The sequence below is a fragment of the Vidua chalybeata genome, chromosome 18 (genome assembly GCF_026979565.1).
Source record: "Vidua chalybeata isolate OUT-0048 chromosome 18, bVidCha1 merged haplotype, whole genome shotgun sequence".
Classification (NCBI taxonomy): Eukaryota; Metazoa; Chordata; class Aves; order Passeriformes; family Viduidae; genus Vidua; species Vidua chalybeata.
In genome coordinates this window covers 2308639-2580231 of record NC_071547.1, presented here as the reverse complement: position 1 = coordinate 2580231, position 271593 = coordinate 2308639, and the positions used below count along the sequence as shown (strand labels likewise).

The 271593-nt window shown below is 44.2% G+C and overlaps 13 protein-coding genes across 30 annotated transcripts; 8 read left to right on the top strand and 5 right to left on the bottom strand.

Annotated features, from left to right (window-relative positions):
* Nucleotides 1-6253: 6253 nt before the first annotated feature.
* Nucleotides 6254-37518, bottom strand: SBNO1 (strawberry notch homolog 1). Of its 4 annotated transcripts, XM_053959063.1 has the most exons (33): nucleotides 36504-36956; nucleotides 35120-35257; nucleotides 30927-31060; nucleotides 30369-30473; nucleotides 29191-29500; nucleotides 27369-27469; nucleotides 26162-26258; nucleotides 24914-25074; nucleotides 23806-23939; nucleotides 23574-23664; nucleotides 22499-22660; nucleotides 21859-21994; nucleotides 21674-21779; nucleotides 20306-20459; nucleotides 20035-20217; nucleotides 19735-19832; nucleotides 18914-19065; nucleotides 18191-18388; nucleotides 17752-17922; nucleotides 17494-17663; nucleotides 16678-16809; nucleotides 15429-15564; nucleotides 14892-15004; nucleotides 14720-14791; nucleotides 14168-14267; nucleotides 13590-13664; nucleotides 13206-13352; nucleotides 13035-13129; nucleotides 12806-12898; nucleotides 12290-12427; nucleotides 11704-11780; nucleotides 10783-10976; nucleotides 6254-9916 (listed from the first exon to the last, which is right to left on the bottom strand). In XM_053959063.1, exons 3-33 carry the CDS (start codon nucleotides 31056-31058, stop codon nucleotides 9774-9776), a joined length of 4176 nt encoding a protein of 1391 aa, XP_053815038.1. In that variant the 5' UTR covers nucleotides 31059-31060; nucleotides 35120-35257; nucleotides 36504-36956; the 3' UTR covers nucleotides 6254-9773. The 4 variants fall into 4 exon arrangements, with proteins under 4 accessions (XP_053815038.1, XP_053815035.1, XP_053815036.1 ...); XM_053959060.1 differs by lacking the exons at nucleotides 35120-35257; nucleotides 36504-36956 and adding an exon at nucleotides 37407-37518; XM_053959061.1 differs by lacking the exon at nucleotides 35120-35257.
* A 4294-nt stretch (nucleotides 37519-41812) lies between these two features.
* KMT5A (lysine methyltransferase 5A) lies at nucleotides 41813-55853 on the top strand. Of its 6 annotated transcripts, none has more exons than XM_053959929.1 (9): nucleotides 42179-42530; nucleotides 44580-44736; nucleotides 45554-45770; nucleotides 46442-46526; nucleotides 46877-46936; nucleotides 47425-47615; nucleotides 48349-48481; nucleotides 54421-54530; nucleotides 55474-55853. In XM_053959929.1, the coding sequence occupies exons 1-9, from the start codon at nucleotides 42375-42377 to the stop codon at nucleotides 55478-55480; spliced, it is 1116 nt and encodes a 371-aa protein (XP_053815904.1). In that variant the 5' UTR covers nucleotides 42179-42374; the 3' UTR covers nucleotides 55481-55853. The 6 variants fall into 6 exon arrangements, with proteins under 6 accessions (XP_053815901.1, XP_053815904.1, XP_053815906.1 ...); XM_053959931.1 differs by having other exon boundaries at nucleotides 48349-48485; XM_053959926.1 differs by lacking the exons at nucleotides 54421-54530; nucleotides 55474-55853 and adding an exon at nucleotides 41813-42127 and having other exon boundaries at nucleotides 42436-42530; nucleotides 48349-50576.
* Nucleotides 51883-56645, bottom strand: RILPL2 (Rab interacting lysosomal protein like 2). 2 transcript variants are annotated; one of them, XM_053959933.1, is made up of 4 exons: nucleotides 55892-56579; nucleotides 54907-55058; nucleotides 52527-52637; nucleotides 51883-52048 (listed from the first exon to the last, which is right to left on the bottom strand). In XM_053959933.1, the coding sequence occupies exons 1-4, from the start codon at nucleotides 56480-56482 to the stop codon at nucleotides 52024-52026; spliced, it is 879 nt and encodes a 292-aa protein (XP_053815908.1). In that variant the 5' UTR covers nucleotides 56483-56579; the 3' UTR covers nucleotides 51883-52023. The 2 variants fall into 2 exon arrangements, with proteins under 2 accessions (XP_053815908.1, XP_053815909.1); XM_053959934.1 differs by lacking the exon at nucleotides 51883-52048 and adding an exon at nucleotides 53010-53103 and having other exon boundaries at nucleotides 52549-52637; nucleotides 55892-56645.
* SNRNP35 (small nuclear ribonucleoprotein U11/U12 subunit 35) lies at nucleotides 56336-58651 on the top strand. The gene is made up of 2 exons (XM_053959935.1): nucleotides 56336-56422; nucleotides 56956-58651. Exon 2 carries the CDS (start codon nucleotides 56959-56961, stop codon nucleotides 57754-57756), a length of 798 nt encoding a protein of 265 aa, XP_053815910.1. The 5' UTR covers nucleotides 56336-56422; nucleotides 56956-56958; the 3' UTR covers nucleotides 57757-58651.
* A 145-nt stretch (nucleotides 58652-58796) lies between these two features.
* On the bottom strand, nucleotides 58797-79987 carry RILPL1 (Rab interacting lysosomal protein like 1). 2 transcript variants are annotated; one of them, XM_053959925.1, is made up of 8 exons: nucleotides 79549-79987; nucleotides 76076-76226; nucleotides 71486-71604; nucleotides 70383-70610; nucleotides 67849-68021; nucleotides 67236-67328; nucleotides 63912-63999; nucleotides 61486-61574 (listed from the first exon to the last, which is right to left on the bottom strand). In XM_053959925.1, exons 1-8 carry the CDS (start codon nucleotides 79846-79848, stop codon nucleotides 61569-61571), a joined length of 1158 nt encoding a protein of 385 aa, XP_053815900.1. In that variant the 5' UTR covers nucleotides 79849-79987; the 3' UTR covers nucleotides 61486-61568. The 2 variants fall into 2 exon arrangements, with proteins under 2 accessions (XP_053815899.1, XP_053815900.1); XM_053959924.1 differs by lacking the exon at nucleotides 63912-63999 and having other exon boundaries at nucleotides 58797-61574; nucleotides 79549-79982.
* Nucleotides 79988-82744: 2757 nt separating this feature from the next.
* On the top strand, nucleotides 82745-88883 carry TMED2 (transmembrane p24 trafficking protein 2). Of its 2 annotated transcripts, XM_053959670.1 has the most exons (5): nucleotides 82745-82961; nucleotides 84130-84322; nucleotides 84701-84721; nucleotides 86606-86713; nucleotides 88195-88883. In XM_053959670.1, the coding sequence occupies exons 1-5, from the start codon at nucleotides 82782-82784 to the stop codon at nucleotides 88317-88319; spliced, it is 627 nt and encodes a 208-aa protein (XP_053815645.1). In that variant the 5' UTR covers nucleotides 82745-82781; the 3' UTR covers nucleotides 88320-88883. The 2 variants fall into 2 exon arrangements, with proteins under 2 accessions (XP_053815645.1, XP_053815647.1); XM_053959672.1 differs by lacking the exon at nucleotides 84701-84721.
* Nucleotides 88884-90296: 1413 nt separating this feature from the next.
* Nucleotides 90297-97920, top strand: DDX55 (DEAD-box helicase 55). Its single transcript, XM_053959834.1, has 14 exons — nucleotides 90297-90410; nucleotides 90662-90712; nucleotides 90800-90886; nucleotides 91456-91547; nucleotides 91648-91710; nucleotides 92306-92455; nucleotides 92927-93116; nucleotides 93264-93346; nucleotides 93725-93856; nucleotides 94767-94859; nucleotides 95474-95588; nucleotides 96276-96444; nucleotides 96801-97093; nucleotides 97518-97920. Exons 1-14 carry the CDS (start codon nucleotides 90303-90305, stop codon nucleotides 97680-97682), a joined length of 1791 nt encoding a protein of 596 aa, XP_053815809.1. The 5' UTR covers nucleotides 90297-90302; the 3' UTR covers nucleotides 97683-97920.
* A 57-nt stretch (nucleotides 97921-97977) lies between these two features.
* EIF2B1 (eukaryotic translation initiation factor 2B subunit alpha) lies at nucleotides 97978-101599 on the bottom strand. 2 transcript variants are annotated; one of them, XM_053959835.1, is made up of 9 exons: nucleotides 101479-101599; nucleotides 101277-101378; nucleotides 101046-101182; nucleotides 100853-100969; nucleotides 100549-100661; nucleotides 99857-99925; nucleotides 99121-99196; nucleotides 98801-98926; nucleotides 97978-98371 (listed from the first exon to the last, which is right to left on the bottom strand). In XM_053959835.1, exons 1-9 carry the CDS (start codon nucleotides 101582-101584, stop codon nucleotides 98216-98218), a joined length of 1002 nt encoding a protein of 333 aa, XP_053815810.1. In that variant the 5' UTR covers nucleotides 101585-101599; the 3' UTR covers nucleotides 97978-98215. The 2 variants fall into 2 exon arrangements, with proteins under 2 accessions (XP_053815810.1, XP_053815812.1); XM_053959837.1 differs by having other exon boundaries at nucleotides 101451-101538.
* GTF2H3 (general transcription factor IIH subunit 3) lies at nucleotides 101564-106441 on the top strand. 2 transcript variants are annotated; one of them, XM_053959839.1, is made up of 13 exons: nucleotides 101564-101631; nucleotides 101805-101884; nucleotides 102183-102289; nucleotides 102829-102992; nucleotides 103251-103313; nucleotides 103549-103578; nucleotides 104016-104044; nucleotides 104129-104203; nucleotides 104391-104444; nucleotides 104670-104738; nucleotides 104861-104996; nucleotides 105079-105115; nucleotides 105202-106441. In XM_053959839.1, the coding sequence occupies exons 1-13, from the start codon at nucleotides 101622-101624 to the stop codon at nucleotides 105269-105271; spliced, it is 924 nt and encodes a 307-aa protein (XP_053815814.1). In that variant the 5' UTR covers nucleotides 101564-101621; the 3' UTR covers nucleotides 105272-106441. The 2 variants fall into 2 exon arrangements, with proteins under 2 accessions (XP_053815814.1, XP_053815813.1); XM_053959838.1 differs by having other exon boundaries at nucleotides 102180-102289.
* Nucleotides 106442-107017: 576 nt separating this feature from the next.
* TCTN2 (tectonic family member 2) lies at nucleotides 107018-115199 on the top strand. 2 transcript variants are annotated; one of them, XM_053959832.1, is made up of 18 exons: nucleotides 107018-107141; nucleotides 107866-107979; nucleotides 108264-108337; nucleotides 108470-108665; nucleotides 108870-108970; nucleotides 109219-109415; nucleotides 109648-109771; nucleotides 110264-110399; nucleotides 111028-111093; nucleotides 111487-111615; nucleotides 111875-111952; nucleotides 112263-112343; nucleotides 112656-112767; nucleotides 113146-113249; nucleotides 113627-113777; nucleotides 114424-114549; nucleotides 114638-114726; nucleotides 114957-115199. In XM_053959832.1, the coding sequence occupies exons 1-18, from the start codon at nucleotides 107048-107050 to the stop codon at nucleotides 115061-115063; spliced, it is 2079 nt and encodes a 692-aa protein (XP_053815807.1). In that variant the 5' UTR covers nucleotides 107018-107047; the 3' UTR covers nucleotides 115064-115199. The 2 variants fall into 2 exon arrangements, with proteins under 2 accessions (XP_053815807.1, XP_053815808.1); XM_053959833.1 differs by lacking the exon at nucleotides 107018-107141 and adding an exon at nucleotides 107420-107543.
* Nucleotides 115200-116269: 1070 nt separating this feature from the next.
* On the top strand, nucleotides 116270-131447 carry ATP6V0A2 (ATPase H+ transporting V0 subunit a2). Its single transcript, XM_053959831.1, has 20 exons — nucleotides 116270-116437; nucleotides 117728-117806; nucleotides 118810-118907; nucleotides 119715-119852; nucleotides 120202-120302; nucleotides 120974-121100; nucleotides 121873-121955; nucleotides 122299-122392; nucleotides 122720-122932; nucleotides 123468-123618; nucleotides 124302-124441; nucleotides 125184-125338; nucleotides 126275-126365; nucleotides 126675-126793; nucleotides 127184-127394; nucleotides 127531-127650; nucleotides 128138-128257; nucleotides 129498-129615; nucleotides 130023-130194; nucleotides 131065-131447. Exons 1-20 carry the CDS (start codon nucleotides 116321-116323, stop codon nucleotides 131165-131167), a joined length of 2550 nt encoding a protein of 849 aa, XP_053815806.1. The 5' UTR covers nucleotides 116270-116320; the 3' UTR covers nucleotides 131168-131447.
* A 1131-nt stretch (nucleotides 131448-132578) lies between these two features.
* Nucleotides 132579-182653, top strand: DNAH10 (dynein axonemal heavy chain 10). Its single transcript, XM_053959345.1, has 77 exons — nucleotides 132579-132998; nucleotides 133308-133400; nucleotides 133891-134006; nucleotides 134433-134604; nucleotides 134917-135074; nucleotides 135774-136004; nucleotides 136607-136797; nucleotides 137265-137463; nucleotides 138169-138363; nucleotides 138513-138683; nucleotides 139097-139273; nucleotides 139626-139799; nucleotides 140435-140604; nucleotides 141314-141465; nucleotides 141837-142001; nucleotides 142440-142647; nucleotides 143487-143643; nucleotides 144762-145238; nucleotides 145398-145556; nucleotides 145894-146019; nucleotides 146099-146201; nucleotides 146434-146612; nucleotides 147182-147393; nucleotides 147691-147847; nucleotides 148266-148499; nucleotides 148601-148723; nucleotides 149490-149723; nucleotides 150220-150443; nucleotides 150925-151194; nucleotides 151281-151464; nucleotides 151725-151859; nucleotides 152252-152404; nucleotides 152922-153110; nucleotides 153207-153353; nucleotides 153924-154115; nucleotides 154281-154399; nucleotides 154559-154717; nucleotides 155012-155147; nucleotides 155258-155380; nucleotides 155552-155686; nucleotides 155984-156197; nucleotides 156443-156562; nucleotides 157484-157629; nucleotides 158038-158190; nucleotides 158482-158742; nucleotides 159382-159554; nucleotides 159859-159952; nucleotides 160986-161153; nucleotides 161443-161631; nucleotides 162294-162465; nucleotides 163345-163548; nucleotides 164313-164393; nucleotides 164801-164998; nucleotides 165618-165779; nucleotides 166329-166503; nucleotides 167376-167557; nucleotides 167759-167895; nucleotides 168773-168990; nucleotides 169332-169553; nucleotides 170128-170275; nucleotides 171153-171432; nucleotides 171791-172020; nucleotides 172627-172900; nucleotides 173543-173647; nucleotides 174139-174293; nucleotides 175042-175196; nucleotides 175409-175592; nucleotides 176165-176365; nucleotides 177458-177667; nucleotides 178062-178157; nucleotides 178807-178978; nucleotides 179381-179512; nucleotides 179848-180059; nucleotides 180133-180300; nucleotides 180512-180692; nucleotides 181755-181900; nucleotides 182323-182653. The coding sequence occupies exons 1-77, from the start codon at nucleotides 132782-132784 to the stop codon at nucleotides 182467-182469; spliced, it is 13581 nt and encodes a 4526-aa protein (XP_053815320.1). The 5' UTR covers nucleotides 132579-132781; the 3' UTR covers nucleotides 182470-182653.
* A 1811-nt stretch (nucleotides 182654-184464) lies between these two features.
* CCDC92 (coiled-coil domain containing 92) lies at nucleotides 184465-197496 on the bottom strand. 4 transcript variants are annotated; one of them, XM_053959342.1, is made up of 4 exons: nucleotides 197389-197496; nucleotides 186334-186470; nucleotides 185963-186004; nucleotides 184465-185388 (listed from the first exon to the last, which is right to left on the bottom strand). In XM_053959342.1, exons 2-4 carry the CDS (start codon nucleotides 186461-186463, stop codon nucleotides 184616-184618), a joined length of 945 nt encoding a protein of 314 aa, XP_053815317.1. In that variant the 5' UTR covers nucleotides 186464-186470; nucleotides 197389-197496; the 3' UTR covers nucleotides 184465-184615. The 4 variants fall into 4 exon arrangements, with proteins under 4 accessions (XP_053815317.1, XP_053815315.1, XP_053815316.1 ...); XM_053959340.1 differs by lacking the exon at nucleotides 197389-197496 and adding an exon at nucleotides 194631-194713; XM_053959341.1 differs by lacking the exon at nucleotides 197389-197496 and adding an exon at nucleotides 194293-194577.
* Between the last annotated feature and the right edge of the window lie 74097 nt (nucleotides 197497-271593).

Here is a 271593-nt window from a genome sequence, read left to right as displayed (position 1 = left end):
TGCTGCAGCAGCAGCCAGAGCCAGGCCCCAGGAAACCCTTGCAACCATTTCAGGTGGAAACCCAATTTCAGGTGGATTCCTATTCCGGACAGGCTTTCCCCCTTAAATCCTCCCTGGCAAACTTCTTCCCAGTCTAGCCCTGCTCCCCACTTCGAGATGGTTCCTCCCAGGGCCAGATGCCGTATTATCTGGAGCGACTTTCCCTCCCAGCCTTGTTTTCCTCCTACTCCTGAGTCCTTTGTCTGGCTGCCAAGCGGAGCAGCCCTGCCAGGCAGACAGCTGCTCCGCATCGCCGCACGGGTGCTGCCCCTACGGGCTGCGGAGCCGATTCCAGGCCCGTTCCATCTCCGAGGGGGACGCTCTGCCTCCGAGGTGTCGGGTACCAGCAGGAGAAAAGGCAAATAGCACCTGTAAAGCTGTCGGAAGGGGCTGGAAATGTTTAAGATAAAGAGGCCTTGATGGTGCTCTGGGTTTACCTCTGAGACAGCGGGAGTAGAGAGCCTGCTCTCTCCTGCTCTGGCTGGAGGTCTCCCTGGAGGACCACGGAGGAGGAATGAGAAGTTTCCAAGCCCGCAGCCACAAAAGCACAGGCCTGGAATCTCTCTAATGAAAGTTTTCCTCTTTGCAGTTTGCCAGGCAAACAAGCACCAGGCACCAATATCAAAACCAGCCCAGATTCCAATGAAAACCAGCAAAGAAGTATTAGAGTAGAAATGAAACTGCTTCGTTTTGCTTGGTAAGTACTGGCAAATAAAACTACAGAGCCCCCTCAGCGAGAGGAGAGGAGAGGAGAGGAGAGGAGAGGAGAGGAGAGGAGAGGAGAGGAGAGGAGAGGAGAGGAGAGGAGAGGAGAGGAGAGGAGAGGAGAGGAGAGGAGAGGAGAGGAGAGGAGAGGAGAGGAGAGGAGAGGAGAGGAGAGGAGAGGAGAGGAGAGGAGAGGAGAGGAGAGGAGAGGAGAGGAGAGGAGAGGAGAGGAGAGGAGAGGAGAGGAGAGGAGAGGAGAGGAGAGGAGAGGAGAGGAGAGGAGAGGAGAGGAGAGGAGAGGAGAGGAGAGGAGAGAGCTCTCTCTGCCCTGCTGGACACAGGGCACAGGCAACCGGGCTGATGGTGGGGCTTGGGCCAAGGGGCTCCTCCTTCCTTGCTGTTGCTTGCAGGGATGGAATATCACTTTATCCCCACATTACAGAGCTTCTCTGCATCATCTTTCCAGACAAACGAGTGCTCCACCCTGCCCGATTCCTTCAGTTTGCCTGGAAGGACTCTCCCTTCTTGCCCTGTGGGCTGGACTCCCGCTTCCCTCCCACTCCTGAGCCCTTGAAGGCTGTGCCAAGGAGTGAGCTGGCACTGCCGGGCTGCAGCTCGGCCCTGCCTCTGCCTCCCTCCCCGCGCTGCTGTGGGCCCGGGGCAGGGAATACCCCACCCTTTGGCTGGGGCAGAGGAGGCTCCGAGACTTGCTTTCATCCCAGCCCTGTCTGGGAAAGCTCCTGAACCTGCTCTGCGTCTGGCAGCGCTGGAATCCACAGCAGCAAAGCTGAGTGTTGGCTCGCCTGGAGTGATTCCTGGAGGCAGGCTGGTGTCACACACCCTGTCCAGGTGAAATAATCATCCACGTGGCACCTGTGAGAGCTGCAGGGTCAAATCACAGTTTGAAGGGACACAGTGGGGTTAAGCCCCACAGAAAACCTCCTGAGTGCAAAGCAAGCATCACCTGACCAGTGTCATATGCCTGAAACAGACAATCAGAAGCACAAACACCTCTGTCCCTCAGAGCCTCCTTGTAGCACCAACTGTGCAGCCTGATGGGAGCATCTCTAATTGTTTTGTTACTGGTCATTTGAGCAGAGGAAGTGGAGGAGAGAGTGAAAGCAAAGCCCAGGGATGGAAAATGGAAATGACTGTGAGGAAAGGAATGTGGAGCTTCACAACAACTCAGAGTTGGCGGGGGAGACAAGAGCAGGGTGAAGGGGGAAGGAGGAAAAGCAGGAGGTGAATCACGGTGACAGGACAGCCCAGTCTGAGTGCCGCGTGTGGCACGGGCGGCCCCGCGGTGCCACACAGCCCTCGGCTGGCACTGCCGGGCACAGCACTTCCTTCCCTCACCAGCCCACGGCCCAGGCACAGCTTTTGCCAGGATGAGTCTAACACGTGTGCTGAGCTCCTGCCCCAGGATGCTGCTCAGAGCAGAAGGGAGAGCCCTGAAATCTCTTGCCAAACTGGTGTCTGTGTGTGAGGACCAGTGGTGTGAAGCCTGTGTGCCCAGCCCTGTGAGAATGTAGGTACAGAGTGGTGCAGTGCAAATCCCCTCTCCCAGCGGAGGCAGTGGGACAGGATGATGCTAAACACAAAGTATTTTTAGCGAGCCAAACGATCAAACTCTGCCTGAACATCTACCTGAAGAGCCACAGCAGCCTCCTGCCCTGACACACTGCCTGAAAAGCCCTTCTTCCCTCTACAAAAGCAAAAAGGGGAGGCCATGGGGTCCTCCCCAGACCTTTTGGAGGGCACACGCTGAGGGTGCTCCCCACGGAGCCGAGGCAGCTGCCCCAGCAGATGCTGCAGCCTGGCAGCCGCCTCGCTGTCCCCCGTGCTCTGCGCGCACAGAAAGGGAGCGACAATCCCGGATGTGAAGGATTTACAGCCCTGGCAGACGCCGGTGACGGGCGATGGCTCGGTCGGGAATTTAAACAGTGCAGTGCGAGGCCGAGCCCTGCCAGCGATCGAACACCGCGGCGGAGCCGCGGGCCCAAGGCAGAGCCCGAGGCCCCAGAGGGGCTGCAGGAGGCCAGGCCAAGCCCTGGCATCTTCTCCAGGAGCTCGTGGGCTTTTCTCTTGACGCAGGGAGGGGAGGAAACCGGGGCTGTGCTCCAGCCCACCCCGGGGAGCAGCAAAGGGCCGGGGGGATGCGTGTGGCTCAGCAGCCTGAGCTGGGGGCAGCAGAACTGGGGGGCCCTCACTAAAGCAGGCAGGAGCTGGCGCCAGGAAGGTCCCGATCCCAAGGGCTGCCTGCACGGAGCAGCTCTGCCCTGTCCCAAAGCCCAGGGTTCCCACACGGAGAGGCGACGCTGGGAATTGTGCAGGCTCAGATCGTCACAATCGTTCCATTGCTCCACGTTTGTATTCCCTCCAGGTAACTTCAGGGGAGACCTTACCCAGGAGGGATTCAATCACTTGCACTCTGGTTTATGATTTAACTCACTCTGGCTAAGCCAGTACAGAGCTCTGCTTCATGCCCTGCAATTCACTGTGCATTTAGCAGGCAAAGTCGGTTCTCCCACTTTATAAACGTGGAAGGAACACACAAGCCAGATCTGGACTTCCAAAGGAAGAGGCTGTCAGCTCCCGAGCTGCCTCGCTGGCATTTTTAAGGTGTATTATTTACATGCTGGAAAGGAGCCAACCAAAACCTCTCTTAAGAAATTTCTCCCTTATGTACAGAACAAAGTCTACTGCTTTGTGAAAATGAATAATTAAATTCTGAGGTTTGGGCATCTTCATTTATTGCTGAGATCTTGGCATCATCATTTTTCCATATTTGGGGAAAATGAGAATAAAAGTCAATGTTAAATGATGTACAAAACTAAGATTAGTCTGTTTACCCCAGACTAACTCTTTAGATAAAGGAAAACTATTTTCATACTTTGCATAAAATATGCATAAAATATGAAGTTGATATTTTCCAATCTTGATATAGTTTTTATAAACCCCCCTCTCTTTTTTAAGCCTAACACAATTAGCACTTTGAGAACATTGTGAGTCTGCTCTTAACTACCAATAAAACCAGTTTGATTTACCAGTGACATTAACCAGGTTAAGTGCCAGGATTCGAGTGGATTGAAAGAAAAGCTGTTTGGATCACTAGAACATGACTTCTGCTAGTCTGAGGGGTCCTATAATGGTGTGACAATGAGTGTGTTTAATGGATGTAGATGTGTTGCTGAAAGGCGTTCCAGCATCTCTGTGGGCAAGCTCCAGAACAGAAAATTAAAAGAAAAAAAATCCCGAAGTAGCAATCCGTTTATTTAACTTTTTTTTTTTTTTCACCAAAAAAGAAAGAACTGAGTACAGAGTCCATCATGTCATCTTTGGGGGTATAAATCTTTCTAAATGCTGCTGATGTTTTACTGCCAGGCACTCCAAGTCCTGCTGCTCTGGGGACATTTGGGACACAGCACAAGCCCAGGCTGCAGGATGGAGGCTTTCAGCTTGGCAAAGGTTCCCATTAGGGCAGGCAATAAAAACACCTCACACAGCTCAGCTGAAATCCTACGTGGCTTTGGGGTTCTGTCACCTTGGACCATTAAAGATGGAGACTGAACAAGCACTAATAGCAAAGCCCTACTCAAAAAAATCAGTGTATCCATTGTGCAGTGAGTTACTGCAGGGCTGGGGTGCCGAGGCAGTGAACACCCACCTCCAACAAAACTCAATATGTCAATGACTGAAAAATAAATCAAATTACTTGGCAAATAAAAATGCAATTCTGTGACTGCAAGGAAGCTGGCATTTTCCTGGTTATCTTCTCCAAGACAGAAAGAAGAGACATAAATATATATCTGGCATCAGAAATGGCAGCAGAAATGTCTCTTTATCCTTCCCAGTACAAATTAAGTGTAGGAAAACTACTCCTCCACAGAGGCCCCTGTCACTGAAGTGATGCCCTAAGCACAGCTAAGTTCAGAGACACCAACCAAAGTCAGGTCTTACAAAATAAAGTGTAACCCACGCTGGTTCAGGTATTGACACTGCAGGACATCACTTAAATCTGAACATACTCCTGTATTTTGGTCCAGCTGCCTGTTTTAAGTGCACCAAATGCTTTACTTTGAGCTTCCACCCAGACATCTCAGCATCCTTCACACACAGGGTGCCAGGTTCACAGAATCCTGGATATTGGTTCAGGACACAGCAGGCATTTCTTCCACGAGTTTTGGCCTCAGCTTAACCCTGTCCAGTTCCTATTCTTGAATCTTAGAGGTGCCTCAAATCCCTTTCACTCAAAAATTATTTTGGGCCAATAAAGAAACAGCGAAGCACATCAGATCCAGGAAGTTCTCTGCAGGTTTTTACATCTCACTCTATTCAGCAGAAGCTTTTAGGGGCAACCTGCCTGCAGCTGTTTAAGTGGGGCAGAGAAACAGCACCTCACAGCCTTTTCTTCCCTGTTTTTCTCCTTAAGAAGGGAGTTGCTGCTTTTCAAACTCATTCCACAACCGAAGCAGCACCTGGGGCCGACGCTGCTCCCCGGGAAGCGGCAGCCCCGAGGTTCCCCAGCTCTCGCCGGGCTGGGCTCGGCTGTGCTTGCGTTGCTTTGTTCCTCCTGCCAGCGCCGTCCCCCTCCAGCCCCGCCACGGAACCAGAGGCTGCAGCTGCCGGCACGGGCATCACCACCCCCCTTCAGTTCTCAGCGTTCCCCGTTTAAAGCTCACGGGGACCACAGGAACTACCAAAAGTATTTTGTTGCTATTTGCAGCTGCACACTTCTCGCCCTGGCTCAGACTTGGCAAACCACTGAATTCAGGGAACAACTGCACGGCCACAGTCCTTCCCTGCAGCTGGGGAAGGGCCAAACCCACGGGACAGCTGCTGGAAGCTCAAGGGATAAGTAAGAGACAAACAATTAATGGGATTTCTTATTCCTCTCCAACTTCGATAGAAATATATTATTTTTACCTGGCAGTTAAAAACCTGTACTGTTTTTTTCCCAAGGTAAGAAAGTTTTGTTATGTTCATTTTGCACATTTAGACATGACAGGAAGCTCAAAATTTTCCCAGGAAAATGCTACAATAGACACATCTTTTCTGCTTTCAATCACTGCCATTCTAGAGCACTTTAAAGACAGTTCACATTTAGTAGAAAGGCAGTAATAGACTTTGATATGTTAGAACTTAATTCTAGAACTCTGATTTTTGGAGTTCACTGAATGCACAGCTGGGGATACCAATAGGTGGAAGAAAATAGAAACTTTTCTAAGATTAAAATTCAAGTTCTGAAATACTGAAAAGACTGAAGGAAACAATCTGCATGAAAACTCAAATATTTTTTTCTGTGATGCAGGCACTACAAAGTGAATGTGCATCATTGAAAGACATTGGGTCCATTTCTCTTAAGGGAATAATGCATTTTTGCATTTTACACTGAAAATGTAGAATAAACCCACAGAGCATCAAAAGGATCATGGGAGACAGACAACAAAGTTTTGAAAAAAAAAAAAGAGATGACAACACAACATCTACAATGCACACACACACCCTGGAAGGTTTATATATGCTCTATATATATTTCAAAGTACACACAAGCTGCCCATGTGGCAGGTTGAGAAAATAGGAATACATCTTGGGAAGGTCAAGAAGGAAAAAACCACAGAGGAAAACGAGAGTTATTTACATTCAATAATTCAGTAGCCTTTAACACCTCTATATACAAACAGGCTCTATTTATGTACAGACTGCGCTGGGAGCCGAGTGAAGTTATTCCAAACACAGAAGAAAAATACAAAACCCCTTGATAATTCACTTGAACAAGCGTTTACAGGTTGCAGAGATTTCTCCATTTACAAAGAAAATACTACACATGGAACAGAGAACTTGCATCTTTGGGGAACTTTTAAGTCCTTACAAGAGGAGCGTGCTCCCAATGAACCACACAGCCACTGGAAAAAGTGGAATACTTGCAGTGCAAGGAGGTTTTGAGGGGGTTACAATTGCATTTATCATGCCAGACATATCTTAATTGTGGAACTAGTTAACAAGTCACAACTTAGTTGCTGTCAAGGGACAGTTAGAAAAAAGGACCAAAAATTTGGGTTTTCAGTTCCCAAATAAACTCAAATATGTACCTTCCCCTTCTGCAGCACAATTCCAAAATCCACACAGTACAGAAGATGCTGCCATTTTGCACGTGGCATTGTCCCTTTTACCAGAGCCCTCTGTCCTTCATAGGTTTTATATCCATTTCAGATGTACAAAGCATTTTATATTTCATTTTGCACACAGCAGATCAATATCCCACAAGCAGGAAAATACAGAGACCACCCTTGCCTGGCCTGGTAATTTATGATTTAATAATTGGTCTTTTTTTCCTCCTCAGGAGGATGTCAGTCTCACAGGCAGTGCTGCAAAGGGACACCACTCACTGTTCTTACCCCATCCAGGGCAATTTATATTCCCTTTCTCCCCAAGCTTTATCAGCAGCTCATGCAGGGAACAAATGCCAAAATCCACACCCCAAGCACCAAGTAGGAATTTTCAAGAGAGAAAATACTGTTGTGGCTTGAATGCAGTTTTTGTTTTGTTTTTTTTTTTTTTTAATGTTAATTTTCAAGATGTTACAACAGTCCAGAGCCATGGTTGCAGCTGTGTTAGTAAGTGGTTGGCAAAGCCAAGGCAGTGATGCTGCAAGGAGCAGGGAGCAGGCAAAGAAGAGCAAGTAGAAGAATGGATTTCTGGAACAAGAACAGTTCTTATGGATCTTGGAAGTACTGTCAGCTTTTTTCCCCTCCAGGGAACACAAGTCCATGGGAAGTTTAAAAGGTTGAAGCAAAATAGCACTGTTTGCTCATCAATACAGGGAATATCAGATTTGCTCATCCCAACAATCAAAGTGAGCACACCAGGCTGAGAAGAGCACTTAGGAACTGAGTGTATTTAAATAATTATATTAAAAAAAAAAAAAATCACTAATTGTGAATCTACCACTTCCAGAACTATTTTACTGAGGATCAAGACCTAAAATGTTATGTCATCATCTCAGATGGCAGAAGTTTCTACAGCAAGTAACAATTAAGCAAGAGCCACACACAGCCTGGCAGTTTGGTTCGCTGTCTGCTGCAGTAGTAATCTGTCAACACACTCCTCAAAATCCCAGCCCTGCTCCTGGAATGGGTGCCAAATACATCCCCTGGTGGGTACAGAACACAGGAACAGCCTCCCCCACACGCTGTGCTCTAGAGTTTGCCAGGGCATCATCAGCTCCCAGTGCTGTGACAGCGCTCAGCTCCCCTCCCTCGCTCCCCCAACACCGAGCACCTGCATCCCAGGTATTTACAGAGGTGCAGCAGGATTTATTCCAGATCTGCATTTCCAGTTATCCCAAGCATGAGCAGGGGATTCATCCCTCCTGACCACTTCAGGCTGGGGCTGAGGCAATTGGGCAAACGTCCTTTGCTCTGTGACCACACTGAGCTACTGGCACAGGGAGCATTAACTGAGCCTCAGGAGCAGTAATTCCATAAGGGAACCCCCTTCTTCAGCCCCACTCTTTCTGACCCTTGAGTGGCTCACCAAGTGCTTCAGAGTTGTCACACCTGCAGCCATCCTGCTCTGGAACTGAGCCTTCCTTAAAATACACACGGAGGTTTAGACAGAGTTTAGTTCTTGCCTCATTAGCGAGTTCAGCCGAGATTTGGGCTGCAAGACAGAAGCCTGGTTAGAGCAGCCTGGAACATGCCAAGTCCTGTCGAATTCCAATTGTACAGACTTGTTAGTTTTTTTGGAATATGGTGATTGCCTAAACAAGACTCCACTTCTTGTTAGTACAATAACTTTTATTTGACATCTACAAGATCATTATCTTGTAGTTTTTTGGACAGGTTTATACAATCTCAATTTTTCAATAGTGCAACCTGTGCAAGCAAGAAATGACAAACATTGTCCTTCACTTTCTTATAAACATCTACTATTATAGGCAAAACAAAACTTACCCATATTATAGATAAGTGACTATTCACATTTGTACATTACAATTTCTTTTAAACAGCTCCAGATAAACTCTACAATGTCTTACAACATATTAAACATAACAGAAACAGCACATACAGCGGAACCCTCAAGTGTTTCCCATTCTCTAATTTACAGCTCAAGTAAGGTTTCATCTTAAAAGTGACAAATTAAATTATGTTAATGAAGTAAAAAATATAAGATTGTATGCAAGATGGAAGTGAATTTGCACTTAAGTTTCCATAACCACCTCAGATTAAGGAAATGCTTCAATTTAAGGAAAACAGGCATCCAGCCATCTTTGCAGTACACATTAGGAATACCATTAATACATTAAAAATGAACTAATTTTAATTTAAGATGTTTATCACAAAAAAGAACATGTTGTAGACTCAAATATATAACTCCCAGGAGAGAACCAGAAAAAATGCAACACCTGGGTATAAACACTATAAAAATGCAATAACCAATGCTGTACAACTAAGATTGTGTTTCTCTCTGAATTCCTGTCTCGTGTGTTTATGCTGTCCATGCCCGTTTCCAAAGACATGCACTGTCAAACAGAAACTGGGAAGGAACCTGAATGCATGATGTGCAACCTCTAGGTTTCATGCTTTTATAAACTCAAATTGAAGAGAAAAACCCAATATATATTTTCTATATATATACTCAATACATGCATTCGAGATCTCCCACAGCAATGGCATCGATGCACTGCGTTAAACCCTGAGCACTGTATGACAAGATAAAAATAAAGCCTGCTTGGGGATTTTCAAGCATTTTCAAACAAATTGTGGTTTGTAGCTTAAAAGGCCAAAAGTAAAAGCAAACAGGAAGCACTACAGAGAGCATAAGGAAAGACAGATGCACCACCATAAACAGCTGCTGGCTTTCAGTTCTACCAACCTTTTTAGATCTCTTTATTCCCAAAGTATTTGAGACACAACTGAACTGAAAAAGTTATATTTCTTTGGAATCTGTCCCTGATTTTTATGCAAGTGATATGCTTTTACAGCCTTTTCCTCAAACACCAAAGTCAACACCTGTAGCTTGTCCTCTTATGCGTTGTTGAGGTTGGTGATGCTCTGGGGGTGGTGCTGCTGCCAGATCTGCTGCTGCTGCACTGCGAGCTGCTGCGACTGGTCGGACGTCGACAGGAGGTTCACGAGGGGCGACACACAATTTGCAGGAATGATCAAACCTGAGAACAGCAGCACATCAATGGTTTCATAAAAACACCATCAGTTGTGTTCATTAAGACCTCAGGCTGGTGATTCCACCCTTTAATTTATGCAACATTCAATAATGACTGTTCTGATGTCAGGTCTAATCAGCACAGCCACAAGTCCTGCTCCTCAGTCCTTCACATCCTTTAGGTTGTGAAGCAAAGGAAAGAAGTTCTCATTTTGCCTGACAACAAAATTTATTCTCATGTTACCTGCTGTCATGAGAAGTCAGCTATTTTTGCTTTTCTAGTCTCCTAGACATTACATCACCATGAAAGTTTAAACACTGAAAAACCTACTTTCAACATCCTAGAAAACTGGTACTAGAGGAGCTGCCATGATATTGGCACATCCATAGGAAGTCCACATTTAAGAAAACATTTGGAGAGTTTGGTTTCTGAGGTCCCTGTTTTGAAGACTTCACTATGAGGTTTAGTGAAGAAACAATCATCTTCAAGTCATTCCACACACTTTCAATTTTCTAAACCCATGAAAATTATTTCAAAGGCCTATTATTCATTGACAAAAGTGGGGGGAAAAGTGGAGCCTTCATGATGTCAGAGAACCTCAGCTGGAGCATGCCATGCATGATATTTTTGCTGCAGTAAATCCAAAGAACTGAGATTAAGTGCTCCAAAGCCTGGTTGAAAAATAAACCTACCTTCATTAACCTCCTCAATATATTGTATTGCTGCACTTATGCCCCTCCACAGCAGACAAGCCTGTTCTCTTTTGAACACCTCTATCCAAACTCAGCCACGTGGCTGCCAACACAGAGCCACTCAGCAGTTAGAGCCCTCCCTGCTCCAAGGTGCAGCAGAGGAGCAGCCCATGCACCCACCTACGATCCTCTGCCCGTCCTCTGTCCTCAGGCGAACGATTTGCATTTTGACGTTTGTGCCACTGACGGAGGCCAGGACTCCTTCCACCTTTGTCCACACGCTCAGCACGGAGCCACACAGCACGTAGTAGGTTCTGCAGCGCAGCCCCACCTCACAGACCAGCCCCAGGCCTGCCTTCTTGCAATTGCCTCTCCTGCAGGCAGAGAGGAAAGCTTTCAAAGCCATTCTGCAAACTGAAGTATCTAATTTCATTAAAAATGAGACTCGTTATTTAATGTGCACTCAGAGTCGAGCAAGGGCTGCACACACAATACCTGTGCACAGAGTGTCCTTCCCTTAATGATAAAGCTTTGGAAATGTTGGCCTAGTTAAGCCCCCATCTACAAAATACACAGACAGAGCTTTGAGTCAAAGATACCATCACTGAGGTCACCTGAGAGCTGGAGTATGTTACAGGACACTGGTATCTGATCAGGGTACTTCAGAAGCTCCAGTATTAATCTGAAACTTCTACCAGTTATGCAGTTCCTCAGGAATTCAGCCATCAGCTGAGTTCAGACACACAGGAGGCAGCAGAGGAACAGCTGTTTGTGACATCCATCTCATCTCTAAACATTTCCCCCCCAATAACATTTGAACTATCAGACTACAAAAACAGAACAGATGGAAGACACTTCAAGCACAAGCTACTCCTGAGTCACTCTGAGTGTAATTTATACATCAACATTCATCTCATGTATTGGGACTTTAGAGCAAGTGCAAAGCTCAGTGTTGTCACTCACAAGTTGGGTCATTTGACTGGTCATGGGGGAATTTCCCTTACACAGGAAACACAAGACTTTACAGGAGGGACAGAAGAACAGAAGCAGTGATAGAGCAGTCCAAAGTGAAACAGCAGAAGTTAAAGCACAAACACTGACCAGTAGGCGTGGGTGCAGGTGTCTGCAGAGGAGTTGTACTGCTCCAGCCAGTGTGGCAGAGCATCCTCAGAAGGTACCTGGAAGAGTCATCCAAAGTGGGAATGAAGTAAAACACATCAAAACTTACACAGAATAAAACTAATTTGGTCATTATCATGAGAAAGGAGGGAACACCAACATCAGGATCCTGTAGAGAGGTACAGCATCCTACATTATAATAGTTTCAAATTATCCATCCCAAAGGACGAGCAAAATGCTTAAACACAGCAGAACCTCAGAGCTTTTTCAATAATCCACCTGATGAGAGTTTCCTTAAGTTCTTGCAAATTCAACACTTGCTAGACCAGAAGGAACCTCATTTTTTATTACCACACCACAGATAATTTATATTCAGAAAGAAATTCAGAAATGGATATAGGAATGCCAAAGTCATGTAGACCTGTTTAAAAAGACCCAAATAAGTCTGCTCTGGAGAAAGAAACCTACTTTTTGACTTGTCAAAATTATACATAAATATAAAAAAAATAAAGCCCTTATAATTATTTTCAAACTTTTCTAAGTTAAAAAACATAACTTTAATGGTTACCTTCTTATATTTCTTTTTCAGGTCTGCACATGTTTCTAGCTTGAGTTGTTTCCCAGTATTTGGTCTGTATATCAAAAAAAGCCTCTTTTTAGGATTCACTTCTTTTACTAGAATTGCTGTTTTCTTGTTATTTCTTATCTGGAAAACAAAAGACAAACCAAAAACTTGATGAATTAATACATGATGGAAGTATCTGCTTAAGTGTTTCCATACTGTGTTCTTTACAGAGTAATAGTACAACCAAGGACAGTAATACACCTCAAGAACACAGTAATCCACATTAACCTCACAGTGAAACCACAATTTCCTGATGGAGGTTTAAATAAGAGCTATTAATTTGGGCTCCTATTCCTATCAGAATATATCCTGAGGAGATAAAAGGAAGAATTTCATACTCAGTGTTAAAAAACCCTTTATTTTTAATGTAAGACTCAATGTATTTTGCAAAACTGAACAAGTTTTTCAGTTTAGCCCCCAAAACTTCTGAACGTAATCCAAGAGACAGAAGAATCTTACCTGTAGTGATAAATAAAATCCATCATCTGGACCTGTCTGTTCTGCCCACATCTTTGTTGCTTCATCCCAAGACATTCCTCTCTCCACACTGATCTACAAGAGAGCAGTGCAGGGGTATTTGAGTGGGAACAGATTTTGGAACAGTTACACACAAGGGGACTGAACACATTGTAAAAACTTACTGACAAATGTCATTAGTTCCTACAGAGATGACAGAGGATTAACTTACTGTGTACAGCTCAACATGTCCAGAGGTAGAATATCCAGGAGTTAGAAACTTCTTAACATCTGCCTTCCTCACTTTCTCATCCCCAGAGCCCAAATCTGAAAAAGAAAGCAGTTTTATTCTGTTGCTCTGTTCTCACTGAAGTTCAAGAGCACTATGAAATGATCTACTCACCTAAGATGCCCATGTCATATCTTCCATTCTTTTTAGCATTTTGAATAACTGCATTTAATGTGTCAGAGAAGTACTGGAACAAAGCATTCTGCTGATGGACTTCCATACCAAGAATTCGATTCAGAAATTTCCCTATGTTGTTGTAATCTTAAAAAAGAGTAAGAAATACAAGTATTAGGGCAAGTCTGATAACCACAAGCCCTCAATCAGTATTCAAAGACTATTACAAACACTATTTAAATACATTCTTTCAGAAATGCAGAAGTTCTTCAAAAAAGGTCACTTTTTAGATAGTTACAAGTTCAGTTCTGCTGCTGGGAATCCACTGTCATGATATAAGATGTTCCCAGGGACATTCTACAGACACTCTGAACACCCAAGTACCTTTGTCAAGCGTCAGGATTCCAGATCTGTCTTCTACATTTATCAAGCCTACACCAATCAATCCCTGACGAACATCTAGGAAAGAGAAAGAAGTTAAATCATAGCTGCTTTGCCATCTAAAAATAACCCAGTGAAGTAACAGCTTGTTTAGCCATAGGATCCGATTCCAAAGCCTCTGACACCCCTCACTTCTCATTACTTGCAGTTTCTGCCTAATACATCAATAAGCAAGACACAGCTTTGCCTTCTGTCCCTGCAGGAAGCCCAGGCAGGGGAAAGCACCAATGGCCCCATGCACGAGAACAGTTCCAACAGGTAATGGGAAAATGAGGATAAAAATCTTTATAACACACTGGCCAAGCAGATACAGAACATTCCTCACACAGAGTTCACAGATCTGGTTTCATGTGTGAACTTCAACATTCAAGCAATGTGCACAGACTCTCACTGGGCATTTACTCTGTCTCAGCTGATCATTTTAAGTTGTAACAGTGTTTTACAGCCCTAACAGTATTCTGATTTTCTTTGTACTGGAGAAGGATCAAAAGGTAGCTATCACAGCTAGTGAATTATCTTACCTTTGAAGAAGTCTCCAGGAAAATCAGGAGGAGGTGAGACCATTGGGGAGTCCAAGTTCACAATGGACTTCATAACAATCTCCAGAGCATTTCTGCCATACTGTGTAAGAAAAAAAGTTGCTCTGTCAATGCCATCCAGTGTTTGTGCCTCAGCCCCAGGCACATATGGCTTAACATGGATTTATAATTCACAATGAAAAGCTTTTCTGTGCGACAGTGAAGGGAATTGTTTATCACCTTTATGTAGTGTAGTTTATAACTGAAAACAGCCCAATCTTAATTTTTAATTAGAACTGCCAAATTGATCTTTCATTGTGGCTTAAAGAACACACACCATTTACTTAAAACTTTGATTGTTTGCAAGAGCAGAAAAGTGATTTACACACGTGTGTTCCACATGGCTTCACAAACAGAATTATGGGTTACAGAAAGAGGCCTTCCATCAGCAAGTGATACACTTAAAGGTAAGGGATGGAGAGGAACCTTCCTCAACAGGTCATCTGTGGAATAAGTGCCACAGCATGAGTTCTCCAACAGAAATAGAATTGTCACCTTGTTGTCAAAATTGAATCTGCTGAGGTCTCGAGTTTCTGTGGCCCGTCTGTCCCCGTGGGTGAGGGCTCCCTGTTAAGACACATCATTGTCATTAAATACAACTTTTGAGAAGAAGAAATCTAAGTTGCATTTTCTCAAAGGAAGGATCAGACCTCTTGAAACATCTTACCAAACTCTCCAGTCTTTTTGCAACTATAGATGCAAATCTTTGCTCTCCTGCCAGTTCAGAAATGAGGAACACATACTCTGGAGCAGTCACTTGGTTGGATCTATGAGTTCTTCCTGGATAATTAAGTAGAAGCACATATATTAGATAGAAATATTCAGTGAAATAGAATTTAATAAAATACAAACTGTGAAGAGCAAGGAAAAAGGGCAGAACTTCAACCTGCTTAAAATTAGTTTCTGCTGTAATAGAGCAAACAGAAGGTAACACAGAGATACTCTAAAAATTGTGGCAACTTCTATAAAGACACTTCATATGTGACTGAAACTCCAAAGCTGCAGTCTAGGCTTGTTTGTGAGGTTTCTTTCAAAGCTTTCCAGAGCATTAGCTATGACCACAGATAAAGCTGATTCTGTTCATGGGTACCAGAGACTGGAGGGGTCCTTAGGAGGTTGCCTACTCCATCTGGTTTTCCACGTTAGCAGTAAGTTCAGTTCTTATTGCTGAGTCTGCTGGCTAAGGACACAGTGAGTGATTTACCAAACTGCTGGATTGCTCTGTCCGCGCTCCACGGCAGCTCCAGGGTCATGTGAACCCTCCGCCTCTGGTTCTTGGCCCTGCGGTCTGCTTGCAGCGAGATACCAGAGCTGGCAGCCTCTGAGATGATGGCAATGTTCTATGATTGACAAAAGAACTCTCAGTTAGCAATAAATCCAAGATCAAGCTTCAGTTTCCAAAAACAACTATTACCAAACATGGGTCTAGAATGGTTTCACTGTTACTCACCAGGCAGAGGGAGGGCAACAAAGGTGTGGCTTTCTGTATCAGAGTTAGAAATGCTAATGAACTTTTCTGAGTGAAAGGAGGGGGTTTTGCTTTACTTTTCAACAACAATTCCCTGAGCAAACAAAGACTCGCCATCCCAGAGGGCAGGTCTTCCTGACACTGGCCTGTACTTCAGAAGGAAAGGGGAGGGACACAGGCTTGCTCCAATAGCAAACCAATAGCAAACCACACAAAAGACAAACTGCTGCTGCTAATGCTGTACAAGGAAGAGGATCCAGCCATTCCAGTGCCTGATTGCATTTGCCGTGAAAGAATGCAAATGTTTGTACTGTGCACAAATCACTTACAGGAACCTGAGTTTTTACCTTCAAGTGTCACAAGGGACCACACAAGTTCCATGCACAGTGACATTTACTCCATTTGCCCTCTTGTGGCAGCACGGCCCAAGTGAACCACTGGGAAGGGCTTTCTCACCCCACTTTTATCAGATGCAATTCTACCATTATTCAGCTCAGGATTTTCTTTCAGAGTGCAACATAAAGGCCAGAAGCCACCACTCCTCCTAGTGTGACTTCTCAATCCTTGTTAAGGTTAACAGGTCCCACCTTTTCCCTTCACCCCTCACCGTAAGCTTTCATATAGTGGTCTTCCCCATTCCCCAGTTTAATTATTTCCTCTTGGAAGAGGAGGTGCACAGTGACCCAGATCAATGAATCAAAAGATATGAATCACAAATCTGCCTTTTAAACACATACTGTTTTACAAAACCAGCTTAAAGGTGCCAGCTTTCAGTTTGGCACGTGGGCGCACACCAAACACAGGCCTCTGAGGTCACCCAAACTACAGCCTGACCTTTAAACACACTGATTTGAAAAACAAAACAGCACTGAAGTGAAAGTGCTTCTTAACTAGTACTTCCACCACCTGCCAGTCACTGGTGAAAAGCTTAGAGTTACTATGGCATCTGGCACATTTGTCTACAGTCTCTCTCTTCAAAGATTACCTTATCTCCATCCATGAACCTCTGCTTTTCTGTGATATTCAGGATTTCAACGGGCACATCGAGTTCAGACCTTGACTCGTACGAGATGCTGCCATCGTCATTGCTCACCACTCTGCCTTTGCGGCCTGTCATCTTTGGAAGGGAACACAAGCTCAGGGTGGCAATACCAAAACCACCCCAGCACCAAAAGCTCCAAGCAATATTATTTATTTATCCATGTACCCACATTAAAATGCTCAGTAATTTACTCTCAGTGCAAAACTACTACTAGCTGCTTTGTGGAATATGACAGAGCAAATCTATGTAGAAATGACGTTGTATTATGCTACTGTTCATAAGGGATTTACCAGCAGCACTAAGAAAATAAGCTAAACAGTCAGCTTAGGCTACCACTGATTTTAACAGGGTCTTTTAAATCACACTGATGCTGCTACTTGATAGAGACAGTTATTGAGAGATTAATTTATCAGTCTTTTCATCAATACATAAAGGTTCTTAATCTCCACTGCCTTGGAGGATGAACTAAAACTCCTGTCTGTTTAATACACATCAGCAGCAAATTGACTGCAGCCAGAGAAACAGACCACAGTAAAACAAAAGAGAAACTGGTGTGATTTACCCAACCAGAAACTATCAAACCTCAGAAATAATGTGTTCACCCACTCAGATCTCCTTCTGTATTCTAACACAATCTTCAAATTTCTCTTTCATTCAGAGGCAGAGTAACCTCTGCTCTCATTCCTGAGATCACTGTCTAAAGCTGATAAACGACCTCTTCAAAAACATACTTTTTTCTATATGTGAACACCAGCCTACCTCTGCAACGTTTTCAGGACCACCCAGTTCATCTATAAGCTCATCCAGTGTATTAGGTGGAAGATCTTCAGCCAGCTTTTCCAGTTTATCCAGCAGTTCTTTTTTCATTTGTTGGGCCCTTTCAACAGCATCCTGACTCGTTACAAAGCTGCTGTTTGTGTTACTGTTTGCTGAAAGTTAAGAAAGACTCTTTGAGATTTAGAATTTTATTGCCTAACTGCTAGGAAATGAATCAACATCAAAGAAAGTTGCTCTTACCAGACGTGTTGGTACTAGAAGTGGTGGTTCCAACAGTGGAAGTGAAGCAGCTGGGTCGTTTGGATCCCAGACCAGAGGCTAGTAAGGCACTTTGAATAGAATCTGGGTCTATGCTTTTCTTCTTTTTCTTTTCTTTATTTTTTTTATGCTCTTTTCTAATCAACCAGGGATCTGAAGTTAAATAAAAGTTTTCAAACATTTACTAAGCAGCCATCCATCCCTTTGAAACAAGTACATTCTCATTGCATAAAGTCACTTACAAAAGTCTGAATTCCAGTGTACAAAAATTTAATTGAAGTTTCACATTCTACTAATTGTAGTCTCACTGTAACTAAACTACCTGCTTAGTAAACACTTCTCTGCTGGAATGTTTGGGAAGATTTTCTGCTTACTCTGCAAATACAGCTACTTTCTTGATGAAACACTTAGACTGTCTTACCATCTTCATCATCTTCACTGGATTCATCTCTGAACGGGTTGAAGTCATCATCGTCTCCAGAACTCAAAAATTTGGAGCTCTCATTGTCACTTTCTTCATTGTCTGAAGCATCAGACTCACTTTCACTCTCATCAGAGCTGCTCCCTGCAAGGCCACCTGTTTTACGGGCTTTTTTGGCTTCTCTGCTTATTTCTTCACCTAATTCCATCATCCCAGAAGAAAGAGAAATTAGTTTAACCTTGTAGTCTACACACATTGAGATCTGTTTTACCACACAAACTAGAAAAACATGCAATTTTTGAAAACAGAACTATTTTAAAGAATCTAAGTATTAAGCAAGACCTCTTTCCCAAGCTTTTTAAGATCACCTACTTTTAAGATAATCAGTTTGGGAAGGGGGTGGTATTAGGCTTCTCTTCATTGAGCCTCAAGATAAAAAAAGTTACTTGAGCGACTACATCAGGAAGTGATCTGACACTGAAAGCATTTTGGGATATGGCTCCATAGCAGATCAACCCAATTTTGAGCAAAAGTAACTAAAATTTACAGCTTATATTGCTTATCAGCAATATAACATCTATTAATGCTCTAACAACAGCCTTAAGAGATCTGTAATACATTCTCTTTCATGGATGATGGTACAGATATTCCCATTTTTCTCCACACAAAGTTCACTTTCAGGCAGCTCTGAAGTTGCCATTTGTGTAGGAACTTGAGCATTACCTTTTCGTTTCTTTACTTTGTTCTCCTTGCAAGGGCTGTCTCGGGGTGAGTTGTTATTACTTTGAGCAGTCAGGTCAATTCCCAACAAGCTGAACAGCTTCTTCCTGTCAGGAGCTGGAAAGTGCTTCTCAATAAGAGACTGGAATACTCCTCTGTTTAAGAAGAAAGGGTTGCTCAGTGGAATTTGCATTTATTTAAAGTACAAACCTGTAACATTGAACAGCTTGCTTGACTTCCCTGAAGAATGACTCCTTGTGAGTGCAGTTGGGCACTCTCTGTATTATTTGTCACCTTCTTAAAAGTAGGACACATCTCTTTTACAGCACTGTTACAACTTGTTCAATTTGTTTTCAGTAACAAGTGGCATTGCTACTGCAATTTTTTTATGCTCAATTTAAGTAAAAAAATTAAGTTAATTGATTTAGATCTTCAGCAAGACAGCCTTGGGATTGGCTCTGGTCCCTCTGATCAAAGAGGGAAGTCATGGTCTGTAACTTGCTCTGGTATAAATGCAGCACACACTTGGCAGGTCTCCCCGTCCTCCCAAGTTTGAAGTACTGAGAGAACAGTACGAGCTGTTCACACCTGAAAACATCAGTTTGGAATGCCATGAGAACCAGGAGATAGCCACTGCCTCACCTCAGCAGGGATGCCAGATTTTAGGTACAGGCAGCTTCAGTAAAGAACATCACTACTAAAGGATTCCCAACCTTCTGTGCACTGATGCACATTTGACACACAGAAGGACAAATGACTACATACATACACTAAGCTGGATGAAGGTTAGTTTTGTAAAGAACAGTTTCAAAATTCAGTCTTACTTTGCTGTAGAAACAAAGTCATTCAGTTCCCCACCACCTTCCTCCAAAGCTTCCAATGTTCTTGCTTCTCCTGTCGACTGCAGGCCAATGACAACACACTGAAGGACAAATGAATACCAGACACTGTCACTATGACTGAGCTGTAGGTTTATTTTACCTCAATTTCTGCTCATTAGATAGCATGAAGTACAAAAGCACGCTCCTACTGTGCCTGAAAATATTTGTAGTATATATGAAAAAAATTAGTCTAATAGCTTTACATTTAAATAAATGTTTAAAAATCAGTCTTGAACAACTTACTTTGCCATTCTTGATTTCTTCCCGAGCCAGCTGCACCACCCTCTTCACCTTTGAGGCTATGCAAAGGTACTTGAAAAACCTCTGGTGAGCTGACCAGAACTGACCCCACATGGACTTCTTCATGCGCTGCTCTGCATCGATGAGATCGGCCGCTTGCTGAAACCTCTCTCGAGCACTGACCCACTAAACAAGAAAAGGAGCATTCAAATTTCAACCAACTTCAACCTCTCGGAACTTAACAGAGAAAGCAAATTTCAAAAGGGATTCTTACCAGTTTCACAGATTTATTGTACATTTTGACATATTCCTGTGAGAGCAGAACTTCATCGATTTTGAAAGTTACACCTGAAAAACTCAACTGTCTGGCTATGTACATTCCTCTCAGCTTCATATCCATAGCAACTATTTCCATGGCACCAACGCCTCTAAAATAAAGGAACAATTTAAATCCATATTAGAATTTTCAAGAGCAAGGATCTGTTAAAAAAATGCCTCAAAATACAACCCCGAGTACTTTAGAAAAAAAACCAGCTTATAAATACGAAAGAATATGTTTTCAAAATAATTTGAAATTTAGCCTTTACATAAAATTGTATCCCTGCCTTGTAAACATTAAGTGTATCCCAAGAGGTAAAACTCAAGTTACTTTTTTCCCAAATGACCTAGGATGGATTAGGAGACAGTAACTTATAAATTTGAACTGGATAACAAAGTTGGTCCAAATATGAGCAAATTCTTGCATTCTAATTTTATAAACTGCTGATGATTTGAAATAATACAAACCATTTAAAGTTATTTATATTTATGCTGATATGAAAATTATTTAATTAGTAAGTAACTTCAATTCTCTTCAACAGCAACACACCTTGAGAGCACAGAAGTCACCTGCAAAACAACTGCCTGCTACTCACAGGCTTGGGGCTGTAACTTCATTATTGCTTATTTGATATGCACCCAGTAATGAAGAGAGGCTACACTTGCAGAGTCCAGAAAAACCACACATCACGTGTGGTTTTTTTACACACATCATGTGTGTAAACAAGATGCATTCTAAACCCTATTGTGGCATTGTGAAGTGTACAAAATTCTTTTTGAGTAGGCAAAGCAAGATGCTCACCCACCACAGAATGTGGCAGCGGCCTTTTCTACTGACCTCTCACATTTAGTATTATTAGTATGTTCTGAAACACCAAGTACCTTGCTACAGCACAAAGAATTTCCCTGAACTGGGTTCTTATGCCAATAAGCAAAAGATTTCCTCCTGTTAAATTGCCTAAGATGAATGCATAAACATTAGAGGCCTTCTACAAATAATGAGCCATTAACTACACTGAGCATACTCACTACAATACAGGGTGTTTTCATGGGGAGCAGCAAAGTATTTTGCTTTCCTAACACCCACATTTTTGAGAGGCCTCTTTTCCCAAAAAGCTTTTAAAGCTCTCAAAATTTTCTGTGAACAAAGGAAACATCTTATTTTTCACCACTTATGATAAATTACACTTTTGCTAGATTTAGAAGCCAGAGTTCTTAGTGTGACAGGACAGGCTTGCAAAGGACTAGAGAGCAAAGAAAAGGAACTGGGGAGTACAGTCAGCCACAACCCTGTGCATTCTGCTGTAGGTCTTTGAAATTTTACCTTCTTTCAACAGCCTGAATAAAATCACTGAATTCCCTAAATGGAGTTCCTTCACCCCATATTCCAAGACGGTTCATATATGCCATGTTTCTTGGCTCAGATGCACCTAAAAAGAGAAACATAAATCTGTACCAGTGCCAGCAAAACCATCCAGAAACATTTGATACAAACCCAGCAGTACATACCTGTGGCACTGGCATAAACAACCCTGGCTTTTGGAAGTTTATTTTGAAGTTCCAATACAGCCAGACCTGTTTTTGTTGGTTTTGATGAACCAACAGGACACAGATTCTTTGCTTTATGACATTCATCAAATACGATCTGAACCGTAATTAAGGAAAAGCTTTGTCCCATTAATGTACAGAATGAGGAGCTAGAACAGAAGGCAAGAAAATCTACTACTTACAATAGGGGACAGGTGGAAATTGTAAACTCAAGACATTAGTAATTTTAACTAAAAACCTTGGAAAAATATTTAGACAGCAAATTGCCACACTTGAGTTCTTGAAAATGCTGGTGATACTCCAAATATATATTTAAATATGTCTATTAAAAATATCAGTGTAAACTTAGCATTCTTAAGGATAATAGTTTAATTTTATAGGTTTTATATAGAAAAAAACAGAAACTTCACTCTTGTACCAGAGTTGTGTGGCAACATGTTGATGGCAATGTTTGGCACAAAGTCTGTAAAACTGCAAGTGTAATGTCAGAGCATGCACACAACTGACTGCCATTACAAATAAAGAATGCCTAAAAATCTTTAAAGATACAAGTTTAAATTGGAATTTCATTATAATCAAATGAATTCCAGAAAAAGGATACAACTCCATCAAAGTCTTCACCACACCAGTGAAGAAGCTGCTTTAATCTGGTTTTGTATTTACCACCAGACTGACTTTCCCCAATAAGAGAAGAATAGGTAGCAAAGATGACACCTTTCTTCACACTTCCATTATGTTTGGATGAAATTTTCCCATACTTGAACTGCAATAAATAGAAATTACAGAAATTAATCAAGACAGACTCCTCCTCAATCCCACCTACCAGATGATGAAGGGATGCTGTGAACACTTGGAGCCACCCATAACCCCACAGGATGATCAGGGCACAGCTGATGGCAATGTGCTAAGGGGTTATACAGGGCCTTACTTAAACATAGACCTAAGTAAGACTAAATCTGAGGTTTCAAAAGCTTAGCAGCCACATTCTTTGGCTACATGGTTCCCTTAGTTTAAATACAATTGAGATTTTAGTTTCAATGTATCTCTTTAAGAGCCAATACCTCAAGTGTATTTACAGCTGCTATCATAAATGAAGATTTCTAAAGCCTTGTTTTGGAAATTAAGAATTCACAAAGCAAAAATACCAACTTAAACCAAACTTTTAAGTTCAGTGAATTCAACCAGTAATCACACTTTACAGTTTAAGCAGCTAATCCAGAGCAGAGGCAGTGTCTCCAAAAATAACTGCACACACCACTGCTGCTTTAATAAATCACTGAGCAAGTCCATTATTCAAGTATTACACATAAAATGCATTACATATAAAATGTGCACTGAGAAAAGAAAAAATTCAAATGCTACAAAGCCTTAAAGATTTAAAGAATATTTCAACTTCTAGAAAATACTTTACTAGTAGTGTCAGTAGTGGCTTGAAGTGTAATTTTTTTTTAAAAAGCACACATGCCGAGACTTAATCCTACAAGGGGCCTATTTACATGATTAACTTAAAGCTCTGTGTGGTTCTTTGTAAGATTTAGGCCTGTCAAGCAAGACCTAGACAGCAAATTTATTGAAATTAGTACATTCTTGCTCTTAAAACAGTCAACATGCATGACTTGTCACACAAGCGTACCTAAAGGTTTGCCTCAACTGTACATAGTAAAAAGTTTCCACACCTTGTTTAATGAATGCACCAATATGTTTTTTGCTCCAATATCTCTCAAATCTCTTTCAGCATCGTATTTCAGATCATTTGACACGCTAAACCTGAAGATACAAAACAAAGCACAGCAGTTACAGCAGGTCAAAAGGCAGTTAGTTACTAGAACATTTGTCAGAAGACAGAGGACCCTGAATTTGTCATAGAGTCACTGGAGTGTCTGCTCTAACAAATCCTGACACACTTACCAGACTGCTCTTTTTCTGCCTAACAAGTAATTTTCATAGATTATTCCAGCTATGGTCCTTCCTTTTCCTACACCAGCACCATCACCTATCAAGAATCCAGCTCTGTCTCCATTGGGCAGGAATGTTTCATGTTGCTGTAGGAGAAAGAACAAAAAACTTGTACTCATTCTCCAGAACACATCACAGGGGATTGTCAGAAAAGAGCAAACATAAGAAACATCCTATTGGAGGAGACCAGTGGTCCAAGCAAACTCCTGGAAGCAGGAAGAGGGAATTTTATTTAGGGAGAGCACAGCACCCTAACTGCATTGCGTGATCCATTCTCCCCTTTCTTCCCTCAGCACCCAGAACTGCTCTAAACATCTATCCAATACTTTGTGCCTTTTCCTAATCCACTGATAGGCACCTGTACAGCCTTTTGCAGCAGCAAGACCCAGACATCCACAGCCTGTGGAATGCAGTATTCTGAATCTACCTATTTAAAATTCATCTCCTGTCAGTGTCACCAAGCTCTGCTTTGCTTTTGCGTGATATCACTCACTTCTTAATTATCTTAACCCTGATTTCTTTCCCATTGCTTTCTCTCCCCTCCAGCCCCAGGTGTCCCAGCTGTGTCAGTCTCTTTTCATGAGGTAACTTTTCCCTCCTGTGACCATTTTAGTTGTCCTGTAGCTCCACTGCCTCCTTCCGCAGCACACAGAGGCCTGCACACACATCTGGGGTGGGAACACTGAAGTTTAACCCAGCAGCAAAAATAACACCCAGTGCTGTTCTGTATTCCCCTCCCAAGGATGTCAAAGAGGGCTGGCTTTCTCAGCCTGCTGCTACTGCAGCCATTAAATTACTTCAGAGAAATAAAAATGACTAACATCTTCTAAGACAGTTAAAAGATCACCATCATGGAAGTGGTTTAGAGGAAATTTTCCTAGGTGTATTACCTCACATTTATCTGAGCTGAAGCTCACCTGCCATCTTCTAATGCAACTCAAACCTTTAAGCTCTTATTATTTTATCTCCTTGTAAAACTGACATAGCTGCACTTGTCAGATTTTAGTTTTTCTTCTTAAATTCTCTGTTAGCTTTTAAGCTGTGCTGATGTCTGGCATACCTGGGCTGCATAAGTGATTGCTTCGAGCTGCAAAGCTGACAACCAGCCACTGTCAATTGTTTCCTCTGATATTGATGTCTGGTACCACACATCAGGAGGAGTCACGCTGGATAACGAGCTGGTTTCCACTACTGGGTCAGGATGACGTAGACCAATTTTTACTGGTGGAGAAAGAAGGGGAAATAAGGCAGAAGATGAAGACAAAATACAGAGTTCTGCTGCTCCAGAACAAGTTATTATATTTGCCCAAACAACTTACAATTGTGATTGCAAAGGCTGAACTCAACAATGAGTATGTTTCATTGCAACAATCTGTCAAGTGTTAAACTGCATTGCATATGAAGGAAGACATTAATCTGAATTTATAACTGCAATCTTAACTTTCTCTTCTCACCACCTTCCTACAATTTTTATGAGATTAGATAAAATTCACTTTACAGAAAATTAAAGTATTTGTGTACTTGACTTGTTTGAGAAAAACCAGTCTGAAACTTGTCTTCCCAAAAAGGTCAAAAGCAGCCTCAGGATGCCAGAATCACAAAAGCAATATTCTTCTCACTATTTATATAGTGTCATTTTTAAGCAGAATGAGAGGAGAAAAGATTTAGAACAGACATGATTTAATTGCTGACAGATCTCATCAGTAACAATAAAAATTAACCATTTAGCTACAAACTCCCTGCAAAATTTTGCCTTGCTTTTACAGCAGATCACTGTATTTAGCAAACAAGGTAACAGCTTGTTGTCAATGGGTACAACAAAGAACAGAGAAAAGAGAGGAGATGGCAATTAACAGCAGTAAAAGATTCACTCAAAAACAACCAAGAGTCAGCTCTAAGTAGTCAGCCAGGAACAATGCAGGAAGAATGTACTTAGGGTGATTTCACACCAAAAGACTCAAACTAGATTCCTAAGTGTAGCAGTGAGCACTGAATTCCTTTACAAAATTTCCTCTGCGGAGGCCACAAGGCATCTTTAACAGAGGTAAAAAAGTGCCCGATTTTGGTTCATCAGTAATATCTGTGAAACAAATACTGCTCAATGATACTGAAGAATTCCTCTTTTAAAAATCCACTTATCTTCCAAATCTAAGTGTTAGAGAAGATAGATTTCCTAGGAAAACCCACAACGTATTCAGGTCCCGTTAACTCCAGACAGTATCTATATTCTGTGTTAGTAACTACACAAGAGTAAATAAATTAACTCAAAACATTCAGCCTTTGGATGTAACAGAAGATCAGGTCATACATTTTATTGGCATGTATTCAGCATAGGTCTCTGCATGGCCCATTTCTTCTTCATCTTCTTCCTCGGGTTCCTCCTCTTCTTTTACTGCTGGCACTTTCTAGAAATGAGAAATACTTGTGTTAGTCAAACAGTACATTGTTAATATTCCATCTCCTGGAAATTAACATGAGAAAGGAAATGAGGACAAACTTGCACTTCAGTGTTTTAACACATGTAGGAAACAAACCAGTGAATTGCTGGGAAACTACACACAAATGTAGATTGCTTACACTCTGAACAACCCTCTAAAGACACTAAGTCAGGGAACTTCCTCTTCTTTGCAAGGAGATAAAGCACTCCAAACTCACATAAGCAGAATCAAAAAGAAATGCTTCTTACTGCATATTGAAACCAGACTATGACTTAAAGAAAATTGCCTTGAAAACACGACAGCCCTAATGTTCAAGTACCCCCCTGGAGTTTCCTGCAGTTCCGTATTCACGACACCATTTCACAACTTTATCATTGTCAGTTCTGTCCAGTATTCTCTGAAACCTGACAGTTACCCATTTACTGGGACCCTGACCAATGTAAATATGTAAGTATTTGTAAAGCACTCAACAGATGAAAAATCAAACATCTTCCACAGCTACTAATGTTTAATACAAAAGAAGTGATCTGAAAACCCCCTTCTGTATGGCAGTCACTGAGGAGCACAGTTATTCCCAAACATCTGCCTGAGTCTAGCTATCAGTGAAGATGCCAAAACTCAAATGTTTACAGCATCAGAGTGTAATTTTATTACCTTTAGAAAATTGAATGATATTCAATTTACATCTTCAATTTAACTGCCCAGAAGCACAGCCATGCTAGGGGGAAGTCTTTCAGTTTCCTCACTGCTAGTGATTTTAAAAGAAAATGTTTTAACCCAGAGGAAATGCTATGCTTATCACCTTTAATCAGAGCCACACCCTTCTTGGCCCACACCAGCTTCTGCTAAGGACAGTAATTTCTTGAAATTGTCATTTACTATCTAAGCTCAGCACAGCTGTTAACTTCACTCATCTAACCAAGTTTCATCTTGTGGAGCAACTGACCTTTTGAACAAACAGATGCACTTGACAGTTCCACCACACACAAGACAAGTATGAGTAACTCTGGAACTGGTCACAACTGTTTATGGCCAGCAACACATTGGTTTGGCAAATGAATCGCTTGTGCCACTTACCACAGTTGGTGAAAAACTTCTCATTTTAATGTCATTTATCCATATTCTTGCTACCTCTTTTGTGGAAGCCTCCTTCTTCACTGCACCATTGCTTAGGTCAGCTGCAAAAGAAAAGCTGTGGTTTACAGAATTCCCTCCAAACATCAACTCAGATTAACATGCTGCCCTATTAACAAGCAGGAACAGAAGTTTAAAGTATCCAGGAGCACAATGATGCTTCAAGAACAAATTTGTAACAGGATCCTTTAAGAAGACCATTTATTAACCTTCCTGTCTTCAGTCACATTTGCAAGAAACTAGGAATAAGGCCCAGTACACAACTAAAATAATTTGCATAAGGATGGATGCAAAATATTGAAAGCAGCTGTCAAGCTTCCATCATATCAATGCATGTAATAAACTTAGCATAATTGTCCCTAAAAACAATTAGGGCACTTGCACAAATAAATGTTTTCCTCAAAGGCATTGTATAATTTAATTTCTTAATATTTTCCCATCTAGAACTCCTGCTGCCTAAATTATATGAAAAGACCATTTTCCTTTCAGGAGCTTCTCTTTTCTACAACTATTTGTCATTTTTTAAAAATAAACACGAAGAAAGATCCAGAGACAAAGGAACACAAAGAAGATTAGGAATGCAGTTCTAGAAGTTGCAGGTCTCCTTTTCACTTTACACAGAAGCTACAGATTGCACTGTTTTCTGCAGCTGTGCCACTCTAACAGTTACTGTGTGTTGGTGTCACCTATTCAGTGCTTCTCTGAGTTTTCACTTGATTTAATAGGACTGACTTATCCCCTTCTGCTTTCTCCCCTCCCCCTCATTTCCTTTACTCCCTACCCCAACTTCAGTTCATGTCCCAACTTGGGTTTTGGCAACCACTCCCTAAGAGAAAGCAATGACACAGGAGGGACATTCTGCTTTTTGTTTCAGTTCTAACAGACAGCTCCTGCACTGCACTCTCTCTGCATACAGAAAAATAGGTTATGCCAACCACACCTATAAAATCAGCAAAGCTTGTTTCAGAGACAATGAAAATAACAGAAATCCAGAAAATGCCTGTATATCTTAAAAAAAAAAAAAAGCTGCACTGAAGATATTTTCAAACTGAACTAGTCTCTTAACCTCATGCTAAAATCAGAACAACTTGAGGGAGTTAATTTCACACACTTTTTCCTTATACAAGTTGACCACATATTAGAAATAACATACAAGGAAATATCAAGGAAGGAATCACAAAATGAAAATCTGAAGCGTGATAACTAAGAACTTGTGAAATTTTAACTTACTGCAGCATTTCAGCAGTAACATGAAAATAAAGAGCAAGTTTTTAAGATTTAATTTCTTAAACAATAGATCTGATGCCTCCAATGAAACAAAGGGACGGATTTTCCTTTTGTAGGAGACAATTCACACAAACACCTTATGTGCTACAAATCTAGTTTGGAAGATGCTGAATAGAAAATTGTACTAGTTTGTTGTAGTTCCAAGTATACACTAGAACAGGAGCTGGTGGAGACTCCAGTAACATAGCTAATAGACTTCAGTAATGTTCACAAAATAATTTTACCAGTTTTCCAGCTGCAATCTGTCATTTTCCTAATTCCATGCCATAAATCAAGAGTTTAATTTTTAAACTGTTATTTCATACTACTGCACCCTGAATTCTAACACTACTACAGTTAGAATGAAATTTTTCAGGTTTCCTGAACCACTTCATTTTACCAGGATATTACACTAATCAATGAAAATCCACACTGTGCAAAGATATTTGTTATTTCACTATTTAAACAAATACTGTAATTACAAAGAAAGAAAACTCACTCGCTGCTGTTGCTACTGGTTGGGCAATATTAGGAGGTGGCTTCAGTTTCATGAGTTCATTAAGACTATTGTTCTTGAGCAGATCTTTCAGCTGAATCTGGTCCTTGGAAGGTGCAGTGGTCAAGGCATTGCGAACTGCTGGTGCTGCCACCGAGGGCCGAGTGGTTGTGCTGGTCTGGATGATCTTTGCTACAGTGATCGTCTGCCTCGAGGTCGTGACAGGTGTCGTTTTTGTCACCACTATTGTCGTCCCCAGAGTTGGAAGCTGATTTATTTGATTCAGCACAAAGGTTGTGGTGGATGGTGGTTGCTGGCAACAAAGCAGCAGGGAAATTTTCAGAAAACAGTCAAAAAAAGAACAAACTTTATTAGACTTCAGTTAGCACACAGGATACACCAGTTTTTGGAAGACACTTGAAGTAAGAAATGTGTTTAAATAACATGCTGAAGGTGCCAGAGTAATTATCTTGTGCTGCAACAGTTTGAGCAAAAAGTATCGCTCAATAGACTGCACATATTTCAGAAGGGGTTTTTTTAGATTTTACTTTAAGGTAAGGAAAAGAAAAAAAATTAAAAATTCATCACCTAGGTACAAGATATGTCCACTACAGTTTCCCACATATCTGATAAAGCCAGTCCAACCCACTGCTGGCCAAAGCTCAGCCAGTCAGTGTCACTGGCAGTGCCAGTGAGAAGGTATTTGTTTAACAACAGCCAAAAACTGTTACACCATCAGCAGCTGGGATGGAGGAGTGAGAATATGTGAGAAATCCCTGCAGACACCAAGGTCAGTGAAGGAAAGGGAGGAGTTGCCCCAGGTGCTGGAGCAGGGACTCCCTTGCAGCCCTTGGAGGACCATGGATGCCAGGAGTGAAGTTGAGCCCAGGACAAAGGAAGGAGTGGGGAGAAGGTATTTTTAGATTTGTTCTTATTTCTCATTTTCCTCCTCCATTGTTAACTGGCAATGAATCAATTTCCTCGAGTTGAGTCTAGTTTGTCCATGACAAATTGCTGATCTCTCCCTGTCCTCATCTCAACCCATGAGCCTTTCACCATGGCTTTTTAGCCTTTGTGCAACTGAGGTGAGGAGTGATAGAGCAGCTTTGTGGGCACCTGGTGCCCAGCCCAAGTTAAGCCCCCTCCCTATCCAAATCCTGGAGCAGCAGTTCAGTTCTTACCCGAACATTTAATAAGGCTGGAGTGGAGACAGTCTCTGGTTCTTGTTTCACAGCAGCTGCAGCCTCAGTCTCCAGGCCCAGCTCTAATGCACTGAGTGGTACTGACTGCAGAGGGAAGAAAGCAAACAAGTCAGCAGGAATAAAACCTTAAGGCTTTTGTTCCCAGTCTGTGCCTGAAGTGGCTACACTCTGGCAGAGTGAAGGCCATCAGGGAGCTTAAACATGGTATTTCATTACAGTTTTTGTGCATTTTATTGCAGAGCAGCTAGACCCCAATGACATGAGAGCTCTCCATGGATACCTGACATTATGTCCCCATGTCATGTCCAGAATTAAGCATATTTCTGTCTGTACAGATCTCAAGTGTTTAACATTGATTTTTTTTTTGTATGGAAGTTTAAAATTAATTCACAAGCCATTTTCCAATCTCAGTACTATGAAGCAAGAAACTTAAGAAAACTCCACATGCTTCAACCACTTGCCATGCACACTATTCCCTTTAACCCCTCCATCCCATCAAACCCAAGCTCTAACAAATCCCTATGTTCTTGTTTTAACCTGCTGAACAGCTGGAGTTGGTGCTGGATTTGCAAGAACCACGTCTGGAGAGTCAATATCAAAGAGATCATTTGGACTGATTCCACTCTCACTCAAAGCAGCAAGCAACAGATCTTGTCCTGGCTCCACCATCTCTAAACAAAACAAAACAAAAAAAAAAAGAGAAGAAACTGTAAATACAAGTATATTTAATTCCGATTTATTTTTTGCTCACACACAACTTCATTTCCTGGATTTAAGGGCATTCACAGTGCAGTCTCTTGTACACACAGTTTCACTTTCTAGATGTGCTCTGGTTCTTTTGTTTATTTGTAGGCTTTTCAACATATCCACCACATTTAAAAGCAGAGAGAATTAAAGACTTTACTACACAAAATGCTATCATACCCATAAACTTAAGACACCTTTTCTAGTCTTTGAGACACTACGCTTTCAAGCATTACAAGAAATACCAAGAGCAGAAAAGGTGAGACCGTGTTATGCTAATGATCCATCTTCGTTGGTGAAGCAACTGCACGAGGGAAGCACAATTAAAACTCATTTACTTTATCTTGTAACAAGTTAGTGATAAAGAGCTTATAAGGAAAGCTTGAATTTCTTGCTTGCCCTTACATTAGGTCACATTCATTCACTGGAGAAATTTTGTTTTGCATAGTGGAGAGAACATATGTGCCACTATTACAATATGTAACTGCTTATTAAATAGGACACTAACATCAGGTCACGGACTCCTTTATGTGTAGGACAAGCAAAACTAATTTCAAAAAGCTATTCTAGACAGCATAAAAACTTACTAAAAAGCCAAATACTCCATATTTAAAGATGAAGAGAGAAGATAACACATTTCACTTGCTTAAGAAGGAAACCCATCTGCCTTAGTATTAAGAAAAAAATTAAATTATTTCACAGAACTTGAGCTGTTGCCTATACAGTCTAAAATACAACTCAAGCAGGTCTTAATTTCTCTCACCCTCCACACCCCTTAACACCCACTGGGAATTAAAACCTCAAAAGCCAATGCAGCCAAACACCTACTCTAAAGCAGGTAAGAGGACAAAATTATTTGTTGGCATTTTAGATGTTCATTCACAAGACTCCAAAACAGCATTCCCTTGCTTATCCCTTCTACATGCACAGCTAAGCCACATCCAGCTGGCTGGTCACACATATTCCTCAGCACATTTAGCAGAACAGGTAATTCTTGTAATAAGCTAAGCCTCAGGCACTTAGTTCTTACTCTTCCCAGTTTTAGTCTGTGCAATAGCAGGGAGAAACCTTTTGGTTGTGGATCCATACCGAGATGGCGGCACCACAAGTGCCAGGTACTGGCACAAGGGGAAGAGACATTTTAATGCATCAAAGACTTAAAGATTCTCCAAACAATATCAAAGCAACAAACAACTGGTGGGACTGCTGCTGACTACACCCAGCCCCATCAAAAACCACTTGCTTGTCAGAACCAGACTCCTCTTTCTTAAAGGTATCTGAGGTGACCAAATAAATTGGCAGAATGGTCTTGTTTGTTGCTATGAGGTACAGAAAATATCAAGAAGTATTAAGACATCTAGCAGATTTAATTGAAATGGCAGCCCCATTCAAAGGATGTCACCACCCACTAGCCTGTCTCCCAGAATCCTGAACGGGTCAACAAAAGTGGTAAGACCTGGCTTTTAGTTTCACCTTTAAATCCAGAAATTGTGTTTCCTCTCTCAAAAAAGGAGACTATATATACACATTAATCAGGTAGGATAAATCCTAAATTTTCAGACTAAAATCTTAACAGGGACCATCAATCACATCCAAGTTTAGAAGCTTGCAGCATTGTTTACTAACCAGAAACAGGTGAGGGGAGGAAGGTTTAAGTCTGCAGATTATATTTTTGCTTATCAGTACTTTGGTGTTCAGAACTTGAGAGCAGCTACTGAAGATGAATTTCTCTACAGAAGGGGAATTAACACAGGTCACCCCATCAAAACAGCTCCAAAACACTTTAAAATCATAACTTCACAATATCCATTTGGGAAAGAGGCATGAGCACCCTTGCACACAGGGCAACACCTCTGCTCAAAGGACAAACTAAAATGTTCAAAAGTACAACTGAAAAACCATCAGTTAAGTAATTCTTTAGTCTGTATGGAGTTGTGATCACCCCACTGCTTAATGAAGATATGACTAAAACTTGGTTGAGAGCTACGGGACTGGACTAAATAGAGGCACAAAAAGGCAGAAGCTTGGGGATTTTCACTTAACAGAACTAAGAGAAAATGAAAAGACTGAAGAACTCTTAGTCTGCTCTCACACTATAGGAATGAAAGGCCTTTCTATGAAGTTAAGACTCAAAGTAAAACCAAAGCTAGAAGAAAAACCCACTCCAACACCACAAAAACACATCTTCCCCAGCCACCCTACAAAGGTGTCACAACCCATTCCATCTGTTTCAAGTCCAGTTTAACATTTACACGATGCCACTGACCTCTATATGTTTAACCTTTAAAAACATGATGTTTTTTAAATAAGTAAGTTTCAGAGTTCAGAAAAAAAACTATTCATAGCAGTTGCTTATTTCAAAGTTTCAGTAAATGACTGGTGATAGAAACTAGCAAAGCAATTCCTACAATTTCAGAGTAAATATCTCCAGTTTAGAAACAACTCTTTCTAGTGAGGCTGTTTTCATGTAAGAAATCCCCCAGCTGCACCTCTCTCCTGATATCCCAAATTTTAAGTCTTAAAAATTCATGGTTGCTCACGACCCAGCAAAAAGCTCAGTAAAACAACAGCAATTGTTTGTCTGTCAGTTTGGACAATGAAAGTTTGACTAGTTTCACTTATTTTGTTTCTGTACAGTAGGAACAAAGCTGCATTGTTTGGAACAAAAGGAATTCTGAACTTCTAGAATTTTTACATTAGACACCACTGAATACTTCGCACCAATTTTAGGCTTTGTGCAACTTCCAAGCACCAATGCTGCCCACCCTCCTCATTTTAATTTAGCAAGGAAATTATATGAAGAAGGGAAAAAACACAGGATAAGCTGCATTGTGATAACTTACTTTATTTTCTATAGCACATGCTGGTTAAGCTTAAAACATTATCAGGCTGAACCAGCTCCATAATCTTGCAAGGTAGGAGGTTCCACAGCTAACACAAGTCAAAGTGACTTTATCAAGCTCTGCAGCTCAGCCTTGGCAATACTATATAAGGACCTGTTTGCCACATCTTCAAAATCTCCAAAAGAAAATACTTATTAAAAAGTTGTGAATATTACAAGCTGTTCTCTGAGCATTTCATCACTCAAAGAACTGTTTTGAGCATGTAGAATCTTGCAGATAACATTGTCTATGTTTAGTGAGGTAGTCCAATGTCACTGAGCAAGAATCAGCCTATTAAATAAAACTAAAAAATGTATTTATGAAATTTCAATGGTAGTAATCTTAATTACTTTCTTTGTATTAAGAAACACCAAACTGCTGCTGTTTCAAGAAGGGCTACCAAAACACACCAAGCATTTCTGTAAGGTGCTCTCCTGATGAAGAACATAGCTAAAACTTTGATAAAGAGGCAGTTATGTGATCACTGCACATTATGTAAATAATTCCCGATTTAAAGATACAAAACCAGAATGCCATGTTTAATATCATGTCATGTATCCATGCCAACCTGGCTCTCTCTCCTTCCATTTTAGCTTTGGTACAAAGAAACAAAACAAAAAAAAAAAAGAAACAAAAATTCTAAAACACATGTCAAGCAACCTGCTCTGTTTCCCCTGAGAAACATAATGGTAGAATCCCAAACAATGAAAAGCCTTTTGATTTTCAGGTCTGGGAGTTACACATTATAACACCAAATGCCTGAAACGCTTATTTAAAAACCATAATCAATTACAGTATCATAAGTTGGTCCAAACCAAACATCACAATCAAGCAGGCACTGCTATTCCCAAGCCCTTCAGACACCTGGGCTCTGTGGTGCACCCAGCTGCAGGCCTGGGTGTCAATGCCTGGCTGGGACACAAACAGCACTCAGCAACTTCTCTTCTTTTACTGGAAAGGTTTCCCACTGCCTTTTGGGGAATACCTCTCACCTGAACTGTACTGGAAACCATTTATAATATCACACAAATACTGGAGTTGTAGAGACAAGACAGCTTTGCCCTGCAAATTCTCTGCCTGTCTAAACCATGAGTTATTATTGACCTGAAAACTTCACATCTCCCTTTGCAGCCTCCCAGAGCAGAGGTGTAAGGGCTGCCGAGCCCCATCCCACCCAACAGGATTCTCTGGATAGCCACGTGGTTTCTGCTCATTTCACAGCTTTTGTCTCCAGAAGGCAACCTGGGTAACAGAAAAAAAAAAAAAAAAACCTCAACCAACCCAACCCCTTCTGGTCCTCTCCAAGTCACTATCCAATCAAAGAGCAAAACCCTAATTAATGAACTCACTCATCCTTCCATGCCTTAACCTCAAGACTAGCAGTTAATTTTGCATTCACACATACAAAGGTGTTCTCACAAAAACCATGAGTTAACTCCAATCCTGGAAAAATCATTCCCACTATTCCAAGGCTGGTTACCACTCAAACCTCAAAGCTTTCAAGGACACAAGGGACACTTCAGGGCACTGTGGGCTTCAACTCTGCCTCAATGCTTTTTAATGACTGTTCTACAGAATTTACAACTGCCATGTTACACAGTCTGCAAATGTGAAATTCAGAAGTTCTGAAAATATTAAAAGACTTAACAATGCGATGATTTGGCATAAAATCAGCTCTCATACTAAAAAGCTAGATCTAGTAATTTGGCCAGCAGTGAAAGTTTTTAAGAAGTAAAAACTCAAAGAAATAAGAACAAGTGAGCACCAGGATCCTTAGTTTTAGCCTGGGAGGCAGCTCCAGGGGTGTCTCAAAGCACCATTACCCACATCCATGACCTGCTTCATTGGCTTTTAGAGTAGTTCTCAGCCAGTTTTGAAACCGAAGAAGTAGTCTGGACAAAAAGACAAACTGCCCACATTTTATTTCTAAATATTAAGATTGCATACAAATGTAACACCTCATGGCAGTGAGGGAGATACAGAATACCAATTCAAATGTCACGCTGTTACACAATTTCAATTCTTGCTTTACAACATCAACTACAGATTTTCATTTTGGGGGAGGGCAGCTTACAAAACATTAATGTATGTTTTAAAATAATTTTAATCCAGACACAACCTTGGTAGTCTAAAGCCGAATAGTCTACCACAGAGTTAATTCCTACCTTCACACTGTGCCGTTTGATCACACTAAATTTTTTTTTACTCACTCTGGAATTACCTAACAGATCAATTCAAGGGTTTTATTTTTAAGCATTTACAAAATCTGCCTCATCTTTAACAGGTATCAAACACGTAGAACCAGCCTACGTGTTTGAGTACCCGAAAGAAAGTACAAGAATTCTAATTTATACTCTCAAATGCAGTGCGGAACCTGGTCAGCTAAAAATAATAAAGAAACAACCCCAAAGAAAACCCAGAAGAAAAACCCAAAAGGCCTCTTCCCCATCAGACTGTAGGGGCATTTCTACGTTAAACTATTACTCACCCTAGCAACCTCTGTTTGAGGTGCGCTCGTTAAGAGTCCCTGGACTTTGAGGCCATGTCTGTCGCCGCGGTTCAACTCCCCGGGAGCAGCGAGGCCCCAGAAGGCTCGGCAGGGCGGGGAAGCCCCCGGGGGAGGCGACGGGAGAGACGGGGGTCGGCGGCTCCTGCCCCGCCACCTTCCCACCAGCACGTGTTCCCGACATAAACTTCCGGGTTGGGCCAGAATCGGCTGCGTAATCCTGTCCCATGCGCGACTTTTTGTTTCCAGACCTTCACCTCTTTAAAGATCCCTCCAACAGCACCGCGAGCCCGGGGAAGGGCGGGAGGGCTCCGTCTCACGGCGGCTTTCGGAGCCGCTCCGGCACCATAAATCAAACACCCCCATCCCCCCCCGCCTCGTTTCTCCATTTCAAACCTCAACAATCACCAGCCGCGGAAAGAGCGCACAAAGGCGCGGGCCGGGCCGGGGGCTCTGCCCGCGCAGGGATGCGGCGGGGGGAAGCGGCTAAACCCACCGCCGAGCCCGCCCCCGCTAGAGAAGCGTTCCCCCCCAGAACCGGGGGGCGCCGCCGCCCGCCCCCGCACGCCCCCGGGCACGAAGTTCGCGGGACAACCGGGGCTCCGCCGGGGCGGCGGCGGCGCCTACCCCGCCCGCCGCGCCGCCCCCGGCCCACCGGGACCCCTGCGGGGGCGGCCGCGCAGCCTTGCGGGGCTGAGGGACCGAGGGAGACGCGGAGCCGCTCCCAGCACAACGGGTCCTCCTCGGACACCCCCGCGCCGCCGCCGCGGGCCCCGGTGAGGAGCTGAGGGGAAGAAACCCCCGGGGCGGCCCCCACAACGCGGGGAGAGGCCAGAGGCGGCCGAATAGGCGCGGCGCCAGGCAAAAGAACAGCGCGGGACTTACTCTCTGTCGCACTCGGTCCACCCGCGGGCTCCTGGAAGTCTCCGCCGCCGGCCCCGCCGCCCGCCGCTTTCTAACTCACAGCCGCCATCTTTGCCCTCCCTCCCCTCACAGGGGAGGGAGGGGGGGGGGGGGCCGGGAGGGGGGGGGGGGGGCCGCCCGCACCACGTGACCCGGGCCGCGCCTCCCTCCCCCCGCCGCGCCGCGCGCGCGCGCTCCCCGCCCACGTGACCCCGCCGGCCACCGCCCGCCGCCGGCGCGCGCTCGGCGCCGCGCGCCCCGCCCCGCCCGCGGGCTCCCCGGTCACGTGGCCGCCGCCGTCTCGCGCCCACCCCAACCCCCCCCCCCCCGCCCTCCCCCCCCCGCCGCCGCCGGGCCCTGGCGCGCGCTCCTCGCTCGCCCTCCCCCCCCCCGCCGGTCACGTGACATGCCGCGCCTCGGTTTTTCCCTGCCCTCGGCAACGGGAAGGCAGCAAGTTCCCCGTTCTCTGCCCCGCAAAAAAAAAAAAAAAAAAAAACCAAAAAACCGGCGTATCCACCGTCCTTCAAATAAGCGACGTCCCCGCGGGCGGGCCCCGCCCCAGGGCGGCGGCCGCAGTCGAGCCTTGGCGGTCCGGGCCCGGTTCCCGGTAGGGTGGGGGGAGGGGAAGGCGGAGGCGAACGGCTGCGAGCGGTCACGTGACCTGGGCTCCCTCAAGATGGCGGCTGCCGGCGAGAACTCGGCGGCGCGGCGGAGCGCTCTCGCGAGATCTCGCGTTTCTCGCTGCATCACGGGGAGGGGAGGGGGAGGGAGGCGCCGTGCGCGCGCCCCCGCCTGAGGCGGCGTTGGCGGCGCGGGGCGCGGGGCTCGGGCCCGGGGGCTTCGGCGTGAGGGGAAACGGTGTTATCTGAGCTCATCCCCGCCCGTGCTCCCGCTGCTGAACGCGTCTCACTTCAGGCGGCCCCCTGGTGCCGTCCCGTCCCTCCGCGGTTGGCGGCTCCGAGCACCCCGGTGCGGCCGGTGCCACCCCGCCCTCAGGGCGCCGCCACCTCCGCCGCCTCACGGCGCCGCGGCTCTGCGGAGTTCCCGCACAGGAACTCCCCCAGGAGAATGCCAGGGGATTTCCCTGCTGCCCTCCCCGGGAATGCCCAGGGGATCTGATGGCAGATGAGTTTTCCCTTGCGAATATTTTACAAGTTGCTAATGTGAAACTTGCTGCTGCAAAGAGTGAGTTAAAATCTGGACACCACTCGTGCTAGTTTCACATTTGGAGGCAGTTTTAGCGCTGAAGGCCCCCCTGACTGAGAAGACTTGTTAAAAGAGACAATCTTCCAATAAAATGCTTTCCCAGTTGTGTAAGAACATGAACTTTCACCCAGAATTGAGGCAGACATAAATGAAATGTAAGCAATCATGAAATTCCTTCAAATGTTCAGTACTACTCATTCAATCTTGTGCAAGTTTGCTTATTTTATCATTAGACAAATTTAGCAGATATTAATATAACCAATAAAGGATTAGACAGATTAAGGGTAAACTATTTAAAGACAAAGCAACGTTAATTAAAGTGACTTAAGTAATTCAGACTAATCAGTGATGCTTCAGATGGAGAAAAAAATGACAGAAGCGAGGCCAGAGACCTGAAGAACAATTTAAATGGCAGCTTTTATCTTGATTATTGCCCTCTGCACACTTCAGATGAAGGCATGATGAAGTACAGCTCGCACGTGCTGAATCGAACTTTAAATCTCAGCAGCTCTGTGCAACCGTGACAAGGAAGGGAAGGCTTTGATGTCTTGAGTTGAAAAGGGAGTTACCTGTCAGCGTTTGTGATCATCCTCCACTGCAATAGGTGAGTAACCCCGCTGGTGGAAATGCTGCTTTCCATTGGAATTAGCACAGGCACATTTGTCTGCAGGACTCTGTTTCCATAGAATTTTGGCATGTAATTCACGGCTCTCACTGCACTTTCTAGTCAGAGATTTTTTTTTTTTTTTTTAATCATTGGTAGATACAATTCTGAATGTAATTATAATCTATGAAATGCAGTTAGCACCTACTGGCATTTTACTCTGTGACTTTATAAAATGATGTTGCTTAATGTAATACTCAGCAGTTACCCTCGGGGATTGTTTTTACTTGATTTCTAGTGGCTGAAGCACAAATTGTAGGGATTTCATCTTGTGAACGAGAAATTTGTGTAAATGCTGTCATTTATTTTGCAAATTGCAAATATGACAGGTGCTGTGTGAGAACTTGCTCTCAGGTGGGAATATTTAACAAGCATCTCCTTGGTATACTGGACAGAAAATGAAACTACGAATTCAAAGATAAAATAAGATTTTTTTTTTTTAAACTGGATGAAGTGTTCATCTAGACCGAAGAGATTTACCTTGAAGATTTTCTTCCCTTTCTGAGCAAATCAACGCCTCGCTCGCTCTTCCTTCCCTTCCCCCACAAAACAATTTCACATTTCCGCAGTAAAACGTGGTGCTCTCGGGAGCTGCTCATGCGGCACTACGGGAGAGAATATTTAGGTCACTGGGTTTTAGCGCTGGTTCTAGCGGGAGCCGCGCTGCTCCCTCTGGATTACGGGAGTCGGCAGCGCTCTCTCTCCATGTGCTGCGTGTCCCGAGTCACAGTGACGGGCGGCTCCAGCCACGCTTTTTTGGGCTCTTTTGGAGCATTTTAACTTCTGCTCATCTCTGGCTTTTGGCCGCAGCCAGCTGAGGGGTAAAGCCAACATGTTTTGCTAATTCACAGTGTGATCCCACCGCGCCGGGAGCAGCGATCGGTTAGAGATGACGTTGTTTTCTTTGTTGCTCTGGGGAAGAGAATTCCTTGGCTTCCTTTGCCCTCTACTGGTGGCCCGCACGGCTTCGATGCCAACTCGGTTCCTTTGCTTAACGTACGTGTATAAAATCATTATTTAAAATACACAACCCCCAACAGCTGAGCAAGACTATAGTTGAGGCCGTTTCCAGAGTTTTCCCAAAACATTAGGAAGAGTGTTCCCTATTACTGCAAGAAGGAAATCATCTTAGTAATTTATGAAGATTTTTTTTTCCAGTTACATCCCAGCTGTGCAATAAGTACAGTGCAAACTGGGGTGGAAAAATCAGAGCAGTGTCTGCTCTGGTGTTTTTTTTCAGAGAGCTTGGAGTACCTGCCTTGATGGAAGAACACCATGGACATGGATGTTCATGGACGTAATGCCCAGAGGATGTCAGCTAGCTGCAGCTTTGAGTTTACAGGGAAATTCCCAGTGACTTTTGGTTGCCTCTCTGTAAAATTCATGTGCCTGGTGATCAAAGACCCGGATGTAACAAATGACAGTGCCCATGCAGAGCTGGGTTTGTTCTGTCTTCTCCCGAAGTGCCTGAGTGCAGAGCTATCACAGGAAGAGGAGGGGGTGGACTGGAATGCTGTGCTGCCTTCTGAGACTCCTCTGCAGTCACACTGAATTCCTGCCCTGTGAGCCCCCAGCTGTGGGACAGCTTGGAAAGGACGAGGCCCCGAGTTCTTGCTTAAGATGAGAAGGGTTTCTTCCTGTTCTTAAGGGAAAGGATGGCTTTCAGCTGTATCACTGGCTGTTGATGTCCCTGTGGGAATGCCCGAGAGACAAGCAGCGGGCGTGGCTATAGATAAGCCTTGGGTGGGAAGCCACCCCTGTGGCGATAGCGCTCGGGCCAGCGCAAGTGCCACAGCCCCGGGTCCTGAGCACACACACTCAGGAGGGGTAACACAGATAAGAAACAGGAGTCATGCACCATTGCTCAATGTAAGTGTTCTGCTTATCATGGAGCACCGAAGTTCTGTGTGACAATTTCCTGACTTCCATGATGGCATCCACTTGGCATCCATCCAGATCCCCTGAGCCATGCGTGCTTTGCCTCATTGCTGTGTTGCTCTTTGCCATTGTACTTTCTGGATTTCAAAGTGTATGTACTAGTCCTGTTGGAAGCTTCTGACCAGGAAATCGATGCTGAAGGCAGTTCCAACTCTCCTGGTGATAATGATGGCTCTGCCTTTGTAATATTTTAGCTGCCCTCGTTATGGAATGGGGATTTACATAAGGTCTTTGATGCTTTAGTGCGATGCTGGAGTATTACCTGCTCTCCAGGCAAGCTTGGAAGATGGAACTAATAGACTTAAATTTCAGCTAGGGATATCTAAGCTAAACATTGTGCAAAGCAGCCTAATAATTTCGCAGAGCTTTACAATCCCGCCAGGATTACGGGTCCCCCGAATCCCTGCTGCGAGGTGGCGTGGGCCGCGTGCCCTGCGGAGAGGCGCAGGAGGGAGGCAGCGTTGGCGGGACGGCGGCAGGAGGTGCCGGTGCACCGGCAGAGCGGACGGGGCGCGGAGGGTCCCGCTCCCGCGCGCTCCCACCACGTGGCGCGGCCCGGCCGCGGAGGGGCATTCCCTGCCGGACCGCCAATCAGAGCGCTGCCTGCCCTCGGCACGGGCCAATCAGCGCTCAGCGAACGCACATTTAAACCCTGTTCCCGGGAGCCGCGGCCACCGCGGTGTGACAGGGAGAGGGCGGGTCATGGCCGCTTGCGCCAATCAGAGGCCTGAGCGCGATGATTGGCAGGAGGTTAAACCAATGGGGTTGCCAAGGGTAACGCGGCGTCTCCCTGCGGAGCGGTTGGCGGCGGCGGGGACTCCGCGGGGACAGTCGGGGCCGCCCGGCGCGGGGGCTCCGAGGCGCGGGGCCGCCGCCGCCGCCGCCATGGCCGGAGGTGCGCGGGGCGGAGCGGGCACGAGCGGAGCGGGGCCGGGGCGCGGCGGGGCCGGCAGGGCTGGGCCCGCGCGGCGCGGGGCATCTCCGCGGCGCGGAAGCTCCTCCTGGGAGGTGCGGGGAGCCGAGGCCGGCGGGACTCCTCCCCCGCGCGGTGTGCGCAGCTCGCCGGGAAGGGGCTGGGCCGCCGCGGCTCGCCCTGCCGCATCCAGCCCTTTAAACATGGCGCAGGCCGCGGCGGCCGGGCGATGACCGCGGGCGGCAGCGCCGGACATGGCTCAGGCGCCGATCTTCCCCCGTTGCTCCTAGGGAAGAACATGCCCAAGACCAGGGCGGGCGGCGTGGAGAAGGCAAGCCCCGAGAGCGCCGAGAGGAAGGGCCCTAGCCGCCCCCGGGCCGGCGGGGTAAGCAGTGCCCGGGCCTGGGCGGGCGGAGCGGGGCGGGCGGCTCCCGGGGGTCTGCTGCGCCCTCCGCTTCCCCCCGGTGCGGGCGAGCCGGCGTACGGGCCGCCCCGGGGAGCCGCGGGGCCCGGGCCTTCGGGAACCCCTCAGATCATTCAGAAATCGGTTAACTTTAAGTACAGTCGGACTCTTTCCGTGTTTCCCTGTGCCCTACCGCAGGCAGGCACAAGGCTCGGCATTCCCTCCGTGCCATCTTCCCCGTCCTGTAGTTCTGTCACAGGCAGCTGGCCGGAGGCTGCTTGTCTCTTTGACTTTAACTCCCAATGGAAATAGTTGTGGCTATTGCATTAAATCCTGGAGCCTCTCTGCAGCCTTTCGTGTCTTTCGCTGTGCTGAGAAAATCCCTGCTCCCCGGGGTCTCAAGCCTGGCACAGACAAAGACGTGGCAGCGGCATCTCGGCTGCGCCAAGAGCGCAGCAGGAAGGGAGCTGGGAATGAAGGGAGGAAGCTATGCTGGAAAAAATAGTTGTTCGTTTCCTGTTCATAGTGTATTCAAAGCCTGAAGGCTCAGCTGGCAGGTGGACTGCAGTTCACTGTTTTGGGCATTTCTCCCAAAATGCCCGTATTTAAATTTCTTACTAAATCTTGAGGACTTTGAAGCTCAGGGTTCGTTGCTTGTATTTGTCAAAATTGAGTGTTTTCATAGTATTTAATGCTTTGAAGCCCCGGTTTTTTAATAAGCAAGTTTTGCCTTTTATAGGCCTTTCAGAAATACTGGAGGTCAGGGAGTGTCTGTCCTATTTGCTTTTTCTCCGGCTGTTCCATCGTAATCTCAGTCTTTAGTAGTTTATTTTTGGACTAAGATTTGAGCCTTTAACTGGTCTAATTTTGTGTGAATTACGTAGATAGGAAGTTTGTTATTCTTGACCACGTTAATTATTAAAATTATCCTAGCTGTTCTATTGTGTACTTTATTTACTTTTTCAGTGTCTGTGACTGAAATACTGAGGTATTTGTTTAGTCAGCTATATTTGAGCTTTTTTAACTACTGGGACCCTTTGTTCCTTGCTTTTCTAAGAAAATGGATGCATATTTTTGTTGTTTTAACTGGCATGCAATGTCTGAAAATTGCTTTTGGTTGAGTCAAATTATAGCCAAGAAAAACTCATTCTGCCCAAGTTGCATCTGTTTGTCCAGACACGGAGATTTCACGGTTGGAATGTGCCTGCCATACCCTGCACAGGCAAACATAGCCAGGTGGCAGGAGGCTGTGGAAGCAAAGGTGACAGGACTCCACTAATCTTTGCTAAATTTGACACTGCTCACTGTTGGCATCTTGGCGCCCGAGCCAGCGAACAAACCCCAGGCTCTGTGGTGTCTGCCCATGCCAGGGGGCTTTGCCATTTTCCTGACTGGGCTTTGCATAGACTCTTTAAAGGGCCTTTTTTTTTGCCATAGACAACCTTTACATTTTATTTTTTTTATGTCATATAATGGGTAAAATATAGCACTGTTTATCTCCCGTGCTTTGCTGAGAAGTGTCACTCAAGGTAGGCTGTAAAACCGATTCCTGTGCTGCTCAGTTGAGCATATAATTTGCTGCAACAACATTTGACACCTCCTGAGAGTAGCTGGGTAGCTCATACCTCTCTGGCTGTGAGAGCTCTCTACTGGGCCTGGGCAATTTTTGCTGCACTATTCATATTTTTTTTGGCTTGTGCTCTTTGAGGCCGCCTTCTTCCCTAGGAGCTCAGGCTTGGGGTTTTTTTTAGCACCAAAGTTCATACTGTGAAGCACAAGGGTGGAGGCTGGAGTTAGCTATGATTACCCCATCCTGCCACATTTTATTATTTACTAAGTTCTCAGTGTGCTCAGCACTGTTATGTTTTCGCTTAGAAATCACAACCTCAGTGAGGGTGATGCTTCAAAGAGTGTAATTTGCATCAGCACAAACACCTGTCAGCCCTGGTTGCTGCAGACTGTTGTGGATGCCAGCTTGAGGTTCCTGAAATTTCTGTGCTGAACTGATCTTTTTGTGTGGGTCTGTTTTAGGAGAATGTGTTTATTGGTCAATCCAAAATCTACAGCTACCTGAATCCCAACAAAACTCCTGGTGCTCGCCCCCCGCTTCAAGAAGAAAACTCTGTCATGTATCACGAGGTGAAATGTCAGGGCAAAACACTAAAGGAAACCTACAGGAAAGGAGCTGGTAAGATTGAGCTTTGGATTGCTTATCTTGGTGAATGTGCTCCCACTCCCCCAATTCGAACATTTTCATCAAGAAATAAAAGCAGTGAGGAGGAGCCCAGATTGTGGATGCTGAGTGCCAGGCTTCACAGTGACTAGAAATGGGAGTGTTCTGTAAGTTTATGAAGGGGAAGAAAACCCATCTGGCTTGTGTTTAAAGGTGCATTTAACAGCCTTGGTAATTTGTCAAAGCACTTTGATGCAAACACTTTTACAAGCAGGTTTTTTCAGTCCCATTTGACGCAGGGAGTGTCAGGCTTTCTGGAAACTTGGGGCCTTTAGTTCCTAATTTGGCTCCCCAGTTTTGACAAGGAAGGGAAGATGGCTTTAGCTTGTCCCGCTGCTGAGGCCTTGCTGCTGTGTTTCTTTTCTCCAGTGAGACTGAAACATCTGTCTCAGCAGATGGGACTGTTAAACCTGATGATTTACTCTAGATAAAAGCGTTATTGAGCTTTAAACCACTCTCACCTACCTCTGAGTCAGTTATCTGAGGAGGAGGATGTGGTTGTATTGAGGTAGGATGCAAAAAAAACAAGTAAATGTTGGTTGTGGGGAGTGTAGATTTCTTGTCAGTGCCAGCCCTTTAGCTCCCATGGATTTACCCTGTGTGGCATTGGCTTCTTGGTACCAACATCTGCAGCTGCTGAGCCCAGCAGTGCAGGGTCATTGCTCTCCTTTTTCTCTCATTTGACAGAACTCTAAACCACTGGAATTAATTTAAAGCACTCGGGTATAGTTGGCCCTAAGTTCAGAGCCTTACTCGATTTCCTTGTCACCAGGAAAAAAGAGTGGCAAAATAGTTGAAGGTGCTGTGAAACCAGAAGACCAGAAGGATAAGGAGGGTGGGTGCAATCCTTCGGTGCCCTCTGATCAAAACCAAGAAGAAACTGTGGAAACCCAAAAGACTCCCCTGCCTGCAGACTGCAGTGCTGAGGAGGCCAATGCAAAGCCAGCTCAGAAGAAGATGGTTAAAGCAAAACGAGGACCAAGGAAAAAGTAAGTGACTTATGGAATTGTGAAAGGAAGGGGCTCTTTGTTTTCTCAAGAATATCATGCTTTAAAAACCCTAAAATAGCATCCCCGAACCTACTTTGCAGAGGACTTGTTTGTCTTGAAAGCAAGGTTAATGTGTTCTATTGTTCTATCACAAGTGAAACATTTGCTGGTCACCTGTGGAAGAAAATAAATTAATGAGCCATTAAGACCTACTTTCCTGTGGACAAATGGGAATGTGTCTTGTCAGAAACAGAACAGTTGGAGGCTTCCTGGCTGAGCTGATACCCTTTCTCTTGGTATCAGAGTAATATGACCTAACATTAATGAATTCCTTGCCAAGCAGTTTTCATGACCTAAATTTTCGAGTGCCTTCTGGCGAGGCACGCAGGGGGCCCCAGACTTGCAATGTGACCTTCAGTTGATTTCCAACGACATCTCACTTGTATTGTTCAAGAATTAGTACTGGAGTAATGGAAATAGTGTGGGGAAGAAAAGGGGATGTAGCTGTGGCTTGAAGCTAAGAGTACTGATAAAAAACACTGATTCATATTGATTGCCTTTCAGCTTACCAAGCTCAAATAAAAAATTCTTGCACGTACCTTTGCTCTAGCAGTGTAACTTAACAAATAGTCTGAAATGAGTGTGTGTTTTCTCTTTTTCTTCCTCCTTAGAACACAAGGAAGAACACCAAATCGAAAAGTGACAGATTATTACCCAGTTAGAAGAAGTTCCAGGAAGAGCAAATCTGAATTGGAGGTAGTGCTTCTTATTAAAATGACATTACTTATAACATGTCTGATTAGCTGAAAATTTGGGAAAGTGTGTAACTATGGTTTCCATTCCAAATGCAAATAAAGTTGTGCACTTGAAGTATTGTTAAGAACACGCTTAAGATTTGGAAATGCTGGTCCAGTTTAGAACAGAATCTAGCTGTTTATGTATTTTGGGGAGCAGAAATCTGTCTTTTTGCTCTTCAGTTTGCTGGAAATATGGGATGGTTTGGAACAATTGAGTGTCATTGGTGGGTAATTTCCTTCCAGCTCTAGAAGAAGCTACAAAAGCTATCAACAATATTATGGTTTTGATTGTTCTTGTTTATTCTACAGACTGAGGAAAGAAGGAAAATAGATGAGCTGATTACAAGTGGGAAAGAAGAAGGAATGAAGGTAACTGCAGTGCCAACCTAAGTAGTCATGTACTGTTTATTATACAGTATCTTGATGTTAATCTATTTAAACCAAGAGTAGCAGAACTCAGTCTCAGGACCCTGCGATTCTCTGATGAAAATGCAGGAAAACTGGAACACACAGTCCTTCCTTTGAGTGAGCAATATCCTTCTGAGTGAAGGGTATGTATGTGCAACCTCAGTTACAAATACTGAGGGGGCTTTAAGGTCTTCACAGAAATGCACTCCTAAGTTCTTTGGTTGGAAGACTTTGTGTCCAGCTACCCAGTAACTCAGAGTGTGTCCCAAACTCATCCTGCATTTCTTCCACTGTGCCATACATTGTGCTTCTACAGCTTTGTCTGCAGTACACACGAATTCCCTTTTGCAGCAGTTTTTTAATGACAAATCGTTTCCTAGTAATCAGCGTATCTGCAATGATGTAAATCAGCTGGGAAATAAGAAAGTATTTTCTTTTCAACTCAACAGATTGATTACATTGATGGCAAAGGGAGAGGAGTAATTGCTACTAAACATTTTAATCGAGGAGAATTTGTGGTTGAGTATCATGGGGATCTCATTGAGATCACTGATGCCAAGAAACGAGAGGCTGTGTATGCTCAAGACCCATCCACAGGCTGCTATATGTACTATTTCCAGTACCTCAGCAAAACCTACTGGTAAGCTCAAGTTTCTATTGATAGAGGCTTTGAATGCTTCTAATTATTTTCTTGTTTTCATGCAAATTTCTTGTTTTTAATGGGAACTGTGAATTATGAAATCTTTCGGAGCACTGATCCATGGTCTGAGAGCCTCCTGTACGTCTGGGCTGTGAGGAATGGTAGGTGACTCAAAGCCCTCTTCTTTGAAGTACAGCACAAGCTATGTGGAGAGCTGCTGTGCTTGGATGAGGCTTGTAGTTCTGCAGTGGTCTTCTGCCTAAATTTATCCTCTTGTAAAATGGACTCCTTTATCTGAGTTGAGAGGAGTTGGTTTGGGAAGCAGGATGGAGAGACTCCCTGGAAGAGAAACATTTCTTTTGACTTTGACTGGGTGTCCTTGTTGCTCTAGTCTCTGACACCCACTCCAGTCCAAGCTTTATAATTTTTTTCACATCTGGATTCTGCTATTCCTGGAAACAGGCAGCTCAAACAGTCTAAATGTTTCATTTTATGGGTTTTGTACGAACTTAAAAATCTCACAGATTTGTTTCCGTTTCCCTGCCTTGCCATATTATGGCTGCTTATTTAATCATGGTTGTTCTGTAATGTAACACGATAAGATTTTGTTTCTCCTTAGTTTTTCAAGACTGGTGTGGATTCCTCCTTCTTTGTGTGATTTGCACTTTGGGCTTTGTCCACAAGCGTGCCCTTGTCCCAGGCGCAATCCCGCGTTCTGTTCTTGCTCTTGCAGTGTCGATGCTACGAAAGAAACGAATCGTCTGGGAAGGCTCATTAATCACAGCAAGTGTGGCAATTGTCAGACCAAGCTCCACGACATCGATGGTGTGCCTCATCTCATCCTCATAGCTTCCAGGGACATTAAGGCAGGTGAAGAACTGTTGTACGACTATGGAGACAGAAGCAAAGCTTCCATTGAAGCTCACCCGTGGCTGAAACACTAACTCATCTTCCTTGTTTTGGGGTTTTTATTTTTGGACTGAGTGTTCTACAAGGAGTCAGTGAATTTTTTTTTTTTCTGCCCTCACTTCCCTCAGCTTTCTTAGTGGATGGCTTATGGTCTTCCGAGCTCCTTAAAAACTGCCTTTTTGCTTTGCAGTATTTAAATACCTATTACAGTTTTCCAGGCAGGCTTGAATGATTGATCTTAGATTGCCAAAACTTTTATATCATAAAAGGAAAACCCTCCTTAAAATTCGAATGCTTCTGCGTAGTGACCAGTGCCACTTGAGCAGTGAAAGACTTGCACAGAAACTTAATCACTGGGGTTGTGCTTCTGCTTTTGCAAGGAAATCTCACGCCCCACTTTGGGGTGCTGAACTTGGCTTTATGACAGAAGTACTGCTGTACTCTGACTTGGTCATCCAGTGGCTTGACTGCCTGTCAGACTGCTTTTCACAGCCCAGTGCTGACAGGCTTCTCTGAGATGGATGCTACTGTCATTCTCAAATAATTTGTGGTAGGAATCCAGCTTCTCCTGTGTCATACATTCTGTTGGCAATGAACTTCAAATGCACTGGCACTGAGTGAAAAGGATGGTCAGATTGACTGCTTCCTTTGGAGAAATTACTCCCAGCCAAATGAGGATAAATTTTGGTAGACTGGGTTGATACTGATTACAGATGTGAAGATAGAACTTCACAGTGAGAATTAATGTTTGACATTTACTTATTTTCTAAACTTTGAGAAGGTACCTTTTTTATAGTCGATGGCTGATTCTTGGAGGTGTCTCCCAGAGGATTTTAAAGAAGTAAAAACTCTCTCAAAAATTTTTTTATATTGCCTTCCTATGCTAATTAGCCACATCAGAAGCTATTTATTTACTGTGAATGCTTGAAGTAGAGCATAGTGGTTCCAAAAATAGGAGTCATCTTCATATGCAGCTTCAAACTGTAGTGATGGAGTTGATGCAGTGAAGAAAGTAGATTCCTTATTGCCTGGTCCTGTAGGTCTGTCCAGCACGTGTGGTCCCACTGTCTCACATGGCAGTCGAGCGCTTGGCATCTCGTGGATGTTCGGAACGTTTCTGTTGGAGAGCCAAATCTGGGATATAGGCAGGCAATACAATGCAGGTCCTTTATGTTAAAGAGGAATTCTTACCAGTTGGAATTTTTGCCAAGGCAGGCTTGGCATGTGTGTAGATGAAAATGGCTGTGAGCCATCAGCCACGCTTGCTGCTGGAAGATGTCAGCAAGGGATCTGTGGCTCTGTTAATGTCTTCTATTCCTCATGTCTTGAAGGCTGCTGCTGTTCCAGCTGAATGCCCTCTAGACAATCTTATGCTTGCCTATGTGATAGGTCAGATAGCAACAACATCCTGGTTGTGTGCTCCAGCAGCAAGAGAGGTGGCTTAGTGATGTATTTTTTAAATTAAAAACTTGAAGACAATGTCTCTGTAAAATAAAGAATATATTTATTATTGATGAAACGGCTGCTATACTACCTGTCTCCATTGCAGTTTTATGAGCATTTTGAAAGAAAGCTGTGAAAGTCATTAGCTATTAAATGCTTTATATTATTTACTGCTTCACACAAGGCAAACTCGTCAGAGCACGCCTAGGTATTTTCCCATTTCGGAAGAATTAACTGGAGACCTGTTACATTACATGTACTGAGTTTCAGGTAAGCCTCGTTGACCAACTTGTCTGAGTTGGCACTGATTTTTCTCTGGTCTCAGTAACAGAGACCTCAGCAATGTGTACAGTGTCTTGTTAAACTACAGCACTTCCCTTAAGTCAAAATTGGAATAAATTTTTTTTTTAATATTTTATTTAAACATTTACGTGTTCTCTATCAGGTTGAATAGCTTAAAACCTCTGTACTTCAGCATCACTTTTGTAAACAAGAAAGGGGAAAGATCTCCCTGTTTTACATACAAAGAAAATGTCTTCTCTGAAAGCTTAACTGGTAATTGAGTAGCACTGCGTTGGAGGATGGAAATAAAGCTCATGTTGCACTGCATATGTATCCTTTACTTTTCTAGGAACGCATACAGAGATCTAGGGATCTATCTCAATGTACTTCTCACTGGAATGTGTCCTTTGGGTGTTTATCTCTGTGCCTCACAGGAAGGCTTCATCTTCTAACAAGGTGTCACAGGGAAAGATACCCTTGGGTTGGGAGCTAAACTGCTTTTTAAAGGAAATTGGAAAATACATCCCTGGATAAACCATGGAAGAGGATGGAATTCAGATCACAAGTCAGCATCTCTCTTCAGCTCAGAGATGCATCCTGGCTGTTGCTGATTGATTGTTTCTTTGTTTCATTTTTCTGTGCACAAAGCCTCTGCTCAGGCCCTGCAGTAACTGCCTTCCCTGTTGCCATGCTCTAGAAAATACACAATGAGGGCATGCCCAAGGCTTATTGATATCTTGAAAATGGCAAAAGGCCTTCAGTGGTTCTGTGCCCTGGCTAAACCAGCTGGCTTGGGTCAGCCACCTGTGGTGTGGCTTTGCTAACAAACAGTTGTTCCTGACCTCTGAAGGGAGGCTGCAGCTCTGCCTTCTGCTGAGCCACATTTACATTGTGCAGCTGAGCAGATGTGTGAAATGCCCTATATTTCATGCTGCCAGTGTAGGAGAGGGAATCAAAAGACTTCAGAGTCTGCTTTTATTCCTGAAGAGAGTAAGATCACAGCTTGATACCTGTCACTGCTTCTTTTATGTCTGTTCAGACTTCTGCTCTGGATATTCTATCTTTCTAAATAGAGAACCTAATTGGTGTCTTTCAAGCTTCTTTCCCCACTCCTCTGTTTGCCCTATATGCTTCCACTGCTGCTAAATCTCATTACTGGGGCCAATACACAGCTTGTGGCAGGTGATTGAAAGAACAGAGCTTGTGCAAAACACAACTCCCTACCACAGGAGACCTTCAGCTGTCAGAAATGAAATGTTTGCTGCATCTGTTCCAGTCTGAGCACTGCCTGCACCTCAGCCCTTCACGTGGGCAGAGCCCAATTGCAGCAGCTTTTCTTCCTTCACTGTGCTTTTCTCTGCTGTTCATCTCACCCCCAAACAACCACTTTTGAATGGCATGTCTCTCTTAACTTACCTTCATCTTACAAAATCATTTGGGCTGAATGTTTTGATAGCTGGACAGGATAAGTATGCTGTAGTACAGATCATCACAGGCTCTTCTAATAAGAATAAACCCCAACTTTGTATAAATGTTTTATTTTCTACATGTGGGTAATGTCTGACAGTAAGAAATACAAAAAGTGTCTGTTTCAAACAGTTTCTGAAAAAGCAGAGTAAAATCTATTCTGAAAGAATATTATACAACATTATTTTAATGAGATTGCTCATTCTCTACAGTAGGAGTGATGCTGCTGCTTCCAATCATTGTCTTTCCCAATGCCTCTGAGGCTCATCAGTGCCATTCTCACCAGCAGCAAAGTCCTTGAGGATACTCATTTTCCATGTTTAAAAGAAAACCTAAAAAAAGAGAAGAAAATCAATAGCAGCAAGGAAACAATAATGTACAACTGGAAAACAAGGAATAGGCAGGGGGCTGGCCCTGTCAATGTGCTATTTTGGGGGACTTTAGGGACAGACCCTGAGCTTGTGGGTTTTGTGTACAATGTAAATAAAGCCTGAGGCCAGCTGGGGTCCTCCCACAGCACAGCCCTGAGGGGCTGGCAGTGGAGGCAAGTATTGAATCATTTTGTTCAGGAATGCTTGTTTTTCCTAGGAAAAAAAGTGACTCCCTGCTTGCCTGGGTGGAGGTTGCTTTCCTGTGCAGTGCTTTTTCCCCAGGAAGAGATTGCTTTATCAGGTTTTCAACTTTACATGGAGAGCAGAAAACAATATCCAGCCAACTAGACTAAAGTTCAGCATCCATTCCTGGATTCACTGTGAAAGGAGTGGGCCATGTTGTCACAAATTCTGCCCCAAAAGCTGCAGACAAACTTACAACCGTTTGATGATTGTCTTCTCTTCACTGTCCTTTCTGCTGCCAGCACTGCTGCCACTGGCTTCTTTTTCCAGTTCTTCAGTTTGGTCCCTTTTCTGTGAGATGATCCCACTGGGAAAAGAAATGGTTTTGTTTATTTTTTGGGGGTTTGTGCAGAGTGTGACAGTGCATGAGTTAGACCTCTCACTGGACATGGGTGAATGAGTGTTCACAGGACAGGGATGGTGGCCCAGCCTCTTCCTTGTAGTGAACTGAAAATAATGAATTATTATCTCTAAATACAGCAGTGTAATGGTGCCAGGGTTATGCTTTAATGAGAACACTAAAAAAGTAACAAGCTGACTTCTCCACAGAGAAAAAATGGCAAGTCATAATGGGGGTGAAAGGGAAGTGTAATCACACTTGGATTTGTGCAAAAGTCCAAGGGTAAGGGGAGGGTGAGGACACAAATGGTGAACTTCTGCAGGGGTGGATGTGTGGTACCTCCAGCGCAGCCACCCAGGCTCACACCAGGCCTGGGAACAGACGGGAGGTTCCCAGCTCCCCTGCAAGGCAGCTGCCTGTTCCTCTTTCCACCCTACAGAGGAGAGAAGAAAGGCTTTGCCTCAGCTCTAGATTTTGCCATCCCACTTCAGTGTTTCTACACTCCAGAAGCTGTAACCGCCTACTCCAGGCAACAGTTTCGGTTTGACCAAAGGATGTTTTCCCTGCCTGGAACAGGGTGAGATTTTCTCAGCCTGCACACTCAGTGTTTTCACAGCATGTCCTGAGCTGACCTCAGTCATTTGGAGAGCTCAGTGGATCAAAGCTTGTGACTGCAGTAGCTGCAGGCAAAGAGCAGCCAAGCAACACTCAACTGGATTCAGAAATAAAAACACAGAGCACTTAAAAACTGGTGTGACACCAGGCACAGGGTAATTCTGAGGCAGACTCTCCTCTTGGGTAAATGAGACAGTGAGCTGTTGGGTGACACGGCAGAGCTCTAACATCTGTGTAGTAACTTCTACCCAGAAATCATGATGAAAAATGCAGCCCCCAAACACCACCGGTCACTTTGAGCCAGTCTCTGAGATGTTTGTTACCTTGTGTTATGCAGAGCTTATTTCCAATGTGTACAAGGCATTTTAGAACATATATTTATCCTCTTCTCCTGCACAATTACTCTTTACTACAATTACAATTAGGATTTTATGTGACTGTTTAGAGGGAAAACGGGTTTTGGCTTAAGCTGTAACACTGTATGAGGAGATAATCTCACAAATTACTCGACTTGAAAAGCAGCCCTGCCCTGCTCTTGGTGCACAGCACTGTGACTCAGATCACTAAAAACCTGAAAACATTCCCACTGTTACATTTTTAACTTGGCCTGTACTAAACTGTGTTACAGCTGGGAAATCAAAGCAAGAAGCCATTCCAGTGCTGCACAGCAAAGCAGCCAGCTGAGCAGGGGAAGTGCTGTCAGGCAGTTTATAAATTCTTGGATTTAAGTGTAACTTCTTGGCTTAACGTGCCTGTTACAGACAAGCCAAAGGGCGGGCTCGCTGTATCCAGGAGGGTGCTGCTGAGATATCCCAACTGAAATCTAATGTGCTCAGACATTTTGTGTCTAGATCAAGAAGTAATTTCTTGACCCAAAGAGTTTATAATCCAACCTGATGAGAGGGGGCAGAGGTTGGGAAGGAGAGCTTTGGGGTGAATTAATTTGTAGCACCAAGATCAAGACCCTTCCCACATCCCACCCTTTGACTCACACTGTCTCTCCCTTCTGGAAAGACCAAACCCTTCTCTGAAATCACTTGCTTTGCACAGTTCAAGGGCCTTACACTCTGTTGGCAGTCTTAAAAACCCCACAGCTTATCATGAATGATGAAAGAGCTCAATATTCTGTTTCTAGATCAGTGCCACACCCCCGTGGGAGCAAAGGACCGGAGATCACCCAGCGTGGTGCTGCAGGAGGAAGGAAAGTTTGACTAAATCTGAGCTGGAAACCCCCCGTGCTCTTTGGTATGTAGTGTGGCTTTAGACACAGTGTGTGTGCAGCTGCTGGGACTGCACAGATGAATTCCTGTGCACGAGAACCCAGCCTGGATGTGGAGTGGGAGTAACTCTGCGTAGGCCGAGAGTGGGACAATTATGGGAATGGGCTGAGAACTGTGCAGAAGACAAGGGATTTGGTTTTTAAATCGTGTTGCATAGAGACTTCATTGTTCCCCCATTTTTCTTTGCTCACTTGTATGCTCTGGGGAGCACAGGGTCACTTACATATCTGGACAGTGCCTATCCTGACCTAGGGGCCCAAACCTGCAAGACTCTCACCTGATAAGCTTCATGAAGTACTTGTTATTAGTGCTATTAGTTCTCTGCTGACTTCAAGCTTTACCTCTTATAGCACTGTAGCTCCTCTTGCACCACGAGAAGCTGAGCTTTCAGCTGGTTCCTCTCTTGCAGTACATCTCGGAGCTCCTGTAACGTGAACCGGGGCCGGTTGGGGTCTGTGAGGTCTATCACCATTTGATCTGGTCCAAGGCTGGGCTGTAAAATAAACAGTGGTGGATCATGTAACCTCTCAAAAAACTCAGCATTCAGAGAGTAAAATATCTGGATTTTACAAATATGGAATTTTTAGAACTAGTATGAATTCATCACAATCCTGATTTTTTTTTCCCAAGCAGTTAATTATACTTCATATTTTTGTATTCTTAGTGACTGTGCTCACCAGCCAAGTATAGGCCACAACTGTGACAGGCTCTGACCACAGTTAAAAGCAAAGTCTCTGTCCCAAGAGTTTGCAATTTAGTTGTCAAGAAGATGCTTTTATCAGATTGTTCCCAGATGATGAGTGAGGCTGAGCCATGTAATGCCACACCAAAATTCTGTGTCAAAGAAAGGTGAGAACTGAACTCGCCTTTTTTGATTTAAAACCTCAAGACATCCATTTCCCTTACAGGGAGTAGCAAAGCCTCAGTGTTTGCATACAGTCGTCTCTATGGGGCCGGTGTTGTGCAAGAGCTGAACACGGTGGGTTTGTACTCCCTGAACTTTGTGCGTGTCTTTGTGCGTGACCGACCCAACTTTGCCGGGTCAGTCACTGCAGCGAAACGAGCGAGGAACCCACAGCACTGCAACCACCCCGAAGGAACGAGCTTCAAGGCTTTCATGGCCAAAGACGGGAAGTGACTTTGTGAGACTCGTCCCGCTGACACAAAAGAGACCACAAGTATCGGCCGGCCCATCTGGTGTGGTTCTGGGCGCGCTCTGCGACCCGCGCACGGTGTGCCCGTGCTGGGGAAGGGGCCCGTGTGTCCCGGCCGAGTCCCGTGTGTCCCGGCTGAGTCCCGTGTGTCCCGGCCGAGTCCCGCACCCACCTGCGGGGCGCTCCCGCGGGCTGCCGCCCGCAGCTGCTCCAGCTCCCGCCGGAGGCTGTCCCGCTCCCGCCGCAGCTGCTCCTCGGCCACGCTGCTCTCGCTCACCAGCGCCTCCAGCATCTCCAGCACCCTGACGATCCTGAACTGCAGCCGGGCGCGGGCGGCGGGCAGCTGCGGCCCGGCGCGGAGCTGCAGCAGGTCCCGGCCCACCACGGACGAGATGTCGTAAACATCTGCGGCCGTCAGCTGGAACGGGCTCTTCTCCAGGGCGCTCTCTGGGCCGCCATCCTCCTCCTCATCCTCTTCCTCCTCCTCCTCCAGCTCCTCCTCCCCGTCCCGGCCCCGCTCCATGCCCGCCGCACCCCGGCGCTCCCTCCCTCCCTCCCAGGCGGGCCGGGCGGCGCTGCCGGCGGGGCCGCGGGCGGAGCGGCCCCTCCCGCCCCCGGCGCTCCCGCGGCGGCGGCCGCGGCCCCGCTCCGCTTCCCGCCCTGCCCCTTCCCCTGAGGAGGCACCGCCCGCGCTCCGCTGCCGGTAAGGGACGGGGGCCTCTCCGGCAGCCCCGGGAACCGGCACCGAGGCGGGCGAACGCATCGGCCTTTCCGCAGCGCCACGTCCGCCTCGGCGGCTCCGGGAGCGGGGCGGGGGGACTGGCGGGCTCCGGGAGCGGGGAAAGGGGCTGAAATGGACCCCGGCGGGAGCGGCTGCGGCTCCTCCGGGCCGGCGGATCGGCCCCTGCCCGCCGGGAGAGTCGCGTCCCGCCGAGCCGGGCGGGTGAGGGGACAGGCGGCAGCGGGAGCGGGGCTGAGGGGCCTCCTCGGCCGGGCAGGCACGGGGGAAGGCCGGGGCCCCTCAGGCCGGGGTAGGCCAGGGGAGGATGCGGCTCCCCGACACGGCTCCGTCCCGGCATGCGGACTCACACAACAGCGACACGGCTGGTTTATTTTCGTGTGTCACGCTTTGGGGGATTTTTGGATGAACACAGTGCAGCGGTGTTGGAAGCGCTTCTTGCACAGGCTGTTCTGACACAGCCGTGAGCCTGTGCCATGTGTGTTCTCCCCCACTAGACAATGGCTGACTGGGCTCCCATAGCGAAGGAGTACGACCCCCTCAAGGCTGGCAGCATCGATGGCACGGACGAGGAGCCCCACGACCGGGCCATATGGCGGGCGATGCTGGCACGGTACGTACCCAACAAGGGCGTCACGGGAGATCCTCACCTCACCCTCTTTGTGGCGAGGCTCAATTTTCAGACCACAGAAGAGAAGTTAAAGGAGGTTTTTTCCCGCTATGGAGACATCAGAAAGATCCGTCTGGTTCGAGACCTGGTCACAGGATTTTCCAAGGGTTATGCGTTTATTGAGTACAAAGAGGAGCGTGCGCTGCTGAAGGCCCACAGAGATGCCAACAGGCTGGTCATTGACCAACATGAGATCTTCGTAGACTTTGAACTGGAAAGAACTCTCAAAGGATGGATTCCCCGGAGGCTTGGGGGTGGGTTTGGAGGCAAAAAAGAATCTGGGCAGCTGCGGTTCGGAGGACGGGACAGACCTTTCCGAAAGCCCATCAATTTGCCAAACATGAAAAATGATTTCTATGGAGAAGGATCATCAGAGAAAAGAAACTGGTCTCGTGAGGGAACGAGGGACTGGAGAACAAGGGACCGGGACCATGAGAGGAGCAGGGACAAACGCTGGCCTGAAAGGGAGAGGTCATGGGCTTGGGGTGACAGTGAGAGAGAGAGAGACTCCAAAGAGGAGAGGAGCAGGGGGAGGGAAAGGAAGGACAGAGACAGGAAGGACAGGGATAGAGACCGGAGCAGGGACAGAGATACCAAGAAGCAAAGAGATGATGATAAGCACCGATAGGTGACCATGCCTTGTCCTTGGGGTGTGTGACCTACCCTTACAGCAGCTCGGGGCTGTGACAGCATTCCCAGAACAAGCTGTGGTGTTGCCACCTTATGCCTGTGACTCTGCTGCCAGCAGCTCTCTATGGTTTGGTTCCTACTGCAGTTCAGATGTGTGTAGAATTGTTCTTTAGAGAAAATAAACTTTTGTATGAATGTTTTTGAACTGGTGATGGCTGTAAGAAGTGCACCGTGCATACAGGCATCCCACTGAGATGAGCACACACCTTGTCTGGCTGCCTGGGTGAGGAGTTATCCGTGTGCCAGATGTCCACAGGTCTGTTATGAAACAGTCCCGTGCTGGAGACACAGGAATGAAGAAGCAACAAACTTCTGAAACTTTTGTGCCCCAAAACAGAAGCTGATGGGAAGTGGCTTCATTTTTGTGAAGACACTGGGACAGGCAAGACCTTTATTGATACTGTGTCCTTAACTAGTTCTGCCAGGTGAGAAACACAGAACCAGCCCACTGTCTATGACATGGGAGGATGAAACTCCTTTGTACAGAGGAATGTGCACCACAGGGCAGTAAGCACGTCAGAAAAAGCCTCATGTTTCTGATGAATCCATGGACAGTCACTGAAGGAGGGTGTCATGGGTAAATGTGGTTGCAGCTGCACTCATTCTGTCCTCACCCTTCTACACAGGGTTTAAATCCATTCTGGAAACTGGGCTTGCTGCTGGTTTTAGCTGAACTGGGGAAAACAGGGCAAAACATCTTTTTCAGGGCTAGGATGTGTAAATACAGACACACCTCTTCCATTAAGGAGCTTACAGTACTGTCTGGAAAAGGCTCTGTCATGTTCTTTGTCATCATAAGCCATTCCTAAATATATAATGTATTTTAAATTGTATTTCATCAGTCTTGGAATGGCTCTGTCTTAAACCTTGTCCGGTTTGAGGCTGTATTTCCATGAAGTTGTACACAGATCCATAAGCTGCATCCCCAAGAATGGATGGTATCACTTTCCACAAAAAAAACCACAAGTCTTGCAGAAATACATGTTTTTCAGAAATATTTATTAAACTGTTAAAATGATTTACTGCCCAACCAAAAAAAAAAAATTAACCAACCCAAAAAATGTCAGTGATCCTGCACTTGGCAGGCAGGATTGTTACACCCCTAACCTGCCAGCATCCTGGCCCCTTTTCTAAAAGCAGATTTTCCTTGAATATTGACAAACCATACACGACAGATCTTCAGATCTTTACAAACGCTTCCCTCTGCGCCGTCCCTCCCGATGGCACCTGGGGTGTGTGAATGCAGCATTGCAAACATGAGAACGAGTGGTTAATGCCAGCAGGTCAGGAGGAGCTATGAGGGGTTGAGGTAATGCTGCAGAGATGTGGGGAAGGCTGTCCTGCCTCCTGCAGTTGTTGGTGCTGGCTGCAGAGCTGGCCCGACAGAGCCCTGGGCTGCGCTGCACCAGGCCTGGAGATTTCCTTTGTGCTGCACCGGCTTAGGTTGGGTCTGTGAAGCTCCATTATCCCAGCTCATTGCTCTCAGCTGATTTCCAAAAGGATCTGCTTACTCAGGCCCATGTCCCTGCATTGTTCCTGCTCACTGCATCCCTTCTGAATGAGCCACACGACTGAACTGTGCTCGGGACAGACTCAGTGGGGTCATCCACAATTTAACTGCCTGGTGTGACTGTACTGCACTTCTTGTTTTCTTAGATGGAAGTGAAGACAGATCTTGGCAATTTAAGTATCATTAAATTAAGACACTCCCCCCATTTAAGGGTTGCTTTTCAGAGGAGGGGGGCAGTGCTGCCGTTTGAAGGATGTTACCAAAACATAACCAGGCAAAAACACATCTACCCCATACCCACGTTGGACTCTGATCACCATGTCCCATATAAGGCCACATGTCCCCCCTGCCCCGAGCTGCAGTGACACGGGGGCACAGTGAACACTTTCCCTACCTAGAACACACAGAAGGTCCACGTTGGAACGAAGCAGTTACAGCCAGGAGCAGGACAGCACATGGTCCACCACTGCAAGGAGAGGTTTTACTGCCAGGGTTTTACTACAGATGCTGCTCACACACATTAAAAATCCACTCTTGGATCACCCTGTAATAAAAACAACTGGTCTGCACGAAGCCCTCTGGAGGCCTTTGAGAGTTCCTCCTACACTCAGTACCTGGAGCAGTTGGAGCTTTGCTCCAGCCTGAGCTGTATTTCTGTCCTTGGTGCCACTCCTGAGAGTGGTGCAGCAGCAGGGGGTGTGGTGCCAACAGCAGCTCCCAGCCCCTGGCACTGAGCTGCTCATGCAGAAGCTGCCCATGGCCCTGCTGGCACGAGATCCTCCCCACGAGCAGTGGTTTCCAGCATGGACCTCCCCAGCCCACGGCCAAGGCCACAGAGACACCTCAGCCCTGTCCTCACACGGAGCCATGGATACATGCTCCCTCTCCCTCCTGGTCAGGCTCCTCGTGGAGTGTGTGGAGCAGAGGTGGGGAGTGCACTGGCACTGGGTGTCCACAGCACTGACGCTGTGAGGTTTTAGTGCTGGAAGGACAACCTCGGTCAGGCCCGGGGTCTCACCAGCTCAGCTGCAAAGCAGATCCAGCCCCAGCCCCTGGGGTCAGCTGCTGGGCTGCTGCTGGCAAGTTCAGCCCTGTAACAGGGGCTACCCAGACATCTGCCACCACCAGAGCAGCTTCACACACAGAATTCATCTGCTCTGCCCACGTAGTGTTTAGTCAAGAGAAAAGGCTGGGGTCATGTCTAGGTCAGTGAAATAGTTCACATCAGCCAGCTGAGGATGTGTTTCCCTCTGAAGCTGGGCAGTCTTGCCTAGACAGGAAACTGAAGTGTGACTTAATTAAAAACCTGTCTGTGGGAAAGATCTAATTCTTTTACAGCAGCTGCCTGCTACACTGTGAGGAAGTCCCTGGTAAGAAGGGAAAAAATTCAAGAGTTAGGATTCCTCCCTGTAAGCAATTTGTTTTCCATTAATACTGCAGAACACAAGGCACGCTCACCTCACACATGGGCTCTTCATGCTGTAGGCACTATAAGCACAAGGGAAATGTACACTCACTGTCCCTCTCGAGGCTACTCCAGTTATCACTGTGTCAGGTGGATTTCCAAGGGGTGACTCTGCAAGATGCCGATGCCAGCGGCACTGACAGGACACAGCAGAGCTGTGGGCTGCCACCAAGGGCGTCCAGCTGTCATATCCCTCTTGAAAAAATTCTTACAGAAATAAAAAGCAAACAACCAGTAGTGTTAACAAACAGGGTAGAAGAGTCTTTGCCCTGTACTAGATATACACTGCAAACAAACTTCTAATAATGGCACAGGTCCTTTTTTGGTTTAAAGAAGCTTGTGTTACTGTAGTTAATGCATGAAGAAGATCATAGACTTGTTATTCAGCACAAAACAAGTCATCTAGAAGCTTCCATGTCCCAGGGTGTCAGCAACTGTTACTACAAAGCTTGGGTTCCTGTTTGCAGCAAACAGTCACCAAGTGAACAGTGAGGGATCCCTTTTGGAGAGTCTGAAATAACCCCCGAGGTGTGCAAGGCAAGTAAAAGTGACGAGCTGCCGCGATGCTTTACAGAAGCTTCTTGTTACGGGACTGTCGAGATCTACTGCAGCAAACCAAACACCTCAGGGGTTTAGTCACAGGTGTTGCAGGGCTTCTTGTCCTTGTTCCATGTAGGAGTCATCTCTGTTTGAATGTGACCATTCTCCAAAAGTTTCCTGGAAGTGGACATTTTTCTGTGACGCCTGCATACGTTTTTTATCACGAGAGAAGAAACTAAACCTTCCGGGAAGGGAGGAGTGAGGGAGGGAGGGAAAAGAAAGAACAGTGTTTACCATCCTGAAAGCACTTCAAACACCCACCCCAGTACACAGCACAACAAAACACCGAGCAGAAAACTCTGTTTGCATCTGCAGAAAACCAAGGCAGAGCGGCCTGATGGGAGTGCATGTCAGAACGTTGTTAGGGATGGAGTCATTGCAATCTCAAGCAGTTTGGCTACGGAAGCTTCAGATAAGCTCTAAATGCTGTTGACTCTACAAGGTGCAGGTATCATTTAGATGTGGGTTTCCCCTTCCCCAGCCCTCAGGTAACGAAGCCACACGATCCAGGTTAGTTTCTTGGCATAAGTAAAGTGGTATCTTTGGCATTAAATCTGTCTATTTTACCACAAAGCAGAAATAGAATTCTTTTTAAGGTTGTCAGCAGGGAAGTTCACAAGATAAGAAAATAAGTCTCCACATTTTTTCACAGTGTAGAGGTTTTGATACATAGACTTGATTCCTGCAAAAAGGAATGAATAAATGCACCTATGTGCACGAGAGTTTGCAGGATGAAGGCTCTAAACAAATGCACACGAGTGTGCACGTCATTTCCTGTCACACAGCTTGGGTGCTCTAAGATAATGACGTACATGAACCAACAGCCATTTAATACACGTAAAAAATATAGCTGGAAAAATCCTTAGTATTGTTTTATTTGTATGGGATGAAGTTACTGGATTAGGCAAATTCAATGTTCGTTGTGGGTTCAGTACAAGAGGTGTTAGTGCAGTGTTTAGGCCTGCTGAGAAATGCAAAAGTTGTGGTTCCAGCTACCAAAGGACTGAGTTGGCCGTGGATCCCTTTGGTCTCAGTGCTGGGTGGGCTTCAGGAGGTGAAGATTGTTTTGCCTGCAGTGTAGCAAGTGTCACACAGCTGTGATCCAGGACAGGAACTGCTAAGTGCTACCCAGTAAGAGATCGTGCCAGTAGAACCTCAGCTTTGTCGGGGGCTGGAATATTGGTCAGGGCATAAACCTGACCCTGAGTCCACGCTCACCTTCCTCAGCATTCTCCCAAATCCCACTCTCCCTTCATCCCCCTCAGCACCACGATCCCAGCCCTCCCAGCTGCCTTGTGCAGAGCAGGGAGTTCGACCTTCCATGTCTCTCAATACACAGGAAGCTGGATGATAATCACTGAGAATATTAAGAATAATACTTCTTGTTTAGAAAGGGCAATAAACCACTACACAAGTTAAATGCACGTAAAAAACAGTGCCAGCAGAACTTGAACTTTTGCATTTCCTGGCTTCAAAGGTGCAGCCTTAATAGTGAAATAAGTATTTTGCACTTAATTAGCCTCATATTTTTCTAGCACCTTCATCACAGGAGCTCATGAGTTCACACACATATACTGAGTATTTTCAGGGCCAGAGCCAGCTCCAGCTGATAAAAGGAGTGTTTAGTGACCGAGCCTTTCTACAGAGCACATTTGGTCCTGCCTGCTCAGGGTTACTGTCTGGAAGCTCACACAAAGGACTGCTGTGTTTATACAGTCAGTTTCAAAGCTCAGTAATTTTTCACTTTATCGGGAAATTAAGCAGGAGAAAAAGAAGTTCGTAAATCTCTAAAGGGTTCAGCTTTTTAAATTCCTTCTGAAACAATGAAAATTGTTATTATGGCTAGAAAATTCTCATGGAGGATATTTGGACAAAGCCTGTCTATGTGGAGAGGAAACTGCTTCATTGCTGTAAATATAAAGATTGCTAAAGCAGCAGTTCTAATGCAAAGAGACTGAATTAACAATTATCAGTATGTCTTCCAGGGAGAGCCAAGAACTGGATGACAGAATTGATTATGAAGAGTTTACACTCTATTCCAAAATACATAATTAGAGACAAAATATACATGGCATAGATAGAAAGACATGAAAGCAACAGCCTGTAATTAACAGTGGAAATTAATGTGGAAATCAGCCTCTCCATTCTGTAACTCTAACTAATGATTGTAACAAATTATTAGAAACGAGTTTCTCAAAGAGCACTGGTGAGAACTGTGAATAGCCTTGCTTAGGAAGCAGAATTAACAGATGCTGGTTAAAACTGCATATTGCACCGATTTTCCAAGGAATAATGATTGGTTTAGCGTGGCAACATTAAGGCAAAAGGTGATAACATGTCAGTTTGAGGATGAGCATGGAGGACTGGGATAAGTAATGACACTGACTGGTCATTCTGATTGGCACTTTGATCCTCTGGGATCCCACTGGCAGCCAGGAGAATGCAACCAGCAGTGCTTGTTAACACGGGGTCATGCAAGAGGAAACCACAGTACCAAACATTTAAAAAAAATTCCTACAAGGGACACAAGTCTTCTTATTGGCTGCAATGTGGGATCGTCTGGAATCAATCCAGCTGCTACCATGGGCATTATGGCTGTAAAGATCCTGGTCAGGAAAGTACAGACACAGAAGAGATAAGACTGGAGCAAGGGAAAGAAAAGGCATTCCATTAAAAAGAAAAGAGGCAAACATGATACACGGGGTTACTTTGAATTACAACACAGGACACATTACAGGGAGAGGGGGATCTGCATCACCCAAGACAGCTCTCCTCAGTGAAAAACTCTTGTTCAGAAAAACCAGTTATTGTAGCAGTTTCAATTGCTTTTGGATTTCTAAAAGATACCACTTTCCTGTTGTGAGGCAGCCTGCAACCTGGGTTGGATTTCATGAAGGTATGACCACCTCTAGCAATGCAGAGCAGAGTGCACATTTTTGTTCCAAGAGACAAACAGGCACAGACACAATGAAATGAAGGATGAAGGTGTGTGTTAAGAAATACAAAACAGGACTCTGCTGTGACTACTGGATATTGGCACAGGGTTAGAGAGGACCAGCATTACAGTTAAAGATTCCACAAGGGTTACAGTTGATATTTTCAAGTTAAAAACCAGTATTGCAGGTGAATTCTTGAAATAACCTCCTAAGAAACTCCGTGGTTAAAGGGCCTGTGTGTCTGTTCCAAAGGAACCTGTGTTACTTCTCATGCAGAAAGATGCCAACTGCAGGCAGCTGAATGCTTTTGGGAAACCTTGCAGCTGCTCTGGCAGGAGCACTTTGGAGCTGGCTCGCAGCAGGACGGGTTCTTTGTGAGGATTCAGCACTTCCACTGAGCATTAGCCAATGCATGCAGCACAGAGGCTGAGAGAGCCGAGTGCTCTGTGCCCAGCCAGCCCCACACAGCCCTGCCAGCACACCTCCAGCCATACCTGCAACACCCTCTGTCTGTCTAAGGATTCTCCTCACAGGTTCTCCCTTGTGCCAAATATTTTTTTGAACTGTGGACTAATGTCAATTAAAGATTAAGTTGAAATCACGAGAGACATTTCACTTGTGACCAAATGCAGCTCTCCCCAGCTCACTAACTGCTGTTCTGAGATTAAAACTGGAAACAAACGGGCAAGCACTGTTGGATCGTTAGCAGCAGCCAGGATTTCTATTTTTGTGCAACATGGCACATCCTGAGCTGCAGAACTGACAGACACACCAGCTTTTGTAGACTGCAAGAATAGGAAGAAAACTCCTGGCTGCTTGAGGCATGACATCAGTGACAAACAAGCACGTAGTCTTAAGGAGAAAACAAAAGGGTGTTTTCTGCTCCAAACAGAGGGAGCATTTTTAATCCTTGGACTTTTCCTCCTCAGTAAAGCCTCCTGGTTACATTATTTCATTAAAACTCTGTCATGTGATGTGGGAGAGACAAATGTTCGAGTCAGGCAGTCTGAGATGAGAACTCAGTTTGCCCCAAACGTGCCAATCCAGAAAAAATGCTGATTTCTGTAGCTTCTGTTTTCCTTTCATTATGGACTTGCAGCACTGAATCACCTCAGCACATCTTGGATGGCACAGGCTACACATCCACATGGCTCATTCCCTCAGACTCTGTTTGGTGAAGGGAAAAAGGGCACATTGCACAGGCAAGCATAAAACTTCCCTTGAGAGGGCTCCTATTTTTGTACTTCAGCTTTTGGTTTAATCAGGAGGAAAAGTCTGAAAGAGAGGGAAAAGCAACCCCACTTTCATCTGTAAAGGCACTCTGCATGCAGAGAGCAGCACTGCAAGTTTTCATCACATCACTGGGTACAGAGTTCATGTGCCAGGGTGTTCCCCAGGCAGCCAGAAGGACCCTGGAGAGGGAGAAGGGAGCTCTGGAGACACCTCACAGCAGGCAGGGACTGGGGCAGGAGTGTCTTGGGACAGGACAGAAGCTACACTGGCTTCTCTGGTTTGCCCAGCAGTGACATTTCCTGACTTTTTAAAGCCCAACTACAAGTCCAGTGTTCACAGCACACAGAGAGGGAAGGAGGGAAGGAAAATAAAACCCCACCAGAGAAATACTATCCAGACAGGCTGCAAGAATGAGACAAACCTGAAAACTGTTACCATCCTTCAGCTTACTCAGGTGGACAGTTTTCTATTCCCTTATTTAATATGATGGCTAAGTGGAGAGAGAGAGCAGAGTGAAACCTGGGGACAGAGCATGACATCTAAAAGAAGTAATTTCAGCTTAGGCAGAGTCAAAACTAATACCTCACCAACATGTGCTCTGCCTTACAACCTCTATTTACATTTTTATGCTGCCTTCACTTCATCAAAGGCAGCATTTCAAATCAAACATGGAAGCTGCACAATACAAAGTGTGTGAGCTGAAACCAGCCATTCCCTACAAGAGAATTAGCTTTAAAAAACTCTAAAAGAAATGTAAAAGCAACTTTACAGTGAAGATCTTGTGCGACACAGTATCATCATCATCATCACTACAGTCACAGAATGAAAACTGAAATCCAAACTCAAAGTGTATTTTCTAGTCATGTGAGAGGAAGGTTTCTCTCAGCACAGGCAGAAAGTTGCAGTCTACTGCAAATAATCAACAGTGCCCTCCTGACTTCATGGTGTTTTGGGTCAGTTCAGATCTTCCTATGGAATTTACTCTCACAGGGCTGCTGCTGTTACTAAACAAGGACTGAAGGTTGTGGACATGGGGACAGGATGGAAGAACTCTTTCTATGGAAACAACTGTTCCAAAATCACTTATGCAGTTTAAAAAGTTAAGCTTCCGGTATCACAAAAATCCAAAGAGTTGCTATGAGATTAGGAGACTTAATTTGGAATAAATACATTTACAGGAGGGAGTTTTCAACAGAGAAAAGGGCTGGCCAACACAGTGATTTTATAATTAAGTGATACTCTAGTAACAGCACATCTCTGGCAGTAAGTTTTGGTTCCAACAGCAGCATTACTATTTCAGAAAAAGGTGGGGTTCTTTTAGCCAAGCAAGTGCCCATCCTCTCAGCAGCAAATTTGCTCAGCAAACAGAAGGGTTTTGTGCTGCCCACATAGTGCAAGTCAGGGTCTAAAGGCTTCAGTCAACAGGGAAATGGGCACAGTGAGGTCATGGAAAAATGATAATCCAAGGCTGAAAGTTGTCCCAGACCTAGGCAAAAGTTTTGGCCAAAACCAACTGTTGTTTCACATCTGCCAAGTGCTCATTCAGTGTCTCTCTCATACACAGTAGCAATGTGGTTATCTGAATTTTTGAAGTCTTTAAAGTTGTCCTGTGCATAAGAAACATTTGGTATTTACAGACTATACCCAGTATGCTTAGTAAAAATGCTACTTACAGTCGTTTGATTCCAGATTCAGGCTGAGTTGAGGGTTTTGGCTGAATTATGGGTGTCGGCTGTGGGGATCTAGTTTCTTCTTCCATTTCCTCACTTGAAAGAAAGAAAAGATAATTAATGTTCTCCTCCCAAGCCATGGAAGCACTTTGAGATCTACAATTCAATCTGAGGTAGCATTGTTGATGAAGGAATGCAAAAAGATCTGTTCAAAACCCATTCAAATCAATTGAAGATTTTTGATCAACCAAGGATCAGCAGCAGGAACTGGGTCTCCATTCAATATTTTCTTCCCATTGTGACAAGGAGAGGGAGAAGAGGAATGGATTAAATAAAAGGTCTAGAATTTTCATTTTAGACCCACTTCTATCCTCATTTTTGAAGTTCAAATGTATTAAATGTTTGTAATCTTTCTAGAATTCAGGGCAGGCCTGGGAGTTAGGGAAGGACAAGTTTAAGGTATGGGGTTCCAACTGAGGCTGCACTCCTGCAGTCTCTGCACAAGCATTTGCAGAAACACGAACTTGGACAGAACTTCAGAGCACATTTATTGTTTCTACACCTGCCCTGTGGCTCCCTGAGAATATCATCCAACAGGAGAGGAGACGTAACCCACCTTTTGTAATATAAAAGCTCCTCTTGAAGCAAAAACACTCGAGATTTCAGTTCGTTCCTCTCGTGAAGGACATCCCGGAGCTCCTGCAGGGTGAATCTCGGGCGATTGGGATCTTTTAAGTCCATTGCCATCTTTTCTGACTCAGAGAGACAATCATCATTGTTTGGTTCTGCCTAAGGAGTGAAATGTGGGCTTTAAATTCACCGTCCAATTCAAATGTCCAACTTTTGATAAGTCAGTTTTAGGAATTCATATTTTTAACAAAGTTAAAGTAATGTTTTAAATCAAACATCAGTGTTTTATCTAAACACTGAAAAAATGGCATGGTAAAGGTCATACAGTTCCTTCCAGTTCCCCCCATAAAGAAGTGTCTTCTAATGTAAACATACAGTGATGAAAAATCACAAGGTTCTGGGAAGGGTACTTGGAACTGGGATTCTGAAAAGCAGCTCCAAGCCTTAAGAGGCAGGATTTATAACAATACAAATAAATGCAGGACACTCTGTTCCAGGAAAATACATTTGAAATGTAGCAGAGTCCATTTGAAATGTGATGCTTTTTGCAAGGACTGATAAAGGCCAGCACATGAAATCAGAGCTGCCAGCAGCCAGGTCAGCCACTCGCCCTCGTGGGAGGATGCAGAGAGCAGAGTCTCAGAGCTCCTGTGTGGCAGTGACAGCTTGCTGGGATACAAGCTTGAAATTTGAGGAGTTTAGAAGTGAAATTCCTACACAGTCCATTTCTTGTAATCCTGACTCTACCCTCTTCTAAGCTCCTGTGTTTGTGAAATGGTTTTGCAATACACTGATCCATGGTTTCAGGCTGAACTTGGCTAAGGCTGGTGCAAGGTGAATTTTGGGTAAATTTCAGTGCCTGTCCTGCAGGGATGAGGCAGAAAAGTGATGCTCACTTGGGCACAGTTTGATCACCCTTTTAATCCAAACACATTCCTTTGCACAAACTACATGAAATAAAAATTCATTCAACCTAACAAGAGGTTCAAAGGAAATTACCCAAACACTTTTCCTCCTCTTCAGCCCCTAGGCACAGGTCTGAGCTGGTGTCTCTTCTTTTGGTTGTGCATTTGTCCCATATCTCTGCCCAAAGAAGCTATTCTTGCTAGATTTGGCTCAAATCAGCAAAGACTGAGCAGCCTGTACCCGATGCAAATGTCCTTGACTGAGGCCAACAAGCAATGTCCATTCTGGAGCACGCAGCTATTCCAGCTTTCTGCTTGCCACTGCAATTCCCGTGTGAGCAGTGTCCTGGCAGAGGGAGCAGGGACGGCTCTCGTTAGAAGAGGCACCATTGCCATGGAACTGATGAGTTAGAGAGAGGTGAAGAATGCATCCTTTCTCTGCAGACACTGAGGACACTTTCACTCCTGCTGGCTCCAGGCCTGGGCTCCCCAGCCCTGTTTACAAAGCTGGGTGTCCTGGCTGAATTAACAGCAATGAAATAATCCTTTTCATTATTAATACAGTGTTTGCCCAACTCAGCAGTGACATGTTAACACAACACTGGCTGTCACATTCCCAGGGGACCAAGGTACCCCGTCAGCACTTGTCTCTGCTTTTTGATGTGTATTCCTGCCTGTTGCCAGTGAAATGGATGTTTCACTGGGTGTTCCACTCTCTGCTGCAGTCTGTCAGGCATTTACACCGTGGAGCTCTTACCAATGCATCAAGCTGAACAGCTCTGTGTGATTGAGCTCCTCTAAGTTCTTAAATATCATGACACCCCTTATTACATTTCCTACTCTGCTAAGAGCATCATTAGGAGAGGGAAATGCAGTACATTTGCTTCAGGAATAAACAAGTAATGTCACAGGCACAAAGGAAAATACTAGGAGCCATAAAGAGGACTAAGGGGTCAACAGATCAGTGCATCTTTTTCTCAGGAAGCTCCCCTCAAATTTGCATTCCTGCTGCTCTGATCTCAGCCCAGCTCCATTTGCAGACTGTCACTTTGCCTGTTCTGCAAGAACCTGACTCTGCCAGCAGGAACGTTTGCTTTTCATGAACATCTGTGCTCACAACACTTCACTGCACAAATTCTAAATAGGAAGCAAAAGCAGAAATAAGGCCAAAGTTAGTTCCTCTAAAAAGTGCCTTGAAATATTTATATGTTGATTTGGTAGCACTTAACCAGCTTAATCCTGACTGATCTGAAGTGCCATCAGAACTGCAGGGACCAGGTGTGCAGAGCTCTGCCCCAACTCAGGGACCACTTCTGGCAGTTTCTGTTCCACTGTGGTTCAGCTGCCAGCATCACCCCCATGCACCCCTGTGACCCATCTGGCCTTGAATATTTGCAGATCTGGCAAAGCTGAAGCTACTGTTGACTGTTTGTCTTTGGAAAAGCCAGACCTTCCATTGTTTGGTTTGTTTTCCTGTGGGGGAAGGGGTAGGTGTGTACAAAGAAAACGAAGCAAACTCGCTACCACAATTCTGCCAAAACACAAAGAGGTACTTGGTATGAAGCCCAAAGCTTTTTAAAAGGCTGTTTAAAAAGTGATCCAAAGTGCCTCTTACCTTTACTTCCTCCCCATTTTGGCTGGCCTGGCTGTCCTCACCCTGCAGCTTTTCTCTGAGCTTGCCCAGCTCTGCTCTCAGGTTGCCCATCTCCTGCTCCTTGGTTTGCAGGTACGCTTCCAGCTCCACCTTCTGCTCGATCAGCGCCTTCCCCTGGGCCTCAACCACCGTGATCCGGTGCCGCAGGTCGTGGTTAATTTTCATCAACCTGTTCTGCTGCTGCTGAAGCTGCAAAACATCCATGCAAGAGCTCAGTGTCCATTCAGCCATGAGCCATCATGGCCCAGTCCCAAACATCCTCTTGAAGAAGTGGGTTCCCACTGCATTTAATCTGAAAAATTCCCCCCCCCTCCTCACCCCCAGATTAGTTTTTCTAGTATCTAATTATCTACTACAGTTTCAGTCACCCAAATTTAATTGATTTCTAGAGTAAATTCCCCTAGCACAGGGAGTTTTTCAGATAAAAGCAAATCCATCACTTCGGATATTAATTCAAGGATAGGGTGGCTTATGGGATTCTGAATCAAATCTTAACCCAGGGGAGAAGAAAGACAAGACAGAGGAATCCTCAGTGTTGAGTTTATAAGTACTTTGCTTTGAGCTCCAGGGCTCTCTCCTAAGGCAGGATGTGACCTGCTGGGTGTGTGTGGACCCAACTCGAAATGCTGCAGCACCTGCCAGAGGCACTTGGGCAGAGCAGAGATCACTTAGGCCTGGCCTTACCAGCACTAGGAAGGTCCCATGGCCTAAGGACATGAGGCAGTGTGAGGAATGGGAAGCAAAATATGGGTAAGGAGGTCATTCCACAGAAAGTGCCAAATCTCGTGTCAGGCCCAGAGTCACAGTGGAGTGTGTGACTCATCTGAACAGGCCTGGGCTGAGCAGTGCCCTTCTCATGCAGAGATGATCCACATTCCATCCCTGGTGTGGGACTGCACTGAAGCCTGACCATTCTGGACACTCCACAGCTCTGCTGGACACTTCAGCTGCAGGATTATTAATCCAGCACTATTTATATTTTCTATATTAACTTCAAACTCAAAACCAGGCTATGGAGGTGTGGATGAGAAAGAAGAGAAATAGGAAGACCCAGAACCACTTACAGCCTCTACATCCTCATTTTTAAGTCCAAGTTCCCGGTCCTTTGCCCTGATTTCATCCCTCTGTTTATCTACCACTTCCTTCAGTTTCTTCATGACTTGCCGCTCTCTCTCTGACATCCCTGGTTAAAAAAAGAACACAGAACACAAACTAAGGACAGTCAGGAGCTGCTGAGGCTGAGAACAATAACAGTGAGAAATATTTAAGTAGCTTCTGGAAGTTGCCTGCTGGTAGAATGACAGAGATGCTTTAGAGGTTACCTCAAGGGTAACAGAAAACACTGATGACAGAATCCACTCCATAAAGCCACTGCAAAGAGACTCCTTAAAAAAGGAACTGACAGTCCTCAGAAACATTTCTAACAGTGAGTGACACTGCTCCATCTTGCTGCCTTAGTAGTTTTACATCAATGTTCACACCGTGCCCCAGGGAGCTTGGTTATCTGTGTGATTATCTCTGGAATCAGCTGGCCAAGGCCTTGTGAAAATTGTAAAAAATATGGTCTGGATCTTCAGTAAGATGTAAACAACATACGACTGTTGTGGATTGCATCTGGATCCAAACCAGCTGAGAAGACTGATTTTTAGTTGAAATCCAGTTTTTGAACTAGATTGGTTTTTAGTTGAAATCCAGTTTTGTGTTTGGTGAAAAGAAGATGAAACAAGACCTTCAGAGGGTACCCCCGCCCTGAATGCAGAACCAAAATTTAGTCTGAATTATGGTCACATATTTTCTCCTCATTTTTTGCCACCCTTTTCCCATCCTATTGTGTGGTAATTCATATTTAGAGTAACTGTACTTGAGAGAAGAATACTTGATAGCATTTCATTGGTGAAAGGAGTTTGGAACATTGCCAAGAATCCAACACCAATCTTGTCTGAAAATAAAGAAAGGGTTAGATTAACCTTAAACCTGACCAATTAATCATTAGGAAATGTCATAAACCACAGGAAGCATTCTTCTATTTGCCATTACAGAGATAACTTGGATCTGGCACTGCAGTGATGGACTCTTGAGAGCAGATACAGAGCAGAGGTTTTACCTTGGTGAGATGATGCATCTCCTGCCCTGACCTTCCCTGAGATTGGCAGTTTGATGGTCCTGAGCTATCACATGAAATCACGTTGCACAGCATCCTTGAAGATGAAAACCCTGCAAGCAGGGCAGTGTGTGGCTCCCCTGGCCAAAGCCCAGCCCAAGCAGGAGCTCAAATCCAGGGTCTGCTGCTAACTCCATTCATTTTGGCAAAGTACTTTGTGATGTGGGTCTTCAGCTTCTTCCATTTACGAACTGCAAGTGGTGCTAATTCACTCCCCACTCTGGGCTGGCTGGAAAGCTGCTTCCTTTTCAATATTAAAGCAGCTCCCACATCAGAAATATTCTCTGTATGCATCAAATGTATCCAGCCAGGAAAGACTCTACTTTCTAACATCAGCTCAGACTTCCCGATTTTGTTCTTCCCTCATCACAGAAATCCAGAGTTGTTCCCACAAGAGAAATTAACTGCATGTCTGTAGGAACTCCAGCTCACAGGTCAGCTACAGAATGAACTGATGGATAGTGGAGTAGAGCAGGACAAAGCTCAGAGAAGGAAAGGGAGTAACTGGTGGATGTGCACTCCAGCACAGCTGTGGACTCCCATGCAGGGAGTGGACCAGAGCAAACAGGGGAACAGCAGCTCCAGTCCTCAGTGCTAAAGGACCAGAGCTGTGCTACTGCAGAGAACAGGGAACTGCTCTGCTGGGAAAAGGACTGGTGGCCATGGCTGGCCAGGAATTTGGTTCACAGGACGTGTTCCTGTCAAACCCCAGAAAAGAACTGTCAGTGACATGGTGTTCACATTCTAGGGTTACTTTCTCACCCCTTTTAATTCTGTGGTACATTTGCCTGCTCTATTTCTGGACCCTGGTTTTTATCAGCTCTATGCTGCTCTGGGTTCTAGTTTTTCACAGGATAATTTTAATTCTTTGCTGTGGTACCAGCTCAAACCCACCAGGGAGAACAAGTGTCACAAACATAAACTGCTGCTTAACTGTTCTAAAAGATCCACATTCCTCTCTCACAACACAGGTCTGGTACTTCTCTGCACCCAAAAACTTCACTGCAGGATCCTAGATCCACTCACAGCAGCCAACCTTGGGGCTGGGGCCTGAAACACCAGCTGTATTTAAAACCAAAAGGATCTAAAACTTTGCCTTGAAGTAGAGGGACTGCAGTGAAACTTTAGAGTGATGGTATCACCCAGAAGGAGGTAATGAATGCAGCTGTATCCATTAGTACTTGTGAGATGCTTTGAGATCTCTAGATAGCAGGTGCTATTTAAAGAAAAAATACCATTCAGTGCTGACTACTTTTCTTCCTACTGTGCTCATTTTTTTTCACTAACATTTGGTGAACCTAAAAAGCTTCAATTGTGTGCACAGATCACTACAATTTTTATTTCAGGAAGTAGGTGGGGGGAAGGAAAGGTGGGGAGTTTAGTGAAACAGCCACATCTCCTTCCATTTCTTCAGGCACTGGGAAAGAGGAGAGGGAAATCACTAAGTGCCCTAAATGTAAAATAATTATCTCTAAATGGTTCAAACTCTAATAAATGCAAGATCTTAAATGGCACACCCAGCCAGCTTCCCCAGGCACATCCTATGAGCAGCTTCCTGTGGTTTGCTGTGATCCTGGCATTGTCCCAGCAAGAGAATGGAAAGCAGCTGGAGGGGAGGACACCGAAAAAAGAAAGAAAAGAAACTAGAAAAAAAAAAAAAAGAAAAAAAAGAATATTCTTTATGTTTAGTGATCTGTTCTGTGCTGTGTCCATACAACATCTGTCACCACAGACCAAGTGCCAGGCAGAGCCTGTGGCACTGCACCATTACCTAAATACTCAGAACAAGTTCAGTGCCCCTTTTGAAGGGAACTGTAGGTCCTGCAGCACAGGAGGGTCACACAAGTGCTGCCATCCTGCTGCCTGTCCCTTACCACAGCCAGGCTGGGACAGCAGCTCCCCTGCAGTGGCACAGCAGCCTGCTGGTCCTGTTTGACACACTTGGGTCAAGTTTGCATGTGGCATTTTCCTGGGATATTCCAATCAGTCAGCACCATCAAGTTTCAAGCAGTGCTGCATTTGGGCTTGGGAGGAGTCACTTTAATGGGTGTTACAGGCTCATCTTTAACCCCTCCCTTGTGTTTTGAGTTCTGCTGTCGCAGGTCCTTCCCACAGGAGCCCTGCTCTGCTCAGACTGCACAGAACACTCCTGTTTGCACAGGACTGCCTCTGCCTCACCCACAAACACTTCACACTCAAGCGAGGCTCTGAGAATTAACTGGCAGGATTGACTCTCGAGGTCTTGCACACCCAGATCAGTGGCCTCTGTTGCCTGTGTTAAAAAACCCCTCTCACTGTGTGGTGAGTAAGCAGTGAGCTGCTGATCCCCGGGGCCAGCGCTGAGGGGAGATGTGATCACAGTGCTGAACCGTGCTCAGACATCAGTCCAAATTAGTCCAGCTAACACAGGATTGAGCTTGACATGCTGCCTCTTTGGACTCTACATCAGAGTCTACAAAGGACAGAGACTGAAAAAGAGCAGCAGAACTGCTTTCTGACACTATCCAAACAAGTCACTTGAGGCAAATCTATCCCTGCTCATTAATGACAATATGTCCTAAAAGAAAAAGTCAGGTTTGATATAATAGAGCCAAATAATTAAATGGGGTTGATATAAATTAAAATATTTCACTTAAACTGAATATTTTGGCCAAAGAATATCAGTGATCTCAGATTCTAAGCTCTGGAATGGGCTTATGGGTTTTGTTTGTGTTGTCATACATGGGTAGACACAGTAAAAATAACAAGAAAAGCACGTCTGGCATTTGCTTGGCTGGCTGGATGTGAAGAGTATGGCTATATTTAAATACAAGCACATGAGCTGCAGCGAGCTAGATAGCCACTGGAAGGGAAAAAAAGAAGGGAAAAAAAAAAGAAAACAAAGGGGAAGCTGGTTCTTTATAACACCATGTCAGTCTTCATGGCCCATGACTCATTGCTGCCATTCTGAATTTTGCATGGAGTTTGTCAGCCTGATGTTGAGCTACTTCTTTGTCACTAATTGACTCCTAATTTGAAAGAATTGCATTTGTTTTAAAAAGTATCTTGAGAGGGTTAACAATTTTTACTTTTTGAAGGTTTCATTATGCTCTTCCCCAGTGCAAGTGAGCAGCACTGAGCCTTGGGGAGAGAGTAAGTGCAACTTCCACAGTGTGGGACAGAGTTTCATCCACCTCCAGCAAAATAAGAACCCAAACAAGAGATAGACCAAAAGGTTTATCTAGACTTGACTTCCAGAGATGCTTCTCAGCCAAACAAAAAGTTGGTTTTCTTTCCCTCATTCCTCTACCTCTTATCATGTCTTCAGTGTCATCATGTATTCAGAGATTTTCTATTTATGTTAAAAAAAAACCAAACAAACAAGCAAGCCTTCAAAACCCAGATCTGAAGTAATCTACAGGGAAAACTGCACCAGAATATCCAGTCAAAATATTTTGATAAAGTATTGCTTTTTGTAACAAAGCAAGGACTGAATTTGAAGTAGCAAACTTGCCTTCGTGCTTCTGAAATTCCTCTTCTGTGAAATTAATGTCTTTGTGAGACAAGTTTGTCATCAGTTGTTTATTCTCCTCCTGCAGCTGTGCAATTTGGGTAAGAAGATCCTGTGCTTCCCCTCTCCAGACATCCTCCACCAGTTCTAATTCCTATAGGGTAGATCAGGACAATACATTTATATTTTAAAACATGTTAAAAGTCTTTGACTGGACAACTAACAGATCAAACTAGTAATGATCCTACTGATTCTTATGGAAAACAATTAAATGAGACTACTTTGAGTTTCTTAGAAGATATCTGCTTTTCTAATGCCACCACCAGGAAACAGCCACCACAGTCCCCTTTGCTACATGCTGAATGTAGCAAACTTGTTGAATGTGGAATGTACCTGAGGGGATCATTCCTGATGCAAAGCAAGTTACCCAAAGGATGGCTCCTCGTACCCTGCTGTGCCGTGAGGACCAGATTAAGGGGGTTGTGTTGGACAAACAACCAAACACCAGCACCAGTTCCCTCCAGCACCCCCGGAGGCAGCTGCAAAGCTGTTAGAGAGCCCCCAGACCATCCTACAGCAGGGCCAGGAACTCAGGGTGGACATGCTCCTTCTGACAGAACAGCCTGGCCTAAATTCCTGTTATGAAACACAAGTGTAAACTGATGAGTGTGTGATCCAGTGCAGCAAAGGCAGAGCTCCTGGTGCACACGATGAACACAAGTGCTGCTTCCTATGTAAATCGTTCTGCTGGAATGTCCTCAGTGGTGTCTGTGCTAGTGCAGCCAGGCCAGCCAAAACAGCTCCCATTTGTTGGGACACTCTGTGTCAAGAGCAGCTGTCACCAATCCTCATGAAGGTCAAGTCAGGACAAAAAGTAAAAAGTCCTTAAGGAAAACAGTTGTATTTAGAACCTTGCTTGTTCCAAAAGCTTCTCTGTATATCTCACTTCTGCAGTGGGGGGCATTCCCTGCTCCATTTTCACTTATGTTCTTCAGACAAAAAGCTGCATGCAGATCCCTGGAGCAAGGCTGAGTCACTGCTGACTTTCACATCCATCCTACCTAACAACAAAACACATTCACACAACAACCCAGCCAAGCACAGCTCGAGGCTAAAATAAGCTCTGCTGAGAGATTAAAGGATAGCTCTCTGCTTTGCATGTATGCTCTGATAATGGGAAGTCATGTTCCTGATGACTTTTGGGTCCAAATGCCATTCTAGTCCAGCATTTATTACCCTATTGCTGCTAAAAGTGTTGCAGAAAACATTAGGTGGCAAAGAATAATAAATAGCAAAGGTGTGGTAAGCTACACAGACAACTATTGAAAAGGAAAGAAAATCTCATTAATCACCTATTTTACTTGAAACTCTTTATCTTGAGAGAAAAGTAAATCTGTAATGAAATGGATATTTCCAAAAACCTGGACTATTTACAGTGATGCTGCCTGTTACAACTCTGTAGCTAAAATAACGCAGTGACCTATTTTAGCAATAAACCAGCACATTCATCACTTACAAGCATATTGATAAAACCAAAATAGAATGCTCACAAACCCCAAACAATCTAAACTTATATCATTTATATGTGGCTGCACTGTAAACACACAACCGTCCCAAGGTTTGCCTAGGCAAACTTTGTCATTTATTGCTACTGAGGAGCCCAATGAATTGGAGCAGAAATTAACTTCTGAATCCTCATTAGTGGAAGTACCAGACAGGGAGGCACATCCACGGGCCAGGCAGTGCCAGCCAGCTCAGGAAGCCTCAGGCAGTGAGTGCTGAGCCAGGTTTACAAGCAAAACAGATTCACACATAAAGTTTAAGTGCTGAAATCTCATAAACTGATGCTTGCAAGGACCACTAAAAGCTTTCCTGGGTGGTTTTTTTTAGAGGGTTTGAGGTCAAAAACTGTTTCTCAGTATCTGATTTTTTCTGCTTATCAGCACCTGTCCTGTGAAAGAGTCTTCAAACCCTCACATTGGAACAGGGAAGATGAGAGACCACAGTTCTGTAGGGACCTGGTGCACTGGGAACCAGCTTGATTAAAAAAAAATAAAAGGTATGTATCATACAGTTTATTTTCCTGTTAAAATCTGTTTAGAGTGAAGTAAATTGTTTAAACACTCCCTGAGCCACTTCATGACCCTCAGAGAAGCTGAGAGAGCAGAGGTGGTTGACTGGCAGGGAGATCAGCTGACATATTTAGGAAACTTTTTAACACTTACAAGAACTTCAGAAACATCTCCACAGAACAACTTGTACAATGACACTGGGTCAGTTCAGTATCTGCTTCACCCACAGCCTTTGGTAAATATCCAACATATTTGTATCTGTTCTCTAGACCTTCTTTTTTCATACTCTTTTTTCATACAGACTTACAAAGGCTTTGTACATTTGTACAAGGTCTTTTACTTTCCTTTTTGGAGACATTGCTCTGAAACTTCCTCTGCAAAATGTTTCAGGGTTTATCCTGGACTTTCCAGATGCTAGGTGAAAGTCCTTTAGCTGACTCTTTTTAAAATATAAAACTGGGATTTATCCAGTTAAGCCAAATCTTGAAGTTTGGGTTCTCTCTTCCAGAATCCCCTGTCTCCTGTTTATCCTGATTCTCTGTGTGGAATCAGGAATGGCATGAGGCAGCAGTGATGATTTAGCATAGTCATTTACCAGAAGAACCATTTCTTATATCAGTTCTCTGGATGGTTTGAAGAGTGGATCTGCCACTTTTACTGCAGTAACTGGAGCGTGCTGTCCTGCACTAAGAGGCTAACAGGGTATGGGAAATGCTCTCTGCCTTGGGCTTTAATGGGAGTGGGGTCAGGGAACACTACAACCACCCCAAAACAAGCCAAGGGACAACTTGCCATCAGAGGATGGAACAGCAATCTGGCAGCGTGCTCTTCCCTACTCTTCAGCTCTAACTCTGTTCTGAAATCACTTGGTTCTCCATCTCTCTCCTATGACTTGTCTAACCCGAAGTCTGTTCCAGGAAAACTAGACTGCTAAATCATTCCCAGCTCCGGAGAGGAAAGTGTATTCTTGTCAGTGACCTTTCCTGGCCCAGCAGGAAGCAGCACTATCCTCTCGTCAGGAGAGGGGATGGAGCAGGAGCCCTAATCGGCCAGACACAGGGGAAGGAAATGCAGTGACTGGGGAAGGGGTGGAGAAAGGGAAGGAGGGAGGAAACTTCCAGGAGGGAAGGAAACAAAAAACAACAACACGCCCAAAGCCTCAGCGACGCTAAGGCAGCATCCGCGCAGAGCCCGTGAGCCCGCCCGGGCTGTACCGCACGCGTGCCCCGCCCGCTCCCACGGCCCCGCGGCATCCCGGCCCGCACACCGGCGTCGCTCTTTGTTTTCCCGGCGGCGGCGGGGGGAGAACGGCGGCGGGCGAGCCGGAGCCCGACTTCCCCCAGAGCGGCTGCGGCAGGCGGGGGCAGCCCTGCCCCGCCGCGTCCCCCCGCTCCCCGCCCGCACCTTCTGGTGCTTCCTCTCCTTCTCGATGCGGTCCATCCTCTCCAGGCGCAGGCGGTCGAGCTCCAGGCGCAGCTCCTCCATCTCGGGGTTGATGTGGTTGCGGCTCACCAGCACCTCCAGGATCTCCAGCACCCGCACCACCTTGGGCATGAGGCGGGCGATGGCCTCGCAGCCGTGCTGATCGATCACCCGCTCAAACTCCTGCCCCACGGCCGAGGCGATGTCGTACACGTCCATGACCGTCAGCTCCGCCGCGTTCTTCTCCAGGGCGGGCGGCGCCCCGCCGCCGCCGCCGTCCATGGCTCGCCCGGCCCCGCGGCGCCCGCATAGGCGGCGGCGGGGCGCGCTCCGGGCGGGGCGGTCCCCGTGCGGCCGCTCCCGCTGCCCCGCGCCCGGCCCGCAGCCCCCGGCAACTCCCGCGAACTCCGGGGCGGCTCGGCCGGGGGTGTTTAAACTTGGCCGGGCGGTGCCGGGGGAGCGGCGGCGGGAGGCGGGCGCGGCGTCCCCGCCACCACCGCCCCGCCGCCCGCGGCCAATGCCCGGCGCAGGGCGGGCCGGGGGCGGCCCCGCGCATGCCCGCGGCCCCCGCGCCTCCCGGTGCCCGGGGCCGTCCCCGCCCGCGGGGGTCGCGGTGGAAGCCGTGCTCCGCGGGGCTTCGCTTGCGGTGGGCAGAGGAGCATCGCCGAGCGCGGGTGCGCTTCATCAGCGGCAGGGCTCTCGGTAGAGACCTCGCCTGCGGCCTCGTCCGGGGAGGAGAGCGAGTTTGAGGGGGCAGAGCTCGAACCCGCCCGCGCTCGGGGTTCGGCTCCCACGCAGACGATGGAGCGGGTTCGCAGCAGGGGCAGCGTGGGTGCGGGGTACCCGGCAGCGAGCGCGGTGTCCGGAGCCGTCATGTCCGGACCGGGATGGACGGGGGGTGATGTTCCCCTGCTCCCCAGGAGGACGGAGGGTGACGATGTCTGCATCGTGGAAGGGGTGAAGAAGCCGTTTGCAGCACGGCAAGGGGCTCGCACGCAGCAGCGTTAGGGGTTTTATGCTCTTCTCTACAAGAGCACAGTCTTTACCGAGCACATGTTCAGAGGATCAGTGGAGATTTTACACACACAAGCAGCTTGCTGGCAGGGATCCACTTACAGAGGAATTTTAATGAAACTGAAATGCATTTTTCTCGTCAGGTTTTTCAGTATTTTTGCTTTCAGGTGTGACTGTGAAAGTTTGGATGTTCTTATTTCCATAGCGTTTAGGAAGAGATGCTCCAGATGAGTCTCTAAGATAAGTTAAATGTGCCTGGAAATAATTGTAGGACCCAGTCCTGCCATTTGCTCTATGCAGAGTAGGAAGAATGCATTTTATTTTGGACAAGATATGATGAGTAATACCAAACACTGGAACTAGTCAGGAGAAATAGCAGTGGGGCTGCAAAAGCCAAGCCTGGAATGACTTGACACGTGCTGCATGTTGTGAATACAGCATTAATTATCTGCTTTTGGCAGAGGCAAAACGCTAGCACAGGTGATTGGGAGGGATGAACGATGAGAAATGTAACACTGCAACACTGTGACAGCCAGAACAGCTTTTTCATGCAATTCTGTCACGACCTCGTTCTGCCACAAGGTCCAAAATATTGATCTTCCTCATGCCCTGTCAGGGCAGCCAGGAGGGGAACAATCAGTCCCCAAATACCTGAGCCTGGCAACCAGTTGCCTAAGTTAGAACAATAACCCCGTGGAAATATATATCTATATATTGTTCATTAAACTTATTCCCAAAGTTGAACATCACAGGATATTGCACAAGGTTCCAGGGAGAGCAGGAGGATGAATAATGGTGTAGTCATCCTTTCCTGGCAAAGGTGCTTACAAACACAAGGAGGAGAAGCAGCCTGAGCAGAATGTTTGGAGAACACTCTGCAGCACCTCAGGGGAGCAGCTATGCTGTGAAATCGTCGTTTTGCCCATGTTAGAGATGAGAAGAAGAGTTTTTGCCACAAGAATTTGCTACTACACGAGTTCCCGTTGTTCTGTTCAAGTGCGGGTAGAGGAAAAATAAGCAGTGTAGGGAACACGTGGGGAAAGACTAAAACTACAGCTGAGAAAGGTGAAAAACCAGCACAGTTTGTGGCATGGGGAGCAGTAGGTTCGATGTTGGCCTGACCCAAACTCTTGGAAAACGACTTGGCAGGAAAAGTCTCTTATCCAGCCCCGTACATGACCTGCAGCTCCTCAGGCTCAGCTTGTCTTGCGGAATTTTGTCCACACTTGTCCACACGCTGTGCCTGCAGTGACACAGCAGCTCTGCTGGCTCACACCTGGAGCTGGAGGGAGAGAGCAGAATGCACTGATGTAAATCTGGCATTTGTCCACATAAACGTGTCTGGGTGTCACCAGGAGTACAACAACCGGCGCTTATTGGCGAAAGCAACGCACAAATATTTCACTGGAAAGCCAGATTGTGTTAGTCTTTAGCTCTTCCCCACATCATTAAAACAGCTAGTCATGAAACAGGCTGCCTTGAGCTCAAGCATGAACTTCAGTATTTCTGTTTGGGAGGTTTAATTGGAAATTAGTGCTTAAGCATGGTCATGCAAGGAATGGGTTTTTAAACAGTTACTCTCAGGTGAAGCAGATACTGGACGTGCCATGACTGTGTTTCCTTAAGCGTGAATAGCCCACAAGCTGGGCTTCCCTATTAACATCTTAAATGTTGGCTACTCCCCAAACATCTCCCTCGCTGCAGCAAGTTCTGATTTCCCAGCTTTAGGAGCAGCCTCGGCCACGGTGACAGCGGCTGTGACAGCGGCTGTGACAGCCGCCTCGCCTCCTCCCGCCTGCGCTCGATCCCTCAGGAGCCGCCGGGATCCCTCAGGAGCCGCCGCCCCCCCCGTCCCCTCAGCCGCCGTTTCCCGCCTCCCGCGCTCGCCCCGCCCCGTTGCCAGGCAACACTCCCTCATCCCCGCTTCCCGCGCCTCGCTCCTATTGGCTCTCGCCGCCACCGCCCCGCCTCTTCTCCCCGCCCATTGGCTGCTGCCGCGCGTGGGTCCCGCCTCCCGCGCCGCGCGGGCGCTGCCTCAGCGCCCCGGCGGTCCCGCTGCCCTTTGTCTCCCGGCGGCCGCCGTAGCGCAGCCCGTACGTGGCAGCGGGGCGGCGGCGGCCAATGAGCGGCGGCCCCGTGCGCCGGAAGGGGCGCGGCGCGGGCCGGAAGCGCCGCTCGGTGCCGCCGCCGGTCGCTCCGCCATGTCGCCGGTGCGGGCGGTGCTGGCGCTGGTGGCCGCGCTGGCGGCCCCGGCCGCCGCCTACTTCGTCAGCATCGACGCGCACGCCGAAGAGTGCTTCCTGGAGCGCGTGCCGTCCGGCACCAAGATGGGGCTCATCTTCGAGGTGGCCGAGGGCGGCTTCCTGGACATCGACGTGGAGGTGCGGCGGCGGCGGCGGCGGCGGCGCGGGCCGACCTTGGGGAGCGGGGCCGCCCCGGGGCCGGGCCGCGCGCGTTGCGGCCCCGCTGCGTGCGGGGCCCCTCGGGAGCGGGGCCGGAGCCGCCCGCCGGGGCTCGGGGCGCTCCGGAGCGGGGCCGGAGCCGCCCGCCGGGGCTCGGGGCGCGCCCGCCGCGCCGCGGGGGCTCCGTGCGGCGGGAGCGCTCTCGGCGCGGCGTGGGCGGGCCCGGCTGCTCGTGCGGGGAGTCAGCCCCGGCACCGCCGCGCGAGGCTCGGGCTGTCCCCCCCCCTTCCCTTGGGGTTTCCGGCTCGGTGCGGCCTCGTCACCGGGAATTGAGCGGCGGGAGGAACGCCCGGGGCTGCTCTCTGGAGGCGGCTGCTGCCCCTCGAGGAGCAGCGTGCTTCCCCTTGGATCCGAAGGTGTTGTCTTTAATCCGGGTGGGAAGTTCTGAGCCAATACTGATCTTCAGAGAGGGATGAAATCGGGAGATGCTGAGCACGAATTGCTTTCATCGCGCCTCAGAGCAGAGAGGTTTTCGTTTGGGATGTCACAGAGGCGGGAGTTGTCGCTCAGTCCTGTAGCAGTTGGAAATGACACACGGCTGTGACACGGGACAGGGGCTGGCAGCTGTGAGATCCCCTTCGCCAGTGGGAGCTCGGCAGCACTTTGGCCTGGGATGGGAATTGAGGGTCCCAGTGAGCCCGAGAGCTCAGAACTCGGGTGTTCAGTCCATTTGAAATGGTAACTGCAGCAATGCCCGACTGTGTGTCTAAAGCCGATTGGAGAATGTCTTTTTTTCCTTTTTGTTTTCCTTCAGAGATAAGGTTTTCCCTGTGGTTGTTAATTTGCCAAAGAGCCAGGGTTTGTGGTTTGCTTGTTCTTGGCTGCTTATCTCGACCACAGGAGGCCAGGGAGAGAGGCTTTTGCATGATTTTCTTTACCAAGAAGTTTGTGGGGTTTTAAAAAGAGATTTCTGTGCGGGGAGCTGCACCAGTGAGTTGTGAGAGGGAAAGATGGAAGTGTGCCAAAGCAGCCAGCTTAGAGATGGTGCTGGTGCCTGTGAGTGCCTGACTGGCAGTGCTGTGCTGGTGCATTTGAAACCTCTGTGTTTGGAATAAAAAACGTGTGATCCTCTCTTTTCCCCACGCAGATTACAGGCCCCGATAATAAAGGGATTTATAAAGGCGATCGAGAGTCCAGTGGAAAATACACCTTTGCTGCCCACATGGATGGAACTTACAAGTTTTGCTTTAGCAACAGGATGTCCACCATGACTCCCAAGATAGTGATGTTCACTATCGATATCGGGGAAGCTCCCAAGGGGCAAGACATGGAGACAGAAGGTGAGGAAGAGTCCTGGAAGGAGCTCGGGAGCGTTTCCCTACTTGCATGACTTGGGAACTTGAGGAGGGCTCGCAGGATTCCCCTTCCTCCAGGTGGAATTAGCTGTTCTCCTGCACAGCTAAAGTGGATGTTTTTAGACCTGGTTACACAATTTGAGGCAAAATCACCAGAGAATCCCTCGTCCATCTGCAGACACTAATGCTTCCATCCTTTAGCCCTTCATCAGTGCCATCCTCTGATTCCTAGTAGGCTCAGCAGTGTGGAGCCTTAGTTGGTAAATGTGCTAATATAAAACTTCTCCCATAGCTGTGTAAATGACTGTTTTATCTGCAGCCTTTTGTCCTGTACCTGTGTTCATCTCTTACACTTTCCTCTAGGTGGTGGAGATACCTGGGATGGTATGTGGACTGCTTTTTGAAAGCTCCTTAGCATCTTGTCTCTGGCACATGTGTTCATTCACTAACAGCTAACTTGGCTTTTTCTCTGTAACATTGGTTTGGAGCATGAGAATGTCTGTTTAATAAACTACCCAAAAGGTCTGATTCTGAGCAATGCTGAGCACCTGCAGGCTCCCTTTGGCAGGTTTATGCCCTGAGCAGCTCCTGGGATCAGGTCCTTGCACTGGCCATGGCAGTTTGTCTTCAGGTGGTTATTTATGGCTGACAGAAGATTTAATCAGTTTAGGTGAAATTGAGCTAAAACACTGAACATCCAAGAATGCTGGATGTTTCTGGCAGCGTTTGTTTTCTATTGCTAAAGGGGATGTTGAGTAACAAAAGCTTTTGGAAGCAACAAGCTGCTTGTAGGTTATGAATTATTACTGATGTATCGGGGAAAAACTCAAAATTGTCATTTGCTGTAAAAAAAATAATGAATGTATTGTGTAGCAAGTTATAAAGTTTATTTAGAATAGCTGACTGTAGCTAGAAAGGTAACCAATTCTTATTTTTTATTTTAGCAAGTAAATAACTTGGGCATTGAGTGCTTGATGTCACTTAAAAAGTAGCACATTCGTAACTTTGGATTTTCTTTTAAGACTCACTTAAGTCTTTTATTGAGTCTGCATATATCTGTTGTAAAGAGTATTAGTGCAATAAGACAATTTTCTGAAGTGAATTTTTGGAGTGTTTTTAGGCTATTCCTGCAACTGTAGTTTCTTCTCTTACTCATAAACTGCACTTACTGCAATGACCAGTTGGCCATGAAAATAAGGGACTTGAGGTATTAGGAAAGTGAGTGTGGTTTGCACAACCATTCAGATTTTAACTGTAACTTGTATGAGTGTTATTCTCTGGTCCTCTCCTTTGACTGTTCCCCACGAGGTGTGTGTTTTGAATAGCTCTGTTTTCAGACTGTGATCTGAAACACTTAATTTACAAATAAAACAGTAGTAAGGTAGCATCCAAGTCAACTATGTCCCTTGAAAGGAAAATACGTTGGGTTTTGTGACTTTTAAAGAGAGCTGATTGCCCAGGGCGTGTCTGTGGAATGGTACCTCCACCTGATGCTAGAAAACTTTGCAAATGACTTGCCTAATTTATAAATTTGTGATGGACAGTTCTTTGAGCGTGGATGTATTAAAAAGATCCTGTGATTGACAGCCAAACCACTAAATCTGAGATCTCTGAGCCTTCCATTTGCTGAACTGTCTCAAGCTGGTTTTGTGCTACTGGTTTGGTGTTTAACTCCTCTCCTGCTTTCACAACACCACGAGGAAAGGCTGTGCCAGGCCCCCTGGGCATTGTGCCCCCTGAATGCTGGATTTCAGCTGAGCTTGAAGATCACAGGGTGTGATTTTTTTTTGCTAAAGAAAGTGATCTCATAATTTGCCAGCATCATGATCTTGAGCTAAATTCTCAGTCATTCTATTTTTGCAAGCTTAACAACTAGGAAAAGCTGTCATGTTAAGATAGTTTGCTTGGAATATATTGGATGATATTGGCAAAATAGATATTAGTGTGTGGTATTGGTCTCGTGCATTCTTCCATTCTGTTCTCCTGGAAAAGTATGTGCACACTGGAAATGTGGGGTCTGTACTGAGCCTGAGTTGTCTCCTCCTGTTTGGATGTGGAGAAATGTTTTCCCACTTGTTAAACACCACAGAGACACATTAGGGAAAGCGGTGCTACGGAAACTGAGCTTGGCTGTAAGGATAGGAAGTGTTCAGCTGTACTGTCAGACCTTCTGCAGCAGGAAATTACCTTTAACTGCTCATCAATTCACTGCAATCGTTTTTTCCAGTCATTAACAGACTTTGTGATGCTTCTGAAATTATTCTGCAGCTCATCAGAACAAGCTAGAAGAGATGATTAACGAGTTAGCAGTGGCCATGACAGCTGTGAAGCACGAGCAGGAGTACATGGAAGTCCGTGAAAGAATACACAGAGCAAGTACGTGCCTGACTCAGTCAATGCCTGCTCCCCTCTCCAGTGGGCTTGCAAATGGTCATTTAAAACATGAGTGTTGCCTGATTTTTAAAGGTGTTAAGTTCTCTTTTATAGTTCTTTTGAAAGTTTTAAAAGTTCTCATAAAACTTCTTTAGCCTTCTGATAATGCTTACATATTTGAGAGTCAGAGTTCCCACACAATTTCATGTGTAAATAGAATAGTTTACATATTTCTCTGTAGGAAGAGAGAAATGATTGATTGATCTTTGGACCAGTGTGGATGGAGAGGTGGTAATTCCATCCTCCAACCCACGGTCACCTTTGGAATTCTAGAAACACCAGGTGTTTGAATAAAACTGGCTCTTTTTCTCTTTTGAACTTAACAAGCTTCTATGCACTCATTTTGTGTCCAATAGCGACACATGAGTCCATGAAAGCTTTTCCAAGTGACTTCAAAAATAATAATTTAAATCCTGCAGGGCCTGCCCATGGAGTAAAGAATGTAGATTTTGCTTGCAGTCATCTTTAAATTGGCTTCACCTCGTGTAATGAGGTTGTCACAAAATAGGATTTGCTTAAGTGATGTAAATTGTGTAGTTGTTCGAATGATGTATTCATGCAGATACCAGTGATGATGATATTTAATCCATCTTCAAGGACATGGTAAACCATGGGATGGTTTTAAACTGAAAGGCAGGAGGTTTAGATCAGATACAGGGGAAAAATTCCTCCCTGGGAGTGTGGTACAGCCCTGGCACAGCGTGCCCAGAGAAGCTGTGGCTGCCCCATCCCTGGAGGTGCCCAAGGAAGGTGTCCCTGCCCATGGCAGGGGGTGAGACTGGATGAGTTTTTAGGTCCCCTCCAACCCAAACCATTCCATTATTTGGTTCCCAGACTTTGGTTGAACTGTTATTTCACCATTGAACTGGATGTGGTTTAATAATTGAGCCAAAGTCTCTTTTTAAAATGTTTTGTTGAAATAGAGCAGAACTACTGTTGCTTGCATGGATGAGAATGAAGGGCAAGTATTTTTCAAGTGAAAACACAGCATTATATGAAAGCACTGTCTCCTCAATGATTTAAAGCTCTGAATATCTCCAGTTTTGTGACATTTGTTGCTAATGGTCTGATTTAAGAAAAATCTCAATGTTTAGAACCAAAGATGCTGACCCTTCAGAGATCAGAAGTTCCTGCTTGACTCCGAAAAAGCACGAGGCTTTGTTTGGCAGCTCAGAGCCCAGGAGGGTGGGCAGAATAGAGAAGGATGCTGCAGTGTATGTCCAAAGTGGGTTTAAAAACAAATTGTTCAGAAAAATCCCCCTCAGATCTCATCTCTGAGGCTGCAGGGCCCTTCTGGGACACCTGTGATGACCTGACACAAACCCAGTGCTTCATGTGCAATGCTCAGTTTCGTGGTGGAATGTTTGCAGTTTAAATGCTTTGTTACTTACTACTTTTTTCTTTTTTTTTTTTTTCCCCAACAGTTAATGACAACACAAACAGCAGAGTGGTTCTTTGGTCATTCTTTGAAGCCCTTGTACTAGTTGCCATGACACTGGGACAAATCTACTACCTGAAGAGGTTTTTTGAAGTCCGAAGGGTGGTGTAAGATCCTTCTGTGGTCTCAGATTTCAGTTCACTCTCTACCAAACATCCTGGTCACAAAAAAAAAAAAAAAAAAGTCATTTAGTTTCTGAACCCTCTTTACTGAACTGTAAAACTTATTTGCTTATATTCCTTCCTAGTTAAGAAAAAAAAAAAAGAGAATTGTTTTTATATATCTTCTGTAGCAAAAGCTGTGCTGAAATCTTGTCACTTTATTGGCATCATTTTGTTCCACTGAGATCTGCCCAGTCTGTGTGCTAAGCAAGGTCCAGGCAAGCTGCAAACTCTGTAACTCACTCTAGTAACAAGCTGTTCTGTCTTTCCTAACTTGTTTCCACAAGCACTTGCAGTTCTGTCCAGGGAAACGGTACAAGGCCCTAAGGTGACTGTTTGCATCCTTAACCCTGCAGTAGGTGTTATGAAATTGAAATAATCCCTTCTCCACTCACAGAAACTGCCAAGGAAAGGTTAAAATTCACACCTAGTTGCTATTTAAAAGACAGTCATCAGCAACTGTCTTACCAACTTCTTCCCAAAGTTCTTTTTAATTAAATAGTTGATATGAAAATGCTTTTTTTTTTTTCCTCCGCTCATCACCAAATGTTCCTTACACGGTTTTTAGTCTCTCAGAGGTTTTATTTGGAAGCCAATTGTGTGCAGTGTCTTGGCAAACACTGGTGAACCCTTTGGCTTTTGCAGGTCCAAAGCTCAGACTGTTTGCCCAGTGCCCAGGGCAGAAGTGTTCAGGAAATCTGGATTCCTGAGGCCAAAGGGTTCTGGATGCTGGGGGTTCAATCCACGCTATGCAGCCCTTGTATTTAAGTGCAGTGGCAAACTCTGCCATGATCTGATCAGAATTAGCATAATGCTAAATACTGGTGTGTTTTCTTTTTTCAGGCACATGTAGATTTGTTTTTGTATAAAGTTACTTTCCTCAGTTACCTGATGATTGGTTTAAAAATTTAAGAAGCGTCTGATGTGGGTGCTGAGCCAGGATTATGTTGTGACTGATGTATATTAGTTGTAATCATTTTTGGGGGTGGGGTGGGGTCTTTTCCAGGGGGGATCCTCTACAAGTAACACACAACAGTTTTGTACAATTAATTTAAAATTTGTTACAGGTTTTCATGTTCCAGGTAAAGTTTTTTCAACCTCGGGCAAACACTTGCAGCAGTTCTTCAGAGAGGTGACTGTTACACCTTATTGCAACTGTTGTGTGCCAATATTTTTGTGTAAAACACTGAAAATTGAATTCTAAGATGTACATTTAAAAATTGCTCGTGAATCTAAATATGACCCAGGTTCGATAAATAAACAAATTCTTTAAAAAAAAATAAAAAGCAGCTTTGTGTTCTTTTTTTTTTTTTCCTTTGGTACCTTAAGAAGTACAGATTAAAACAAAGGGGTTTTTATAAATTATTTGTTTAGTAATGGCCATAAACTGACCCACAAGAAGTTCGATATCAACGTGAGGAAGAACTTCCCAGGCAGAGCCCTGGAACTGCCCAGGGGAGCTGTGGATTCTCCCTCTGCAGACATCCCAACCCCACCTGGCTCTGTTCCTGTGTCCCCTGCTCCAGCTGACCCTGCCTTGGCAGGGGGCTCGGACTGGATGACTGCAGAGTTTTCTCACAATCCTAACGATTCTGTGATTCCCTGCTTTCTTAGAATATCGGGAATTCATCCAGAGTCCACCCTGCTTTGGGGGCAGCTAGAATAAATATCGGGTAGCTCTGAGCCTACATCTTAGGTTTGGGGTAGTGGGGCGGCACAGCGCTGCTGTAAGACCTGCAGAACTACTCACTGCGATAGGCGGCTCGCCATAAAAATGGGAATTTTTTTTGTTAAATCCGAAGTTTTATTTTTTCACCACGGAGGTGAGGCCCGGCGGGGGCTGCGGAACTGATGTGCGGCGGAACGGGAGGTGCCGCGGTGTGTGTTTCCGCAGAGCGCCGCCGCGGCGGGGCGGTGACACCGGCGGGCCAAGATGGAGGCGGTGACTGAGGGCGGCTGGAGCTCGCTGCCGGTGCCGCTGAGCCCGGGCGTGCTGCGGGCGCTGCGGGAGCTCCGCTTCCACCAAATGACCCCGGTGCAGGTGCGGGGCCCCGCGGCACGCCCGGGGAAGGGGAGGCCGGGCTGAGGAAGGAGGGCGCGGGCGGTGGCAGGAGCGCCTGGGCCGCTCCGGGGCCGGCGGCGGTCGCAGCAGTCACCGGGACCTGCAGCAGCGAGAAGCCGCATCCGTGACTTTCCCATCGGGTGATGTTCACAGCGAGCTCGGATGTCTCGGAGGAGTTTTCACCTCTGTGAGATTTACCAGCTGCTCACGTGCTGCTTCTCTTTTTTCAGTCTGCGACCATCCCGCTCTTCATGAGTAACAAAGATGTGGCTGCGGAAGCGGTGAGTGCTTTTCCTTCGTGCAGCTCGTTGTTTTCCACGCTTCTCTCTGGAGCTGAGGGAGGGCTGACGCTCTTTCCACTCTCCCAGGTCACAGGCAGTGGGAAAACCTTGGCGTTTGTGATTCCCATACTGGAAATTCTTCTCAGACGGGAAGAAAAGCTAAAGAAAATGCAGGTGAGATTAAAACATAAAGTACTGAGGATATTTTTATGATGTGCCAATAAGATTTGAGAACTTCAAGAAAATATCCATAAGGAAAATTGCCTACACACAGAGTGACTGTGTGCTCAGCTCTTCAGTGTAACAGCAACAATAAACTGCTTAAAACTTGGAAATAAATTGCACTTAGATACAGCTTCTTCTCTGGCATGAACAGAACAGGGTTCTGAGCTGTTAGAAAAATGTCCCAAAATATGGAATACACTGCAAGTGTTGAATGCTTTTTAGCATCCATTGACCTTGAATACATTTTAGTGTGCAGGGACCTTCAGTGTCATTTGCTGTTAAATGTCATTATTAGATGCTGTTCTTTCAGCAGAGATATTTTACACATTGATGCAAAGTCTTTCATCGACATTTTTGGATGTTTTTTAATACTTTTTACTGTATTTCTGTGGAAATGTTTTGCCTGAAACCAGGCTCAAAATCACGGCTCATATTAATTTAGCTTGAGAGGGAGGATTCTGCCCAAATCTTTCTTTTTTTTTTTTTCCTCCCCACAAATTCCTGTTTTCTGCGTGCAGGTTGGAGCTATCATTATCACACCCACGAGGGAATTGGCCATTCAGATTGATGAGGTGCTGTCACATTTCACAAAACACTTCCCCATGTTCAGGTGGGTGAACTTCAGCATTTCCACGGCCACACTTCCTTCTGTCACTCTTGAACCAGCAAAACCTAAAGCTGGCCCAAATCCTTCTGTTTTATTGTTTTAGTCAGATTCTTTTAATTGGTGGAAGGAACCCCATGGAAGATGTTGAGAAGTTCAAGGAGCATGGGTGAGTTGTTTGGCAGCGTCTCAGAGCTGTGGTTTCCTCCTTGTCAGGGTTTTCAGCCCAGGGCTGTGGTCCTGCTGGTGCTGGAATGGGATGGTGCTGCCAGAATCTTTTGGGGTGAGCTGGGAAATTGTGGGGTCTGTTCCTGGAGTGAGGTACAGCGTGAGGAGAGGCTCTTATGTGACATCAGCACCATTTATCTGCTGCTTGGGTGAAGAACAAGAGCTGAAAAGTGCCTTCAGAGAATATTTCACTTTTCCCTGCTCATGAATTTCCTGGAATTGTTTGGTGCTGATACTGAGGATGGAGTTTTGAAGGAGTCCTGTTTGACCCTGGCTTTTTGTGGAGCTACCAAATATTTCCTGCAGCTGATAGCTGCTTTCCATACTTGCTGTTTATATTCCAGACTTCTGTTGCCACAGGGGATGTGCTTCCCCCCCATGCCATGGCACCTGAAATATGGCTGCAGTTGAAAGTGACAGAATGAGATTGTTTTACTGAAGAAAGCAGGGCTGTGCTGTGGTAACAATATCAGGAGTTCTCCCAGATTCCTCACCCTGTAGTGAGGGAGTTGCTGTGTGTGTGTGTGCACCAACAGTGGGAACATCATTGTGGCCACCCCGGGCCGCCTGGAGGATCTGTTCAGGAGGAGAGCAGACGGGCTGGACCTTGCCAGCTGTGTGAAGGCTCTGGATGTGCTGGTGTTGGATGAAGCAGACAGACTTCTAGATATGGGCTTTGAAGCAAGGTATTGAAATAATGAATCCTGGTGGCTCTTCTGCAGTTGTGAATGAGTTGGTGTGTGATGGATGTGAATGAGCGTGGCCTGCAATGGCCTCCAAAGTTAATCCGTTCCGTTTTTTGAAATTTCTGAATTTGTTCTTTCATCTTTGCTCTGTAACTACACAAAGCAGTTCCTAGGGGGGAAGAAAATCAGGAAATGTGGAGCCTCAATGAATATGGAATTACTTTTATTGAGATCTATGTTAGCCTATCTCTGTTAATGCTTGGTTAAATATCATTATTTGCGCTCCAGAATGGCTTAAAACACTTTAACCAATAAACTTTGATCTCTGTTTTCTCTTTCTCTCAGAGTTAAGATAATTATTTCAATAGAAGTTTGACATGTGACAACAAAGCCTAAACTCCTTTCCAGTGATGAAACCTCTTCCTGAGGGAAGCCTTGGGCCAGTTACACTTTCCATGTGCTTACTTGCAGCCTGAATGCCATTCTGGACTTTTTGCCCAAGCAGAGGAGGACAGGTCTGTTCTCAGCTACCCAGACCCAGGAGGTGGAGAACCTGGTGAGGGCAGGGCTGCGGAACCCCGTCCGCATCTCGGTCAAGGAGAAGGGAGTGGCAGCCAGCAACACCCAGAAAACCCCAACACGCCTGGAGAACTACTACATGGTGTGAGCCTGGGCTCTGACTGAGCTCCCTGTCCCCTCTCCTTTCCTCCTGGTTCCATCAATAAGATTTTAAGTCTTGGTCACTTAGGAGCACGTCAACAGGAAAGCCAAAGTCCATTTTCTTACGTTTTTCTTTTGTATTTTTTAGGTCTGCAGAGCAGATGAAAAGTTTAACCAGTTGGTGCATTTTCTTCGGCAGCACAAACAGGAAAAACATCTGGTCTTTTTCAGGTAATTCTGTTTGTGTTTCATGGTGAGAACAGTTTGGTGTTTCATTACCTAAATCCAGAACCGTGCCCTTTGTTGCAAAGGACACAACTATTTTCAAAGTGATTAATTTTGAGAGCTGTTTTTTAGAAAATGTTACCTAAAAAGAGATTAATCATTGCTTCATGTCAGGATCGTGTTATTAAGCAAAACATAAATTTTATGCATTTTTAAAGTAAGACATTATAGGTGATTATATGTTAATTATAAAAATTATATGCATGTTTTAAATAAAAATAGTGTGTATTTTTGAAAGAGCTTGGGAAAGTCAAGCTTGACTGTCTAAACCTGGTTAAAAATGCAGCAAAACCTTTTGCTTTATGCCTGTCTTTATCACAACAGCACGTGTGCCTGTGTGGAATACTATGGGAAGGCTCTGGAATCCTTAATTAAGCAGGTGAAAATAATGAGCATCCACGGGAAAATGAAGCACAAGCGTAACAAGATTTTCACGGAGTTTCGGAAGCTCCCGGGGTAAGAACGTGGGAATGGGCTAAACCAGCCAGAAGGCAAAATAGTGAGGGGGAGCTGGTTGTGTCTGGCTGTTCTTCTGCTGCTTGGTGTGGAAGGATGGCTCAGGTGAAGGATGCTCCAGGCTGGTTCTGAGTCACAAATTGTGCTGAGGTACACAAAGTGTGACCACAAACAAAGGGAAAATGTGACTGGAGCATCTGCACCCTGCTTCAGATAATCCATGTGGCAGCACAGGAGGTGAGCACTCTGCACTGTCACTTGCTACAATCACACATTAGCCCTGATGTTTAAACAATCTGGTAGCAAAAAGAAGCTTTTCCTGATTAGCAGCCAGAGTGGAAACCCAGGCTATTACTTTATTAGTGTATGAACAAGAACATGGCAACACAGTGCTGTAACCTACCCACAGGGAAGTGTTCTTTGGCAGCTTTGCAGGATGCTGTTAAGAAACTCTTGACTCATCAACTGTCATTTTTGTTATGGCATGGGACTTGAGTTTTAGCTTTTTGTATTATGAGAAAAATAATTGCCAGCAGATTGTAAGAACAGCTGTTGAAAAGAACAGCATGGCAGTTCTGCTAAAATTGTCACTCAAGTCTTAAGTCTTCTATTTAAACATTTATTATAGTACATTCAGCTGTGGTGGATGCAGTGCGGGTTTAAAATTTGAATTTTTAATGGGGAATTGATTTGTGTTAGAAATGCAATATAAATCAAAATAATTTTCATTATGTTATTTGGAATTTTAGTTGGTGAAAGCTGCAATTACCTTATATTTTGTCTCTTAAAAAAACCCAAATGTTTTAAAATGTTTTGTTCCTCACTCTCCAGTGAAGGTGCAGAACACACAGCTATCAGGAGGCTGACTCTTCTCAAATGTTAATGAAAATACACTTTTTCTTGTTCCTAGGGGCATTTTGGTGTGCACAGATGTGATGGCCCGTGGCATTGACATTCCAGAAGTGCACTGGGTGTTGCAGTACGACCCACCCAGCAGTGCCAGGTACAGCTTCAAATCCTGAGATCCTTTTTCTTTCTGTGTGGTCTTGTTACTGTGCTGCTCAGGTCTCAGGAACAAAAAACTGCATAACACACATTTAGTCACTTCCTGGAGGTTAATCTGAGAGAGCACACAAAATCATGCAGGAGCAAGGGAGGCTGGAACAGTGCAGGTTTTGTTGTCACTGAAATGACTTTGTGGTGTGTAGGTGTCAGTCAGGGGAGGGATTGTCACATCTGTGTGCACAGGTGACTCTGGGGTAAGGCTTTGTGTGAGAATATCAGAGAAAGAGTGAGAGGTGACACTGGAGTGAAGGAGAACAGAGATGAGAGCAGGGACTGAGCTCTTCAAGGAATTGAAAACTCACAGAAAAGGAGCTTTTCCATGGATTTTACCTTTTGCTGTCATAATTCTTCCTACAACTTGCTTGAACTTCACTCCCAAAATAGACACCCCTTGCTTTAGCCTAACAATTGAGTGGGATTGCCACACGTCTCTCGTGTTACACTTTGCTAATTACTGTTGGTTTAGTTTAGTGTTTTCCATCCCACAAGATTTGCCCTTTTGCTGCCCAGTGCTTCCAAACCCAGCTGAGCTCTCCTGCTGGGTTCTTTCAGTGCCTTCGTGCATCGCTGTGGCCGCACGGCGCGGATCGGCAACGTGGGCAGTGCTCTGGTGTTTTTGCTTCCCATGGAAGAATCCTACATTAACTTTCTCTCCATCAACCAAAAGGTGAGTAGGCTTTTATTCTAGCCCAAAGCAGAAAAAAAGAGCAAGGGCACAGACTTACTGATAGGAGCTTTGAAATCAGAATTTGTAGAACTTGGGGTCATACACGGTAATATTTTAGCAGAGGTGCAGAATTAAAAGACAAGAGCTCCTGATTGACCACCAAATACAGCTGGAACATGAAATACAGCTCCAGTGTTACCCACTGGGTTTGTAAGAGGAACGTGTGATGCAGTAAGGAAAGGCCTTTTGTTCCTAAGGGTGTAAATTGAGCATTTGCAGGAGGGCAGTGCTGGCTCACAGTCCTGCCCCAGGCCTGCCACCAGCAGCTCACACCCTGCAGCCTCTCTGCTCTTTACTTACAACTCCTACAATCTCCCATGCCTGCTCCTGCCTATATGGGATTAATTGTGTGAATTCTCTGGAGACCTCCTAGTCAAGACCAGAGCTTGATGAAGCAGGAGATGAAGATGTTGCCTCTGTGGAGCTGCAGTGTTGAGAACTCTGCTGGGCCAGGAGCTGCTGTTTGGGGCTGATGGTCAGCTTGTGTGTTGGAGTGACCAAAGGGAAAGGGGCTCAAAGCTGACAGAGGATTAACTGTGCAAGAAGGGTGTGTTTGAGGTTTCACAGTGCATTCCACATCACTTGGTTGAACTTTTCCTTTGGTCTTGTTTCTTTTCTGGTTCCCAGTGTCCCATGCAGGAAATGAAACCGCAGACAAATGTGTTGGATCTTCTTCCCAAGCTGAAGTCCATGGCCCTGGCTGACAGGGCAGTGTTTGAGAAAGGGATGAAAGCCTTTGTGTCTTATGTCCAGGCTTATGCCAAACACGAATGTAATCTGATCTTCCGGATCAAAGGTAATTCCCAGCAGGCCTGGTGCCTCTCACTGGTTTTCTCAGATAACAAAAGTATAGTGGTGTTGTGCAAAAGCTTCAGCTTCTGATTTTTGATTTCACATTCACTTCCTACACCATCAGATTTTGACAAAATTCCTATTTTTTTCAAGCAACTTGTTTCAAGAGAAAACACTCAATTATACAGCTTGATCAAACTGATGAAAGCACAAATAAAAGTGACTTAGTATTGCTGCTAGTATTAAGGTATAGAGTGTAAACAATACATTAAAATAATGTTGACTTTTTTTTTTCCCTTTCTCAGTTAAAAAAACTTTTTATCCAGCAGGAAACTGACTTTTTAATCTTTATTTCAACAGATCTGGATTTTGCCAGTCTTGCCAGAGGTTTTGCATTGTTAAAAATGCCAAAGATGCCTGAACTAAGAGGAAAATGTTTTCCAGACTTTACTCCAGTCACTGTCAATACAGATTCCATTTCATTTAAGGATAAAAACAGAGAAAAGCAGAGACAAAAGAAATTAGAAGAACAAAGAAGAGAAAGAGAGGAAAATCAAGGGAAAAAGAAATTTGTAAAGAACAAAGCATGGTCAAAGCAGAAAGCCAAGAGGGAGAAGAAAAAGAAAGTAACAGCTAAAAGGAAGCGTGAAGAGGTAACTGTGTCCATTCCCTTAAACTGCCAGTGAGTGCTGTGGTCTTGCCAATGGCAGAGAGCCCTGGGATTTCAGTGTGGTGGAACTGATGGCTGTGAAATAACCCTTTAGGACTTGGACTAGCAAAGCTTAAAAAATGATAGAGGTTTTTAAAGCCAAACACTAAAACAACTTCTCAGCACTGGTGCTGGTCAGTAACGGGATTTTTATTTCTCAAGAGGTGCAGAAGTGTGGCCTGAAGATGCTTTTGTCAATTTTTAGTAAGTGTAGCTGAGAGTTAGAGTTGCTTGGGTAGGAATTGAATATTAATTCCTGCTTGGATATTTCTGGCAAACTCTGACTTGCAATCTTCTCTTGTGTTCAGCTGTATACAATGAAAACCTTTTGGTGTTGTGTTTAATTTGTTGTTTTCAACTTCCAACAGGGCTCTGATATTGAAGATGAGGACATGGAAGAGTTGCTGAATGACACAAGACTCTTAAAAAGATTAAAAAAGGGAAAAATTAGTGAAGAAGAGTTTGAGAAGAAACTAACAGGCAACCACAGGCTCAAAGCAGAAACTGTTGAGGACACAGAATCTGAAGGCTGACAGTTACTCTAACCACATTTTTTACATTAAAACACTGCTTATTTCAATAAAACTGGATTTCTATGAAAAATAGAGAACAAAATACCTCTGTAAAAAGAGAACAAAGCTGATCTAATTTCTTCACAGAGAGACCTGGCATCCCTAAAGACACAGAGCCTGCAGTTGTTGAGAACAAAGCTAAAAGCACTTTGGTGTGGTAGGAGCTGCAGGTTTCCATCAGCAGCCTCGTGCATGTTTTAATTTTGTTTTTTTCAAGTATGTACCACAGATCATTAACAGCACACCTCAGAATGAGTCTGGATACACCATAAGGGATTTTATTTTATAGTATCAAAATATTCCATCCCTCTTTAAAATAATTTAGTTGTGGTCTTTAGAAGCTGTCATAACTTTGGGAATTTTTTCAATAGTGGTCCATAATTATGTTAATCCTTCTAATGGCATTTCCTTGCCATGTTCATGTATCATCCTCCAAGTTCTTAGAGCCCTGATAGTCACTGAAGATGACACATCCTCTGCAGGAGTCTCTTGAGTTACAGGTAGAGTTTAATGAGTTCATCACTGACAGCTGAAGGAGTCAGCACACCGAGGTCTGTGAACAGCAGTGTGATCAGTGATGGGGAGGTGTAGTCAATCCAGGGGTGCTCCTCTGTTAGGTTCTGGCCCGTTTTCAGAGTGTCTGCTTTGTACTAGAAGGAAACAGAGACCATTAGTTACTACACAACTGCAAGTTAAATCCTCTTTTGGGCAAGAGCAGTGCTACAGCCTCAAGCAGATGTTTGTGGTAAAACTGAAGGAAGTCAAGTGCACACACTGGTGCCACCTTGGTCTTTGCTCTTTTATCTCGTGTAAAAAGTACAATTTGTAGTTCTGGAGTTTGTTGGTTTAACTGTTTCTTACCCTCAGCTGCTGCTGGGCCCTAAAGGAACTGCTTTAGGAGCAGAGTATCTGTGTCAGGACAGATTATGGCTGTTTGGTGCCCGAGTGTACCATGGAGCAACCCCAAAATAGACCACAGCAGAGAGATCCAGATAATCAGAGATGCTTAGAAGACAGTTTTTCACAGACACACCAGTGCACACCTTAGCAGGCTAAGATGGAGGTTGAGTTTCTCTTACCTTAAACCTATCAGGAACGTCCTGCTGATTGAGAGGGAAGAGTCTGACGAACTTGAAACTTTCTGCTACCACATAAAATGGCTTATTCTGGGCTTTGGCACACACAGCAATTTGATTGGTGCCAATCTGTGGAGACAGATGGAAAAGAAGTTGCAGACTCAGTGCTTGCCTGACAATACTGCCCAGCTTCCAACAATTAACAGACATTTACTGGATAAAATCCAAATAGAAGAGACTTTTCAAAAAGCTTTAAATGCTTCAGAGAAACCAAACTTTAAAAGTCCAGAGTTTACAGAATGATGCAAGAAACTCACAATTACCTTGTTGATAATGCCTCCACTTTCAACTACACCTTCAGCACCAACTAACACCAGGTCCACTTTCTCCATAATGTAGCTGTTAAAAGGGGACAAAAAAAAATCCAAGCATTACTGGGTAATAGGACAAATGACTTGCTGAACAGAACAGAAATTAGTAATTCAATCAATCTTTCCATTTTCTGCACTAGTTCCATCTACCTCTCATAAGTCCACATGCTGCTACACATCCTTGGAGTGAGATTTCATCTGCTTCCCTGCAGGAATATTAAGTAGCCTTTTCTTCCGCAGCCATAGCTGACCCTGGCAACTCTGTAAATGCTGGAAGAAGCTGAACTCTAGCTAGGAATATTCAGATTTATTGTAGTTTTTTTTCCTCAGGTATTGGATTTGTACTAAGCAGTGGTAATTTAGCAAATACCTTAAGAAACCAAAAAATGATAACACTTTTGCAAATTAGGAAAAAAAGTGGCTTCTTTGTTTAGCACCTCAGTTCTTTTTTACAGATCTGTACAAGTTCTTAGGTCTGGTTCCTTCTTTCATTCCAACCTGCAAAATCAAATGCTTGTGTTGTAGCTGACACATTGTAATTGTGCACCTAAAGCTGCAACTCGTTTGGCCTGTTGGATGACTATGACAAACGAAGGGTTTGAACAAGCTGCTCACATGTGAGTTTATTCTGTCTTACTGTCAAAATGAAATTGTGATGAAAAATATTAAAATTTATACTCAGACTTACCCAACTGCAGCATCCAGAATCACAGTCACAGGAATGTTCAGCTTCCTTAGGGCTTTTGCCATTTTTTGCCTATTAAAGAAAATGTTTGGACCTTAAAAATTATTTTTTTTAAAGACAATAATATGAAAATACTGTTTGAAAGACTGAAGCCTATGACTGCCCCCATTGCCCTTCTGGTAGAACAGAAAATGAGTTATTGAATAGAAATGGGAGGAATTGTTACATGTTGTTAGTGACATGTATTACCCAGTGTGCAGGGTTTACTCCCTCACTTGTACAACAATATCTGCTCTGAAGGAATTATTTGACATCTTTAAATGACATTGTCAGCTGTGTATTTTACTTTGCTATGATTAGCATAATACTGATTATTTTAGCCTATTTCTTAAAGAGATGATTATAAAGCAGTTGTCTCCCATCTCCCAAGGGAAAAGTAGGTTGCCTGGCACTGACAAGTCTGTGAACCTTTGAGGAAAACCTAGATAACACTAATTAAGATATCGAGTATGGAAAGTTAATTACCAATATTTTTTTAGATTTTTTTTCACTTGTCCAGAATAATGTGATATGAGTGACACTTGCCATTTAAAATGCTCCAACCAAGCCTAGCTTTTCTTAGGGCAGGATAAGTTGGATGGTAGCTGTAACTTACCCTGTTAACCAAGATAAAACTCAAATTAATGAATACTCGCCCTGCTTCATCAGGCTGTGATTCAGTAACATAAACACTGAATCGCTTCTTGGACTCCACAGCTGCTTCCAGCACCCTGAGGACCACCCTGGAGTAGGCGTGTGTCAGTATGCGCTGCCAGGACAAAAAAAGAAATTCACACATTACATTTGCTGAGCCTCGGGAAACCTTGACTTTTGTCATGGCTTGTTGTGCAGAACAACGTTGTGCAGAAGCCCCCATCAGACTCCTCTCCCCTCCTGTTCCTCCCTCGCTGCCAGCAACAGCAAAACCGAACAGGAGCGACCCTGCCCCGGCCTACTCACAGCACCGTCTCTGATGAAAGGGTGACACAGCTTGGCGATTTTATTCCTCGAGAGAGAGACTTTGGTCAGGAAGATCTCCCCGCGCTCGATCATGATTTCTTTGCACTTGGAGTAGTCCTGGCAAAGAGCGGGACGCCCGCTGAGCGGCTGCAGGGCCCCGCAGCAGCGGCGGGGCAGAGCGGGCAGCCCTTACCGAGTACTCCAGCGAGGTGAGGCTGATGAAGCGCAGGAAGAGCTCCCCGCCGGAGGACACGGCCACCGAGGAGTCCACCCGCGACAGGGTGTCGATGGCGTCCCGCAGGCTGTTCCGCAGGCCCTGGATGGTCTCCCCTGGGGAGAGGCAGAGCCGCGCGGTCAGGGCCTCGCCCCGGGGGCAGCCGGGGCTCAGCGGGGTCCGCGCCCCGCCGGGGGCACCCGGGCCCACCTCGGTCCTGCTTGAGGAATCCCAGCAGCGCGCGGATGGCGGCCACGGCCGAGGCGACATCGGGGTCGTCCCTCAGCTGCGCCCTGAACGTCTCGATCAAGTCTGAAAGGCAACGGGGAGCGTCAGGCCCGGCCCGGCGCGGCGCCTCCCGGGGCTGCCCCGCGCCCTCGTTACCGTCCGTGCCCATCGCCGCCCCCGTTACCCTCCGTGCTCATCGCCGCTCCGCTCCGCTCCGCCCGCCGCGCCGGGGCGTGGGCAGGGCCGGCCCGGGGCGTGCCCGGATGAGGAGCGCCGGGCCGGGGCGTCATCCGCGGGCGCCGCGGCCGCTGCTGCCCGGCCGGCGCGATGAGCGCGGGTGAGCGCGGCCGGGGCGGCCCGGCGGGCTCTGGGCGTGCTCCGGAGGGGTTTGGGGGGTGCCGCGGCGGGGCTCGGGCTCCTCGTGGGGAAGCAGAGGCCGAGAGCGGGGCCCCGGGGCTCTACCGCTCTGCTCGGGGCCCGCAGTGACGCCGCTGTGCGCTCCCTTTGCAGATGATGAGCTGAGCCTGCTGATCGTCGTCCTCGACACCAACCCGATCTGGTGGGGGAAGAGGGCCCTGGGAGAGGCTGAGGTACGGCCTTTGGGCACTGGCACTGCAGATGGCCCTTTCTGGGGGAAACGGTGTCATTTTCTTTGACTTCTGAACTGTGCTAATGTTGCCTGCTAGAGCAGGTATAACGGGTATCGTAATACTTTTTGAAATACCTATGCAGCGTTCTGTGTTCATTAGAGCTTTTTTAACAGCAAAAAGCTCTTTCTGCATCTTCAAATTCACGTTTTTTAAACTGCAGTCATTTCACAGATTACTTCTGGATTGCCTCTCTGTAAATGTTATTGTGCTACATCTGCTCTGTTCTTTATTCCAGCAGTTCACCCTGTCGAAATGCATCGATGCAGTGATGGTGCTGGGAAACTCTCACCTGCTCATGAATCGCACCAACAAACTCGCTGTAATAGCAAGTCACACTCAGGAAAGGTAGAGCTGCTTCCAAACGTTTCCAGTTTCCTCTATCTGTCTCCTGATTTTCTTGTTTGATGGCAAGAAACCAAGTTAAAAGTGTTTAATATATCGTTGTCTAAAAAAAAGAAATTGGCTGAAACCAAGTAGGAAAGAATCTTAATGACTTACAAAGCAACAAAAAGACTTAGAAGGGAAGTTTAAATAGACTTAAAAATACACAGAGAGTGGTAGATATGTGTGGAGTGGAACAATGCAAATGGAAGAAGTTCCCTGTTTAGGGGATATTTTTACCTCCAGATGTTTGTGAATCTCAGCATCTATCCCCAAGTGCAGCCAAAGAATTTCACCAGATCTCTTAAGAGATGTCTCAAAAGGAGGGAGCTGAATGTGAGTTTTACTCCAGTTTAAGTTGAAAGTCACCTAACTTACATAGACTCATTAATGCCTGAAGTATTAAAAGGATTTTAAATTAAACTTCAGAGTATTGTTATCTGCAGCTGATTAATTTATAGCATTTTTTCTTACATAAATACTTTGCTTTCCCTCTGTTTCAGCCGTTTCCTCTACCCTGGGAAGCGTTGGGCTGCTGCAGATCCCTTTGGAGAGGGAGGCCCTTCCATGGAATCTAACTGCTCTGGCAGCAAGGATGGAAAATATGAATTATTAACAGCAATAAATGATGCAATTGCAGAAGAGATTAAAGACCTCATGACAAAGAGTAAGGAGAACAAAATTCGAGGCTTAATATGCAGAATTGGAAAACACTTGGACTGTCAAGGAGTTGCAGAAATGTCCTCTGTTCTCATCATATGAATTTTAATATGCTTAAAGTAGATGAGTTTATTAGGTTTGACACTTCAGGCCTCTGCATTAGTATTACTTGCCAAAGATAAAAATGTGTAGTATTTTTTACTGTTTGGTTCAGTAGCTGGTTTTATGTGCAAAAGTAACTTTTGCACTTTTTATTGTATTGCAGCTGACATGAAGGGCCAGCAAACAGAAACCCTGTTAGCAGGATCACTTGCTAAAGCACTTTGCTGTATCCTTTTGATTACAGAATCTTCAAAGCCTTCATGTGTTCTTAAGAGTGTTTCTTATAATACTAACTTTTACTGTTCTTGTTTTGTTGTAATACTTAAAACTGAACCATTTGCCTGATAACTGTGGCTTGTGCTTATCAAAATGTGTATTGGCCAAGGTGGTGAATGTGTGGTGTGGATCATGGAGTTATTTCCAAGAATGGAATGTAGATTCCTTAATGCCAGCTAATGTAGACATCAACAAAATGGGCAAAGACCTAAAAGGTAACACCTCTTTTCCTGTTTTCAACACTGAAAGGTTTATTTTAACCTAAATAACAGGTATAAATACACTTGCACAGTCAAATACACGTGTTTGGACACACCCCCATTTCCAAAACTGGCACTGCTAGGTGGAGGTTTATTTTGATCATTTGAGGTTGCCTACATTAAAAAAGTTAAAGGCCTTGATCAATAGTCCACATCCTTATGGAGATTTTATGTTGTGTGGAAATAAACTGGAATTTCCTTGGAATAACTGGAGGTTCAGAGGAATTAGTCCACAGATAATTGTCACTGGGACTGGAAATAGTTTCATATAAATATTTTATCTGAGCTGTTAGATCTAACATCCAGTACATTCTGAGGTGTCATATGCTACAGAATTAAAGGGATGATACAAACAAGGTGCTGATGCATTTCTCTTTCTTTTTAATACTTAGCCAATCAAGAAATTAAATCAAGGATTCTGGTAAGAACTTCTGCTGTCACAGTTTTCTTTTAGTCTTGAAATCCAGTGATATATGTAGGCTAACAAGTTTGAATTTGTATTTAGGTCATAAAAGCTGCAGAAGACAGCGCATTGCAATACATGAATTTCATGAATGTGATCTTTGCAGCACAGAAACAGGTGAAGCTGGCCTTTTTTACATTTATTTTATCTTTTATTTCTGTGTAAAGATAACACAAATGTTAATTTCTCTTATGATTACATAATTTATAGTGCATTTATCATGAAAACAAGTCATGACAGTGACACTGACAGTGCTGTGTGGATTTTGGCTAAATTTATTTTTCATGCGTGTCATCTCTTGCAGAGTATTTTGATTGATGCCTGTGTCTTGGACTCTGATTCAGGTCTTCTACAACAGGTACAGACTTGCTGTTGTTATTTGCCATTTATATTAACTCATAAATACTTGATGTTAGACAGTTCAACACGTTCTTCAGCTCTTTCCTTTAATCAAGAGTGGGTGTGGAAATATGTTCAGTGGATCTGACAGTTCTGACATGCAGGCCTTGTGCAGTACATGGATATTTTAAGTGCCCTGTTAATGTCATCAAACAACAATCTGATCATGGTCTCTGCTTTGCAGGCCTGTGATATTACGGGTGGCATATATTTGAAAGTGCCCCACATGCCATCCCTTCTGCAGTATTTGTTGGTAAGTCACTTAAAAAACACTTCAGTGTTTTTCATGTGTCAGACGTGAAATATTCACTTCACTGACCTGATAACACAGGAATACCAACCCAATTCACAAAATACTTCTCTCTACCCATGCAGTGGGTTTTTCTCCCTGATCAAGAGCAGAGATCACAGCTTGTCCTTCCACCTCCTGTTCACGTTGACTACAGAGCTGCCTGCTTCTGTCATCGGAACCTCATTGAAATTGGCTACGTGTGCTCCGTGTGCTTGTCAAGTAAGTTTATAAATATTTAACAGTCTGATTTCTTATATTCCAATGACCTGTTTTAGTGAAAGCAAATTCTTTGATTTTTCAGTATTCTGCAACTTCAGTCCTATCTGCAGTACCTGCGAGTAAGTGTTTGTTCTTTATAGTTCAAGGGTGGGTGTGGGAATATGTTCAGTGTATCTGACAGTTGCTTTTCCATATTTTTTTCCAGGACTGCTTTCAAAATATCATTGCCACCTGTCATGAAAGCAAAGAAGAAGAAATTAAAGGTAGCTGCATAGCAACATTATGTAAATACATCATTACCTCCTCCAGGAATTCCATGAAATTTAACCTACTTGAGAAACTGATGGCACTTTTTACTGGATATGAAAGAGAACTGTATGCAGTGCTATTACTTGTTTCTTAGGGGATAAATATTTAAAATGTATGTGTTCTATGTGGCCTGTTAAGTAACAAATCACTGTATTACCATGCAATCTGTGCTGTTTTAAATACTAATTCTTCACTGTCAGAGGAACCAGAAGTTGCATCCTGGTAAAAAGACACAGCCTGTGAATTTGAGGGTATTCTGTCCACTGCCAAGTTTCACACCTCCCAGTTATTTTCAAAGTCAAGAAAGCTTCAATTCTTTCTGTGTGTTGGTGTAAAGTTAAGAATGACCATTTCTAGTGTGTAGGATGAGAATCATAGCACTGTGTTGTTCAGGGACTTCAGCTTCCTACTAGCAATATGAGCCATCGTTTTCAAGATGGTTTGTGAGCCATTTGGAAAAAAAAGAAAAAAAGGTGCTAATTGCCCTGCATGTGCACTCACATGTATTGATATTCCTGTGACTGTACTGTCCTTATGGTATTTCTTTCTCAATTTGATATCTCTTCCTTTGTGAATGAAAAGGCCTCCCTTAGTTTAAAATAGCATCAATAAATGCAGACTAGCTGGTTAGTCTTCACGGTTTTATTTTGAAACTGGAAAACAAGAAATGTAGTTGTAATCTGATAACAGGCACGCTTCTTATTTTTAGTATGTGGGTTTCCATCTGACACGTGCCAAGAACAAAGACTTTTGGATTGGTGTCTTTTATGGCAGGAAGGTCTGCTGTGTACTTCTGAATGTGGCTTTCATTTAAAGAAACAAACAGCATCTCCTTCCAAAGAGAACTATATAATTTGGTAGTTTAACCTTTTTCCTGAAAGGATTAGAGTGGATTTTTTTTCCACATAGAAAACGAGTTATTTTTTCCTTCCCAATGTGTATACAGGAATTTGTCAGGTCTTGATATTCACATCAGGTTTTGTCACTGTAACAGCTGCAGTGTCAGTTATTTCTGGGCTTACCAACCTAACAAGGTGAGCTTTTTTTCATTGACAAAAGCCATTTTGTGTGAAGGCTGTATTTATAATTTATGTTGTATAAAACTTTTGTAATAAAAACTCTCTTTTTCAAATGTGGTCAGATATTGCTTTGATATTTAAGGATGAGCTGCATGATTTTCCTGGAGTTTTGTTGTTTGAGTCATACTAGCAAACAAAAGGATTAGTGTTTATTTGCTATAAGTAACATACTTCTCTTATTAATTAGCACTCTAATGCCTATTGGTTAATGATTCACTTCTCATTTTAATTAGTCCAGATGCTCAGTTTCTCTCTTCTTTTGGGTTTGGGGGTTTCTTGGGTCACTGGTCTCCTACCAGAACTACCTTTTACCTGCTTAGATCTGATTTCAGCACAATTACTGAGCTGCTTTTATTAGTTTCTTGCTTAACTGGGAAGATGTCCTAGTGGCCCATAAATTCTACGTTCATAATCAATACTACCTCCCTCCTTCAGATCTGAGAGCCCTAAACTTTAATTTATTTTCTTTTCTCACATACTTAGAGCTTATTTGTTAGCGTTGTTAGCTTTGTTAGTTTGTGACCGGCCCTGCCGCCACCATCGCTCCCCGTGAGGCGGCCGCGTTCCCGCCCTTCCCGTGAGGCGGCCGCGTTCCCGCCCTCCGCGTTGCCATGGCGCCGCGCTGGCGCTGCAAGATGGCGGCCGGGCGGCCGCCGTAGCGCTATGGGGACTCTCAGCTTCGGGGCGCTGCTGCTGCTGCTGCTGCTGCTGCTGCTGCGGGCGGTTCCCTGCCCCGGGCAGCTGGCCGGGGACACCGGTGGGTCAGGGTGTGAGCGGCCGCAGTGAATGGTGACCTCCGGGGGGCGAGGACCGGGCGGGGTGTGGGGATGGCGGTCGGCCCGCGGCGGGATCTGCCCGGGTGGGCGTGAGGGGAGGCGGCGCGGACCCTGAGGGTTCCCCAAGGCGCGGCCTTGGGCGCCCCTTCCAAATCCGAACGTGCCCTCCTGCCGCTGCTCAGCACAGAGCGGGAGGGTGAAGCAGTTTATGTCGGACCTTTCAGCCTTGGCAAAGCGTAGAAAGAAAAATCCAGTGAAGCTCCCAACCCCGAACCCTAAACTTGGCACTGCGTCCACATGCAGAACTCAGGAGCCCACAGCTCCTGGATCGCAGGTGGTGGGACATCCCTCGCACAATTCATGGCCCCAAGAAATTAAAAAGTGTAAGCTGAAGTCAGTAAGAAATGCTAAATATGGTATTGCTGAGCTGTGTAGTATCTGCGTGGGCTGTAAGTGCTGTAATGTTATTTTACTGCCTGTTTACTGGGCATCTTCACACATGTAAACTTGTGACATAGAAAGCTACACCCACTCCTCCAACACTTGGCAAGAATGGAAATACAACCCTGTACTAGGCATTACATGATATTTTTCTTCTGTTTGTGACAAGTCTAAGAGTGTAAGAATATAGCCCAAGCACAAGATCTATATGTCTTACAGATGTTACCTCTTTCAGTCAACTTATTTCTTTTTCTTTTTTTTCAGTCTTTCAGCCTTCGTTTATTCATATGTCAGGGCCCAGAGTAAATTCATTTTTTCTCGGCAATTCTTCAGGAGTTAATTTTTCTATAATTTTAAGTCCTAGAGATGCAGAGCCAGGTAAGAACACTTCAACCCCCTTTCCCCATGTAAATAGATACATTTGACTTGTTAATATTTTTTGACACAAAAATTACTAGAGAAATGGTAATGCATGTCATTTAGTGTCTTAATCGTTACAGAAACGGGAATTTCAGACATTCCTGTGATTAACCCCTTAGTTCTCAGTTTTTTCTGTGTGAGCTGGGCCTGAGGGTGTATCTGAAGGCACAAGAAAAGTTTAAATGTACTTCTCATTTCCCAGTCCTTTCTAAATGACCTTTAAAATTTTTATTTTGTTATAGGAAAATTGCAACTTGCAAATTGCAGCGGAAGTAAAAGGGCTGGAGATTGGAATTTGGATGTAACTCCTGGTGTGGTGTGTAGAATACTGATTCTTCTGTTATTCCACTTCATTCCAGCTTCTCTCTCAGAAGCTGACGAATGGTATAGACAAGATCAATTTAATACAAGCTATCAGAGCTGTCAAACTTTGTTTTGTGTTTTCCAGAACATTTCCAAGGTGACTGTAAGCCTCAGCAGAACTCTGGAGCTGTGTTTGCCCAATGCCACCGAGTGCTGCCCCTCACCTCTGTGCGTGGTGGAAACACTCCAGGTTTTAGCCTGCCGTGGTTCAGTGATGCTGGCACAGCTCCTGATTCAAGCTGAAATATTTGCCAACTCTTCCTTTGCAGGAAATGTGTCAGGTAAGTGCTAAAGAAGAAATGGCATTTTGGCTGTTCTTTTCCTCTCTGTATGGAAAAATCGGTATTTGGGCAGCAATAAGAGGTACTGAGCAATCAAAGGAATTTTAAACAAGGTTTCTACACAGAATCAACTGCAGTGTGCATGGTCTTTTTATTTGGATTTCAGCCCACTTAATCTGATTTTCTCTTCTACTTCTGTTACAGAAAATGCAACTATCATCCCAAACCAGGCATTTAAGCCCTTGGGCTCTTGTCCTTGTAACTTAACAGCTGGAGCTTGTGATGTTCGTTGTTGCTGTGATCTGGTACTGATTTCTTATTAAACTTTGATTAAGTGTTTTCAAAGTTTCTAGACTCTCTTGTCTGCGGGGAGAGAGAGGTACGGAATGCTTCAGACTAGATGAGCCAGAGGGGGTGTTTGGATATTCCAGTATTTCTGAAAATAAATATGTTCTCTATACAAAGTTGCTTGATTAACCTGTAAGTTTGGCTTTATATTGCCATAAGTATTGCAATTAACTTGCTAAAAAGTGGCCACTGTTTTCCCTTTCAGGAGTGTACACCAGACTTGCAGCAGTTATTCAATGGATCATGTTTCACTGGAGTGTTTGGTGGGGATGTAAACCCACCTTATGACCAGCTGTGCTCTTCCCAGTCAATGGAATATACCCCTGAGTGGTTTCCCTTCCTTTGTGTACAGTCTTCTCTTGACAACACACCATTTCTTGGCTATTTTTATCATGGCTCTATGTAAGTCTTAAGAAAATTAATTTTCTCATCACACTCTCATCACACTCATTATGCAACCAAAAATATAACTTGTCTTTATATTGGAAGTTACTTTGAAATTAGGGTTTTAGGGTGTAAACCTTAAATGCAAGTGGAGTAATGTCATTGTTAGTATATAAGAACAGGGGACATGAAAGCAAACCTGTAATTATTTGTGGGAGGTAAAGAGTTTAATTTTTAAACTTGTTTGCAGTTCTTCACCCCAAGTTCCTTCATTTAAGATCCTTCTACAAACTTCTCCTGGGAAACCTTTCACTGGTTACAGAGAAGGAGATCCAATTATAACAGAAGAAGATGAGTATTTTACTGTTCCCCAGGTAATCACTTGGTGCTTATGAGCTTTTGATTCCTCTTGGTTGATTTGGAACTCCCTGCATCACTCTCCTTATGGCTTTGCATCCAATTTCAGCAACTTGATGTTGGGAAGTGGTGGGGTGTATTTGTCACAAAAAAACCTCAAAAAACGAACAAAAAGTCCAAAACAAAATCACAAAGTAAAAATTATCCTTCGTCATCCCCTTGCCCATCTCTGCAAAAGGTAATACATTTTGGAGAGACTTGTTGATTGTAATTATTTTCACAAATGAAGATGAAGTTGTGGTGTACATTGAAACTACTTTTAAAGCTGTGCTTTTGAAATGTTAACCTCTCTTTTGCCAGAGGCTGAGGTGGTTTTATATCATCAGATAGCTTGCTTGCCAAAGTGTTACGTGTGGCTGTAGTGCACACGTGGGGCATTTTACTAACAAGTAATCTTCAAATGAAAAGCAAGGGGCTAGAAAATCCTCATTTCTGTGAACCCCCTGCAGCAATCCATGGCTGGACAGTGTGTTGGGAATGCTCCTGTGGCCTATCTCCACAACTTTGATGTCAAGTGCCCGACCAGTTTGGGGTCTTACAAGGAAGGCCTGCCCCATGATGTGAGGATAAACACTGGCACTGCAGGTATGCTGCACAAATCCAAGCAGGAATGTGTTTCATTGTTTCTCAGAGCTGCTGGAACAGAACAAACCCGAGGGCTGTTGGCACAGTTGCTAAATGTAACGTCTGTGTTATCTGGTACCTGTACTTCAGCATTTGGGGATGTTCTGTTCCTGGTTCTCATGACCTTCTAGCAAGTGTCCCACTGTTTCCCAAGATTTAGGAGGTAAGAAATAACAGGATGGGCCTTTGTGTCCCCTTTACCTGTTCCTGGTGACTCATTTTCAGACTCTTGCAGAGCCGTTTTTCCGTCAGGAGGGTGCAGCATCAGCGTTTTGGAGTTAGGGAGAAGTGGTTACTCTCTGCATTACAAAAACCTGTACTTATGAAGAGTCATTCTGGAGTTTGAGATAATGTGATTACCAGCATGAACGTATTTTATTTTATTTTATGCTCCATAATTGTCTAATTTTGTTAGTCTATATTACCTCTGTAAGACCCACAGTTAATTAGCTCTGCTTTCAAAATACATAAACAGTCTGGGTCTTTACCAAAATTAATTTTCAAAATAATTTCCTGCTCAGTTTTCATAACAACAAGGATTGCACCTTGGGTATGAAAACAGAAGTCTTTGTTTGTTTTTCGTTCTCAGACTTCATCCAACAAAATGTTGTCTACAGAGCCATCACTGACAGGGGCAAATTCATCACTGAAAGTGGTAGGTCTCTTCCATTTAATTAATGTTTCTTACTTAACCTGGATTGTATATGAAATAGATTTTGATGTCTAAAATGTTTACCTGCTGCAATTCTTAGGAGGAATTTTATATGTTATCTAAGGCTGAAAAAGTAAACTGGCTTCCTGCAAAGCAGGAAGTATTTCATTTACTCCAGTTCATCACAGTTGGTCAGGAAATCAGGTTCCTTACCTTGCATACATGGGGGATTGCACCATTACACACTGAAACAGTAAAATAAATTCTCAAAAAGATGAATGTTGTAGTTTCCAGAATTTTGCCAAGGTTTTAATGTGTTCTTTCTCAGCTGCAGTAGCAGAGCTTTCTAATTAGAGTGCTTTTCATTATGACCTTTTCTCTTTTTCCTTCTGCCAGAAAACCTTCTTGCTGCTGAGGTTCTGTGTCAAAATGTAACTTTTGCAGAACATTATAAATTCATTTGGAAAGACAAGAATATTGAGCAAGTAAATGTCACTGTCTTCTTTGGAAGCTTATGTGATGGAGGTATCAGGAAATTTCTTTTAAGATTTTTGATTTATTTCTTTGTCTTCTGTATGGAAATTCTGTGATAGAATCTCTTATTTACTAATTCTTAAAAATAATTTCCCTTGGACTCTAGAAAGAAAATTTTGGGGCTGATTTCCATTAATTTGTATTAATTTGAATCTTCTGTCACTAATGAAAGACAGAAGTTTGTGCCCTACATAGAACATACATTTTGCTAATTTACTTACATAAAAGTAATACTTTTTTCTTTCACCAGAAATCCTGACACAGAGATTCACAGTCGAATTTCTAAGTTTAAACAGTACTAATGGAGAGGAACTGTTTGAGAATCCAGGTATTAATACTTCATTTTGCCTATTAAGAGTAAAAAAATTCGTACTGTACATATTCTTATCAGTGATTACATTTTGTATTTCTTTTGTACTTCTTTATGTTGCCAGCCTTCGCCTTCCTGCCTTACTGCACTGCCAATAGCAGTGAGTGGTTCTTAGGCTTTTGTTGCATAGATTTTGATCATTTAAAGTGAGACCATTCCCACTGCAGTGGAAATGTCTTGTCATTTACTTCAAGACTGATGACATTTAAACAATGCTAATGCTTATAGATTCTTCTACAGTGTTGATAATTTACCCTTCTGTGTTTAGGGTATCAAGTTGGAAAACCAGTGAAAGCTGCAAATCTGAATGATTCTGATTCTCTTGGAAGCCTCAACATTTGGCAGCCAGGTACTGGCTTGTGGGGTTGCAACTTCAATTGTAGTTAATGCTAAAGTTTTGGAGCTTTATTTGGTTTTTGGATTTTTTAAAACATATTTTAGTTAAAAATTTCTGCCAGATTTTGCTTTCCTTTCCCAAACTTTCAAAGGTCAGTGAGAAAACCTTTAATGCTTTCTTGGAAAATTGAATGATTTATATCTGTTTTTGAACTCTGCCACGCTGAGTTTGCATTCTAATGTTTGATGTTTTGCACAAAAGTGAAAGCTGGAGATCCAAAGGTGGATAATAGGAAAGCTCAAGTGAGATGTTTTCATTTCACAGCTGGCAGAGGTTTATGTGCATCAGCAACTGACAGACCAGTTCTGTTTGGAGTAGACTCATACTCTGGGTGCATTCTAGAAGTTGATATTAATGAAGATTGCAACCTTTTAAGGTGAGCCACACAGACTGAATTGTTTATCCCTGCTTCATCCCTCTTGTTGATTGTTATGTGACTGTCTACAAGTGCCTCCCATCAGCACTGGTACATTCTTTTTAAATATTCATGTGTGTGTTTCAGCTTTCTGTGCTTAATAGTCTCACTTCTGTTTTTGATGGGAAATCATAATGATGGTTTCACTCTTTATTCAAATGAGGATTGTGTTGGCTGCAATACTTTTCCATTTCTTCACTTCAATAGTTGAAGTTTATTTTTGTTGTGTGATGACATATTTCAGATGAAACTGACCTTAGGACACAGTAATATTGCAACCCAGAGTGGTAAGACAGTACAGATTTACATTCTGTGTGATGTTACATTCTTACTTTGCAGAGGAAATGTGACAGAGAAATTGAATGCATTAATACAAGCTACTCACATTGGAAAGAGGGACAATTCCAGTTACAGTGATCTAAATGACTGGGTGGAAATTATACGTAAGTGAGGCTTGTGCCCATACTGTAAATAAAGCATGTCAAAATAAATCCAAATTGTAATTTCAAATACTTAAAGCTAGTGATATGTGTGTCTGCATCCATCCATCCATCCATATATGTGTACACAGAGGCACATAATTCAGTATGTCTGTGGATACTGCATATTTTACTGCCAGCCTGTACACATATGACTTGGTATTTATCCATTCATAAATTACTCCTTTAGGTGTTTTTATAGAGAGAATAATTTTTAATGTGTTCCTGTGTGATGAAATGCAGTTACCAGCATTTCACTGGGCTATGAGAATAATCTAATTATGGAACATATAATGTTTTCCATAATATTTACATTTAAATCTCTCTGTTCTTTTTCATAGGTCTTGATCCATTTAGTTCTAATGTGAGCACTGGAGGCTTAAAAGGCTTTTGTCCAGATATTCCTGCAAACCTGAATATTCGCATAATCTTTGCTAAAGTGGGAGCAGTGCAAGGGATTCCCCAGCAGGAAATTCTTGCTGTGCAGATCAGGTAAAGTGAGTTGTGTCTCTGACTATCTGACAAAGAAATGCTTCGTTTTGAGCCTTGTTTACCTAACATATCCCAAATTAATTTTACAGACAAAAAGGGTAGGTTTTGTTGCCGTTTTTTTTACACACCTTTCACTTTGCAACCCAAATTCTTTTGATCACAACCAGGTTAGCCTTTCTCCCTCTGAAATGAAAATTAAAGAAAAAATTAATGATTAAAAGCAGATAATCTTTATACTTCACTGAAATATTAAATAAAACACATGATGCTGCCAGCAGCAAGCATACACAGGGCATCCCATCAGGAGTCACGTGGTGGAAGCAACAAGATTGTCCTGCGTTCTGGCTTACCCCATTGCAGAGCACTTGGGAGCTGAGCTAAATGCTTTATTCTTTCCTGAAACAGGGAATTTTCACTCTGCAAACACTTCCCCTCCTCCAGCAAGTCAATCCCTATCAAATAAGTGGGATTCTGTTCTGTTTTACCTTATTTCCAGACTATGCAAGTTCTCCCCTTGTACGATGTGGAAAATCCAGGGATTATCAACCTCTTCATAAATACTGTGTGTTTTGTCCTATCCTGCTTGTGTTTAGGGTCTAAACTTCCATTTCCAGCCCTCAAGCAATAGTTATACTTTTTGTTACAGTTACTCAACAGTCTTATGGCAGTTCCAGTGTGGGCTTGGCTGCAGAAACACCCTCAGCTTTCTTCCCATCACAGCTTCTGTTCAGTTCATTGAAGTCCCAGCACAACCACCCCCTCCAGTGACCAGGTAGTTCTGGTAAAAACATTGATAACCTCCCATTATGTTCAGCAGATGTAACGTGAATTACATTGACCAAAAAGTTCCTTTTTTCCAGGTATCAGAAGATTTATGCAGAGTTTGACTGCAATCAAAATGAGGTGTGCTGGCCACAACTCCTTTATCCACTGACACGCTTTTACACAGGTAAAATGTGGGATAAACAATGTGGGATGCCACAAAACATGAAAGGCCATATTTCTTTGAAACATAATAAGATGTGAGGAGTTGTCTGAAAGAATGCTTTTGCATACACTTTTATCTGTATCTTTGGGTTGTTGTATAAACTAAAATTTAGCTCTCACATGCTTACACTTTTTTTTTTTTTTTACTTTTTTTTTTTTTTTTTTTTTTTTTTTCTTTTTTTTTTTTTTCAGGAGAACCATATTCCCAATGTCTTGCTAAAGGCCTGTTTCTGGCATTTCTTGTTTTACTTGCAACAATTATGAGCAACCCTTGGTTTTCTAAATTATGGAACAGGTAAAAATTATGGAGAAACATTCTTGGATTTTGTAGACAATTTATGTAAACATTTAAAGATACATAAAATCAGTACTTCTACAGCATACAGAAAATGGCTGTTACTTAAAACAAAAGTAATAAATTATTTTTAAGCTCTAGACTCTGTGTTTGAAGTAGCAAAGTGCAGAGTTGACTTCAAGAAGGTGGCGAGTCCAGCCCAGAGGCTGCAGCGGGTTTGGGATTGTCCTCATGGATGGACTGTTGTCCTCTCAAGCCGGTTCTCTTCTCCTAGGACTCTTGACAGTAAACCCCTTGTGCCCACCTATTTTTGGAGCAGTGGGCAGACTTCTCACACTTCTGAGAATCATAGCCCTTCAGCTGTTTTCACGTGTTCATCTGAAATTCTCTTTTCCAGTTAATGCTTTGCATTGGCAACCTGCTGTGTCTGTGTGCAAGGTGCAGGAAACATCTTCTCATTGTCCTTAGCCGATGAAATGCAACATTTGGGATTTTCTTGTGGTTTGGATGGGCCGCAAAGTTGAGGACAGGAGCAGTTCTGCTATAAAAGACAGGCTACAGTTTGGGATGTTCAGCCTGGAGAAAAGGTTGTGCGGAGACCTCACTGCAACCTTCCATTATCTGAAGGGGCCTACAGGGCTCCAGAAAGAGACTCTTAATCAAGAACTACAGAACAGAACAAGGAGTAATGGGTACAAATTGAAAGAAGGATGATTGAGGTTAGACATTTGGAAGACATTTTTTACTGTGGCGGTGGTGAGACACTGTAACAAGTTGCCCAGTGAAGTTGTGGATGCCCCAAGCCTGGCAGTGTTCAAAGTGGAGCAACCTGATCTGGTGCGAGGTGCCCCTGCCCACGGCAGGAAGGGCTGGGACTAGGTGATATTAAGATCCATTCCAAGCCCACATGGCGCGGCTCTGGGGGACGGTGCTGTGCAGGACCAGGACTTGGGCTCGATGATCCTTCTCGTCCCTTCCGACTCAGCATTTTCTGTGCTTCCGTGATGTTCTCTCAGTCCCGCATTTCCCCTCTCGCACAGCAGCCTCTCAGCGCCGGTTGCCGTTCCCGGTAGCTCCGCCGCAGTGCCCGAGCCCGGCCCGCGCCGCCGCCGGTTGGGGCCGCGTTCTGCGCCGGTTCCCCGCCCCGGAAGCGGCGGCCGGGCCCGCTCCGCTCCGCCCCGCCATGGCCGCCCCCGGGCCGCGCTCCGCCCGCCCGCCGCGCTGAGCCCCCGCGCCGGGAGCCCCGGGCCGCGCCGCCGCCATGGGCGCGCTGTTCCGCGGCGAGCCCGTGTGCCTGGCGCAGCTCTTCCTGCAGAGCGGCTCGGCCTACGAGTGCCTCAGCGAGGTGGGCGAGCGCGGCCTGGCCGAGTTCCGAGACGTGAGTACCGCCGGGGCCCTGTGGGGCGGTGCGGGGACCCTGAGGGGGCCCGGCGTGAGGGCCGAGCCGGGCCCGGGGCCGCCGTCTGGGAGGTGCGCGCTTGGCCCCGGTGGGGCGCTGGAAACTGCTTTTATTGCCGTCTTTCCGAGACGCTTGACAGGCAGGTGTATGGCCCGTCTCTGTGTGGCATTCGCCTGAAAGCAGGATCACAGAACTGTTAGGGTTGGAAGGGAGATCATCCAGTCCAACCCCCCAGAGAGGGGTGACACCGGAACGCGCCCGGCTGGGTGGGATGAGCGATGGAAAGTCGGTGTGGAGCTCCCACCTCCCCGGCACTCTCGGGAGGAATGCTTTGAGATCCCACCTTTCTCACAGCAGTACCTTAAATTGGGGTTATTTGCAGCGAGACCCCATGGGAGAGCCCCTGACCCACCTGCAGCCTCAGTGCCTTCAGCCTGAGCGTGTGTGACAGCTGATGGCTCCATCCACCCCACTGCCAGACCCACAGAAACAGCTGCTCTGTAGGTTTATTGATAACAGGTTCCTGTTCCTGGAGGGGCACTTCATCGTGGAGGAAACTCCCTGCCTGCCTAACATAAAGCTGGGCTGGGCAATAACTAGCCAGGTCTCTGCATTGTCTCATCATAATTATATGATCTTTGCTTGCTGAGACTTTGGAATGTCTTCCAAACATACATTTGAAATGTAGTTTGTAAAATCATTGCTGGGAAAGCTTGGAAGTAAATATGGCATGGAGGAAGAGGCAGATCTGTAAGAATGATTACATGAGTGTATGTTTAACACTTGGAGGTCATTCTAATTACCTGATACAGCATTTATTTTAGAAATAATGCATTAGTGGTTCTGATTTAATAGCTGGATAAGTAGTCAGAGATATTGCATGTTCATATTATGGGGATGTACATAAAATTTAATATTTCAGATAGACTATGGAAATGCATCACAACAAATTTGTGAAATGGTTTGTTAATTTGAAGTCATTAAGTAATATTTTAAAACTATCAAAATGAGATTAGGAATGGTTTCTCCAGTAGACTTTGTTGTTTTATTGTTTGATTAAAACTAGCCAATGGCATGGGTAATTCTGCTTTAATAAAACCAGCTTTGCTATTTGAAGACTTTGTAATCTTTTTAGGTTTTTGTGCCTTCTCAGCTGACAAGCACAGAGCTCATGCAAATTGTCTCCAGGAAGTTGCAGGAACAGCTGTAGTTTTCTAGGGGAGGTTACTATTTCAAACACCTAATAAGCATTTTGTCCTTCTCCTTCAGCTTAACCCAAATGTAAGTGTGTTTCAGAGAAAATATGTGAATGAAGTGAAGAAATGTGAAGAAATGGAAAGAATACTAGGTGAGCTTTATTTTCATGTCTGCTGTTTCTCATCTGTGGCATTACCAGAGTGGCACTACTGTGGAGGTTTCAGCTACAGGTTTTTTTTTTTTTTTAACCCTCCCAGATTTTGTAAGCTGTGAAATTTACTTACACTGAATATAGATATGGGTTTTTTTTACACTCAGAGGTGAAGAACGGTTGCTAATGTGTTGCTGATAAATACATGAGGCTGTTTCAGTGTTTACTACTTAAAAGTCTGCTAGGGAAAGTGAAGCTTTACTGTGGCTATTTCCTTGACTGTAAAATATTCCCTGTTTCTTCATGTTGTATAACTCAATGCTGTTGATTTTCCAGACACCCTTAAAAATACCTCAAGTTAAAAATTGTGTTCTCATGGTAGTTAATGAATAGAGAAGGGTAGGCAGAGCATTACAGCCTAGATGCAGATGTCTTCAGTGTATCCTGAGGAAAAGCTACAATTGAAGGATTCCTTTGATTGGAATCTCTGATCAGAGGCACGTGCTGGTCATGCCAGCAGCTATTTTGGCAGCCCCCCTGCCCAGTGTGAGTTGCATTTGTTGTCAAGGTTGCTTAAGCTGCTTTGTTTGAACACTTTTTACTCCAAACATGGGTCAGTGAGCAGCATGTCCGTTTCTGGCAGAAAGTGACACAATTGCACCATTGGCAGAAAGTGGCACCATGCAGCAACAAAGAGGTTCTGTGAAATGGTAAAAGCTTCTTAGAAAATACTTGTTGGGAAAGAGAAGCCTCTGAAGTTTGCTTGCTTCTGCAGACTTCCAAGGCAGGAGTAGTTTGTGTGTTTTATACCCACCATTCTTCAAGTTCTTCATTATTGAAGACTTCTGTGTGAATTGTTGCTAAAATGAATGAATAAAATCCAGGGCTTGATGCTGCAGTGTGATTAGCACCATCAAGAGCAGCTGAAGGTCAACTCTGCAGCACTCTAGGAAGTGTAGGCAATGCAGTTTCCTTTCTGATGCTGTTCTTCTTCTCACTCCAGGGTATTTAGTACAAGAGATTAAAAAAGCAGATATTCCTCTTCCTGAAGGAGATGTTGCTCCTCCTGCCCCCTTGCTGAAACACATTTTAGAAATTCAGGTAACTCCACCAAACAGATGCCAAAGTCTTAGAACTTAATTTCAAGCTTGATGATTTGTTATCATATCACTTACAATTTAAATTAGTGGGGTGTGGCAGGGGGGGCAGAAGCCTTTTTTCTGATTCCTTGCTGCCAGTGTGACTTAAAAAGCCAATGAGGTTTTGGTATTAACACAAAATTCCTGTGAAAGAGTCAAAGCAAACTCAGGGAGTGTGCACTCATCTGATGTATTTTGATGGATTGGCACATCACACTGTTCCAGGCAGATTGCCTGTAGATGAGGTCCCTCAGCCTCATTTATTGCTTTGGTACTTACCTAAGGCTCTTTGTGCATCCAAAATTTTCAGGTGTGTGGGAATTTTACTTGCCCAAGGCTCTGCAGGTGCTGCTCACACAGCAAAATGTGGTGCTGTTGTCTCTGAATGCTTTTTCTGGTGTCGCACTCAATGTAGAAGCTTGTAAAACACAGATCTAATTTTGAATAACATTCTGTTTTGTTGTAATTATATTAAAAGAATAGATTAGTATCTTTCACCCTGTGCTACCTGCAGTTCTAATTCCAGGTCTGCATTATTTTGACACAAATTAGGGGCAGAGCAGCACTCTGAGCAGGTGCCAGTGGAGGATCAAGTGTACTCAATACAGAGCAATCTGTGGCAGACTGAGGGATAAAACCTCTGAAGCTTTAGTTAATTAAGAAATGGGAAGCTCCTATCACCGTGTCAAATTATTATGTGTTGAAAATGAATCCTATTCTGTTTTCCAAAATCCTGTAACTGATTCTGTGTCTTTGCTCTGTGCCTTAGGAGCAGCTGCAGAAGTTGGAGACAGAATTGAGGGAAGTAACGAAAAACAAAGAAAAATTGAGGAAAAACCTGCTTGAATTGACAGAATACAAGTACATGTTACAGATCACACAGAATTTTGTCAGGAGAACACCTGAGGTATTGCTTGGGTCATGTGACAGGGATTGTTGTTGTGTGTCATTTTTGTGATTCTTCCCTGTAGAATTGCTTGCAAATGAAGGTGTAATTGTGTTATTTTGGTGCATAAATTGTGCTAAGAAATTACACTGTAATTTTGCAGCACTGACTATAACTGTTAAGAGCAGTGCACTTGAGATCCAGGATCTCTCTGTTGCCTGAATTGAACGCGGAAATGAGTTTTATATTTTTAATTAAACCACTTACCTAATTACCTTTTCTTTCTTAGAATAATAAGGGAATGAGAGGTTGTTTTTTTTTTTTTTTTTTCCCCTGGAAGCAATGAATGTTCTTTCTTTTAATTTACTAGTATGAATCCCATTTACATGGAAATTTTGAAGAATTTCCTTCTGTGGAAAATGAGCCATTGGTGGATTACAGCCGCACGCACAGACTGAGCGCCTCGCTGGGGTGGGTATGGCATGTGCTGTTTCAGAAGTGCTTGATGAGGGGCTGGAAAGAATGGGTTGTTCTCTTAAAGCATGGCCTGTAGTGATTTCAGGTGTGCCAAACAGTTTTAGACAGGTCAAGAGCCTGGCCCCAATGTACCTGTGTAACAGACCCAGATGATTTGAAGAGATAAACAGAACAGCACCCAAAAAAAGCTGTCACAAAGCTTCCAGCAAACCAAAGACATGTGTAAAGGAAAATCTCTAAATCAATACTTCCTTCTATTGTTTAAACTCTTTTTCTGTGATAAACACACAGTGTTTTAATCACCTGTCAGTGTGAATGTAACATTAATTGTGTTGCCTTTGAAATGCTGAATGGATACTGCAGTCTATGGTGTTGTTATGAGAGGATATCTTCCAAGAAAAAATAAATAATCTCACTATCACAGACGTAACCAATTAGAAGTAATTCTAGTTGTGTGCTCAGGTCTGTAGTCTGTTTTATTTGTTTCACAAATAAAAGTTTTATATACCAGCTGGTATTTTCTATACCAGTTACTTCCTATTCAGGGTGATGCTTCCTTCCCTAGCCATAGCAGATACTAAATTATTGTGGTGATGTACTCTGAATTTCCAATTTTATTTTTCTTGTACATTTTATCTTATATTTCAAATTTTTCCTTTTCCTAGATTCATATCTGGGTTAGTTCACATAGCAAAGATTGAAGCATTTGAAAAAATGCTGTGGAGAGTGTGTAAAGGCTATCCCTTTCTTACCTATGCAGAGTTGGATAAAGCTCTGGAAGATCCAGACACAGTGAGTAAACATTGTAGTGATCAGTTTATTTCATTTGTACTTCTCATATGATTTGGAAGAATTGTTGCTCAGGTCTTTCTGAAGTAAATGGAAATGATTTTCCAGTGTTCTTGGAGGAAAAACTATTCAGAAGTATTAGAATTTGTATGATTTTAAAATTCAAGGTTCTAGAAGTGGGAATTAATTTGTCGTGGTTCAGCTTGAGGAGTGCAGAACTTCATTGTGGAATAGTGGTGACTTTATGATTGGCCACCTTGGTCAAAATACGTGGCAGAAATGGCTGCTTGGATATTTATTAACTAGGTTTGTACAGTGCATTGCCTTTTAATAGCCATTCCACTTGTTCATTCAGTAGTTAAAAAAGAATCAAGTATAGCTAGTTTTCTATGAAGTCTTTTTTGTGAACTTACAAAATTAGTTTTAATAAATCAATTATGGCAGCCTAATCTGTCACCTTTTTTTTTTTTTTTTTTTGCTTGAATTCTAATTTGTTGCCTTTTAAAATACTCTTTTCTTACTAAGAATTCTGAGATAGTGAAATATGTCTCATATTTTCCCTGGAAACTTTCTGGTTTTCTCTAATATTAAAAACAAAGAGATACTGTCACCGTTGAATTTTATTGTTTGATTTTCACTAAACGGATGGAAGATTAGTGCTACTAACACAGTTTTTCCTAGTTGTTCAGCTTTGTTACTTAGCTCTATTATTGTGTCACAGTGGAATTGCTGGTTAAAACATAATTCATCAGCTTTACTTCTTATGGTTTTGTAGGGTGAAACCACAAAGTGGGCTGTTTTTTTAGTGTCCTATTGGGGTGAACAAATTGGTCAAAAAGTCAAGAAGATTTGTGACTGGTAAGAAGTAAATCTAATATATGTACATTCCTTTATACCTGGGGTATTTTCTAGTTGTTTTTTTCCCTGCACCCCTTTTTTAAAAGTGTTGATTTTTATACAAGCTTTTTGTGTTAAATTTGTTCCTCCCCTTATTGCACCCAGCTCTATAATTACGCAGTGTGCAAATAAATATATGAGTCATTTCACTTGCAGTCTTTACCAAGTACAGTCAAAATGCTGCCTATGAGTTGAATCCGTTCCATGGTTTTTAAGTGGTGTGTTGCAAATCTGGCTGTGGCAGGGGGTTGGGTGATGTGTTTTGGTGGAGTTTGGTCAGTAACACAGCCCTGTGTTCCTGCAGCTATCGCTGTCACGTGTACCCCTACCCCGACACCATCGAGGAGCGCCAGGCCGTGGTCGAAGGACTCAGTGTTCGTATTCAGGATCTCGAAACTGTGAGTAAAGAACACATTTCCTCTTGCTGGAGCTTTTGCACCCTAGGAAATCATTTAATGGCTCACAGTGTTAAATATAGTTTCTAACATACATGCAGCTTTGGAGCTGATGGGACAGTAAGTTGTGTCCCTGGTCTCGTGTTGCACATATCTGTTAAACCTCACAGCACTTGGCATTGCCTTCTGTTTTCAGCAGAGGTTTGCTTGCTCTCCTAAAAACACACTGGACAGCCCAGCACTGGACATGTACGAGGTGCTCTTGCTGTGATCAGCACAACCACTGTCACATTCTCAGTGAGATCTTTGTTTTTTTTTTTTCAAACAAAGGTGCTGAATAAAACTGAGGAATACTTGCGCCAGGTCTTGTATAAGGCATCAGAATCCATCTATACTTGGGTTATCCAAGTGAAGAAGATGAAAGCCATTTACCACGTCCTTAACCTGTGCAGTTTTGATGTCACAAATAAATGTTTAATTGCTGAGGTTTGGTGTCCAGTGGCTGATCTCCAGAACTTGCGCCATGCACTGGAGGAAGGCTCAGTAAGTCACCTGAATGCTCATTGATGTTAAAGCTTTTATCTTGAACTAACTATACATGTAAGGAAAGAAAATAATTATTAACAGTAGACTAAAAGTAGGCACAGATAGATCTGGGTCTATGTATAAAACATTTTTTTATAAGCAGAGCCTTTATTTAGTGTTGTGTGTAGTGGTTTTTTTTTTGTTGTCTTGAATAATTTCTGTACTGGACCTGAGTCCAGCTGGGCCCACAGTGTTATTTGCAGTCATGCAGAAGGTTCCTTTGCATTGGTTTTTGTTTTATGAGAGAAAACTGTAATAACAAATCTTTGTTCTATAATATTGTGACTGATAAGTCTCATCTGATTTGATATGAGGTAAGAATTAGCACACTGTGCATAGTCTGTTTTTGGAGGGGGTACAAAGGGATAAAAGTTAAACTTGGGGCATAATTTAATGGTATTTGTGGATCAGTGAAGCTGCTGATAGAGCAGATGTTTTCACTTTGATTAGATTAACAGAGATCTTACACAAATATATCTCTGTCTGTAATTAGAGGAAGAGTGGAGCTACAATTTCCTCATTCATGAATACCATCCCAACAACACAACCTCCTCCGACTTTGATACGTACCAATAAATTCACCTCAGGGTTCCAGAACATCGTTGATGCTTATGGAGTTGGAAACTATGGGGAAGTTAATCCAGGTTGGTCCTTCTGAAAGCTGGGTTCTGAGCTGTGCTCTCATTGCTGCTTGCCTTGATACCTTGCTGAATTGGGCACTGGCAAAGGCCAAATGGTGACAATCCTACCTCTTGTTAGTAGCTATTTTAAAATTTCAGTAGCTCATCAAAAGCACAAACAGTGCTCCAAGCAGCAAGGTGGGATTTGGTTTTGCTGAATTATTTTATTATGAAAGGTAGTGATAATAGCTGTATAATTTTTCTTCTATATGTTTTACTTTGGGTAAGGAAGATATTTAGGGGAAAAAACAAAGAAAACTGGTAATGGTAATTGATCTTACTGAAGTGTGGAGCTCATCACTTGAAAAATTCAGCTTATTGTATAGCCCACTTTAATATCTACTTGTAGCTATGCTGACTGGCTCATTCTGCACAGGAGAATGTACCTTATAATACAGACCTAAAATACCCACAGAGGAAGAACTGTTTGGTTGGGTTTTATTTCCTGGGCTCGTATTATCCTCAGAACTGTCAGCTACTGCTCAGCTGTGAAGTTGTCATTGCTACTCAATAAACAAGCTTTAAACTGAGTTAAATTTTTCAAACTTAAAAACTTTGAGAGATTTAAGTATGGGATTGGTTGGGGATAATGCAGACAGAACATCATCTGTGTGCTGTGCCTGAAATCTGCTGTGTTGCCCTTGCAGCTCTCTATACCATCATCACTTTCCCCTTCTTGTTCGCGGTTATGTTCGGAGACTTCGGGCACGGGCTGCTCATGTTCATATTTGCACTCCTGACAATACTGTATGAAAACCACCCTAGGTTAAAAAGAGCACAAGATGAGGTAAAAGGAACTACAAATTATTTACTTCCCATCCAGCCAGATCATTTGAATAGTCACTGTGTTTCTGAAAAGTACTGCTTTTTTGCATGGATACTTAATTAGGCTTTTTCCCATTTTTTTAGGATTTTCTATGTTAAAAGACCCCATATTCCATGAGATTAATGTAATACTTTAAAATATTCACTTTCCTTGGAAGAGCAGAAATAATCAAGTTGTAATAAAAGACTTAGAAAAAATTGATGCTTTTAAGTTTGTCTATACTTATACCAGGGCTACTCAGTGATGTGTTTTACAGAATGTTGTTACAGTGACAATGTGAGGAGAAAATGATTTTTCAAATTCCACCTTTTATTGTTTATAAAAAGAGTTGCAGTTTGAAATTTATTAAACTTCACTTATTTTTTTTAACCATATGGATTGGAATGCAGGAACATCTGCATCTCTCTTTAGAATTATGTTCAATTAAGAATACCTGCAGATGTGTAATTTCTTGTGAAGTAGTCCCAGGAAGGAGATGGCTTTAAAAGACCCTTCCTTAGCCTTAGTGTAAGGATGCTGGTGATAAAAGTCTCAGTGTGTGTTATGGGAGCTCATAATTCTTAATGACTGTTCACAAATAAATTTTAATTTTTAGAAGTCTTTATGTGTCCAAAAACGTGTTTCTCTTAGACATGTCTAGCTAACCTTTGCTCACATAACAGATGATATTCTCTATTTTTTCTTTTTTCCCCAATACTGACAGATAATGAAAATGTTATTTGAAGGCCGATACGTGATACTGTTAATGGGGCTGTTTTCTATATACACTGGATTGATCTATAATGACTGTTTTTCAAAGTCAATAAATATATTTGGATCTGGATGGAATGTTTCAGCAATGTATGAAAAGGTTTGGAGGTGAGCAGCATGTTTGCTATACCATTAAACCAGAGATGTATTTCCTGCAGCAGTTTAACCCTTTTGTTCATGTGTTTTAACTATCCTGCTATGGTTTATCTTTGCATTGATGTTTCAGGTTTTATTTTATAGGTGTGTGTGTATGTCTATATAAAGATACTTCAGAGGAATAGAAAACACAGGTCTAGGTTTGGACTTATTTGTCCTAGGTCATGCTTCTGAAATGAATAGCTGAGTGGCATTTGCCTCTACTAAAAGAAATTAACTATTAATGAAGTAAATTAATTACCTGGCAATCACTAGTCTCTACACAGCTTTTCTTGATAGTAAAAAACAAAGAAAAAAATAGTTTATGTGAATTGTCAAATCTACTTTTTCTCAGAGTGGGATAACCTCACTGATTTGAGGTGTCATGACTCTTTGGTATTTTAGTGTTCACAGCTTGCATCTCATGGTGCCCTACAAAACAGGATGTGGCTTCAAATAGTCAAGACCACTGGCTAAAATTTGAACGGGTTGTGTGTGCTGTGATAATGAAAAACTGTATGCAGATAAAGTAGAAACTTCCCCAAATGCAAAACAGAAAAAAGGTAGCAGTTACTCTTTGAATGTTTGACAGTGAATTTTATGCAAAAGCAAAATGTGAACTTTTAAAATGAAATTTTGAGTTCTAGGAGAATGTGGAATGTGGAATTGTTTTGAAAGATAGTGAATGTGAATGTGAATTAAGCCCAGATTGTGAGGTTCTAGGTGGATTTTTTTTGCTATTGTTTGTATTAGTCAAGACTTTTATGCTTAGAAATCCTTTCATTCTTTCAAAGTGTGACAGTGGGTGAGTTAGGTAAAGGAAAGCAGGAGCGGTGTCCTGCAGAACTGAAAGTATGTTGTCATTATGTTTAAAGTGCCAAATCTGAGTGTGTTTTTCTTTCACTGCAGCGAGAAGGATGTGGAATCGAATCGATATTTAGCACTGGATCCAAATGTTTCTGGTGTCTACAATGGAGCTTATCCCTTTGGAATTGATCCGGTTAGTTTCATTCTTTTTAATTACCCACTTGTGATGATGAGTCTTTGTCCATTAGATTTTGGTATGTGTATAAGACAAATCTGTATATAAGATAAATCTGACTAAGAAAAAATACATTTCTGTTTGTATTCTCTGTTCAACAAGACCTTTTCTTCTGACAAGTCAAAGATTGAACTATTTTTACAAAACTCAAATTTCAGTTGTGACCTCCATTTGAGGTAGAATTCTGGTCCCCAGTAGAAAAAGGATACTGGTTTATTCCTCCTGTTACTGTGTTCTTCAATGGTGGTTTGGTGTTTTCTTCTTCAGATATGGAATTTGGCAAGCAACCGTCTCACTTTTTTAAATTCATTCAAAATGAAAATGTCTGTGATCTTTGGAGTGACTCACATGACATTTGGAGTTGTACTGGGGCTGTTTAACCACTTGTAAGTACAAGAAGTTAAAATAATAGTGATATTGTATTTTTTGTCAGGTCTGGAATGGTAACAGTTAATCTTGTAAGAGAAACTGGAATTATTATGTGAGAACAGAATAAGAGTCATTGTGAGAACTGTTCTTATAAAAAGACAAAAAATTCCTTCACATATGCAAGATGATGGTTCAATATTATACTAAAAAAATCCCCAAACAAATTAATACAAGACTTTATTTCACTTGTTGGTAAATAAAAATATGTGCCTCTTACAGTTTTTATTTCCCCTGAAATACCTGATAAAATTTCACTGAATACTGCTTAAAAGTGCTTTGTTTTATTGAAATCATATTTGGGCTGTTGGTAAAACTTAATTCATTTTTTCTGCATTTCTACCTTTCAGGCATTTCAAGAAGACCTATAATATTTATTTGGTTTTTATTCCTGAACTTTTATTCATGTTGTGCATATTTGGCTACCTGGTTTTCATGATCTTCTTTAAATGGTTGGCATACTCTGCAGAGAACTCCACAGCTGCCCCCAGTATTCTGATACAGTTTATTAACATGTTCCTATTTCCTAGTGGTGAAACAAAGAGCTTCTTCAGTGGCCAGGTGAGTAATGCTCTTCCAAGCTTTTGGAAATCCCGTGTTCCCTATGCAAATAATACTTTAAAGAAAAAGGGGATGGCTTTTCCTACTTTGGATTTTGTGATCTAATCTAATTTTCCTACCCCGCTCCCCCCAACAGGTTCCGCTGCAGAAGTTTTTGCTTAGTGTTGCTTTGCTTTGTGTTCCTGTAATGCTGCTTGGTAAACCACTTTATTTATACTGGTTGCACAGTGGAGGCCGGGGCATAAGAATGTACAGGGTAAGTACTGAAAGGCACTCACACATTTCCTCAGTGTAGGAGAGTTCAGCTGCTGTTTTATTGCACAGAGTATGTCCTTACTGGGTATTTCATAGAATGGGCTGGCTTGGAAGGGAGCTTAAAGCTCGTCTCATTCCACCCTCTGCAGTGGGCAGGGACACCTCCCACTATCCCAGGTTGCTCCAAGCCCCTCCAGCCTGGCCTTGGACACTTCCAGGGATGGGGCAGCCACAGCTTCTCAGGGAAAACTGTGCCATGGCCTCACCCCCCTCATAGGAAAGAATTTCTTCTGTATATCTATATTCAGTTTGAACCTATTACTCCTTGTCTTACCAGTTTCTGCTCAGTTTGGAAACTTTTGGACTGAAACACATAATAGTACTTTGTTCCTCTAAATCTTTTTGCCTTTGCCTGTGACTACTTTAAGTAAATTTAAAAAATGATAGTGGCAGCCTGCTTGAAGAGACAATACATTCCCATTTTGCAGAGTGGCTACAAACTTATCCGAAAAGAAAGTGAAGAAGAGCTTTGTCTCCTGTCATGTCATGATCTCGAAGAAGGTGTCAGTCACTCAGACAGTGGGCACAGAGAGGGAGATGCAGAGGAGGTAATGTTTTTACTTAGTCTCTGGTCTCTATGTTCTTAAAAGCAAATTAGAAGTGGGCAGTCAATAGATAATCTGTACACTACCTGCTGAGCAGTTTTGAAGAAACCCAGCTGAGCCTTTGCAAAGACCTTGGTGGCCAAATGCAGTTTACTTACAGTTATTTGTTGCTATTTTATCATTACTTTTTGTTATTTTCAGACTGTTACAATAAACCACAACCTATCTGTAGTAAAGAACATAAAGAGTGTTTTATTTGCAGTTAAGACTCTGTATCTAGGAGAGTCTTCAATATAAGAAAAGTATATTGAAGAGTGGGACAAAAATCCCACTTATATTGAAGAGTGGGATAAAAATCCTGGGTTTTGTCTGGTTTTATGGATTCTTAAGCTTGAGGCAAAGTAGTGACTGCCCAGCTTCCTCTTAATTAATCTTGGCTTTTCAATTGGACAAAAGTCTTTCTATGCCTGCAAATTACATCTTGTGATGAGGATTATTGCTAATGGGGGTTGGGGCAGCATTCCTAGTTCCCACCCACTGCTGCTGTTTAGTTTGGTCAAATTTTTAAAGATTCCACTGATTCCATGTGGATTGAAAAACAAAGAATTGCTTCAGCTTCCTAATGTGCAGAATATGTATAGTTCTTGTCTCACTGGGGTAGTAGACTCTTGTTTCTTGTGTATAGAAAATACAAGAATTATTTACTCAAAATGTATTATACAAAGTGTTGAAATACAACATTCAGACAAAGTAAGTGTTGAAATTTTCAGTAATATCAATTTTGAAACACTTTATTAGTAACAAGTATTTATATTTAGATCTTACAGTATTAATGTAGTTATCTTTCTATCAGTAGCATTACTGATAATTACCCCTGCTTTTAAAGATGAAAAAATTGATATTATAAACTTAGAATTTTAATAGAATGGGAATTAGAACTGGTTATAATACTTAAAGTTTTCAAGTATTAGATCATACTCCTTGTGGAAAACATAAATTCCATTTGTTTTTATTTATCAACAAGGTAATACTGGAAAACTGTAGCATCTGATGGTTTTTTTAATGTTATCTCTGTAATAAGGATCTTCTACACGGCACACTTTTTTACTTGATATAAAATCAATTTATTACCCTTCAATAGAATTCTTCCATGTAATAAGGATTTGCAGATGAACATTTTTGTTCTCTCATGTTTTGTTCTCTATGTTGTTAAAGTTGATACAAATGTATTTTTATCTTTTAGCTGAACTTTGCAGATGTTTTTATGAATCAAGCGATTCATACCATTGAATACTGCCTGGGGTGCATCTCTAACACAGCCTCATACCTGAGACTCTGGGCATTGAGTCTTGCTCATGCACGTAAGTGGGGGTGGGTTTTTTGATATTTTTTGGGGTTTTTTCCTACACCTGTATTTTTAATGCTGTTAGAGGGAGGCTGGCCTTTTCCATTGATACTAATATGAAATACACTTTTTCTTAATTAAAAAAAAAAATCCGTATTTCAACTAATCATGATCTATGGAAGTCTCCAAACTAAAACTGTGACTTTATGTAAAATACTGCTCTCAGTAGATCTGATTGTGACACTGAGGTGTATCTTTAAACATTTGAGGGGATGGGGGCAGCTCTCTGGGGAGGGTGTTTGCTTATAGTTCCCATGTTGAGCAGGTTCTCTTCTGTTGGCTAAATGAACAGGTCAGAGTGGCTCAGTGAGTGAAGGCACTCAGTACCAACATTAATGATGGCAACTTTTTGGTTTTTATTAGAGTTATCAGAAGTTCTGTGGCAGATGGTGATGAGAGTGGGTCTCCGTGTGGATACAAAGTACGGCGTCTTGCTGCTAATCCCTGTAATGGCATTCTTTGCTGTGCTGACAGTTTTTATTCTGCTGGTCATGGAGGGGCTTTCTGCTTTCCTCCATGCTATACGACTTCACTGGTACGTTCTTTTTTTCTGTATACTGCTTCAACATATACTGGCTTGTTTGAGGGGAATTTTTATGGCAAAATTTTAGGTGTCTTATTAAAAAGGAAAGTATAAAATTCAACGGCCTCATTGCTACTGAAATACATTTATTTAGTTAAACAAATGGCTTATTAGTTAGATTTGATTGTTCCTCTGGAATATTTTCAGTAGATTCAAATATTATATTGGCTTATGATGCATTTTAACTTCAACCACATTCACAAAATATAAGTACGTTTGATTCGTAGTATTGCAGCTTTTCATAATGTAGAATATTAATAACTTGGATAAGTATTTTTAGTTTCAGTCTGGTAATCTCACTATGTGGTTTCAGTCCTTTTATTTAGTTCAACAGAACATTTCTATTAGTGAGTGGGGCTGCCAACTCTTAAGTATTTTAATCCTCTCTTGGTGTTGGTATTGCAAGCTTTGCACTTTGGAGTAGATTCAGAGCATGTTTAGTTTGAAATCTGATGAAATTTACAATTTAAACAAAGGTGTAGAGTGTCCAAAGACAGGAGGTGGAGCTACTACATACATGACAGATTGTCCTCATGATATTGCACATTTGCAAAACAATTGGCTACAACTCACTCGGAAACAAATGAGTAAGAAATAAGTAAGATGTAAGAAATGAGCCATTACAGCCTGGTTTAGTGTGTGTGGGTCTCCTGAGAAACATAAAGTTAGCCTGGGACTGCCATGAGAAGGTTAAATAGCTGCACAGAAAACAACTGAGAGGACTGGAGTTGGTTTTTCTCAGCTTCTTGGGTTGCACAGTTCTATCCCTTGACAGCTAATTTTGGATTAATGTACAGATTCTGTTTTTTTGTCTCGTTTCAGGGTGGAATTTCAGAACAAATTCTACTCCGGTGGAGGATACAAGTTTACACCTTTCTCTTTTAAGCACATTTCTTTACATTTTAATAAAGATGGTGCATTGTAATTTGGCTGCTGTCAGCAGAAATGTTTGGAATTGCCTGCAAATAACTGTGGATCTTGCCTATGAGTGGTTTCTTGTGGAACAAAGTGGTTTTCACTGATTGCCTTATAATGCAGCCAAGCAATTCTGTAAAACATACCTCCCATAGAAAGACATAGCAGGTCTGGAGCATCTTGTAAAATATATAGATGTAAAATGTACATTTTCTTGATAAACTAATGTTGTAAATTAATTTTATTCTTTAAAAAAAAAAAAAAAAAGTTACTGCTTGTCCTGAAACCCATGTAGGCTTTTTTTTTTTGAGTCTTCTTATTTTCTTGAATGGTTACTTTTAAGTTAATGGAAAGACTTTTCATTATATTAAACATTCATTACTAATCACATACTTAACCCAGCTGCATCTTGTGCACTTTGGGAACCATTCTACAATGCAATAGAAGCAATGTCTGTTTTCAGTCTGTATTCCAGGATGATTGATTTGTAAATTTATATACACCAATGCAATGTGCTCTTTTTTGGCCGTATTTAAAATTGCACTGGAAACGTTATCTCTTCCTTCTGGGTTCTGCCTAGAGTTACTACTTTAAGCTTTTGGAAGCCACACTGATATTTATATTTAACATTATGGAAGAAGGCAGGATTTACAAGTATTATTCCTAGTTTTTTCCCCTGTAGTGAGGAAAAACTTTTGCACATGGAATAAAGAATTGGCTTTGATCCCTGTTTCTGTTTGGCTCTAAGGACACACAAACAGCACTTCCTTATAGTGTAGAAACTAATTTATACCGCATAGGTGGACAGGGGTAGTTTTATATTATTTTTGTATCAGTGTGAAAATGGGGATATTGCCATGATATTTTAACATCTGTGCCATACGAACAGCACAAATTAAATTTTGCACTTGTTTCATACGAATTCCCAATAAAGCCTCGTTTGCGCTGTGCCGAGCGGGCCCTGTGTTTGTCCGTACCCTTTTCCCAGCCTCAGGCGCCGCTTTTCCCGTGAGGGGCGGCCGGTGCCGGGGAGAACCGGCGGGCGCTGAGGGGAGCGAGCGGCCGTGAGGGGCGGCCCAGGGGAACGAGGGGCAGTTATGGGGGGAGGCAGTGCTCGTAAGGGGCGGCCGGTGCCCAGGGGAACGAGCGGCCGTGAGGGGCAGCCAGTGCCGGGGAGAACCAGTGCTCGTGAGGGGCGGCGGGCGCTGAGGGTCGGCCGGTGCCCCGGGGAACGAGCGGCCGTGAGGGGCGGCCGGTGCCCAGGAGCCTCGGCGCTCGTGAGGGGCCGCCCGTGCTGAGGGGAACGAGCGCTCGTGAGGGGCCCCGGGCACTGAGGGGAACGAGCGGCCGTGAGGGGCGGCGGGCACTGAGGGGAACGAGCGGCCGTGAGGGGCGGCCGGTGTTGAGGGGAACGAGCAGCTGGTGCCGAGGGGAAGCAGCGCGGCCGGTGTTGAGAAGAAGGAGCGCCCGCGCCGGGAGGGAGCGCGGGGCGGGCTCTGTACGCTCGCGGCTCCTCCTGAGGCGGGCACGGAGCCTCCCGAAGCGGGCTGAAGGCGGGCAGCAGCCGTCGCTCCACCCCGCACCGTTGCCGTGGCCACCGGGAGGCGTCTGGCCGGTTGCCGCCATGAGCCTGGACGACGTGCGGGTGTGGTGGCTGCGGGACCGAGCGCTCTCCCTGCTGGGTCTGAGCGATCCGGCGCCTTTCGAGGAGCTGCTGAGCCGCGGCGAGGATGCGCGGGTCGTGCTGCGCTTCTTCGGCCTTGGCGCCGAGGGCAGCGAGGATGCGAGCGCGGCGGGCACGGCGCTGCTGCTGCTGCGGGCCGAGCGGCCCGGCCCGGCCGGTGAGGAGGGGGTGGGAGAGGGTCCCGCTGCCCCGGCCCGCTGAGCTCTCCCTGGGCACTGCCTGGCCCCAGCTCCCTGTTTCCCCCTTCCTCAAACCCCTCTTTTTCCCATCTGCTGAGTTGCAGCCCCTGACCCCTGTTTTTACCCCTTTTCCTGCCTTTCCATCCCTTGGGTTCGGCTGTGTTCTCCTGAACCCCTTCTATCCCACCCATTTCTAGAATTTTGTCCCCTCTGTTTGTGGGATTTGCATCATCCCTCTGCAGTGTTGTATCATGCTTTACTCCCGTTTTGCAATTGTGCACTTGCAGGTGGCATGAGTGAGCGTTTCTATGTGGCTTTTAATGAAATTCCGGAAGAGTTTGTGTCAAACTCTACTGTGTATTTTCTGAGAGACACCAAAGGTATGTGCCCTGAAGAACTGCAGCCTCAGAATTTCCAGTTTTGCATTAAACAGCACTTCCCATTGTGAAGATCTGATAGAGACGAGGACTCAGGATAGTGCACATCAAATTTATTTAACTGGGTAGGAAAACACTCAGAATAGAGCCAAGGTCTGGGATGTTTTGTCATTTAACAGCATTTCTGTGCAAAGATTTTCCTCCTCTGTCTGTAGAGTAGGAGTTCAAATCAAGCCACTGTTCTTTTGAACAGAAAACTATATTCTAACTATCAGGCTGAGTTGTAAAGACTTAAAACCAGGTGATGATGCTGAACTATTTTTCTGCCCTTTCTGAAAAAGCATTTGCACTATTAAAACCAGGACTAGTTTTGAACATGACTTGCACCAAACCTAGTAGTGTTTTATTGGAGTTTTAATTTATTATTAAAATTATTTTATACTTTCTGTATCAGTTAATTAGATTTATACTAATTTTTTTGTATACTGTTTAGAAACAGTTGCTGTACCTAAAGACCTGACTGAAGCTAATGAGATTCTTCCTCGAGTGATAAAGTCTGGTTTGCTGACTGATGATACTCTCTTGATGCTAAAGAATGCCATCTCACAGGTAAATGAGTGACAGCTTTTATATATGGAACCTTGAGTGTTTCTAGGAGTGATTTGCCTATTTAGTATTTTATGGATTATACATAAGACATATTAATATTTAATAAGTGACCTTCATATGCCAAAATGAACTATTTGTGAATGCTTATTTGATATTTTGTTTCCCCATTTTTCCCCCTAGATGAGAATCATTTAAGAGTGTGACACCAGACACGTCTATTTCTGTGCTCACAGACTTTAATAAAGGCACGCTGGAGCTATTCCCCTGCAGAACTTGAGGCAGAAAGAATGATGCTAAGGACGTGAAATGGGAGGACACACACTTAAATTAAATTTTAGAACAATATCTAATGGTTAGGTGAATTGCTCGTAAACTTTTTTTTTTTAATATGAACCATCTAATCTATGGCACCTGTTTCAATCCTAGCAGTTTTCACCAGCTCTCTCCCGTGGCCAGCAGCAGACTGAGAAAACTTCCTTTGATGCAGACAGTGAAAACACAGATTCTGAAGACATGAATCTACCCGAGCCTGAGCCTAGAAAGTCAGTGGAGGACTCTAATACTGTAACAACGAGTGAAACTCAGCTGAGTATACCAGGTGAGGTGAATGCTTTGCCTCTGCCAGCACTGTGGTGATTACAGCACATGGCAGTAGAACGAGGCTCACCTGAGAGTGGCTTTATGTAGAATAACAAATAGATTTGATTAAAGCTGCTCTTTGCTGATATCAGCTGTGCTTTTCCTGCCCTGAAGCATAGCAGGCAGTGTGGAGAAATGGATGAACTCAGTGATAAGTCTTTCAAAAGGTTTGGAGTAAGAGTAGGAGAGGGGGTAGACATATCCAGTGGTGTCACATTGCCAATGCTGCCAGAACAAGACAGTTCATTCTGTGTGTGTTTTCTTCCAATAGAGCATCTTAAACTGGAGATGCCCACTGTAAATCTAGATGGAGAAGTGACTGTTCTTGCCACAGTTCCAGAAGTGGTTCAGTCTCTGGAAAGCTGTGCAGTGACCTGGCAGAAATTAATATCTGGAGTTCTGGAGGAACAACTGAAAAAGGTTCCACAGGTAGCCTTGCCTATAATGCCAAGATGCTTTTATTCCTGGAGACTTTGCTTCATTTCCCCACAAGAACTGGCTTAATTTTTAATTCCTTTTCATGTTTGATTGTTGGAAAACCATTTACTAATTATTGAAAAGGAGAACAAAAGTAGTGAGGAACTGTGTGGCTCTGAGAAGTAGAATATAAATAAAATATGAAGTAATTCACTGCAGATCCTACCCACATAGGATAACTATGGAAAACTAAGGGACTTTTGTTATCTGCTCTCTTCTGAAGAGCCAAGAAATACTGAAAACTGCACGGAGTAATTTTTTTCTTAATAGACAGCTATATTTTTTCTTTTTTTGCAAAAAAAGTGATCTCAAGAAAAAGAAAAAAAATCTTATTTTCAGGTTTTGATTCTGCAAGTGTATGTATAACTAATACCACTAAACATGCTGAGGCGTTTTGTGTCTATAAAGTTATCTGTGCAAAAGCCACAAGCTCAGGGATATACTCCCCATAAGCACTTCCCTTCAGTGTGTGTACAGCTCTTTATCTCAGGGATCTTCTTCTGCCTGGCTTTTTGCATAGTTGAATCTTATCAAGTTTCTCTCTGCATAAAGTTTATTGAAAAGAAGGAACAAATATAACCCTGATTATAAATACTCACTCTTGCATAATGGTAATTAATCTTTTTTTATTTGATTCCACATTACTTGTAGGGTAATGGTCCACTTGCAGAGATTAACCTCTGGCGTGAAAATAATGCTACTTTAAGGGCTCTTACTGAACAGATAAAGCTCCCAGAGGTGCAAAAAGTCTTGGAAATACTGCAGGAAGCTGAATCTGAGTTTACTGGAGATTTACAGATAGTCTTAAGTGACCTCAAAAAGCATCAGATGGAAGCTCAAGATAATGCTAGATTTCTCTCAACTCTTGAACGCCATTTGAAGGTACCTGCCCTTGAGAAAACTTGGTGGAGTTTGAACTGTGCTTACCTGAGTTTGGTTTCTCTGTTGATGTAATCATCTCTTGTTTATTTTTTCACTTTTTCACAGCAATACAGATATACTCTAGATTAACAAATTGTATTTAATTTTTTAAAAAGGGCTGCTTATTTTGTATGAGTTTCAGTGGTTCTAATGTTTGGAAGCTCAGAGCTGTGAGCACTTGGTTTGTAGTCCAACCTTGGGAGTTTTGATGAAATAGCTGAACTGGGGAAAGCAAGGATTTCTCTACTGATTTTTTTAAGGTAGTTTCTACCACAAATTACAGCTGATGTTTCAAAGTGTAAATTGTATTGAAAATCATCCAAACAAAGAGTTGAGCCAAAATTTGAAATCAGGACCTAAAATAATTTGGAGAAAATGGTGCAGATTTGCACATCTTTAACCATCTGTGTTATTTAGGCACCAGGATGTCTCCTTATCCAGATTATTTATTTAATAATCTGACAGACTTTCATAACCTGAGGCATTTCCAGAATAAACATTAGTTTACTGAATATGAATTTGTATGTTTTCATGACATCTTACCCACAATATGCATTTCATAGAATTTATCAACTGGCACTGGGGTTGATGTTATCTCAAATGTAATCCCTTCCCTGCTGAATGCCCTGAGACTGGTGTGGATCATGTCACGGCACTACAACAAGGATGTGCGCATGGTGCCCTTCTTGGAACGACTTTCCTGGGCGATTTCCGAAAGAGTGCGCCGAGTCGTGGATCTGCAAACACTCCTTAAGTAAGTGCTGGGCTTCTCTTTAACTGGGCTGTATTTATTAAAAGCTTCACTTGCCTCTAAGTGCAGGAGATGATACTTCCACCAAAGAGGTGTCTGTATTTTTCAACCATCTGAAGTTGTATTAGAAGGTCAGTTAAAAGTCAATTTATTTTGTAATTTTCATAAATTACTAAATCAGCCCTGAAGAAATAGGTTCTTGTCCTCTTTTGTATTGAAAGAACATGAACCAATAAAACAAATAGAAAGGTAGAGGTAAAAAAGTGGCATGAATGTAACCAAAATCACTCCTCAAATAATATTGCCTTTCAAAATTACATTGAAAATAAGTTACAAGTTTTGCCTAGATTTTGTATCATTAGAATCTGCTAAACCAGGGTAATATTATTCCAGTTGAGATATGATTTTTTTATCTATAGTATTTCTATCTATAGTATCTTAACTGTGTTGTGTGTTGATTTGATTAATAGACAAGACACAGCTGCTGCAAAAAAGAAAATAACAGAAGCCAAAAACACTCTTGAACAATGGAAAAAATGTTATTTTACTACTTGTGTCCAAGTTGAAGCGTCAGGAAGTAAGCGATACTGGAAATTTGACGTGAAACGTTTATTTGACAAAACGGATTATATGGTTTCAATCTGTCAAGATCTGTATGATATTTTTCAGGTAGGAATATAGACAATAAATAAAGAGATTGTGTAATCACTGTCTTCTTCTGTAGAGGAGCTTCTTTTGTGCTGTAGGTGTAGACTTGTTAACAACTTTCTGTTTTGTGTTTGAGACCTGAGTGGTGCCTTTGATTCCAACAAAACTACATTTAATGCTGGAGGTGGAATGACTTTACTCCAGGTACTGGTTGGGGACAGGTGCTGCTGTGTACATGGTGTGAACATAAGAGACTTGCAGCAAGTGTTTCACACATTTGTGATTTTGTGATCACATTTTGTGATTTTCATGGGTTGCTACCTTAATGAGGTAGATAAAATACCATTTAAGTATACGATAATATAAAATTTGGCCATCTGTCAATCTGTGTATTAATTGCAGAATAACCTATGGATGGAGAGATGCTGTGTTTAGGCTAATTTAAGTCACGGTAATTAGCAATATGGACAATCAATAAACTGTGTAAAGTGGAATGAAAAGGACTAATAACTGAGTATTATCTGTTATAACAACTGAAGTGCTGGGCTTGTAGATTGTTGCTGTTTTTTTTCAGTGTCTCAAAATATTTGAGATTTAAATCCCAGCACAAACTGATCACTCTCTGAGTAGCTGATATTTTTAAAGGAAAAATTTAACAGTAATGTGTTCAGTGGCAGAAAAAATATTAGAAAGAAAGGTTTATGGTATGTTCTTCTGAATGAATAGGTCAATGAAGAGCTTCACAATATATTTATTCCTGAACTGATAACTGTGACAGAAGATCCAAAGGGTGTTGATGAACTGCAGAGAGAAGTAAATATAGTAATTAGTGCTCTGGAAGACCTGACCTTTGATCCTTTTAGCGTGGAAAATGCACGTGACTGGGCATTCATTATGGAAGAATTTAGAGAAGATGTTCTGGTAAGTACCATGTACTTTGATTACCAAAAAATAGTAAAAATAAACTTGACTGCTCTTACTAAAAAGTATTTTCATTTTGCCACCTTTTCTTGGTTTTGCAGGATGAATTTCGAAGTGACAGGATTTCTTTGCTTTCTTCCTTTGTTTAGGATATTGAAGAAAAGATGACAAGGTTTATTGATGAATCTTTCACGACCCTTCGATCAGCAGAAACTGCTTTTGACATGCTGTTAAAATACAAACACATCCAGATTCCTGAAACTATTAACAAGCAGTTCATGAAAAAGTTCAGTGTTGTTTTGGAGCAATATTGTAAAGAGGTATTCAATTTAGGGATTTCTTATCCAGTACATGAAGTTCTTTACCTAATGAAAATCATAAATCTGTATGTGTCTAAATACCTGTGTGTATCATTTATTATGTAAAAGACTGAAAACTTTTATAAATAAACATGATAATTGCTCTCTTTTTTTGGGACCAAGTTGGAGAAATAGTCTGGTTAATTTGCTGAAATGTTGTGCACATCTGTATGTGTGAGACACTGTGTGGGAACAGGAAGGTGCTCTGAATGCAACAGGGCTTGTGGCTGTTCCACAAGATAGAGAAATAAAGACAAAATAATTATTTTTATCCTGCTGCTGGAATTAGCTTCTGAACTTGTGCTGTGTATCAGACAGTGATCGTGGACAAGCAGGGGGAAAATGATTACTTGCAATATTTTATTCTCTTCTAGGTTGAAATTGTTGAGCAAATCTTTGTTCAGAACCTCAAGGATCCACCTCTGTACAAGAACCATCCTCCAGTGGCTGGAGCAATATCCTGGTCCCGATCCCTTTCCCATCGGATCAGACACACCATTACTCGGTTCCAAGAAGAAGAGGAGTTGCTTGCCTCTAAACGTGGACAGGAAGTATGTTGGGTCTTTTGGTACTTGATGAAGGAAGAAGCACTTTTGTAACACACTTCTAAAGATGTGAAAGTGCTCTAATGTGAGGGGAAGTCCCAAGACTTTGCACACAGCAAGCCATGTTAGATGTGAAAACTGGATTGAAACCTTCCCACTCTTTCCCAGGGAGACAGTGATGGAATCAATTATATAATTCAAGAGCCCAAATTCTCCAGTGTCTGCTGTAATTACAGGGTGTTACTTGTTCTCTTATCTAATAAAAACCAGCAATCATATTGATAGACCATATGAGGACGGGTTAGTTAAACATTTCTCATGATCTTTAAAATGAGTTATACAGAGTTGTCCTTTCTAGGTGCAACAAATATATCTCCAAGTGACCAAGAAAATGGAAGAGTATGAAGATCAAAAATACCGTCAGTGGAGAGAGAGGACAGAACACGTGCTTCCATTGTTACTGAAAGACACTCTGCTGACTCTTGTTGCTGATGGGGCTGCAACAAATGTTAATCCAGAGACTTCTGAGCAGGTGAAATGTAGGAAGATTGTGTACCAGACTTCTCTGAGGGGAAAAACTGAAACCTACCTGATGGTCAGCGAGAATTTTCTGAGAGTAATATTTTAAGCACAGATTTAGAAAAAGTTTTGGGCTCAGAATTGTTTGTGATCCTTTATAAGACATAGTTCCTGAATTTATAAGAATCATAGTTCCTGGCAAATGATTGAATGGTGTTTCTCTGTGTGTTCCTCTGTGCTGTAGTTCCTGTTAATTTTTAGGTTTTGGTATAACATTTTTGAGACATTGCTATACTACTTGGAGCTGAAGTTAGGTAGAGGCTGGTTTCCAGCAGAATCCTGTTCCTACTAAACTTTTGTCTGACTCTGAATTTCCAGTGGGATTTCTACTGTAAGTGGTTGCAGCAGTGTGTAAACAGAGGTGATTTTTGTTTCTTGTGACTGACAACTGAAAAGGTAGTTCTGTTTAATTTCTGAACTGGGAATGCTGAGGCTGCTATCAAATTCTAAAGGCATTTCCACAAGCTCTGAATGTCAGTCATTCTGACTTTTACCTTTTGCCTTATCAAATGTCTCCAAAAAGCTCACCTTTACCTTGTAATGTAAATCTGTTGCTCCTCTCCTTTCTGCTGCTTTCTTGTGTTGTAGAGCTCTGCAACAGATGAGCCTCTCACCACCAGGAAAAGTGTCTGCTTTGCTCTGAATTTTTCTCCTGAAATCCAAGAGATTATCATTGAAACAAAGTACATGGAACAGCTAGGGCTTCGAGTCCCAGAAATGGCGAGATATGTGGCATTGCAGGAAGACAAATACCTTAGGTAAGGCTGTAACAGAATATCTGCTCACATACAGGCTTATGGCTGCATTTCAAGTAATTTCACTCCAGGAACAGGCCCTGAGTCATCACATTTTGGAAACATGAGACCCCTTAGTGATTCTTTTTTTTTAAGGGTACAATTTCTAATGGCCATGTTGCACTGATAGGCTTTTCTCTGGCACTCTTTGCATCCTTTATGCTGTAGGACTGTTATACAAATTAACAACTTGTCCAAATCTGAGAGGAGAATAATTTGCAATGAATTGTTTCTGACATTTATATTTAAGCTCATTTAAACTCACTGTTGCATTCTTCCTGGACACCCTTGGATAAGTCAGTTGTGTCCAAATTATCACAGACATTCAGCACAGAGATGTGCCAGTAAGTTCCTCAAATGGATTTAAAAGTTCACCTGTTCATTTCACTAATGTACTGCGAACTGGGGCTGTCTCCATAACTTTCTGAGATGGGGCAGAAGAGGTTTGTCCAACTACTTCTGGAGCCATATGAAACTTTTCTTTGCTTTCAGTGGGAAATAAATTACTTTTATAATCAATACATATTCACTGGTTAGTTGAGCAAATTTTGCTTTATATGGAAGTCTGAATAGAATGATGGAAATTCTCTGCTCTTTGGTGGAATTTGGAGCTGTTTTTCAAGAAAATAATAATTTTTGTGTTTTCTTCTTTTGCATTTCTTGCATTCCTTAGGTACACAAATAAATTGAAAGGCATGCTGGATCGCTATCACAAATTAATGGAGATGATGAATGAAGCAGAAATCAAACTTCTTGATCACTATGTCCAAGAACTCTGGAGAATATTGAAAGCAGGACACAAAAGACTCACGTGGAAGTCTGTAGGTAATGGAGATACTATTTTAAAATAGCCTTAGATGTTTATTTTTAGTTTAAAAAGTCTCCTCAGTTCTGCAATCTGTATTTATGATGGCAGAACCTCTTGCCACAGGGGCAGAATAGCTGATCAGACAAACTCTGATCCAGGAGATATTTCTTGTGTTTTAATTATATTTAAAACAGTGGAGATGGTGAGAAACCCTTAGCAAAAAGCTGTAACGGAGCAAGATGAAGGATTAGCTGAGAAAACATCCAGTCTATGATTTTGCAGAACCATGGGTTAGAGATAAAACATGTCTGGTTGTGGCAATTTTGATGCATTGGTGAAATACTTGTTAAAAGAGAAAAAAACCCAAATGGTTATGATTTATTTCAAGGTATTGGTGAATTTGTTGTCCAATGTACACAAAGCATTGGGAGATTAGAGTTGCTTGTCCATCAGATTCATCATATTTCTGAAGACATAAGCAGCAAACTTCAGTCTATAGAATCAACAAATCTCTTTAAGTTTCCACATTCAAAAAATGGTGACAAACGTCCTGGTAAGTCTTTATATTTTCATTTCCACGCTCTGTGGTGTTTAATTTTTCTCTATCTGCTACTTTGTGGTTTTAGTTGCTAAGATCAACCCTTTTAATTATTACCAAAACTGGTTATAGTAGTAATTCAGGGTGTAACAGAGGATGGAACTGGCAGCGAGCTGGTTGTCTGCCAGATCTCTCTGTCACTTGTGTGGGTGATGTATCAAATTTCTTTCAACGCTTCATAGTTGTAAAAAGGTTGCTATTAAATAGTTGAATCTGATTAAAATCCATATTTCAGAGGGTTGAAATATTAATAAATTAAGCATTAATAAATGAAGATTTTTTTATCATTGTATAAGATCAATTTCATGTTCACAAATAAAACGCAGGTAATTATTCCAGTGTATAAAACTGATCTTTTGCAGTTAATAATGCTAGTTTTTGTATCTGTTGCAGGAGCAAAAGAATTTTTTGACTATGTTAAGTGTGAGCAAGCAAAAGATGTGGAACAACTGGTTAGAAAGTATTCTGCAATTCCACAATTGCTAATAGAAGTGGAAAGACGAGTTGCCTATACAAACAGTGGCAAATCTCCAAAATTAGCTTCCTATTATGCATATTGGGAAAATAGGATTTATCAGGTGTTGACACAGTTAATTGTGAGGTAAGTGAATTGTTTGCTTTAATGGGTTTCCAAGTTCTCCTGGATCTGTTGATGAGTGTGTGTGCTGACATTCTGTTTGAACCCATCAATGACTTACAGTTTTGTGAAAGATTTGTATTTCTACTGATTTTTTTTTCTGTGAAGAATGGAGAACTGATAACAAGGTAGAGAGGAAACTCAAATTCTGAAAAAATGAATATTGGCATGTTGTTGGCAGAAGAGAGAAATAAGACACGTTTGCTGCAATGTGTGTAGTTGCACTTCCCTGGTTTATCTCTAAAATCCAGGTTTTGTTCTCCTAAAAAACATGATTTTGAAAACTTGGTGTCTGGGTGCCAGGTGCCTTCCTGTGCTGCATGGGACACGAGTCCAAGAACAAAGGTTTTACTTGTTCTGCAGTGCCTGAGGCTTTTCTTACAAGCAAGGTGTTATTGCAATACAGCATTGCAGCTCTGTTGTAATATCTAACTAAGCTTCCCAATCATCTCTTTTTCCCATCACCCATGTTCTGTAATCTGATCCACGTTCAGATGACTTTGCCATGATTTCTTGTCTGGGATCTTGTAGTGAAATTGACCACAGTCTCAGGATCCTTTTGCACCGAAATATCTCCATTCATTCCTTCCAACAGCTTCTTTTAGCAAGTCAAGCTTTTACTTTAAATCAGTTTAGTGGGACAGTTTTTTCCCCAGACACATCAATGTTTCCAGCTGGGATCAGTGATAACTCAGGTTACAGATCTAAGCATGCACTTGAAAATTGCAGCCTCTCTTGGGCATGTTCCTGGAGGCAGCACCTGATTATTTCTATCTTTGACTCTGTTTTTTTTCCTTTCTCAGGAATTTACAGGCTTTTAATGCAACTGTTCTTGCAAATGTGCCACTGTTACAAATAGAGGCTGTTTTATCTGTTCCTGAGATAACCCTGCAACCTAATGCCAGTGAGATTGAAAAAATGATTGTGCAATCTATCCAAGACTGTGTTGAGGTCACTAAGGTGATTTTTGATAAAGATTTCTTTTTGTTTCCAGAGTTTGCTTGTGATTATAATGAAACTAATCTTATTTTATGCTTGGGTAAGTGTAAATGTCAAAGGGGAGATTCATATTGCTTTATTTTGAAATCAAAATATCTAGTTCATTGTTCTAATTTTACAAACTGATGATCAAGGGAAAAAAATCCATATGATTTTTACTCAGGTAAAATTGTTGATGACTTCTTAGCAGTTTTGGCAATGTAAGGACATGATTTGGTTCTATAAATCAGCATACATCAGAAGGAAGTACTTCTCAGATTGCACTGCAGATGTTGCTTTCTGATGTATGAATAAGCTGGTGGAATAAGGAATGTGAGTGGCCTCCTCTACATTATGCTACATTAGAAGCAGCAGAAAAAAACAGTTCAGAAAATGTTAGAGAAAGCAAATACCTAGATTAGGTATCTAACTTAACTGGCAATGATGTAGCCATATTTTCCTGCATAAATAGTTTCACACTGAGCTGCTTTCCTGAGAGGAAGCCAAATAATGTGACATGGTTCCTGCCCTCTGCTGATGGACAAATTATTCCAGATGTCACCTTAAATGAATACATTTAGTTTAAGTGTGCTTTTTGTGCTCAGATTTGCTGTTCTCTACTGCTGCATTCAAACTGAGCCAATACCTTTTCCTCTCTGTCATGCTATATTGTTGCTCAGCAGAGATTTTAGAAGCCAATTGAGTAATGCATGGAAAAGTTTTTTTTTAGGATGAAATGAACTCTTCTCAAGTTGATGGGAAAGTGTGATCTCTTTTTTGCTGTCAGAAAAACAATTGATTTGAGAAACCATTGATATCAGTTCCTACATTGTGTACTAAATAATGGTGAACTCCTTCTCTGAAAGGGAAGAAAGCATTGGAACAAGCTGCCCAGGGAAGTGGTGGAGCCACCATTCCTGGAGGTTGTGTAGATGTGGCACATGAGGACATGTACAATTTAGTGGGTGACTTGACAGTCCTGGACTGCTTGGACTCAATGACATTAGAAGACTTTTCAACCTAAATGATTCTGTGGGTGGTTTAACTAAAATGACTCAACAAGGTAGCTGTTTTCTGACCCTGTCTCTAAAACTTTCCAGCATTTCTTACGATGGATGCACGGTACGTGTATTGAATGCCCTCCTCAGCATGTCAAGGTGGATGAAGTTGTCACTTTCAGCTTTTACAGTGATGTCTCCCAGAGCCCTCTGGTAATTGAACAGGCTGTTCTCATCACTCAGAATGTCCACAAACTCCTGGCTTCTCTCAAGAAGTGTTTGAACCAATGGAAGAAGTATGACCTGTTGTGGAAATCAGACAAAGGCGCAGTCCTGGACCGTTTAGCTGCAGAAAAGCCTCCCTGTGTTATCTTTGATGAGCACTTACAGTTCTGTATGAAGGTAGCTCAGGAAGTGACTCAATGGCCCTTGATTAAAGATGAGCAATTTATCAGGCTTCAGCTGGCTCCTTTAGCTTCTGCAGTGCAGGAGAATGCTAAAAGCTGGCTAATGTCACTTGGGAAGTTGCTTAATGAGTTAGCAAGAGAGGAGCTCTTCAGCCTTCAAGATGAGATTCAGGTAGGTGTTTTCAGTTTGGTATTTTTGTTATCTTTATCACATAAATTAAGAAATGAATCTGGCATATTGTTTGTTTGTGTTTTGTGTTTGACTCATCATTGTAATTCTGACAATTGCTTTGTCAGTGTTGATTCTGGAAATGATCTTTACATTTTACAGAAATTATCAGAGAATGTGAATAGACCTCCTGAAACCCTGGATGATCTCAGAGTTGTCCTGAGTGCATTTGGAGTGGTCAGAGACATTGCTGTTGAGGTGGAACTGAGATACTTGGACACTGGGGAGAGATACAGAACTCTTGCAATGTACAATATTCCAGTAAGTGCATGTCTCATCAAACCTTTCAGATCTGAGCAAAGGGCACAAATGCCTCACATGTGAATGAAGAAATGGTTGCCTTTTAAGACGTGTTACAGAATTACAGTGTTGTTGAGGTTTGAAGGGATGCCTGGAGACTCTCTAGTCCAGACTCCCTTCTCAAATCACTATGCCCACTTTAAAATGGACATACGGCATGTGTTTAAATCTGATTAAGGTCGCTTCAGTACTGGTTTTGTGTTTGGCAAATCTGTAATGTGAGCACATATTCCTCACTTTCTTGTGAAAGTGTGTTTCTATTTATGTCTTGTTAGAGGTGCTACTTGTTTTGGTTTAGGTACCTGAAGAAGAGCAAGAGAAGTCTGACAGACTTAGGGAAGCATGGGAGACTCTCCTTATGGAAGCAGCAGAAGTCAGTCGCAGCCTAGATTGTAAAGGAGGTGTAAAAGAAGCATTCACAAAGGTAATACTTGTAATTAGTATAGAAAATTATTGGAAATGGAAACTGTTTAATAGAACTATTTAAATGCTGTTCTTTTTAGGTGACAGAGCAACAAGTTGCAGACTACAGCAAAGAGACAGAAGATTTTTTCCAGAAACTCTTGACTGAGGGGCCTGGTGTTGTTGGGGATGATCTTGATAAAGGTAAATGGACTAATGTGTGTGAAGTGATGTTTTGAAAGTATTAGTCTTTGGACAATTCAAATTTTATGTTAAAGAAGAAAATCATGCTTTCCTTATTAATATGCAGATTAATCAGCCAGGAATGTGAACATTTTTAGTACTGGAACATCTACAGACTATATGCAAATTCTGTCTTATTTCCCATGATGATCCTTGTGATGATTTATCTGGAAAAATCCCTCTCCTTTCCCAGGACTAGAACTCATGGCTATGTTTGAAAAAGAATTAGAGAGATTAGAAGAAAGGCAGCGGGAACTGGGCAGTGCTCAGAAACTTCTGGGCTTGCCAGGAACATCGTACCCAAACTTAGTAAAAGCACAGCAAGAGGCAAAAGCAATGAAGGAAGTCTATGACATTTATGCAGAACAAAAGGTCAGTGTCACTGAGTCTGCAGGGACACACACAACAGCAAAGGTGGGGACAAAAGAAGAGGCTGTACTGCCCCCTGATTACTGTCAACTCTGAAGCCTTTGCATGAAATAATCTATGCCCTGTGAAATTATTTTAATTAGTGTAGGACTACCAGTGTCTCCATGGTGGGCCAAACACATCCTTTCATCAGATGGGAACAGACCTCTCCCAACCTCTAATATTTGTTGGATGCCATTTTATTGCACATGGTTCTTGATCAGTTCAGTGAAACTACTTTTGGATATAGGATGTGTACAGGTGACAGTGGGTATCTCAGGCTTGAACTGTTTTTTAAGAAGTTTTATTTTTCCAAAATTTAAATTCCCTGTAAAATACGGTCCTGTTCTCCATATTCCCTTTTTACTATTTTTTATACAAGTGATTGTGTTTGGCTATGAATCTGTTCTGAACAGAATCAACAGATTCATGTCTCTCTCTATATTTGTAAAATGTTAATACAATTACATTTTGAGGGTCAAAACTAAAAGGAAAATGATTTTTTTCCCCCATCTTAATGTCCTTGTTTGCAGGCAGCTAAAGAGAAATGGTCTCAGACACTCTGGATAAACCTCAATGTCAAGGTTCTTCAGGATGGAACCGAAGGATTTCTGAAAGCTGTTCGGAAACTGCCCAGACAAGTGCGTGGTATGGCAATATGTAAGCAACTGGATAAAAAACTGAAGGCTTTTCTAAACTCCATTCCTTTGTTGCTTGATTTGAAAAATGAAGCTTTAAGAGAAAGGTTTGTTTTAACTTATTTACACCACTATATATAGAAGTATTTGATGTGTTTTGTTAAAACTTTCAGTTTCCATTACTGGGGTCATGCAGTGTCCTGGAGCTTGGAAATTTATTTCTGCCTAGTGAACTTGTGTAGCAGCATGAAAGGTGCTGCAATGACTGGGATAATTTATTTATTCAGACTAGTAGTTCTTATTTAAACAGCAGAATGCTAAACATGAGTTCATTATTATATGTTACAGTTGTTTTTGGTTTTTACTGTATTATGGTGTTAAACTGATGTGTCAATTTAAAACAGGCATTGGGAAGACCTTATGGAGAAAACAGGAACAAGATTTGAAATGAAAACAGAAACATTCACTTTGGAAAATATGTTTGCCATGGAACTTCACAAACACACCGTGGTTATCAGTGATATAGTTGGAACTGCTGTTAAAGAACTTGCCATTGAGAAGGTAATGTATTGAATTATAGAATCATAATAAAACTATGACAACAATCATTTTTATTTAAGATTTTTAAATTGGCATGACCGCAAGTTTGGCCGTCTTCAGGGAGCTGCCATGAGCTACGTGAGCGAAGATTTATAGCTCTGTAATGAGCTCCTACTGGCACAGGATCCTTGCAGAATTTGGTTTAGCAGCAGCATATTAGATTTCTATGATTACAGTAAGAAAGTTTGTCCTATGAAAATGGATCTGAAGAAGGATCAAGTCTCTTGCTATCATTCTTTGAAATAGATTGCTTCTTTATAAACCAGAGTTAGAAAATCTGCAAAAATTTTGCTGGATTAGCTGTTTAATTTTTTTGCTAATATTATAGACCTCCAGTTTTTGAAGACTGAAATATGCATCTTTTTATGTTCACATGCAGGGAATGAAGGAAATAATAGAAACGTGGGAAAATATGAAATTCCCTGTAGAAGTGTACACCAAAGGCACAGAGACACGAGGCTTTATTCTGGGATCTGTAGAGGAAATTTTAGAGACCCTTGATGACAACAATGTCAACCTTCAGAGTGTTTTGGGCAGTCGCTTTGTGGGTCCTTTTCTTTCATCAGCTCAAAAATGGGAAAAAACTTTGTCATTGATTAGTGAAGTAAGCGAGGTAGGAGGAAAGTGCTGGACTAAATAATTAATGTTTGTTATTTATATCCAAATTTTCCATTGTATTTCTGTTTTCCTCTGACGGTAACATTTGATTTGTAGATCTGGATATCAGTTCAGAGAAAATGGATGTACCTGGAGAGCATTTTTGTTGCTGGAGATATAAGATCACAGCTTCCGGAGGAAGTCAAAATGTTTGACCGTGTAGACCAAATGTTTAAACAGGCAAGTAACTGATTTGTGATCAGCATATTTAGTGCATTTTGCTTCCAGTTCCATAGTTACTTATAGTGTTTTGTGACATGTGTAATACTGAGAATGAGGTACTATATTTAATTGATTATGAGATTAGGGAACCCAGGAATTTTGTGTTTTACTTCACATCTCTCACAACCAGAAGATTTCTGATTTAGCTAAGATGGGCAGAGGTGAGATCCTTGGCTGGCAGCATGGAGTAGGCAGAATCTCTGTTTCCTTTCATTGTTTACAGCTTTTTACTTTTACCTTGGTAAGAAGAAGCTTAGATGTGTTCCTATTGATTGAGGACCTATGTACATGCTAAGAAGGCTTTCCTGCTTCATGCCACTGTTCCTATACTGAACACATATTCCTGGTATGAATATGGCTTGCTTTTCTGTTTGCCATGTGCAAAATTGAGAGAGTACTGTGATTTTGAAATATGATGTTTGATCACTCCTTGAAGTACCATTGTGTACAGGAGCAGAGTCAGGTACGTGCTTAAGCTGGCCTGATTGGGGATACAGGCTTGTTGGGCTTACACTTGCTTTTACAGTTGTATCTCCATAAACACATTACCTTCATGTTTTCATACAGCACTGCAGCACCACAAAACCATTTCAAAACCTTTGATTCACTTCTATAAGGACCTGTACTGCTTGTGCTGTTTGCATGCTTTGTCATTAATTAAATATAATTTAATATAACCTATTGCTGTTCAACATTTTCTAAACTCCCTTTTCTCCCTTTATAGATAATGGAAGAAACTGTAAAAGACCCAATAATAAAAAATTGCTGTGAAGCCCCAAATCGTCTGTCAGATCTCCACCATATAAATGATGTGCTGGAGAAATGCCAGAAGAGCTTGAATGATTATTTGGATTCCAAGAGAAATGCTTTCCCGAGATTTTTCTTTATATCTGATGACGAGTTGCTCAGTATCCTTGGCAGCAGCAGCGCACTCTGTGTCCAGGAACACATGATAAAGGTACAATGTCTGACTTTCCACAGTGCCTTGTGCTTTTAGGTGCTTTCAAAAGTTTAACAGACTTTACTGTACATGCTCATAAGGATGCATGAATTTTTTTTGCATACAAAGAGAATCCTGGCAGCATCTTGAAGAAGCTTCTGAATAACCAGATCAGATCTCATGCACAGTCTCTGCTGCCTCTCATACTGGTTGGTAGCAGTTATGGTAGAGGAACATTAAAGATACAGCAGAATGATCTATCATAAAGAGCTTCCTCATCAGTTGTAGCTCCTCTTAGCTCTTATTTCCTAGGAAAAAAGAAAATCAAAGTCATTTGGGCCTGATTGTTTGTTTGATATTCTGCAGTTCTGCTGCTGGGCTATACATCAGCACTTATATTTGATTACTTAGGACTCAGATCCATTTCTCTGGAGGAGCGCTGGGGCTGCATACACTTACATTTGGAGGCTTTGTTTCTAAAATGCCGGTGAATTTCTTTGTTGGTGCATTTCAGATGTTTGATAATATAGCCTCGCTGAGGTTCAAGGACGGTGGCAATGATGAGAAGATTGCCACAGCCATGATCTCAGCTGAGGGGGAGGTGATGGAGTTCCGGCAGGATGTCCCTGCTGTGGGCAGAGTGGAGAATTGGATGACAGTAGTGCTGGAGGAAATGAGACGGACCAACAGACGCCTCACCAAGGAAGCCATTTTTCGATATTGTGAAGACAGAAGCAGGTGAAACACTCAGTGTCAAGGGTAACACAAATAACCTGATATGTTAGTGATACAGAAAAGTTAAGGCATAATTTTACAACTCCTGCACAATTTAGTCTGTATTTCTCTGTGTGGAGGCATATAAATACATTCACATGCACTTTTTTAACCATCCATGAAGAATGCATAATCTCTCATATTTATTTTCCTAAATCTTGAGTTTTATTTTTGGTGGTGTGTGTTCAGTAAGCTTTTCTCACAATGAATACCACTTGGCAATTTTATACCTGGAATAAACAGCTTTTCTATTAGAATATTTCCTAGGCTTTTGAAATCTCACAGCATACTTTGATATAATTCTGTATATCTCTGAAAAGTTTGGCTTTTGTTGCAGGAACAGGAGGAACCTCTTTTTTGTTGTGTTTTTTTTTTTTTTCTTTCCTGCTCAGCTAGTTAAAATGAACAGTAACTCAGCCTCCCTCACTGTATGTGTTTTCCATAGAGTTGATTGGATGTTGCTCTTCCAAGGCATGATGGTGCTTGCTGCTAATCAAGTGTGGTGGACTTGGGAGGTAGAGGATGTGTTTCGGAAAGTGAAAATGGGAGAAAAGCAGGCAATGAAATTTTATGCTAAAAAAATGCACAAGCAAATCGATGACCTGGTTACCCGCATTACAATGCCCTTGAGCAAAAATGACAGGAAAAAATACAACACCGTTCTCATCATCGACGTGCATGCCAGAGACATCATCGATATATTTGTCAGAGACAGGTAAGCACCACCTGCAACTCCTGAGCAAACACCAAATCTGGGAGTTGTACTGCCATCCTTTTGGCTCACGTGAGCTCTGTCTGCAGCATTCTGCAGGCTCAGGAGTTCGAGTGGGAGAGCCAGCTGCGGTTTTACTGGGAGCGCGAGCCGGACGAGCTGATGGTGCGGCAGTGCACCGGCGCCTTCTCCTACGGCTACGAGTACATGGGGCTCAACGGGCGGCTCGTCATCACCCCGCTCACCGACCGCATCTACCTCACCCTCACACAGGTGCACCCTCGAGGACGTTGTGCTAACAAGCCCTCATTATACTTAGTCACATCCTTGTTGTATTGCCTCTTCCTGCTGTCTCCCACTGTGAACGCTAAGATGTTTGTGATATCCTTCTTGCCTCATTGCTGCAAAGACAATGAAGAAGGTGTTCACAAAATTTAAAGTTTTGTGGACCCAAGGGTTCGTTTTTGGTTTTGTTACCAACCTAGCATAAATCTAATTCAAGCTCTGCTTTGCTTTTTTGTTTGTTTTCAAAGGCTCTATCAATGTTTTTGGGAGGAGCACCAGCAGGGCCAGCAGGTACAGGGAAAACAGAAACAACCAAGGATTTGGCCAAAGCACTGGGCTTGCTGTGTGTAGTGACAAACTGTGGAGAAGGCATGGACTTCAAAGTAAGAGTTAAAGATCTGTGTTCTCTGATAAAATGCCAATTTCTGCTCTTTATCAGTGCCCAGGATAAGGACGTACTCTGAACTTCTACAGAAGTATCTCCCTTAGAGATACCATGCTGTTTGACAATTAAATTTAGTAAAAAATGTCGATTTTGAATAAATTCCTGAAGGAATTTCAGGCCCTTTCAAGCAGAGGAGCAATGGCTGTATGGTATGTGTTTAAGTTTATGATAGGCAATCTGCACTTGGCAAGTAATTATTGCAAGACCTTATGACTGCTAAACATCCAGAGGTTTATCCATCATTAAGTATTTTAGTGTGTTCCAAAGTTTTTTGACACTGAATGTTTTATGTAGTCACTGCTGAGAAGCTTTTCTTGTTGTTCCTTTCAGGCAATGGGTAAAATTTTCTCAGGCCTTGCCCAGTGTGGTGCATGGGGATGCTTTGATGAATTCAATCGCATTGACGCTTCCGTGCTTTCAGTCATTTCTTCCCAGATTCAGACGATCCGAAACGCTTTAATGAATGGGTGGACAAGATTTCAGGTAAACATTAAAAAAGAAGAGTAATTGTGAAGGCTGATCTTGGTTTTCAGGGCAAGATACAGGTTTAGACCCCATCATTAGATCAAAGGGCTGCTGCTTCTGTATTTAGTTTGTGCTGAACATTTCAAACTCCTGAGTATGTACTTTCGGATTGAAAGATATTAAATCCTTGCTGATTGCCTAATCCTTTGCTAGGTTCTTCTTCTTTGTGAAGTGAGATAAAAGTGATCTTAATTGGATAATAGCAAGTAAATGGGGTAATAGTCCAGTAGTAATGAGGAACAGCAGTAATTTAACTTGATTTGGATTGTGAGGCTTTATTTACTGAGGCTTGTGAAATATCTCAAAGAAGGTGCATTCATCCCACTGTTTGTATCAGGATGACTTTCTAAAGCTAAATATTTTAGCACTTTGTCCTAAGTGGGTGCCCCAGTATTATTGGTTTTCTCTTTGAGCAAATAGTATTATTTTTTTAGTTCCTAATTCACATCATTCTAATGTTTTCTTATGCCTTTAGTTTGAAGGACAGGAGATTTCCCTCGATAGGCGTATTGGCATTTTCATTACAATGAATCCTGGTTATGCCGGCCGGACTGAGCTCCCTGAGTCTGTAAAAGCTCTGTTCAGGCCTGTGGTTGTTATTGTACCAGATCTTCAGCAGATCTGTGAAATAATGCTGTTTTCTGAAGGGTTCCTTACAGCAAAGGTAAGAAAATCCTATTGTTACTCATACCCATGTACCCACCCATGTTTGCATGGCCAGTAGCAACATTTGTGATCGTTTAAATTGAATCTCAAACAGGTCCTTGCCAAAAAGATGACAGTGCTGTACAAGCTGGCAAGGGAACAGCTTTCTAAACAACATCACTATGATTTTGGACTGCGGGCCCTTAAGTCAGTGTTGGTAATGGCTGGAGAACTGAAAAGAGGATCAGCAGACCTCAGTGAGGTAGATTTGCTGCTTAGTTACCCTTGGCATATAATCTTTTTTCATTAGAAAGGGAATATGTTTCCCCAGCTGATGTAGTTTGTTTGGTTTGGAAATAGGAATATTGGTGTTTTTTTGTCTTATTATTTCCCTTCATTCTTATTGAGTTCCATTGTGCTTTCTGCCATTAGAACTCCAGTCAAAGTAGGGAAATCTATGGAAAATGAGGTATTTTCCTGCTTGTTAAGTCCAGGATGCAAATAGCCAGATGAATATCTCTGGATGACTAACAAAAACTGGTTTTTGAACAGTGAGTGCTCCAGCTCAGGGAAGCTGTGGAGTGGGCCACTGCAGCCATTTGGCATTTGATTAATATGGTAGAAAAAGGCAGTGTATTATTCTTAGTTATTGATATACTTAATCCATATAAAATAACCTTTGTTTTTCCATTAGGAACTGATGACAAAAAAAACATTCTAAAAACTGCACTGAAATAATCAAACAATAGTTTGTAAAGAAGTTTTGCAGTACCTCATTTTAGCTGATAAGTTAACTATTTTGTAATGATTGATTTTGCTGTGTTTTGTCTAGGATGTTGTACTAATGAGAGCTCTGCGAGATATGAATCTTCCTAAATTTGTGTTTGAAGATGTACCTCTCTTCCTTGGCCTAATCTCTGACTTGTTTCCTGGCCTGGATTGCCCTCGAGTCCGCTACCCTGACTTTAATGATGCTGTAGAACAAGTGCTGGAAGAACGGGGTTATATCGTTCTACCAGTCCAGGTATAAAAGAAGTTAATTGCTTCAGGTTTTGTTGTAAATGTGAGGCTGCAGGTACATTGTTGCACCCTGGAGTGGCTCCAAGAAAATATATCTGATATAGACCAGCTGCTAATCTTGTTCACAGAGTTATGACAGTAATCTACTGAATCCATGTTTATTTTTCAGGTGGATAAAGTAATTCAGATGTATGAGACAATGTTAACTCGTCACACTACAATGGTAGTTGGACCTACTGGAGGTGGCAAGACAGTTGTTATTAAAACCTTGTGCCAGGCCCAAAACAAGTGAGTGTAGAATGTAAGCCAGGCTGTAAAATGGCACAGTCTGTATTACTCAGCCCTGTCCAGCCATGACAGGATCAACAGCTGCCCAGAGTATTTGCTTGGGTTGACATGAGATGATAGTGTGACAGTTTACTGTTGCTTTTCTTGCTGTATCTTTAGGCTGGGATTATTGACAAAGCTTTACACACTGAACCCTAAAGCTATGAGTGTGATTGAGCTGTATGGGATCCTTGACCCTGTCACACGAGACTGGACAGATGGAGTCCTGTCAAACATTTTTCGGGATATCAACAGACCCACTGACAAGAAAGAGCGAAGGTAGGCAGCTAGAAATCGTTGAGGTGTGTTTGAGGTCCTGGGTTTTACATAAATTAAAAAAAAAAATGATATGGCACTATTTAAAAAAACAAATGCTAAATAAATAGAAAGTGTCCAGGGGTCTTTCTGTCTCCTGTGAGTTCCTAGTCTCAGTGAAATCATGCAATTATAAAAAATGAATGGTAGACTTCAAAATACTTGGACTGGCAGTGACACCATTGTTGACACTTCTAAATTCAGAAATATGTTAGGAAAATCAGAGATCAGTCAGTGCCCCATGGCTCTTGTACACAGGTACATTCTCTTTGATGGAGATGTGGATGCTCTCTGGGTTGAAAACATGAATTCTGTCATGGATGACAACAAGTTACTGACCCTGGCAAATGGGGAGCGGATTAGGCTTCAGGCACACTGTGCTTTGTTGTTTGAGGTAAGAAATAACTGCACCATTTAATACACAGGAAGGGTTAGCTGCAGATGGGACTTCAAGGTCTGAAAAGCAGTTACAGTTTACCATTATCCTCTGTGATTATATTATAGGTTGGGGACTTACAGTATGCATCTCCTGCCACAGTATCCCGCTGCGGAATGGTCTTTGTAGATCCTAAAAATCTGAGATATGAACCCTACTGGCAGAAGTGGGTCAAAGGAAGAGAAAATGAGGTGGGAATTTCTGCACTTGTTCAGAGTATTTGTATTGAAAAGTGTAGATGGTCTTTGGTAGAATGGATTCCTTCAAGAACAATCATATCTTGTCAGCCAGGTATTGATGGGAAGCTCTGCTGTCAAAATTTTTCTTTCCAGATGAATTCCTGTCTTTTTTGTGTTCCTTAGCAAGAGAAAGTGGAATTGGATCGTCTCTTTCAAAAGTATGTGCCTTACCTTATTGATATGATTATAGAAGGAATTGTGGATGGCAAACAGGAACGAAAGCTGAAGACTATTATTCCTCAAACAGATTTAAATATGGTAAGAAACAGAGAATAAAGATTGAACATGTTTAACTAAAAAGAAAACGGAATTATGGAGAAAATAAAACCTTCCCAAAGAAAGAACGGGAGGTGAGTCTGTGCTGAAATGTCAGTTTGCTACTGATGAGCACAAAGAGACACCAAACCAATCAGCACCTAACAATGCTCTTCTTAATACATACAGCAATAGATCCACATGTAAGAACAAAAGACCAGCAATCAGCTGAAAACATATTAAGAGATTTCATGCATCTAAAGGGCAACTTTCTTTACAGATTTGTCCTTTTTCCAACAGATTGTGCAGTTGACTGTGATGCTGGATGCCCTGCTTGTACAGCCTGAAAACCCTGATGTTCTGGAGTGTTTTTTCTTGGAAGCTTTGTATTGCTCCTTAGGTGCTTCTCTTCTTGATGCTGGGAGAATTAAATTTGATGAAAATGTTAAACGTATTTCCTGCATGACTATTGTTCAGGGTGAGGATGTCCTGGCTAAACCAGGGGAGCTGCCAGGTAGGATCTTGTAATAGTTTAATCTGAATCCCATTAATTGTAATAGAAAAGTGATAGTTTTCATGAAAGTGCTAGAGTAGAGGAATTTTGATTGATAACTTAGTGGGTTAAATTACTTGTAAATAGAACAAAGTGCTGCCCAACTTGATCTATAATCTTACCCTTTGTTTTCATCTCAATCAGATTGTTTTCTTAGGAAATATTTCAGTGTCCTAAAAAACTTGCAGTTGCTTAATGGTTTGCAGGTCAGCTGCCAACTTTGTATGACTTCCATTTTGATGAATCTCAAAAAAAGTGGGTACCTTGGATGCAACTTGTTCCTGAATATATTCATGATCCTGAAGTGAAATTTCTTGACATTCTAGGTGAGTATAAAATAAAATACAGCGATGATGTGCTTTTAATTCATAGTGTGCCACCACTGAGTGCATGGCACTTAGCATGAGATATCCTTTTTCTGTACTGAAGGTCATCTACTCAGGTTCAGTTTCTTGTGATGGCACAAATCAGTTTCTTTAAAGTTTTTTCATAGTCATTTAGCAGTCATAAAGTTGATGTTTACAGCATTGTGTAATAAAAAAAGTGAGGAAAGGATGAAAGCACGTTTCAGTCAATAAAGCTTATTTAGGAGTTAGTAATGCCTTTTAAAAGCTGGAATAGCAGAAGATTCACAGTTTGCTCTACCAGAAATTCTCGGAAAACATCAGCTTGTGGTTCAGGTATTCAGTAGATAAAAATTACATTCTTAGGGCTGCTATTGGTTGTTACTTCAAGCATTGCCTAATGCTGCTTTTCATAGTTAAAGACAAATTTGGGCACATTAATATACAGTGGTACTCCAGCAAGCACAGGTTAACTTCACTGACATGAGAGATAAATTTATCATCTCTGAAGTTGCTCCAAATGCAGGCGATTCACATAGAAAAAAAATAATCTCTGTAGAGTTCTGGGAAAATACTTATAATCCAAATAAATCCTGATTATATCCTTGAAATAGGGATTAAATGGAGCTAAACCAAACCATGACCCTCCTATATGAAAGATAACTTCTTTTTTAGTATACATACATGGAAGAAAAGATCCCAGTGACAAAGACTAAAAAGAAGTGGTTAAGCAATTAAAATTTTCTTTCAGCATTGTTAGTGAATTGATAATTCAGATTATGTCTTTGTGCAACTGCATGTTAATACCTTGAGAGTGTGTTCCAGTACTATTCTATAAATATAAATCCCCCAGCTGTAGTGCATTTTCATTCAGCCAGGGATTGTGTTCCTGCTCTTTTTCAGTGCCCACAGTGGATACCACACGCACTGCTTGGTTACTGGGACAGATGGTAAAAGTGAAACGCCCCGTTGTTCTTGTAGGTGAATCGGGTACATCCAAGACAGCAACTACACAGAACTTCCTAAACAATCTGGACAAATACCTTAATGTATGTGTGAGGCATTTTGCCCTGTTTGTAAAGCTGCATTTTCATTCTTCGCCCTTGTGTAAAATTTGCATTGTGCATTGAGTCTGTGGGTTGCAATGTTGACTTGGGTAATGTGACTGCACGCTCCAGACCCACAGTGTGTGACTGATTTGAAAACCCTTCGAGGTCAAAGATGTTTTGCCCTCTTTTACCTTGTACAGACTCAATTATATAAACTAAAAATATATTTTTAGTGCTAAGGGTGGGCTTATTTTTCTTTGTCATATGTAATTCAAATGAATAGTGGACCTTAGCAGCATTTCCTATATGTCTGACAGCTAATATGAAAATGTTTTTGAATGCTCTAGTAAAAATAAAGACCAACAAAACAGGTTAGAATCCATTCTTATAATCTCCTCCTGCTTGCAGCTGGTGCTGGTAATTAACTTCTCTTCTCGTACAACATCCATGGACATTCAGAGAAACCTGGAGACAAATGTAGAAAAACGAACTAAAGACACTTTTGGCCCTCCCATGGGAAAACGTCTCCTTGTGTTCATGGATGATATGAATATGCCAAGGGTAAGCTGTCAATATTTTTGCCAGGTAGTATAGAGACATCTAGGGTGGTACTGATATGGTCCTTGCAATCACAAATCCAGCATGCATTTAGTTTATCTCAGAGAAGATGCACTTTTCCCAGAGGAGACATTGGGATGAGTGTTCACAATCAGTGCCAGAGCTTTACAAAGCGTCCCTTAGTCCCTGGAATGTTCTCCTGAGTATGGAACCCAATATTCCCACATGTAAAGCAGTGATTGGTGAGCTGATGTACTGTGCTTTGATGTATCCTGACTCTTGTGTATCCTGCAGGTTGATGAGTATGGCACACAACAGCCCATTGCCCTGCTGAAGCTGCTGCTAGAGAAAGGTTTCATGTACGATCGTGGTAAAGAGATGAGCATTAAATTTCTTCGAGACCTGGGTTTTGTTGCTGCCATGGGCAAAGCTGGAGGAGGTCGGAATGAAGTTGACCCTCGATTCACCTCACTCTTCAGTGTTTTTAACATCCCTTTTCCTTCTGAGCAATCACTGCATTTGATCTACTTCTCCATCCTGAAAGGCCACACTGCGGTAATTTCACTGTTTTTAAAGGATTGCTCAGCAGGTGTATTATTTTTAAATTGACATTTATTTCTGTGTTGTTGCAAGACCTGACATCTTTGTTACCCTTTTTTTTTTTGTACCTAGAACCTCACATAAACCTTTCTTTTCCTCTTCTCTTTCTCAATGGATTTTACATTTCTTGGATAAGTTCTTGTGTAATATGTAAACATTCAAGGCAGCATATAATTCATAAACCTGGGGCTTTTAATTTGTTGAAATGTGTGAATGAGTTGGTTACAGTTCCTTTAAGCAAATATACAAAGATCTGAAAATTCTTTCCTGAATGAGTGTGAAAAATGTAATATAATGCAACAGAGTGCATTACTGGCAAGGTACCTGAAATTAGATAAGAAAAGAGCAGTTTAATTTTTCTGCTACAGAAATCTTGTTAGAAATCCAGTCACTGAGTTTGATGTTATCTTGAGCACTCAGAAGGTCCCAGAGTGAAGATGGAGCCTGCCCTAAACATTTAATTGCAGAATATTCATACTACAGAGAATTTTTGAACCAAACAGGTTTAAAAGCTGGAAAGCAGATTATGTTTAATAGCATTGAATTCTGTCTGGCCAGTCTCATGAAAACACTTCTTCTTTCTCATGTTTACAGAACTTTAAGGAGTCCATATCAGCCATCTCTGACAAGATTACTCAGTGTACTTTGGAACTTTATAAAATGATTGTTACTGACCTGCCTCCTACTCCTTCCAAATTCCACTACATTTTTAACCTGAGGGATCTTTCCAGGGTCTACAATGGACTTGTTCTTACAGATGCAGAAAGGTAAAAATAGAAAAATTGTCATTAGTGGTCCAACACCTTTTTTTTTTTTTTTTTCATTAAATCACAATGAGAAATAGAACATCCTAAATTGTGATCTTACTCTCAATGCCAAACACTGATGCATTAGTCTCTCTTAAATAAGATACCAGAGGTAAAAATGCAAGCAAATTAGTTATTATCAAAAGAACTAAAATCATAAAGAGTAAAAGGGTCAATTCAGAATTTGGTTCTTGTTATTAACCATATGGCCTTAGGAATCATGTCAGCTCATTCGGTCCAGTCTGATATTTTGATGTTATTTCAGGTTTCACACAGTGACCCAGATGGTGAGAGTTTGGAGAAATGAGTGCCTGAGGGTTTTCCATGACAGGCTAATTAATGAAGCAGACAAAGAATTGGTGAGTAATTTCTTTCAGGTTTTTAGTAGTCACTGACTATTATTATGGCAATTAATTTGCAACAGCAACACTACCAAGTGTTGGACTCAGGTCTTGCTGTCTGACTGCAGATTTGTCTAAGCAATATGTTGCTCATTAATTTAAAACGTGGCCCATGGAAGATTTTTTCCTAAAACAATGTGGGCAGACTAAGAAAGCAGATCTGCTGAAGGAATGGAAAGTATCATTTGGTTTGCCTGTCCAGGAAAATTGATTGGCAGAAGTACAGGTGACAAAATGTGAAAGAAGTACAGGAGAAAACTCAGGAAATCACTTCAACTCAGTATTTTCCTTCAGGAAGGATTGTACCAGAATGTGACTGTACAATCAAGGAGTAAAAAGGATAAAAGCCAAATTCTTACACAGTGAATTCAATTTGGCTGTTATGCAAATTGAAAATGCTTCTAATTATATCTTAAAACACAGAAGAAAACAATGCCAATTTTAAACCTTGAGATTTAGGAGAGAAATTGAGTCTACTCATCTACAAGCTTTGCTTTGCTTTGGAAGTTGGTTAGATGAAAAGAGGAAGGCCAAGAAGGCTTCAGATTTTTCTAGTTAAAACTTTCTCCTCTAACATACAAAGATACATCTCCAGCTCAATTTTTACAATGCAGAATATTAATGTAAACTTTGAAACTTGGTGAGAAATCTTTCTGGTGAGACATCTATGAATGGTGAAAAGGGAAGTTTATTAATATACTGTTTACACCAATATATGAGAAGGTGTTTTATTTAACAGGCTTCTCCCTTTTAGTTTTGATGTTCTACAGTTGATTGGCTTGAACCATTCTTGAACTGCCTATTAGATCATTTTAGATCATGCACAGAACACAGAAGGGGGCTGTAATCTTTGGATCTTCTAGTGGCATAAGTATCACCTTGAAATAAATCAGTATTTGAGCAAAAATCTGCATTATCACCTTTCTAAGTATTACTGGATGCACAATCAAATGCTTTGTTGTGTTGCCTGACTCATTTTATATCCGTGAAGGTACAAGGCCATATAAAAACCTTGGTTGAAGAGCATTTTGCCGATGACTTGGAGCACGTCATGAGGGATCCGGTTCTCTTTGGAGATTTCAGAACAGCACTGAATGAGGCAGAACCTCGTATTTATGAAGATATCCAAGACTATGATTTAGCAAAAGCTCTCTTTAAGGTAGAGTGCATCAGCTGGGAACTGTGCCTGAGGAACGGGCAAGAGCCTGCCTCAAACTGCAGGAAATCTGTTCTCTTCTGTGTGCACACAGAACTTTATGTGCTTTGATGCCCATTGGGGTTTGCAGTGATGAAAACTGAGGATCAGCTACAGAGTCAGCAGTGTTTTCCAATAGTTCATTTTCCCTGAGGAATGGGAAATGAATAATGCTGCTGAATGGGCTATTTTCTTAATGTTATTAATTGTTTCATTGGTCTCCTAATAACATTCTGTTCACCTTTCTCTGAAGGAGATTTTGGATGACTACAATGAGTATCATATTAAAATGAATCTGGTTCTTTTTGATGATGCCCTGGAGCATTTAATCCGTATCCATCGCATCATCCGGATGGACCGCGGGCACGCCCTGCTCATCGGAGTGGGGGGCTCAGGAAAGCAGTCCCTGACCAGACTGGCTGCTCACACAGCTGGATGTGAGGTTAGTGACCCTGTGTCTTGGCTGTGAAAAAAGACTAGGAAAGTAAAACTGTTATTGGGATTAAACTAGGGACGGGAGTGAGTCAGTCAGTCAAGACAAGATCAGGCTGGCAGCCCTTCCCTGTGGAGAGAAACCCCAGGTGAGGTGATTGCCAGGAAGTCCAAGATGATGACTGTGTTGTGATCTGTCAGTGCCTGAATCTGGGTTTTGGCACTGGGGAAGGAAAACAAGGATGGGTTTGGAAAACAAGGCTGAACAACTAATTGTCCCTAACTACTGCTATTGATACTTAAATGTGTTACAGCAGCACTCCTGTGCTGCTTGAGGAGCCTTGTTGTGATAGATACTGTATTATTTCAGAGAGGAAATGTTCCTCTCAGAGGCATTTTACTTAAAAAGGCTTGGAAGAAAAGAATAAAAAAAGAGCATGAACACAAAGCAATTTTGAAAATGCAAGCCTGCAGGGTTGTACAAATGCACAATTTTATTGATACTTAAACTTAAATTGATACTGATGACTGGGGCCAAACCAAGACTTAGACTTGATTCAGTCTAAGTGGGGCAAACCAAGACTTAGACTTGATTCAGTCTAAGTGAAATTCAGAGTTACCATCATGTCTTGGGTCCATCTGTGTCTTCTCAGAGTATGTTTTCATCCTTAGGTATTTGAGATCATCTTGAGTCGAGGATATGGAGAAAATAATTTCCGAGATGATTTGAAAAATTTGTACGAGAAGCTGGGTATTTACGACAAGTCAGTGGTCTTCTTGTTTACAGATGGCCATGTGGCAGAAGAGAGCTTCCTGGAACTCATCAACAACATGTTGACTTCAGGTGCCACTGGCAGCCTCTCTGCTTGTGACTCATAATCTCAACTGTACCCTTGATAGAGCCATTACTGGTTCACCCTGTGTCCTCTGCTGCTTTAGTTAGTTACACTTTTCAGTACTACCTGAAATGATCTTGGCCTTAATAACAGCTATCTGGAATCTTCTTACAGTCATTTATATATCTGGAGAGGTTATAGGGCTCATTCATAACTGGTGATGTTAGAGTCTCAGATTTCTTCCAAGACTGAGGGAAACTTCAGCTGCATTTGGCCACAAACCCACCTGTTGTCCAATTGGCTTTTGAATAGCATTCACCTGAACTGCAGCAACTGTTCGTGTGTATATTAATGTATATATGTCCTGAAATGTAGTTTGGTATCTTCTAGCAAATGAAGCAGCTGGAAATGAGTAGCAGCTGGCACTGTGTGACCACCCTCTCAGTAGAACTTCCTCCACAGTCTGATATGAGAACAGATGAGTTAACTGTATTCCTTTTCTTGTTCTAGTTTTCCCTGTCCCTGGTCTGTCATTAGGTTACTCATGCAGTATTTGCCACAAGATTGAGAGAACAAAAATGTGAACTGATGGTTCACAGACATGAATGAAGATTTTCTTTGCAAAGTCCTGTGACATTTTCTATATGTTGCTGAAGCCCAAACAAAAATGAATTAATTATTCCTCTAAATCCCAAGTATGACCTATTTTCCATGGGGGCTATGGGGAGGAGAGAAGCATAGAGAGATGAATTGGTTCATTCAAAACTACTCAGAATCATTTTTGCAGAACTAGGTTTAAAATTGGTTTCTCATCTGCTCTATCCCCAGCCATATGGTTTCCTCTTACTGGTTGTTCTCACTTGCATTCTTCTGTCCTTATGTTACAGGAATGGTGCCAGCCCTTTATGCAGATGATGAAAAAGACTCCATACTAAGTCAGATTGGAGAAGAAGCTGCTAAGGCTGGCATGGGCCCAGCTAAAGAGAGTATCTGGCAGTATTTTGTAAGCAAATGTGCAAGCAACCTTCACATTGTCCTGGGAATGTCCCCAGTTGGGGAGGACCTGAGAACGTGGTGCAGAAATTTCCCAGGTATCAATTGTACACACTGCTTAGTCCCTTCCCTGTGAAACACAGATTTACAGGCAAGAGAAAAATCTCCAGTGGACACTGAGAGATGTCTGGCAGCTAAAACTAAGCAGAGCAGGTTTCATGATTAAGGATTTGCATTGCATGTTGTTTTTCCAGTTAATTACCACATATCAGTGAACAATATTGATTACCATTTTTCAGATCAGTTCATTTTCCAGCTGAACAGCTAGAAATCAATTGGTCAGCCTCACTGAACTGGAAACACACAGCCTTTGTCTGCAGCCTCTTTTCTCTAGTTTACAGCAGAAAGTGTGGTGTTAAATCATGAAACTAGGATGGCAGGAAGAGAAACATTTTTATATCCAAAGCCAAAAAAAAGGCATGGTGAGATGGACACCCACGGAGAGAAAAAACACCTGAGCCTGGCAAGTGCTGCAGGGGGCTGAAAGGAGTCCTGGGAAACAAGAGAGTCTGGTGAAAGATGGGTACAGGTGGGAATGCTAAACCAGGCCCTAAAATACCTTATTGCAGCTCTTGACTGTGTCCTGTAGAGCCTAGTGGGATTAGCAGGACACAGGGACAAAGCTCATTATTTACTGTCAAAATTGAAGTATGGACTTTTTGGTAAGTTCTGTTACTAAGAAGGAGTCAAGAATAATTTGTAAATTCTTGGTGTAAATAAAGTTAATTAGAGGATTGGCTGTCTGATTAGGGCTTAGTTTTACAAAGGATTTTTTCAGATAACACTGTCCTTTTATTTTAAGGTCTTGTCAACAACACTGGTATTGACTGGTTCTTGCCCTGGCCTGCCCAGGCCTTGTGTGCAGTTGCACAATCCTTTCTGGGTATGTAACATGTCAGTATTTCAACCCATTAACCCTAATGACATAGCCTGAGAAATATATTCTTTACTTTGCAATTATTGTACATTTCACAGTTTCATTTCCCGTTGTGCTTGTTACCTTGAGTCTAAATGCATAATGCAAAAACCTAGTCACAAAATGTCACTGGATGATAGTTTCTTAATCAAATAGATTTTTAAAATTGCCAAAATTCAAGTTCCCAACTCTGCAGACAATGTGGGCTGCCTACCAGGAGGTCCCCTTCTGGCTTTGCCCTGGTCTTGCTTTTTGCCCCAGAAAAGACTTGTTTTGTGCCTGGCTTAGATGTACATAAGAAAGATGGTAATTGGTGTACTCTGAAAAAAAGCCACAAATCTTTGAAATTTTTTATTTCTTCTGCCCAATTTTAGCAAAAAACCCACGCATCCCACCAGAGAGCTTCCAGTCAGTGATTGACCACATGGTCATGGTGCATGAATCTGTAGGGGATTTCAGCAAGAAGTTTCTGGAGAAACTGAGACGTGGAAATCATGTCACACCAAAAAATTACCTTGATTTTCTCAATACCTATGCAAAATTGCTGGAGGAGAAAAATGAGTTCATTTTAGGTAAGGCTATGTAGATGTTTTCTCCTTTTAAATAAGTGATTTAAATATTTTAAAACCAAAAGAAGTTCTGGTGAGAATCCCACATATTACCCAGAATATGCAAAAACTGTGGTAGCAGTACTATCTCAAATGCTGTGCTGGCACCCAGCTGTGGGGCTGTGTTTTGACATTGACCTAAAAACCTGGGCACATGTGAATGTTCAGACTCTGTCAAACAATGGGCTCTCCTCAAATCCTTTTGTGAATGAACATGAGCCAGAATCTCCAAATCAGACACTCCCCTGCTTGGGGAAGAGTCATGCTGAAATCTAATACCAGCACAGCCTCACTCAGGGTTTGACTTTCTTCCTCAAGCAGCAATTCTTATTTCATACTTCAGTGGCACTGAAATATGTAAAGAGGATGAAACACAAACAGTGTAATGTGGCAAATACGGTGTGGCACAGGGCCACCGTGTCAGCTCAAGTGACATTAACATCATTTTGGCTGGCAGGCTCAGAAGAGGAAAATCTCTCAGTGCACCTCTAAGGATATTTTCTCTTTGTGAGATTGTCTGTTGCTGTGTGCTTGAACAGAATTGATAAATCACTGACATTTCTCCCTTTTTTTTCCTACCTAGCACAATGTAAACGGCTGGATGGGGGCTTGGTTAAGCTGAAGGAAGCTGCTGTACAGCTGGCTGAGCTGAATGTGAAACTTGCTGAGCAAAAGATTATACTAACAGAAAAAACAGCTGCTTGTGAGGCTTTGTTAAGAGACATTAAATTAAACACAGAAATAGGTGGGTAGTTTACAACTAGTGAAATGTCCCACAGGCTAAGCAGGGCTCACATCATCTGTGTTAGGCTGGGTTGGGAGACCCTTAAAGAGCTCCAGCTGCTTCTTGAGGTATCCCTCTTGTTCTGTGTGCTGCTCCTGTGCCATGCCAGAAGAGCAGGTCCCCTGCCTTGCCCAGATTGCCATCCTTGCTCCACATTTGGCCCACAGTACTTTACACAACATTTGCCTGCCCTTGTCTTCCCTTTCCAAGGTGTAGGACATAATGTTGGAAAGGCAGTGGCAAGAAAGGCAACTTCTGACTCAGAAATTTAGCCTTAGGGGCAAATCAGAGGGAAACGTTGAGGAAAAGAGACTGTGCATGCTGTGGAACACTCACTGTTCCTAACCTGGTGATGTAGCTATAACCAGAGGCAAGCTGGCAACACAAAGGTTCTGATTTGATGGTAATTTCTGATTTTCAGCAAAGAATAAATCTCCATTAGTGTATTACTATATGTTCTGTATGCAAACTTGAATGATCCATTTATGGTCCTGCCTTTGCAATTACTAGCTGAGGAGAAGAAAAAAATGGGTGAAGAAAAAGCTATAGAGATACAGGAGCAGAATAAGGTTATTGCTGTGGAGAAGGCAGAGGCTGAGGCAGCACTGGATCAAATCAAGCCTATCATGGAAGCTGCCAAACGGGAGGTGGAGAAGCTTGACAAGGCTGAAGTTACTGAACTCAGGTGACTCTTTTGTGTGTACAGTAGCACAAACTCTTGGAAATACCCTGAGAGACCCTTGTTTGCTGGGTCTGAGCCTTAGCCTCATCTTTCTCACCTGCCTGTGGAGGTCAGGACATCAATTGTCTGGGTGCAGAGGTCACAACAGAATGCCCTGATTCCTAGCCCGAGCCTTTGCCTTAAGACAGTTCTTCCAGGCCTTTGTTTGTTGTTTACCCCACCATTCTCTGGCCTGTGTCTGATGCACCAGAACCTACTGTGGTTTTTTGCCTTAATAATGGCTGTCCAAACCTGTTCATTCCTCATCTTTTTTTTTCTCCTGTGTAAGTAGGAACACATAACAGTTATTTTTCAGGGATACTTTCATAGCATGAAAATGTATTTCCCTGCCAAATTTACTCCTCCCTATGTTTTTTTACTCCTCCTTTTTTTTTTTTTGAGGATTGATATAAAGGCACATCTAGTCTTTGGCTCTCCCTGAAATAATTGTCCCCAAAATAGCAATGGCTCTCCCTTCCCTGCCACTTATTCAGTTTCCTTTCTCTCACAGATCTCTCGATTTTTCTCCAGCTGCTTCACTGCCCTAGGAAAGAATATTGAGGTTCAGTGTTTTAAGCTTTCTACTGTTGAAATCCTATTTTGTGGATCAAATTGTCTGAATAAAAGAATTGGTTCTGAGCTTTTGATTAGTAAATTAGCTTTTGATTAGTAAATAATTTATTGTCTGACCTGAGTTATCTTTTTTACTGTTCTGGCTTGTCTTATGTACAAGCCCCTGTATTGCAATGCCTCTCTTAACAGGCAGTACCCATGTCTGGCATCATGTGCTTTGTCTCCTTTTTTCACTCCCACTGTCTCTTTCACCTGTTTTCCAGGTCCTTTGCAACACCCCCGAAGCAGGTGCAGGTTGTTCTGGACTGTATTCTTATAATGAGAGGTTACAAAGAACAAAACTGGAAGAATGCCAAAGCAATGATGGCTGACACAAATTTCCTGCGACTTCTGTTGACGACAGATTTTAGGGAAATTCCGTGGAGCCATGTGAAAGCTATGAGAGGTGAATTTCTGTTCTGGGTATTGCAGTGAATATAGGATCTTGTTAATGGGAACAGCCAACAGAGTCTCTTTAATATTCTGACAAATGTTTCCTATTGTCTGTCATGGCATTGGCTGATGCTGCTGGTAGGAAAAGCTATTTCTTTGAGGGTTTTTGCAGTTATTCAACTCACTTGCAATATTTTTGTGTTTACCAATTTAGCTCTCTTAAAGAATCTTAATACTACCTGGGCTGAAATGGAAGTTATCAGCAGAGCAGGACTGGGAATGTTAAAGTTTGCTGAAGCAGTGGTGACCTACTGTGATGTAGTTAAAACAGTCAAGCCAAAGGAAGAAAAGGTAAAATGTGTTGGAATCAAATTCAGAGAAGGTCGAAGCATGATCCTGATGGAAAAGATAATACTTGACCATTTCATAGACTGCCCATTTTTCCTATGGAAGTGTTTAAAAAGTGGTGTTTAGGTGTTTAGGAGAGCTATTGCAGTAGCAGTGAGGCAGGTTGTCAGTCATAAATGACTGTATTTGTTGTGTCAGGATGCTGGGCTGTGGGTTGCCATCCATGCCAGTGCTTGAGGGATGAGGGAGGAACGTGTTCAGTTGGAATTTTGTAATTGTGCTTAGAAAAACACAGTTTAGAGCTGTTTACTAAAAACAAACTTTAAAACCCATGGCATTTGGACAGAACAGAGGTCAGTAGTACACTAAATCCATGTTCCTTAAGCACAGACCTTCTGATTAGCTTTTTCTAGGATTACTGGAGATACAGCTGTATTATCAAAGGAAATCTAATGTCCAACAGATGACACTGGAAAATTTTGTCAAGAAAAGGTTACTTTATACAAATTATTACAGAGAAAGTATATTCACTAGATGAAGTGTCTGACTATTTTTGCAGCCTTCATATTGTTATTAAGCAGACAAACCTCCCATTTTGTCAGGACATGAGAGTCCTGCTGACCTTCAGTACTTTAATATTCCTTGTGGGTACAAAACTGGGAGATTTTTCTGCTTTGGAACTGCAGTCAGACCTTGATGTGTGTTTGGGATGGGGAGAGGAGGGTGGCAGTGTCAGTTATTTTGGCTTACACTGTTCTGTTTATTACCAGAACACTTTGAAAAATATGATACAACCAAAAGAAATGTGAGAACTTAATACTTCTCTCTAAAATCTTTCTGTCCTCTAACACTTTTTTGTTTCCTTCAAAATGTACTCTAGGTGGCCAGGCTAGAACGGAACTACGAATTAAGTAAGCGGGAACTGGAAAGGATACAGGCAGAGCTGGCTGCCATTCAGGATGAGCTTAAATCTTTGGGGGAAAAATTGGACCAGGCATTAAAAGAAAACAAAAAGTTACAAGAAGAGGCAGAGATAATGCAGAGAAGATTAGAAGCTGCTGACAAGCTCATCGCTGGCTTGAAATCTGAGAATGAGAGGTAAGTCTAGATTCAAAGAGGATCATTTTTGACACCAGAGGTTCATGTGTCAGGGATAAAATCATCAGGTGGAGACATTTTTGAAAATTTGCTTTCTATGGTGTTTGTTTCTGAGAAGAGCTATTATCTGTTCTGAGCTAATATCCATTAGCTCTTGGAAAATAACTGAGATTAAATGGATGAAAGTTCAGATCAACTCAGTGTCTGTGGCCCCCATAATAGCAAGAGAAAACCGATTCTAAATTTGGGCGTCTGTCTCTCAACCTGTACCTAAAGTAACAGGAAATTCTGCACATAAACCTCATCTTCCTGGTTCAGAATCTCCCATATGATTATTTCAGGTGGACAGAGGAATTCAAGGAATTAGAAATACGGAAGGTGAAGTTGCTCGGAGATTGTCTGCTCGCTGCCGCCTTTCTGTGCTATGTGGGAGCCTTCAGCTGGGAGTTCCGTCATGAAATGCTCTATCAAGTGTGGCAAGAAGATATTTTCTCACGAGAAATTCCTGTCAGCCACCCATTTAAGTTGGAGAGCCTCCTGACCAATGAGGTGGAGGTTAGCAGGTATGTCCAGTCAGGAGACCCAGGGACTACTGGATGTGACTTTATAAAGTGGCAGTCTGGAGCTGAGTCTGTAGCACAGAATTGGCATTGTGGGTGGAGGTGCACAGCTATACCAGAGAGAGAATCTTACTTTCATGTCCTTCTGATTAACAGGGGCCATTTGTTGTAACAAGCTGTTGTACTTAACGCTCCAGGGACATTCACTGAACTTAAACACATGTAATACCATTTCTAGGACATTTTTTAGGCGTTCTCTATAAAATATATTTCCATAACACAACAGGTGTCTTTTCATTGACTTCAATGGGTTTGATATGAAACCCAGGCCCAGGTAGCCCATGTATCAACTACCACAGGATTGCTCACCTAAGGCAACAGTCAGTACTTTGAGTAGTGCAGTTACAGTGAGTCAGTGAGTCAGTCTGAGCTGTGACACTGTCCCCATAACCACATACACTGAGTGTGAGTCTAACTCTGTGCTCAGTGAGTTGCCTCATTTTGCTGACAAATGAAATGTGCTGCTCTCCCATCGAGGTTTCATCCCAGGCTGGTCTTTGGTCCATTCTGTTCCCAGGTGGGTTTCTCAAGGATTGCCCCCTGATGAGCTGTCTGTCCAGAATGGCATCCTGACAACGTATTCCAGCCGCTTCCCACTCTGTATTGACCCACAGCAGCAGGCATTACATTGGATTAAGAAGAAAGAAGAAAAGAATAACCTGAGGGTAAAGATTATACCTCATTCCTGATTGTTTTCAAAGCTGCATAAATATCTGTCACCTTGAATGGGGAACCAGTTATATATCACAGAATTAATGAATGGTTTGGATTGGGAAGGACATTCTAGTTCCACCCCTGGCCATGGGCAGGGACACCTTCCACTATCCCAGGGTGCTCCAAGCCCTGTCCAACCTGGCCTTGAACACTGCCAGGGATGGGGCAGCCACAGCTTCTCTGGGAACCTGTGCTAAATATCTCTAATCTGCAACTGAGCTAAATATCTCTTCCTGTACTGGTCAGGTGAGGATGCTTTGGTGGAATTAGGATACACAGTCATTAACCAGGGCCTCAGCACCCTCACAGGGAAGGATTCCTTCCTAATACCTAATTTAAACCTGGCTTCTTTCAGTCTGAAGCCGTTTCCCCTTGTCCTATTGCAAAATGTGCTTGTCTAAAGTCCCTCTCCAGCTCTCTTGGAGCCCCTTTAGGTTTTGGAAGGTGCTATAAAGTTTTCCTGGAGCCTTCTCTTCTCCAGGATGAACAACCCCAACTCTCTCAGCCTGCTTGCACATGCAGAAAGAGTCTAACCAAAAGGCTGGTGTAGATTGTGATTAATCTCAGCTCCAGGATGGAACTTCCATGTAGGACAATGTACACACTTAGAGGCACAGCTAGAACTTTAAAGGGTAATTTCCAAATGGAAATTATTCTCAGCTAATCCGTTACTGTTTTGTGCAAGTGCAGTTTATATCCTCTGGGAGAGGAAAGACAAAAAGCAGCAAAGAACAAACTTCATTAGTGTTGGCAGCTACTGCAAAATAATAATGTTCAGCAAATTGAATATCAGTTCTCCTTTCATGTTTTCCCATTGTTCTCTTGCAGATGGCTTCCTTTAATGACCCAGATTTTCTGAAACAACTAGAACAGGCCATAAAGTATGGAACCCCTTTCCTGGTGCACAGTGTTGATGAATACATCGACCCTGTGATAGACAATGTCTTAGAGAAGAACGTCAAAGTTGCACAGGGGCGAGCATTCATTGTCCTGGGGGACAAAGAGGTTGACTATGACAGTAATTTTAAAATGTACCTGAACACCAAATTAGCAAACCCAAAGTATTCTCCCTCTGTGTTTGGCAGAGCTATTGTTATCAATTACACAGGTAAGCTTAATGTGTACTTAATAACAAAGTAAGGATTATGCTGTTGTGCAAATTTAGGGCCTGAGTCATTGTCTGAAACCTCGATGAAACTAAAAAATTCATACTCTCCCTTATACTCAGCATCTGACTTAATAGAAAGTCCTTCTCACTTCTCTCTTCTAATCTGCAACTGAGCTAAAAATCTCTTCTTGTACTGGTCAGGTGAGGATGCTTTGGTGGAATTAAGATGCACAGTCATTAACCAGGTCACTCCATTGCATTGCTGTAGTTTTTTGAGAGGCTCAAGGTTAAATAAGTTGTATAAAAACTGTCCTGTGCTTACAAAAGTCTGTGCTCTGTCCATGTGTTGTGCCTGTAGTTACACTCAAGGGCCTAGAGGATCAGCTGCTCAGTGTCATTACGGGTTTTGAAAGGAGGGAATTGGAGGAACAGAGAGAACGTCTCATCCAGGAGACAAGTGAAAACAAAAACCTGCTGAAAAATCTGGAAGACACTCTCCTTCATGGACTGTCAACTTCCACAGGAAACATGTTGGACAATGTGGAATTGGTGCAAACCTTGGAGGATACAAAATTCAAAGCTACTGAGGTACCAGCTCTGGGCTTTTTGGAAGGCTATCTATGGACAGAATGTAGTCTTTCCTTTTCATTGTGCTTCATCTTTTACTCCTGAAGCTTGCAAATAGTTTAAAAAGAAATTGAGAGTTTTCTCATGAATTTGTTGCATCTTTCAGTGTTGGGCACTATTTTATGGATTAGAGAACCAAATCCTATCTTCAGGAAAGTCCTTAACAGGACTAAAGTAATGTTTGTTTAGAGTTCTAAGATGAAAGAATCCATCCTTGGAGTTTTCAGGCCACAGCTGGGCAAAGACACACTGGACCTGATCTAGTGGTGGTCATTACCAAGCTTTGGGCAGAAGTTGAACTAAAGATCCCCAGAGGGCCCTTGCCACACTATTTCCATGATTTTTGTAAATCTTTGCCTTTACTTTTCATAAATATACAGGGTGGGATTAATTTTATCTAATTTTAAATTTTTATAATTTGTACAACTTCTTTTGAGTTACCTGCCCAGATTCCCTCTACAGTCACACAGAGAGGCAGGCACTGAGCAACTCTGATTACTGTGGTATAATAGATCCACTCTGGATCAGCACAGTAATTACAGGTGTATAAAACCCCTGTCTACCCAGGTGATTGAGAAACTGAAGCTGGCTGAGACGACCGCAGCGGATATCGACCTTCTCCGAGATGGCTACAGACCAGCTGCCAAGAGAGGGGCCATCCTCTTCTCTGTGCTGGCTGAATTGGCATTTGTCAACATCATGTACCAGTTCTCACTGGTCTCCTTCTTAGAGGTTTTTGGATTCTCTCTTCGGAAATCCATGCCCAGTCCTATTCTTCCTAAGAGGTTAAAAAACATCATGGATACACTGACTTTGAACACCTACAACTATGGCTGCACAGGTTAGTGCTGTTTAACCAGGGGCTGAGACTGTGTAGTGCAATAAAGGTGAAGCCCTGACTTCAGCTGGTTCATGTGAAAGAGGCAGGTTACCAAGGGAATTCAGTGATGTTCAGGTCTCATCACCTCTCCTGGTTCACACTTTCCTCCCTGCTATTTCTGTTAGAAGAACATTGCACATTACCCATGTAACTCTTGCAGAAATGTTTTCCTTAACACAGTTACAAATGGTAAAGGCAGCCAAAGAGCTCACAGGGGCTGTATTGACTCTTAAAGCCTGACTCAAAGCCCCAGCTTTGATCCCCCTGATCACAGAATCATAGCATTGTTCAGGTTGGAGAAGACCTTTAGGAATATCAATTCCAACAATCAACCAAATTATCTTTGTGGGGTGACCAGATCACAGAATCACAGAATGGTTTGGGTTGAAAGGAACCTTAGGAATCATTTGGTTCCGATCCCCTGCCATGGGCAGGGATGCCACTCACTAGATCAGGTTGCTGAAGGCCCCATCCAAAATGGCCTTGAGCACTTGCAGGGGTGGAGCATCCCATCAATCCCACAACAGATGGATATGGATTGAAAGATTGCTCCAGCTGCACAAGCTTTTGCAGCTGATTTTTGAAAATGTCCTTTTAATGTAGGCTTGTTTGAGAAGCACAAGTTACTATTCTCCTTTGATATGACTGTCAAGATAGAACAAGCTGAAGGCCGAGTTCCACAAGAAGAATTTGATTTCTTTTTGAAAGGTAAAGTGAATATTTATATGTAAGTATGTAGCTCTATGTAGCAATAGCTAAAATATCTTTTGAAGAGAGATCTTTGACTAGAGACTGGTTTATTACGAGCCAGCACCAGCACCTCAATAATGGGAGGGCTACCACTGAGGAGAGCTGCACTGTGTTGGGTTACACAAACTGGGGATCCTGCTATTTCTATTTCACATTAGCTAATTGTTAGGATGTTACATGAGGAAAGTAATCTATAGTTATTTTCTGACTAGGTTGTAGTTATTTTCTGACTGTATATACATAATTTTAGAAATGTTTGCAAAGATAAAACTCTGGCTTTTGCAAGCACTTGTAAAATGCCATCTTTCCTTCAGCAGACCAGTCTAATCTTAGAGTGCTTCCAGGAACCAATTTCCACCTGGTTCCTCTGTGCAGAGGGGCTGTATGTGTGGTCATGCACTGGAGGGTTTCTGACATGGACACTGACTCTGGTTTCTGAACGTGCCTAGGCAATATTTCCCTGGAGAAGAGTGCCCGAAAGAAGCCGTTCGCTTGGCTGCCGGATCAAGGCTGGGAAGATCTAATTCGCTTGTCTGAGCTATTTCCTGAGAAATTTGAATCTCTCCCAGATGATGTGGAAGAAAATCCAGATGTATGGAAAAATGTACGTGCTTTTTTGCAATGCTGTTTTCTCTCCTAGTATTTCTTCTGGTATTAAATGGTCATGTGTGATGCAATGTGTCAGCACTCCACAGGGGAGATGTCACTGTGGGCTTCTTCCCTCAAGGCCTTTCTTTGCTTCTTGACCTCAGTGAATGATTGGCTTATTTGCAGAAGAATTAAGGATTATATTATTTAAAAAACAACCCAAAATATCTTTCCTGATATACTGTAGAATTTTTATTTGTCTGTCAAAGGCCTTAGAGGAGTTATTTACCCTGTTGTAGTCAGTGGAAATTTTCTGTTCATTTTGAGAGTCAACATTTCAGTGGGTTTTTGTGCTGCTAAATTGTGCTTTGATCTTCTTGTGGCAGTGAATTCTATAGGCTATTGACAAACAGGTTTCCTTTGTTCCTCCTTTAGCTTCATTCCATGTCTTCTTGCTTTATAAGAAGTCTTCTTGCAAGCAATCTGTTAATACCTTTTTGCTTTTGATGCTGTTTTCTATATCTTAAGATAATTAATTGACATAAAATGAAAGTACATGTGTGTTTCTGGACTTGAATACTTCATACTGAAAAAGTTGGATTTTTTACATTCACCTGAGCTTTTAATATTTATTTGCAGCTGATTGACTTTTGTTGGTTTTGTTGTGTCTCTTGGCCCCTCATTCACCAAATTGATTTTCTCTTTCCTAGTAATTTTCCTGACAGAGCCTCTGGGTTCATTTGTGTGCTGTCTTTTCTCACCAGTGGTACGACACAGATGCTCTGGAGCAGATCCCACTGCCAATGCACTATGAGGGCAATGTCACAGACTTCCAGAAGCTGCTCCTGCTGCGGTGTTTCCGGGTGGACCGGATGTACCGCGCGGTGATGGACTACGTGACCGTGACAATGGGCGAGACGTGAGTCACTCTCCTCTCTCAGATCCCAACCACAGCCCTCACACAGAGCTGTAATCAGCTTTGTCAATGGTTCTGTCATTTGCCTGAAGAGCAGAGCAGGGTTGTGTTTGAATGATTTCCACGTGCCCTTGCTGTACAAGGCTCTGTTCACACGTGGCAGCTGCTCTGCTCTGTGCCAATCAGCCAAATCATTGGGCTTCTCCCTCTGCCAGGTATGTGCAACCCCCCGTGATCAGCTTCGATGACATCCTGCAGCAGAGCAGCCCTTTCTCACCTGTGGTTTTTATCCTAAGTCCTGGCTCTGATCCTGTCAGTGACCTCATGAAACTGGCTGAGAGGACAGATTTTAAAGCAGATAGACTCAAATTCCTGGCCATGGGACAAGGCCAAGAAGAGGTAACTTGGATGGGAGGGTGGGGATGTGCTGTGTGCAGCAAATGTGAATTGCAAGCCATGCTCCTAATGCTCTGGGACTGATCAAATTTCCTTTCCATAGGTCTGTTCCATTTGAAAAGGAGTTACCTTATGATTCTGACATAAATTTGTCAGTTTGGGAATAACATTTTACTGAACATGAAAGGGGCCATTTGGCTCTCTTGCTGCTGTTCTGGGTTGGGTGAGGGTAGATTCAGAATCAGATTTTTGGCTATTAAAAAGTAGAGATGAGAAGATGTTGCTGTGTAGGGACATCAGGCAGTTGGAAGTTACAGTGTTTGCTACCAGAAATTCTCCTGCAGCTTCTCCTGCCTTTCCTGTGACTTTCCTTTTTGCTATGGACACGAAGGCAGGATGTCCAGAGCTTAACAGCTGATTGAATTTGCCATGATTTGAGTCAGTGGAAGAACTCCTATCAGACTCATTTAGACCACCACTTTCCTAGCAGGAAAACCCGCTGCACGAGCCCATCAATGGCAGTTTGTTCTCAGGGTAAAGGGAGAATTTACAGATGGTTCTCCCTCTGTCCTCAGATCGCTTTGCAGTTGCTGGAGGAAGCAGTGGTTCATGGACATTGGCTCATGTTGCAGAACTGTCACCTTTTGGTGAAGTGGCTCATCCATCTGGAAAAGGCCATGGAGAAAATTACAGAGCCTCACGAAGACTTTCGCCTCTGGCTGACGACTGACCCAACGAAAGGCTTCCCAATTGGAATCCTGCAGAAGGCCTTAAAGGTGGGGAAACCCCAGCCAGGAGGGAATGTCCTGGCACTGGTCCTTAGCAGAACAGGCTGGCTCTGGGAGGAGCCTGACTTGAGTGCAGCACACTGGCCCAGGCTTATGAACTCACTTTTTGTCTTTATTTAAGCCAAATCCTTTTTTCATCATCCTGTTTATTTTCCTGGCTTGTTTCCTTTGGGTGAAAACTGTTCAGCAGTTATTTCAAAGCAGAGGTTTGTGAGTAAACCTGGAAATGTGAGAAATGGTCTATAGATTTAAATGCTGCCACAAGTGAGGAGTACCTGGAGACAGAAATAGCCCTGTCAGCCCTGATGCTGCAGTGCAGAACCAGGGCAGTGTCAGCCTGGCAGTGCCAGTGGAGCAGATGTTGGAAGTGGATAATGGTTTCCAGCTGCTACTTCAGGCTGCAGTGTTTATCACTAAAGGCTGAGCTGATTATTTTGAAGGCACAGGCCATGATTCTGCCCTAATGTTCTTTTCTGTGGCTGCTTTACTGCTGCTGTGGTGCCCTGTCCTGTAAACATCATCATTTCATTTCACAGATTGGAAAGCAGTGGCTCAGTGGCAGCTCTGGGCTGTTCTCCCACTCCTCCTGCAGTGGGAAGGGAGCTGGAGTGGATCTTTAAGGCTGCAGATCTGCACTTTGTGGGTCTTGCCAGCAGCAGTGAGAACTGAGGTTTTAGAGCCCTTTGCCAGAGCTGCTTCCTGGCAGCTTTTTCAGTTTGATCAGCAGTAAAGCCACATTGTTAAAGCATCTTACTGTGAGGATATAGGGCACATTAAAATGTGTAAAGTACTGCTATTTCAGTAAATTAGATCTTCAGTATGAGAAATATTCATGTCCGACCAAAAATATGACTAATTCCAAAATAATATAGAGTTCTCTTTGCATAGGTGTGTTTACCTTGATAAACTTAAAAGATCTGTTTCATGTCTTTACTTAAGAAAAAATCCATATTTGATAGGCTTTGGAAAACAACTTAAAATGTCAAGTTTGCATTGTATAGCTTACTTAATGTGATATATTTACAACTTATTTTCCTCAAATTATCCAGTAATTGATGGCTTCCCTTAATATTTTGATAGGTTGTTACAGAACCACCTAATGGTCTGAAGCTGAATATGAGAGCCACCTACTTCAAAATTCCCCAGGAAGCCTTAGAGCAGTGCCCACATCCTGCCTTTAAATCCTTAGTCTACGTCTTGGCATTTTTCCATGCTGTGGTTCAGGAGAGAAGGAAGTTTGGGAAGGTTGGCTGGAATGTACCATATGATTTTAATGAATCTGATTTCCAGGTAAGAAAACAATTGCTATGGCTTTTATATTCCTGAGTAGCTCAGATTACTTCTGAAAACACAGAATTCCTCCAGCTTTAACCTTTCTCACAATTAGATTTTGCTTAGTATTTTTTTCTGCTTCTGAGGAGTCCTGTAGACTCCTGATCTTCTATAATGCTAAAGATTAGATTCCCAATCTTTTATGTTTTTATTACCTCTCTCATGGGTTTCTTTTCTTAAGAGGATTTATACTTAACATTTTTTTTTATTTCAGAAAGAAGTAATTGTTAGTTTTCAAACAAGAACTACATTAAATAAAACCTATGAATATGAATATTCATGAATATGTTTATGAATATATCTATCTGATTTATGAATTTTCTTATCTCACGTGTTCCAACAAATTCATTAGGTGTGCATGGAAATCTTAAACACATACTTGACAAAAGCTTTTGAACAAAAGGATGATCAAATCCCTTGGAGCAGTCTCAAATATCTTATTGGGGAGGTGAGTGCTACAATGCCACAGCAGTTCAGATAAATGAAGTTTCCTTTCTGCATGGGCTGCATCAAATAAAGCTGGGAATCTTTCCTGGGGAGGTTTGAAACTCCAGTGTAGCCCTGAGCAAGGGCCTTAATCTCAGTCTCAGGGAATTAGGACCACTGTGTGCACCTGCACAACAGGGAGTGATGGTGCTTAATTAATTCTGAGAGAGCCCTTGGGACCCTGTGTGGAGGAGCACAGGGCTCTTGGCACGTGGGGTATCACTGGAGCTGTGTAAATGTGTGTTCTCAGAGCTGCTGCAGCTCTACTGGCAGCTGCTGCAACATGAAGTCCTGCAGGAAACTGTTACTTTGCAGCACTGGATCCCAGCTGAGCATGAGCTGGTACCTCAGGAAGGCACCACTGCACACAAATCATCCAGATGGGTGATGAGGAGTGCCCGGAGCAGCTCTCTCCAGACCAATGCCAAATATTTTCTTCCTGTCCCCCTGAGAGGGGACTGGAGATGTCCTTGGAATCCGTAAGGGAGACTGTTACACCACAGGCACTGCAAAAGCAAAGAGCATTTCTGACCTTTCAGTGATTTTTTTTTTTAAACTGTATTTTCTGCTCCAAAAGCCAGTGCTGTAACATTGATGTCACTGCTTTCCAGGTCATGTATGGTGGGCGTGCAATCGACAGCTTTGACCGGCGCATCCTGACTGTCTACATGGACGAGTACCTCGGGGATTTCCTGTTTGACACATTCCAAGTGTTCCATTTTTATAAAAGTGACACAGTCGATTATAAAATTCCAGCAGGGAAGGGAAAAGATGACTTTGTTGGTAAGAAATGCCTCTCCTGCCACATTAAAAAAAAGTCTGCTTCCAGTGTACATTGTCTTCATACATCGCTGCTGGGTGTGAGAAGTTGAACAGAACACTGGGCACTGCTGCTGTATGGATTACAGAAGCAGTCCTTTGGAAAGTGAGCTTGTCACTGAGCTCCTTGGGTGTTTAAAAAAAACCCAAAAAATAACCCAAACCACAAAACCTCAGTAAAGCAGCATGTTAATTTTGTTAATGATATATAATATTTCTGTGGGGGAGTCTCTGTGTGTTTAGAAGTGTTTATTCTGTGCATTACTCCAACACCAGGTTTAGCATTTGATTTTTTTATTCAAGCAGAGCAATAGCAAAATTGCTGTGATGTTCTGGGTTACCAGAGCCTGTGTGGTTGTATTCCAGAGGCCATAGAAGCTCTGCCACTTTCCAACACCCCCGAGGTCCTGGGCCTTCACGCCAACGCCGAGATCGGGTATTACATGCATGCAGTGCGGGACATGTGGGTTCACCTGCTCGAGCTGCAGCCCCAAACTGGTGCGTGCCCTGTCTGAACTGGGTTTGTGAACAGGAGATCTCCAGTGGCAAGCGCTGAGCCCTGGGGACAGGGACAGCAGCCCCTGTGTGTGGGGAGTGATCTGGGGGCTGTGTCCGGCCTCGGGGAGCAGAGGGAGTGGGACAGTCTGAGCTCAGCCCTGCCAGGCTGGGGGCAGCTCAAAACCTGCCCAGAGGCACAGCTGGGGACATGCAGGGCTGTGGGCAAAGGTCAGCTGAAGATGGGGGGAGACTGACGCCAAAAGGTGACTCAGCTCTCAACCTTCTCTCAGAAGATTTAGTACAGATTTAGTCTCACCAGAATTTTTTTGTTTCAGGTGAAACTGGTGCAGGAATTAGTCGAGATGAATATATTGCAAATGTTGCCAAGGATATAGAAAACAAATTACCTCAAGTATTTGATCTTGACCACATACGTAAAGGTTATGGAGTAAACATCTCCCCTACAACTGTGGTGCTGTTGCAGGAACTGGAACGTTTTAATAAGCTCATTGTTCGGATGGGAAAGTCCCTGGCTGAGCTACAACGTGTAAGTAAATCCCAGCAACTCGATGGGACCAGCTGGGCTTTGCCTGCCCTCAGAACTCTCACCATTGTTCCAGGCCTTGGCTGGGGAAGTTGGAATGAGCAGTGAACTGGATGATGTGGCTCAGGCTCTCTTCAATGGGCAGATTCCTGGGATCTGGCGGCGGCTGGCCCCTGACACCCTCAAAACTCTTGGCAATTGGATTATTTTCTTTAGAGCTCGATATGACCAGTACAGCACCTGGGTAAGCAAGTGCCTCCAGACAGCTTTTTGTTTTGTTAACCTGCACGATGTGCTGTGCAGGCCGGTGCAGAAGCCAGTGAACACTTCAGGTAAGTTCTTGAACTGGTGCCAGCACTGCCTAACTGTGGATGCAAGGCAGACTCAGCCCAGCTCCTCTCTAAGGGCAGTGTAGGGTGAGTGCCAGGTGCTGCCCATCATGTCTGTGGTTGCAGGTCAGTGAGGGTGAGCCTGAGGTGATGTGGCTGTCAGGCCTGCACATTCCCGAGTCCTACCTGACTGCTCTTGTTCAAGCCACCTGCAGAAAAAACAGGTGGCCCCTGGATCACTCCACCCTCTACACAGAGGTAACCAAGTACAGGAAAGCAGAAGACATCACTGAAGGGGCTGCTCAGGGTAAGTGTTTACACAATTGTTTGGCAAAACCAATTAAGTAGTTAATTGGTGAGAGAAAGAAATTGCTTGGCACACTAAATTACTTTGGGTAAACCTTGGCAGGCATTTGCCCTGGGTTTGCATTTCACAGTCCTCATGATTTCCAGCTGGGTTCTGTCCCTGCAGAGCTCCTGTGTGCATGAAGCACACTTTTCCCACCCACAGGCAGGGACTTGAACTTACCCTTCTCCCTTGCTCGCTCCCTATATATACATACACACATATATATATATATATAGATAAGATAGATATATATCTTCTTGAACTTCTCCCTTGCTTGCTCCCTATATATACATACACATATATATAGATAAGATAGATACAGATCTATATCTCTATCTATCTATCTATCTAAAGACACACTGATTTCTTTATGCCTAGAACATTACCAATTCCAGCAGGCTTGTAAAGATCTATTTACACCACAAAAAAATGTATTGAAATGTACTTAAGCAAAAAGTACCTACAAATATATATCATTTATTGTGTAGATATCTCTTTATGAGCTCTCTGTGCCTAGCACTGCTCTAATAACTAAATATAACAAGCTGGGTATGGGGAACAGCTAAGCAAGGCTCTGAGTACCAGCTCTGATTTGGAGCAGAGGAGGAAAAAAAGTCTAATTTTTTAAAAATCTAAATGCTGTACTTGGTATTCATACCAGAACAACTGTCCCAACCCTTCACCTGCTCTCAGTGACCCAATGATCAGGCCCAGGGGAGTTACAAAAACTCTCTGTGACTTGGGCAATTGGAGGGCAGCAAATCACATTTATTCCTGCTCCTGTTTATCATGTTTACTGCAACTGAGACAATTTAATTTGATTTCCTAATACAGCTGGATGATAAAAACACAGCTCTCAGAAAACTGCACCCTGTGCAGCTGCAGTTTGAAATGCAGTGTGTTTGTGATGATGACTGTAGTGCTCTGAACAGGGACTGCTGGAACAATTATCTTAGAAGATGTCCTAGATCTTTTCTAGGAGCTCAGTTTACCCAAACATTGCATTTTCTGCCTTCACAGGCTGCTATGTTTCTGGTTTGTTCCTGGAAGGAGCAGACTGGGACATAGAGCAGGGCTGCCTCATCCAGAGCAAGCCCCGTGTCCCGGTGGTGGAGCTGCCCATCCTGAGGATCATCCCCATAGAAGCACACAGACTCAGACTGCAGGTGAGGCTCCTGAATTACCTTCCTTCTGCTGTCACAGCTCCCCAGCTGGCAGGCCCTGCCCTCTCTGCCCACAAGCTGCATTTTATCATTACCACTCCCATATGAAGCACCTGGTTTAACACTTCTCCTTACACTAGCCATCACTACAGTTTTGTTCTTCTCAGGGGGTTGATGCATTTGTTGCCTCTTTTCCCTTCAGGCACTCTGGGACAGGGATCTTGTGACACACTCCCCCTACTCTTTCAATTATTTCCCATCCCCAGGAAATGACATAAAGGACATTTACATTTTCTGGTTATTGGCTATTTAAGACCTCTAACCAAAAAAGTGAATTTTCTGAAGCCAGTGCTGTCTCCTCGAGGCCCTTGTTGTTTGCAGTTTGCTCAGGCACTGCTCAGTGTCCGTGCTGCCTCCTCTTGCAGAACACGCTCCGGACCCCGGTGTACACAACCTCCATGCGCCGCAATGCCATGGGCTTCGGCCTGGTCTTTGAGGCTGACCTCTACACTACCAAGCACATTTCCCACTGGGTCCTCCAAGGTGTGTGTCTCACCCTGAATGCTGAATGACAGTCAAAAATAGGCACCATGCTCTTCCCCCAGAATGAAACCCTTCAGAGGCACAGGGAAAAAGCCCTCAACCCAAGGAGAGATCTGGCACCATGGGTGGGGTTGTGTTCACTTAGGCACACCTGACTTTAGTTAGAATTAGCTCGGTTGTATTATACTCCCAATAAACGTGTTTAAGAATAGAGTGTTTTTTGTCGTTTGTGTTTCCTTCTGGAATGGCTCCAAGGCAGTCTGTGGCTGCAAAGAGAGATTAAATTGGTCTCACACACACAAAGACTAAGGTTTGCCTGGATGGTTGTAAGAAATGTCTTTAATTGCCCAAAGCATCACTTCTGCACTGCCTGGAAGCAGTGCCTCCCACCAGCCTCCAGCAAGTGGCAGGGTAGGTCACTCATACAACACATGACCATAAAAATATGGTGCCAACAACCAAAGTAACCAAACCAGCTGCCGGTTAACGCAATACACGTAAAAACAGTAAACCTCAGAGCAACAACCTTGCTTTAACCAACCCCTTTCTGATCCCTCCCCACCACTTGTGAAACAAATTCCTACCACAGAGCCAGCAAGGCGCGAGGCTGAGGCGGGTCTGGGACTTTGGGACGGCGAGTGACAGAGGGCAGAGCCTCGGCCGGGATCAGCCCTGCTGGAAGGGTCATGCTGCGGGAATCGAGCGGGACCACGGGCGGGAGAAGAGCTCTGCCAGCCTGCCAGGGCTGGGCCGGGGCCGCTGACAGTGGTCCAAGGCTCCGGAGGGAGACACACACCAACACAGCTGCAGAAAAAGCTTACAAGGGGCAAACTACAGCTGGCAAAGGGAGGGGACGGGGCAGGCAGGGATCCTTCATCAGCTGTCACAGAGAATACACGTTCCAAATTTTTAAAGGCACATCATAAGCTTAGCAGCATTTGGGAGCCAGTGTTTCTTGCTGGTCCTACTTAGAGGCTGCAGACAAGAGTGAAGCAGAGGTGAACAGAATGTAAGAAAAATGGACAAACTAGTGCTCCTATCCCAAAACTACATACCCTCCCAGCTCCTAGTATGCCTTTCTTTCCTAGAAAAAAAACAAAAAAAAAAAATCAAGTAGTCTAACAGCTGTTGGGTCTACCTGCTACTTAGTAGAAAGGAGTAGGGGAATCTGGTCAAGTGCAAGGCAAGTCCATCCCAATCCACAAGGACAGAAATCAAGGATGCCAGGTTCTCCTGTATGGATCAGTTACATCCCTTACAACTAAATACTCACATTTCAGGAGGGCAGCTCAGGTTTCTAGGCTGGCAGCAGCCAGCACTGTCTGATGATGCCCAGAACAAGACTAAGGATTTTAGGAAACAAAAATAATCCCTTTACAAAAAAAGTGCAGGTTAGAGCATAAAGAACCATTTCCATATTGGATAGCCAGTTACATTTCCTCCCTGAAAAGGAGCTCGGAGCCAGTATGGAAGGTGCTACAAGTGCAGTGTACTGACTAGCATAAAATGTGTCGTGAAGCTATTTGATTAAAAAAACCCAAAACGATCCCCACAAACAACCCAGTGTTCATACTCTTCCTATGAGGGTTGTTAACCCTCATAAAATGGTGCTTCCCCCACCCATAGTTTACTTAAAGCCACAAACCAAAGTATTTAGGATTAATCAAGTAGTGCCTGCTGGGGCTCTGGGGACGTCCTTAGGTCATTAAAGTGAACGTACACGTGCCCAACTTTCAGTGCTGCTGTGAGAGCGGCTGTGGCAGAGGTCAGTGATGGCTCTGGAGTGCTCACACACAAAGTGGAGACAAGAGAAACCCTGCCAGGTCAAACTTTACCAGCCAACACGTGTGGCTGCAGTGTGAGGGAGGGGTGTCCTCTCTAAGAGCGCTCACTAACGCAGCCCGTGCCTTTGTCCACACGTGCAGTTACACTAAATGGAGCAGCACTGGGAAGCAAGCGGTCAGGTCCCCCTGATTTGGCCACAGCATGGAGGGGTTATATACCTTGCCATATGAACACAGTCGTAGGAGGTTTCCTTAGAGCAAAATGTATTAATGATGTACCCGGGAGGAGTTTGGCATGCATGGGGCATCAAAAGAAACTTCACCGCAGGTGCTATTTACCCTACAGGCTCACAGTGCATAACCAGCACAGAACAGCGCTTCCGTGGTGTTCTCAGACAGTTCTGTCTGTCCCCGAGTGCTTTCTGACCACTTTGTTCCCATGGACCTGATCCACTGCCAGGGTCTCCACCTCCTGCGGCTGGGCGGGCGCGGCGTGGTGGATGCGATGAGCCACCCCGATGTGCGCCTTGTGCGGCTTCTCGCGGGCGGGGCTGTGCGATTCGCCGGGCGCGCGATCCGAAGGGATCGGTGGAATGACCAGCGGCCTCTCCTTGATCAGATGCACCTCTGCCGTCTCCCTGGCCAGCAGAAAGGGCGTGGGATCGGGCATGGCATCCACGGGCTCTCGCAGCACCAGCTTCCGGCTCTCTGACCCTATTCTGTAGGCCTCTTCGAACTCGGGGTTCAGCGGCGTGGACAGACTCTTCTTCATCCTGCGCCGCGGCGTCTCCGGCAGTTTGTCCTTGGGAGGGGACGGTTTGTAGCTGGACAGCACGGGGCTGCCAGAGGGGGTCCCCTCCGAAGTCCCGCTGGCATTCATCAGCTTCTTCTTGGCTGCATGCAGCTGAGAGGTCAGATACGCAATCGTGCTCGCTCTCTGCTCCAGTTCACTGGACAACATATTGAGCTTATGGCTTTTCATTTTTAACTCTTCCAAATACTTCTTTTCTCTTTCTTTAATAGTGTTTTCCAGCACCATTATCATCGCGTTCTTTTGTTCAAGTTCTTTCAACAATTCACTGTTTTCAGCTTCTTTGATTTTCAGCTGAGCTTCAAGATCTTTGCACTTACTTTTGAGTTCATCACTTCTTGAACCACCACTTTCTAGAAGAACAGGGGAAGCAGAAGTGTTTTAAATAAACAACAGCCTTTATGTAAAACAGTACACTAGGGTTCCTCTTGCTCTCCCTGAGAGGAATCCAAAAGGCTAACTTCATCCCTGATCCAGGGGATTAACCTCAGGGAATTATCTTATTCCTGCTCTTTACCTGTTAACATAATACATATAAAATAACTAGGATTAGTGTGCACAAACACACACACACACACACACACACACACACACACACACACACATATATAAAAATAAAAGCTTTGTGGTTAATTACAGCACCAGCTCAGCTAAGTTATAAAAATAGTCTCACTCTTCTGCCCCTAAAATTTGCGTCCTGTGTTCCCATATAGCAAGCAGGGAACTGACTGTCTAGTGGAGTCAGCAGTTCCAGGTGCTATTCCTGGCTCTTTCACAGATTTCCTGTGTGACCTTGGGACAGAACTTTTGCCATTTACTTCATAAATAAATAAGTTTGGAGAGTAGAAAACAAAATACAAACATTGAAAAAAAATTAGTAAATTGAACATGAACATTAAAAAAAAAAAAAAGCCATGTATTCCTTACCTGACAAGTCTGAACACTTTACAGTCAGCTCATAGGTTAAATCTGAGAAAAAAAAGTTTTTATTTTTGTTAGAACATCATCATGGAACTCATACATCACCTGGTGAGCAGACTTACAATGACAGCTTTCAAAAAATACAGAATTACCTCTTTCCACTACCCAAAGCAAGAACAGGAGATTCACTGCAAATTAGCAAATAGGTAAAACAATTGAACTATCAGCTTTTTTAAAGAACAAATGAAAAAAACTTGGCTTTGATCAGCCAGTTTGCCACGAGATACAAACTGCAGACCCTAAATCCACCCTGCTGGTGGGCTTTGCTGCTGAGTCTCAGAGCTGCAGTGGGAAGCAGTCCCTCAAGGAATGGGTACCTGTGCAGTGCTGCTGCAGGCGGCGCAGCTCCGCGTGCAGCCCCTTCAGGGTGTTGGCGTGCTCCCGCTGCAGGAACAGCAGGTTCTTCTGGGCACTCTGCAGCTGGTTCTCCAGGGTTGAGGTGGCCATCCTGACCCTGCCAGGGAACAGACATGGAATTGTCACGGTGAGTTACCTTGCACATATGGGGATCCTCCCTCTGCAGCCAGGATTGGCAGGAATGGCTGAATTCTACTGTTAATGCATTGATTGATGTGTGATCAACAAATGCCACAAAAGGTTTTTCTGCTTTAGGACTATTTTGATTACCAGTGCTCCAAGTTCATCAAAAACCTAATTATACTGTAGGCTGGAGCAGGGAACTCATTTGTTTGGAGTTAACACATTTAAAGGATTAACTTCAGACAGTCTAAGTCATTAATTTCGTTACAAGTTAAAAGCAGAGTTCTGAGGAATGGGCTCCTGTGCCCATCTTGCTGAGGGTTTCCATTTACCCCCAGGGACAGAGGGATTGGTAAAATCCTTGGCAAGAACAAGGAAGAAAGCACTAAAATGCAGCAGCTCTAAGGAAAAAGACAAAGCAGAGGTCTGAGCAAAGCCAGGCTGGTGGCACTGCCATGGATGTGGCTGCCATGGGTGTCCAAACTGAGATGTGGGCACTGGCACCAGCACAAGGGAAGCTCTGGCTGCTCTTGGGTTTCCTCAACACCAGGCCCAATGACACAGAGCAAGACAAGGATAATGCTTCACTCAAAGAGAAAACAAACAGATTTTTCTTGCTCAGGTTACGAGTACATGGCAACCTGTTGCCCCGCTGGGTTTCCCTTACAGCACAGCCTTATAAAAGTAAGCCTTGGCTATGGCAGTGCTCACACCCAAAGATAGGCACAGTTAGCAGAATGATGCTGACAGACATCCTTGAAGACCTCTGTGCTGCCAGTAGGAAAGGCTAAATTCTGTTGTATGTGTAGAAACCATTACAGTAATTAGGTTACAAGGGTAAGTGACGAGTCAGAACTCCTTGTTGCCTGGACAACAACCTGCAGTGGCACCGCAACCATGCCTGGAATTATGGGACCACACATGGTGTCCAAGGCGGACCCTAATGGGTTTGCCTTGCCATGGCAAGAACTTTCCATTGGGATCTTTGGTATGGAGTCTTATGGCAAGATTTTTTTTTCTACCAGTTAAAAATTGGTAGAGCATAAGCTCAGAGCAAGTGACACACTTTGGTTATTCCTAAACATATCACAGCCTGCGTTTAATTTTAGACTTTTATTCCCCAAAAGAACACCAGACTTGGAACTCCTGCTGCACTCTTGGTGACACACTAAAGCACCTGGGGATGTGGTGTAAAATCACACACACAGAGCCCTCCTGATTTCATCAGTGACCTGAACTGACTTCGTCTCCTATTGACTTATCCCTACAGAAACAAGTATTTGATTGTTAAAAAAAAAATAAAATGAAGGTGTGAAAGATGTTAAGAAATCCACTTCTGTGCAGGAGCCAAACAGCCTGGTTACCTTGTAACAGAGATCAAGGATTAAGTTCAGTGCCCAGGAATGTGGGTAGCGGTGCCAACTGTGCTTAGTTGAGTAAATGGGTCATTTTACAATTACCATTGTTAGCAAACAAGCAAAAAATATGGACCAAACATCTTCTAAAAAGAGATTTCTAGGGTGGTTAAACAAATTTTGTAACACCCCATCATTGCCACACTAGTGGTCCCTCACAGTCACAGAGCTGGAGGCCTGTTGGAAGGGGCACTACACAGTCACAGCAATTACTCTGTGGGGCACCATTAATTCTGAGGAGTGAGGATATTTAAGCTGTGATACATTTTCAAAGTGACATCCTCTGGCTTGCAAAGCTGACATCAGACAGACAGGAGCTTTACTGAATCATCCCATTCCTTCAGTGTTCATCCTGCTCTGATCGACCGAGCATGACAGCAGGATAAAGCCACAGCTGGAGCTCTGACTGTGCAGGACACTGAGGCTCAGAAGGGATTCTTAATCGAGGAATGCATTTTCCAAAAGAAACCCTAAGCTGTCATAGAAGTAGGTGAAAGAAAAGCCTCCACACAATAGCCCAGAGCTTCTGTTCTTACAATGGGTATTAATGGTGGCTTTACATCTGTAACCATAACCTGAACAGGAAAATACTTGCCTGAATAGGAAAATATTTCATCACCAGCAACAGACAGTGACTGTTCATAGCTCAGTCCTTGCAAATAAACATGTTAATTAAAAATTAGTTTCCTAAATGTTAAAAAAAAAAAAAAAAACAAAACAGAACAAGGCTCTTGCTATTAATCTCCTCAATTGCTTTTTCACTTTGATCTTCTGCATCTGAAAGATCACACCAGGATTACCTGCTCTGAAGAAAACAAATATAATCAGAGGCAAGCCAGGGTTATAGGCTAAGGAAGAAAATAAGAACTACCAGCACCAGAGCATCATCTCCCCTGCAGCAGCAGTGAGTTAATCAGTGAGATCAATCAAGTCAACCCACAGTGAGTTTTAGCTGCAGCCCCTCTGCACTAAGGAGTTTCCCACAACCCTCTGCAGCCTTTCTGTGCTTCTCCCCCTCACAGCAGCCTGGGTCTGCTGTCCCCTCTCCTTCCCTCCAAGGGACAGCGAAGGCCAGTGAGGTGAAGCCACAGCCTCCATGGATGTGTGGGCAGCAGATGCAGTTCCAAACCCACTCACCCACCCACTCGAGCCGTTTTACACAGCACAGCCAGCGCTGTGAGGTCTGCCCCCTGTGCTCTGGGAAACAGCCAAAACCATCTACTGTCAAACCAGGGAAAGGGAAAGTGTCTTGCACAGACAGTCACTATACAGAGACATAGATTTGCTATGTCCCATAGTCCTGGGATTGCACTAAGCTGATTTCATCTCAGGCTCTCTGAAACAAGAAGGTCAAAAACCACAAGAGAAACAGCAAATGCAGAAGTCAATGGTGCCCTTTACAGCTCAGAACAATCTCCACCTCCCACCATGGAAATTGGTGGGACAAACTCCCAAATCTGCCAGGCTCTGGCTGAATGCTGGCAGATAAATGACACCAGTGCTGGGAAGAACACTGTGACTGCATACACAGCACAAAGTTATGTCACTATGGTTTCTCCCCCTTCCCCTTTGCCTCCAAACAACAACAAAAAATTTGCTATGTTCTTACACAGACAGAACTGTGCAATGCAGAGCTTGGCAAAGTCCCCTGGGAACGTGCACAGCATTTGGGAAGGATGACAGAACGCTGAAGGGACACTGCAGTGTGCAGGGGTGATGGTGAGGGTGACACACCTCCTCTTTGGCAGCAGGACTGGCCCTGAACACCAAGTGTCCCACCTTCAGCAACAGAGGCGTTGTGTGGATTGTGCAATGCATTCCACCCTTCAAACATCCACAATTTCTCATTTCTCAGGACCACCACAACACCAAATGTTTCTATATAGAGTTCAGATATTGAGCCTCAACTCCTCCAAATGATGGATTCACAATTTCTCTTGAATATAGCCAAGGAGGAACAAAAGGAATGAGTCAAACAGAATTCCCTTGGGAATGTTAAGTACAACACTTTAATCATGACTGCATCTACCTAAGCCATCATCTTCCAGTAAAGCAGAGAAGGTAACTTCAATTACTGTTCCTGTAAGCTCACCTTAAAAAGGAACTGTTCTGTCTCCTTCCAAGTGCATGTTCTCTTCAAAAGGGAATACACACACAAAATCTTATATGAAAAAATATTAAAAAGGAGCTTTTAAAATGCAACTTAATCACCTACTCACCATAAACAGTCACTAACATTTTAACAGCCACATCTTGCCTTGCAGCGGATGTGCAGGCTCCAGGCCTTTTTGGATCTTAAGCATTTGGAGAGAGTTCAAAACGTTTCAAGGCAATGAGCATCTGGTTGTGTATCAGAAGCCTTTGCACAAAATCAGAGCATCTCTACACCCTGCTGCAAGATAGGAGGAGGGAGATGCTAATCTCTGACCTTAGACACAAGTCCAAAGGATGGAACAAAGCCCAAACAACAGTGATTTAACATTTTCATTCTTGTTTGGTACCCACTCAACAGAACACAATAACCTCCTTTTATGTGGATGGGGTGACCATCACCTGAGAAGCTGCTTTAGCTCCCTGCCAACTCACAGCCTTGAAATATATATGGGCAGACATTTTCCTCTTGACTGCTCACTGGCCAGTGCTCCATCAAAATGTAACAAAAGCTGCCAAAATGTCATTTGTTTGCTATACAAAATACAATAACTAAAAAAGGACAGTGGATACCTCTTATAAGAACCTCCAAAGTTTTAGCCAGACCCCATTTTAAAGATTGTCACTGAACTGACCAAACTTATCTAAACGCAGCTCTAATGCTGAAATTACCGACAGCCACTTTGTTGTTCTTTGCTTAGATCAGCTCTCCATCTCTGAGACATAATGCCATCTCCAAGTGCTTGCTCAGCTCCTTTCAAAGGACATATCAAAGGAGAGCCTGCAGCCTCCACAGCCAGCTCAAGGGCTTTGCTCTCCTTCTGCTTGGACATTTGTTTTAAGTCTCCCCAAACTGATTCTATCACACCACTACACCTCTCCTGAAGCAGATCCAGCAGTAACACAGCTCAGTAACAGTGATAAACTGTTCCAATTCCAAGTTTCTGCTCACCCCTCATTCATCCGTGCATCAGACTAAGCCAGTTCAACTAGCCCAGTGCTGCTGAAGTCAAGCTTTTCAGACAATACACTCAGCCTACACCTCCACCTCGGGCCATCCCTCCCCTTCCCCAGTGCTCCCTTATCAGTAAGGAGTACCTCTTGCAGCAACACCTCTATCCTCAGCCTTCTGCATTACAATATAACAATGCTTACACATCATTAGTGACGCACTAACTTGCTCTCATGTTCTTTTCGTGTGTTTTGAACCAAGCAAAATTAGTAGTTCTTTCCCGGAGACAATGGAGGGGAAGAAGGAATCGTGTCACTGTCCTCCCAGAGGAAGGACATGATTTTGCTTTCTCAGCTCCTTTTCCATTTCTACTGCTTTTGATGCTGTTTTACTCAGTGGTTTCTCTGCTGACTTTCCCATAATTTTCTGATCAGAGGCTGTGTAAACTCTTTACAGTTAACCTCTGAATGTTCTGCAAGCACACATTTCAGCATTTTAGTAACAAGATGCTTTTTTGTTACTCCTACAGCAGCTGGTAGAATAATTGAGTGGACACCACCCTGTCAGCAATGATTTAATTCTGGATGCTCCAAAGGAACCAGCTGGTACTTTTACACAGAACTCACTGACTGCCTAGTGCCTGACTGTCTACCTGGAATCTGGAGCACTGACAGGAATAGTTCACATGGTGTTTTCTCTGTCCTTGAGACCACCCAACCCCAGAGCTGTCACAAGGGAAGAGACTAAAAGGAATCAGATGTTAAAGTCACTACTGTGACAGAGACTATTAGAGAACCAAACCAAATGGTCCTGCAGTGGCTTTTCATACAGACACAGTTATTAGGACCAATACCAGGGTGTGCAAAGCTATGGCTGACCAGCTGTCAGCAACAAATAGCTTACTCTGGCAGGAAGCTTGGGAAATTACCTAATTTGAGCCTAATTCGCTTGAGGGAGACAAAGAAAGCATTACCTAAATGACACTGACTACTTCAAAAGAACCCCTCTAACAATGATGAAGTGACAACAAAAGCCCTCACAAGCAAGATTATATCTCATGGAGAGGAACAGGCTCTCTAGCACACAGTCCTAAAGAATGGCTCTTCTATTTTATTCAGCCTTTCATTCTGAGGATAAAACAATTTTTTTTATTTTCATATAACCTCCAGCAAAGCCACAGAATGCAAACTGCACCCCAATCACAACCAGGCAGTCACAATATTGCAAAGACACGTTAGTCTTTCTAGTAAACCAAATTCTTTTGTCTGAAGAATGACAAGAAAATTAATATTCAATTCTCCCAGACTAACACAATATCAATGTTACACATAAACCTGAGACTCATTCTATTTTTTCCCAAAGTCATTAAGAAAGTTCTCCAGCTTCAGTTAAAGCTGAATCAGGACTTAAGTTAGTAAGGTAAGCTGTGGGTGGTTTTGGTACAAGGATCTGTTAAGTATAACTCCAAATTCATGCTTAGAAATAACACTATACTATGGAACAGTCATGGGCTTTTTTCACAGATCACATACTCTCTTATGAACACTGCATGCCCTCTCTTAATGTATTGCCCTCTGTGATCAAGAATGTGTGAATTGCACCAGAAACTGAAGAAAATGTATTTGTGCAATATAAAAAATTGCCCTTTCTGCAGCCTGCTGAAACACAAACCAAAAGAATTACTATGCTGGTTTCACATAACCAGCTTGGCTGGGCCTTTTCCTGCTCCCAAACTCAACAAAAACCCATCACCACACAGACGTGTGACCATTTCACCACCCAGCTCAGCCATGACTTTGTCTCACCCATCCCACTCACAAAGACTGAGCAAGAATTTAGTGCTGCATTCCTGAAATGCCCCAGAATCACCTTCCTGGTCATTCAGTGAACCAGCTCAGGGAACTGGTGCAGCTGAAAACAAACCCATTTTCCCGCTGGCTGTTTTCAGGTGGCGGGTTCACTCTGCAGCACTGTAGATGCCTGGGGAAGGTGAAAAAAATAAAACTAAAAAATAGAATCTGTAAGCAGGTCAGGGGGGTGGTACAGGCAGAACTGCTTCCTGCAGCAGCGCCAGCTCCAGGCACTCGCCTGAGCCTGAGCTCCTACTGCATGAACTGCAGAAATCACAATTTTCAGAGGTTACCAGGAATATTTTTGAAACATGGCAGAAGGCACTGAAGCCTTACAGCAATCTAAATCTGTCCTGAGAGACCATTTACAGAGAGCAGCTATTCTAAAGCAACTCTACTGAACTGCACAACTATTTCCAGGCAAGTGTAACAGGCTGAGGAGCTGCTCCTCTCTAATGCATTCTGTGATGCTGTTTCATAAGGCATCGATTTTTATTATTTTAGAACAGCGACTATGATCAAACACACAAAAATTAGTCCCCACTTTGCTAAAGGCTTTGAGAGCTGCTGATGAAGGAAATCTGGCAGTGGTGATGACCTATGTCCAAGTCCTTTCTTAAGCAAGATTTTTTTTGGTGTTAAATAGGATGCCAAGACAAAGGATCCCAAACAGAGGTGCTTTATACCCTCCCTTACATAACCCAGGTATCTCAAACTGAGACAATAAAGCTACACAGCTTAAACCAAGCTCTCCTGAGGCTGGAAAGGAAACAAGCAGACACATTTCTATTACAAAGGGAACCTGCTGGTTCTGACATCATTCCCATGGCTTTTCCTCACAGATGGACTCGTCCCGAGCTCGACACCTCTGCTCCACAGAAATGCGATCTGCCGTGCCTTTTGTGCCCTCCCTCCGGGCTCGGGCTCGGATTACAGGGAGCTCTGTTCCCTGGCATATTTCAGCCTTTCTGGAGACAGCTACCATTCTGTTCACAGAGAAGCCATGACATTTAACAGTCTTTAGTCAGTCCAGCACTGTTTTTAAATAACACTGATTTAAAATCCTATTTCTCTCAATCAAATAATTAAAAACAACAGTGTATGTATTTTAATATTTTAAATACAAACCAAAGGTTTCCTTGGAGTAAAATGAGAACAAACATGCTCCCCAATAGCAGGAACAAAATCACAATCCAAAGAAAAGCCTTTTTTCTTCTTTAAATGATTATTTAAAACCAATCAAACAAACAGCTTGCAGAACTTCCAATACACTCTGAAAACATCAGTTTCAGCAACATTTTGTCATGCCTCTAATGTCTAGTAGTAAATGAATTTATTGTTCCTATTTATAGTACCATAATCTTTAACATCACCAGGAGAAATGAGCTGTTAGATAATGGCAAAACATTATTAAACAAAATTACTCACTGCTCACATGGAGATAGACTAACACTCATTATCACACTGCTGGACATCCTGGTTTAGAGGAAGATATTTTTTACATCACTTAAAAATGAGCAGAGAGACAAATCAGGCCCACATTCATTGATGATACTACAGCCAGACAGGTGAAGGTGATGGAACAGAGGTGAGGGACAGCAGGTGCTAACCAGGGGGTCAACATTCCCACTCAGCTCCACTCAATTTGCCATCCTCATGTGCTGTTCAGATGAATATTGGATTCGTGCACAACAAGGGAGCCGAGGGTTTGTCTCAGCAGAGCCCTGCTGATAAGGGCTGTGCCTGAACAAAGGGCACCCTCCCACCTCAGCCCCAGCCAGGCGTGGGCAGCGGGCCCTGGAGCGCTGCTCCCGGGGAGCTCGGGCTCTGCTGGAGCCTTCTGGGGGTGCTGGCCCTGGTGCCACAATTGGCTCATTGCAGCAGAGTCTGTCAGAGCAGCAGAGCTGTGTCTGTGATGTCACAGCCACTGGTGTCCCCGTGTGCCGGGCGCCTGTCCTCCTTCAACACCAACATCCGTAAATGTTCCTTTTGCTGGCTGTGCTGTCCAAGCCAGCAATAAGAAAAAACAGTTTCACACACTCAACTTTGCCCCTCCTCAACTTATCGGACTGCTGGATTTTCAGTAAAGTGCTACTCAACGAAACCCATCACTTTTAATTACTAACAGACACATATACATAAATATGCATAGAAAGTATCACTTGTCAGCAAAAAAAATCTTCAGCATTATAAATCTTCAGAAAGATGATGTCTGTTCTCTCTATAAAATAAACTACAACTTGCTACCTTTTTTTAACTTTACTATGCAAAATGTAGTTAAACATGAACTTGAGTAAAATGATTAACAGTAATCTTTTTACCCAATACAAAAACAATCCTTCATAGTTTTGGTACTTTAAACCCCTATTTTTTAAGCTACAGAACTGAAATGAGATGCCTAAAAAATACAACTGTCCTCCCTCTATTATGCTGTTTGCAATGCTGAATAAATATTTTATTTTACTTCACATTATGATCCACATTCTGCCGTAACAGCACTGGGGAGTTTGTGTTCTGCCTCCTGCAGTAAAAGGACTGACTAATGTGGTAGATCTGGATGAATAAATATATTGCCCTTAACACCTACATCCTCTTGAAGTAGGGCATGCTAAGGAACAGTCGGATTTTTGTAACAAAACACATTTAAAAAAAATCATTTTAAAGCCCTGAAGGTATGCAGCTGTATCTGAAATCTGATGTAAAGGAAACAACGGTAAGAAATGAAATTATTGCTGCTCTACAGTTTGCAAGAACTACTGGACTGGAAACTACTTAAGAGTATCTGGACTGGTCATGAGACTTTTGTCTTTTCTAAGAGGATGAGGAAGGAAACTTTACAGATATATTAAACAGAAGTACAAGAGGATGAAAACAAGTGCTTAGCATCAGTTTAGCCAATATTCTTTCTTTCCACTTAAGCAGCTGATACTTTCCTCTATTATGACCTTCCTATCTTTGTTGTTTTACTAAAAATGACTGCTGGAGCCTCAGTACAACCAAGAGCTTGAAAAATCAACAATATTACAAGTCAGCCATTATCTGTGTATAAAGCACTTGCTTTAAATTGTCAAACCAAAAAGCAATGTGCAGTTTAAAAGCATAAATTTCAGTCTCCCAGAGGCTCAGTCATAATAATGCACTACAGAATTGCATTCACTAATGAGCAAATTATATGGGAAAAGGCACTGTATTTACAGTCACATCCATTTGTCTTTTATTTTTTAATTAAGGAGTATAATTGATATTGCAAAAGCTCAACACAGCTTTTTAAGTGTAAGCATCTTACCATCTAAGTAAAGCTAACAAGTACCCTGGATGCTTCCTATGCACCTGCAATGCAGATCAAAATAGAGAATCCCATCCCCAGGGCTGCCTCAGCTTCTGTGTTCACATTTTATCTTCAGTGTCTCAGCTTTACTCAATTTAATAAGGTGGGCTCAGGTGAATTCTGCTGCTGTCCAAGGTGGGAAGGGCCCCTCCTTCCTCCCTGCTGTCCCACCCCATGTCCTGCGTAGGGAAGCTGCATCTGGAAGCATCTCCATGTCTGAAGACGCCCTGCACTTCTCTGCTGCCAGATCCACAGACGACAGGCGTTCTCCTCCAAAGGAAAACCCTCCTCCTCTCAAACGAAGATTATTCCCTACCCACTCCAAAATACACACAATCCACCCGTCCAGCCCTTTGCAGGCCCCGTGCTGCTCGTGAAAACGACGCTGCTGTCACTTTGCAAAGTGAAAAGGCGCGATGCAAAAGGCGCCTGCGAAGGATGCGGGGCGAAACCTGCCCCGGCGGGTGCGGGCGCTCTCCTGCTCGGGGGCACATCCCGAACAGAAATACCGACACGTCCTTTCGCCCGAACCGGCACGAACGGAAAGACGAGGGGCGTGCAGCGAGATTTAGGGCGGTCCCTTCACCCCCAGTGCTCCAGTGGCCAGAGCCGGGCGCTGGATGCTCTCAGGAGCGCGCAGGAAGCGCTTTGGTCCAGCGCCAGCGCCCGGAGCCGCCCTGCGCGCACCCGCCGCGCTGCTCGCTGCCCCGCAACGGCCGCCCCGGCCGGGGGGGCTCTGACCGGCCCTCGGGGGGGCTCTGACTGGCCCTCGGGGGGGCTCTGACCGGCCCTCGGGGGGCTGTGGCCGGCCCTCGGGGGGCTCTGACCGGCCCTCGGGGGGCTCTGACCGGCCCTCGGGGGGCTCTGACCGGCCCTCGGGGGGCTCTGACCGGCCCTCGGGGGGCTGATCGGGCCCCCCGCCAGGGCATCGCCGCCCAGCCCAGGCGCGGCTCCTCCACCCGCCGCAGGTCCGGGGCCGCGGGGCGCCCCCACAGCCCCGCTCGCCCGCACGGGAGGGTCCCTGGGCGGGCGGTGGATTCGTGTGAGGCGGGAAAAGGCCCCAGCAGCGGCGCCGCCACCCCGTTCCCCACCCGGCCCCGGGGGTCGCGATGCCGCCGACGCCCCCTCAGCCGGGGCGGAGGGCGCGGCGCGCCGCAGCCCCCGCGCCTCAGCCGCCGCCCCGCCCGGCCCCTCACCTGCTCGGCCCCGGCCGGGTCCCGCCGCTCGCCGCCGCCCGAAGCACCGCGGGTGCCCCGCGGGGCCGGCACTGACCGGCGGCGGCACCGGCACCGGCACCGGGGGCGGCGGCGCAGGCGCAGGTGCGGCTGCGGCACCGGGCCCGTCGCTGTGGCAACGGGGGGGGGAACGGGGGAACAGCGCGGCCCCGCCCGCGCGCGCGGGGCGGGGCGGGGCGTGCGCGCGCACGGGAGCGCGCACCTGGGAGAGGGAGGAGGAGGAGGAGGAGGAGGAAGAGAAGGAGAATGAGAAGGGCACACCGGGTGTGTGGGAATGTGGGGAAAGGACGGGATGTGCATCCCCGGGAGAGGCCGTCCTGGTTTCAGCCCAGCTGGAAATGAAGCCCCACGCAACTCCCCCCCTCTCCCCCCGCGGTGGAATGGGGAGGAGAATCAAAAGTAAAACTTGTACGTTAAGAACAGTACAGTAATCGAAAATAAAGTGAAATAGAATAATAGTGATAATAAAAAGGGAAAGGGAAAACACCCAAAACAAACGTTGCACAATGCAACTGCTCGTCTCCAGCTGATTGATGTCAGACTGCCCCTCCCCAGTCCCACATCAGCCCCCGGCGTGACTCCCCCAGTTATGCCACTGGGCATTATGGTCTGTGCTGTGGAATATGCCCTTGGCTACTTCAGGTCCTGTGCCAGCTTTGCTCCCTCCCAGTTTCTTTTGCAAACCTCCTCACTGGCAAAGCATAATACGCAAAAAAGAAAAAGAAAAGCAGAGTTCTTGACTTCGGGTAAACAGAGCTTAACAAATACCAAAAGAGTGTGTTATCAACACCATTCTCATTCCAAATCCAGAGCACAGCACTGTGAATAACTGAGCTCCCTCCCAGCTGAAGTGAGGACAGAGGTGCACCAGGTGTGTCCGTGTGTTGGGAGCAGTGTGTGTGCACGTGTGTGTTGGTGTGAAGGATGAGGGGGGTGGAAACACATCTGTGAGCAGAAGTTGTGGCGTGTGCTCCAAAGGATCATGGCACCACGTGTGTGGATGTGTGGGAAACAGCCTCCCTGGAGTTTGGGGGGTGTTTGTGCTATTGGCACACCTGTGTGTGAGTTTCCCCCAAGCCCACTGAAACAAACTCAGCTGCAGCAGAGCCCCAGGAGAGCTGTGGGGTTGGAATTCCTGCAGCCTGTCCTGCTCTGCACTGTCATTTCTGCATTAAAATATGAATATATGTGACCTTCAGCTGCCCACCAGCAGGGTAGGCTCTGTGTGTGCAGCCCTACATGGCTGGACATTCTCTGCATTTTCTCTGCAAATCAGTGTTGAAGATTTGGCACGTGGCACAGTCACTGGCCTGTGATTCTGTCTCTGGCAGATGCACACAAGCATTTATGGATGCAGTGTCTTTTCTATGTCCGTGATGGAAATAAAACCCTTCATTATAAGGGGCGTCAAAATTAAGAGAGAGAAACTTGGCTTTTGGAAGCAACCAAGAAAAAAAGGCCAATAAAGTTTCTAGAAGTGAGAGATAATTTTCTTAGTCAAAAGACGCACTATGCACAGCACAGGGAAGTATTTCACACCTTCACCAAAATCAAATTCAGCATCAAGCTGCTGACTCTGGCTCTACCTACCTTCAAGGTGATTCTGTTGTGTGTGAGGACACTGAGGATGGATCTTTATGTACTTTGCACCTTGCAGCTCCTAAAGCCAGGGAAAAGGAAGCACAACATAGCCTAGAGGGAAATATTTTAAAGAAAATTCATTAGCCCTTAGTCAAAGCTAAAACCAAGGACAACCAGTTTTAAATGGGTGTTTAGAAGTGAAGAGCCTGGTGCAGGAGGAGATTTAGCTCTGCCAGCAACAGTGCAGGAAGGCTCTTCCATTTCATCCATCCAGCTTTTTATATAAAACATGGGCTCTTAATTTAGGATCCCGTTAGGTGACAACCTAGTCTGGGAAAATGATTCAGTTAGAACCTGTGCCAAAAGAGAAATGCATTTGCCATCTGACTCATCCTGGCAGGAAAGACAGAAGGATGTTCAATTCAATATGGATCCCTAATAACTGAACACAAATGAAGGAAAACCCCCAGCTGTGTTGTTCCAAAGAAGGTTATTTTATTAACAGGCCTTAAGATGTGACATTTATAGCACAGAAATATGTACCTGTACTCCATGTAAGGAAAACCTGTTGGAAACCAAGAGATAAAAATACATTCATTCAGAAATAAAACTGAAATAGTTCCTGAGCATTTTTTCCATGTGCCCCTGGTTTCTCTGAAATTTTCAGTTCTCAGAAGTTTCAGCCTGCAATTTGTCACCCCTTGAAAGGCTGCTCTGCCCCTTGCCAGGTGAGCAGCACTGAGCTGCCCCAGTTTCTTCATCTTCAAAATGGAACATGAGCATGGTAATGACGTGTCATTAATATCTGCAAAATTCTTTAACAATCCTGAAGAGGGGAGTGCAGTATAATACAGTTACTATAACTGGAGGAAGTTCTGACCCCCATTGCAACCCCTGAACTTTGGAGATAGCCAGAAATTCAACTCCCCAATCCATCAAAGTGCAAACACCAGGCTCTCAGATATGAGCATTTTGCAGTAAAATCTCACAATGTTTGTGGTCCCCCAAAATCAGAGATCACAAAAGCTCTGTCCGGATGTGCAGTGGTCTGTAAAACTTCTTTTGCTGACTCTCTGCTTTCCAGGTGCCTCTCTCCTAATTTCTCTTTTGCTTGCTTTGTTTTTTAAAAAGCAGAGGTTACTGAAAGAGGGGAGAGCAGCAGAGCTGGAAGCAGGAAGGTTTAACCACCTCTCCTGTGTCGCTGCACACGGATGTTGTTTCTCTTTGCTGTGCATCACTAACATCAACAAGCACAGCTGGCCTGGTTTTGATTCCGGTAATGCAGATCTAAATCCAGGCACCCTCCACCCTCTAAAGCCAAAAGAGTTACTATTAATTAGATCAGCGTGGCTGAGATGAGAATCCGGGATTAGCTTCCCATTCACCCCGTCGGGAAGGGGAGCAGCTCGCTGGAGTGGCTGTCCCTCTGTCTGTCCCCTGGGAGAGCAGGAGCTCACAGGCTGTGGGACGAGTTCCCTGCCCACGGCAGAGGGAGGGCAAGGGGAAGGGATTGTGCAGAGCCTTTCCCAGAGCTTGGTGGGGAACAACAGTTCCAGGATGAAACCCAACCAAAATATTGAAATCTGGTGGGTGATGTGATCCCTCCCCATCTCAAAGGGGAAGATTTTAAAAATCAGAACCAAATATATGTAAGTGTGTGTAGAGAGAGACCTCTAACAGTGAATCTTACTTTGTACCTCTGCTGCCAGACATCCTATTGGAGGAGCATCAGTGAAAACCCGCTCTGCCTGACCCTGCTCAGTGGCACCATCCAAGCCAGCATTCCTCCCGCAGGGCTCTTCCTGAGCGCTGTCTTTGGTCCCTTTGCTGCACTTTACCAACAGCCTCTAAGATAATTAGCAGTAATCAGCTGAGAATTAATTTTTAACAAACTTCTCCCTGCGTGGGAGAGGGAGTGGAAAGCTCAGTGAATGGCAGGAAAAGTCTGTGCAGGGAGTGACGACAGGTCCTTTTATCGTCCTCCAAAAAACAGGGGCATCACCAAGGATTTATTTACAGAAGCTGGGAGGAATAAGGGCGATGCTGTCAGCTCCTTAAGGCAGAGACTGGTTTTAGTTATTGTTTCTCCTTTGTTTGCACAATACTCGGGCTCCTGGTACCAGAGGAAACCTCCTGCTGCAGAACAAGGAACATCTGATGGCAAGTGCTGAACCTGATGCCCAGACATCTACTGCGGAGGAGAAAGCAGGTCAGGATGCAGGGGATGCCTAATCCAGCCTGACGTCTGGGGCTGGAGGAGCAGAAGGTGGGGGCTGCTGTGAGCTGTGCACGGAGGGAGGCACAGCACACACATCCTTCCTGCAGCTCAGCTGCAGCCTCGCTTCCCAGCAGGGAAATGGTGCTGAGCAGAGCGTGGCCAGCTGTGTCCCAGCTGTGCCCCAGCTGTGCCCCGCTGGCCTGCATTGCCTTGGGGTCACGGCTTTACAGCCGCAGCACCAGCGGTTGTTTTTAGTAGGAGACAGCATCATCTGCAAATAGCTTTGCTCTGGCGCTGCCTTGCTTTGGCTCCCTCAGCAGCAGGCAGCCAGAAGGGTTTTGCATCCCCTGGATCATATATTGCCCAGAAAGCTAATTTAGTGCAAGCTGCCCTTATCTCATCCATTAAATGTGCAAGTGAATTGACCTGCTCCCTGATCGTAAAACATTGCTACAGTTGCTGGCTGGGAGGAGGCGTCAGCCCCTTACTCAGCTCCCTTATCTCCACTTTACCAACCAGACTCTTAGTAAATCCATTATTTTTCAGCATTAATTCATGAGATGGCCATTAGCCAGAATTCTGTGACTGTACAAACAAGGGCAAAAGCAGTTCCCACCTTTCAGTTATATCATGGGCCTTTCTCAGAAACCTGGGGAATAAATGTTCGCATTCCAATCAGAAAGGGTGTAATTAAGGCCCAGAACAGCTTTCAAAAAGCTCTTCAACTAGACAGCTAAACTTAGACAATTAGTCCACAAAGGAAAAAGGACGAGTTGCTACTAGCCTAGAAATAAGAGGACCCGAACAAACATTTTTTTTTCCCTCGGGTGAAAGAAAACCTGTGAAATCCACATTTTAAGACTTTCACAAACCCCCCCAAAAAAAAGAAGAAATACAGCCTGCAGTCTGCAAGCAATCACGGACTGGTTTAGATGTGTCTGCTCAGCCTCTGCCTACTGTATTCTATCAAGGATCATCAGGAAAAACCAGTGACCTCTGTGTTCGCAGGGAACAAAACACACATCCCGACCCTGTCGGTGCTGTCGGCCCCCCCTGGATGTGCTGTGGCCATTACCGTGCATTAGCGCTCGTCACACACATTTACACACCAGCCAGGATTGCTGCCTTTCAGGTCACTGATAAAGCCGCTCTGGAGAAGCAGATTCGCAGTGGGAGATGTACCCTTGGGCCGAAGAATCATTAAATTATCAGCATCAAGAAACCTACTGCAATGTGACTTGACAGCTGGACAGTACAGTTGTACAGTACTAGGCTGAGGCTGTTTACTCGGGATTTTTTAAACCTGGCCTACACTGATTTCCCCCCCCCCCCCGAATAATTTCCCATCGTTGCTGAGTCTGATCACCTTGCACAGCCCTCCATCACTTCCTCAAAATAAGCAGTGCCCACGGGAAGAGAGCTTTCAATCCGGTTGGACAAAGACTGGGAGAAATCATAGGAGTATTAAGGTGGAATACTAAGGAGTATTAGGTGGAAAATACCTAAATATAGGATTCCTATATATATTCCTATATATAGGATATTCCTATATCCTATATGATTCCTTTTGCTGAGATTCAAGGCAGGGAAATATTAAATAAGGGAAGCTGAACTACATTGCCTGAGGGCCTGCCTCACATTTTAAGAGAGATGATCTCCATTCCTGTGGAACAGAATATGCTCAGTGTCAGCTCGGGAAGTACAGATGCCTATAATCTGTCTTTTAAAAAGGCCTTTAATGACCAGGAAACAGCACAAAGATCTGAGCTCGCCTTATAAACCCAAACCACGTACTGCCTGTAAGCACAGCATTCCACATTCCACCTCCCCACAACTCAGCTGCTCCGTGGTCTCTAGGTGAGGGAAAACGAAGGGAGTTTATTTTATCTTCCCTGATGGTGGCTGGTAATGACCTGCGAATTGATGGCGCTTTTTTTTTTTTTTTTTTTTTTTTTTTTTTTTAAGCTGTAAAACAATTAGGCCTGGTCCCCAGTTAGAGTTTTGCTCCTTGTGTCTGGGAGGGTTTTTTCTTGCTGCCGGGGAGCTCTGGGTATCTGGGAGTTGTAAAGATGTCTGTGGTTTTATTGCTAGATTTTTACAAACCTCAGGTTTGTATTTTTATGCTGTGAGGACATTTAAAAAAAATATCATGTTTCTCTTTGAGATTACATTTCACTCTGTTGATCTTTCTCTTGACATTTCAGGGAGGTGGGGGATACTGGCAAAACATGCAGGGTAAGCAAAGGAGATCTCCTTCATCCCAAATCCTACCTTTGCCAAACTGGGGAGGCACAGGATGTTTTCATGTATTAAATTACCATAGTCTTGGGCTGGTGAGAAGCAGTGCCTGAACAGAGCAGGGCTTGCTGTGATGCTAACAGCCCAAGACAGTGCCATTTTCCCTCTCCTCTTAGAGCTGCTAAATCTTTTCCCAGCCTTCATTTTTTGCTCAGCCAAACCTTATCTAAATATTCTGTTCTTGGGGCAACAGACAAATTGCACAGCTGTTTAACTGTCACTGCTTCAGACCTGTTTTCAGACTGCAGGGCTGTGTTTCAGATTGATTAAGCAAATGATACACAAAGAGGAAATCTCTCCCTTCCATCTCTTTAGCTGAGACTAATGGTGAAGTTGAGATGTAGAGATGTGCTGGCATTTGGCTGCTGTAGAGCTGTACCAATTCCCTGTTCTCACTAGTCAGGGGAATTCTAAAATCTTTTCATCTTGCCTTAAAGATACAGAATTGGTTTCCATCAGTTTGCTGAAAAAAAAAAACCCAAAAAAGGCATGTAGAAACCTGCAGACTTGAAACCCATGGTCAGTCTCAGCTCGTATCTTTTTATTATGTTCACTTTCAAAGGACTCCAAAGAACTCGGCAGCTATTAAGAAGGTGGTGATAGAGCTGTAAATTACACGGCAGTGCCCTGGAAAGAGCCGGTTTCAGTATTTGGAAAGAAGAAATCTAAAGTCAATTTACTGTATGAGCTGTTGCAAACACTCAGACTTTCTGATTGACAGGATGGAGATGGGAGCAACTTAGGACAGAAAAATTTTTGATGCTGGGAGTTATCCTGGATTATTTATTATCAGAGATGGTTCATTCCAGGCACTGATAATGACAGTGCTGTAGTCATCAAGTCTCAGCCTTAAATAAACTATTTATGGGTACCACTAAAATGCTGTTGCTCACATCCTCAACAGATTTGGCCGGGATGGACTCTGAGATAACACTGGGATGAGTGGCTGCTTGACAAATTGTCTGGAGCCTCTGCAGGGTTCAGGGTGCTGCTTTTCCTTCTGCTCTGTGACCTTTAGCAAGGCAGTTCCCTTCTCTCTGCCCACCTCCTGCCTCAGGCTGTACAAATCTGGAACAGCAGCACAGGGATGTTGGTAGAGGCTTCTTGGCAGCAGAGGGATGCCAGCAGCAGATAATCACCAACTGGAGTCATCGGGTTTGCATAAACACAGAGCTGCTCCATCAGAGACAGTCTGTGCCCTGAACAGACCGTCTGGGCCGCCTGTGAGCCCCTGCTGACAGCAGATCTGTCCCTGGGGCACGAACAGTGCTGGGCTCCGGGGAAGGTTTGTGAACAAAACCAGGGAAGATATAGAGTTTTGTTTTTTGTTTTGTGTTTTTCCATGCAGGGCACGGTGGTTTGGCATCTGTCGGGCAAACAGATTAAGAACAGATGGGGAAAAATGTGAAACCCCGTTGATCTCCAAGGGATTATTTCAGAGACACAGGGAACAAACGTATGCTGGAGTCTGGCCCCTGCTCTTACGTCCTTTCCGCAGGCACTGCCCCAAACGTGTTTCGTGCTGGCGAACAGTTCTGCCCCTGTGCCTTGGGCACCTCCAGTCTGCCCCTCTTGTGCTGCTGTCCCATTCCAGCCCCCGCCTCAGGCCTTACCTGGGCTGCACTGAGGGTTCCTTCCCCTGCACAGTGAGGAGAAGGGCTGCACCCTGCCCTGAACCTGCAGGCACAGAGACCGTGACCCCCTCCTTTGTCCATGCTGCAGCTTCCCAGCTCTGACAGCTGCTTTATTGTCCCTCTTTAGAGCCAGCTCAGGTCACCACCATCCCCGAGCGCGCCCCCGCTCCCATCCCCGAGCGCGTCCCCGAGCGCTGCAGTTCCGCCCGCGGCCAGCAGAGGGCCCCCGCCGCCCGCGCACAGCGCCGGCCCCGCGCTGGGGGCGGGCAAAGGTGGGAAAGGGTCGGGAATAGATCGGGAATGGGTCGGGAATAAATCGGGAATAGATTGGGAATGGATCGGGAATGGGTCGGGAATAGATCGGGAATGGGTCGGGAATAAATCGGGAATAGATTGGGAATGGATCGGGAATGGGTCGGGAATAAATCGGGAATAGATTGGGAATGGATCGGGAATGGGTCGGGAATGGATCAGGAATTATTCAGGAATGGGTCGGGAATAGATCAGGAATGGGTCTGGAATGGATTGAGAAGAGATTGGGAATTATTCAGGAATGGGTTGGGAATAGATCAGGAATAGATTGGGAATTATTCAGGAATGGGTCGGGAATAGATAGGGAATGGGTCGGGAATGGATCGAGAATAGATCAGGAATTATTCAGGAATGGATTGAGAATAGATCAGGAATTATTCAGGAATGGGTCAGGAATAGTTTGGGAATTATTTGGGAATGGGTCAGGAATGGGTCGGGAATAGGTCGGGAATGGGTCTGGAATGGATTGGGAATTATTCAAGAATGGGTCAGGGATAGTTCAGGAATTATTTGGGAATAGATCAGGAATGGGTCTGGAATGGATTGAGAATAGTTCGGGAATTATTCAGGAATGGATTGGGAATAGTTCGGGAATGGGTCGGGGTCGGCTGTGCACGGGCACCGGGACAACGCGGGATGGACCCGGAGGAAGAGTAAAAGTTAAACCTCAGGGAAGAGCGGAAGAAGTGTGCAGCGACCTTTGCAAATGCTGCACCCACTGCGTTATGTAAACTCATCCAGGTTACAGCTCATCAGTGAGCACTCATCCCTCTAAATCCCCCCTGCTTTAGGGGCCTGGGACCCACACACAGAAAATGGAGTCAGAATAGTTTAAAGCATGGCGTACACCATGTCTGTGCTCAAGAAATAAATCAGTACTTCAGTTCCTGAGTGGTGCTCTGGGAGATGCCCATGGTGCCTGGAAGAGCCTGGGTTTTGGTCAGCTGGCTAGCCTTCCCTTCTGACTGTCCTCTGTATTGGAGAGGATATGGATTTTATATATTTAAATATGGATTTTACTCCTGGCCCACAAAGGAAATCTTGCTCTTCGACCACGGTTGAACCATCAAGCAAAATACCTGGAGCTGGAAAGGGAACACAGAGGAATGTGCACAGAAACATACTCAAGTAATGGAGAAAGTACTGCTGCCTTTCACCACAGATGGGCCTCAGTACAGCTCTCCTGAGGAATACCTGGATAACATGGAACCTTCCAGGCATGGCAGCAGAACTCTGTGGGCTGTGTGTGGTGCTGGAGCTGAGCCTGGCCTGTGGACTCTGCACCTCACTGGGGGCTCCCATGTCCACCTTGCCTCTTGCCAATAATGCAGGAATAACCACAGCTACAAGCCATGGGGCTCCTTCACCTCCCACTGATCCCTGGCTGTAACTGGGATCAGCTGTAGAGCACCCAGAAGGTCCCACTTGGCACAATAATTAAAACTGTGTCCATCCCAGAATCAGAACAAGCCAAATCTCTGTGCAACAACTTCAGGGATACATTTTCAGGAGTAGAACCAGTGCGTGTGGCAGCTGAAGTGCCTTTCTAACCAGGGGAAAGATGAGGTACAGCCAACATCCAGGTGGACCTGGGGTCCATAACAGAGGCCAGACCCCTCACTGGCCATAAAAGTCCTACATTAGGCTTTAAAGATTTGTTAGCTGTAATTAAGCAGCTTTCTGGTCCCATCAGCTAGATGTAACAATCCCTCCTAGCCCATTAACAAAAGGAGCTGGCAAGCCTGGATTTGATGACTGACTGAACAATATGAAGAGGTGGTGATTTGCTGGCGATGTGTTAAAACAGGCAGCAAATCAGCTGGCAACCTGCACTGGACTGAAACAAAATCAAAGCAAGAGGCATATGACTTTGAATGGGCTCCAAAGGTCACAGAGAAACAAGGAAAAACTGATAAAGTTCACAGGAAAACAGAGCGAGCAGAAGGAGCACTGCATCTTCTTGGCACTGGGAGCAGTTGGCATCCGACTTGTATTTCTGAGTTAAAAAAATACATTTATCTGGAGGGAAGCTGGAGGCATAAAACCCAAAATGAACTGGTGCATGTGAGCTTGGGAAAGCTCCCAAGTCCAGCACTGGGAGAGTGTGCAGGGACTGTGGTGCTGGCAAAGGCAGAGTTGCTGTGGAGCTGCAGTGCCGCAGGGACGGTGACACTGGGGGCAGAATCCAAGGGTGGCTGTCCCCCACGGTGTGTACAAGGGGTCACAGCTGCAGGACTGTAACTGCACCCCGTGGGTGCTTCACACTGTCCCATCAGTCACAAGTCAGGAGAACAATGCAGAAGAATCAGCTCCAGCATCAAAGCTCAGAGTCTGATGGTCCTTCCACGAGGCAAGATAGAACCACGCATGAGAAAGAAGCAAAAAAAAGTCCCTTTGCATTGAGGATGCACCAAAGTAGAAAAAGCAGTGCCAGGCCAGTGGAAGGAGCTCAGAACACCCTGGAGGTGGGATGAACACCCGAAGGTGGGATGCCTAGAGCAGAGGAGGATGAGTGTTAGTTGGTGCTTTCCTAATTACAGGATCTGCTTAGCTATTTTAAGCCATGCTCCATGCAATATTGAAACACACAAGTTTTCATCTTTTGGCAGTTTGGTTGGTACAGCATCTAATTATCCCTGCAGCTTGGGGATGGTAGAAAATCCTTTTCAGACACCCAGCAGAGATAAAATAGGTAGAAAATGTGCAAGCATTCCCTTCTCTCTTGCACTTTGGCAAGGGCAGAATGCAGCTCCCACAGTGCCTCCTGCACATTTGTCTTAGCATTTGCATTAGGAAGGCTTGGAGCAACCAAGCCCAGAGAAATGGGAAACACAAAAGGGAATGGTTTATACCAGTTCCTCCCAGTGCTGTGACATGAAGAGTTCAACTCAGTGTGTGAATTGCAAACTACCATTAGTTCCTGAGGGGTTGGAGCTCCTGAGGGCATCACCTTCCTGCAACCAGCAATCTTCAACGTGGACATCAGAAATACCCCAGTCCACATGCCAAACCTGGAGCTTCTGACTGCCCCCAGCTAATGGCACTGGGCTTGTGGGATCCATGGGAGAGACCTTCAGGAAGATCCCAGCCTGAAACCTCTTAGAAAGAATGTCTAGGTTTTGTAATGCAAAAAAAAATCCTATATGCTGCAAGCCCCTGCATGTCCCTGCCATGGGGTTGGGGGTGTTCATGGGAGGGAGGGATTGTATCAGCGCTGTCTGGTTTGGGTGGAGGAGTGGGTGGTGGATGATGCCATTTCCAATTCCTAGCAGGAACCTGGATCTGTCTGTGCTGGGAAATTGCAAAATAGAACATTGTGCTAATTAATGCCAAACAGGAGCGGTTTGAATATACATCATCAGAATAACCTTTAGTAACCACTAGATGCCTTCCATCCACGAGTGCCTCATAAGGAGTATTTATATTTATTACGTGGCAATGGACATACATCTCGAGAGCGACCTGCCCAGTGCAACCATAATGCCCAGTTAGGAGTGAATTGTCCAACGTGCACAGAATGAAACACCCTCCGTTCATTCACGCTCTGGGAGTGCTGGTTTCACCACTGGCAGCCCTCTGCACTAACTAAAATACCTCTGAGCCAGTCCAACAAGTTTTTTTTCCAGGTTTGCTTCTCCACGGTGTAACCACAGATCGTGCTCTATGGAAAGCTTTGAAAAGTCTAGAGTTACTGTAGGTTGCAGTGGCTGGATTTGATCCTAAAACAATGAAACCAAATGTGAGAAAGACACAGATGGCTGTCACCTCTGTGCCATTTGGAGTGGGGTTTGGGCTCCAGCCAGGCAGCCCCATGCCACAGTTCTGCAAATAAAGGCAGCAGAGTTGGATGCAGGGGTGCACTCAGCTCTGACAGGCTGTGGCACAAGGGACAAAATAGCAGAGGGATTTCAGAGAGGGCAAAAAGGTCACCACACCTGAAAGACAGAGGATTTGAGGACACAGGGTCATCAAATCTGACTTCACTTAGGGAAAAGGAGGCTTTGCTGTGGCTCCTGAGGTACCTGGATACCGTGGGCCCTTGGGTGTGGAGCAGCCTGACAGCCCTTCCCTGGGGGAGCTCAGTGCTTGTCCTGTGTAACATCAGCTCCTTGGGATGGGGACACTCACGTGGAGCTCAGCCCAACAACTGACAACAAAGAGAGGCAGAGAAGGGAAGAGCCTGATGAAAGGAGGAATGAGAAGAAGCCATGGGAAAATAATTCAAATTGCCTTGACCGAGCGTGCACTGCCAAGGTCTAGACCTTGAATTCAGTGTGGTGTAAGGGGATGTAAACAAAACTGCATCCTCTGACTCCAGGGCTGGATTTAGTCCTGTCATGAATTCCAAGAAGACACAAAGGGGTAAGACTGGGCTTCAGCCTCCCATTAAAAATGCTCTTCTCCAGCGAGACACTAGTAATAGAGCAGATATCTCTGATAATTAAACTACTAATCAACCCCTTTTAAAAATTGCCTGATGGTTCCCATCTCAATCTCCTGTTAGGATGGGGAGGCTTAGAAATTTAATACAATTCTGTGGTTGAGTTAAACATCAGGCAGGTTTCAGACTGTGCTTTACTAGAACCAGATGAATTTCTAAGCTCAAAATCCAGCATACAGAATGCTGATTAAGTTTGATCTGGTGACCATCTGTCCTTATGTTTGTAGTATGAGTAGCTAAATGAAATTCTGGAAAAAAAAGGGTTATCTTAAATACACACAGGATAAAGCAAATTGAAGAAAGCCCCTTTCACTGTTGCTATGTGAATCTTCTCAGCAAGAGAGGAAGATTAGGTTAGTCTCTGAAGTTACATATGCTCAAGTTCACTTTTTTGGACTCTCAGAAGCTGAGATATCAATCTGTAACTTTTGCTTGAATTGCATCTTGTGAATTTTCATTTAACTGCACACTAAACCCCAGCAGACACTTAGCTGAGCTCTGTAGTGAGAAATGTTTCCTGGTCACAGAAAGTCAGTATCTTGGAAGGTGTAAATTGGTGCAGCTCAATGCAATTTCCCTCCTTTTCCAACCTGAATTGGGCCAGCAATCACCCCAAATTGCTCCCCCACTCCTTCATCCTTTAATCTATCCATATCTATTGATTTACCCATCTTTTTACTTAGATAGAGCAAGTGAAGACAATTAAATTATGAGTAATAGCTCAATAACCAACCAAAGTTCAGCTAAGAGCAGAGGTGATGGCTGCCAGACTTTTTTTTTTCCCCAATCATAATGGAAATTTGCTGGAGAAAAGAACAGTAAGATAAATGATGGCATAACATGATGCCCTCCTTTGAAGAGAGCCAGCTAAGAGGCTGGGCCCATCTGCAGACTGAATAGGGAAGAAGAGAAAGTATTGGGAAATGCAGAAAAACAGCTCTGTGGGGATCTCAAATACCAAAACAGACAGTGCTTGTCAGGCTTTCTAATGGAAATGGTTTCTAACATGCAAAGGCACCAGCTTGGTCCCCAAACCCCATCTCAAGGCACTGGCTCCTTCGTGTGAAGCACCACAGGGAGTGCAAAGCAAAACCAAATCCAGTGTGTGTCCTCTGCCAGCTTTCCCCAGCTGCCCAAGGGACTTTGCTCTTTGAAACTGAGGGTATCTGTTCTTTACAAGGAGTTGTTCACATGTCAGCACGTCAGCCTGTGACCAACAGAGAGATGCTGAGGATGGCTGCAGGGCTTGGGCTGGGTGCAGGACAGCTCTGCAAGAGGAGGCAGCTCAGCAGAAACCACAGCAAACCCGGCTGGCTGAGGTCTGGGGAGTGCCTTGGGTGGGGGAAGCTCGCTGCTACTAGGGGAGCTGCCTGTTCCAGGTTTTCCCAGTGCTCACCCCGAGCCTGGCTGCTTGATCTCCTGGTAAACGGGAAAAGTCTGCAGCTGGGATGCTCTTCTGGGGGAAGAGAGAGCCATGAGAAGTCCCTTGTGGGGGGACATGAAAGGAGTTTGGCATGAAAAGCCAAGCAGATGCATTTGAAAGTTTATTCCATGTTTTTTGTCTGGCTGGCTCTGGTGACTCCCTGCATCCCCAGGCACATGCTCCTGCCTGGGTTAAAATTCACTTTAGGTGCTCATTCCCCATGGCTGGGAGGGAGGACACACAGACAGTACCTGTGCAAACACATCTGGCTTTGAGAACCCCTGCCATTCGTGTTCAAAGGCTGCAGCTGCCACGAGAAAAGTCAAGCATTAGGATCCTTTCTACCTCAGACAACCCTAGGAAAAGAGCACATTGTTTGGACGTCACAGGGCTACATCTCTGCTTTTTACCGTGGGCTTTTTCTTTGCATTTTCATTTTCTTTGTGAAGTTTAAAGAGACGCTTGTTTTTCTTGCTAATTCTTTCCTCCTGGGTGCTGATAGGGATCTCTGTAACATGAGGCCAGCTGGAAGAAATTCAAACTGCTTTCTAAATGTTGTTATGATAGAGTGTGGGGGACATGTCTTTGAAGCTGCTGGGCTCTGGAGAAGTTAGGGGGAAGTTAAACTCTCTTTCTGGAACAAATTTGGAGCCCCTACCTGTGAAAACACGAGCCACTAGCTGGTGTCACCCCATGCCAACCTCTAGGCAAAAGAAAACTTAAATAGATGCTGCTCAATTAATGTTCCTGCATCCTGGGAGGACGAGAGCCTTGGGCACAGCCACGTCCTGGTGCAAGGGAGGCTGCAGCCTGGCTGCTCAAGCTAAACAGTCCAGTTTAAGTGCAGGTATGAAGGTGCACTGATTTGTGCTTCACATCTCAAATTAAGCCTTCTTGTAAACCAGGAGAAGGAGTAAGGGAATCCTCTCTCTGCCTTCTTGCTTCAAAAAAAGGTAAATATTTTCAAGTACTCACTGGAAGCAGAATCTGTTGCTGGCAAACATGTGAGGCAAGTCAAGGCTTTCCCCACTCTCTCCTTCCCAGCTCTTTTGGGTTGGAAATGCCCATGGAGCAGGGCTCTATCAACCCCATGGATACCCCTCCACATGGCACACGTTGGTCATCAGCACCTTGGCAGAGACAAAGGAGGCAGAAAAAGAGAGAAGCCCTCTAGGGAGGAGATATTCAGCCTAATGTTTATATTACTGATTCAGTCCTAGAGTAGGAAAAAAAAATAAAAAGGAAATAAAGGCTTTCCTCAGAGCCAGACTTTCAGAAAAGCCCAGTGGTTTATGGAGTGCTGGCCCTGTTTGAAAATCTGGCTTCAGTCGTGGCTACTGAGCCCTTACAAGTTTCTCCTTCAGAGGAAAAGAGACTTGATGGGCTCGGGCATGGTGGGAGGCTGACAAACCCTCATGAAAGACATTTGTAATGTGTGGGGCCTTGGAAGCAACATGAAGAGACAGCCAAGAGCCCTGAGGAGCTGGAGAGGAAGAAGCTGCACATGGTCTGAGAATCCAGGTCTGCTGGGCTTTGCCTCCCTCCCTCCTTCCCTTTGTAGCTGTTTCCTGCACAGGCAGTCTCTGTAGGCATTTCCTGGGAAGGCTGCACAGCCAAAGTTGCATTTAAAACTTTTTTGTTTTGTTTTGTTTTTTCAAACCACGCTTTTCAGAGTTAGAGTGTGTGTGTGGAGCAGAGAAGCACAAAATGAATGCAACTTTATCTGCACGGACAAAGCATGAGGAGGTTACAGCCAACCCTAACAGACTCTACATCAAATCACACAATCTCTCAAAACACACAGTGGCAAAAGCAGCACGCTGCCTGCCTGGAGGCAGCCCCCTCCAGCTTTCCAGGGCTCTGCTCCATCATCCCCTCCTTTCCCCAGGGTGAAAAGCAAAGCCCAGAGCAAAGCAGGTGCCCTCTGGCCACCTCCTGGCCCTGGGTGCTGCTGCTGTCATCACCCTGTGCCTCCACGTCCCTCCTCTCTCCATCCACCTGCTTGCTCTAGCCTTTTCCGTGATGCTAGGAGTGTTTTGGAGCAGGAATGGTGTGTTTATATGACTGTGTAGCAGTTTTTGTAAAGGGGCCCAGTTTCCTGGCTGAGGGCTCTGAGGGCTCCAGTATCCACATCTCACTGGACATTTCAATTCCCTGCCTTGGAGAAGATAGTGTGGGGCCATTTTCCCTCTTTTTTGGCTACAGGGAGGCTTGGCAACAACCTCCAGTAGGGATGTTTTCACCCTTCTATGCCTGCAGTGCTGTGGCAAAGCCCTGGGAAGGGCTCCCTTGGTGGGAGGGTTTTAGGATAAACATCCACAGCTCTGAGGAATGAGAAATCCTTGCTCCTGCCCCACAGGATGGGGAAGCACTGGAACATCCTCACCAGGGACATCTAATTGCTATAAATAATGGCAGCTACAAATGGAGAAATCAGACAAACAGATTTGGCGCTGCCTGGTTTCCCTTGGTTCCACAGATGACCAAAACTAGGATGATATTTGACAATTCTAGTGCCAAGGCAGGGCAGGCAGGTTTGGAAAAGATCCCTATTGACATCTCCTGTGTGCATAATGCTTTATGAGGGTCAGGCACAAGATCTGAACGACCCCACACAAGAACTGATGCCAGGTTGGCCCAAAGGATGCAGTTGAGATCTGGCAGCTAATTATTTCATTAGTCATTTTAAATAACTCAGCCAAGGATGAGCACACCCAGCTGTGACACCTGTAATTGAAATGACGCAGAGAACAGGATGAATATCCCCAGATAAGATCCAGGGAAGGCACTCCTGCTGCTCTGCCTGATTGAGCCTCTCAAGACAAGTAAAAACACAGGGCAGCAGCCCAGGTTGAAATGCCCATGAGCAATTAAGCAGAGGAGCGTCCTGGCAAGAACATTGGCAGGTGAATGTGTCCTAAGAACACCCAGAAACCACTGAGTTTCTGAGTTGTCTTTACCCTGTCCTGAGCTGTGCTTCACATCCATCTCCCCTGAAATCACACCATGCTGAGTGGTCCTCAGCCCCACGTGGGCTGTAATCCAACCCTTGCCAGAGCAAGTGAGTGCCCAGTGACTCTCATTCCCCTTAACTCCATCAAAACCCACGAATATGGAGCACCAGGAATATGGAGCAGCCTCCAGATTTGCCACCCTCAAAACCCAAAGTACAGAGTGTGTTCCAGAATAAAAGCAGTTTGAGCGGTGTCAGCTCTGCCTGTGTTTGTTTCTATGGAAAATTGTTACTTTAATGTGAGTCATGGGAGTAATTAAGGGATAAATAGCAGCACTGCAGTTCATCAACACGCTGGTGCCATTGCAAAAGCAAAGGGAAGTGTATGCATTCCTACAGACACAAATCCAGCCAGGGTGCTGCCAAAATAACTGCTCCCATCTTTGGGGCTTTGGCAGTCTCCCCTGGTCTTAGGCTGGTGTTGATCAGGAATAGCCCTGCTGATGTGATTTACCAGAGAATCTGGGAGGTTGGTTCCATTTAAGTCAGGACACACAAGAAAGGGACCAGTGCAGGAACACAACCTCATAAAATGAGGCAGACTCAGAGGGCTGCTGTTTGTTAAACTTGACAGTAAAAGAAAAACATATTGCACCTTCGCTGATTTTTCTTTCTTTTGTTCCTCTTTTCCCTTTAGAATATGCTGAACAAAAGGAAGAGCTTGCAGATGTTCCCTGTAAAGGCACTGACTGAATGGCAACTGTGACAGTGCTGTTCTAGCCCTCCCCGTGGGATCACCAGGGCTGCAAATCAGGCCAGCATGGGTGGAATTTGGAGGATCTGAGGAAAGACTTGAAGAGCAGTGAGTGCCAGGAGTGCTCTGCATTTGCACCTGTGCATGTGGAAAGACATTTTCTCAGCTGAAATCCATACTGTGGCCCCTTCCTCTCTATTTCTTTCTCCTTAGTATTTGCAGATGATTTCAAGCAACTCAGTTTTCCATTCTCTAACGAGCAATTTAAATGCTAAAGGGCAGTGCCTCTGTTGAAGGCAACTGAAGCCAAGGGAGCTGTGACAGTTTATGCCAGCTGAAGCTTTGCCTTTAAGTAAATGTTTTAAACTTTCCACTAAGGAGCCTAAAATAAGCCATAGCATGAAACATTAAGAGCGAAGAATGAACTCTGGAGACCAGAGGGATTTGGGAAATGAAATGAAATCCATCTTGCTGGCACATTTTCCTCCCTTGTCTATTTTTGGAATTTAAAAAATTCCCCCAGATTTGTCTTTTACAAACCAGCCTTTTGTTCAGTGAGCAGCATCCCGATTCACAGAGAGCAGGTGAGCTCTGGCAAGGCAGGATGCAAAATACAGAGCTGGAAACTATTAATATCTTTTACTGCTGGAGAACCAAAGAGCTTGGCACAGGTGCTGTTTGTTTTCTTTATCAGGCTTTTCAGCTGTGCAACGTGCAAACAAAAGATTTCTAGCTGGGGAGCAGAGGGAATCGTGATGAGCCCAACTCTTCTCCAGGGCACCCTGATCCCTGCCAGGACCCAAGAGGTTTTCCTGGGGAGGGTTTTGGATGGGTTTGACCATGCAAAGTTGTTCACACAGCTGAGTGGGAGGCAGCCTGGCTCTGCTCAGCAGCCTGGCTCAGGAAAGCTGGGCTCCAACTCCTGCCTGTGGGATTAACCTTTGAGGGGACCCCAGGCTGTCACTTAAAGCCCAGTTCTCTTGCTGGCTTGCAACCACACTTTCCACTGACTTTAAGTGGAGAGGGGGATTTTTGTTGCTTATGAAAACTGAGCTTCCAAACACTTCACTCCCCCCATGTTTAAAACAAGAAGGAGAATATTTTGAGATCAGTGGATAAGAACACCTGGGAGTGCTAATACCTATGTGCCCTGCCAAGATACTGGGAGATTAAGCAAATATTTTGAGGGCTGTAAGATCTTATGAGGCGGGTTTGGGGCTGTTTAGTATATCAAGGATATATTTTTCTCCCTCCTTTCACTTTTTTCCACAAATGGAAGAACTCAGGCAGAGAGGGAGCTACTGAGACTCACGAAGGGAGTCTAAATTGAAAACAAAGAGCACATCTAATGGCACCCTAAGACTTTGCCTGAATATCACCAAAGAAGACACAGCTGAAAAAGGAAATAATTTTTGGGCATGCTGGCTGTACAGGCTATTATTCCAAACAGGATGTTATGAAGCTGATAATGGTTTAGAAGAGATTTTCCCTATAGTGGGAGACTCCATCCCCTCAGTTTGGGGCAGTATACATTCAGGAAGACAATAGACTGGAGTGTGTGCAAAGAGAATAAAATGAATGATAAAGAGGTTTTGAAAACATGACCTGCAAAAAAAGGTGGAAGGAAGGGAATTTGTTTAGTCTAGAAGAGAGAAGAATGAGTGGAACATGATAATGATCTTCCAATATTTGCAAAAGGGATGGGAACTGTTCCCCAGAACTTTGGGAAGGGCAAGAAGAAATCAGCCTGATTTATTGCCAGGAAGTTTTAGACAGTACTGTAGGTAAAGCCAACTAAAGAGAAAGCTCTAGGATGGGCTGCCTAGGGAAATGGGAAATGTCCATCATGGGAAGCTTTTAAGAAGAGACTGTAGCAATTCAGATATAAACTCAGGTACTTTACAAAACAAATCATGGTGTTTGCAGAGACAAGAATACCCCAGCGTGGGCAGACAGTTGCTTACACAAAAGTGTTTTGAAAGTCACCCAGGTGTAACAGCATGGAATAGCAGTTGATTCATACCAAATTAAATAACTGGTGTGGGAGTAACAAACAGCATTTTTGTTTCCAATTTTGCTTTTAGACCTCATCTCTAAAGAATAAGTAGTTTCTTAAAAAGCACTAATGACAAAGGAAATGATAGAGAAAGGTGACTGTGGTCCTGACCTCAACAGGAGAGTGCCACAGCACCTGGAGGGCTTTCAAAACTGGCAGATCAGTACAAATAATCTAATACAGACTCTGACTCAGGAAATGCAGCCTTAATAGGATGCACCTTTATCTCTGTCTACTCTTCCTCTCACCTTCTGTGCCTGAAGAGTAAAAATAGCAACTTTATATATAATTTTACACTTCTAATTGCTGGCCCAAGTTGCTGCTCTTGCAGCCCTGTCTCCCTGCAGCATGGAAACCAATCCTGCTGCACACTGTATGATGGAGAAGGTTCAAGATCCACTCCCCTGCAAGGCACAGAGGAGGAAATTCCTCCCAGGCAGGATATGGAAATGCTGGAAGGGCAGGAATGCAGCATGCCCAGGGCTCATGGCCACAGGGATGGTGCTGGCAGTGGAGGCTACTCACTCACCAGCCCAGGCAGAAACCTGCAGGCACCTCCTGACAACACCCCAACAGCTCTTTTTGCAGCACCTGATCTCTAATTAAAGGCAAAACATCCTTCCCCAAAAGGCTGAGCCTTGAATCTTGTGAGTGCTGCTGGTTGAAATGAGAAGATTTTCAGGAGAGAACTGATCCTCTCAGAAGGGAATCTCCAGTCTCCTAAAGGGAAGGAGGAGCAGCATATTGGCTGAGAGGAGACCACAGGCTGCTGATAATATTTGGGTGAAAACCCACACCCAGTTATGTTATTCCTTCAAAATCTCCTCCAGGGCTGTTTTTTGAACAGCACCTGGAGAAATTCTGCACAGGCCAAAGAATGACTCAAAAACACCTCCTCCTTTTAGGATGTTAAGTGGTCTGAAAGGATAGGATGCACCAAAGGTGAGAGCTGGTTGTGTGGCACTGCTGCATAACAAACCTTCTGGAAGCTCTGGATAAGAATAACGATAATAATTTCTATCTAACACACACAGCCTTGCTCTCTTCTGCAAGGGCAAGGCCGTGCACAGCCAGCTTCTTTGTGAGCCCAGAGATCTGCTCTACACCAGTAGGAATTAGGATGTTCCCAGGGTGGGATTCACAGCTGCATGACAGCAACACATCCATGTGGGGCTGCAGGAATTTGATGCAAGCACTACCCTGCTTAATTCCCTGGAGGCTGCCTGGCTGCTCTGATTTGCTTGCCAGAAGTGCTCTTGTGTCTGGGCCTCGCTGCAGGGATGCCCTGTGTTAGTTCCTCTTCCATTTTTCACTTTTTTTTTTTTTTTTTTTTTTTTTTTTTTTTTTTGCCTAGGCAGGACTGAGCGTCCTTGAAAGCACCAGTTATAACAAACAACCAGGGGCAGAGCTCAGGCAAACGCTGTGCGAGTCACAGGTCACAGCTGGAAGTGGTTTTAGGGGAAATTCAAAATTACTGTCAAAAGCAGTTCTCTCTCATTTTAATTGTAATTGGTTAATCTCATTTTATTTGCCTTGTGGCTATGGCTGTGAAGCTCAGGAAACTCTCAGGGCCTCTGCTCTGTTCTCAGTTACCCTGGGAGCAATTCTGGAGACTTTCAGCAGAGTTACTTTGGGTTTATCCCTTGTGCCACTGAGACCAGAGGCCATTGCTCTGAAACGTCCTTGGCAAAAGGAGGAATGAATGTGGCAGGCGGCTGTTCCTTTTTCAGAAATGAAACCAGACAAATGGTATTCACTGATTTAACCTTCTGTGTGGCCCCTCTAGCTGAGCTGCCAGCTCAGGAAGTGATGGTTTTTTGTGTGTGTCAGTCTCTTCATCCTCTCTGGACCTGGAGGAGAGGAGGGATGGGCAGGGCTACAGCTGGGAAGGTGTGAACACAAAGCCAGGACAGCAGCAGCTGAGAATATACCCCATGAAACAGAAAGCCAGCAGGAGCAGTGTGCTCCTGTAGGCATGGAATGCACCATGCACAGAGCCATGGGCAGGCTCTCTGCTGAGAGGTAAAACCTCTCCCTGCAGTACACCCAGGGCATTGTTAGTCCAGTGGTGTCCCATCGAACTGCAGAGGAAACAAACCCCAGGGGTTTGATGGGACCAGTGGTGTCCCATTGAACTGCAGAGAAAACAAACCCCAGTGGTTTGATGGGACCAGTGGTGTCCCATTGAACTGCAGAGGAAACAAACCCCTCGGGATGAGCAGGAGCTGCTGCAAACACGGGATGCGTTATCGAGCCGGCGGTGCCTGGTGAGGAGTTTGGCACAGACACGAGTGAACACACCTAGCAGGGTGTCCAAGGCCTCTGTCTCCCCACCCTCTCCTCAGCACACATGTGCAGTCGCGTGGAATTTGCTGTTTTGACTTGCAGGCAAGTCAAAAAGCTGTCGAACAGCGATCGCATCTAACACCACTCATCATCATCATCAATTGTTCTCCAAATGAAACAGGCCACATCGCCAAGCAAAATGCTTGGGAAGATATTTTTCCACTGGACATGCGTCCAAAATAAATACAGGAAAATCTCCTTCTCCAAGCACTTTTCCTGATTACTTTTCATTTGAATCATTAGTAAACCCGAGGTACACACACAATAGCACAAGACTGATGAAAACCCACTTCAACACAGTGCCCCATTTTTTTCTTCACAGAGATTAATCCTCTTTGTTATTCTCAGTGTATGAGAAAAACATTCCTCCTGCCTGTCCAAAGCCAAAAAAAGATGTGCACATCTTCACATGTGCATCCCTTGCTACATGGATGCTTTCTGCAGCTGGTCATTTCAGCCCTGAAGAACGCTCTGGCGGGCTCTTGCCACGGTGTGTATAAGCTCACATTTACTGTTAAGTCTGCCCTAACACACCATGTTGAGATGAGATCCTGTTGCTGCAGCTTTGGGATTTTGCTTCAAGGGAACACCAAGGTCCACCTCTGTGACTAAATCCCATCCCAGACAGATTCCAGGTTTACTGCCCTGGTTTACAATGAATAAGGGCAGGGAAGAAACCCCATATCTCTGTGAGGACTGAGAATAATGACCACCTGCACTGAGACCTGCAACCAGGGCAGAAGCACAAGGAAAGGAGAGCTTGGAACAAAGCCATGACTTTCCCTCACTGCCTGTGTCCAGGAGTTCTCAGCACTCATCCCTTCCCTGGACTGCTCAGTGTCACTTCAGGAAGGGCCTGGAGCAAGACGTGCTCGTCAAGGCCGGAGCTTAGCTCGGCCAAGATCTGAATCCAAACCACACTGAGCCTCTTAACTTCAGTGGGTCCCACCCAAATGGCCCAGGTTCACTCAAACCTCAAATCAAGACCCATCCCAGGCTCTGTGTACAAGACCTTCTCTCTTTTTCTCTTTGTCCAAATCCCTGCCTGCAGCGGATGTCCTGGAGAACCTGGCTTGCAGCTGGAGACCATAATGAAACTTACAGAATGTTCACTCAACTCCAGTAACCCAGAGATGGGAAAGGCAAATTACAGGCCTCTAGTCCTTGGCTTTTATGTGCTGGCATTGCCTTTAAATGTGCTAAACGCTGTGGACAAGAAATGTTCTGGTTTGCAAGAAAGCAGGTTTCCAGCTAACTGCTGTTACTTGGTGGATTTTCTAATGGTTCAGTATCCATCTGTGCTCTTGTCTCCGTTTCAGTATGACAGGACAGATCACAAGAAATGGATGCACTGAGCTATGGTGCAAGCAGGTGGGACTCCAAGGATTTTCCAGGCTCCATCCCACACCTGGCATAGCAGACACCAGGCTGGTTACTTATTTCTCTGCAAAGCAGTGGGCAGCCCAGGGCCCCATCTGGAGGTGACTACATCTAAATGAAATCCATTCCTTTCAATCTATCCTGACATCTGCATGCAGTCGAGCCTCACTGCTTTTTGCAGTGAAAGGTGGATGTTTAGACATGAAACATGCCAGAAGCTGAAGCTAGGATTGTACCACTGCTTAGAGAAACAGCATTACCAACACCTCTAGTCTTAATGTAATTTACTTTGCCCTGCTTTGGATTGCTTCCTTGGCTTATTTCTAACAAGGTCTCTGCCTGGCTGTGAGAGCAGCCCACAGCTCAGGCTGCTCAGCTCACTGCTGTGCTCGTTCCTGGGATGACTTGGAGCTGGTGGCCTGGCAGGCACATGTGCTGCAGTGTCACAGCCTGGGAGGTACCAAACCAGAGCACTGTGCCAAGGGGAATGTGCTGTCTGGAATGCTCTGTATGTTCTGGAAGTGCCCAGAGCAAACATAGCTCCGTCCCCTGCAAAGGCAGAGTCACAATCACTGCCTGAAAAGAGAAGCCCTCTCTCTTGGCCATCTGGATTCCTGCTCTGATGAGCAGCCACTCAGCATTGAGACTCCTGGCAGAGCTCTGCTTCACACAGCACGGCTGCCTCAGGACTGTGCCAAGCCTGTGCCCCTGCTCACCCTGGCCAGCACGAGCTTTGGGGACCTCTGCCCTCACTTACTGCTCCTCCTTTCCAGTCCTGTGCTCATACAGAGCAAACTGTCCCCTCAGATGAAGGTGTCCCTCCATGGTGGCCTCTGAGCCATCCCACAGCAGTAAGGTGGTGGTGCTCCCCAGAGCTGTGGGTGAGAACAGGCCTTCAGAGACCCTGGTACGTGGTTTTGGCCTGGCTCTGCTGCTACCAGCCCCCAGTGCAAACCAGTGCTCCCAGTCACGTCATGCTGTGGCAGCCCCTTGGCCAGCCCAGCACTGTCTTGGGTGAGCCATTCCTTGTCAGGAGGCCTCAGGATCTGTGGTACAGGATGACAAGAACCTGGCAGAGAACAGATGCTTTCAGAAGAAGTCCCCCTCTCAGCAGCCCCAAGACTCCTGTGCAAATACCTGGCATTTACTAGCATTGCCTGAATTTTGGGTGAGGGTTCCTCCTCTTCCTACTCCACAGTTCACTGCTGATGTTTTAGGAGCAGTGATCCTGACCTCACATGATAAGTTAAGCCCAAACCTCCTGAGGCTGCAGCCCAGAGAGCAAACAGCTCTGTCTTTCACTGCTTGGAATTTGGGGCTCTGGGTGCACAGCCACAGCTCAACCAAGAGCCTTCCCCCAACTCACAGCCACCAGCTGGGCTGCAGGCATTGTTCAGACTCTCTCTCAAGCAGAGCTCACAGCAATGGATTGTTTCCATAAAAAGCTGAAGGAGGAGGCAGCATCCATGGCAGGGATTGTGGCTGCAGGAACTGGTCATACCTACAAAGCAGGAGATGGAGGGAGGAGAGGGCTGGAGCTGCATTGTGCTGCTTCATTAGTGCTGACATCCCAACAAACTGGAGCTTTGGAACAAATCTGACTTTGTGTTTCCTCCTTCTTCCCACCCCCAACCCACTGCATTATTTCTCACAGAACAAAAATCCTGTCTCTTGTCCAGCCCTACCACCAGAGCACCGATCCTTCGGCTGTGATGTTGGATCAAGTCTTGGACCCTGAGTAAACACTTCCAAGCCACAGTGAAGATTTTGTTTGTTGGGGTCTAAGCCATGTGCAGCTCCCAGCTGCCATGGTTTTGAAATTGTGCCTTTTCTTTTGCTTTTAAGCAGCCCAGATGAAGCAAGGAAACGAGAGCTGTTCTGAGAGACTATTCCTAATGGTCTGAAAATAAACCCAGTATTTTTCTTGGCTTGTAAAGGAAAATGGTTACCTTGATTGCAACTTGGTTCGAACACACATTTCAGACAGTAATGAAGACTGCAGATATGAGACTTGTACAGGCTCTGTTACACAAACCTTCACAGAGGTATTTTTTCATTTTTCTTTCCATTCTATACCCAATACTATGCCTGGTATAGCTGAGGACCTCTAATGGCTTTTTGGGAAAAGGAGCTTTATCTCAGGTGCTAAAGTTGGGAGCCACCTTTTATTCTTTGCCATACTGACAAAAGGTTAAGGAAACAGAGCTGGCATCTCATCAAGGCCAGCACTGAAAATTAGGGACAAAGCTGCCATTAAAAATAACCAGATGCATGTGCTTCTACCCCTGACACACCGGTCTTGAAATATCTCCCTTTTGGCCTGTACAGCTTCCAAGGAATAGCAGGAAATTACAATTGTTACACTGGCCAGAGAATGGATTTAATTTGTACTGTTTTATCCTCCCTGTTGGAAACTATCCTTTCTTTTCTTCCACACCAGCTAGAAAGAAAAGAAAAAAATCAGCAAACCCAACACATTTCTGTACGAAGCCTTCCATGCAGTTGGATCACAGCATATCCTTGAGGCGTGCTTGCTTCCTCTGTCAGAGGGACTGTTTCCCTTCTTCAGGGTTTATTGTGACACGTCCACATAGGGCATTCTACAGGCAAATTTATGGGTGTTTAATTAAAGCTAGTTTGGTTGATGAGTTCAGCTGGCACACCAAGCTGATGCCAGGGGTGTAGGTGTCTAGGTGCTACAGAAAAAGCTGTTTCTCAGGGTGATAAAGAGCTGGTTAAAGGGGCTGTGCTCATGCCAGGGCAAAGCCTGGTGGTTACAGTTAAAGTATCTGCAAGAGGAAAATTGACTTTTTGGATGCAGAGGAAGGAAGAAACTGCAGTATAAGTAACAAATCAAACTGTCCAGGAGTGACTGTCCAAACAGAGGCTCCAGAGCCTGGTTTGGATTAGCTCAGCAAGCATCAGACTCTTACGAAGGCAACCACATTTTGCAAGCTCAGAGAAGGAGCTGGGCAAGTTATAAGCATGTACACGATGGTGAGGTTACTTCAGCTGAAGGATAATTGATTGTTAAGCAATCATAATCCAAATAATTTGATCTCATGTCGTTGTGAGAGAGAGGTTTGCATTCATCTAAGCCACCAATTTTCCTTAAGTAGGTACAACTCTGGGCTACACAGGTGGAAACAGCCTTTGGAAGGAAAGGTTGCTGGTCTGGATAGATGACAAAGAGCTGCAGATTTATGAGGGATGAGCAATGATAGACATTTTTAAAAAAAGGATGAATTTTGTACTCTTGTGACATCACAGTGGGAATATATTTGGCTCTGTTAAGGCTGGAGAGATGATTGCAGTGACTGAGTTACAGAGGCTTAATGAATTACTGCTGGTCAGCTGAGCTGTGCTAAGTGCCTGTGCTGCTGGACACAGAGTACTCCATTAGCTCATGGCTGATTTGAGGCACAGTGAGGCATAGTGTGGTTATCCAGAGCACAAACTGGCCTGAGCCCATAGCCTAAAACCCCTTGGCTTTTTGGAAAGTACCTAGTCACGTTAATTGGCTCCAGTGGGATGGCTTTAACAGCTCATGGGCTCCAGAGCACAGTGATCCCCAAGCTCACAGGAGGGCTGAGGGTGGTTCTGAGCTCAGAGAGGCACGGTCCTGCTCCAGCCAGGCTCTGCATCCCCATGGGCAGCACAGCCCCAAGACCTGCACCAGAACTGGTTTGTTACTGACTCAGGAGGGAGCAATCACAGGAATGCATGAACAGCACAAACCTGGGAGGTCTAAAGGAGGTCAGGGAGGAGAACAGCAGCTCTGCAGCAAGACCATGGGAAAGCACTGGAGCTGTTCTGCTCCAGTCCTCCAGCCCCGAGGTGATGTGGCTGGAAGCAGATGAAAGGCAAGGCATGGTGAATCACTCCTGTAGGGAGCCTTCCCTCTTTCAGCAGGGACTGGAGCCAAGAGCTGAAGTGACTCAGGATAGCAGCATGGGCAGATGATGAAGCAGAGGATGGCACAGCTCTGATCAATGCCTGTCATGGGGCCAGCCCATGTCAGGTCCAACAGCACCCCTGGGGCAGGAGAACTGCAGCAGCATTCTTGGTGGGGCTGCCATTGCCAATGGTGTTGAGACTTTCTGGCTATCTTTTCTGCCTCCTAAAGCTTAATTTTCTCTTCCCTAGAGAGGAACAGGAGCTTCCAGAAAACCTGCCTCTGTAGCTGCCTTCAGCCCTACCCTGTCAATGCAGAGTGCTGAAGGAGGGAGGATGTAGAAGGGAGGGGAGAACAAGACTGAGAAAGTGAAATAAAAGCAGGGGAGAGCACAGGGGGAAGGGGGACAGGGTGCTGTGTTGGGGTCTGTGGCACTGCTACTCAGCCCTGGAATCAGGTGGTGATGCAGAAAGGAGGGAGAGGATGGGTGGGGAGGGAGAGGAGAGCAGACATCCAGCAGCAGGGATGAGCAGGGACATGGCTGTGGCTATGAGGTGCTGGAGTCTGGCCAGGCAATCAAAGCCTGGATAAGCTGTGCCCAGAGTTTCCTCTCCTCCAGGTGCCATGCACACAGGCTTACAGCTCAGGGCCACCATGATGGGGTGCAAGCACAGATGGGGGCTTGGCTGCTGTTTGTGTGATCCCTCCTGGGGGCTCCTGGCTTGACACAGCCTGAAAAAATGCTCAGCAATTCCTTGCACCTTCATAGTAGTCTGGACAAAATTTACAGCAAGGAAAGGAGGCCCAGGACAAGCTGTTTGCATGGTAGGTCCACACAAAGAACACTTAATCCTGGGCTTTGCTACCTGTCACAGTGCATTACACTCCCCTGCAGCTGACCCCCACCGTGGAGTAGAGCTGCTTCCCCCAGCAGCAGGGCTGCAGTCACAGATCTGTGTTTGTGCTCAGGAGGGCTCTTTCCAAGGCATCAGACAAATGGGGAGCTCTGGGAGGTGGGGCTGAGAGTAGGCAACTGCCGAACCCTTTTATAGAAGGTCCCACAGGAATTTGTTTTCCTCCTATTTTTAAGTTGAAAAGGATCGAGTTTCACTGCAGGAAATAGTTCTTCTCCTCCTCCCTCCCACACACCTTTAATTTTTTTCTACAGCATGTTGGAAGAGCAGGCTGCTGTCCGCCTCAGGTTTCCAAGAATCAGGCAAACTGGAACCAAAGCACTCGTTATCTGCAGCCAAGGAAGCAAAGGGAGAGAGGCTGGAGAAGAGGTGCTCCTGTCTGCAAATGTTCAGAGCCTTAGGGTGTCTTTATTGGTGAGATACACCCTTCCCCATCCCTGTTAATCAGGTTGAGATTGTAATCGGGGTTTCAGAAGAGGTTTCTGTGAAGTCCCTACAGAAAAACAATACCCATATTCATTGAAGCTGCCCTGCTTCTTGCCCAGTAGAAAAGTGTCACAGGAAGATCCTGGGGTGGGAGTGCAATACTCTACCCTCAAGGAATCTCTTCTGCATTGTATCACTTGCAGGAGTGACATTTGCAACAGCACTCAAACACAGGCCCAACTCTGCATTCCTGTTAAAAACAAACACGTTCAGTCTGTGCAGAGACATTAAAATCTCCACGTGCCCAGGCTCTGCTAACACCACAGCACAGATCCTGCACATTGATAAACCTGCACCACTTGCAGGTGCAAAATGTGCATCCATGCACGGGGGCTCTGGGCAAGCTGCACTTAAGCCACTGGACTCAAACCTGCAGTTCAAGTCCCAGCCTATCACTGAGCATTGAGAGCAGGGGTCTGGCGAATGAACAACAGCCTGATGGACACCTTTTGATCCTCAGCATTCACAGCCCCGTGATTGCTCACCCACTACTTCCCCATCCTGCTGATACTGATCAATTTTGCTCACCAGGCACACCCACCCTTCCCTCACCTGCTCCAGCTCATTTCTCCTGTTTCCCTTCAGTGACAGTGCAGACAATGCCTCCTTTATAGGTGCTCCCACATGCCTGGTGGAAAACCTATCAAGACTAGCACAGTTATATCAATGATCTCCTTTTCATTATTCCTCCTGGCATGGGATTTGCCATTACCTCTCTAGCACAGGCAATATTTTCCATACATCTTGTCTCAGCCAGTTGTTTGCTCATTTGCAGCGGGGGGCTTCAGAAGAAACAAAGCTACAATTGATGGGAAACATAAGGCCAGGCTGCTGCCAAAAGGGGCTTTCCTCAGGGATATCATAGCTTTAGAAAGAGTTACTACAGTCTCTTTCAACAGTGGATGTGCTCACCTGTTAAAAAAGCTTTGCCTTTGGACCTGTCTTTCTGATGACTTTTGTTGGCCACCTGTTACTCAAACACTTTTTGAGTTCACATCCTTCCAATGCAATCAGTGTTGGGTAAAAAACTCCCTCTCACTCCACTGAAGCCAGTGACTTACTCTAGAGTGTGCCAGAGGGCTGTGGCAGAGCAGGACAACCCCTCAAATCTCAGGGCCTGATATGCGTTTCTGGCCTGCAGAGAGATGTTAGTGTGGTTTCAAGTAAAGTCTGTCAGAGACTTATCTGCAGACCTGTTCCAAGAAAATTTAAGTAGATGTCTGCTCTCCTAACTTCTGTCAGAAGGGCACAAAATAACCAATTACATGCATTTCCCAGGCATCTCAAAATACAAAAGGGCATTTCAAATCTAAGACTCTAACCAAGTTCTTGGGTTTTGCTCTGGTACAGAGATTCAGAAACATCCTCTCTGTTCATGCTAACATTGTTCTGGCAAACATGGCCACTGCCCTAGAGCTGGGTGTGTTCCATGGACATAAAACTTGAATGGGGCTGAATCCTTCAGTTTTCAATAAGTCAAATGTCACAACGAGAGTTGCAGTAGTAAAGTTGCTGATGTAACCAGCCTTCTGCAAAATACTTTAGACTAGAAGGTTTCTGCTATTATTAGAGCCACAATACTTTTCCTTTTCAGTCACAAAGGGGCAAGTAGGATGCTTTACTCTAAAGTGTATCTGGTGGAAAATTGGAGTTGTGAAAACTGAGCAAGACACACAGGACAAACTAAGGAGATCAGATTTGAATTTGCAAAACAAACGCAGCTGGCAGAGGGAAGATGTGGATTAGAGCAGACAAAGAGTGAGAGTTCAGCTGGGGAACAGACCACAGCCATCCTGGAGGAAGAAAGAACTTTTCCAGCCCTCCCTTCCCAACACTTTCACTGCAAAACCTCACAGATTTTGACCTAGAACTGCCCTCTTCCTCCTCCACTCTTGCATGGACTGGCTGTCTGGAACATCTCAGCACTGCTCAGATCCCACTGGGTTCTCTCTGTCTGCACCTCCCAGGCTCTGGTAACAGACACCTCTGAGTCAGAAGACGAAACCACCACGCTGTGGTTATTTTCCACAATATTTAGTTCCTTCCCTTTTGTTCACCTTTAGGAGCCAGTAGTGGCTCCTGGAAACAAATCACCCAGCCTGGGTGGAGCCCTCACCAGGGAAAGAACAGGGTCATTGCTGTTCAGACACTACAAGTCCTGGACTCTCATTAATAGAACAATATTGATGCCTCCAGTCACACTGGTAAACTCGCACACAGTCAAGAGGTGCTTGGCAAGATTCACATTCCACAAACACAGGGTGAGTCCCTGTACCCTCCAAAAAAAGCTGGAAGGGTGCTGCAGGCAAGCCCTTTGTATTTCACGTGGACCTTCCACAGAAATGTGGACAGAGCCAGGTACAGCCCAGCAACCAGGGGCTACCCCCACTTCAGTGGTCCAGGAAAACCGTGCACATATGGAAAGAGACCCTGGGAAGAAGGTGAAGAATTTAGCAAGTTAGAGAAGAGAAACAACAGGAAATGCTGCTGCTGGCTAAGCATATTCATTCAGAAGTTATTTGAAAATACAGCTCCTGCTCCTACTGTGTTTTTGCCCCTTGGCATTACAGAGGAGCTATAAATACAGGTACTGATCATGCCAAAGTCTGGGGAAGGTGCTGTAGCCTGACTTAAAATGTGGGCTGGCACCCCTGCTGTGCAGAGCAAGAATGTGCTGTTCCTCCAACCAGGTTTTAAACATTTCAAGCCAGACAGAGGGAACAAATGCCCACAGACCTTTTTATTGTCAGGAGACTGGCAGGGCCTCATCTACATGCCTACAGCCCCAGAATATCTTTCCATGAGCACTTCCAGCATGCAAGCCACAGAAAAAACCTTTTCATCCTTGGAACACCACTGTGGCAGGAGACTGTCCCAAGGAGGGATGTCCAGGCTTGGCTCACAGCACTATCCAACCCTGAGCACAGTTTGTTTTCCTTGCAGGAGAAGGTAGGCACTGAGGGGCCAGGTCCCCTCTCCAGTTCAACCTTCAGAGCATCCACACAGTTCAGTGTTGCTTGAACCAAATGCCAGCCTTGCAGGAGGAATGGGATCCCTATGGGATTTGTCCAGGCACTTTGGAGCAATTCAGAAGGTGACCACCATGAGCAAGAACATACCTGTAAAAGCCATGGGCAGAAAAATGGGCTTTTGTGTGTCTGCATGTGTGCAGTAGGTTCACACTGATAATGCTGTCTGGATTTGCAACTGTCTAGACAATGGGAAAATCAGCATCATGAAACTGGATAGTTTTGTGAAATGCCCAGCCAAATATCTGGGAAATATTTTTGCAATGGTTCTCCTCAGAGGGAGATATGAGCCTGTCCATTAGAGATGCAGCTCTTTTGTCTTGCATTCTGGTGAGGGATGAGAGGTTTTACTGAGAGCCTCATCTGCCACGGTTTCCAGCCAGACACCGGTGCTACTGTGGAGGAAAACAAGCCCACAGCACAACCATGGCAAATGAGCTTTCCGTAGGCTGGAGCTGCTGCTTTTCTGGCATGGAAAGGGAATTTCATCCCAAGAGCTAGAAGCTAGGACTCGATGAACAGTGGTTTACCTCTGGAGACAAACAGCTAGAAGCCAGTGTCTCCCCAGCCTGTTTTATAGCCTGCATTAAGTCCAAAGGATTTCTAGGCTGCAGGGTAAGAGCTCCTAGACAGCAAACAAAACTCATTCTGAGCCTCTTGCCTGGAGCCCCAGGAGCACAGGGCTTAGAGATGCACAGGAATCTCTCCTGCTCCCACCCTGGACAAGATGCAGCAGCCAGAATTGTGCTCACTGCTGAGCTGGGAAGTGCTTTGTCTCCATGGCCACTCTTGCACAGAGCTGTAAGACCCAGTACAGTGAGACACCTGATGCACAGCAGCACCATAAGAGACAACCCGGATGCAGAAGCCAGGCCAGAAGAGCAGGTAAATACAATCTAGTGCCCAGCTGGTTTGCAGTTCTTAGGGTGAGCTTAGTGGTCTCAAAGTGTTGTACTCTGATTAGCCCTATATGCTCAGGATTTTAAAGAGGAAGGCAGCTTTGCTCTTGAGATAGTGCAGAAGCAGTTCAGAGAAATAAAAGCCTCTGTTCCCCCATTTTATGTCAGAGGTAGATACTAATTAATACCCTTCATATCTTATTGAAAGAATTTCCTACCTATGACAAAAAAACAACACCATGAAGTTAACATTTTTGTGCTGCAGATTCTCTTGTTTGACTTTCCTGAACTATTTCCTTGCCCCCATCCATCACAACCCTGACTGGATAATTCCACCCCCCCTCCAGTTTTTGTAGAAGTAATCTTTTGAGTTTTGTGAAGTTGATCTTGGCTCATGGCACACATCCCACATCTGTTTTCCTAGGCCTTACTGTTTGACTCAGAATGATTGCATTTTAACTTCATCCCCCCCACTGCTACCGTCAAGTGTAAAACCCAAACGAAGCACTCCCACCACCCCCAGGCCCACCTGATGTCTGGGGAGGCACATGTCCCCTCACCTCCTGGTACTGAATAGTGAGAGGTTACTGTAAGAATGCTGACTGCTTATTTATTATTCTTGAAGATGATACGGTGTGAACTGACAGCATAGGTTAAATACAATTATTCTGTACGAGCGGTTTTCAAAGCTCTCCTTTTGGTTCTTATCCAAGATCCTTAAAAGCACATCATTAAGGATAAGCATGCACACAGAGCAGTGGGATGTGACGTGTTCTTTAACTTGTCATGTTGGTTTTGCTAGCTTTTGAAATCGAAAGAGAGAGAAACTGCCCATCCCTGTTCTTGGGCAAACTGCCACGCACTTCCAGGAGACTTTGGACCAAAGACCTCACTGCTGCATGCCCAAGGTGACTTGGCAGAACCATCCCCAGGTATTGCAAGACACAAAATTTCAGGTGGGAAACAATTGCTGAAAAGCTTGGTCTCTCAAGATTCAGACTTTCCCAAGTTGAAACTTTAAAAACTCCTCATTCTCTCTGAAACCATAAACTCTTGGCTTTTTAGCACCTCACTGAATTTTAACAGGGGTGATGGGAAGAGAAAGATGCCGAGTTCAGTAAGGCAACATGTACATTTGAGATAGGATACGGTCAGACAAGAGCACATCTCTTGGGCATGTAGTCAGAAAACCTCTGCTGGACCTCTGCTGATTCATGACCTTCAGTTAAATTTGCTGATGTGTCTGGGCTGGATTTGCTGCCTACCATTCTGCATCTGGTAACAGAGTTAATAAATACTTCTTTCAGCATTGTCCTTCCTGTGGTATTTTGCTCAGTCCAATTCTGCTACTAGGCAGAACTCAGAAATGCAGGAATCTGCCAGTTAGAGGGGAGGGGTTTATCCCAAGTGCAAAACAGTAAACCCAACAGGAAACATGAAGGCCATGGCTTAACAGCAGCCTCATGCCAGAGCACCCCCTTTTTCCAACTCTGAACAGAGTTCTGACCATCTCTGCTTGGTTAATGCAAGAGCAGGATGGCTACAGAGCTGAAATGGTGACACATTAAAAAAAAAAAAAAAAAGGAATTGAGGAGATATTTTCAATCCAGCTAGATGATAATTATGCTGAAGAATGAACAATAAGGGAAATAGTTTTCACAGGGGCACATCACTTACTGGAACATTTTTACTGGAAAAAAGGTAAAGTTTTAGAACTCCTGCACAGCTCTCTGGTTGCAATTAGGAAATGTTAGCTCACTCAGGCATGGAGTGCTTCCTCGCCAATGTCCGAGTCTTGTTTTGTCCCTGATAACTCCACATTCTGCTTTTAAGAGACAGCTCGTGTTTGATGTTACTGTGACAATATATAAGGCTAAATTCTGTCCTGGCATATTCTGACCCTTGTGGAAAAAAAGAGGGGGCTGATTTTTTTACTGCTGGACTGACTGGAGATGGTAATTCTTGGGTTTGAGGTGCACATTTTAAGCCACGTGACTTTTGCCATTGTTCTTCACAATGATCTTCTAAAATGCTACACTGGAAACAAAATTGGAAAGCTGGGCTAGGCACAGGGGTCCATCTTTCTTGCTTTCATCCTTGGAGTCCTTCTCTGGGCTGCTGGGCTTGCTCTGAGTTTTCCAGCCCAGTGCAAGGTGTAATGGGAGTGTAAGGAGCTGTATTAGTTCCTCACAGCTCCTCACTCCATAAGAAAGCCCAGAGTGGAATACAATCCTTCCTGTCACAACATGGAAAACCATCAGACAGAACAGCTGCATTTGAACATATCCCTCTAGACACGTTCTGGCCATGGCAGGGAAGAGTTTGGAGAGATGGGCTGACGTTTGGATGCATTTTAGTGCAGCACAGCACATCAGGCATCCCTGGAAGCCAGCCCTCCTCACCTCACCTGCTCCAGAGCTCCTCGTGTCCCCTTGCAGCTGGTGTCCCTTGGAGTCAGGAGAGCTCCAAGTCACACTGCTGCTGTTACAGACTGCTCTGCTCCATCTTACTCACTCCCTTGAACTTCCTATAGTCCCTCCTTGTTCCCACACACAAAATAAAGATCCTAGAGAATGTAGGCACATCTTGGAACAACGAAAAGAATCCAGGACTTTGTAAAAATCAGGTCCAAAGTGAGAGCAACACATTTACAATGATCACCTGAGCACAGCACTACAAAAAACACCAAAAGCAAGAGAGCTGAACATTGCTGGCTTTAAACTACAGATGGGCTACTTTAACCATAAAGGAAACCCAAGGAGAGCTCATGCCTGGAAGCAATAAAACATTTGCAGAACATGCACTGTGCATTCAGTTCTAGCAGGAGGTGTGTGGGACCTCCTTGGTCAATGGGAGTGCAAACCCAGAAGTTCTCTCCCTAAAAAGGCCTGGAAGCACTTCCTCAGGTCAGTGTCCCACCACAGGAACCATTTCACCTTTCACACAGTCAACCCAATTGCCAGATGATCCCTGCAATGCATGACAACCATTTTTGAGTACCAGAAGCAGATATACAGAAGAAATTCATATGATCCAAACAACTACAGGAAAAAAATTTAACCTCCTAACCCTGTGCTGGAATTAGGGCACACAAGTGCCCTTCAACCACCGAGCACAGAGCAACATCACAGGCTGAAAGCTGCAGAGCTGCAGTGATAGAAATGTGCTGGTGTAGCAGACCCAGTCCTGCTCTCTGCACTAGCCCAGAGGTTGCCAGCACAGTTTATCTCCACCACTGTACAGTGTATCCCTGCCACGTGCTGAGGTTGCAATAAATCCCAACTCCTCTCCACTGCAGGCATCACTCAAGTGCTGATGGCTAGACCAAGAGAACTTAAACAAAGCCACCCCACAAGCCACACTCATTTATCCACTGTCTCACCCCTTTTTTGCATCAGAGGAGGACATGACTAAGAATGGATACATCAGTGCAGTAACAGATCATCCAAAGCCACGTCCTCACACGCTGTTGCCATGTGTGACATCAGGGCACAAACCTTCCCCTTGAACAGGACTAATAAGGGCCTGTGTGTTTTGGAGCAAGGGGAATGTGGCTGAGATTCTTCCTTTACTGACACACCACAGTGCTAAGCTGCTGTGGCAGGCACCAGAAGGAACAAATGCAAAGTCAAAGGCATTATAATCTAAGGAAGGGCTGGAGAAACCCAAACTGAGATGTCATAAAAACCATAAGCCAGAATTCACTACCCTTGTAACCAAAAAGAAACTATTGATATGCCAGTTTCCACCATAAATAGCCGTAGTTGAGGGTCTCAGTTTATAAAACATTGAATGACTTACCATATGTTGCACTGGATGGTTTTGGTCGGAAGTCCACAAAGGATCTGTTAGACAGCAATTTCTCCTGTTGAGACAAAAACTCAGAGGTAAATCCTGCCTTGCCAAGCCCAGAAGATAAGCACAAAGACACATTGTTTTAAATCACAGGAGAGCAGAGTGTGCTGGAACAAAGCAAATACAGACTCTTGGGGTGTTTAGACTACAGCCTGTCTGCCTTTTTCCAAGTTGGGTTGAATGAAAAAGCAGTTTACAGCGAGTTCAGGATTACTGCAGTCATGCCAGAGAGCCCCAGCTGCACAGAGCATTGTTTAATCTGGGACAGCAGCTCATGTACAGGTAAAGCTTCCAGGTGTTTACAGGGCAGTGTGGGAGGGAGGAGCTGGCTCACAACAACTGGCTCCCATCCTGTTTTCCCCCCATCTCCTCTGTGGATGCTCAAGCCCCTTGCAAATGGGTCCCACTGCATTTTCTGCCTTTATCCAGTATAGCTTTATCCCTGAAGGTGTGGTGGGGATGGGCACGGTCAGCAGGAGATATCCCAGGTTTTCCTTTCTCTGCCAGGGATTTGTTTAGTTCCCGTGCCCTGTGCACCTTGTTCATCACAGAAATAGGTCTAATATCCAGGTTTTGAACTTGGAATTCCCTGGACTAGAATTGATTGGTGCAGGTATGTAAGAAGTGCAGAAAAGCAGTTCAGACACTACAGATTCTCCATGCTGATGGCCAAACAGAGGAATCCTGTTCACCTCCGTGGGATGGGTGGGCTGCCTTTGTCACAGAGGACTCCAAAGCAGGTCCAGTTTGAAGAAGGGGAGATCCAAGGTTGGCCCTGAAGCTGGGAAAATGGATTATGGCACAAACTTTCTCACTGTGCACAGTGATGGAGGTGAACAGAGACTCTCAGGAATTCTCTTTTCCCAAGGATTTTGATCATTGTAGGACATACCCTCAGGATTATTTGCCAAGCTTATTAAAACAAACACGGAGAAGCCCCTTGAGGCAGGACCCACAACTTCCCAGCTCCTGAAGGTCTCAACCCAGCAGTTAAAAGGCAGGAGGGGAGCAAACAGCAGTCGCTTTGTGTGACATGGAGGGCTGAGGAAATTTGAAAGACAAATTATTCAAAATAAAAAGCAGTGCAAAAACAGATTAGGAAACTACTGTGCCGTGACTATTAATGAAGCGATAGAAAATATCAATCACTCCCTGGCCTCTGAAGCTTGCTGTGAGAGAAGAATTAGGAGATTTTATGTTCCAAGTACCAGGAAACCACAGGGCCCTGGTGCCTAGTTTTCAAAAGAACACTGAATCACAGGGAGGAAAGCAGAGTGCTGCAAAGAGCCAAGGGCAGAGTTTAAAAATAGCAGCTTTCAGTTTTGCTGCTTTTTTCTTCTTCTTAACTGCCTGGATATAGGATCATGTCAGAGGATGGATAAAGAGAGCAGACCAGCCCCTGTGGAGAGAGAAGTGTTCCTGAATGAAGTACTGCCAGTTGGGGGTTGTGGGCTGCTCATTTTGCACTCCAGCTCTCCTCCTCAAAGGAACCAGTCTCTCCTGATCCTCCTGTCTGCCCAGCACAAGAGAAGGGCACTGGGGGAGTGGGGACTGCCATTTCAAGCCCATCAATGTGTGCAGAAGCTGGTGCAAATGAGCAAAGCCAGGGGCTGAATGTGTGATCCAGCCAGAACCATCCCCTTCTGGACACATGGAGGGCCAATTTCCCATGGCATTAAGGACACTTTTGAAATGCTGTGCAAGGAATGGGGTTTACTGAGATGTTTGTGCTGATGCTCTGGGTCTGTGTGCAGGGAGAAACCATGGCTGGCTGCTGTACACTGGCAAATGTGCTAAACCAAGAGAAAGGATATCTGACTCCTGACACTGCTCACATTTCTCCAGCCCTCAGACTGTGCACCTCTTAAAAGACCAATAGGCCAAAGTCACAGCACCTACCAAAGCAACCACGTGGAGAAACTGAGTGTTGGTACTTTAGACAAGCAGAGGAGACAGGTAAGTATCTCCTGAAATGGACAGTAAAGTTTTAAGTCATGCAGTGGGGTAACAGTGATGGTTTTAAGGCAGAAATGTGCAGGGACTGCAGAAAGAAATAAAATCTCATCCAAATAGATTGAAAAACAGATCTGTCTTTAGGTAGCTGATCTTAGAAGACAAAGCTCTCTGCCTGCAGAGAGGCAGGATGCCCCCGTGGGCCTTTGCTTTGTCTGTGAAAAGAGAAGAAAGGCACAGCTGATGCTCTGGATAAGGCTGTCTGCATCTGCCTCTCCAGGGAAGTCTGCTGTGTCTTATGACTCACTGCTCAGAGGATGCCCTCAAATCTATGGAGGAATAATTCGTGTAATAAGGGCAGCAAGTGCAGGCAGCCACATAAAATCCCTTTTCCCAAATAAGCAAGCAAAAACACAAACCCTTTTCCCCAGCCTTCTCAGGGACAAAACAAGTAAGTTTTTCACTGCAATAAGCTATGATTGAAGTGGAAGGGAGGGGAAGAGAAATACTGGCTCTGTCACTTGTTTAATGGGAGTACACAAATCATTTAAACTGCTACCAGCACATTGTGAGATTGATTCGTTGCAAGTTCAGTTTCTCCTGTCACCAGCAAGGACTTCCAGGCTGTAGTGTGGACAGCGACCAACATTCACAAAAAATTGAGTACAGTTTGAAAGCAAAAAAACCTTGCATGGATAATTATGCTGACCAAGTCCTACAAGAACGTTTTAACTTTATAAATATGCAGAAAAATCCCAAACATCTGGAATCTGAAGTATTTCCTTGTAAAGGAGTTTCCACTGGAATGTCATCTGTTCTTGCTGTTATTTGAGATGGGCTGCTGACACAACCAACTGGACTCCAGTGCCCTGCATGGCACAGAGCTCCTCATTCCTGTGGCTCATAAAAGAACCCAGCAGTGCCACAGGCCAGTGTGATTGCCATGTCACATGCACAGGTTGTTAAGCAGACAAACCTCCAACTTTCATGGAGATAAGGAGCCCCAGGTGTCCTAGAGATGCTCCAAGAAACACCCAAAGTTACTTGCTCTTGCTGCCCTTCAAAAGAACCAAGCCAGGATGTATTAGGAGCAATTAGTGAAGCAGTCCTGAAAGCTTTTATTATGTGGGGAAGTCTTTAAAGCACAAACTCAGATCCAGTTCATCCACTGCTTCCCTCAGCCTTGCAGGTACAAAAAGCTCCTTCAGCCCAGCTGGCTGGGATTTTCCCTTGCTCAGCTTTCAGTGGAGATCAGTCAGACTGCTGACAAAAGCAGTGTAGAAATGCCCTATAATGCAGCCCTGATGGTAGAAGAGCCCTCACCAAATAGCCACTCCAGGGACTTTCTTGTCGTTTCTGCACCTATAAAAGGCTGACTGGGATGTGGCAAAATTGTCATCCCAATACAGGGAGGCCGTTCAGAACAGGAGCAGGACTCCATACAATATTCCTCTCTTTTAAATGTAGATATTGCAGCAGATTGGAAAAACAGGTGGCTTTTCCTCTGAGAATATATACCAGGGAGCATTCTAAGAAGCAGGGCCAAGATGAATTAACCTGATCAGCTACAGTAAACTTACTGTAAAGTACAGGAAACATGAACCACTGCATTTTCTCATTTGTGGCTTGGACAAAAAATTTGCCATCGAGCTTCTTTTGGAGGGCAGTAGGAGAGGGCTGAAAGCAAGGCACTGCTGCATCTCCATCTACCATTGCACCCTACCAGCACAGATCCCTGGACTTCCTTGTACTTTTTAGCCCTCAGCAGTTGTGAAACACCAACAAACACACATACTCAAGCCTGGGGAGTTTTCTGTTTTTCATCTGGAAGATTTCAAAAGGTCTCCCAAGGGCCAAAAAGAAAAGGCATTTGGATGTTTCCTAGACAAAACCTTGTTTCCATTCTGCAGGAAGAGATGACACTTTAAAAGACAACCAACCACAGACATTGAGAAATGGTGCAAGACATCTTTTGAGTTTGTTCTTGCCAATGCTTTGACCTCACCACAGCGACCAGACAGAGCTTGCTGAAAAGTTCTCAATACTTGGAAAAATAGTGGCACCACTCTACCATCTCTCATCCAAAGCAAAGCATGAACACATTGTACTTCTGCAACAATTCTGGCTCTTGGCTGCATTTTGGGCTATAAACACAGACAGCAATGGAGGGGGCACATGAGAAGAGTAGAGGAAAGCTGCTGGTAATGATGGAGAGTATTTTTTAACAGAGTTCAGTGTGGCTGTACAAGGAACAAGCCAGGCACAGGGAACACTGCATCATGCTCATGTTTCCCAGGTATGCCCTGGATTGAAATCCTGATGGATTCCTGTACCCCTTAGTGCTGGCTGCAGAGTAGGGTTACCTTGGGGTTTTAGAGACCAGCAATATAAAGCTATTTCTGAGAGAATGACACTGTTAAGATACATGCTGATACAGCAGCAAAACCCAGAGTCTCTGGCACAAGTAGAAATGTAAGAGTTTTCCAAGTGTTATGTCCCTTTATGGAGAGGGTGTAGCTGTGGACATGCACTTTGTTATCATAACAACAACAACAACAACAAAAAGCCACCAGCATCTCCTGACACTTCCAGTGCAAGCATTTGTGGTAACCCAATAATTTGTAAGCAATTAGGGCATGGTGTTGTATGTTTAGAAATCCTTAAGCAGAGAGGAAAAAGGTCTTCCAAGGAAATGGCACTTATATCTTCCTTGCAATTTCTCTGTGTATTTGCATTAGAACCAAGGGCTAATCTGAAGTAGCCTGAGTGCTCCAATCAGGGATCCTCCATAAAAAATCCTAATGAAGTTACAGATTTTTCTAGTTCAGGCTGGATCAGACTCCTAGTACCAAACTGTCAGCTCTCTGGCACTTTCTGTGACAAATATAAGAAAATATGGAAGAACTAAACATCTCAAATTTCCTTTCTCTGCATAGAGAACCCTACCTAAGACATTTAAAATACCTTTATCAAAGAACAGAGCTCCAGTGGAACCTTGTTAAGAATAAATTTGCACTGAGAGCAAAGACATGGATGTCCAGCAGTGAAAGTCAGTTCAGGCATGTTTTGACACAGGAGAATTCTCACATCACAGCCTGGTCCCAGAATAACCAGCAGCAAAATCCTTTTTGTGATAGGCCCAGTGGTTTGGATCATATTAATGCCAGCAGACACTTGACCTGGCTGTCTTGCCAGCTCCCAGGTTCATGCCTTCCTCCTTTGTTCATTAGATATTTGAAGCAACAATATCTAATTCCTTGCCCATTTTCAAGGAAAAAAACAAATCCCCTTGAGAAGCTTTCTCTATTCTCTTTGCAGTTACACTTCCAGCTGGTTTTTGCCTTTGCATTGCTAGTTCTATGCAAATCCAGGTCAACTCAGAAAATAAACCCCTGGCATTTAAAAAACTCTGATTTTAGATGGAATTTTGAACCTTTCCAAAGAAATTCTTGTGATTGGCTGTGGAGATCCTACAAATCATCCTGTTTGCTCTGGATTGGATGAGAAGCTGAAGTATATATTTGCCAGGTGATATAAACTGTGTTTTCCACATATTATGCATTCAGATTAGTTCTCTGCTAACAACAACTCAGCAGCAGTAAAACTGGCTATAAAAATCCATCATCAGGTATTCTGGAAGCCAAATCTCTGAGGTCTTAAAATGACTGCCTATTGCCCAGGCCTACAGAGCAAAACCAAATTACTGCAAGGAGCTCACTTCATTAGCCCTGTACTGGATGAGCTGGAGCAGCATTAAGGTCCCAGTGTCAGGCATTGAAAAGCAGCCCCTGCCCTTGGGAGTTTGAGATCTAAACCAGACAAAGCAGAGAATAGTCCTGAATTGCCTTTTCCTACACTGGAATATTTCAGATGAATAAAGCTGCAGGTTTTGGCAGGCAGTATCCAGCTCCGAATAATTTGCTTTGTATCCAGACTGCTTAAAAGATACCAGGGTGAATTCTTCCCATTGATTTTATTTTGGGAAGAGTCCCAGGTCTTTGATTTAACTCCATTTTTTGATTGCACATTATAACTCTGCCAAACAAATATCCATCCAAAGGAGCAGCACTACCTCTAGCAGATCCTTTGGGACCTATACTAATGCCAGTGGAGCTCAAGCACGTTTTGTTCTTGTTTTCCTCCAGGACCACGTGGGATCCAAATGGGAAACAACACTTTGTGTGCTCTCAGGAGCAAGGCTGGGGTACCCATGTGGTTTTGTTTTTTTTTTTTTTTTTCTTTTTGTTTTGTTTTGACATGACATCAACACAGTCCACGCCTGTACTCTGTACTCCTGACAGGGAGTTTTGTGTTCCTGTTTCCCCCAGGAACACAAAACAACTCCTCATGTCTCATTTCTGCCTCAGTTTTACTGAGGAATTTTCCTGCTGCACTTCAGCTGTAACAATATTTTAAGGAAATAGTGATGACTGGAGAGGCAAGTTAAGGGAAAGCATCTAGTAGCTGGAAATCAGGTCCATTACACTGTATTAAATATTAAACTCAGTGTTGTAAGCCAGACAATTGCATACTGAATTAATAATGTTATTTATTCCATTTAGTGGATTATGGAGGACACTTAATCATCGTGGCATTTTAAATCAGAGCTGGCATCAACAGCTCAGCTCTAAGAGTATTATGGAGACACAGAGATGGATTGAGTAGCTGGAGGTGAAGAGAGTGCAAATGTGTGAAATACAGCAGGTTTGGTAATAATAAAGTTATATAGCCTTGATTGTTCATTGGATACTAATGCTCCATCAACACCTAAAAAAGCATAAGTAAGTCCCCAAAGATAAGTTACAGCTGGAGCTTCTATAATAACTGAAGAAACTTTTTTCTTTTTGTACAAGAGTTACAAATTTTCAAGCAAAACCCAAAAGTATCTGCTCAGTCAAAACACACAAATATCATGGGAAATTCTGAAGCTTTTTTTTTTTTTCCTGGCAAAGTGTAGATAAAATAATAAAAATATCTGAAGATGCAAAAAATATATTGATACAGCTGTCTGAAAGCTGTTTTAATTTTTTCTTTAAACCCAGAATGGTCAATTATTTTTTCCAGACTTCAACACTGAAAATCAAAGAAATTTTTTCAGGAAGTTTCAGCAGTAGGAATCCTACCTTTTGAAATACAGGGATTAAAATATTTAAATATAGGGATTAAATATTTAAATATTCAAGGTATCTCTCCCTCTCGTTATTCTTTCATTTTTTACTTCCTAATTTTGGGCTCTGCAATTGCCATCTTTTTTAGCCATATGAAGAAATGGCTCCCCAGGCATCATGCAAGAATCCACATTTTTCCCAATCACTCAGCAGGAACACCCTATCACTCCTTAGGCACATTTTTCAACCTTAATCACCTCCAATCGCTAAGGGTTCTGCAATTCAGTCCACTGGAGAAAGAAATAACTGCTCTGCCATTTCCTGCAGCTCTGATTTTCGTGCCTTTCATGGAACAATTTCATTGACTTCACGGGAGCCTATCTGGATTTACACCTGTACAAAAATGAGGCAAGAAAACCTGACCTTGGTGTGGAATATCAGGTCCATAAATGCATTCTGTATCTCCAAGAATCTCCCCATTTGCAAAGGTGAACAGCTGTTGCTATAAATCAGACAGTCTGAACCAGCCACTAGAACTTCATCCAGATGATCCGTTTAAAATATACAAAGGCAACGTTTTGGAAATAAAAATCTACCCTCACATCCTCGGGGACACCTTCTGTTAGAGAAAAAAATCCCATCATTCAAGGCTAAAATTAGTTCACTTTAATGCTGTTTCAGGAGAGCCATGATACTCAAGAGTAACATTGCCTGCTGGATGACTTAAGGGATTCCAAACATCTGGTAATTTGGTAAATACTGCCTTGGAGACATCTAACATCTTTTTCACCTTCTCCGTGGGTGCAGCTCTTTGCTGTTAGCTGGAATGGCTGTATCTGGTTCAGTTCCCATCAACCATTTTGTGTTTCAATAGGAACCACTTGCTAAAGTGTGGAAACAGCTGGCAGAGTTGGCTGGGTATGAACAAAACACGCTCTTGTTTCTGACCACAGACTGGCCTCTAAGTTCCAGCTGTGATTGCCAAGGGCTTTTCTTGGCTTTTTGGATGAGACCAGGTCACCCAAGATGTACAGGCTGGCTGTGTTAAGGGTTGGTTCTTGGAGCACAACACTCACTGTCAGCAGGGATAAAGCTTTGTGTAAGTAGAGGGGAGCAGGGTGAGCAGCTCCATTTTATTAGCTGGGGAACAGAAGCACAGGAAGATTAAATTATTGGCCTCTGGGCATTTACAGGGAAAGAAAGACTCATGTCCCTTCTTCTGACAGAAATACTGACATGCAAGTGTTTACACAGCACCCAGCAAGCAGGACAGGCTGCTGGGGACTGTTCATGCAGGTACCTGTTCTCCAGGGTCCCTCTGGCACCCAGCTTCCCTGGGACACCAGGAACTCTCCTCATCTCCTGCTCATTAGTAACTCCTGATTGCACAGCACACATCTTCTGCTCTCACACACACCAAGAGCATGAAATAGAGCTAAAGGGCCAAGATGGTTGGTCAGCCCTGCACTGACCACTGAGTGATCACCTGTTCCCAAAGCAGCAGTTTCCTCTGCCTTCACCAGGGCCCTGCTTAGTCCTGAATGGAAAGGCTAAATCATGTATCACTGTTCTGATGGCCTTTGTCATTTGTCTTTCTCAGGGTTCTGGAGAGTTAGGCATAACAAGAACACGAGGAAACCAATGAAACACAGACAGAGCTCTACCCTGAACCCCCAGACCATCACACAGAGTAACAACTCAGCTCCTTTCACTCAATTCCTTATGCTCTTCTGAGACCATGAAAAGGAACTTTATGATATGCTGGAAGGGATGAAGTATTAGCTATCAAAAACTAGACTGAAGTAACTGAGAGCCTGCATTATTTTCTCTTTGATGTATACTTATGTAAATTCCAATAAATATGCTTAAATGTAACCTGTCTTCAATTCTAGCAGAGCTTATTAAATCTATTTATGCGAGACAAGCTAGGCTCCATGGAATGCCAGGAACTCCCCTGACATTTGCCTTCCTACTTAATGTGATATTCTATGATTACACATACCAGAGCCTTTCATTCAGGCATTTTAATTTACAAATACTTTTTACATTTCTTAACGCCCCTGTGGACAGGCATTAAGAGTCCACTTTATTCAGGAGCAATCAATCGAAGTGCAGCAGGGCAGCCTGTTTTGCTCCAGATCACGCACTGAAATACTAGCAGAGTTTGGAAAACTCCTTCCATGTCACTCAGAAACACAATTTCCATTAAGAGCAGACACATGCTCTTAATGCTGGGCCAAACAGAGCCCATGAGCAGAGATGCAGAGGGAAAGCTTGGTAGCAGGCAGGCCATAGGAAGGAGAGCAAAATTAAGGTCCCCAAAGCAGCCACGGTGAGGACAGTGACCACTCCTCCTCTGCCAAGGTCACTCACCAAGAAAGTGTTGCTCTCCATGGTGTAAATCTGCCAGATATTGCTTCCATTTCTCTGTCCAGAGCCAAGTTACCTGCTAAAGGAGAAGAAGGTATTACTAAATGGCATCAACTCAGTCTTCCTACAGCAACCTGCACACTTCAGTAAAGTGCTGACTCCTCAGAGGGCTGGCAACCCATTGTTTAGACTCATCTTTTCTTGCTAGCTCTATTATTTCTGGAGCTTTTAATGTCCTTTAATAATTATTTGCTTCTCTGAGAGTCCCTGAGTTGAGATCTAGATAATTCCAGTCTTCAGGGCTGGCAGAGCTGAGAGAAGCCTGCCCAGCCTGGTAAGTACCAAGGAGCACAGATTCCAGTGGGACTCACACCAGAGCCAGCCACAGGACATGAACTCTACTTCTACTGAGCCTCCATCACCCTGTAAACACTCAGCATCACTTCAGCTACTAATGGTAATCCTTAAAAGCAATACCTAAGAAGAGCCTCCCCTTCAAACTCATTTTCAAACAAAAAACACACAGCCAAGTACCTTCCACGCAGGAGCTCAGCTCCCAAGGACACTTTTGCCTCACATCTGCAGGACACGAGCCCTTGGTGGAGCACGGCTGACTCTGGCAGGCAGGTGACACTTTCTCTGTCAGACTTTAAGTGCAAAAACTCCTCATGGCACAGACTAGAGACATACTGCACATCCAAACCAAGCTGTATTTGTATTTCTTCATGTTCTCCTTGTAAGTGGAATGTAATCATGCACACAAGGAAGCTCCTGCCCTACCTGGAGAGCACCTCCAGCTTTGCACTAGAATTACCCAGGAGAGGTGAGTCAAGAGGCCCCTCCTAAGAGGTCAAATTCAGGTAAATGAGCCCCATCTGTGCTGCTTTAGGGCAACAGAGCACCAAAGGCCCCCAGGTGTTAGAAACAAACCACCTACTTTGCCTTTGCTTGGGCTTTATGAGAGGGTGACCTGGCTGCAGAAAGGAGAGGAGATAAAACCCAAGGTGTAGTTTGCATCTGTAGGCAGAGATTTGGGCTGCAGCAGGGGGAGCTGGGAGATAAACAGCCCTGGGGATAGCTCTGCATGAACCTTGCACCAGCATTTTTGTATGCAGGCCTGCTCCTTGCAATGTTTTAGCAGGATAAACCCCAAACTGCCATCCCTCCATGTAAATAAAGGGATTTGTCATAAAGCTAACAGATCCTGCTCTGAAGTAGTTCCCCAGAATATGATGTGACAATGAGGTGCCTAAGAAAATAACTTTCCCACTGCCTGGGAAAAACCATTCCTAGGATGGTAACTTTCCAGCTGTGATCAATATGGGCTTCCAGAGAGAGCAGGGGCCTGAAAGACTCTGTGTATGGTCTGCACAAGAAGAACAAAGGCAACAAATAAAACAGAGGTATTTGTAAAAGGTCTGTGTCTTACCCCCAATTATCAGCTTAAAGGTAAGCTCTTGGAATGGTTACAGCCAGCCAGTTGCTCTGTGGGAATCTCACACACATCTGGCAGACAAGGAGCTGTAAACTGGTGCTTGCAGCCTTTGCCCACCCAGGAGATCATCCTGAGAGGTCCGTGGTGCAGCCCCACAAACTCTTCAGGTGCTGTTCTCTGGCTGCCCCAGTGCTGCAAAAGGTGACTGAGATTTTTTGTTCCAATGCTTTTACGGTTTACAGTGCCCAAAAGGTCGAAGCAGAGAAACATGAGCCTGTGGCCTCCAAAACCCTGGGGCTCCACCAGAGTTTTGCAGTTCATTTACACTGAGTCAGGATTTGCTGCCAGGTTTGAGCCCCCACTGCCTCCCTCTGCTACCCTTCTGGACACACAGATTTCTCCTACAATTTCCCCCATCCTTTCCCATGGGCTTGTGAGAACAAAGAAGCTCATGTTTGACAATTACTCCGCGCAGACTCATTAGGTGTGATCATAACAGTGATGGAAACCATTTACCTCATGGGTCAGTCCCACTTTCCTGGCCCTGCCTGCCACCTCCCTCTCTTGCTGACTGTGGCAAGTTGGGCAGAAAGCGACTGACAGTTTTTAAGAGCTGTATTCTCACAAAACCAAAGTTATGATGGACAGTGAGCAAGCACACTTATTTAATGAAGAAATACACCGACAGCTCTTCCCCCCTTGTGTCACTTCACACACTCCAGGGCAATTGCAACAGCACTGAACACAGACTCATCCATCCAGGGGAAAACAAGGCTTCCTTCAAAGCCTCTTTTATTTACCCCAGTCAGCTGTGCCGAGTGTATCGATTCAATCAGCTATTTCCTTAACCATAAAACCAGATGTGCGCCGTCACGGCCCATCTACGGGGACTGAATCCATGCCATTTAGAAATGCAGAATAAAAATAAAAAAATCCCAAGAAAGCTGAGATATGCTAATGTTTGGAGCTCTCAGTTTCCTAGGTAAATTGCTTTCTTTTGAGTTACGTTTATTTTTGTTACCTCTAAAGAAATGCTGTTTTAGCCGCATTTCTTGGAAACAGTGTTGAGATCTAATGGGTTGTTACTGATGTGAATTCTCAGGGTGGAGAATAGAGGGAATGTAGTATTATCTTTGCTTCTGGCTATCAGCAACTTCTGCAAGCAGTGTGGTGCAGTGCATGCCATTCCTTGCTAAGGCAATTAATTACCTTGGTCCCTAATGAGAAGAACTGTTCAGCTTAAAAAAAAACATTGGGGTCCTTTGGACTTAGTTTAGCTCTGGACATTTGGGTAGTTGTGTGAATTAGGGAGGCCACATTGCTCAGTTTTCCTCTGTTTCTTCTCAAGCCACGTTCTCTTGTTTTCCTCTGTACTTCTTATGGACACTACAGCTGAGGCAGGTCGCTGCAGCAGTTCCTCCTTGCAAAGAGTCACCAAGGAAATGTGGTTTGGCTTCGTTCTGCTTTGTCCACTGGGTACCAAGTCTCCAGGTCAACTATTTCCCAAGTGAGCCTAAGGACTAGAGGAGTGTGAGGAGTTATCCACCTGCTGGGTCTTTCCTTCACCCCAAAAAGGATGCTGCAGGTGATGCAGGTGGGGTGCACACAGCCACATCCCACAGCCTGCAGATCCTGCCCTTGCTGGGGTGGAGACACAGGGTGAGCAAACATCTGCACACGGGAGGCCATGGCCCAGCTGAGCCTGCAGCTACAGAGAGGAGCCTTTGTGCAGGAACGGGCTGGGATTTGCTGGCTGGAGGGTTCTTTCAGCTATGCAGCTGTAATATGCTACATGCCAGATTGTAGACATTCCTGGGGCAGCTTTCCAGAACGTGAATAAACTCAGGATATATGTACAAACCCAGCACACAGTGTGGGCTCTGCAAGGCCTGGAGGTAGCATGGCACATGTACAGCCTGAAGGGATTTCTTCAAGCCCAGATGTCCCCTGCAGTTCCAGGATCCACATGTGCTGATCAATTCATGCTCTGTACTGGAGAAATTATATCAGAATGTCATACCTCCCCAATGCACAAAGGCTCATTCTCATTGCACTGTCCCTTGGCTGCCCATGCAACATAACACAGCTCTGAAACACCACAAATATGAGCAGGGGGGCATTGGGAACATGAGACAGGGCTGTGCTACTCAGGGAAGCCTGCAGAGGCTGCAGAGTGTCTGAGTTGGTCCATCCTGGGGTCCCAGTCACAAGGGTAGGAGTCACAAGTGATTCACTGCGTAGGGAAGCCTTACTTTAGAAAATGAATGATTCAAATTCAGGAATTACTGAATAGCATTCAGGCAAGCCATATCCTAATGCCTACCTAAACAGCATCTGTCCTGTGACATTTAGTATTGCCTGGAAAAAAAAAAAAAAACAGAGGGGAAATATGGCAGCAGCGACAACAAACACTTAAGAAAGACAAAGTGTAAATGCATCTCCAACAGCTGAGTACTCTCAGTCCTTAGGGAAATGTGCCTGCCCTGTAGATGTGGTTTCCTCTGGTGCAAGACCCCCTCAAAAGAGTCAGTGGGGTCTTTCTGTTCATACAATCATAATGCCTTTGTGTAATTGAGCACTACTAATCAAAACCAAAAGGAAGGGAATATTTTCCAAAAATGTCTTGCTATTTTCCCCCCTTTAAGAGAGTTTTCTGACACCTGTAGAGTGGAACTCTGTGTGGGCATGGGCACACACATAAATGAATCTAGAGATAGCTTGTGCCCCTGTCAGAACTGTCACAGATGCAGAGAGAAATAAGTCAAGAGGAACAACAAACTCTGGAAAGTCAAACGTTGGGTTTGAAAACAGGAAAATGTTACACGCAGTGTTCTGCTCCTGACCTGTACCTTACACTGTACTGTTCTGTGTGTTGTTCTTTGTCTTCCCCAGAGAAGACCGAAACCAGACCTTAAAACATTCACAATGAATTTTCAAATCAATAACATGTGAGACTTTGTCTAAAAGGTAAAGTTGTTGTAAAAATCAATGTCAGAGAGAGCGCTTTGCCAATTCAATTATACTTGCTCCTCTCAAACTGACACCAAAAGAAAAAAAAAAAGAAAGAAAGAAAAAAAAAAGGTGGGCTTATTTCAAGCCCAATAAATGTTCCTTGGACTAACATCCCAATTTTGCAAATATTCTCAGGGCTTCTTATGCCAGCTCCCCTCAAGGGGTCACAATTAACTCTAAATAGGGTTACCTTGTTTCAGAATCAGTCTAATGTCAAGCAGTGTTTCTGCTTGTGTCCAAAATTTTAAAATAATGTTGTATCCATTAAAGAGCATGAAGGCTTCTCAGAAATGGGAACCATACGTCAAAATTTAAACACAAATAAGTGTGATTAGACATGGCAGCTGTCTAGAAAATATTCAGCTATTTCACTGAGTTTTGGGCAAAATGTGAATGATTGTACCTATTCCAGTAAGTGCAGAACCAGAAAGGCTCCCACATTACCCTTTGCTTCTCAAGGCAAATTTCATTTTAAGATTGACCCCAAAGCAAAAGAAAACAGCAAGATAAAAGTATAAACAGCTGTGCCTTCTGCTGGCTTAGCCAGAGACTTCAAGGAGTTTGAGAGTCACTCTCTCAAAGACATGCAGCACACAGCACCCAGCCAAACTGAATCCAGGCCACTCTGGGAAGGGCAAAATCCCAAAGCACAGAATGTCCTGGTGTCCAGGTAAAATGTTTGTCCAGTCCTTGTCAAGCCTATCAATAATCTTCCCACAGCTGAAAGAAAATGACTGGGAAGTAAATGCCAACACCAGTAATTCAGGTGCAAACCCAAACTCTCATATGAGAGAAAAATCCTATAAATATACACCAAATACAAAATCAGTTACAGAAACACCCTGGAAATCTGTACTTGGTTATCTTGAAACTAAAACACGCCAGGAATTTGGGTAAGTTTTTGCTTACAGACTATCATTATTGGCACTTGATCAGATGCAGATAAGTTAGGTTTCCAGCTTGGGAAGAGAATAATGCAAAAGGAATTGGAATGGATTAATTTCACATGTTCCATTTCAGGACAGGTAGGGATTTTTTTAACCATTGAAGAAACATGAATATAAATCTGTGCTATAGCAGCACTGTAATTTATAAGAAAGTTCTAAAGCTTCCAGTCTGTGAGTTTTTGCAATAATTAGAAATTTGGTGTTTATTCAATTAAGTATGAAGTGAATAAGATTCAAAAGCTGTTGAGCACTTATTACTGTTTCTACAAATACTTGGTTACATGCCTTGTTTGTCCCTCAACAGGCAAAGAATGGATTTCAGTGGTTTCCAGAGGAGAGTATGAACAGCACAGGAGCATGTTTTGAAAGGATGTGGCTATTTGGAGTAATGTGAGAGCTTCTGAAGGAAAAACAGCTTTGCTTTTTGGAACAGATGTCAGAACCCACTGCAGGCCATAACAATTGCTACTGGCACAGCTAATCACACACCACTGTGCATTTCTTCTCCAGATCTTCAGCTCAACTTAGACAGCATAGAAAGAACATTAGGGCAAATGGAGAATGAAAAAACCTGCAAGGAATGGTGGATATGCAAAGTGAGGGGCTTGCCAAGATAACAAATCAGGGAAGAGGGTGTGTGGCAGCAGTTGGTGTTTGATAGCAGCGTGTGCCAAGTCTCCTAACTCACAGAGATCTCAGAGAGGAGTTTGGGACCACCACTGCCTGGGGATAAAAGGTGGGAGATCCTGGAGAAGAGGGTATTGCAAAAAAAAACCCCAAAAACCCCAACCCAGAATCTAAGAACCAACGCATTTGTGATTGCTTCTCCCTGGAGGAATCAATTCAGGGAAATCCACAATTCATTACTGCTGTCCTACAGACTCTGGCAGAGCCTCCCTCCAGCACCTCGTTTTCCCATGTTGAAACTACCACGTTAAAATTCTTCTCACTGGGATACTGCAGACAACTGGTGTTGGTGAAAAAATCTGGAATCTGCAAAAGAACATTTCTAGGAAATGGAATTATATCACCAGGATTTATGATGAAAACCTCATTAGACAGAGAGCACTGCAGGACACAACCCCCAAAATATTCCCACCAAGCCTTCTTTTCTCCAGAGATCCATGCTTATGCTGTAGAAGCAGTAAAATACTTTAAAAATACTGCATGGTCAATAAATAAAACAATTGTTGAAGTAAAGATCAATAAATCAGCTGGAAACACTAAAAAGAAATAAAATCACAGTGTTTTTAAATGATTATCTCTTCTGTTGAAAAGGTACCATATCTGGTTCTTTACTTAAAATGTTGCTAGACAAGAGGGAAGAGATATTAAAACCCTTCCAGACATTAAAGTATTAGAACACAGTTTAGTTTTGTTAGGGAAGAAATGCACAATAGGAAGAGAATATCCTTGCAGTATCTTCTCACAAATTAACTGGCAGCTCTAAAGCAGTTGCCTTCCAAAAGCCTGGACTGATGTTACATCTGATCTCATGAAAATAGCCATAAAGTCTGACTTACCAAGATGACTCTGCTGGCTTTAAGCCTCAATGAATAACATAACCCTAAAAATAGAGCTCGAGTCTATAAAAATCAAAACAAAGTTTGATGTAGAGACAGTTTTGCAAGCAAAAATGAAAATATTGAATTCTCCATTAGGAAAACACATATAATAGACCAGCTTGGGGAAAATCTGTTGAGCACCATGAACTTTGTGGAGATCAGTATGAAAGGCAAAGCTTTTTGAAGAATAGAATCTCATTTTTATTGATTGTCAGAAAACTGAAATGTTCCTCCACAAGGTGATGAAAAATCCTTTTGGGACCTGGCTGTGGATACTGGGATTCATGGACTCTTGTGACTTGTTTTAACTGAGCTGCTCCTGCATGGTGGGGATAGTTCTATCCTCAGATACCCCTGCAAGCCAGATTATGCTGCTATTTCTATTTACAGATGGGGAATAAAGACAGACAAGAGTCAAGGGCCAGATTTCTGACTGTACTTGTTTATGGAAATTAAAGGATTTCTTGAAACACAGCTCAAACATGCCTAGACAGGGCTTGATTTCCTTCCAGCCCACTCCAGTGGGAGGCTCCAAAATAGCATAAAATACAACACCTGAACATTATGATGAAAGGTTAGAACCATCTGTTGCAGAACCTGCTGGCTACTGTGATCCCAATGGCTTTCCTGTGCTCATCCTCACTATGAGAGTCTGGAATTCATGCTGGCCTTGAGTCTGTAAGTGGTGCAGCTTCTAAAATGCAACAGTGAGGATGCCATCAACATCTGCTCCAGTCTGTTCAGATGTCAACAACCACACCACATGGGAAGGTGTCATGAATGCCTAACAAATGGTTTCCATGAAGTTTTGGGGAGGAATTTAGCTTTCCATGTGAATGCTGAGGAGGACTTAATACATCAGGGAGTTTCTGCCAAAGAACTCTGCCTCTACTCTTTATGAAGCTTGATGAAACTTTTAGACCTTCTCCTTATGACTTCTGAACTTCTTTAAAACCAGGACAAACCTAGTGTCCCTCTCCTGGCAGTAACAATTCTCTGGGCCCTTAAGAGAGACTGTGCAGAAGTGCAATTACTTAGGGCACATCTGAACTGTTCATTAGCAGTACATTTCTCTCTTAGTTTATGTTGGAGTAGACTTGGGATAAGTTCAAGAGCTTCTTCAGTTACCCCATGGTGTTGTCTTAGATATAAACTTAGGAGGTGCAGAGCATCTACACGCAGCAGATCCCTGAGTGAGGCTGCAAGCTCCCAGCAGATGTGGAGGGGGGGGTGGAAATTTGGGTGTACATTCTGCCAACAAAGTGAGCAGCCTTTAAACTTACAAGGTTTCAAATGTGATTAAAAGTCCAGGTAGCCTCTAAGGCAGAAGAGAATAATCCCTCTGTCTCTGTGAAGTCCCTTCCTTTCCAGCGGCTGTGCTGGCTGTTGAGGCCCAGCCAGAATGAAGGATGCTTTGCATGACTTTCAGTGTTTACTCCCACAGGAAGCACAGTATCCTGTCTGGCTCTTGGTATGCTCACCACCTGACTCCGGCATGCTCCAGACAGCGAAGCCTTTTTACCCAACTGGAATGTGCTGCAGTTCAGATGCCGGAATAAAATAAGCAAGAAGGGCTGCTCTGCTGGCTGGGAGGTCAGGGCACTGTTTGCTTAAGGGTTAGCATTGAATTGGGCTCTTTCTGTCTGGGCAGGCAGAGGGCACAGCACCCTGTGGCTGTGCCTGTCGTGACTCACAACAGGGACTTCCAGGGAGCTGTGATCCTCCACTCTGCAGCCTTTGGCTGTCTGGGAGGGTGGCTCCTAAAAAACAAGGCCAGGTCCAGATTACCAGAGGGTGTTAGGATCTGCCTCACTCTGTAGGGCAAGGGATGGTGAGCAGGTCTCCAAAAATGGTCCTTCCAAGAGACATTTCTGTGACTGGGTGTTGTAACATCATCAGCAACAAAGATCAATTCCCCCAGCCTTGCACTTGGTACTGATGCATATGGCAGCACCCAGTGCTTGGGTTCACCATTCACAGGACATGAATAGACTGGAAAAGGTCCAGGCAAGAGCCATGAATTGAATTAAAAGGTTACAAAATAAGTTTCAAGCAGAACCATCCAGTACTGCAATTTCTTCTTCTTGTTACAGAGTGATCTTGTAGTCTGTTGAAGCAGAAATACAGGGAACAAAACTGACCAAAGACATTTCATTCTGGCAGACAAAATGTAGATTTGGTGGCTGGGGGTTGAAGTGAGAATTTAGAGTAGCAATAAAGTGAACATTTCTAATAAATGGAACAATTTACTAAGGTAGCAATCAACTCCTCACTAATGGCAACCTTTGACGCAGACTGGACTCTTTTCTCAAACACATATTCAGTTCAAAGGACATTCATTTCAATTTGATTTTGATTACTACAGCCTATGGAGGATCAGACTGATGCACTCATGGATTCTTGTTGCATGTTTCTAGAATACTACAAATCATCCTAGAAGTGTGGGAAACCTCTCATTCCCCTTTGTATAGATATTAACCTTGAGATATTTGTTCCTAGTTCTGCCCAACTGCCCCAAAATTTACTGCCTGATCACAAGTAGTGCCTCCCAAGGAGATGGCTCTTTGCTGAAGCCATGCAGTTTTCCCTCCTTAACTCAACTTGCATTTTTTGAGTTGAATAAACTTAGGGAAAGTTCACAGGAATATGTGATCTGTAATTTCATACAATAACTAGCTGTAAACTCTCTGTGTTGATTCAGAAACCAAGAAACCCCCAAGATACATTTCTTAAAAACCAATTAAATATTCCTCTGAACAGCACACAAGTGTACAATCTCAGGTTACACATAACACAAAACCAGCCCAGCATTTTCTTCCCAATAAGCATAGCAATGTAAACACAACTACAGACTATTGTTTTCTAATTAGAAGAATGTACCATGAGATGTTTACAGACCCCTATGGAAATGTACAGACATTTGGTTGCCTAGAAAATGAAGGAAATGGAAAGCCTCTCAGCTGGGACACTCATAATTAGGTTGGCAAAGAGAAAAATAAAAGGTCTAGAAGCAAAGAGAGGCAACAGTCCCATGCTGACCCAGGAAAGGCTAAGACAGTGCCAAGGAGAGGTACATAAAAGTGAATTTTCCAATGTTTTTATCTGAATATTAGCTTACTGTAACTCTGTGTGTGTGAGCAGCGAATTCGGGCTGCCTGTTGGAAGGACTCAGTGGGAATGCTGACACATGGAAGCTGCTGTGTGGCCTTGTCTCCGTGGGACATGTTCTTGATGTTGACACTTGGCAGGGCCTGGGAACTTCTTTCCTTCAGGGCAGGATGTTGGTGCATTTATGGGAGACAGATCCAGTGTGCTCCAATGTGAGGCAGCAGCTCCTGTTTGTGCAAAACATCAGCAAGAGAGGCCTGTTTGACACGTGGAGGTAAGACCAAAGGGATGTACCACAGCATCTGCAAAATGGGTTTCCTGATGGCTGAGTAGCAAAATGCTTTGGCCACGTGGATTTCCAAGGCTCCACCGTTCATGACTGTGGCCTGGGGCTCCAAAAGCAGAACCTCCTGGAGTCTCAGCACAGCTGTGCCTGAGAACCGGTCCACCACAATCCTCCAGCCCTGCCTTTGCTGTGAGCCATGGAAAGTTCCTACACTGCTGGCTTTTGTGCTTCAGAAAATAAAAGACTTGAAAAAGACAATTTTTACTGCCATCAGGGCTGGCTCCAAAATAGAAACTTTGCCGTTTTGATTCTGTTGGTGTCACAAGGAAACTGTCCCCTTATGCACACAGCAAGCAGTTCTGCTTCCAAATTCTCACAACTTCATGCTGATGTTGGCTGCATCCTCTGGGAAAAGTGAAAATAACAAAGCCTGGTGCAAAGAAACAATATGTTTTCCTTGGGGTAAAATGGTCAAATAAATGTGGGAAAAGGTATCACGCACTTGCTTGTGAAAGAAACGAGTTTCTCAGGCATCCTCCCCCATTGTGGTGTTGGTTACCACAGAAGAAACATTTTCCATCTCAACTCCTACCCATAGTTACATCAGACAAAGCTATGGCCAGACTGTGCTTTCTTCATACAACATTCCTTCTCCCTGGAAAAGCAGGAGGAAACCTGTCTGTACGGCAAGAGTCAATCCCACAGCACCACTGCAAGCATTTCCTGGCCTACTGGCTTCTCCTCCCATGTGCCTACAGCTCCAGGGTTCTACCTCATAGTGCCTGGGTTTGGAAAGGGAGTGTAAAGTTGCTTTGATATAAAGAGTACTCTAATTTACAGGAGCTCTTAGTACCATGTTACACAGCTTAATAAATTCATGCATTGTGGATATAACTTGAAGAGAATTTGGTTTTAATCTGAACCCTTGAATTTTACATATGGGAAAAAGCCAATCAGTCTCAGGTTGTTTATTTATGATGGGTTAATGGGAACATAGGTGAAATTAACTCCAGAATAATCGGCCAGCTCTGCTTTTGGCCAAACAACTTCTACACCTAGCAAATTGTGTTTGCAGCATTTTTAATCCCTTTTAATCCGACTTTTATCCCATAGACACTTCAGATCAGCAGTTTTCAAGCCTCATGAAGTTTATTTTCCAGTGAAAACATAATGCTTTAAACTGCAAATTTTAACTTGCAGATAATATCTTTCTTATCCCTTTGGACCCTCAGCAACAGCACATCACCCTCTACAGCTCTGCAGAGCACAGGGATACAGTCCCTGCGCTGAAAAACAGCTGTATTTGTGTCACTCAGCCCCAGGATTTCTGCACAACTGGAAATTTTGCCTGGCTTTAACACACAGGAATAAAAGGTGTGGTGGAGCAGGGGGAAGGGATGTTTGCAATGGCTCAAGTCTACAAAGATAGTTTCCAGCTGCATTTCACATATGATTTGGGGTTTGGATGAAGTTTTAACAGAATTTCTCCATGAATTATGCAAGAGGCTGCTGGAACGCTGCAAGTACACAGAGGCACAAAGAGATTTTCTGAAGCAGCTCCTAGACAACTCACTGCCATCTGACACACGAACCAAATCAAAACGCACTCCCAAAAGGCAGAGAGGAGGCTGGGGAGGGAAAGAGAGGAGAGGAGCCCAGTGCTGCGGGTGCCGGGTGGGGACACGGGGTGGGTGACCTGCTGCAGTACAGCACTAGATGGTGCTGTATTTTAGAAATAACGCTGCCTCGTGCGTCCCTTTATGTTGGATGCAGGCTCAAAGATGTGGCAAACACGCACAGGGCTCCTTTTGAGAAACGCTGCTGCTCTTTTCAAGGAAAGTATGGATTTTCCTTTCTGTCTGTTTATAGCACAGGAGTTAATAGAGACTATGAATTTGTAACTGGGGAATTGCCAGTTAGACTTTCCAAGTGCTGCTCTTTCATTTGGGTGTGTGATGGGAACTTCAGAGCGCTGTAAAAGTGTCAGGAACAACACTGTGTCTGTGTTTACCTTTCCCTGACTTAGCCTCTTGCTCCTGATTTAGGCTGGGGGCAGTCTCCAAAAGCCCAGCAGCAGAACTGCACACCCTCACCAGAAGCTCAGAGCATTCAATTCTGCCAGCAAATCTCTGGTTGCACAGGAACACTGCCACCCTGGGAATGTGGGTGGCACTGAGCATGTGGCTGGTGCCAGGAAAGTCTTCAGTGGTGTTTTAGAGAAGCATCCACCCTTGGATTGTACCACTGCTACATGAGGAGCTGGGGCCCTGTGCCACCCCACTGGTGTCACTTACTGCAGTAGAGCTCTTCAGAGGTAACAGGGAGGAAGCCATGGGCACCCAGGTGAAGTGGAGGAAAGTAACTTTTAAATTAGTAGCCGAAAAAGTCATCTGTATTAGGAGATGGGTCCAGGGTTTACTCCTCCTGCTGTTTCCCACTGCACTTGTGCTGTCTGTGGTGCATTTCTGAAGATGCTGGGCACACACTCAGAGCTGGCCCATCACCCTCACTCCCAGAGACTCCAGCAGGCAGAGCAGGTGCTCAGCAGTTGGCTGGATCCAGCCTGGGCTGCAATGGGCAAAGCCTTCTATCAGCTCTCCCTGGGGCAGGAAGGGCTCAGAGACACCTGCTTATTCCAGTTGGCCATCCAAGGAAACAGGCACTCTCTCTTCCCTCCTGCTTTGCTTCCAGGCGCAAGTGAGTTTGGTTTCCTGGCCACAAACAGGGCAGCCAGAGCCAGGAAAGGGTAATTAATGTCAGAAAAGATCAGGGACGCAGCACAGCACAGCTCACTTGGCAGGAGCACAAAGCAGGGAGGGGGAGAGACTTCTTTTGGAGAGCCTGCAAGAGGCCAAAGCAGCCAAATGAGCTCTGCAGTGGCTGGGCCAGGTTGTTCACATGGCAGCCAGTCCCTTCAAGGGGTCATTTAACTTCCTCTATGGGGCATCAGCAGCCCAGACACAGCTTTTTGGTAGGGAAGGATGAGGCAAACACGGGTTTGCCTCTCCTCATAAGGTGTGGATGAAAGGACGAGGCAGCTTCAAAGGAAATATGAGCCTGTATGGAAGTCTGTAGGATGGAGGTTGGCACAACCAGCGTGTCTGCAGGGATGCTCAGTGGCTGAGTGAGAACAGGCCCATTCCTGGCTGTGTGCTGAGCAGCCTGTCCCATCACACAGCATGGCAAGGTTTAGCTTGGCAGCAGAGGTGGTGTCTGGCTGCCAGAGCCTTGGAGGGAAGTCGGGAGCCAAGGAAGCACCGTTCCAATGGGCTAATGAACTCATGCTCAGGAGTTTTGGCTTTGCTAGGAGTCAGCAGTTAAACAGAGAAGGAAGATTTGTGATCACTGCTTCATAGTCTGCACAAACCCACTGTTTTCAGGGGGCCTGAAAGGATGGGGTTTCCCACCTCAGGTAAAAGCAGGTGTTGTGGGACGTGCTGTGCTCCAACACCAAAGCAAGTGTGGTACTAAATTAAATTAAGATGCCAAAACGCGTCCTAGTGCTGTGGGAATTAGCTCTCTACAGCACACTCCAGTGCTCTCAGCAGGAGTTGCCTCCTCTTATCCCCAAGTCCCTCTGGCATCTGTAATATGACAAAGGATGCCAATCCCAAGGACTACGTATAGACTGAAGCAGGGATAAGCAGAAAGAAAGAGCACACTGTCTGCAGCAGACAGCAGGGCAATAGAGTGTGTCATGTCATACCTGAGGATGCTATTTTGAGAGCTCAAGACAGGATGAAGGAAGTAGAGTTATTAAACTCACTGGGAAAAGGCACTGGAAGTGGCTGGCACCTGTCCCAGACTGGAGAGAGAGAGAGGCTCTGCAGACAACCCAGGAAAACCAAAACATGCCTTCCCTTTCGTAAGGAAGAGCAGCCAAACTGGGGCTCAGCCTTGGCTCAGAGTCCACCTGCAAATTGTCTGCCACAGTCTGCTCTCACCGCCGAGGGTCGCGTGGGCAGGAGGAGCTGTCGGTCAGAACTTATGGCCAAATTCTAAAACCGAATTCTTAAACCTCTCCCTATCCTGTTCACAGCTAATTCTGACAGGGAATATGAATCAGAGCCCTAAGCTCCCCAGTCCTTGTTCTCCTCTTCCTCATGTGTCAGACAGGCAAACTGAGGCACACTGTGCCACAGCCTCGCTCTCTCTCATCCCAGGCTCTGCCTACTTCACCCAGCTCTCAGAATTTTGCTCATTCAAGTTGTCTCCTTAGAGTTTGCCAATATCAGACATTATATTTTCACATGGAATTTACTGTATTTCAGCACATTCTCTCCAGCAAAGGCATGACTGTTTTCTATCTCTAAGTGTGATTAATTCTGTGGCAAGGGGAGCAGATTAATAGAAATTCTCAAAAGAAAATCCATCATGGGGAGGCACTGGAGGCTTCTCCCACTGCAGATTACTGTGGGGAAAAAGGTTTAAGTCTGCTACTGCAAGCTTCAATGCTGGAAGAAACTACCCCTGATGCTGCACTGCAATAGAACTGTGAGAGAGGCTGATTGTGGCTGGGACTGCCACACAGGGGGACCTGATTTCTTCCTGGATTATCCCCTTAGAAATCCAGGCTCATACTGGATGTGACTGCCAGCACTGTGACTCTTACCAGGAGAGCCTGATGGCCAGGGGATACTTTTAAGCAGAATAGAGATGTAAAAATCCTGCTTTCAATTAATTGCATCACCAGGGAACTGGAGGGCAATTTGGATTAAACTGCTGAGCTCTTTCAATCACTTCCCAGGGGAAGATCCAGCAGGAATGAAGGATTCAGCCAGAAATGACAAATAGGGAAGTGAGTGAAATGTGGGGAGAGTTATTCTTCTAAAATTCTGGTTTCATACTGATCCAGACTCCACCACTGCCGGCAGTGGGGAGATGTGGGGAGTCTGAGGCAGCTGACACAAAACCTGTCATGCACAATGAGTGCAGAGAGATCTGCTGCTTGCTGGGATAGAGGCTGTATGGCCCAGGCTGACCTGCCTGGGGATCCCTCAGCAGTGCCCTGCTACCCTCACATACCCAGTCTGTGTGTGGCCCAGTTTCTGACTCCTCATAAAGTAGCCTCTGTTCTAGAGGATCCAACTTCTCACTCTCTCCATGGGCAAAGCCAGGATTTTTTTGGGTTCATGCCTGATGCTGTCTGTGGGATCTGCCTTGCAGCTCCTTCTTGAGTTAGAAAGTATGCACTACTGGCAGCAAGAAGCAGAGCCTCCTCTCCCCACATAATGCCAAAGACTCATTTATTCTCTTTGAGTTCAAATAAAGCTCTACTGTACGGGCTGTTTTTTGTTTTACAGCTACTGATTAGATGGGATTGCTTCATCTGCCTCACAGCTCCAGGCTAGCAGGGCACCACTCAGCTCCTGTGCATCACAGGGCCTGGCCAGCTCTGGGAAGCATCTCTCACTCCCACCTGTATGCCCAGCAAATCAAACCAAGTGATTCTCTGGCTCCTCCATTGTAAATCAGCCTAGGAATTGGAAGTGAAGCTGGAGCGTCCCCAGCTCAAGTTCCCCCAGGCACAGTGTAGGTACCTGGCTCTGGATATGATACAAAAGCTTTTTCTGGCAGAAGGGTAGAGTTTGCTGACTCAGGGGATGGCTCGAGAAGGGTCTTCAGGCCTTAAAGCAGCCATCCTGTGCAGATGAACAGAGACAAAAGGGAAAAAAAAAAAAAAAAAAGGCAAAGCTAGTTTTTTAGTGGTATATAATTAAACAAGTGGTCCAGTCCAGACTATACCCAGAGCAACAGCTAGGAGCAACTAGAACAAATCTATCTGAGTTCAATTTACTAAAACAACACCCCCCCCCCAAGTAGCTGGAAATCCTCTGTATCTGCATTTTAGTTGTGTCATTTCTTTGCTTTTAAAAGTCAATGAATGCCAGATGTCCCTGATTTTGGTTTCCAGCAAACAGGTATCTTGCCCAAACCATCCCTTTTAAATTAAGCACAATTTGCTGCTAAGTTGGTTTTGTAAAAGTGAAAAGGGGCAGGGGGGAAGGGACATGAAAAACCCAAGAACTGCCAGCATTATCATGTGCAAAATGAGTCTGAAGGAAACTGGGGACATGCAGCTGTCAAGGCAAACAGCAACAGATTGAGGCCATGGCATGAAGCAGCATGGAGCTCTAATGAGCAGGAAGAGCAAAGCCAGAGCCACAATTTTATCCTGTGTTGATATTCTACAAGAAAAATGATCACAGAGAACATTTATTGCCCCCCTAACAAGATCAAGCTTAATAACAAAGCTACACATGTTATTTACTACAGTGTTTGCCTATTGCATAAGCAGCAGTGCCTGTTGCCTGGATCCTTGCTGCCTGCTGAGGTCTTTTCTCTCAGGCTGGCTGTTTCCCAGAGAGGTGGGTCTGGAAAACCCTGGATGAGTGTGTGAGAAAGAATCAGATGCTGGGGGATGGTGCTCTTACATGGATTGCACCGGGTACAAGCTTATCCAACATGGACAGGCACCTCAAACAAACCCCAGAGCACTGTGCTGCTCCTTCCTTTGCCCACAGCTCTCATTCCCTGTGAGACACAGGTCTGTAGTTGGCACAAGGAGCTTATCCCAAAGTCAGTTTCAACTTGGAGTGACCATCTAGTAGGTCCCCAAAGGATTAATGTCCACGGGGCCTTCTGCATAGAAGCCAAACACCATCCATATAAATAGCAAGCCTGGATAGAATAAGAGCTTATAATGCAGAGAAATTGAGGATATACTGGGGAGAATACAGAAAACTCTGAGATGCACAAAGAATGGCAGAGATGACAGCATAACAAGATTCCAGAACTGCAGGGGAGCAGCACTGTGAACTCATCAGCTCAGACAGAAGAGACACAGGAATGAGCAGTCACTGCTCCTGTACTTAGAGCCTTCCTGCCTCCTGCACTTGAAGCAGCAGCATGTGCTCATTATATGAGTTGCCCAAAGTGCTCCACCCTGGCACAAGGACACTCGGGGAAGGCAGGACCTATTTAGCAGTGTAACCACCTAAATGGTTCAGCAGTTCTTGCTCTGGAGAGCCCTCTCAGATGGGCTGGTTGTTACCTGCTCATTCACACCACCAACATAAAAAAAAAAAAAAAAAAAGGAACAGAAGGGAAAATGAATGTATATCCTAATATATAATTTTAATAAGACACAGAGGATCTGCTTTTATCACATCAACTAGAATATGCCCAGGGGTCCAGATGGGGTAACTGGCCCTGACACAGCAAAAGCAGAGGTTCCAAAAAATCCCTCAAACACAGCACAATAGGGAAGGAAGATACATCTTCATCTGTCATGCACTGCTTTACAGTTACACTCTGTGGGTGCACAAGATTAATTGTCTGGGTATGTTTGCCACATGTGAAAGCATCCCAGGAGCAGTCGAACAGGAACATGAAACTATTGTATTTTTGTACTTTATAATTTCCTACCTTTCCTTTTTACCTCTGGAAGACATGAAAAACCTGCAAGGAAACAAGCTGGAGGATATAAGGACAAAAGGAAGGAGGACACTCATGGGCCAACTAACAGAAGAGGCCTCAGCAAACTGAAAAGTAGGAGATCCAGCAGGTAGTGGGAAAAAAAAATAGAAAAAAAAACAAAGGGGGGGATTTCTTCAGCTTGGAAAAGGAATGTCTAGGTAATTTCATTGTGTTGTTTCAGGTCATGCTGCTGCCACGAGGTATCAGGCAACATGACTTCCAGCACTGCTGATGCAATGCAGAAGGATGCAGGAGGAAATTAATTTCTGATATGCCATTTACCTGCAAAAGACTTGGAGTATCAAACAGGCTGTCAGTAGCTATTTCAAAGGGAGAAGTGTTTGCATGGCCTTTGTGATGGTCGAGCTCCTGAGCTTCTGCTGAACCACACTGTTAATGTATTTCCAGTGTTGGAGCTGCCAGGAAAAGGTGGATGGGTAATGCCACACAGACCCAGCTGGTGCTTGCTGCCCTTGTTATCAGTTGGCTCAGGTTTCAGTGTTAACTCTGTGCCTGAAGAAAGCCATATGCAATACAGCAGGGCTAACATCTGCCTGGGAGGTCTTTGAAACAAATGGACTCAACTCATCCTTCAATATCCCTGTTGTACCAGCAGGTCTAGCTGCTATGGAGTTCAACAAGATAGATTCCCAGACCTGTCAGAGCCCTTTAATTCCAGGCTTCAAGCATGACTGTGGGATTCTCAGCCTGCTAAGGCAATGGAATCCCCATCCAAAATACTCCCCAGTATTTCAAGTTACACCTGCTGCTATGCAGCAACAGGTGGTGCTGACTTACAGATAACTGTTCTTGTAGTGATGAGGATAAAGCCTGTAAAACTCAATGTACAGCAGGGATCTGCTGTGTCCCTTCTCCCAAACAGTGGCTGACAGAAATGCTCCTGCTCTCACCTGCAACAGAGTTCATCAACTCACAGTGCACCTGGAATTCCACCAAAATATATAGCCACACACACACAAATATGTGTATAAGTGTGTATATATATATATATATATATATATATATGTTTCCACAGAAAATACAGCCACATCAGGACATTTACCCACATCATCCCTGCCCAGGAAGAAGATCCGCAGGAAAAATATTGACAACATGTGTTGCTGCTTGGCAGAAATGAAGTAGAACCACCACCATTTTCAGGCTCTAAATGCAAAATCTCTCCATTTGCAGAGACTAAATAGGCACAATTGATCTTTCATGCAGGAGTCCTCCCCATAAACTTTCTCCCAGGTCACCACCACTAGTAAAGAGTAAATGAGACATGCTGGTTTCCTCCAGAATGAGTGAAAAAACAGGGAACAGGCATGACAGAAAGAATTTGTTAAATATTACTTCAAAAAGCCTGTTCTACTCCTCACTGACCCATGTGTAACTCTCTTACAGCTAGCTGGGACACATACATGAAAATGAGGAAAGAATTTGGCATGTGGGCTTTGAAAAACATCTGAGAAAGCTCCAGCCTACTAGCACTATTTTTTAAAATCCATCATGTTTTCTTTGGGGCAGTAAATTTCATTATCTTAATTTAACACATAAAAGGATGGAAACACTCAGACCCCCCAAGGTAACCTCCCTTTCAGGGGTGGAGCTGTTAAAAAAAGTTTTCATTACAAAACTCTTTTCCTTCAGCCCAAGCCTGATGTCCTGGACACTTTCTCTCTACTGTTCCTTAGCTATTTTTACTTCTTTTTACCTCTCCAGCAAGCAGAACTGTGAGTGTACCAGCCACAGCATCTCCATTTCAAATGGTTTGGCTTTCCTTTCCACAGCATTATTTCCTGACTCTTTTTCCAGCCTGCAGCTTGCTGAGCAGAGGATTAGGATAAACTGAATCAAGCAGAAAAAGGTTTTTTCCTGGATGGCCTGCAAATACTACCTTTTCTCCCTGAGCTCAGGTACCCAGCAGCTCCCTGTTCCTGCCTTGCTCTGGATACACAGAAACCTCCCTAAATTATGTGCATGTGCTCAAAGGGATTGTTTTGAAATCAAACCTTCTGAAGTGTGTCTTGAGCCCAGCTCAACTTTGGACACACTGTTGAAATTTGGATTTAATTAATTCCACTTGAGTTTTGAAATGGTGCGATACATTTTTCAGAGGTTTTTTTTCCCCCCATTTCCTGGATCAGAGCCTCAACCACATTCATGGAAACACTGAAGGGAAAAAAAAATCCCTAGCAATAATTCACCGAGTGGGAACTGAAAACATTTGCTGAAGAAGAAGGAACCTCTTGGTCTTTGGATGCTGGGAATAGTTCAATCTCTCCTCCCAATTCCCTAAGGCTCAAGTGGCCCCTTTTCCGGCAGAGCTGTGGTTATTTGAGCAAGTTGCCCTGGGGACAAGTGCATGTTACTTGTAGGATTTGGGCTGGAAAGATCAAGCACATGGATTTGTAGGCAAGAAGGGCTTTGTGTTTTAATAACTGCCAACAGCCCCACAGAGGAGACCAAGCTCGCAGGATGAAAAGTCCTCCTTGGCAGAATTTAACTCAAATCATGCAGGGAACAAGAGACAACTTTGTCAGCATCATCTCTTTTAACACTGCCTCATCTTGCATGCAACAAATGTACCAATCCTGGAGCCACAGAACCTCCACTTTGTGCTTCTCTCCTACACTGCTGGCTTTTGGAGATGTTTCCTGGTGTACCATGTGCCCAATGAACAGAATCCCATCTGCATCACAGAGGCCTGGAAGGAGGATTAAGAAAAAGGGAGATCTCAACAGGGAAACTGTACAAAATCTCTATCATTCTGCATTTCTCTGCAGCTCAGTGAACTGAATCCTCTCAAAACTTCCAATGCCCTCTGGCCACGGTGGATGGAGAGGACTGCCTCTTCATGGAAACTCAGCCCCAGCCCCATCTCTCTCGGGGCAAGGGAAGTTCTCCTCATTCCCAGACACGGCCAGCACATCCTCGAGGGCTGCAAGAGTAAGTGGTTCCATTTCCTGATGTTCAGCTATGCCAGTAGCACACAGCAACCATTGCCAAATTTCTCCCTGATGAACACTGGACACAGTCAGAACCTGAACTTCCTAGACTCTGCTCATGTTTTTTCCAAAAACCAAACCCCAGTTCTATTTACAAACAGAGGAGGAGATCTAATATTCACAAATCTGTCAGAAATTAGGTCTTGATTAGCAATGAGCATCTTTGCAAGTGATCTGCCAGGTAAAAATGGGTGACTGAAACTAATCTGAAACAGGAGTTAAATTCTGAATACTGGCCTGACTACAAGGAGAGCAGATTTTGAAGTAATTGCTCCCTTCTTGAAAAGCACTCAGAGCAGCAGAAAGTGTTAATGTGTGGTCATCACCCAGCTTGCATTATTTAAGCTGCTAGCAGGTAAAAAGAACTGCCAACCTGCATGGAAAAAAACATCCATCTATTTCCCATCTGTCATATTTTCTCAAATCCATTCCACATAAATCTGAATACTCACGAGACAAAGTATATACCACTGGCCTCAATTCCACTTCAAAAATATACAGCACAACCAAAGACAAACCACAATCCCACAACTGAGCACACATTTCAGGACACATGCTCTATGCAGCCATACTTTACTGCTACAAAGAAATAACTTCACCAGTTCTGTACACCTGTGCTTAGCGATTGCTAACTGGGTCTCACTCCAAGATTCTCGTCACCTTTAATGACTGCTGACCCTTAAAAACCAGCAAAACCCAGACTGGATTGGGTCCAAATTTCCAGGACTGCAGACCAATAGTGCCCAGTCTATATGCAATGGTGTCTGTAGATTTTAGCCCTCTGAGTGACACTTTGTGATGCAGACAGGAGACAGCAGTGGAACCTGACACCTCTCTTGGATGGCCACTGTCTCCCTCCAATCCCTGCTAACCCAGGCACTGGGTAGTGAAGGAGGGCGTTTCTTCTTAAGCAAAGGAAACCAAGAGTTTAAGATGAAGAGAGACAGCTTAAACTTCAGTGAATTACCAGGGATGCGTAGAAACTTTAAAAAAACCCCATTTTTCCATCAGTAAAATGATTGTCCATTGACAGATAAAATATTTAAGTGAAAATCACGACCTCAAAATGTAACGAAGACCTCAAATGTAAGGAAGACAGATTACCTCATTTTGATCAACTGGAAATAGGAACAATCCAGTTTGGTTTGAAGTAACTAACTCAACAGTTAAACAAAGTGAAAAAACAAAAATTAAAATGGAAATGAGTTGAGGCTTTTGCTTGAACCAAGATGCCTCTTAAATGTCTTGGCATGAACAGTGACTTTCCCAAATCCCTTTACGCTGTTTATTTCTAAATACCGGATGTCTGGTTTGCTCGGAGCATGTGTGTGTGAAGTATTTGCCTGTCTTGTCTGCCCCAATGTCACAATCACAGCACAGACTTCAAGAACTCCTGGCACAGGGAGAAAACACAGAAAGCAGACAAAGGGTAGAAGAGAGCATCTATTACATTTGGAACTGCTTTTCCAGTGATATGCACTAAGGTTCTCCTCCACAGCAATTTGGGGAGTCTAAGTCTGGCTGTGGTGGTGTCACCTGGCACAGAGTGGCAGGAGGGAGCCAGCACAGAACACGCAAGTGAAAACTCAGTTTGGCTCCTCAGAGAAGCCAGTGGTTTTGCATACGCCCAGTTGGGTTTCTTCAGAAACCGTTCCTGTATTTATGGGGAGAGGCTCTGCAATGCAGAATAAAATCTTGTCCTGCTCTGAGGATTCTCACAAAGGGTTTGTCCAGTGCAGTCCCCAGCACAGCACAGCCCGTGGGAGCCAACACTGCACAACCATGTGACATCACAAGGGTTGTTGTTCCATCCTGCTCCTTGCAGAACCCTGACAGGAGAAGCTGTGCTAATTACTGGTAATCAACTGCAGACCTTGTTTACAAGGATCTAATCTTCAGCTTCACAGCCAAACCACTGCACCTAAGCTCAGCTAAAGATGCTGGTCATCCACCATCAACAAGGCAAGAGCTGGCTGGGTGGGAACACCAAGCCTCTGTCTCCTTCCACGTTTAAGAGAAAAGCAGTGTTCCTGCTGCTGGGCTGCTGCCAGAGCTATTTCCTTCAAGTGAACCTACCGTGGACAGCAGACCTGTGCAGTCAAGAATTTAACAAGCCAAAATGTCTCCCATGATATTTGGGCTACTAAAGACAGCCAGCCCAGCCCAGCATGTTTCCTCCAGCAGCTTGCTAAGTTGTCAGCCACAGATGCCCCTTGCTGTCTCTACACACAGGCTGGCAGCACAAAGGGCCACGCACGCTCCTGGACTTAACAAACCACAGAAAGCCCAAATCAGCATGACAGCAGACACAAACAAGAATGTAATTAGTGCTGGATTATAAATCTCTGGCTAGGTACCTGGAAACACTTGCATCGTGAGAGAAAGCAACAGCCTTGCTCATGGCATTTGGGCTTAATTTAGGTCACGATTACAGACAGGGTGCTCTGAGCTGGCAGGGGTCAGATGGCAAATCAAAAACAGCTCGTATTTGTCTTGCCTCCTGCTGCTAGCCTCACCTTTCCAGCCCCACAGCCCAGACAGAGGCAAGCACTGTTCTCCCCTGGCCAGCTGGTGAGCAGCAAGTGTGGTGCAATTCACGCTTACTCTGCTTGCACTGTGTCTGTCCATGGAACAGGAGAAAAGACAACATTCTTGGGTTTTTTTGCTCTAAAGAGCATTTTTAAGTCAAGAAAGCAGAGATATCCAAACCCAGCAAGGGGAGTGTACAGGTCAGCTTCTGTGTGGGGAATCTGAGTTGAAGACAGGCCCTGCACAGCCTCGTGATCAGAGAACCCAGAGACAGACTTTTGAAAAGATCTCAAGGCAGCTCCGCAGCTCCATCTCACAGCCCAGAATGTTTCTTGTCAGACAGAGTGACAACCAGAGCATGGCAGATCCAAGACCTTTGGTGGCTCTCAGGCACACACCAGTGAGCAGGATCTAGGAGTGAATTTAGAAACTCCCTGCCATCCCCAGAACCACAGTTGGATCTACAGCCACCACAGTGCAGGCACGTCTGTCTGAGCAGCCTCCCAGCCTTGACAGAGAGAGGAAGGAGCTGTGACTCACCCAAAAATGGAGGGGAGGTGCCAGACTCCAGACACTGACATCCCACCACTGGATCCTGCCATCCCTCCTAAAGCATTTCAGGGCTGGTTTTCATCCTTGCTTGAGTGGGATCGAGAAACCAGGGTCTGACCAACCCAGGAGGCAATCCTGTGAACAGAGTGTGGAAGGGACTTTAACAGGAACATTAATAAATGAACTGCCTTTTCAAAGGGCCAGACGGTGTTTGAAGTGTTAATGGTTGAAGGCTACTGTGTGATTTAAAAGCTTGCTGGTGTGGACACTGGCTGGCTTTGTTTGAGGTCGTTTGCATTTCAGGCCCACCAACTCTTATTCATCTCCAGAGAGGCAAATTTAGCTGTCACTTGAACTGAACCCTGACTGACACTTCATGTTGATTTTCTCAGGAGTTTGGTGGCTGGACAGTCAGTCCTGGCAGGAAAGCAATACAAAACTAGCTGCAAAGGTTTGGATCTGATCTAAAATCCCTCTGAGTCCCTGCAAAACATTCCTCTGATATCAGTAGGTTTTGGATGGGGGCCATCACAAACAAGATATGTGCTAAAGTACATCACAGTTATTTCTATACAGGAGAGCAAAACAGGTTTCTGAGGGAAAACTAACAGCTGGAGAGGGAAGTGGGAGTCTGGTCCCCCAGCAACAGCTTGTGCCTCAATGAATGCCATGTTAGCCAAGGAAGAACAATGGTCCCAGCTTTCCTATCCTGGCCTCTTGGGCACATTTGGGCTTCTGCCAATATGCCTGGAGATTCTTAAATGCACAGAGCAATCAGGCTCCTGATTTGCTGATATTCTACTACTTGTAGCATTTTACTATTTAACCCCTCACTATTGGGAATAGGGCTGTGAAGTACAACAAGCAGCACATCAGAAATCAGGCAGCCCAGGTTTTTCTCTGGCAAAGCAAGGCAAAGAAAACTTATTCAACTCAGCTCCTTGAAGCTCAAGATAACTTCCAAAGAATAGGCAGCTTGAAATAAAAAACTTCCACTTGAGAGACAGAAGACTATTACTACAAATAAAGCTGTCTTGGGGCAGAGTGGGTCAAGCACGGCCACCTCAAAGCTCTTCCCCTGCCAGAGTGCAGTGTCAGATGCTTAAGGAAGGCCTTGCCAGAGGAATCTGTGCATCCTTTCAGCAATTAACAATTGGGCATCAAAGCTTTTTGTGCACACAGGCTGGAGGACAGGATTTGTTCCTTAGTGCTATTCTCTATGGCTCCATTCCCCATGGCTCTGTACTCAGCCAGCATGAAAAAGATGCTTCCTAAACCTGGTTACATCAGCACTCATGTGCCACAGTCAATTATTTCTCCATCAAATAGTTCCTAATTATGGGCAGTCACTTACGTAAGTGCTTGAGCCTGGCAAGGTAGGAGGGCCCCGTTGTCTCAGTGCTCTCAGAGCAATGTGGGGCTCCTGGAGAGTCACACACAAGAGATTACAAGGGGAAAGCACAAATTGCCAGGCAGGAGCCAAGCAGAGAATTCACCAAACATGGTCACTGGTGAGACCCACATGTGTGAGAGCACATCTTTCAGGGTACCCTGGCTTTCAAAGAAACAAAGTTTAACCTGGATGAGCCCATGACAATGCTGAGGCTGCAATCGAGTGTGCCACAAAAGATTAGATTAAAAATATCCCTCTTTTCACCCAAAAGATGGAGCAGAACAACTCCACAGGTGGTTCATTTGGACAGCCATTTTGCACCTGCAGTCACTTTCCCCCTAGATCAGTCTGGGTTAGGCAGTGACCATAAGGGTCACAGTGCTCAGGCCAGCAGGTGGGAGATTGCTGGGAGTCTCCCATTTCATTTAGCACAGATGATGACAACCTGACTACAGCCTTGGATCTTCTTATAGAGAGAACTCTAGGCAGCTTGTGAAAAATAGACTCATGACATTAAATACCAGATGGTTTTTGGAAAGATGACACAGTTGGGAGAACAGCCCACTGATTAGTTTTCAGCAGCATACGACCATACACTCTTCCTGTCTGCAGCCACTCAGACCCTGTGGCAGCAGGCAAATGCAGATTAAAGTATCATTTTTTAGCTATTAAAAAGCTGACAAGCCTCAGTTTTTATCTGCCAGCAATTTCTCAATAACAAATTCAGGATAATCATAAATTTTATTCACCCAATAATTATCAGAGTGCAGATCACTCACTGGGTATTTAAAACCCAGGTGCTTTGCTGTGGGCATGTAAAGGACACTCAGGTTTCTGAGAGAATCTTTGTGCTGTGATGACTTGCAAACCCCCTCTAAAATATACAGAAAAGGTACTATTTTAGCCAATCTAGAAATGCACTAAAAGTACACAAGTAATCCAGTTACAGGAAGGAACAGGGCAGCTCCCAAGCCTTTCAGAGGACCAGGAGGAAAGCAGAGATAAATGTAACTTATGTGCTTTAAAAATAAATCAATATAGACAATCCTTGTTTTACTGTTTCCCCCAGCCTGTTTCCCCCCCCAAATATGCAATTAGCTCATTTATAGATCAAGAATTGATGGTTTATGGGCAAATTTCTTCTTCTTTGCTTCCCTTCACTCTTAAAGGTTGAAGTTAATGGAAAAGTTACTAAGAAGTTTCTAGTTTGGTGTGCCTTCTAAAGTTACATGAATTTCAGTAAAATCAAAATGTTTTCTGAGACGTTTTCAATCCCCTCCAGCCCCTGTCAGCTCCCCACACCTCCCATACAAATCTGTGAAAAATTATATTTGTGGTAAAATTTCCATTTGGATAAAGAACATTTCATTAAGGAACAGAATGAGACACTGAATAAAAAGTTCAGATCAATTTTAGTAGAAACTTTGGCTACATATGTTTTCCCAAATTGCTTTTCTTCATCTAATTTCTTATTAGTTTTCTGCATTTTATTTTCAATGGAAAATGCTATTCTGATAAAAAGGACTTGGAGGTTCCCAGGTTGAACCATACAGAGGTTTTGTATCTCCTAAGTGCTTCACAGGCCAGGACTCTGTTTGCCTCAAATATGCACTACATTTATTCCAAATAAACTCCATAAATCAATCTGTGTAATAGAAACCAGAAAAGTTTATGCAAAACAAATACAGAAAGTCATAAATACTGCATTTAAGATGTCATTTTGTGGCTGGTATATTTCTAGGGTATGTTTTTACTGTTTGTGGGATAAGTTTTTCAGAAACATGAAAATCTTTCCTCCCTTCCATTCTCTATAGGTTTATCCCAAAGAAATAACGAGCTGAACTCCATAAACCAGCATTTATTAAATCCAAATGGGCACTTCATCTTACAGTAGCTTTCAATATAATCTATTTGATCTTTCAAAGTAGTTGGAAAATTATTTCAAGGGGAACTTTCACAGAACAAATTAACTTGAAAGAAGAGAACATTTTATACCCCAAAGAGGGAGGAAAGCAATTTCCTCAGTTTTCCCCTTTCTGGATTCCCCTCAGCCCAACTGCAGATGCACAGATTTGGAGAGACAATCTGGGGCTGCTGTTGCCTGATCTTGGCAGGGATGCCAGAAGCTCAGGCAAAGCAGAGGCACAGACTTGTGGGGCCATAAGGCTACAACCATGACAAGTTCTTCTTTGGGGAAGCTCCAGATTGCAGAGGAGACACGAAGGAGCAGACTCATGCAAACTAAAGATGGTTTGCTCAAGCTGCAATTTAAAATCCACCTCTTAAAAGTTACCCTCTGTATTTTTAGAGGGACTTTATTTCCTGCCTGCTACAGCTCTACAAACTGCTTGTTAAGTCAGTAGATAAAAATAGCACTGGGGCCATAACCTGCTCAGCAGATCCAGGCACCTGCCAGATTTAAGAATCCAAACATTGAGGCAGTAAAGGGACACTGAGAGGGTGGAGCCCCAGCATAGATGGGTGTTGGGGTGTTCCACCAAGAGCTAAATCCATCACTTGGCAAACATGATGTCCCTGTTCTCTCTCCAGCAGCCCCCTGTTTCTCTTTGGATTCATTCAACTCCTCCAAGCATTAAAAAGTTTTTCTGAACAAGTTTCTTAAATTAACAACAGGACACTAGGAATCTTCATCCAGTCTAAAAACCCTGCATGAATTTTCTTCATCAGAGCAAAGTAAAAATGCTAATTTCCTCTGTCTCCATGCAGGTGGAGGCTGCAGGAACCAAACAGAGAATGAAGCTGAGAAGGACTAGGCATTTTGGGTCACGGAGGTGAGACAGCCAAAGGAAAAAAAGAAATTTTCTGTATGAATGTCAGAAGGTTTGGAAGTAGCTTGCCTGAAGTACTTCATCCAAGGCCTGGATCACACCATACCCTATAGCCCACACTGCTGAAGGCTTCTGTCTCCACAGTCTCCTGTTCTACA

Coding starts and splice junctions, on each gene's coding strand:
- RILPL1 (XM_053959924.1), bottom strand. CDS start 79,848: ATGGACGGCGGCGGCGGCGGGGCGCCGCCCGCCCTGGAGAAGAACGCG. Junction 68,022..70,382: donor AAAATGGGGAGGAAGTAAAG/GTAAGAGGCACT, acceptor TTCACTCCTTAG/GCAGAACCAAACAATGATGA. Junction 61,575..67,235: donor GAATCTGGAATCAAACGACT/GTAAGTAGCATT, acceptor CCTTCCCGGAAG/GTTTAGTTTCTTCTCTCGTG.
- EIF2B1 (XM_053959835.1), bottom strand. CDS start 101,584: ATGACGCCCCGGCCCGGCGCTCCTCATCCGGGCACGCCCCGGGCCGGC. Junction 99,197..99,856: donor ATTCTGGATGCTGCAGTTGG/GTAAGTCTGAGT, acceptor CCCTTTTAACAG/CTACATTATGGAGAAAGTGG. Junction 98,372..98,800: donor ACGTTCCTGATAGGTTTAAG/GTAAGAGAAACT, acceptor GTTTCCTTCTAG/TACAAAGCAGACACTCTGAA.
- KMT5A (XM_053959926.1), top strand. CDS start 41,935: ATGGCCGCTTGCGCCAATCAGAGGCCTGAGCGCGATGATTGGCAGGAG. Junction 42,531..44,579: donor GCCGCCCCCGGGCCGGCGGG/GTAAGCAGTGCC, acceptor GGTCTGTTTTAG/GAGAATGTGTTTATTGGTCA. Junction 47,616..48,348: donor TACCTCAGCAAAACCTACTG/GTAAGCTCAAGT, acceptor TTGCTCTTGCAG/TGTCGATGCTACGAAAGAAA.
- SBNO1 (XM_053959060.1), bottom strand. CDS start 31,058: ATGGTGGAGCCAGGACAAGATCTGTTGCTTGCTGCTTTGAGTGAGAGT. Junction 30,474..30,926: donor CAACTCCAGCTGTTCAGCAG/GTTAAAACAAGA, acceptor TTCCCTCTGCAG/TCAGTACCACTCAGTGCATT. Junction 11,781..12,289: donor TGAAAAAGAAATATAAGAAG/GTAACCATTAAA, acceptor TGACTCTTCCAG/GTACCTTCTGAGGATGCTCT.
- CCDC92 (XM_053959341.1), bottom strand. CDS start 194,339: ATGTCCAGCAGTGTGATAATGAGTGTTAGTCTATCTCCATGTGAGCA. Junction 186,471..194,292: donor AGTCTATCTCCATGTGAGCA/GTGAGTAATTTT, acceptor GTTCCCTGGCAG/GGTCAGGATGGCCACCTCAA. Junction 185,389..185,962: donor AAAGTGTTCAGACTTGTCAG/GTAAGGAATACA, acceptor CTGTTCTTCTAG/AAAGTGGTGGTTCAAGAAGT.
- DNAH10 (XM_053959345.1), top strand. CDS start 132,782: ATGAGCCTGGACGACGTGCGGGTGTGGTGGCTGCGGGACCGAGCGCTC. Junction 146,202..146,433: donor TGGGGATGATCTTGATAAAG/GTAAATGGACTA, acceptor CTCCTTTCCCAG/GACTAGAACTCATGGCTATG. Junction 151,195..151,280: donor GATATATTTGTCAGAGACAG/GTAAGCACCACC, acceptor CTCTGTCTGCAG/CATTCTGCAGGCTCAGGAGT.
- TMED2 (XM_053959670.1), top strand. CDS start 82,782: ATGTCGCCGGTGCGGGCGGTGCTGGCGCTGGTGGCCGCGCTGGCGGCC. Junction 84,323..84,700: donor GCAAGACATGGAGACAGAAG/GTGAGGAAGAGT, acceptor ACTTTCCTCTAG/GTGGTGGAGATACCTGGGAT. Junction 84,722..86,605: donor TGGTGGAGATACCTGGGATG/GTATGTGGACTG, acceptor ATTATTCTGCAG/CTCATCAGAACAAGCTAGAA.
- DDX55 (XM_053959834.1), top strand. CDS start 90,303: ATGGAGGCGGTGACTGAGGGCGGCTGGAGCTCGCTGCCGGTGCCGCTG. Junction 90,411..90,661: donor ACCAAATGACCCCGGTGCAG/GTGCGGGGCCCC, acceptor CTCTTTTTTCAG/TCTGCGACCATCCCGCTCTT. Junction 93,857..94,766: donor GAGTTTCGGAAGCTCCCGGG/GTAAGAACGTGG, acceptor TCTTGTTCCTAG/GGGCATTTTGGTGTGCACAG.
- TCTN2 (XM_053959832.1), top strand. CDS start 107,048: ATGGGGACTCTCAGCTTCGGGGCGCTGCTGCTGCTGCTGCTGCTGCTG. Junction 107,142..107,865: donor GCAGCTGGCCGGGGACACCG/GTGGGTCAGGGT, acceptor CTTTTTTTTCAG/TCTTTCAGCCTTCGTTTATT. Junction 109,416..109,647: donor TATTTTTATCATGGCTCTAT/GTAAGTCTTAAG, acceptor ACTTGTTTGCAG/TTCTTCACCCCAAGTTCCTT.
- ATP6V0A2 (XM_053959831.1), top strand. CDS start 116,321: ATGGGCGCGCTGTTCCGCGGCGAGCCCGTGTGCCTGGCGCAGCTCTTC. Junction 119,853..120,201: donor TTGTCAGGAGAACACCTGAG/GTATTGCTTGGG, acceptor TTAATTTACTAG/TATGAATCCCATTTACATGG. Junction 122,933..123,467: donor ATGCACTGGAGGAAGGCTCA/GTAAGTCACCTG, acceptor GTCTGTAATTAG/AGGAAGAGTGGAGCTACAAT.
- GTF2H3 (XM_053959838.1), top strand. Junction 103,314..103,548: donor ACTTGCTAAAGCACTTTGCT/GTATCCTTTTGA, acceptor CAGCTAATGTAG/ACATCAACAAAATGGGCAAA. Junction 104,445..104,669: donor ATTCAGGTCTTCTACAACAG/GTACAGACTTGC, acceptor TCTGCTTTGCAG/GCCTGTGATATTACGGGTGG.
- SNRNP35 (XM_053959935.1), top strand. CDS start 56,959: ATGGCTGACTGGGCTCCCATAGCGAAGGAGTACGACCCCCTCAAGGCT.
- RILPL2 (XM_053959933.1), bottom strand. CDS start 56,482: ATGCGTTCGCCCGCCTCGGTGCCGGTTCCCGGGGCTGCCGGAGAGGCC. Junction 52,638..54,906: donor GAGCTACAGTGCTATAAGAG/GTAAAGCTTGAA, acceptor TTCTTTTCCCAG/TGGGATCATCTCACAGAAAA. Junction 52,049..52,526: donor AAGACAATCATCAAACGGTT/GTAAGTTTGTCT, acceptor CTCTTTTTTTAG/GTTTTCTTTTAAACATGGAA.